General features: G+C 47.1%; 4 protein-coding genes and 1 long non-coding RNA gene across 7 annotated transcripts; 3 read left to right on the forward strand and 2 right to left on the reverse strand.

The window, feature by feature from the left end:
- Positions 1 to 38257: 38257 nt before the first annotated feature.
- On the forward strand, positions 38258 to 52106 carry CALM2 (calmodulin 2). The gene is made up of 6 exons (XM_059943394.1): positions 38258 to 38356; positions 44246 to 44276; positions 49813 to 49956; positions 50051 to 50157; positions 50575 to 50710; positions 51454 to 52106. Exons 1-6 carry the CDS (start codon positions 38354 to 38356, stop codon positions 51480 to 51482), a joined length of 450 nt encoding a protein of 149 aa, XP_059799377.1. The 5' UTR covers positions 38258 to 38353; the 3' UTR covers positions 51483 to 52106.
- Positions 52107 to 56166: 4060 nt separating this feature from the next.
- On the forward strand, positions 56167 to 116984 carry STPG4 (sperm-tail PG-rich repeat containing 4). Of its 3 annotated transcripts, none has more exons than XM_059943407.1 (7): positions 56167 to 56250; positions 58084 to 58140; positions 59276 to 59533; positions 72405 to 72469; positions 73281 to 73335; positions 92319 to 92423; positions 116266 to 116984. In XM_059943407.1, the coding sequence occupies exons 1-7, from the start codon at positions 56215 to 56217 to the stop codon at positions 116332 to 116334; spliced, it is 645 nt and encodes a 214-aa protein (XP_059799390.1). In that variant the 5' UTR covers positions 56167 to 56214; the 3' UTR covers positions 116335 to 116984. The 3 variants fall into 3 exon arrangements, with proteins under 3 accessions (XP_059799390.1, XP_059799389.1, XP_059799391.1); XM_059943406.1 differs by lacking the exon at positions 116266 to 116984 and adding an exon at positions 95060 to 95198; XM_059943408.1 differs by lacking the exon at positions 116266 to 116984 and adding an exon at positions 93641 to 93709.
- Positions 108922 to 239809, reverse strand: TTC7A (tetratricopeptide repeat domain 7A). The gene is made up of 20 exons (XM_059943405.1): positions 239497 to 239809; positions 217343 to 217506; positions 211961 to 212129; positions 197347 to 197477; positions 194700 to 194815; positions 180249 to 180327; positions 179281 to 179438; positions 178589 to 178652; positions 168531 to 168668; positions 166558 to 166641; positions 162617 to 162721; positions 153860 to 153977; positions 152312 to 152369; positions 151052 to 151124; positions 148206 to 148366; positions 135697 to 135813; positions 132225 to 132322; positions 130367 to 130501; positions 124326 to 124528; positions 108922 to 111176 (listed from the first exon to the last, which is right to left on the reverse strand). Exons 1-20 carry the CDS (start codon positions 239678 to 239680, stop codon positions 110955 to 110957), a joined length of 2577 nt encoding a protein of 858 aa, XP_059799388.1. The 5' UTR covers positions 239681 to 239809; the 3' UTR covers positions 108922 to 110954.
- A 34868-nt stretch (positions 239810 to 274677) lies between these two features.
- On the reverse strand, positions 274678 to 277330 carry LOC132377049 (uncharacterized). Its single transcript, XR_009506503.1, has 2 exons — positions 276868 to 277330; positions 274678 to 274749 (listed from the first exon to the last, which is right to left on the reverse strand). It is a non-coding gene; the product is annotated as an uncharacterized LOC132377049 (long non-coding RNA).
- Positions 277331 to 277413: 83 nt separating this feature from the next.
- Positions 277414 to 286996, forward strand: MCFD2 (multiple coagulation factor deficiency 2, ER cargo receptor complex subunit; the record flags this gene model as incomplete). The annotated part of the gene is made up of 4 exons (XM_059942604.1): positions 277414 to 277512; positions 282975 to 283135; positions 283949 to 284108; positions 285484 to 286996. Coding segments are annotated over 4 exons (549 nt in total), but the record flags the coding sequence as incomplete, so codon positions are not given.
- Positions 286997 to 288358: the final 1362 nt, after the last annotated feature.

A 288358-nucleotide genomic window follows, 5' to 3' on the forward strand; every position in this document is an offset into this window, starting at 1 on the left:
TCAGTGTTCTCCCATACGGAAAGAAAACCTTATCAAGCACTATGGAGCCCATGTATCCTTATATGATTTAGAGGCAGAAGAACCACAGTGGTGATTTCTGCCTAATCAGCCATCATGTCTGATTAACAAAACCTGGAAGAAGCCTTGGGTTGACTTCTTTACATTGTTTAGACTTCTCTGACAATCTGGGAGACTGGGAGAGTGGCTCAAGTTTGTTGAGAGCCATCACTCTGTATCCATCAGGGTGGACCCAGGGGATGTTGATCTCAGCAGGGGCTGTGCAGCTTACCTCCCAGACTGTTCATGTTAGACCCTCAAAGCAGTCTGCAAGAAGGACTTCTGGAAGGGTTTTGTTCTGAATTCAGTTAAAAGAGGACACTGCACAGAACATCCAAATCAACGGTAAGGCTTTATCATGTGGCAAAAACATTTTCCACGAGGAATAAAGAATCCCTGTAGTAGCATATGTTCAGGGGAACATTTGAGGGAGGCCATATCCTAGTACAAATATCCCTCCATATCCAAGAGGCTGGAAGGGCAGACACCATGAATGAACATGCCTTGCGTGGGCCCTGGGCTCTGAGTTGTTTCTTCAGCCACTAGCCGCCCTTAGGCTCTTGCCTTTGTGAGCCAGTAGCTCTAGTCTGGGAGGTGGTCAGACGTGAAACAGAGTTTTATGTTAGTGTTGTCCTACCTGGTTCATTCAGGGATGATCCCATTAACACCAAGTCCTAACTCAAGTCCCCACCACCCCTGGCAGGAAGTGGAGATGCACACAGCCTGCTTCGCTTGTGGGCCTTGTCAAATGGACAGAGTACGTGGATGTGACTGGGGAAACAGAAGGAAGGAAGGAGGCATGGATTAACATCATCATATGCTCATTTGCCACTTGGCCCTGGGTCTCATCTCAGAGAAATTAGAACAATGCTCGTCTCTTTCCCGGCTTGCTTGGGAACAGAAGTAAATCAAAGAGGCTTATGCTGGCGCTTGACTCTGACATGCCAGGATGTTAGGGACTTTCATCTTTTCTCAGGCTGTCACTTCCCCAACAATAAGTGCTGTGAGTACCAGAGGGGAGAAATAACCTCCCCTGTTCTGGGAAGTGGTGAGGGTGAGAAAACTGATAGAAAAGTTTTTCATGGTAAGTAAAGTCTTATAAAAAATGAAGCATTTTACAAATGATATGACCACTAAAGGGTTAATATCCAAAATATATAAACAGCTCATACAACTCACCATCAAAAAAAAACAGTCTGATTAAAAAATGGGTAGAAGACCTGAATAGACATTTCCCCAAAGAAGACATACCGATGGCTAACAGGCACATGAAAAGATGCTCAACATCAGTAATCACCAGAAAAATGCAAATCAAAACCACAATGAGATATCACTTCACACCTATCAGAATGACTATCATCAAAAAGACCACAAATAACAAATGCTGGGGAAGATACGGATTAAAGGGAACTCTTGTACACAGCTGGTGGGAATGTAAATTGGTACAGCCACAGTGGAAGACAGTATGGTGGTTCCTCAAAAAACTAAAAATAGAACTACTGTATGATCCAGAAATTCCAATCCTAGGTATAGGTCCAAAGAAAATGCAAACATTAATTCAAAAAATATATGCATCCCAATGCTCATAGCAGCATTATTTACAAGTGCCAGGATATGGAAGCAAACTAAGTGTCCATCAACAGATGAATGGATAAGGAAGATGTGGTGTATATACACAATACTACTCAGCCATTAAAAAGAATGAAAATTTGCCATTTGCGACAACATGGATAGACTTGGAGGGTATTATGCTTAGTCAGACAGAGAAAGACAAATACTATATAATATCACTTACATGTGGAATCTAAAAAATAAAACTAGTGACAACAAAAAAGAAACATACTCACAGATATAGAGAACAAACTAGTGGTTACCAGTGGGGAGAGGGAAAAAGAGAGGGGAAAGATAGGGGTAGGGGATTAAGAGGTACAAACTACTATGTATAAAATAAATAAGCTACAAGAATATATTGCACAGCACAGGGAATATATCCAATATTTTATAATAACTATAAATGAATTATAATCTTTAAAAATTGTGAATACTGTGTTGTACACCTGAAACTTATATAATATTGTAAATCAACTATACTGCAATAAAAATAAACAAATAAAATAAAAATTTGAAACAAACATTAAACATTTAAAAAAATATATTTTTTTATTTTTGGTTGCCTTGGGTCTTTGTTGCTGCGCCGGCTTTTTCTAGTTGTGGCAAGCGGGGACTACTCTTTGTTGCGGTGTGTGGGCTTCTCATTGCAGTGGCTTTTCTTGTTGAGGAGCACGGGCTCTAGGGTGCACGGGCTTCAGTAGTTGTGGCACATGGGCTCAGTGATTGTGGCTTGCGGGCTCTAGAGTGGAGGCTCAGTAGTTGTGGCGCATGGGCTTAGTTGCTCCGCAGCATGTGGGATCTTCCTGGACCAGGGATCGAACCTGTGCCCCCTGCATTGGCAGGCGGATTCTTAACCACCGCCACCAGGGAACTTGAAAAAAAGCATTTTACGACACTTGCCAGTGTGCCCAAATTTCCGACCAGACTCACCACTAGGCAGATTCATCTGAGGCTTTTGTGATTTGAAATCCAAATGATGTTATAAGAAGAGCACATCTTTGGAGTCAGATAAATCTGGATTTAAATCCTAGCCCCACATCTATCATCTGAGTATGTTTGGAAAGTCATTTACCTTTGTTTCTTCATCTGTTAAATGGAGTAATACACAACTCATTGAGTTGTTATGAGGATTTTTTTTTAATAATAGCCACTTTTAATTGATTTTTTAAAAATTAATTAATTTATTTATTTATTTATTTTATTTATTTTTGGCTGCATTGGGTCTTCGTTGCTGTGTGCAGGCTTTCTCCAGTTGCGGCGAGCGGGGACTACTCTTCGTTGCAGTGTGCGGGCTTCTCATTGCGGTGGCTTCTCTTGTTGTGGAGCACAGGCTCTAGGTGCGCGGGCTTCAGTAGTTGTGGCACGCAGACTCAGTAGTTGTGGCTCGCGGGCTCTAGAGCGCAGGCTCAGTAGTTGTGGTGCACGGGCTTAGCCACTCCACGGCATGTGGGATCCTCCCGGACCAGAGCTCGAACCCATGTCCCCCGCATTGGCAATGACTCTCAACGGCTGCACCACCAGGGAAGCCCCTAATTGATTATTTATTATGTGCACCAGGTACTGTGCTAAACACTTTACATATATTAAATCATGTAATCAGAGCCCATTACTTAAATGGTATAATATTTACAAGGTGCCTGGTATGTATAAACTCTACAGTATTTGCTGCTATTGTATTATTTCAGAGGTACAAGGAAGGCCTCTTGCTCCTCTCGCTTTCCTCCTCCCCAGACTGTTGATGCTTAATCTGAGAAATGTGGCTGAAAACATAATCATCTCTGGAAAAGAGAAAACACTGGCATTGAAATTAATCCCAAAGTGTAAATGAATGATACATCGCAGAACCTTTCCTGAGAGTAGGTTTTGATGGGGGAAGGATGAAGAGGAGGGCATGGGTAAATACGATGCACACTGAAGGTAAAGTGTTGCGGGTCCTGCCTAAATCACCCACCCGCAACAGAGTTAAGGATTTTCAAAGCGAGTTTTCATGGGCCAATAGGGAACTTCCTGTACTTTTTTAAAAAAAGCCTGGTTGAGTGGAAATGAAAGGGAATGTCATAAAGAGCTCCGGAGAATTCTGTTTTTGCATCTTTGTTTTTGAGAAGCACCTAGGATGAGGGAGAAGGCAGTCCCTGAGTCTAGGGGAACCTCTGGGGGGCTTGCTTGGGCCAGAGCAAAACCTGTCTCAGAGAGGTCTCTGGCCATTTCAGTCCAGACTCACATCCATCCACCTTGGGGACTCCAGTGTATAAATATATTAAAACTGTATGTTGGGCTTCCCTGGTGGCGCAGTGGTTGAGAGTCTGCCTGCCAATGCAGGGGACACGGGTTCGAGCCCTGGTCTGGGAAGATCCCACATGCCGCGGAGCAACTAGGCCCGTGAGCCACAATTGCTGAGCCTGTGCGTCTGGAGCCTGTGCTCCGCAACAAGAGAGGCCGCAATAGTGAGAGGCCCGCGCACCGCGATGAAGAGTGGCCCCCGCTTGCCAGCAACCAGAGAAAGCCCTCGCACAGAAACGAAGACCCAACACAGCTATAAAATAAAAATAAATAAATTAAAATTAAAATTAAAAAAAAAAAAAAAAAAACTGTATGTTATCATATTGTATACGGTCATATTTAATAGAATTGATAATACTTCTTTTCGTTCATAATTACTGCTTTGACTCTACATGCAAAAACCTGTTTTGTGGTAAGTAATAGAAATCAAAATAGTGTTGGCCATGTAAGAAAATGGTACATTTAAGCCTTGTGGGTTTGATTTGAGACGAATGTTGACACCACGCTTGGAGACCATGTTAAACTATGTGGGCAAGGCTGGCAAGTACTGGCCAAGGACGGCTACTAACCTGGGGTCAGAGTGGACCACAAGTTGGATAAGCTAAGGATGTACACTGTCACTTTTTAAAGCTAAGGGACCCTGAAAACTGTCAGAATTATCCAATAGTAGAGACCTGAAGGTCTTCCAGTGGGTTTGCAGCTGGGGCAGCTGTCTCTCAGGTGCTTGCCACGGGATAGGATGAAAATATCCTAGTTGTCTGTTTTTATAACTTATAATGTGCTTCCAGGAAGCAGACATCTTCAAGGGCAATTAGAAAACTTGTAGATTTCTCCAGTGCAAGGCAGTATTGAAGCAAAGTGAAACATTTCCAAGAAAGAGTTCTGGGGAATTTATGTAATGTAATCTCCAAAGATCATATTTATATATTTTACATGTATATATAAACTTCTCCCTACCAGCTCTGCTCTCCTAAGAACCCAGGTCCCAGAAAGTCCATACCTTTGGGCTTTTTCGGTTTAGAAAGACATATTTATATGTTTATGCACTTTTATTTAGGTTTGTTTTCTTCTCTTTGATTTTAAAATTATTTTTTGTATATATTTCAGTAGCCTTTGAGTTTCACCTCTAGAAACAAATATAAAAAGTGATTATTTACATATCTATTAAACGGCCAAAATCCAAAACACTGCTAACACCAAATGCTGGTGAGGATATGAGGCAACGGGAACTCTCATTCATTGCTGGTGGGAATGCAAAATGGTACAGCCACTTCGGAAGACAGTTTGGCAATTTCTTACAAAACTAAACATACTGTTACGATATGATCCAGCAATTGCACTCCTTGGTATTTACTCAAAGGAGTTGAAAGCTTATGTTTACACAAAAACCTGTACATGATGTTCACATCAACTTTATTCATAATTGCCAAAACTTGGAAGCAATCAAGATGTCCTTCAGTGGGTGAACGGATAAACTAGTACATCATACAATGTACGATGCTAAAAAGAAATGGGCTACCAGGCCATGAAGAGATATAGAGGAACCTTAAATGCATATTACTAAGTGAAAGAAGCCCATCTGAAAAGGCCACATACTGTATGATTACAACTATATGGCATTCTGGAAAAGGCAAAACTATGGAGACAGTAAAAAGATCAATAGTTGCCAGGGATTAGGGAGGGAGGGATGAACAGGTGGAACACAGTGAATTTTTAGGGCAATGAAACTAACTCTGTGTGATACATGGTAGATACATGTCATTGTACATTTGTCCAAACACGTAGAATGTACAACACCAAGAATGAACTCTAAAGCTATGGACTTTGGGTGATAATGATGTATCAGTGTACATCCATCAACTGTGACAAATGCACCACTGTGGTGGAGGGTGCTGATGATGGGGGAGGCTATGCATGTGTTGGGGTAGGGAGTATATGAGATATATCCTCCTAGTCTAGACATAGCCTCTCAATTTTGCTGTGAAACTAAAACTGCTCTAAAAAATAGTCTTTTTTTTTTTTTTTTTTAAAGTGATTCTGGCTCTTATAGCTGCAGTCAAAAAGTAACACAAGGCAGACTCCTCCAGTGTTAAAATCATCCACCCAAAGTTTCACTGTTCGCCAGAAGATCTGCAGGTTGGGGGTAGCCGTGAAGAGAAAGAAGGATGAAGCACCGGGCTGCCCAGTTCATATTTGATCATTCATTCATTCATTCATCAAATCCTAACGGAGCACCTATTTTGTGTCATACACTCTGCCAGGTGCTGAGGATACAGCAATGAATAAAACTGACAAAAATCCCTGCCCTCATTGGAGCTTTCTTTCTTTCTCTTTCTTTCTTCCTTCCTCCCTTCCTTCCTTCCTTCCTTCCTTCCTCTCTTTCTTTCTTTTTCTTCCCTTCCCCCCTTCCTTCTTCCTTTCTTTCTTTCTTTTATTTATTTTTTTGGCTGCGTTGGGTCTTCGTTGGTGCGCGCGGGCTTTCTCTAGTTGCAGCGAGCGGGGGCTACTCTTCATTGTGGTGCGCGTGCTTCTCATTGCGGTGGCTTCTCTTGTTGTGGTGCTTGGGCTCTAGGCACACGGGCTTCAGTAGTTGTGGCATGTGGGCTTAGTTGCTCTGCGGCATGTGGGATCTTCCCGGAGCAGGGATTGAACCCATGTCCCCTGCATTGGCAGGTGGATTCTTAACCACTGTGCCACCAGGAAAGTCCCGGTGCTTACTTTCTAGTGGGGAAGATGGCACGGGCAGAGGCCCTGAAGTGGGAGCGTGCCGTGGGTGTTGGAGCAACAGTGAAGATGTCTGTGTGGCTGGGGCAGAGGTGTCAGACAGGGGGAGGAGCAGGGGAGGTGGGAGAGGGATGGGGCCAGACCATGTGTGCTGTGAAGGTCGTAGTTAGGGCTTTGGATTTACTCTGAGTGGTGGTATGGGAGCCACTGGGAGGACATGAGCAGTGGAGTGACATGGTCCAACCTACACTATCACAGCATCCCCCTGGCTGCTGTGTGGAGAATAGACTTCAGGGGCACAAGTGGAAGCGGCGCCTCCAGCGAGGAGGCTGCTGCAATAGTCTGGGCCAAAGACCTTGATGGCTGGACCAGAGTGGTGGCATCGGGTTGGTGAAAAGCATTGTTCCAGTTATGGACGTGCTTTAAAAATGTTTTTTAAATATTTATTTATTCATTTGGCTGTGCCAGGTCTTAGTTGCGGCACGCGGGATCTTTGTTGCCACGTGCGGGATCTTCGTTGCGGCATGCAGGATGTAGTTCCCCGACCAGGGATTGAACCCAGGCCCCCTGCATTGGGAGCACGGAGTCTTTTTTTTTTTTTTTTTTTATAATTTTTGCAAGAAACTCGTATCCTCTTTACTTTCTTTTTTTTTTTTAATTAATTAATTTATTTTTGGCTGTGTTGGGTCCTCGTTTCTGTGCGAGGGCTTTCTCTAGTTGCGGCAAGCGGGAGCCACTCTTCATCGCAGTGCGCGCGCCTCTCACTATCGTGGCCTCTCGTTGCGGAGCACAGGCTCCAGACGCGCAGGCTCAGTAGTTGTGGCTCACGGGCCTAGTTGCTCCGCGGCATGTGGGATCTTCCCAGACCAGGGCTCGAACCCGTGTCCCCTGCATTGGCAGGCAGACTCTCAACCACTGCGCCACCAGGGAAGCCCCCGGGAGCACGGAGTCTTAACCACTGGACCACCAGGGAAGGCCCCAGATGTGCTTTGAAGGTAGTGCTGGTAGGGTTTGCTGAAAGATGGATTGTGTGGCATTACCTGGTCCTAACTTGGTCTAAACTGTGTTTTCATTTAATGACAAATATTGGATCTGCGGGGTCTTCAGCAAACATCAAATCCCACTTACGTGAAGTTACAAATGAGGATTTTTCTGGAAGAATATGCAGACCAGAAGGAAAAGCTTTAGAAATGGGTTCTGAAAGGATGAGTCTGGGATCTTAGTCCCGGGAGTTATCCTTCGGGTAAGGCCCCATTCATGGGACGAATAGCTCTAGCAGTCTCAATTCAGGATTCAAATTTCAGCGGGAGAGCTAGTAAGGCTACCCTGGGCCACATGGTTGTCACTGGATGGAGCCACCAGATGTATGGATGGGTGGGGAGTGGGTAGGGAAAGATACTTCACACGAGTCAAATTAGGGGCTGAGATCAAAAGAAAGAAGGGGAAAATAGGTACTGGGCAAAAAAACCACCGTTACTTACACTCAATTCCAGCATAGAGTTTAAGAGGTGAGTGAAATAGAGGCTCTGGTTTTGACTGACCAGGAAGTGGGCAGGGAAGGAAATCAGCTGGCTCCCTGTGAGTTGATTTGAGGAAAGAGTGCTGGCCTGGTCTGGGCTCTGCTGCTCACTGGCTGTGCTACTTCAGGCCACGGCTTAACCTCTCTGGCTCCAGGCTCCTATGGACTAGAGCGAATGCTGTAAACCTTGTCTTCATCAAAGACCACCTTGATGATTTTTCTCATCCCCCCTCCCAAACCGCCCCCGCTACACATTCATGGGCTTATCTTATAGAAATGTACAACATGCATTAGGCTTCTTGAAATTTCCAGACTAGCTGAGGAGGGGGAGTGTGGACATTGTATTAAAGGGGGCTTGAAGCAGGGAGTGAATGAAACAGGCAAAGTAAATTTCAGGATTTACTGAAATTTTACAACAGCATTTCATAGGCAGGATTAAGAGTATTTTAATAGTCTCTCCTACTGTTCATTTTCCACCTCTATTGAGACTAAAGAAACTGTGTCCTCAGAAAGGTTTCATCCACCCAGTGCTTTCTAGGCTTCAAGATTCCATTTGCTACATTGTCACCTTGAATTCCCCACTGGGGGTGCCACGCCAGCTGTAAATGTTCACGCAGCAAATTGCACTGGATTTCTCCCCCATCCGCACGGAGCCCTCGGTTTGGAACACACCTCCTCCTCCCCAGCACTTATGCCCACTTACATTTCATATCATCCTATTTAGCACTTGATTACATATTGCCTCGAATTGTTCCCCAGCCCACTCCCATCAGAGCCTCCCACCTTACAGCCCGCCCACTCCTACCTCCCAGGATGCTGGGATTTCAACTTCCTCAAAACCTACAGTCTCTTTCCCTTGCCATGTTCTGTCCTTGCATCAGAACCCTACCCTCCTCTTCTTCATTTCCGTCCCTATTTAGCCTAAGCTTCAGGAGACACGTCGTCACCCTCCTTGGCCTAAACCCTCCCTGCCCTCTGCAGGTCCTGCTGCCGCTGCTTCTGTCTGGCCGTACTCCAGCCTGCTCAGGTCGGCTCTTCCTTCTCTCTGACATCTGGGCTCCTGAGCTCTGCTGGAGAAATCACAGCCCACGCAGATTGGCGCTACTACAGAGCCGTCATCTGCCGGCCTCAGTGGCGCTGAGCAGCCTGGAAACCCTTTCAGAGTCCCTGTCAGCAAACTCGTCCTTCCCCACAGTGATTCTTCTAAGCATTTCTCACTCCTTGAGTTTTGCTGAGAAAATAGAAGCCATCAGGTAGGAATTCCCTCACCCTGATGTATCCCCCCTCCTGCCCTCTTTCATCCTTCCTGCCTCTCCTCCTCTGAGAGGCTGTGGGACTCCCTTACTTGGCCAAAGTTAACCCCTCCTGAGAGCTCCACAGCTGTGGCCCCTCCTTGGCGTCATCGGTTCTCTCTCTTCTCTACCTTCTTTTTCTCTGGCCCATCTTGTCTTTCTCCTGAGCACATAAACACGTTCCCTCTCCATCACACTGAGACCTCCTTCCCAGCCAAACTTCAAGGTATACCTGGTGAGACCATAGCCTGCCATGACCGAAAGTGTGCAAAGGACACGTTGTCAGGTCCATGGTCACTTTCAGCCTGTCGACTTGACTTTGCTGAAGTCATGACACCACTGATCCCTTTCTCTTCTGGCTTCTCTCCCTTCTCTCCACTGTCACCCTCTGTGAACACTTGGTTCTCCTGCTTCCCACCCCCTCACATTCCAACCTTCTTACACTCTGCTTCTCCCCCTGCTGCTCTCTTGCTCCTGGCTCACCCCCTCTTCTGCTGGCCACCTTCTGTCTCGTCGTGGGCCTTAGTGCATTTCTTTCCTCTGTCCGGAATGCCCTTCTCCCTCCTTGCCACCTCACCAGGACAGGTCCTATTCATCTCTTAGGGATCAGCTCAGGTGTTGCCTCATCCCTAAGTCAGTCTTTCATGATCATGCCTCATCTGAATTCCCAAAACACCGTGAGCATGTCTTAGTCTTAGCACTTATCACATTATATTGAAATTATCTATCTATCTGTGTCTGCTCCACTAATCTGTCAGCCCCTTGATGCTGGGGACTGAGCCTCTTAGCTCCCATATGCCTGGCACAGCTTGATACACATAATACATGCTCAATTCATTCATGTTTGCTGAATGAGTGAATGAGTTAATGTATTAGTTATTATTCTCAACTAGGCTACTCCAGGGTAGTAGATGTGATCAGTCTTCTCAGAGCATTTTTAGGTGATTTTATATATCTAATATACTTTTTTTTTAAAGATTTGTTTATTTATTTATTTTTGGCTGTGTCAGGTCTTAGTTGTGGCACTCGGGATCTTCATTGAGGCATGCGGGATCTTTCGTTGTGGCACGTGGGCTTCTCTCTAGTTGGGGCGGGTGGGTTTTCTCTTCTCTAGTTGTGGCACGCAGGCTCCACGGTGTGTGGGCTGTCTGTAGTTTGCAGCACGTGGGCTCTCTAGTTGAGACGCATGAGCTCAGTAATTGTGGCACTCAGGCTTAGTTGCCCCGTGGCATGTGGGATCTTAGTTCCCTGACCAGGGATCGAACCCGAGTCCCCTGCATTGTAAGGCGGATTCTTTATCACTGGACCACCAGGGAAGTCCCTATATATCTAATGTACTTTAATTGCAGTAAAATACATATAACATGAAAGTTTAAAGTGTACAACTCAGTGACATTTAGTACCTTCACAATGTTGTGCAACCATTCCCACTTTCTAGTTTCAGAACATTTTTATCACCCCAAAAAGGAGACCCTATACCAGTTAGGCAGTCATTCTTCATTCCTATCTCCCCCAGCTCCTGGCAATCAAGGATCTGCTTTGTCTCTGTGGATTTGCCTGGTCTGGATATTTCATATAAATGGAATCATGATATGTGGTCTTTTATATCTGTTTTTTTTTCACTTAGCATAATGTCTTTCAGGTTCATCCCTGGTGTAACATGTATTACTTCATTTCTTTTTTTATGGGCAAATAGTATCCCATTGTATGGCCAAATAGCTATACCACATTGTTTAGCCACTCATCAGCTGATGGACATTTGGGTTGTTTCTACCTTTTGGCTGCTGTGAATTGTGCTGCTACAAAGATCTGTGAATGAGTTTTTGTTTCAACACCTGTTTTCAGTTCTTTGGGATGTATACCCAGGAGTTGAATTGTTGAGTCATTTGGTAATTCTATGTTTAATCTATTCAGGAACCACCAAACTGTTTTCCATAGCAACTGCACCATTTTACATGTATATTCATATACCATTTACATTACATGAGGGTTCCAATTTCTCCACATTCTTGCTAACATTTTATATTTTCCTTTTTTTTTTTTTTTTTTTTTAGCGTAGCCATGCTAGTGGGCATGTATGGTAGATATCTTTCAAAGTACATGCTCAGCTTAAATGATTCCTATCTATAAATGCTTTATTGTCATCTGTAGAGAGTGGCTCCCAACAGCTGTTTATTCCTAATGGGACCCTGACTCCTGGTCATGGTTGATTGGATCAGGGATTCCTGAGCCAATTTGGGCCAAAAGAGTTCCTTCCATGGGGGCTTTGTTTGAGAGAGAGGGATGAGAGGAGAGAGCCTGGGTTCATATGGCTGAAATATGAACTTTAGGAGCTGTGGCAGTCTGTCTTTGATCGCACATGTAGACAGAACAACAGGGGGAACTCCCCAGAAAAATAAAAAAGGACACAAATACTCAGAGAGAAACAGAAATGAAAGCTGGGGAGAGCACATATCCCCTGAGTTTCTGACAGCCTACAAGTTCCCAGTTCTGGATTTTCCTTGGGCCTGACACATTCTTGCCCTTAGGGCCAATAAATCACCTTTCCATCCTGTTGTGGTTAAGCCAACTCCGGTGAATTTCTATTTCTTGCAAGTAATAGAATCCAGGGCAGCAACAACTCATTGGCACTCTCACAACCTACTTGACTGAAGAGGGGCCTTCAAACTGTAGGCCAAAAGAAAATATCTGTAAGGTTACTTCCATCTTTTTTGTCATTCCTTGTGCTCTCACTGACATTACCTTTGCCCACCAACCCAATGTAAATTTGGAGGCAATCCAGTGTATTAACCTCACCTAATATTCATGAAGCATCCTCAAGGGCAGGGTGTCCAGCACTTTGCTACCACCTTGATGTGTCTTTTAGCATCTGTTCTAGATTTTTTTCCCCTAATAGCAGAACTCTTTCGTTCAGCTCTCCAAATGTCATGTTTTCTTGATTTGGTGGTCACTGTAACTTTTCCCACTCTTATAGAGCTTTTCAAGGGCAGCAAGGTAACACAGCATGGAGGAAAGGACACTCAGCAGGAAGTTTTGCAAAACCAGATTCCAGTCCTATCCTGCACTCGCTTTGCTCTGTAATGCTGAGTAAATCATGAAATGCTCTTGATCTGTTTTTTCCCATCTGTGGAAGTGGGAGAGAAAAATAATACTTTCTCTGCCTACTTCACAGAGATGCAAGCTAAAATTAGGTCATGGATGTGAACATGCTATGAGGCAAAGATATATAAACTGCTGTATCTAAAATGGCAATGAACTCCCTTGATTTCTAACCCACTCTCAGACACCAAGTTTGAGGTCCTTGTTTAATAATTACTTGGATTTAACTCTAGTTGATTTTTCTTTTCTTTTTAATAAATTTATTTTATTTTATTTTGTTTATTTATTTTTGGCTGCGTTGGGTCTTCGTTGCTGCCCATGGGCTTTTCTCTAATTGTGGAGAGTGGGGTCTACTCTTCGTTGCGATGCACGGGCTTCTCATCGCGGTGGCTTCTCTTGTTGTGGAGCACGGGCTCTAGGTGCACGGGCTTCAGTAGTTGTGTGGCACACGGGCTTAGTTGCTCCGTGACATGTGGGATCTTCCTGGATCAGGGCTCGAACCCGTGTCTCCTGCTTTGGCAGGTGGATTCTTAACCACTGCGCCACCAGGGAAGCCCCTTTTCTTTTCTTTTAAGATACATAATGACTATATTAAAAACCTAGAGAGCCCCTGAGAGGTAGGGGCACTCTGCAGACTCCCCTTTGGCCTGGGGTGTCTCTGAAGGCGTGCTGGGATGGGACTGATGCCTTTGAAAATTCACCATAGTTCCAACTGTGTAGGGAGACATGACAACTAAATGTAATGTGAAATCCTGGATGAAAATGCAGGAAAAGGGGTCGGGCTGGGCTCTTCTGGGCATGGTGAGCAGCGGGCCCCCCATGGGTGCATGACAGGGATGGCAAGCCTGGGGCTCTCTGCCTTGTAGTTTTTTGGTCATAGGTTAGACAGGTGGTGTCAGTAAGTGGAGACTGAGGAAAGTCATTTTCATGATTGGAAAGCGTTATGCCTTTTCTTCTGCTAGGCCTTTAGTGTTGGGTTTTCATTAATTCTTCATCAGGAGTTAGGCTGCCTTGGAGGATTGTTATTGCTATTGTTACCCTCAGCGTACCACAGACCTCAGATCATGGAGAGATGTCTTATGTTTAGGGTAGAGGCTGGTTTTCCAGAGGGTTTTAATTCGTGTGTTTTTGAATTTCAATTTTTGCTCTTGGTCTCATGCTGTGCTTCAGTTTAAGAGTCTTTCTTCCAACTCTGCTAGCAGCATCCCACTGCTGGCTTGTTACTGACGCTCCGTGGCCTAGCGGTGGGGAGCAGGGGGTAGTGTTTCCTGAGGACCTGGTTAATCTTCAGTCCTGGGAAGGCCCTGCATTGCTGGTATCGTGGTGTGGCCTGTCCAGTGCTCCAGACTTGCCTGTCGTAGTTCCTCCTATACATGCTTCTGCCTCTTCCCTGGGAATAGAAGCGTGTGTGTGTTTGTGTGTGTGTGTTTCACCTCCCCTTCCTCGGGACCTTAAGGGTGATAGTCTCTATTACCCTACCCTCTCAGATTAAGACTTTGTTCCCATCTAGGAGATGGGGAGAAAGGCCCAGGAGTGCTCTGTGTCCCAACCACAGCAGCTGCATTGCCTTTCCCCACACCAGCTCCATGAGGGAAGCTTCCTCAGAATCCACTGCCATCCTCCCTGTGAGCAATGGTGGAATACTAGGTAAAAAAGCCTTCAAGATGACATGAACCTCCCACCTTACATACTGTCCCGAGGGGTTGAACACTTCCCAGATTTCCACATTTAACATCCACCGATTCATCACCTACTCTCAGTATATCCAGCGTTGACAAGAAGGGAAATGTTGTGGTCCTCACGACTGGCCGAGTGCAGGAGGTGAGGCTAGCACTCTGAAACACTGTGCTGTCAGGACTTCCCTGGTGGTGCAGTGGGTAAGACTCCGCGCTCCCAGTGCAGGGGGCCGGGGTTCGATCCCTGGTCAGGGAACTAGATTCCACATGCATGCCGCAACTAAGAGTTCACATGCCACAACTAAGGAGCTGGGGAGCTGCAACTAAGGAGCCACCTGACGCAACTAAGGAGCCCATGAGCCGCAACTAAGTAGCCTGTCTGCCACAACTAAGACCCAGCGCAACCAACTAAAAAAAAAAAAAAAAAAAAAACCCAAACAAACAAAAAAACCCCAAAAACAACAAAAAAGAAACTGCACCGTCCACTTCCCAACTTGGCTTAAGATTGTTAGCCACTTCTTCTGTGTGTTAGGCATAGATTTTTTTTTTTTTTTTAACTTTGGGTTTATTTATTTATTTATTTATTTATTTATTTATGGCTGTGTTGGGTCTTCGTTTCTGTGCGAGGGCTTTCTCTAGTTGCGGCAAGTGGGGTCCACTCTTCATCACGGTGCGCGGGCCTCTCATTATCACGGCCTCTCTTGTTGCGGAGCACAGTCTCCAGACGCGCAGGCTCAGTAGTTGTGGCTCACGGGCCCAGTTGCTCCGCGGCATGTGGGATCTTTCCAGACCAGGGCTCGAACCCGTGTCCCCTGCATTGGCAGGCAGATTCTCAACCATTGTGCCACCAGGGAAGCCCAGGCATAGATTTTTTTACTTTATCTTGAAGAAGAGTGATACACTGAGGGATGCTAGTATATGTAAAAAGGAGCAAAGATAAGATGAATCCACACTAAAAAAGACATGTTTATCTTAATTTGTTTGACCAGGTTAACAGTTTCTGCCTCTAGGTATAATTTTTTGCTGAAATTCAATGCCTCATGGATCATGTGTTATGGGGAAGACAGTGAAATTAAGGATGTAATCTCCATGCCTTTCTTTGACTTGATTTGCTGCCATGCCCTCTACACATAGTAGAAAACATGTTTTTTAGAAGTGCCAAGATTGTATGGTTTTTACAGCTTGAACCTCAGAAAGAGATAGAGTTTATCAATTCGAAAATCTTACCCTGCTTCTTCTGCAGGGATCATTATACTTAGGTTGATTCTGTGACATCTTATCATCACTTGTGGTTTGGGGATGGAGAGAATGTCTGTAATACATGGAATGTTCCTTACCCAAGATCACATCCATCAGTCTAGCTCCAGAGTTTGTGCTCTTAACCACGTGATGCCACTGACAAGATTAAAATGGAGCAAACAGGTTCATTTCCCCTTTCTAAGAGTTGGCTGATGTTGAACTGGGAGAGATTACATCTAGACAAGATAGTGACTGTGTTGGATCCAGACAGCTCCCTTTCTTGGTCCACAGTGTTGTCGTAACCAGGGAAATTCCCGCTCATCTTTAGAGGTGAAACACTCCAGGCATTTTCCTGCTGCAGTGACACCAGCTTCAATGTGGGTCTCCTCTCCTTTGCCAGCTGCGTAGGAGTCACTCAGCCAGTTCTGAGGCTTTTTTAGTCAGAGGAAGTTGTTCCACGTGTAGCTGTACATTCGGTGTGTTTGTGGGAGGAGGTGAGTTCAGGATTCTCTTACACTGCCGTCTTGGACCCCTTTTTTTCTTTTTTGAATGTGGCTCTGTCTCTTCATCCATTTCTCTTGGACACTGACACACACTTTTAAAATTACAGATAAAGGAAATGGGAGACATGCATCCTGTTCGGTTTTAAGGCAGGCTAACTTCTTGCTATTTCTTAACGACTGTATTTAATTTTCCTTTAACCTAACACGCCATTTCCTAACAAATCTCCACAGTGTACGTATATGGTCCATTAGACAGTGGTTCCCAGACTTGTCTGCACCTTAGACTCAAAGGGAGCTTCAAAAAATACTAATGCCTGTGTCCCACCCCTAGAGATTATGATGTCACTGAACCGCAGTGTGTTCTGGGCTTCGGAAATTTATAAAGATCTCTAAATGATTCCAGTGTGTAGCCAGGTTTGGGAATCACTGTCTTTAAGGTTCTTCTTTTTTAAAAAAATCTAATCATCTTGGGGTTAATTCCCAACTAGGCTCTCATCAGAAGCATTTCCCTTGTAGATTAGTGTAGGAAACAACAGGAGATTAATCCTAAATCCATACCTTCTCCCTACTGTGATTGCCTTGGTCTTCATCAGGTTAATTGAAACCCCTTCTGATAAGTGCAGGGAAAGCATTAATGGAGGCTAAACTTATCTGCAAACACATTTCCTGTTCTGCTATGTCTTCCCTGCAATAAGTTAGTTATGATTTGCATGATACTTTTTTTTTTTTTTTCCAATTCAAATGGCCTCTCACTATACCTGAGTGGCTGGCTGGGTCTGTCTACCTACTGTCTTCACTTCTGAGTGGACACAATTTCCCTCTCCACTTATGTTATCTCCATCTTCTGGATCTAGCCATACAGCTCGGCAAGCTTGTTCCAAGAGTTGCTTGAGCTACACCTCGGACTGAGACATTTCACAATTTGGAGCCAGACTTGGTGAAGCAATTCTACACTTCTGTGTTTGTCTATTCCTCCCTGACTGGGGGCAGACTGAATGTACTGTTGATTCTGTAATATAAGCAAATCCCATTAGGGATCCTCTGGTGGTTATAGCCAATACTATATTGGCTTTCATTAGGAGCTAGGGCAGATAAAAACCTGAACACAAATTCTTTGGGACTTTTTGGGCCACCTCCTGACCCAAGGGAATATGTGAACATCATCTCAAATGTGAATCTGTATTCTAAAGTAAAAGCTAAGACTGCTGTTTCGTCAGGGCATCAACCCCATTTAGCATGAGTCACTGTGTTTCATCGGCCTTGGCCCTCCAGGTTTATAACACCATCTGATTTCCAGGGAGTGGGGATGACAGAAGAATAGATGCTTTCAGTCAAACAAGCATTACTGAGTTCTGGACTATTTTAGGCCATATGGTGCCACAGCCCATGAAAGTCCTTATTCTCTCCCTTCTTCTCTGGTTCACTACGTCTCTAATTGGCTAGAACCAGAGCATCAACCCCAAACAAGGGTGAGAGTTGAAACTCACCCATGTCATCAATGGAGGGCCCAAATCATTCTTTCTCTTTTAAGAACTTCTTAATTTTTTTAGTTGCTTAAATTCTTTTATAGTCTTTTTTAGTCTCTTTGAAGAAAGCTATTTTTACATTAAACCATAATCTTAGGTATTTTAAAGAAACTTACCATTACTTTCAATGATTGAAATATAAAGCCATTTTCTCCCACTTTATCTTTGCTTCAGGGACCCAAGAGAAGTCCAGAAATGTATGTGATGCCCAAGGCCACAGTTGCTTCTCTAGATTAGGGCAAACAAGGGACATTGTACTTATGTATTATTAATACAGTATCACTATTAATAATAACCGAATCTATTGAGCATTTACTATGTGCCAGCCACTTTCCTAGGCTCTTTCCACAATTTATTTCAATTACTTCTTGTCCTACCCTATGAAGTAGGTATTATTTATTATCTCCATTTTACGTATGAGGATGTAGAAACTTAGGGAATTTAAAGCTTACACAGCTAGTAAGTGGTGGGATCAGAACTTGAACTTATCCTGACCGCTGCAGAGTCCATGTTCTTAATCTCTAGAGTCTTCTGACATGATCTCCTTCCATGGAAATGTTGTCCTTAAATCCCAGTAACACAGCTTGCTCTGATTGTAAAAACTAAGGCCAACATAGCACAGGGAGATCAGCTCGGTGCTTTGTGGCCACCTAGAGGGGTGGGATAGGGAGGGTAGGAGGGAGACGCAGGAGGGAGGAGATATGGGGATGAATGTATACGTATAGCTGATTCACTTTGTTATACAGCAGGAACTAACACACCATTGTAAAGAAATTATACTTCAATAAAGATGTTAAAAAAAAATAAAAATAAATACTAAGGCCAGCATGATTGTTGGGGTTCTAAATGTGAGGGATCAGTATTTTAATGCACATATTAGTCACTGGAAGAATCATTATTGATGGGTTCATTGACAAACAGCATTTTATTCACTCAGATTCTGGACAGGGTTCTGGATGTTAGGAGATGATGGAAGGGGGGCTGACTTGGCCTCCTTGGGGGTTCTTCAGCCACACCTGTGCCGTCACTGCTCATTCACATTCTGCTCTAAAACGCTCCCTTATTTCACAGACCTCACATAAAAGCGATGGAGCTGGCTGACAAGTCTGAGGACTGCTGACGCTTTTGAACGAAGAAACAGCAATTTCAGAAAATGAACCCTGTGGTTTAGAAAGAAATCATCTGAACTTAAAGAAAGAAAAGAAGAGAAAAAAATTGTTCTCATCACAAAGAAAACAATTTCCTTAGGCCTAGAGAATTATAGTCTATTTTTGAAGGCTTCAACCCTCTGAGATATCTAGAGTTTGAGTGTCAAAAGGAACCTTTAAAGATAGCTTTTTCATCTGAGTCCTGAATTTTACAGAAAGGAAACTGAGGCTCTGAGAGAGTTTGGGACCATATAACTAGTTAGTGGAAGCTGACTCCCAGTTTTCCTGCCTTTATCTTACTCCTTTTTACTTTTGCTCTTAAAATGACAGGGTATTCATAGGCCACCGGGAAGAAAAAAAACAAGACAGCTTCTGCTTCTGCAAGAAAGGTCAGTGAGAGCTCCGAAACTTCTAGAAAGAGGAGAGTCAAATTATTTAATCTAATTTCAGGAATAGTCTTGATCTTATTAGCTGAAGGACTGAATATGGAGGCAAAGGCCTTACAAAGCAAGATTTATTACTGCTTTGCGTAAAAGCACAGGGAAAATGAATATTAGCTTAATGGGGATTTGGGTCTATAATTTGATTCTTTGCCTCAGCTTAGAGAAACAACCCACAGACAAAAGGTCAATGGATCCTAGTAGTGATCTCCTGAGCCAGTGAGGCAAGGGATCACCTGCCATTTCTCCAGGGACCCCTAGGATCAGAAATCACCTCTGTGGTATGGAAACCTAGAAAGGAAGAAATCCAGTGGACTCTTACTGGCCTGGAAAGTGTGTTAAAAGTGCCAGTGCTTCTTCACCTGACCCTTGAAGCAATTGATAAGATTTCCTTAGTGAGAAAATCTCTAGCAAGGTTGTGGCCAGTGGTACTAATATTAGTTCCCAGGGGAAGAATTTGGAGGCGAAATGGAGAAAAGAAAGAGGGCTGGGCTGTGTCAATTCAATAAGCGCTTACTGGATGCTAACTATGTAGCAGACACCAAGAGATAAGTAAAACCTCTCTGTCCCTGGAAACACTTGCAGATGAGTAGGAACTAGCAACTACAGAGGAAATTTCTCCCAGGATTCAGACCAATATGCAAAACTGTCCGGCATCCCAGCAGCTCATTTCCATTCTGAGACCTTGTTCTGTTACAATTATTGGGCAGCACAGTTCACTCTGTGGGCTACAAAACTCCCCAGCTACTTAGCAGCTCACAGATGTTAACCCAGCAGCTGGGTGCTGGATGAGGCACACACAGCCAGCCAAAATCTCAGGATGCTTGAAAGGAAAAAGAGAAATTCAGAGTCAACTGATGCATCCAGATGTCATTGGTGCAAACAGGCAGCAGGACCTGTCCCAGCCCAGCTCAGAAATTCAGTTCTTGCTGGCAGCCTCACTCTATCAAGACTTCAGTTATTGGGACTTCCCTGGTGGTGCAGTGGTTAAGAATCCGCCTGCCAATGCAGAGGACAGGAGTTCGAGCCCTGGTCCGGGAAGATCCCACATGCCGCAGAGCAACTAAGCCCATGCACCACAACTACTGAGCCTGCGCTCTAGAGCCCGCGAGCCACAACTACTGAGCCTCTGCGCCACAACTACTGAAGCCCGTGCACCCTAGAACCCGTGCTCTGCAACAAGAGATGCCATCGTGATGAGAAGCCTGCATGCTGCAACGAGAAGCCTGCACACTGCAACGAAGAGTAGCCCCTGCTCGCCACAGCTAGAGAAAGCCCACGCAACAAAGACCCAACGCAGCCAAATAAATAAATAAATAATAAAGAAACAAATTTTAAAAAAAAAGTCTTCAGTTATTGAGAAAAGGGACTATTTGCTTGTGTTAAAAAAAATGCATTATCCATCAGGGGATCCAATCCAGGCCAGTGCCAGTTGGATCAATCAACCATTTAAAAATCTTCTTAGGGTAAAGATTCAGCTACAGTCATGAATTAAAGATGTGAGGGAGAGAAAAATAGTGCACAGCTTACAGTGGTTAACACTGGGTTTAAAACCAGTGACACTGCATTAATCTTGTTGAGGCCTAATAGGAATTGAGTAAAATTTGTTTTAACCATTTCTGTTCTGATTGATAAGCATTAAAAATTATTGAATTTTGTGGAAGGTAAGAAGGGGAATGACTTCAGTGGGGAAAGGGGAGGCAAGTCATGGCTAAATCAACTTCTTTTTTTTTTAATTAAAAAACCCCCAGAATTTTCCACCAAAGCTGTGTATCTGTTTGCTAAATATTAAATGAGTGCCTTATTGGCCAATTTTACTCATCCCCCTACAGATATATTTCCAAGTCACGAATCCTCCTATACATACACGACAGGAGAGGTAGTAACTGGGGGTATCCATAGCTGTTAGGGTAACTTTTTGTATCCCTAAGTGAATTACCCGTTATTCCTCTGTATTTTTACAGGTAAAGTTATGGCAGAGGTTTCAGGAAACCACAGGCTGGCTTCATAGGTGTGCCTCCAGTGCAGTTACACAGGGCTGCACACTCAAAAGGGACCCACACTTGGCAGTTAATGCTCACCATTCACCGTCTTGAAATTGTTAGTAATTTTATCTTTGATTTTGTTTCTGTAAGTGAATGGGACAATGGAGCATGTGCCCAGGGATTGGTAGCCTTTACCCTCCTGCAGTCCTGTCTTCCTAGCCTTCCTGCCTCCCTGGGATGGATTTTTGACCATCTGCTCCCTATCCCCTGGCAACCTGAGCCTCACCTGGCCTCCCCTTCCCCATCCCTGCCTTGTGATCACTGCCACCCTCCACCTGGAGTGATGACCAGGTTGCATCGGTGGGGGGAGGCCTGCGTGCCACTATTGCCTTCTGTTCCTGGCAGGGGTCTGGGTACAGGTGTGGGGAGGGTCCAGGTGGGGTGTGTGCTCATGGCATCTCATGGCAGGGCGAGGTGGCAGCAATCTCTGCCCTGGGCTGGCAATGCCACAGTGGGCAGCCTCTGATCTATGTACTGAGTGCAGCCAGCATGGAGGCTGCAATCTCTCAGGGAGTCATCTGTCGACTGTGGGTTGGGGCAGTGGGCCTATGGGAAGGGGGAGATTGATTTCCTCACCCCTGGCCAGGGCCCTGTATTTTCATTTTTCAATGGACCTGGCTGGCAAGTGGTCAACTTCAAAGACTGTGGAGATGGGAAGAAGCCAACTTCTTGATAAATAGAGTTTTTATATGGCATCTAGCTTGGTATAACACCTGTTAGTAAAAACATTAGTAGAAGAAAATACGTTCCTGCTCTCAAGGGATTTTTAATCTAGTTGGAAATAGATGAAATTGACATAGATGAAATAGCAAGAAGGTTTCATCAAGGATGTGGAATTAGAGAGTGGTCCTGAAAGTAGGATTTAGGTATGGAGGAGAGGAAGGAAGATACCTGGTCAATGTGTTCCAAAATGTAGGGAAGCCACCGGGAAGATCTCACATGCCACGGAGCAGCTAAGCCGTGCGCCACAACTACTGAGCCTGTGCTCTAGAGCCCACAAACCACAACTACTGAAGCCCACGCGCCTAGAGCCCGTGCTCCACAAGAAGAGAAGGCACTGCAATGAGAAGCCCGTGCACCACAACGAAGAGTGGCCCACGCTCGCCACAACTAGAGAAAGCCCGCGTGCAGCAACGAAGATCCAACGCAGCCAAAAATAAATAAATAAATAAATTTATAAAAAACAAAACAAAACAAAATGTAGGGAAGCCAGCACAACCTCAGAACTTATGCTGACTCAATGACTGTTGCATATTTTGGTTCAAGGGCACTCACTCACAGCATTCCAAGGGCAGGACTATCTTGGTAAGAGGGGAAGATATGGGAACAGTCATGGCTGATGCGGATCACTGAGTGAGAGGCCTGACAGAACGGAAGGTGTGGGGTTAAGGTGGGAGGTTGTCTGCACCAACCCTGAATCGTGTCAGGCAAAGGAGGGAAAATGGGTTCAGAGCCTCCCAGCTGTGTGCACTGAGGTGCTTACAGCAGGCTGCTACTATTCAGCACAGCAGGCCACTCCAAGTTCTTCCTAGAGCATCTAGGAAAGAACAAAGGGAACTGACCTTGTGCTTAAGATGCAGCGAACTCGAACTTCACAGGGAGTTCAATGATGAGAGGAAAAAGCAAATATTCTCTGGTGAAGGTTGACTTAATTAGCCATTTTAATAATTCATGAGTCTTTAAAATGTTTGCCAGAAGATTCAGAGCTCAGATTCTGCTTCTGGTGTTTAGCTCTGGGTTTTCTCCATCACAAGTTGTGCTGCCTCATGGATCAATGACAGGGGCCTGGGAATGTGAGGTCTGGTTGGCCAGACCGTGCACAGTTCTTAACCCTTTGGGGCTTAAAACCTCTTTGAGAAACTGATGAAAGTTCTGCACCCTTGCCCTAGAAGAATGTTTCAAATTCAGGGCTTTACAGGTTCCCCTGAGGTCCGCCCTTGAACTCCAGCTTAAGATCCCTGATTTAGATGATCTCTAAGCACTCAAACATTCTCTTTTAACTTACCCACAAGCACTCTGTCAGGCTGTTAGCTGGAAATGCCGTGACTCTTTGGGCTTGCAGGCAAGCAGCCTCATGTGGCTGTTTTGCAAAGTGAGAGGTGCATACTGCAATATCTGTTCATCAGGCTGAAGTAACAACGCTAAAGCAGACAAGAGAACTGGACGAATCCAAAGCCATGAGTCATCTCCCTCCTGCCACCTGCTAGCAGGCAGTCTGCTGAAGCTGAGGGGGTCAGACAGCCTGGGGCCCTCCAATCCCAGCTCAGTCACTTTCTGGCTGTGACTTGGGGGAGGCACTTAGCCTCTCTTAGCCTCAGTTTCCTCATGTGTAAAATGGGGCCAGTCAGATTTACCCTGTTTCCTCATGTTCTGAGGGTGCACTAAACCAACCTCTGTAAATCATCATGCATAGGGCCTGAGCCACTAGCGCTCAGGAAAGGGAGTTCGTTCCCCTGATTTTACCCATAAGGAAGAAGGATGCTGTGAATTTGGGGACACCGTCTTGATTTGATGGTGGGGGAGGGCACAGACTGTGGAGGGGCAGGAAACTCTCTCTCTCTCTCTCTCTCTCTCTCTCTCTCTGAACCCCTCCATATGTGGCGCCTCTCCCTTCCCTCATCTCCCATAGAACTCCACGAAGGAACCTAGGAGGGGTGCAGCTCAGGAGGCTGGAGGGGGATCTCGAGTAGCAGCCATGGTCTGAAGCGGCTCCTTGTTTCAACCCTTCTGCCACTGTTCAAGCTTGTGGAGGCTGTGGGAAACGATGAAGGGAGATACTGGGCTTTTTCTGGCTGCAGGCCTGACTGCAGCAGAGGAGAGAGAGAGAGGGAGAAGAGGGGGAGAGATGGATGGCTTCCTTCTCCTCTGTTTCTGAGCAGACAGTCCGCGTGTGATTCAGAAACCCACAGTGAAGCTGGGGCTGGTCCTGCAGGACATGCAGAGCTGGGCATGATGCAACTCCTGCTCTCAAACACCTTGCAACTTTGCCATGGAAATAAGATAAGCCCCAGGAAGGAAAGTGACAAAGGGCTACATTGCTGGATGCAGAACGTCCTGTCCAATACAGAGTCCGGGAAGGGTGGGGACAGTGAGGGCAGGATGATGGAAAACAGGTTTCTGTGGTGCCAGGCAACTGACAGGCACTGACTCAGTCTCACAGTCACCCCGCAGCATAGATGCTCGTAGCCTTCGCTGTGCAATGAGGAAACGGAAGCTCAGAGTCAGTGACTCAAGCAAAGGCAACCACAGTTATGTGGTGCCAGAGCATTCAAACCAGGTCTTCCTGCCTCTGAGATCCTTTCTTCCGTTCCCCTTCCCCAGCCGGACTAGCTAAGTGAAACTGGAGACCTCCGAAGCCCTAACCCGAGGCCTGCGAGGCCCTTCCTCAGCTGCCTGCAGTGCTACGCACGCGCGGAGTCCGGCTCGGTAAATATTTGCCTTGTGATTGGGAAGGGGAGAATGCTCCTTTCTTGGCTCTAGGCAGCTCTGCAGTTCACGTGCACTGATTACCTTTCTTCCCACATCCCCCCACCCCCCGCAAGGAATCAGCATCCCTCCCTTCCCTCAACTGCAAACCAGGCGGAGTGGACTGAGGTGCCTGGCTTCTAGAGAGCCTGTCTCAGACCTGCCTTATGCAGCCCCAGGTCTCCTTTGTCTCATTTCAGATAGCAACCTCTATCCGAAAATCCTAGTTAAGAGAAATACCTTAATAAGGCCGACTTAGGAGGAATAAATGTTTTGAGGCCTTCGCAGCCCCAGTGCCATGGAAGACTGCTTGTGTTTGAGCTCCTAGGAAGGAAGGCATTTTGGATTTTCTGGGGGAAGCCGGCATTCCAGAGACTGACAGTGGATCAGGGAGAAGTAGGTCTACAGCCAGCAGCAGGAGGGAAGCTTCAGCCCGGCTTGGGCCTCTGCCGAGCAGGAACCCTGTCATCCTAGGGAATTTTCTGAGAAGTCTCCTGACCTGATTTGTAGCTGGTGATACGAATGCATTACCCAAAGCTGGGCACCAAGCAGAGAGCAAAATGAGACCCTCTCCATTCATTTCCAGCCATTGATTCAATGATGTTGATGAACTGTGATTTTTAAATGGAAAGGCTTTTGTCATCACGATTTTTCAATAAAATTCTAGCACAGCTCTTTATTTCCTGAGTAAGGCCCTAGGGATCTTTTTCACATGTTGGGTATGACATATTCCCCCGGGTCAGCTTTTATTTCATTGCCCTTTTAAGGGTATCAGAGCATGTGGCTAGAATTTACATCTAAATAATAGATTTCTGGATGGTAAAAGCTTGTATTATTACTTACATTTAGTAAAATCCCTTTGGATGGTAAAAACCAGCATAATATTAATTTTTCTTGCTGTCACTTGACAATATGAATTGGTTTTGTGTAAGGACAAGGAGCTCACTGGATTGAATTTAGGAAATTGGCAAAACAAATTTGACTTCAGCGGGTTTGAATGATTACAATGTAATAAACATATAAACGCTAGGAAGCTAATTTATCATTGCTTTCAGTTTTATTTATTTGAGACTCCATCATCGTTGGTATAAACAGGCTTTATGAAAGATTATGGATTCAATTTCCAAATGACCTGTAAATGGCTTTCTATAGAGAGATTACTTGATTTGTTGTTTTCCTGAATAAAACATGTTTTTGCCCAGTGGCGTTATACAGCCCATATATTAACATTAGAAGATTATTCTGTTGAGCTTGGCATCTCTGATGTGCAACGTTTGATTTGCTCTGATCTATTTGTCTTCACTCTCTTTAATACACTGGGACGGAATGCATAACCTCTTAAGACCTGCACTTCAATGAATCATAAGAGAATGCCTGTCTGTGTGGCAGTTAATCATCTGAATGATAATTCTGGTTCCCTTTAAAAATGTTAAAGTGTCTGCTCTTCGAAATAGACTGCAGTGAAAGGCATGAGAGCTGCTCTGGGTCACTGATGGGGAATCATAATTGACCTCAGCTTTGGTCGCATGGTAACAGACGCCCTGGGTATTAGATCATTGCATACCACAGAATTACCAACACACTGCCCTCAAAGTCAGGGGAAATGTTTGCATGTGCAATTCAGAAAGTTACATAGAGTGGACCCTTGTAGAGAGAGGCAGCCTGTCAGGAGAGCTGGAGCCTCTGGGAAGATGGCCCTCCAGAAGGGAGCCATATTGTAAACACCTGTTCAATTTCAATCTTTTCACAAAGGGATTGTAACTTTCACAGCCCTACTAGACTAATGAAAACACTGAAAGGGGAATTAGTATCTACATGAAGTACAGTATCTCAGAATGCTGAGACTGGGGAGGACCTTGGGAGGCCATTCATTTTCATTCTCTGGAGGCCAGTTGGCATATTTTAATGTATTAAAGCTATTGTCTATAGGGCTAAAAAAGCTAATTGCCCAAAGAGGGAAGATTCTACCTCTCTCCAGGAAACTCCCTTTGTTACTGTTGTTGCTATTTTACTACATCATAAAACTCCAGATTGAAGGATACAAAGTTCCAGTGGAGAGGAAGGCATCACCCAACATCAGTTTTGGAAGAAATGATTCCACTGTTAGTGACAGTAGCATGTTCATTCCATAATTCAACAACTTTAACGCACTCTCTGGTGAAGAGACTTGGGTGTCTCAGATCAAACTAAATCGGGCCACAGGCCAAACTGATTTTTAAATGTATTGGCTTTAAGATTTTAAGTTGACTCAATAATTCCAAAGTCTAGCAAAGGAATACACATAGTTAAACTATTCATTCATAAGTGTGTGGCGACCTAGGAGTGAGTCAGTACAGATTAGTGCCATGAAAGCAAATCAAATTCCCATCTTCACTTCAAACCCCAAACTTCCTCTCCTCTTCTTAAACCCCCCAATCACTAAGTTTGTCATTTTCCACTTCTCCCTGGAAGATAATTCTCTTTCCCCAAGATGCTTTAGATAATCCTAAAGCCTCTTCTGGTCACATCAGCGATAAGGCACTACACGCACCCCAGTCTGGCTTTACTCTGATTGGTCTGCGTGTTCCCGTTGTCTTCCTTGTCTTTTTATCTTACAGGTGCCCATGATTATACCTAGCATATAGCAGATACTCAACTTTTCTCGTTGCTGATAGTTTGTTGACACAATTTTAGAGGATCTGCAAATTCTATATGAACGCAGGACTTAGGTTTGACTCTTAGCAGTAAACCTGCTTTTTCAGCCCCAGCCTCTATTTTCTGTCTGACAAGAGATTATTCCCTTTATCCATCTGGAGCCCACTGTATTCTAGAAACCATAGACTGAAACCCTGCCTTCAGAAAGTTTTTAGGATATTGACATAAAAAAGAACTATTTGGAATTCCTATAAAATGTGCGTTGCCTTGAATTGTATTCTAGTTGTTTATGTTTATAGATTTTGTATCTCCAGTTAGAACAGGGTCTTCCATTTCTTATTTCACATAGTGCCCAGAACAGTGCTGAGCACTAGTAGGTACTTAGTAAGAACCCGGATAATGAATGGATGAATGACTGAACACTGTATTCACAGACAGAAAAGTGCTGTGAATAGATCTGGAGGCCAGATAGAGATGCGTTAGAAATCTAATTCTGAGATCTACCAGCTTGTGTGACTGGGAAAATTATGTAAATCCTTTAAGCTTCAGCTATTCCATCTATAAACTTGGATGGTTGTAGAACTGACCCTGAAAGTTTGCCATGAGGATTAAAAGTGATACACTGTAAAATGCTTAGCACAGAACCTAGAATATAGTGTTTGAAAAATATTAGCTACTATTATAATCAGAAGGGACAAAAACACAGACAGAAAGGTGAGGAGGGTGGGAGATAGGAGTTACAATGGCTGGATTAGAAGGTTAGCAGAATTTTAAAGAGGATGGAGATGGGAGCCAGCCGTGTATAGTATATAAGGGACTAGATTGGGAATCAGGGAAACTGGGTTTTAGACCTGGCTCTTCCTTCAACTAGAAGCAGGACCTTGGGCAAATCACCTCATTTTTAGGGCCTTAATTTCCTCATTAGAAAGTTACATTAAATGACCTCTGAAATCACTTCTCACTCAAACAATGTATAATTTGAGAAAAAAGATTTCTAGGATGTCTCTCTCCCTCTCCTTTGCCCCCACCCCCCGCCCTTACTAAAAGGAACCTTAGAATCAAAAGATTACATGACTGTTTGCAATCTGAGGCCCAGAGAGGTTATGAACTTACCCCAAGATTACAGAGCTGGTTTGTGGTGACTTCGATACAAATCCCTACCTCCAGAGTCCCTGTGCAGTGATGGGCCCTCTATATGATGTCAAATGATTCAGAGGCAGAAGAGGGAATAGCAAGGAGGCACTTGCTGGGGCAAGGAAAGCATAATGCAGGGATTGCTGGAAGATAATGCCACAGAAAGGCACAGCTGAAGGAGACCTTTGATCCACAGCTAAGAGTTTTAATAAGATGAAGATAACTAGGAATCACTGGTACATACTAGTATTCTAGTTTTATTTACTATTGATACTAAAACTATAGGAAGTCCAGATAGAATATTTTCAAATACAGAAACTTAAACATGAACACAAGAGAAAAATTAACAAAGGAGTTTTCTATACAAATAGCCAAAATGATAGTCTTATGGGTTCATATGAATATTGGAGTGACCTTTGGGGACCTAGGGCAGTAGCTGCCTTCCTTTTTCTCTCCTGATCTTGAGGTCACCCTACCCCAAGCATTGAACTCTGAGATTAAAGCAGAGCTTCTGCCCTCCCCCAGTCCTCGCTGTCTTCTTGGAAGCAAACAGGTGTGAGGATGAGAGCAGGGGCTTCTGGAAGACGTGGCCTCTCTGTCAAGGGAAGTTGCTGCTGCATCCTGTTGGTTGAGGGTCTGTGCTTTTCTCTTGCCCAGGCCCTGCTTGTTTAAGCTTTCACCTGCAGCTTCCTGATGGCATTTGGAGATTATCCATTTTCCAGTTTGACTCAATGCTCACTTTTTACACCCACCGATAAGACACCTCGGGAGAGGACTGAAGGAGACTCTAAAAGCTGAACAGAGACAGCACTGAGAGCAAGGGTCCAGGATAAGGGCTTAAATGAGAAGGAAAACTTCTGAGGACCTAGGGAGAGCCATTGAAGTGTTTATTGATTGGCTGAGTGCAACAAATACAGAATGATGACTTTTTAAAAGTTTGGAATGAAAAACAAAAAAGGATGCATTTAGAATCTCTGAGGATCCTTGAATAAAATAGCTGATTCCCGTTCTGAGCAGAGAAAGTACAAGGTAAACCTGGAACATTTTGTGCCAGAAAGCAAGAAACTACTCAAAAACTGATGGAGATGTGTCAAAAGGACACAGGAGCTGGCATGAACAGTGCATGCTGGCCAAATTTGGGACACCTTGAGCACAAAAAAGTAAAATGCATGTAATTGATAACATTTACACTCAATTTTAAAAAAATACACCAGTTAATAGGAATATTCAGAAAAGGAAAGAAGGGGAGAGGAAAGTACTTCCTTACAAAAAGAATGCCAGCTAATACATATCAAAGGGGTCAAAGAATTAGAAAAATCATTTTACAACCTGCAATGTATTTATATTATTAAGCAAGGACCATCAATGGATGATAAAATCACTAGGTGAAGAGCTGTTGGGAAATAGGATATTTACATGGTGGCAGAGTATTGTCCCACAGATTACTTATTGATTAAAAATGGAAAATGTCCCCTTACAACGATGAGGTCTGGTAGATGACATCTTTTTTTTTTTTAATTTTTTAATTTAATTTTATTTATTTTTTTATACAGCAGGTTCTTATTAGTCATCAATTCTATACACATCAGAGTATACATGTCAATCTCAATCGCCCAATTCATCACACCACCATCCCCAACACCCCGCTGCTTCACCCCTTGGTGTCCATACGTTTGTTCTCTACATCTGTGTCTCAATTTCTGCCCTGCAAACTGGTTCATCTGAACCATTTTTCTAGGTTCCACATATATGTGTTAACATACGATATTTGTTTTTCTCTTTCTGACTTACTTCACTCTGTATGACAGTCTCTAGATCCATCCACGTCTCAACAAATGACCCAATTTCGTTCCTCTTTATGGCTGAGTAATATTCCATTGTATATATGTACCACATCTTCTTTAGATGACATATTAACTAAGTGATCAAATTTATAATCACTAAGAGTGGAACAATGGCTCTTATGTGCTCTTGAGATGATGCAGTATGAAATATACAATATTACCTGTGAAGTATTTTTGCCAGAAGTCTTCATCCTGAAACTGTGAAGCCTTTAGAGGAACAAGTTAAATGACACTAGAAGGAAACAATCAGACTAATCTAGAGTGTGGACATTGTGAAAGAAAACTGTAAGGGATTCTTCAAAATATCAGTGTCATGAACAAACAAACAAAGGTGGGGAAACTGATCTAGATTAAAAGAATTAAAAGAGTCTAAAGAGACATGAGCTTGCAAAGTGCAATCCTTGTCAGATCTAGTCAGGAAAAATAAAACAGCTATAAAAAACATTTTAGGGACAATTAGGGAAATTCAAGCATAGACGATCAAAGATAAAATTAAGGTATTTTAAAAAAATGTGGTAATGGTGTTGTGGTTTTGTAGGAGAATATCCTTAGGAGAAATATGCTGAAATTTAGGGCTGAAGTATAATGTCCATAACTTACTTTCAAATGGTTCATCCAAAAAAATTGCACGTTTGTGTGTGTGTGTGTGTATGCACGCGCTTACGTGTGTATGCATGCGTGCGTAGAGAGACAGAGACTGAGAAGGAGAAAGCAAATATGGCAAATGTTAGCCATTGTTGAATCTAAGTGGATAGTATATGAATGGTTTATTGTATTATTCTTTCAACTTTTCTGTCCAAAGTTTAAAAAATAAATTGAGAACCAAATTTCTGAGGCAATATTTGGCAGTTAGAAAAAAAGCTTACATCTGGAAAAACAGAAGCTCTTTTATTTCTGATCAATCCTGTTGTTGTAATAGGGATACATCTATATCTTCCCCAGCCTCCACATGAATGGCAGGGGCTGTGACTTACTTCACTTTGGACCCAGTGAACATGAGAATGTGGCAGTAAGATAAAGGAGATGTTTTCCCTGAGTGACTCCCTTTTTCTCAGGCAGAAGGGAGTCACTTAGGGAAAACATCTCACCAAGTTTAGTTTAGAATATTGAAAAATCTTTTTTCAAAGCAGACAAAGGTTTACTCCAAGTTCCGTGAGCAGAACCTAGAAATATTGGCTAGTCAGATGGGGAATGGAAAACAATGAGAAAGGAAGAGAGGACCCCCAACAATGCCAACTTCCCAGTCTTGAGAATGGGAATCCTGATTTTTACCTGGTAAACCAGACAAAGGATAATAAAAAACCAAGCTAGCATAAAGAAAATGAAATTAAAATTTGAGGTACCATTGTAGAGAATTCAAACATCCATGGAGGCTCCCACACTGCCAACACGATGTGAACCACAACATCAATTACTTCTTTTCTGTGAAACCATTCGAAGTTGAAAGCACAATTTTTTTTAGCTTAATTATGTGGTGATTAATTGCTTTAATTCTTAATTTCATCAAGCTAATATAGTCTAAACCATAAATTCTCTAAATAAGATGAGAAAAAAATACAATCCAAAAATTGTATAAACAACTATTGTATAATGAATCCAAAAAATTCCAAGGAAGATGAAAATTACATTTGACTAAGAACATATTTAGCATTTTCAATTTGATTTAACTTACATAAGAAGATCAGAATTATCCTCTGGCTACTTTCTTTTATAAAAGAGATTTCAGTATTCATAAGACAACTCATACTTTGTAAAAATCTTCTGAGTGTTATTAAAGCCACGTGAAAAAAGCATATACAAAACAATAATATCTTTGTCTGTCATCCACCTATTCATTCAACAAATTTACTAAGCATCAACTATGTCCCAGTACCACGCAAGGTGGTGAGGGTACTAAGATAGTTAAAGTCCCTGAAGGAACTCAGTCCAGTTGGGGCAACTAACCTGTAAGGAAATAGTACCATAAAGTGTTATAAGGATATTTTTGAGAGAGAGTGATTCTTTCTCTTTGGACCAAGAAGAGAGGGCTGGTGGGGTTAGGAAGACATTACAGGGGATATGATGCTTGGGCCAAGTATAAGTGAATGTGCAACAAGCAGTGGGAAAGGGAAGAAGGACGTTCCAGGCAGAGGGAACAGCAGGAGCAAAGACACAGGTATCTGCAAGTAGTGTGACTTAGGTGACAGGGTGGAGGGAGGCACTTTTCAATGAGGCCAGAATAAAGGAAAGCAGATCTGGGTGAAAGGATGATGGGTTCAGTGTTTGATGTGATGTTTTAGGGCCTGAGGGCCTCCAGGAGGAGCTGCCAGTAGACATTTTCAGGACTGCAAGAGAGGACCGTGTCCAGCCTCACTTTACAGGGCCCTGCTCTGGCCCTCTTCCAGATGCACACCTCCATACAGGGCCAAGGGGACCTCCCTACCCAGAGCCCATACTCCCTCCTACTCAAGACTCCTCTAGGTCCCCAGGATCACAGAATTCCTTGCTCAGGTAGCACAGAGCCTGCTTCCAGGGCCTGTTCTGGCTTCTTTCTCAGGTCTACTCGCCAGGGAGCAGACTGTGTCTATAGGGGGCACGCCCCTAGTCCCTGAGGGATGGTCGAAAAGCAGCTATTTTGGGGGCTGTTGATGGACTTGGTCACAAGGACCAGAGCGAGTGCACATATGGATGCCAGCCCCCTTGTACTGTATGTTGGGGCTGACAGTGAGAGGAGAAACGGTGGGCTGTGGGTTAGAAGATGGCTTCCTCACACTTCATGATCTGGTGTGGAAATCTGAAGTTCTACAATTAACCACAGCCTTTGGGTTATTATGAAAGTTTATTTGTCAGGGTAGGAGGATAGAACATATTTTATTTGTTAGCTTGATTTATAACTTTAACACATTTAACATATGCTGTATAAGCCTCCGTTTGTACTCTTGGCTGAGTCCACAAATGTTAGGGTGGGCCTGAGCAGCTGAAAATACTGACCAGGATTTGAGAAGAGATTTTACCTCGGGCCATCCACATTCGGGGGTGATCAGCACAGAGCCACTGCTGTGGGAGTGGGGAGGGGGCCAGAGCGGGTGTCAAAATTCACAAGAGAAGAGAGCCACGGCCTAAACCTGGAGGCATGCCATCTTTTAAGCAATAGGTGAACGAGCCAGCCAAGGAGGCTGCAGAGAAACTACCACAGAGGTAGGAGAAATACTAGGGTAATATTCCAGAAGCCAAGCAAGAAGAGTGTTTCAAGAGGAATGGAATGGTCAATAATGTGGACAGTGTACATAAAGTGATCAGCACAGGGCCTGGCCCATGGGGAGCATCAAATCACCAGTGGCTGTGAATGTCATGATGATGACAGAGGTGATGATGGTAGTGACGATGTCTCTGTTCGTTTGTGCTTCTTCTCTCTGCTTCAAACACCTTTTCCTCTTTCTCCCCCTTAACCCAAATTCCTATGGATCACATTCTCTAGGAAGTCTTCCTCTCGTCCATGAGGTTGTCCTCCTATGTGCTCCCAGAGTCATTCTTATCATAGCTCATTCTTCTCATTGCACATTTACAGCACATAATAGGCTGCTGGTATTTATTGAATGAGTGGTCGTGGTTTCTAGGGTGACCAACCATCCTGGTTTGCCTGGGACTGTGTGGTTTTAGCACTGTAAGTCCTGTGTCCCAGGACACCCCTTAATCCTAGGCAAACCTATATGGTCAGTCACCCTAAATTGACATCTCAATTTTTTTGAATGAATAAATGAATGAATGGCAGAGTGTCAATATCAAAGTTAATGACCCTCAACTTTTCCCACACGTATATGAGCATAAGCCCATTCAGTAAGTCTGGAGGATTCAGTGCTTTCCCTATACTCTTCACTCCTCATCATACTGAGGATGCTGTGGGCGAGACATTCTCATGATCTGGTTGGATTCCTGTCCCAGCTCTGTTTTTCCCCATAGTCCTGGAAGGGGATAGCTTAACTTTCTCAACCAGGGCTCCTTATCTGAACCACAGAACAAGAAGATCATTTGAGTACTGTTTTCTGAATTCTCTCCAGGTTGGCACGTAACAAGTTCCATTCTACATGCATAGGAGAGAAGTTGATGCATACTGTTGGTGCCTTAGGGCATTTAGGGCTTAATTCTTTCACCTGTCGAGAATCACATAGGGCCTACAATCAAGAATGCAACTGTGACTGTCCTCTGCCCTTGTTCATAGCACAGCTGGCTGGAGGAGAGAAACTATGGGAAGGAAGTGTCAAAGGATGGGGCTTGTGTTATCTCTATTCTGCAAATTGAGGAACTGAGGCCTGGAGAGGAAGTGCATTCTCATTTTCCCAGGACAGACAAAGGTAGAAAGCTGTAATATCTCACCAGACAGGAGAGGAAAATAAACAACCAACCATCTCTTAGGCCTTGATGTAATGGTGGTCACCAACTTTGCTTCTCAGCTGGAAGTTGCTAAAGTCAGGCTGTACTGTATGTCATCTTGTGGAAGACAAATTCTCTACAAATAAATTGATTTGGAACAGGCTCAAATACACAAAAACCACAATGGCTTTAAATGTACGTTTTGACTTTTTTTCTCATTTTCTTTCTCTTATTGGAGAGGTCAGCAAGGAAGTTTCTGCAAGAGAGGCCTTACTGAAATTCAACCTAAGAAACCAGAAAGAACTTTTCTGTGTTCTCTTTAACAGACATATTTCATTACCAAATATTTGTTTAAAAGCTCCTTGATTCAATACATACGTCTCTAAGCATGCACCTGTATATTATACTCAAGCTTGTTATACGTTATGCATCAATCCTTTTAAAAATTCATTTTCTAGAAGAAGTGATTATTCGTTTTGTCATTCAATTTCCCATCATTAAAAATTTTATATGTAAAAGCACTGCATACTGATGGGGTAAAAAATTGTTGATAGCCCTTCCATCTGAGGAAGAATCAGGGACAAATTTCTGAGGAAAATCTTGGAAAGATTTGGGCGCTACCACAATGGAGAGTAATGGAATGGTGGCCTTAGGGCTCTGTTTTCAGCTCAATTCTGAAGCACAGGTACCCACTGTTAAGTAACATTCTCAATGGTACAGTGTATTTCATTTGTGGGGTAACTTAATTAAGCCCACCCTCTCACCCTGTGGAATCATTATATCACATTAGCAAGGACAATAGAAGCATGGGGGTCCTGAGTTTTTACTGAACAGTCATTCATCTGAAAGGAAGGTCACAGGATGGCCCGTACTAACTGAAAGAGCACTTACTTTGTGTCTGATTTGTATGACTGAAAGAAAGAGAATCCATCTCCGGCCTAGTAAAGGAAATATTTTAGATGGCTGGAGAAAATGCCTAAATTGTTTAAAGCAGGTTAAATTCCACTGAGTCTTTCCAAGTGGGTGCAGATAAGCTGTTAGAGAATATCTTGGTCTTGCTGGGCAGGAAGGTGTTCTGGAAGGATCCTTCTCAGTAGGCAGATTTTACCTTGGCTTGCTGAAAATGCTGTTCACTAGGTTTCAAGGGTCCACATGGCTGTGCTTTTTACTGGAAAATTCTAAAGCCTTGATGTGGCCTAAGAGGATTCTTTCTGGACAGTGGTTCTACCAACCTTCTTGAGGAACTGCAGTTTGAGCATGACCCTTAGTTCCTTTCTAACATCCCAGCACCCTCTCCTGAGATCGGCTGGCCCTGGTAACCACTGACACTCCTCCATTGTGCCATGCAATTGCATGCCTCTGGACCTTTTGCTCTGTTCTTTCTTTCATCTAAACTTGCTTCTCTCTTCCTCCCTGGCTTTCCACTTTTTCCTAGCTCATTATCACATCAGACTCAATTTAGGAGCCATGTTCTTTGGGAACCCTCTTTGGAACCTCTGTGGTGAGCAAAGGTCCTCTCCTCTGTGCCTTCTAAGCCCCCTCTAAGGTAACAATTACATTATATTCAAATGAGTTTACACAGTAGGTAAACTATTGCTATTCATTTGTTAAATATTCCAGGTTATGCACACCCTTGCTTATTTTGGGTGGGACCAAGGAGTTAATTTTTTTTTTTTAATGGGGGGAAATATATGAAACAAGAATGACAGAATGCTGTTAACTGGTAAAGCTGAGTGATGGCTACTTGGTTAAGTGATGGTTATATTTTTCTCTCCACTTGTATATAGCTTATGTCTAAAGTTTTCCAAATAAAAAAGTTCAAAAATTAAAAAAAAATTTCATGTGTGATAAAATGCACATAAAATTTACCATCTTAACCATTTTAAAGTGCAGGGTTCAGTGGTACTGAATACCTAATGTTGTGCAACCATCACCAGCATTCATCCCCACAACTCTTTTCATCTCGTCAAACTGAAACTCTTATCTATACCCGCTAAACAATAACTCCCCATTCCCCCTTTCCCTGACAACCAACATTCTACTCTCTGTTTCTGTGATTTTGACTATTCTAAATACCTCATATAAATGGAATCATACCGTATTCGTTTTTTTGTGTGACTTATTTCACTTAGCATAATGTCCTCAAGATTCATCCATGTTGTGGCATATTACAGAATTTTTAAGGCTGAGTAATATTCCATTGTATGTAACAACAAACGTATACCACATTTTGCTTATCCATTCATCCACTGATGGACACTTGGGTTGCTTCCACATTTTAGCTATCGTGAAGAGTGCCATGAACATGGGTGTACCAATATCTCTTCAAGATCCTGCTTTCAGTTCTTTCGGGTATATACCAAGAAGCAGACTTGCTGGATCATATGGTAATTCTATTTTTAATTTTTTAAGGAACTACCATACTATTTCCCACAGTGGCTGTACCATTTTACATTCTCACCAACAGTGCACAAGGGTGCCAGTTCCAAAGAGCTAACTTTTATGTGGCTTTAGAAATGTTCATTTAAATCTGAGAGGTTAGCGACCCAAAGGGGCAAATTCATTATGAAATTCATTGTGACCATATGTATTATGGTTTTATTATAGTAACCACTTGTTGGGTGCCTACCCTGTGCCAGGTACTTTAACATTTTACCCGAACGCCAGTCTCTATATGATTCTAATTCTTACAATAGTCTTTCAATATAGGTATTATAACCTCCATTTCACAAATGAGGCTAAAGATTAAATAGCTCATCCAAGGTCGTACATCTAAGAAAGTGGCCCAAGCGATACTCATACCCAGGTCTCACTCCAAGCCAGAACCCTATTATTCCACAACATCAAGGGGCTATTGGGAGTGACTAATCCCACAGAATCCGGGATACTGCGCTTTTTCAGTGATTTTTTTTTCCCCCGGTAAATTACCCCAGACAAACGCGGCGAAGGGGAAGTATAAACGGAAGACCCTTTCAGATTAGTCAGCTGAGCAGGTGCGTTCGCCCTTACTCAGATATTCGGATTTTGTGAGGGAGTAAAATGGTAAGCGTGTGGCCGCCACGAGGCCAATAACCGAAGCTGAGAAAAAGAGCGCGGGGTAGGGGTTTCACTGGGTCTTTCAGCTTCATTCTTAATCGGCGTTTTCGTAGACCCCTATACCAGGGGCGGGAAAATGTGCGTACGACTGTGGAGAGAAAGGATGGGTGGAGGAGGAAGACTCTCCAGCCAAGCGCAAAGCAAGCGACTCCGCCGCCTGGCGCAGTTGCCAAGACAGTGCGGCCAGGGCAACAACGGCACCAACGGCAGAAACCACACCGCGTCCCGGCGGCGGTGGCAGCGAGCCCCAGTGACGCATTGCAGGTACGAACCAGCCAATCAGAGGCCGGTTCAACGATCGTCGCGTTACGCGTCGCTACCACGATGCTCTTCCGCGCCGCAAAGTAGAGCCTCTCAGGCGCGACTCCACCGGCCCTTCAACGGCTCGCTGGGAAGCGAAACCCACTTACGCCATCCGTTCGCCCCCCTCCCTTTAGCTCTTGTATCGTCGACCACACAACTGTGGATAAAGGGGTCTCGAGAGGAGTTGGAGTTGAGGGGGTTGGCCGGGACTCGTTTGTGATGTTCCGTTATCTGGCATGCGGCGGAGGGATCTGGCGGAGGGAGGTGTTTATGAGGCGCTGGGGGCGGAGGAGGAGAATTAGTCCGAGTGGAGCGAGCGAGCTGAGTGGTTGTGTAGTCGAGTCCCGGAGACCGGTAGCGCTTGCAGCATGGTGAGTGCGTCGCTAAGCTGCCGGCGCTCGGCCTGTGGGGGGAAGAGGCTGAAGCGAATTGACGAAAGAAAGGGAACTTGCCACCCTCACACTCTCCAGGAGTGGTTTTCGCCAGGGGGATGGCGCACATGAGGCTGGGGGCGCCCGCGGCCGTTGTGTCGCAGGTGCTTCCCCACCCCCCCCAGTCTCCTCAGGGAGGTGTCCCCTAGTGTACTGGGGGCCGGGCGCACCGCCCCCGGCGCTGCGGACCTCCTCAGGGGCTGGATGAGGATGGAGCCCGGGCGGGGGGCAGGTCGGCCCCCGGGGGAGGCGAGAGTGGAAGGGCGGGGGGGAGCAGGAGCGCAGACGCTTTGGGTCGGGCATCTCGAAAGGTCAGCCCGGGGCCGGATTCAAAAGCCCAACGGACGGTTGGTGCGGACGCCAGGAAGCGCTTTTGTCCGCGCGCGGCCGCCTTGCGCCGAGGGGGCGGGCGGGAGCGCGCGAGGCCGTCAGCCCGCAGCCCCGCGGGTCGGGCCGGGAGGGGGCGAGGGGCGGGCGCGCTGTGTGGGCCGAGCCCGCGCGGCGCTGGGAGCGGCCGGGGGCGGGGCGGGGCGGGCGCGGGGCTGGGGCCGCCGCCCGCCCGGCTAGGCTCGCGCCTCAGCTGCTGCGCTGGCACCTGCAGGACTGCGGAGGTCTGGGCGGCCCGCGGCACTGCGAGGCCGGCCGTTCCGGCATAGGTTGGGGAGGGCAGCCTCGGCCGGTTCCCATCCCCCTCTGGCGGCGCGAAGGAAGCTCGGTGATTCCTGATCTTTTTGCTCCCTCTGCGCCTTGAGACCTAATTCCACCTCCCAGGCTGGACATTTAAAATAAAAAAAAATTTTTGAAGTGGTTTTGTCGTTGAAGGAAATGGCTGTATATCTGAAGTCAGTCGCAGCCTCCCACTATTCATCTCGTTAGAGAAAGCCAGAGGCTCCAGCTGGGGGGTCTGAAAGGCATTTCCTGTTCACCTACCGAAAGCCAGCTCCGGGGTGACTGTCGTTCTGTTGTGAAAGTCGGTCTTACTCTCCTGTAACAAATGGAAGGATGCCTTTGAGAAGGGCCACAGTCCTCCTCTTGAGTGCTCACGTGCACGCCGTAATGTTAAAGAACCACTACCACACACAGTGTTGCCCCGCTCCAACCCCCTTGAAAATAACTGGTATTTCCGTAGAGAAAGTGCCAGATATCTTAACGTGCAGTTTAGTTCATTTGTACAGTAATGGCTGTCAAAGACCGTCGTGAAAGAAGGAGGACAGGGAATTTTTAAAAGCATGTTCCTGTCACTAGAGACCGGAACTCCAGTTCTTTCCTGTTTAATAATAAAAAAAAAAACTAATGAGGGCGGTAATTTGCAATACTTATTTTGTCGTTTCTTCTGCCAAGTGATTACGGGAGATGGGTGTGTCCGGGAGGCAAGGTGACATCTTAAACAGGAGTTGGGAATCCTTGCCAACTGAAACCTCCAGCATGTATGGGCGTGGGGAGAGGAGTTCGCATTTGTTTGATGTACTCTTCCATCTTGATGTTCTAAATTCTAAATTTGAATGTGCTGGTTGAGTTTACTTTTAGGTGAAACAGGGTGTACACTATAGGCATGTAATTAAGATTCAAAATTGTGGGGTAAATTTTTTTTTTTTTTTAATTTCTCATATGAAAGGTAAGGTTTCTTCCTGATCAGTCTGATAATTGAATCAAGAGCTCAAATGGAGTTTCTTGGTGAGGCATAGAGTTTGTATCTACCCTTCGGGGTCCTTTGCCAAGGGTAGGCTTTTGTAGTTACTGTTCACATCATTGATGTTTGGGGGGGTTTCAGTTAGTTAAATTGACAGTCATTGTTAACTAATTTGGGAATTGTCCTCAGGTAATTTTATAATTATAAGACCTGATGATTTAAAATTAGGACTCTGTAAAGTCAGAGAATGAACATGTATTTGATGTGGAAGTGGAATAAGTTTGCTCACATGGCTCTTGGGTTTACATATAGTCGATGCATGCTCATTGAAGGGAGATTGATTGCATTAAGAAGACTTGAGGCTGGGGTGATAAGTAAAAGATGTGAAGAGGTAGAAAATTTGGTCACTTCAGTCTAAATAAATATCCCATCGAACAGCAAAAAGATCTGTTTCTACTAGACTGAAAAAATTCACCAAGGCTCTATTAAAATATAGAAAGTTCTAGATTCAGCTAGAATGGTCAAATTAGGCCTTTAGTAAAGGTAATTTTTAAGAAGTAATATCTTCTAGTGTTTTCTCTTTTGGACCAAGATGCCGTATAAGTGCTGTTCTATCAGAATGAAAGGTATCTTAAACTCTACTGAAATAATTTAGAGATTGCTTTTGATATAGATAAAACAAATACCCTGATTTCTGAAATGGTAGAAAAATTTTTACTTATGAAGCCTTTGTTGTATCTAAGTAGCACTTGGAGTAAACAGGAATCAATGAAGGGTGGAAGTTTGTTTCATTTCAAGCCTATGGACTGATACACTTACTCAGATGAATTTTGGATTATTTTTATACCACCTTTCACTAGATATGCTCCAAGGGTGTCCATACCTACTTTTGAATGCCATTTTGGAAATGTTTAATAGGTATGTAATTTCCTTAAGGTCACACATGTAGTCTAGATTAGTAGTGTTTTTATCAGTGTTGACAAATCACCTGCATTTCTCCAAAATGCAGATTCTAGTCCAGTAGGTCTGAGGTGGAACCTGAGAGTGTACTGGTGCCTGGGAGCTTTCTCTAGAGTTGACAAGAGCAATAGGAAGAATTACATCAGTATTTGTAGAAACAAAGGAGTAAGAACTAGTCATCTCTCTAGTGAGTTATTTACTGAGACAAACACACATTTTGATGAGCTTGAGTTTTCCCAAAAGTATAATTCTTTTAGTTCTTCTACCAAGAAAATGACTCTCTCCATAGACAGAAATAAGAACCAAATTTATTTGTATTTCATTGGAAAAGGCTTACAAATTACAGTGCTAGGGAGCTTTGTGTTTTTGCTTTTAGTAGGCTTTAATCTGAATGTTGCTGATAAAGGTTATTTTAAAACCTTGAACTCTGGGTTAGTAGTAAATACAAAAAAATTGTCTTTAAGTTTCCTGAAACATTGCAAGCAATATCTAGCACTTTCAGGCTATGTGACTTAGTGTCCTGTTTATTCCTTGAAGCTCATTTGTGATCTTTACTGAGATCGCAGACAGGATGGTGTGGGGCCATTAAAATTTTGACTTTTCGAGCAAAATTGGTTAATTTTAAAGTTTTCTTCCTGAGGCCTTCTCAGCTTTCGTACAAATGAGTCTTCTCAAAATCTCTTCCTGCACAACTTGTCGAGAGAAAAATCCCTGTTGTTTCTGCACATAGCAGTCATTCCTTCAGCTTTCGCACATGCTGCAGTGTCTTCCACACATTTGGCTTAACTAGTCCTAAACTGATGTGTCCTGCCACATCTGTCCCTGGGCTTGCAACTTGTGGTTTCAGTTTGTGGAAGTAGATTTTCTCATCTTAAAGTTAACATGGAATGTGGTGAGTTCGCTGTAAAGGGCTTGATAATGCCCCACCTGTCTCCCTTCTGTGTGGAAGTTGAACTAGTCAGGTTGGTGTTTAACATTACATTGTAGGTTCTTTGGTTAATTAATTTATATAAAATAGTTATCACTGAACTCTTTGGGCTAGCCCTTTACATAGCTTCTCACTTACTGTGCACAATAACACTGCAAGGTAGGTATTAATATTCTGTGTCACAGGTGAAGTTGACAATGAGAGGTTGAGTAACATGTCCAAGGTCACAGCTATTGAGTGGCAGAGCTGGGATACTAGCCCAGCGATGACTCAAAGCACCATGCTTTTTTCTTCCACCATGCCATGTTGCCCTTCTTTCAAAAATGATAGACGTCTAGCAGAATGGAATGAGACTACAAGTAAATCATCTATAGTCTCTAACAAAGTAAAAATTAACTCAGTGGATTTACTGGGTTTTAAATCTTATCCCTAGAGAAAACAATCGACTGATTTTATACCAAATACTTGGAGGATTGGGATTTGTAAGGATAAAAGTAGATAATTTTTATTTTATAAACTTCTGCATTTGAGCTTAATTATTGGCTCTTCAATTTTAAGTTACTAGACTATTGGCTTTTTTTCTTTTCTTTTTTCTAAAGCAACGAGTTGAGTTTGCATCAACGTCAAATCAAAACTGTTTATCAGGGAAAGAAACTCCTCTTCTGGTTTCTTCTCAAATGTTCTCATGTTGTCTCCTAGAGAAAAAAATGTGATGCTATCCTGTATTAAGGTTTTATCCTTTCCAGGGGTGTGTTCATTTAAAATGAAGGGAACCAGGCAGGGTTTATTCTTCTTCTCATACCAATAAGTGAATGGATTAATCATAGTACACTTGACTTCTGTAGGTAGGAATATTAGATAGGAGGCTATTTCTTGTCAGTGCCTCTGGATATATGTACCAATAAGCAATGAACTGTCCAAGGATGAAGGCCACGTGAAGAACAAGGAGGCTTGTTATTTTGCAAATGTCTTTATAATATTATGGTGTGCTCTGAATTTAAAATTGAAGGTATTGGATATGTCTGACACCTTAGTGTTTAATTCTGACTCTACTAGTTAGTAGTTTTGTACTTGCGCTCGCTGGAATTTAACCTGAGCCTCTCTCCCCATCTGTGAGATAGGGTATTAATGATATTATTAATACCATTAAGGGTTGTTGTGAAGATTGAATAAAAACAACATATAGCAGGTGCCTGAATGTGTGTTTTTTTAAGTAAAAACAAGTAACTTTACTCCATTTGCTAAAAACATCACAAATCTTATGCTCACTTTGGAATTTCAAACATAAAGAGAAAATAAGTAGCTGGACTTAACATTTTGTAAGTAATGTACTTCAAATATTCAGAATCCTGGATTCTCTACAGTTGCATGGCAGGTGAGGAGGAGTAAAAACTGGTACCTTTCATGTTGCTCCAACCAGGACAGCTTGGATTTTTGTCTTTTTGATAGTTTTGCTTAGTAATTTTTTTGTTGTTGTTGTTGAAGTTTTGAAAATCACATATATGTCCAAGTGAAGTATTTAGCCACTTACAGGGGAATTTTAAATGTAGTCCTTGTTCATTATTTTTGATTCAATGGAGATTTCTCGTATTAATGGTTTGTATTTACCTGAGAGGTGAGCTTAAGTTTAGATATCTTAATTTTGAAAAAGGAAACATTTCTATTGGATCTATCCTTGCTTTAGAAGAATACCAATTCCAATTAAACTTTCTAGTATGCTAGATTTGCTTTTTAAAAATTTGTGTAAAATTAGACTTTCAAACGTATTCTGAAATATTTTCGTATCTTAAACTTGGGGGCGAGTTAGCTTAGCTTTGAAGATAAGATGTGTGCATTTTCTGCCCGCCTGTGTTTGGTACTAAGGAATGTTGAACTAAGTAAAGTTTATGGAACAGGGTGAACCTTGAATGTTTTTTTTGTTTTTAATTTTTATTTATTTATTTATGGCTGGGTTGGGTCTTCGTTGCTGCATGCGGGCATTCTCTAGTTGTGGCGAGCACAGGCTACTCTTCGTTGCGGTGCGCGTGCTTCTCATTGGGGCAGCTTGTTGTGGAGCACGGGCTATAGGCACGCGGGCTTTAGTAGTTGCAGCACGTGGGCTCAATAGTTGTGGCACACGGGCTTAGTTGCTCCGCAGCATGTGGGATCTTCCTGGACCAGGGGTCGAACCCTTGTCCCCTGCATTGGCAGGTGGATTCTTAACCACTGCACCGCCAGGGAAGTCCCACCTTGAATGGTTTTAAACTTGTTTCTGTAAGTGTTAAACTACATACTCTCAAGCCACTTAACTATTTCTTTGATCTCTTTGTAGGCTGACCAGCTGACTGAAGAGCAGATTGCAGGTGAGAAATAACTTTGCTAGATTATACCCATTGGATTTTATTATAAATTGATTCGCTGTTCTTAAAATAAGGTACTTGTATGACAGAATTAACTTTGATCTGTGTAGTAGATGGTAACAAATGAGTGTAATACAGTAATTGAACCTACTCTGGCAAGTGAGAAAGTAAACTTGACTATGAAAGATGTGTGGGGCTAAATGTAATTAAAGACATGTTTTTAGGTTATGTGGATATACTTTTGAGCCTGGTAGGGGTGGTCTTTGTTTTTCTTAAAGATTATCTTGCTGTAAAACATGAATTCTGGGCAGGTTTTAACACTTCAGTGTCATATCAGTCTCCATAGGAAAAGAGGCCAAATAGTAGTTAATAGGTAACTAGAAATGTAAAATCAGAAAATGAATGTTGAATTTACCCTGGTTTAAAGTAGCTAATATTTTAACCTTAGAATTGCATATATGGTCATTTAGGGAATAACCATTTCTCTAGTGAAAAACTTAGATCCAAAAGTTAGCATTCTACTTTACAGATGTAGTAATTTGAATTTTATCTTAAAAAGCAGTGATAGCTGTTGAAATCAGTTGTAAGTTTTGTATCCTTTGATTTGCTATGGAAGTATGTGAAATTGCTACATAAAACTTGATGAGATGTTGTCAATACGCCGAACCATTAGTACTTTTGATTTTATTCTACTACTTTGAGATGGCTAGTTAACATCAAAATGTTGGGGAAACTTAATAAATGGTGTTTTGCTTTTTGGTGGCAGTGTTGAAATGCTTTTCAAACTCTATTCCTTGACTTTGATTTATAGACTTATTAACAAAAGCATCAAGCAGTTTTGATTGCCATAGTTTTCCTGGTAGGCAAGGAATTTCAAGAGCTCAAAATCGCTAAAGCTTTTTTATTTTTATTTTTAAATGCTAGAGTAAACTAAGAAACCCAGTTGGAACTGAGCTACGTAGCCCATATAAAGTAAGCTCCACCCCTCATACCCAAATTTGGTGGAGCCAGAAATCATTAGTCTCCTCAAATACTCATCACAAAATAGTATTTGCTAGGACTGTGTAAAGTAGAAACCTATTAGCATTAAGGACCAATTTAAGCAGGTGTTATTTTTATTTCTTACTGTGCATTTGACTTAAACTGGGAATTTGCTTTTTAGGGTTGGTAAATTTGCATGTATAGGGTGTGTTGAAGTAGTCAAGCACAGCTTTGGAAATAATTTCTTTCTTCATTTATAAGTGTCTTGATGAAATGTAAATTATTCTGGAGTAGTTTTCTATATAATGTCTTGAGGAAATGACTTGGGGTATTATTTCCACTCTTAAGTTCTTACCTTCTCTAATACACCTGTCTTTGCCTTTCATTTCTCCGTAGTCCCAGTCAGGTAGTTCTGCATGGCGCAGCGTGTTCACTTCAGGATAGAAAATGTATTACTCAAGGTGCCAGTCACATAGTTGATGCTCATTACTCCTCTCCCAAACACACATGCAACTCTTTTAAAAAGTAGTTTGTGTCTGTTAAATATAAGAGGCTCAGTCCTCTGGCTGATTGCATTTTTGTAAAGAATACTTGTAGTTCATGGAACATTGTCTTTAAGATAAATTCTGTCTTTTCATTGGTTCCTATCATACAATTAAATTTCTAGTGAGAGTGGTAGGAAAATCTATTTTAGGTTCTTTCCATACTCTGCCTTTTCCTAGGCTTTTAATAAAGCTGTTCTTGGACCCTAGGTTTTAGTGAACCTTTTAGGTAGAGGAGCCAAAGCTTTTATGCTATTAAAATAAAAATCCTGTGAAATCACGGACTTTTTTATATTTCCTCTGTATCCCCAGTACCTCCCACACAGTAAGGACTGAATAAATATTTCTTTTTTTTTTTTTTTTTGCCATTTACAGTTTTATTAAATTCCCTTAAACTTTGAATAAATATTTCTTGAATAGATAAATTTTCAAAGAGGTGTGCCACACATGTATGTTCTAGAACAGTACCTACCCTATTCCTAAGAATTATTCTGTCTCCTCCCAAAGTCCCTCTCAATGTCTACCTTTGAGGTGAAGGCAAAAAATTTTTTTAATCTGGTAAATTGTAATTGCTGGTAACCAGTAATATCTTAGAGTCTTAGTTCTACTTGTGCTAACAAGCTTCATACATATAATGCAAGGTTGAGTATACTAAGGTACTTTTTATCTTCATCTGATAATCATTACTACTTCAGGTTTGAAATTCCTCTAACAAATAACTTAGTCTAGAAAAAAGTATGCTTATTGTTTAGGTGAAGTTTCTAGAGTTGTTTACGTTACCCTGGTCTTAAAGAGCAATCCAGAACAGTCTAGTGTGACATCACTAACAAGTTAGTTTTGTTGATGACTCTGCCATGATGTCATTAGTTGTTGGTATTTAATATTTAAAGAAAAAATGTAAAATAATTTTTTTTCTTTAAAGAAATTTATGCCTAAACCATTAAACTTTTAAAGTTCAGTGTAGGGATAAAACTTATTTGATAAAAAGGTACTAATCTTACTCAACAATAAAGGTCTGGTACATGGCCTTTAAAGGATTAATAAGTTCAGAATTTTATAAATAAATAGAAATTGATAAACAGGCATTTGATTTTTCTTGTGATTGTTTCATGATGACCTGTTTTAATAGAATTATAAATTTATGTAAAAATATTTAGAAAGGTATCCTGGGGTTGCTAATGAACAAATAAAACAAGTAATATTATGATTTCTGAAAGTTTCAACTTGGGTATAACTAGAATGAATTTTGGGAGGTTCCATCAATTATGTTGAAGATAGCTGTTCTGTGACATTCAGGACCTGTTGTTTTCTTATCGTATATTGAGGTTTTGACTCCTAGGTTTATATTCAACTCATTCCTGGGAAATACTGTTTAGAATGATATGCTTCTATATATTAAGATTAAACTGTTCTGAAGCACAGGTGGTGAGCTATAGAAGCAGGTGGAATAAAATTGTACTTTTCAGTTTATTCTTATTTTAAGTTTTTGCAGGTGTTTCTGCCTCTTTAGTGTGAAAATACAAATAGAGATTTGGAATAAACCTTGACCTTCAAAGTATTTTTATTCCTTTTTGTATGCATGAAGTAAACACTAGTTACAGCATAGAAATGGTTTTATTTTCTGCTTTTCACTTATTCCAGCAAATATTTTAAGAGTTATTAGATGTTTAAACTTCTTGAAATTTAGAACACACATACATAAACTTATAGCATGCATCTTTCAGAATTTGTCGTTTAAGTTAAATCGTTTAGTAAAATGATTATGGCTAGTTATACTGGGAATTTTTGTACATAATGGTGGTGTCACACGATAACTGTATTATAGCAGAGAATGTAATGTAAATAAATACAAATCTCTAAGTACTTTAATTTTCTTGGAGCCTAAGTTATTAGGTGATAGATGCTACTGTGTTCCAAACCTAATAGTTTATATATTTCTAGACAGTATTTTGTACATCCTGTTTTTTTAAAAAACCTGAGTGTAAAATGGAAATGTTTTCATCAAATTCTGCTGTTTGTAGGACTCTGATTTATTTTTGTCATTGGGTTGGTCTAGGTTAGTACTGCATATTTTCATAAGATCAGTCAGTAGTTTGGTACTAAGCTTCTGATATCAGGTGAGTTCCTCTGAAGACAAGTAATATTTAAATGGAGTGGAATGTTTAGCACTCAGTAGTAGTAAGTGGCACTTACTACTTACTGAGTGTAGCAAACTATAACTAGTCAGTGATACCTGGTCTAAAGCTAAGCAATTAAAAGAATCAAAGCAGAAGAAAATAATGTGATAATCCAAAAAGGTAATAGGACTCGGGTAGTTGTGTGGATAATTTTAAATAAAGAATCCATTTGGAGGCTATTGTGATAGTCCAGATAAAAGATGATAGGGTCATTAGCCAAAATGTTGGATGTAGAGATGAGCAAAGAATCAGGCAGTATTTAAATAGCAGAATTCAGCAGGCCTTGACAGGTTTCAGGGAAAAAGAATTAAGGTGTTTTTTTGTTTGCATTCTTAGGGTTGCTGAGGAGTATAGAATTGATTTTCATTGTCTTCCTTGAAGTCAGCCAGGGAAGATGTCCTGTAGGAGTGAGAAATAAAAATATTATGTTGAGAGAGATGAGTGGACTAAAGATGTGAAGTTTTCGTTATTGGTGGGCATAGATGAAATGGCCAAGGAGAGAAAAAAGGATAAGAAAATTGGTCACATCTATATGTAAGAGACAAATAGGAGCAAGACCCTTGTAAGACCCAAATAGAGCAAGGCAGTAGGAGGTAGAAGGTAAATTACTGTTGTGAAAGCCAAGAGAAGTTTGAGAGTTTTCCAGTGTAGTTGTGGATGCTGCAGGAAAATGAGACCATCTTTTTCTTGACATTTATTAAGTAGTTATTTGCCAGGCATAGTTCTAAGTGCTTTACCTATACTAATTCTTAAATTTAGGAAGTAGGTACAGTTATCCCCACTTAACACACATGAGAAAGCTGAGGCAGAAAATCTGCCCAAGGTTATTTACATTACTAGTAAGTAGCAGAGCTGGAATTTTTTAGCCCAGGCAGTTGAGTTCCAAAGTCCGCTTTTAGTTTCTGTGCTGTATGCTTCTGTGTTTGCTTGCTGACTGGGCCTAATATCTTTGCTAGCTTTGTTAACTAGCTCATTTATATGCCCTTGCACTACCAAATTAAATCTCTGATTTAGTTTCTCTGTATTCAGGTATTCTGGACTGTTGCTCCAGTAGCTTTCCATGTAATCTAGTGGTGAATTGAAAGCAACATAATTTCACAAGAAGATCTAAAAGATTTTAGGCGATAATATATCTCTATTATAAGCTTTGGGATTTTATATTCTGAAGAAAGGTCTAAATTTTGTTTTCAGTGATACAGCACTTAGTTAAAACTGGCCATTCATATCTTGATCATCCCATTGTTAACATCATTATAGATTATTTGGTGATAGTCCCTTCTGTCTTCCAGAAAAGGAAGCTAGCCTATTGCAGGTTGTTCTGAAGTTTAAAGTTTTTTGTTTTTAATTTAGTAGGTGATTAAATAGACTTAATTTTAACTTTGGGTATTACTGTAAGTAGTACAGTTGCTATATAGAAGTATGTATTTGGTAACAGTAGTTTTCCTTTTCTATTCTGAGTGTAGGTTAGATCTGTAATTTTGAATTGTGTTCCACAGAGCAGCTTCAACAGAAAATAGAGAAGGCAGTCATCTGGGGCTTTGAGTGTTTTCCTCTTTCAACAATAATTTGACTTTTATCTGGACTAGATTTTGGAGTTCCCTGTAAGATTTTAGATGAAAAAACGCTCAGGTAGATCAATATATGAGCATATGATTAGCTAAAAATGTTTGAAATACCACAAGGTTTCCCCCCCCTAATCCTTCAGGAATCAAGATCCCATTTCAGGTCCTGTCTCTATATATATGTTTGCTTTGACGGTTGATTAATAACATTTCATTTAGGAGGTTACTTTTTTATTGTTAACCTGTACATTTGGATTGTGGTCTCTCTTTCAAACAGAATTCAAAGAAGCTTTTTCACTATTTGACAAGGATGGTGATGGAACTATAACAACAAAGGAGTTGGGAACTGTAATGAGGTCTCTTGGGCAGAATCCCACAGAAGCAGAGTTACAGGACATGATTAATGAGGTGGATGCTGATGGTAAGTCTTTTTAGTTTTAGGGTTTGGGAAGGGGGAGTTGAAGAAGTGGCATTTAAGTTCTGTTGTAATGTTTCAACTAAACAAACCATTTCAGGTAATGGCACAATTGACTTCCCGGAATTTCTGACAATGATGGCAAGAAAAATGAAAGACACAGACAGTGAAGAAGAAATTAGAGAAGCATTCCGTGTGTTTGATAAGGTAAGTATCCAAAGACTGGATTTGTTCAATTTTAATTTGAGGATAAAAAGATACCAGGACCTCTTATCTGTGAAGACTTGTTTTTCTGATGATTTACCAACATACTTTAATATCAAGCAAAAGCTTTTTAAGAATTCAATGTAGATGGAGGTTTCCTAATAACATATATATTGCATTAGTTTTGTGGCGAAAGAGGCATCACTTGACTTTGGAACCAAGAAATTGTGATTTCAATATAGGATATCCTGCTTGACTCTCAGTGACATTTAATATATAGGTCAGCTATTTGTAAACTCTCTTTAGTTTGTATAGATTACTAAAGTATATTTTGCTCCCTAATGTGAAGTTTAATAAACTTCTATTCTAACTCGTTACGTCTATAATTTTGCTTAGACATTTTACTAAATTTTTTTGTAGGATGGTAATGGCTATATTAGTGCAGCAGAGCTCCGCCATGTGATGACAAACCTTGGAGAGAAGTTAACAGATGAAGAGGTTGATGAAATGATCAGGGAAGCAGATATTGATGGTGATGGTCAAGTAAACTATGAAGGTAAGTCTTTCACTGTCACTGCCTTATTCTGTGCTTTGACTTAAAGGTAGAGGTTCTTGTTAGGTATCTGATAGGTCAAAATTAGTGACTCCCCCCCCCCCCCCCCCAGAAATGGAGATGCTAAAACAGTTACTGATATTTACCAACCTTTTGCTATTCAGAGTGTTGTGTACAGATTAGGCAACATCATTGTCACCTGAGAACTTTTTAGAACTATTTATTATCAGATCCTACCCCTTTACTTAGAATCTACATTTTAATAAGATTCCTGGGTGATTTCATAATGCACATTAAAGTTTGAGAAGCACTGCACTCCAAACTATGATAAAACGATTTTTGTTAACAATTGTGGAACAGTGTGAAAAGCTTCTTCAAACTTATTTCAAGATCCTCAAAATTAAGGTGACTTTCTTTCATTGGATTCTCCTTCCCTCTAATTAGCTTTAAGTCTAAAATTGTACATGCTTCAGTTCAGAAGTATGATATATGATATTGAACTAAGCAAGAATGCTTTTTATTTGTAATAGCTTATCTAAAGCATTAATTTGGTTTATACATTCATAATCATAAATAATTTTGGTTTATGAAGGTCCAGCCTTGGCAGTAAACTAGCTTTCCTCTGTACTTTATGATAATTTTGAGGAAAGAAAGGGGAATGGAGACTGCTCAGTGATTGAGTAAATGTGATTGGTTTTGTCAGACTTTTGCCATTGACTTAACATTTTTGTGTACTTCTTTTTCAGAGTTTGTACAAATGATGACAGCAAAGTGAAGACATTGTACAGAATGTGTTAAATTTCTTGTACAAAATTGTTTATTTGCCTTTTCTTTGTTTGTAACTTATCTGTAAAAGGTTTCCCCCTATTGTCAAAAAAAATATGCATGTATAGTAATTAGGACTTCATTCCTCCATGTTTTCTTCCCTTATCTTACTGTCATTGTCCTGAAACCTTATTTTAGAAAAATTGATCAAATAACATGTTGCATGTGGCTTACTCTGGATATATCTAATAAGCCCTTCTGCACATCTAAACTTAGATGGAGTTGGTCAAATGAGGGAACATCTGGGTTATGCCTTTTTTTTTAAGTAGTTTTCTTTAGGAACTGTCAGCATGTTGTTGTTGAAGTGTGGAGTTGTAACTCTGCGTGGACTATGGACAGTCAACAATATGTACTTAAAAGTTGCACTATTGCAAAACGGGTGTTTTATCCAGGTACTCGCACACTATTTTTTTGTACTGCTGGTCCTGTACCAGAAACATTTTCTTTTATTGTTACTTGCTTTTTAAACTTTGTTTTAGCCACTTAAAGAAAATCTGCTTATGGCACAATTTGCCTCAAATCCATTCCAAGTTGTATATTTGTTTTCCAATAAAAAAAATTACAATTTACCCAACTGTTGCTCTGAATCTGAGTCATTTAATTAACTTGAAGTTAAATAATTTTGAGAATCAAGTGGGGAGGTGGTTTCTACTCGGTATAATTTAAGTTTAGATAAGTAATTTTTTTGACTACTTTAGACTGTTTGGTTTTTAAATTATAATACTTCCTTCAAAAGGTTTAAGTGAAAGATCAAGAAACATTTTGTAAGTGTACCTAGCATGGGGACTGGCATAAGGTAGGTGTTCAGTGTTGCTGCCTACCTTTTTAATATATTTTTCAACTTTGGCATTTGTTTATCCATATAGACTTCAGCCATGCAGTGATTTTTTAAAATGTGTTTAAAAACACAAAAAATCCAAATGGGGGGTGGGTCATTATGTTTTGCCTCTATTTTTTAATGTTTTACTCAGTGCTTTTTAATTCTCCTACCAGAAAACAGAGAATTTTCAGTTGTGCCTGCCTATCTGCAACATACTTTACAAATAAGGTATCTTTAGTAGTGGATTGACAGTAACTAAACCTTGTTTTAGTATTTGCTTGCTTCTAAACTATTGCTTTCTCTATAAACTACTCAAAAGGTGGTTATCAGGGTTTCTGTTTTTCTAACTACCTTTTAAATACTTAAGGAAAGATTGCATAGCAAAGCAGAGCCAAGATTAAAACATTTAAGTATAATAGTTACTTGATTATTACAGCCACAAGGTTTTTAATTTCCCAGGGGCGCAATTTGTTTACTGTGCATCTTTGACTATTTTAATATCACTATTATTAGTTCTACAGGAAAACGGAGAACTTGATGGTCAGTGAAGGAAAAGAATTAAGTATGTTTTAGGTAGGATGAAGGAAGTTAACAGGAATTGATCATCCTAACAGGGTATTATTACATGTTAGGCAGGCAGTACTAATTAGGAAGAGCTTCATTAGATGTAAGAGTTTAGTCAAAGGTGGGAGAAGATTCATGTGTCTAGCTGTTGAGGCACAATAATCTTGAATATTAAACATGGGCTTCGGAGTTTTATTGCAACAGTATTCAGATCATTGCTCTGTATAACTTTGAAGAGGTCAGTATTACCTGAGCCTCGGTTATCTTACCTGTAGAATGGTTGTAATTTACCCAGCTGGTTTCTAACTTTGTTTTTATAATAATGTTAGGTAAAGCACTTAGCATAGTTCCTGGTATTTGCATTAAGTGTTCAATCTATGCTGTTAAATCAGTTATTATCCTTGTAAAATGAGGGAATTGGGCAAAGTTAATAATGGTGCTTTTCCAGTTCCAATAGTTTGAAGTAAAGTTGATAACAAGGTGGAAGGGAAAAACACGTTTTTGGGGTACTTTCGTGTGTCATGTTACTGATTTTATATTCTTGTAATCTTCATGAAAATCACACAGTAAGCATTACATAATCTTACTCAAATCAGGACTATAATTTTAAAACCTTATCTTCACATCGTACCCGTATTACCTGTTTTATATTACCAGCATCATGGTAATTGATGATTCTTTTTCCAAATACTGTCTGTAGCATGTTTGCTTTCAGATGATTCTAACCTAAACTATCACTGTTGCAGTTAAAAGTGATCCTGGAATATGTAGAATATGAAGTATTTTACCTAGAATTTTTATTAAAAATCTGATGTGTAGCAGAGGCACTGTTGATCTCTAAGAAGCGTAGTCTCGTATTTGCAAAGAGAAATGGTTCCTCCCTTTAAAACTGCTGTAATGATAACCTGAAAATAAATCTTAAACTTTTCTCAGTGATATTATGCAAGACAGTGTTTTCTTAAGGGGACACTTTGTTTATTCTACATATTTAGTCTGTTTTATTGGTAAAGTCCTTGAAATCATTTACCCATGCTGTTTCTATTTTTGCGATACCCAAAACTATTTTCTCATCTAGGTGTTTCCTTATATTTCACACCTTGCATGGGTTTCTGGACTTCTCTGTACCTTTCATCATATTCAGTCTCTAGGGTACCAGTCCCTAGTCTGCTGAGCCAGTTTTACAGGCTGAGCCAAAATAAGAAAATGAAATGAGGCACAGTGACGGACTGGCTGTATCAGTTTTGTGAAAGTTTTGTTTTTTACTTGTCTCTTGGTCTTACTATTTCAGTTTTTGATTTCAAACCTGGTGCCTGGCTCCTCCCCTCCCCGTTTTTCCTGCTATTTTTAAGGCTGTGTTAAATGAATTCAGAATCCCAGTATTTCAAGAGAAATGTAATGGCGTCCTCCTGTGTCTTGCTACTCAAAAAGTCACCCACAGAGTCACCTGTGAGAGCTTGTTAGAGATGCGGAAGGTTAGGCCCTGCCCTAGAATCTCAATCTGAATCTTTATTTTAACGTTATTTCCTGGTATCTGCACATTAGTTTTTGAAAACCACTTCTGTAGTCCATCCTCTGGTTTTATTTATAAAAGGAAAACTTAACAAGTATTCAATTCTTCCTGTGTTCAAAGGGCTGAGAATTAAGACAAAAACCTGTGTTCTGGATATGTTTAAAATTAGGGGAGACATGATTTGTCACAATGAGTCCTGCAATAAAGAGAGGAACAGGGTCCTTTGGGGTATGAGGGATTAGGCCTAGGAGGACTTAGAGGAGCTGACCCTTGAGGTTTGCCAGGCCATTGAAGAAGAGAATAGCATTTCAAGCAGAAGGGCTAGCATATGAGACAGTAGAAGAGACAATAGAAGTGTGAAGATGGCATGTTTGGGATTTGCAAGTATACATCAGATCATGAGGTTCTAATGAGGTGAGACTGGATTGTAAATTTGTAAATTTTGCTTTTGTCCTAAAGGCAGTGATTATATGTTTTGAATGCATTGTGCCAGATGTGGTTCCAGACATTTCACTCAAGCTAATCACCCCGTGTAGGTACCAATATATTATCACCTCCATATAGACAAAGAGGCACAATAAATCAGCAAATGCAGCCAGGGAGAGGAATAATCAATGCAATGATGACAAATAGAGGTCAAGTTTGCTAAGAGCCTGAAAAATCCCCATTGGATTTGGCAACTAGATAACTGGCTGGCTTAGTTACTAAATGCAAGTTTAACTGAAAGTTGCCTGCACATGTCAGATTAAGATGGTTTTAGGAAAGTATGGGGGTGGGGGTGAGGAAAGAATTGAATCCACATTACTCTTGAAAGTTTGTGAACGGAAGTAGAAACTCCGTGGTGTAGTGGACAATGGGGCACTGGAGTCAGACCCCTGGATTTGAACTCTGGCTCTGCCACTTCTGTGTGATGCAGAGTAAGCTGTGCTAAACTGTCCAAGGAAGCTTGTTTCCTTGTTCATAAATGGAATTAATACCTACTTCACAGGGTCGTTTTGAGGATTAAATATATGTGAAATATCTGGAACACAGCAGATACTCCATAAAATGGAACTGTTACGCTTAAGGGGACGTTTGTTTTTAAAGATGGTAATGTTTATAGGTTGAGAAGCTACAGCCAAGAGGTTGAAAATGAAGAGGGTCTATACGGATGGTAAAGGGTAATCCGTGGTTTTACAGCCTGTTGTGTTTAGTACTCACTCCACTTCTCAAAAGTGACACCCCCAGAACTTCCATCTGGAGGAGTTTAGAAACAATCTTAGGAAGTGGGTGCTATCCAAAGGGGGAAAGTGGTGGAGGGGTGGAGGTGGTGGTGGGATGAATTGGGAGATTGGGATTGACAATGTATACACTAATATGTATAAAATAGATAATAACCTGCTGTATAAAAAAATAAAATTCAAAAAATGAATAAAGTGGGTGCTGAGGTTGATTTTTGCCTTAAATCTTAAGTATGCGTATCAAGCATGAGGTGATTTGGGAAAGGGCTGATGGAGATCCTGGGGCGCTTTAGCCTTTGCAGGTCTCCCTTGGCGCAGATACTTGCCGAGGGCTCTCTTAGCGACTCCCGCGCTCTCTAGGTTTCCTTACCACGCATGTGCCTGACAGTCTCGACCCATTTCCTCTGCGTGAGGCTTGCTGCGGGCCCTCCAAGCGTGTGCCCGCCTCCCTTCCCCCACATCGGGAGACGAACCTGGCGGGTGCCCTGCGCACGCTCAGGAGCCGGCGGACTGAGGCGCCTCCTGGCAACCGGACGCCAGCCTCGGCCTAGGGAGCGAGGCGGCAGCAATGGACCAGACAATCATGGCCATCGCCTCCGCCGCAGTAAGGGAAGAAGCGAGGCGGGGCGGCCTCGGTACCGCCTTCCTTCCCTGCCCTCCCACCTCCACAACAACGTCCCCCTCGCCGAGCTCCGCCCCAAGTCCCACCTCTCTCTAATCCCGGGCTCTGGCGCCCCTCCGCTTCTCCCTACCTTCACGTCTGCACCTGCCGTCCTTTCTTCCCGATCGGTATTTGAATGCCACTTCGTTTGCTCTCCTCTTCCCTCGCTCTCCCCTATCCTTCCCATTCGCCCTTTGTTTTCTGTGTTGTTTTTTCCCTCTCTTACCTACTGCTAATTGCACTGGACAACTGTTTTAATAGGGTAATTAGATTTCTTTCACTTTCCCCTCTGTCTGCCGAGAGAATGCGTTTTTCCTTCCTTAGTCTATTGGACACGTTTTTGCCCTGCTTCCTACTTTAGTATTTATAAAATAATTGAAAGTATCTTTGTTTAGTTTTTAAATAAATTTGGGCAAGGGATGTCTAGCCCGTCTTGTGTAAAGTGATTCACCCCTGAAGTGAATTGGAAGTGGGAGATAGGTGAAGTTGAGATCACCTGTCTTGGGCAAAACAGAACAGCAGCCGCCAATTACCTTCCTTTAGATGTATCATGTTTACTTCTCCCTTCTTCCCACCTCATTTCCGTGGTCCTAGGTAGAGGTGGAGGCCTGTCTCGACCTGCCTGAAGTTTGATTTCTGTGACTATAAATGTGCAACAGAGAAGATTCAACATAAATCTAATAAAGGGAATGTATAGGAAGAAAGTCAGACTTAGCAGTGCGTATGAAACAATGCTTTTTTAGAGAAATGCCTATATTTCATAGTAAAACTGAAGCCCAAGGGTACTTGTAAGTGGATATAAGTTGCTAGACAGGAATAATTAATTATCTCCGTTGACTGATTAGATTGTTTATTATTTTTAATGCCTTGTTGCTTGAGATAACCTATATTTCATAGTAATAACAAAAGTATTCTAAATGAAAGTAGAACTCAATATTTTAATGATCTTACCTACTGGAAATAGCACAAAAGGAAAAAACTAAACAACCGTGTTCTGTTGACAGTGAAGCTGAAACAAATATGGGATAATAAGTGGGTGTAAAGTACTTACTATGGAAGACAAGAGCGGGCTTGGAAACTGAAGACTATCAAAATAATCTGCTTGGTAACTTGACAGATGAGATGTTAAAAATAAAAGCTGCCACTTACTGAGCCCTGGTTGTGGGTACAGGTTTTACAATGCCTTATTTTCATGCCAGGCCTGGTGCCTTTTTTTGTATTCCTAAGAGGAAGCTGAGGTTCATGAGGGTTAACTTGCCTAGTGCTCCTAGCCAATGGCTGAGCTGGAGTTCAAGCCCAAGTCATAGCATATGTAAATCCAGGAAATGGCAGTGTTCAACATTTGCCATATCGCCAGGAATTTGTATCCCAATATCCCATTAATTTGTTGACTATACATTTTTACCTTGAGCTCCCTGAGCCATAAATCTTAATAACAATTATACTAACACAATTTTGGGTTTATACAACTCTTTTCCTAAGAGCACCAAATTTTGTCACCTCTAATTATTCTCATGACATCTCTGTGAGATGGGGATGTTTATTACTCTAATTTACCCAAAGGGAATTTAGATGTTTAAAAAGCACTTAAGGTCATAAAATAGTAATTTAAGGAAATATTACAGGCAAAATTTATCATTATGTAGCTTTTATTTTAATTCAGGCTGACCAGTTTGGTACTGGTATCCATTTCTTCAAGTACATGTTTTATAAGTGATATTTAACTTCCAGGGATCACTTCTAAAATGAATATGCACATTTTATGTTTATTAATAGAAACCAAGCCGGAAGGCATCTTTTGAAAGAGAAGGATGGTGGAGAATAGCATTAACAGTATGTATATTTTCATCCTTTCCTATTCAAAGTATTCTCATTCTTATTGGTATTATAATCAGTCTAACCTGATTAAGTCACTAATACTTAATTTTAAGAAAACAATGGTTGTTCAAATCTACATGGGCCTATTTCATATTTATAATTTTAGTATCAGCATATGACTGAGAAACTAACTTTAAATTTTGAATGCTGTAAAAGCTTGTAAGTAAAACAACTCTAGGAATCCAGGTGTTTTACAGGATCTCTTAATAAAGTCAACCTAGTTTATGACCTTGGTGAGATTACACAAGGAAGAAAAAGCATGCATTCTGGAAATGTGTTTGATTTTGGTTTTTATCTTACTTAGATAAAAAGTAAGAGTCTATGATAACTTTTGTTAACATGGTCAATGTATGAAAGCAAGACCATAATATACGAAAGAAAGATGACTGGAAGATCCGCCTCTCAAGATACATTGTTTCTATATGGCAGAAATATTTTCTGTTCACACCTTTCTATAACAGAGGGGCCTCAGGAGCCAAAACCTCCTTGGAATTGAACTAATTTTAATGGTAGAACTTAGCTCAGTGGGAAGATGGCCACAAAAGCAGCAGCAACTAAACTGTCAGGTCTGGCCATTCAGCCATACTGTGGTTGTGATTTGAAAGTACCAAACTTCTTATGGGACTAATTAGGCCATGTATTCTGCCAGTTCATCCTCAGTCTCGTGTTATTATCCTTTAGCTTCCCACTTGAGGACTAGAAAGAAACACGTGGTATCTACTAAGCAGAAGTAGGATAACTTCTGTTTAGTCGCAAAGCTTATCCTGAGGGGGTCTCATGAGAGGCCTGACATTTACAGTCAAATTGAATCTCAAGTTTAAGTATCTCTGAAGCTACTTTTTAAAAAGTTAAAACTTCAACTATGGCCATAACCCATTTGCTATTATTTAGCAATTGTCTCAGAAAGGAAATCATCATGATTGTCTTGAAATATTGTTCTGGGGGGAGTGTTTACTCTATTTGATAGAATCTTATTAAACTGTAAAACAAAGAGAAATGCTACTTAGGAGTGACCTTTGCAAGAATGATGCTTCAAGAGATGTTAACCAGTTTACACACTGTCTTTAAAAATGATGTCAATTCTCCACAGAACACTCCTAATCCTGGCACTTACCACTTGAAAACTTTTATTGAAGAATCTCTATTAAATCCAGTGATAGCAACATACAGTTTTAAAAATGAAGGAAGGAAAAAACCACCTCTTCTGCAAAGAAACGATCTGGTACTAAGTGACCTTCCCCAGTACATGCCTCCTGACTTCTTGGACTTGTTAAAGAAGCAAGTGGCCACCTACTCGTTTAAGGACAAACCACGGTCAAACCCCAGCACGCTGGTTTACAGAGATCAGGTAAAGCACTAATAGCAGCTGCCTTTGTATGGGAAAGCTACCAAGAGGCCCCGAGGAAAATATTCTCTATACTTAGAGTGTATCTTCCCCAGGAGAAACTGAAAACCTGTAGAATGCCTTATTTCGTCCAGAAATCAAACAAAGGGCTTTCTCATTTGCAAATATATCCAGCAGGGTGTATCCCTGTGAGACCTCCTCAACCTAAAGTGAGTACATGGGGAAATTTTTTTTCCCTCGCTGGGAACTGTTGGCAGGATTCCCCTGACTTGGGGTCTTATCTGTGATGGGGCCATGCTTCTGGTCTCTCCAAGCAGTTGATATGGTGTGCCCTCTTCTTTTAAAGAGAAAACTTTGCCTTTCAGTCAGTAGTCCTCTTACTAGAGCGTGAGTATAACTATACACCATAGGGAAGCTTTTGCAAGAATTTCTTGTAGAAATGAGCACCCTGGTACCAGGAGGGTCAGGGTGAACTCTCAGCTCCACCAGTTCATGCATCACATTGAGAATTCAGAGAACTGCTTGCTTATAGCCCTGGGCTAGGCTCTTCTGAGGGAAGATGTTCCTGACTTGGAAATATTTAAATAACAACACAAGAGCCCATAGATCAAGTGCTGAGATAAATAGTGTAAGAGGAAATGCCAGGGGGTGGGATTGAAAGTCTGGAAAGCTCCCTGGATTGAGTAGGACTCAAACTGGACCTTGGATAACATATGACATTCGTGTGGTTCTTAACAGTTTGCTGTGAGTTTCCACATATATTCTCCTAGTAGTTCGTCACAGGCATTCTGAGATAGGCAAAACGGATGTTAATCCCCATTTTGCAGATGAGAAAACTGAGGTGAATAGAGACAAAGTAACTGGTTCTGAGGCACATAGCTAATAAAGAGGGGAGGCAGTACTTTTAACGGAGGGCTTCTGAGCCCCAGTTTGATGCTTTTTCCAGTCTACCTTGCGCCTCTGGCCTTGAATGAGGGGCAGTGTTTCAGGGGGTGGAATCTGAGGGAGGCGTTTCACGGGAGGGGCAGAGCACTGTCTGGGGCCTGCCCAAGGGCCAGAGTTGGGACTTGGACTTTGTTATTTGGGACTTTGGGCCTTAATATCTCCCATTTATAAAGGAGCTAATAATAGTATCAATCTTCACCACCTTATCATAATAATATGGTGATAACCTGAGAAGATGCATTGCCACAGGAGGTTGAATTAAATGGAAGGGGTGTGGTTAGTAGGGTGGACAAGAAGTCTTCAGCAGGACGAGCACATGTCGTATCCAACTGTGAACCCTTCCTGCAGCTTTGCAAATTATAGCTTTGAAACAGGACAGGATGATAAATGTTCATGGGATAAATCTTATCCCGTTTGGTTCAGTGGATGAATACAAACACTAAATTAGACTTTTATGACTTGGTATCAGGTAACCAGGCAACGTGTGAAATCGTTCTGGCCACCTCCAATACAAAATCATTCTTCGTTAGCCTCCCTCACCATTTACTTCTCTTCTGCTTCCTCTCTTGTGGCTTTTAGAGGTTTCTAAGGGTAGGCCCAGGCCCACTGCTGAAAGGAGAAAACATAGATGGTTGGTATTAGGCAAAATTTAAAGCTTTAAAAGACCAAAAGAGTGTGGCTTACCCAGAGGGATGGATAAAAACCTTCTGAAAACACACTTTTCCTGTTTCTTTCCTTTCTTTCTCCTCTCTCTCCCTACCTCCCACAAAGGCTTGAGCTCCAGAAACTGGAAGAATTAAATGTTTTCCTAATTTTCTGTTTCAAAGGCATATAATAATATATTCACGAGAGGAGAGCTATTCAGATGTAACCCTGTTTAGTCACCAATAAAATTCATAATTATGGTAAAGCAACTATACTCCAATAAAAATTAATTAAAAAAAAAAGAAATCCCTGCCTACTCTAAGGCTGTACACATATTCTCCTATGCTTTCTTCTAGAAACTTTATAGTTCTGTCTTTTGAATCTAGGCATATGATCCTGCTTGCATTAAAGTGTGTGTATGAAGTGAAGTAGGAGAAAAAAATTCATAATTCTGTTTTTTTAATAGCAGAACTCAGTAAAATAATAATTGGAATTCGAGGTAGATACAGTATACATTATTGTTATTTATTAAGATAGAACAGCATTCTCAAGTGTCATAATTTTTAATAGAATATTCACATTATACTTTGTTAGTGCTGTTCTTCATTTGTAAGAAAGTTTTTACTATTTTTAACACCTTTGTTCTGAAGCATGTAACTCAAGAGGAGAATCTATATCAAAGAATCATATGTGCATAGATATATTTATATTCACATTTGAACGTGTATGTGTGTGTACTCATCTATATCTGGCTCTTTCCAAAGAGTATTTGATATAGACCTACAAATTTTACAGTACTTTTTTTCTTATTAGAGAAATAATGTTTTTATTTTAGAATATATGTACAGAAGTGGGACCTTTTCTCTCCATTATATAGTTTTATGACCTGCTTTTTCCCACTGTTGCAGTCATCCCAGTAACCCCTGTGTTACTGCACCTTATTTCTGGATGATTTTAGCTCCCTTTGCACCCTGTCACTCTTTCCACTACTCCTGTCATAATTTCAGTACACGCATAGATGATGATTTTCCAACAATCTGGCTTCTCAGTTTCTTGAACTCTCCTGCACTTCTGCCCTCACTCCTTAAATTTTTTTCAACACCATTCATTTCAACCCTCCTTAATTTCAGTTGCATGCATCCCACTCTGATCACTCTCCCGTGGTCTTCTGCCTTACCCACTCTAGTATCCCAATCTCAACAATTCTTCTTTTCCCACCCAGTCTACAATCCATTGATCCCACTGTTGCCTGAAAAATGAGTTTGCCTCCTTGTGGGTGTCGAACCAAAAGATACAACTAAGCCAAAGAGCGGGAGGAGGAAGGATTTATTACTTGCAGCCAGTTAGGCGAAAACAGGTATCTTTCCCAAAGCAGTGTCTCCCCAACAGCAAAACTGGGCAAGTCTAAAGCTAAAGGTACATGCATATTCATGAGGGTGCTTGAGCAGAGGAGGATTCAGCGTAGGATCAGGGCAAAGGTCGACAGAGTCCAAGCTTTAGTTGATTGAAGTCAGGAGGATCAGCATCATCCTTCTATCCCCCACCTGGGTGGAGGCCTTAGTTCCTGCAGAACTCAAAGACGTGTATCAAATTGTTACGTAGATCCCTTGAGGAGGAACTGGGACTCTGTTTTATCGCTGACCTATTGTTCCTTGACTGCTTTTCCTCTGTTCCTGCATTTCCTCACTTCCCTTAAGATCATTAATTACCGAGGCCAGGCTTAGATCACAAAATGGCTTAGGCCAAAAATGGCTTCTCTTATGTCAGGAAAGCCATGCCTGGTTCTCTTTCTCTGGGGACTCCCTACCCTATCTGCTTATACTACCACCTTTCATTGCCGCTCAACTTTCAGTGCTTTCCTTCCTTTCAAAGCTTAAGTTAATCATTAGAGTTACTCCCTGCACACGCCCTCAATTCCCTGGCCCCTGATGGCTCATCTTACTTGTTTGGCAAAGCCACAACCCTGGTCAAATCTCTCTTCGAACTTTGAACCTGCATCTGTGTAGCCAAATGACTAGTCTCATTTTAAATTCTTCACCTCCTGTGGGCCCAGAATGGACTTCCCTAGTCTGTTTACTCTCCCATTCTCCTGGGTAGCTCTCTCTCACATCTCCCCTCTTTCCAAACCCCTGACACCTCCTCCTCAATCCTCATTCCTGTTTTCCTCTTCTCAGCCTTTTGGCCGGTTCAGCCCCTCTTCCCTGCCCTCTTCCTGTTGGAGCACCAGGCACACAACACCTCTTCCCCATCTACACTCACTCCCCGCTGATCTGATTCAGTCTCAAGGCTTTGAACACCAGTTATTTGTTTGTGATTTCTGAATGTATATCTCCTGCCCAGCCTTCTCTGTTGAACTCCAGACTTGTATATCCAACTGCCTTTTTGACTTCTCCATTTTATGTCAAATTTAGGGTTTCTCACCCTTGGCACTATTGACTCTTGGGTCAGGATAATTCTTTGTGGTAGGGGGCGGTTCTGTGATTTGTAGGATGTTTAGCAGCATTTCAGGATAATTAGATGCCAATTAGCAATCCCCCCTCCAAGTTGTAACAACTGAAACTGTCTCCAGACATTGCCCAAATGTCCCCTGAGGAAGTGGGGAAACAAAAACCAAAAAAACACTCCTGATTGAGAACCTCTGGGTTCAGGCTTTGTGATAGTCGGTGTGATCTCTGAGTGGCTGTTTTCAGGGCCAACAGGTTGATGGTGGATAGGCTTCATTTGTGACCTCACCTCTTGTGTCTCCCCTCACTCTCATCCTGCCCCACTGACCTCATCCTGGCTGCTTCTTGAATTTGCTACTCCCACTCTGACCTCAGGGTCTTTGCACTGGATTTTCCTTCATATGCTCTTATCCCAGATATCTGCATGGCTTACCCCCTCTCCTTCAAGTCTTTGTTCAAGTGTCACCTTCTCAATGAGCCTCATTTAAATTGGCCACCTGACACTCCTGACCTTCCTACCCTGCTCTTTCATTGTTTCCATAGCACCTAGAGCCCTCAGTATACTATATAATTTATTTGCACTTTGCATTTATTATTTGTTGTCCGCCTCCTTCCGTGAGAGTGAAGCTTCATGAGGACATGAATACTTATCCGCTTTGTTCACTGTTACATCTTTGCCTCTAGAACAGTGTCTGATGGTTAATATTTGTTGAATGCATGAATGAATTAATGATTGCTTACATTTCTGAAATCTGACTCGGCCTTACTCATTTTGGTTCCTTGGATGTGTGATTATCTTTGACTGTGTGTTGCTCGTTCCCACTGAAAGGTTGTTTTCATGAATTCCCTAAGATGAAAGCCTTTTTCCTTCAGAGAAGGTTTGCTTTTGGTTCTGCTAATACTTAGGGGAGCTACCAGTTTGGTGCCACTTGAAATACACTGCTTATGTAATCTTGGATCACTCTAGTGATGGGCATTTGGACTGAATCCATGAAAGGAACCAGCCCACGGTTACAGTCTCTCAAGGATGTGTTTCTTCCCCCTCACCCAATTCTCCTTAGCACCAGGACAACTCTTTTTGCAGTCCCTAGCATTGGGGTGAGGTGGTAGGTTTGCTTTCAGGAAGTCCCCTTTTAGGGCCTCCAATTCCTGTTGGTAGGACTTCCATTAAATCAGCAACATTGATGGTCCAGGCTTTGGCCTCTGGATTCTTCTAGGGCTCTGAAGTTCACTCAAACCCAGCTCTGTTCCTCTGCTGAGTTTAGTCTGGACCAGCATACATCCTCTGAGCAAAACTGGGCCATTTGCCTGTCTGGTTTCTTGCTATCTCTTGGTTTGGGGGGGGTTTATATTCCTTATTGTCATCAATTTCATATCTTTTTAAAAGCTCTTGTCTACTTTTAATATTTCAACTCTCATTTCTAGTAGTTGTCTGCAGTAGGAAGTTTCATCATCCAAATAACCTAGGCTGCCATTAGCAGAAAGCAGAACTCTTTTTTTCCCTTGGAAGTATATTGTGAATCTTTTCCACACCATCATGTATTCTCTACATCATTTTAAATAGCTGCATAGTATTCTACTGTAAGGACATAACCTAATACTAATACTGCATATTCAGTCATTTCCTGCTTTTAGTCAGAGAGTGGAGTTGTTGAGGAAAGGGCATGTAGATATCTAAGTCTTTTGAGGTGCATTGCCAAAATGCCCCACAGAAAAATTGTGCCCCAGTGCCACTCCACCTTGCAGAGTATCAGTCCAGGACCATTTAAAATGCACTGTTTATGTTTTCAACTGGAAACCTGGATCCAGTGATTTAAATGGGAAAGTTTAAAGCCTAAGCTTGAAATCAACATGGTAGGGGAGTTTCAGAGCAACCCAAAGTCAAATAAGTCTATGCCAGAGTTTCCCTACAATGAAGGGGGCGAGGAGAAGATGGTGACTCTGCCCCAGTCTGTAGGCAATGAGTCAGTACTGGCCAAGGTCAGCCAATGCAGAAGAGTAGAGTGCTATCAGGGAGTGAAGCTGCAAGGGAGTTTCAAGAAACACTGACCACTAACTGCATGGCTTCAACACTCTTGCATCAAAGGGTAAAAATGAGTCATGCTCTCTTATAATGCAATTGAAATGGACATTCTGGTTTAAAAATGAGCAAAGACACCAAAAAAAAACTATTAGAACTAATAAATGAATTTGGTGAAGTTGCAGGGTACAAGATTAATATACAGAAATCTGTTGCTTTTCTATACTCTAATAATGAACTGTCAGAAAGAGAAAGCAAGAAGACAATCTCAGTTAAAATCACAGCAAAAAGCATAAAATACCCAGGAATAAACTTAACCAAGGAGGTGAAAGGCCTATACTCTGAAAACTATAAAATACTGATGAAGGAAATTGAAAGTGATACAAAGAGATGGAAAGATATTTCACGTTCATGGCTTGGAAGAGTTAGTATGGTTAAAATGTCCATACTTCCCAAAGAAATCTACAGATTTAATGTAACCCCTATGAAAATACCCATGACATTTTTCATATAACTAGAACAAATAATCCTACAATTTATATGGAAGCACAGAAGACCCTGAATAGCCAAAGCAATCTTGAGATAAAAGAACAAAGCCGGAATTATGACTCTCCCTGACTTCAGACTATACTACAAAGCTATAGTGATCAAAACAGCATGGTACTGGCACAAAAACAGACACACAGATTAATGGAACAGAATAGAGAGCCCAGAAGCAAACCCACACACTTACAGTCAGTTAAGCTACAACAAAGGAGGGAAGAATATACAATGGGGAAAAGACTGTCTTGTCAGTAAGTGCTGCTGGGAAAACTGGGCAGCTACATGTGAAAGAATGAAATTAGAACATTTTCCCACATCATATACAAAAATAAACTCAATGGATTAAAGACCTAAATGTAAGACGAGAAACCATAAAGCTTCTAGAACAAAACATAGGCAGAACACTCTCTGACATAAATTGCTGCAATATTTTTTTGGATGTGTCTCTTCAGGCAAAGGAAACTAAAGCAAAAATAAACAAATGGGACCTAATTAAATTTAAAAGCTTTTGCACAGCAAAGGAAACCATCAACAAAATGAAAAGACAACCTACTAAATGGGAGAAAATATTTACAAATGATATGACCAATAAGGAAGGTGTTAATATACAAAATAAACAATTCACACAACTCAATTAAAAAAAAAAAAACCCAAAACCAAGACAATTAAAAATGGTAGAAGACCTGAATAGACATTTTTCCAAAGAAGACATACAGATGGCCAGCAGGCACATGAAAAGGTGCTCAACATTGCTAATGATCAGAGAAATGCAAATAAAAATGAACAGATGATACGAGCTAGCAATTCACAAAGAGATATACCAGTTGCTAAAAAACATAAAGTGATGCTTGGCTTCCACTAATTATTAAATAATTACAAAAGAACAAAAGCAGGTAGACACAATTTTTTGCCTGTCGAATGATAAACAATTTAAGTTGGATGATACCCATTATATTGGCAAAGGGAGTACAGAAAGAGATATTCTGTATGCATACAAATTTTTGCAAGTATTTTGGAGGATGGTTTGTCAATTCTTGTTCATATTTTAAATGCACATAGGGACCATTCCACTGTCAGGAGTTTACCCTAAAAATGGTCTTTTTAAAAAATATATTTATTTTATTTATTTAATTTCTTTATTTTTTTGGGTGTGTCAGGTCTTAGTTGCAGCATGCGGGATCCTTCGCTGCTGCGTGCGAGCTTCTCTAGTTGTGGTGTGCGGTCTTCTCTCTAGTTGTGGTGTGGGTTTTTTTTTTTCTCTCTCTAGTTGTGGCGCACGGGCTCCAGGCATACCTGGGCTCTATAGTTTGCGGCACACAGGCTCTCTCGTTGAGGCACACGAGCTCACTAGTTCCTACAAATAGTCTTATTAAAGTACACTGAGGTATTTATATAAAATACTGCAGCATTGTTCATAAATTTATCTAACTAGAGGGCTAGTTATATAATGGTACATCCATACAATGCTGTGCTACCATTAAAAATAATAAGGTATATCTATCTGTGTTGATATGGAAGCATCTCCAAGATATATTATTAAATGAAAAAACTCAAGGAACAGACCAATATTTATAGCATAATCCCATTTGTAAAAATAAAAACAATTCTATATACGATGTTAAATGCATATTGTTTTCTTGGGTGATACTTAAGCAATCATTAACAGTGGTTTCCATTTAGGAAGCAGAGGTTAGGCAGGGGGCAAAGAGACTTACCTTTAATTTTTTTTTCTTTTTGTAGATTTGACTTGTTTTCAGTGTGCAAGTAATAGTCTTTTCAATTATGTTCATTTGTAGAAATCAAAAATTTTTCCAACTAATATTTTTGCTCTTATTTCTTTTCATTTTCCATTTTAAAACTTATTCACTTCCTAGGCTGGAGACATTTCAATGAAAAGCACAATTAAACAAAATTTAAAATTTCTTCAAACTTCTGTCTAGGTTAGCTTTAGCATTGTCTTAGAAGATGAAACTTATGTGAAAAGAAACAAATGTGGTGATTCTGCCCCCTCCACCTCCCTATATCTGTTTTAGGTTAAAAGGAGGTAGGCAGGATGGAAAGGCACCCCTATTAACTCAGAGAATGAATCCAAGGATCCATTTCAATGTGTTCAAAAGACATCCTTGAACAGCTGATTGGGAGATGATGGTTGAGAAAATCTAACCATTTCATTGGTATTTGTTAGCTGTGTTCATAGCTGTGATCAAGTATCTCTGAAGACATGTTTATTTGCAAAGTGCTCCATGGTAAAATAACGGCTGAAGGAATGAATTTTCAACAGGATGGTTTTTCATTGAGCAAGGTATCCACAGAGAGAAACTTTGTGCCTAGGAGGGGGCTGGCAGGTAATACTTCAGGGACCCGAAGACTTAAGTTTTAGAATAATGAAGAGCAAAGCATACATAAGATGGAACAATTCATCATGCAATTAAATGAAAATAAAATGGTGCTCAAAGTTGGCTCATTTAGCAGATATTATTTGAGGATGAACTCTCATAGAGCAACTGCAAGGCAGAGCAATGATTGTCACAAGTAAATTTGTGAAGAGAATGGTAAATGAAAGTGAATCTGAAAGACGGATACAGAAGACATCTCAGGGACTGGGACTCACATAGTTTCTGGAGCTGATGAAAATTACAGGGTGCTGGTAAGAACAACATCATTGGTACCATTAGGCAGGCATATTTTGGAGAAAGTCCAATGTTATCTATTTCTCAGACCATAAAGATGTCTGGGTGGTGAGTCACTGATACTTCCATGTGAAGCAAGAGACCATTTCTCAGAGAAGAAGACACACTGGATGAAATTTCCACCAGTAGTACCTAAAAATATTGTACCTGACAGTCTTTTGGCTACATTCATCTTATGTGTATCCTGTTAGGATTTCTAACGGACTGAAAAATCCACCGTAGAAGAGACTGTCTCTCTGCCCGTTGTGAAACATTGCAAACTACCTGGGTGGCTCCACTATCCTTGGGTCTGTGGATATTAGCCCTGAGGTAAGGGAAATAAGGGAGTATCAGGAACTGGTAAGCACAGAGAGTGGGATGTGTGAAGGAAGGGAGGGAGGGAAGGAAAGAGAATGAGAAGCCAGGGGAAGACTGACTGGACCTCCAGAACTTCCTATGTTCAAGGAGCTGGCAGGGAGGAGTTATATTACCGAATCCTGGGGAGAATCCTTCCCAAAATGGAAAGATTCTATGGTGTTCCTCCTTCTTAGAATCCCTCTCTTGCCTCCCTCAAGGAAGTCTTACCTTCCTTAAAACCCCACTCAAATCTCACTGTCTTTACCATCTTTAGATCCCCCAGTTGGATTTATTTATTTATTTCCCCCCAGCTTTATTGAGGTGTAATTGACAAATAAAATCGAATATATTTAAGGTGTACAACATGATGATTTGTTTTATATATATACACACACACACACACACACACACACATATTGTGAAATGATTACCACAATCAAGTTAATTAGCACATCCATCACCTCACACGGTTACCATTGTGTGTGTGTGTGTGTGTGTGTGTGTGTGATAAGAGCACATAAGAATGGGGACTTCCCTGGCAGTCCAGTGGTTAAGACTCCAAACTTCTACTGTGCAGGTTCGATCCCTGGTTGCAGAACTAAGATCCCACATGCCATGAGACACAGCCAAATAATTAAAAGAAAAACAAAAAAACAAAACCACAAAGCACATAAGATCTTCTCTCTTAGCAGTTTTCAAGTATACAATACAATATTATTAACTATAGTCACCATGCTCTACATTTTATCTCCAGAACTTATTCATCTTATAATAAAGTTTGTACCTTTTGACCAACATCTCCCCATTTCCCCCACCTGCCAATCTGGGAACCACCATTTTACTCTCTGTTTCTATGAGTACAGCCCTTTTAGATTGCACATATAAGTGTTACAAAACGGTATTTGTCTTTCTCTGGCTTATTCAACTTGGCATAATATTCTCCAGGTTCATCCATGTTGTTGCAAATGGTAGGCTCGCCTTCTTTTTTATGGCTGAACAACATTCCAATATAGTATATGCATTAAGGGAATATATATCACATTTTCATTATCCATTCACCCATGGATGGGCACCTAGGTTATTTCCATAGCTCGGTTATTGTGAATAATGCTGCAGTGAACATGGGACTGCAGGTACCTCTTCCAAATATTGATTTTGTTTCCTTCAGATATATACCCAGAAGTGGGATTGCTAGATCATATGGTAGTTCTGTTTTTATTTTTTGAGGAGCCTCCATACTGTTTTCCATAATGGCTATACAACTTTATATTCCCACCAAAGTGCACAAGGGTTCCCTTTTCTCCACGTCCTCACCAACACTAGTTATTTCTTGTCTTTTTGATAATAGCCATTCTAACTGGTGTGAGGTGATATCTCATTGTGGTTTTGATTTTCATTTCCCTGATGATTAGTGATGTTGAGCACCTTTCCATGTACTTGTTGGTCATTTGTCTGTCTTCTATGGCAAAGTGTCTATTCAGGTCTTTTGCCCGTTTTTAAATTTGTTTACTTGTCTTTTTGCTATTGAGTTGTATGAGTTCCTTATATATTTTAGATATGAACACCTTATCAGATATATGGTTTGCAAATATTTTCTCCCATTCCTTAGGTTGCCTTTGCATTTTATTGATTGTTTCCTTGGCTATACTTTGATGTAGTCCCACTTGTTTATTTTTGCTTTTGTTGCCTGTACTTTTGGTGTCATATCTAAAAAAATCATTGCCGAGACCAATGTCAAGGAGATTTTTCTGTATGTTTTCTTTTAGGTGTTTTATCATTTCATATGTTATGTAAGTATTCAATCATTTTGAGTTAGTATTTGTGCATAAGATAGGGTTTAGTTTTGTTCTTTTGCATGTGGATATCCAGTCTCCCCAATACCATTTATTGAAGGGACTATCCTTTCCCTATTGTGTATTCTTGGTGCCCTTGTCAAAGATTAGTTGACTGTTTCTGTGTGGATTTATTTCTGGGCTCTCTATTTTCTTCCATTAGTCTATGTGTCTGTTTTTATTCTGGTATCATACTGTTTTGATTACTGTAGCTCTGTAATATAGTTTGAAATCAGGAAGTGTGATCTCTCCAGCTTTGTTCTTCTTTCTCACGATTGCTTTGACTATCTGGTGGGGCCGTTTGTGGTTCCATACTGAATTTAGGATCGTTTCTTCTATATCTTTGAAAAAATGCTACTGGGATTTTGATAGAAATTGCACTGAACCTGTAGATTGCTTTGGATAATATGGATATTTTAACAATATTAATTCTTCTAATCCATAAACATGGGATATCTTTCCATTTATTTGTGTCTTCTTCAGTTTCTTTCATCAGTGTCTTATAGTTTTCAGTGTACAGATCTTCCATCTCCTTAGTTAAATTTATTCCTAAGTATTTTATGTTTTGGTGCTATTGTAAATGAGATTGTTTTCTTAATTTCTTTTTCAGATACTTCATTGTTAGTGTATAGAAACTCAACTGATTTTTTTTTCAACTGATTTTTGTATGTTGTTTTTGTATCCTGCAACTTTACTGAATTTGCTTATTAGTTCAAACAGTTTTTTGGTGGAGTCTTTAGAGTTTTTTATATATAAGATTATGTCATCTGCAAACAGGGACAGTTTTACTTCTTCCTTTCCAATTTGGTTGCCTTTTATTTCTTTTTCTTGCCTAATTACTCTGGCTAGGACTTCCAGTACTATGTTGAATAGGAATGGAGACATAGGCACCCTTGTCCTGTTCCTGACCTTAGAGGAAATGCTTTTAGCTTTTCACCATTGAGTATGTGATGTTAGCTCTTGGTCACCCAGTTGGGTTAATCTCTCCCTATCCCCGACATCTCCAATCTTTCTTTTAGTGTTGATTATAGTGTTTTATATAAGCATTGTTTATGTATTATGAGAACACTCCTGTATTCCCCACCATACCTAGCACAGTTCTTTACCAACAGAGCAGGCTCACTAACTGGTGGTCAATTGGATTTGTTGAATCTAGTACATTTAAAATATGATTAATTGTACAGCATTTTTCTCCATACCACTGTAGGCATACTGTCATAATATTCACCATGAAAAGTGAATATCTGTTGAGTGTTTTGAAGCTCTACCTTTGAAAGTGTACCTTTTCCACTCTTAAAATAGAAAATAAATTATTTAATGTTGTATGGTAATAAAGTAAAGGATTATGAATGATAGATAATAAAGTGAGTTTGAGACCTGTATTAATCTATTATTGGTGTCCTTGTCCATTCTGTGTAGTCAGTTCAGCTTTCGCCAGGACAATACGAGCTACTTCCTGCACCAGTTCCCAAGCATGCTTCCAGGTAATTATATACTTATTAAATTGCTTTTACTAATTTCACTCATGCCTTTCTATTTACATACTTAACCACCAACACTAATGACTTTTTTTTTTTTGGCTGCATTGGGTCTTTGTTGCTGTGCACGGGCTTCTCATTGTGGTGGCTTCTCTTGTGGAGCCCGGGCTCTAGGCGCATGGGCTTCAGTAGTGGCAGCACGTGGGCTCAGTAGTTGTGGTGTGTGGGCTCTAGGGCACGCGGGCTTCAATAGTTGTGGCGCTCAGGCTTAGTTGCTCCGCGGCATGTGTGATATTCGAGGACCAGGGATCTAACCTGTGTCCCCTGCACTGGCAGATGGATTCTTAACCACTGCACCACCAGGGAAGTCCCAACACTAATGACTTTTAAACCTCATTTATGCCCATCATATTAGATTAACATTTTTAAAAAATATTTATTATTTATTTATTTGGTTGCGCTGGGTCTTAGTTGCGGCTCACCAGCTCCTCAGTTGCAGCACATGGGCTCCTTAGTTGAGGCAGGTGGGCTCCTTAGTTGTGACTGGTGGGCTCCTTAGTTGTAACACGTGGGCTCCTTGTTGTGGCATGGGAACTCTTAGTTGTGGCATGCATGTGGGATCTAGTTCCCTGACCAGGGATTGAACCCGGGCCCCCTGCACTGGGAGGACAGAGTCCTATCCACTTCGCCACCAGGGAAGTCCCCAGATTAGCATTTTTAAATATTTAATGAGAGACAGGGAATATGTTAAAGATCCTCACATTAAAAAAAAAAATAGATTTAGAAGATCATATCTTTTTTTGTTTTTTTAATATAGGAGCTTTGTATTTCGTTCTACAGTTCAAAGGTTTCCAACAGGCTGCTTCACTCCTGTAAGTATGTTGGTAGACAATTAACTCATGATGAATTTGATGTTTAAAATATGCCATGATTCCTTTTTGATATATCAAGATTAACATTTCACTCATCGTAGTAGAAAAGCAATGAGTGATTAATGTAGTTGATTTAAGATATACTTAAGAGCTTCCCTGGTGGTGCAGTGGTTAAGAATCCGCCTGCCAATGCAGGGGGACACGGGTTCAAGCCCTGGTCCGGGAAGATCCCACATGCCGTGGAACAACTAAGCCCATGTGCCACAACTACTGAGCCTGCGCTGTAGAGCCCGTGAGCCACAACTACCGAAGCCCATGCACCTAGAGCCCTTGCTCCGCAACAAGAGAAGCCACTGAAATGAGAAGCCTGTGTGCAGCAACGAAGACCCAACACAGCCAAAAATAAATAAATTTTAAAAAAAGATATACTTAAAATATATCTAAAGATACACTGGGGATTTCAATAAGTAACCCATTTGTGTCAAGTTATAGAAGAAAAGTAAAGGCTCCTTTACTTTCTTTAGGTCTTGACTCATATGACTTTCTTATTGAGGTCATCTCTAGTCACCTGTTCAGAATTTCCTGTCCCTCTTTCTTGGTTTATTTTTCTCCATAGCACTCATCACTGTCTGATACATTACATTTAAAAATTTACGTATCCTGTTTTTATCTGTCTCCCCCACCAGAATGTAAGCTTCATGAAGGTGGGGATTTTTGTCTGTTTTTGTCCTGTATACCTAGTGCCTAGGAAAATGGCTTGCACATAGTGTTTGTTGAATTAATTAATTATTTAAATCATCAAAGATATTCAATATATCACTGTATGAGCAGCAAGAAAGAAAAGTAGTCCTAGTTTCTTTCCTTAAAAAAGGTGAAAATGCTTTCCTGTTTCTAAAAATTTTCAAATACATGTACATGTATTTGATAAAAATGAACTCTTTTAGATAAGTAACTAATCAGTAGGATGCCAAAATATAAAAAAAGAAAGAATGAGAAAATATGAAGTTATTTTGGGGTGTTTTGATGGACTATGATTATTTATTTGTAACTAGAAACTTGAGGGGGAAAAGATACAGCGAGCATATGAAAGAGGAGTTGAGACAACTGAACAGAGCTCAAAAACAGACTCTAGAATATGTAAAATTTTTATATTTGATAGAGATGGTATGACAAATCAGTAGGGAAAGGAAGAGCTATTTTGTGCTAGACAATTGATTAATTAACTTGTAAATATTGGACTCTTCATACCACATATTATAATAAATTCCATATTGATTAAAGAATTAAATACTTTTGAGACTATAAAACCAGGAGAAAATATATTAGCATATATCTAATTTTAGGATAAGGCTGATTTTCTGAGATAACAGCAGTGGATGAATTGCAAAGGAAAAGAAGTCTTAGATTTGATTACATAGCATTTTGAATTTTTTGTACAACAGGGAATAAACTGTAAACAAAGTTAATAGGCAAATGTGAATTAGGAAAAGTATTTTCAACATACATGGCAGATAAACGGTTAATGGCCTTATCTAAAATTCTCTTAATGATTTATAGGAAAAACACCAATAGAAAAGTAAAACGGATGAAGGCAGTGAATAGACAATTCATAAAATAAGAAATTCAGATATCCAATAAATGTGAAAAAATTTTTATTCACTAACACTTAAGTGTGAGAAACTAAAAAGCTAATTGAAAGCCTTCTGTATGTGGGTGGTGTGGTGGGCTAAATAATAGACCACGAAGATTTGCCCACGTCCTAATGCCCAGGACCTATAAATGTTACCAGATGGCAAAAACTTTGCAGATGTGAGTATGTTAGGGATCTTGAAGTGGAAAAATTATCCTGGATTATCCAGTGGGCCCTAAATGCAATCACAAATGTCCTTATAAAACAGAGGCAGAGGGAAATTTAAGAAAGGAGGAGAAAGCAATGTGACCAGGGAGGTGGAGATTTGAGTGATGCGGCCAAAAGCCAAGGAAGGCGGCACCACCAGAAGCTGGAAGAGGCAGGGAATGGATTCCAACAGTCTCCAGAGGGACCACAGGCCTCCCGACACCTTGATTTCAGCTCAGTGAAATTGATCTGGGACTTCTGGCCTCTAGGACTATGAGAGAGTAAAACTCTGGTTTTTTTTTTTGTTTGTTTTTTTTATGACTGTGTTGGGTCTTCGTTTCTGTGCGAGGGCTTTCTCTAGTTGCGGCAAGTGGGGGCCACTCTTCACCGCAGCGCGCGGGCCTCTCACTATCGCGGCCTCTCTTGTTGCGGAGCACAGGCTCCAGACGCGCAGGCTCAGTAATTGTGGCTCACGGGCCTAGTTGCTCCACGGCATGTGGGATCTTCCCAGACCAGGGCTCGAACCTGTGTCCCTGCATTGGCAGGCAGATTCTCAACCACTGCGCCACCAGGGAAGCCCAATTCTGTTGTTTTAAGCCACCAAATTTCTGGTAATTTGTTATAGCAGCCACAGGAAACTAATACAGGTGGGGATTATTTCCAGGTGGATTTCACAGTAGACTGATAAGATGAGGACTGGCTTTTCCCCTCTGTAGCTCATAAATGTTTGTATCTGTTAGGCTTTCTCTTTTGAACTTGTCAGTTGCTTCAGAATGACTCCTCAGCCTCCTGCCTAGGCTATAAGCTAGTTGCCAGTGTTCTGGTTACTGAGTGGGGGAACGGGCTGGGCTGGGGTGGTGGTGTCTCACCATTCGTTATGCAGAAGTTCTCTCTCTCTTTTTTAATTGAAGTATAGTTGATTTACAATATTTTGTTAGTTTCAGGTGTACAGCAAAGTGATTCTGTTTTATATGTATATTTTTTTCAGATTATTTTCAGTTACAGGCTATTACAAGATATTGAATATAGTCCCTGTGCTATACAGTAAATCCTTGTTGCTTATCTGTTTTATGTGTAGTAGTTTATATCTATTAATCCCATACTCCTACTTTATCCTCCCCTCCACCTTTGGTAACCATAAGTTTGTTTTCTATGTCTATTCCTGTTTTGTATATAGATTCCCTTACATTATTTTTTAGATTCTACATGTGAGCGATATCGTATGGTATTTGTCTTTCTCCTTCTGACTTCACTTAGTATGATAATCTCTAGGTCCATCCATTTTGCTGCAGATGGGAATATTTCATTCTTTTTTATGGCTGAGTAATATTCCATTGTATATATACATACCACATCTACTTTGTCCATTCATCTGTTGATGGGCATTTGAGTTGTCTCCATGTTTGGTTGTTGTAACTAGTGCTGCTATGAAAATTGGGGTGCATATATCTTTCAAATTAGAGTTTTCATGTTTTCCAGGTATGTGCTCAGGGATGAGGTTGCTGGATGGTATGGTAACTCTATTTTTAGTTTTTTAAGGAACCTCCATACTGTTCTCCATAGTGGCTGCACCAACTTACATTCCTACCAACGGTGTAGGAGGATTCCCTTTTCTCCACATCCTCTCCAGCATTTATTATTTGTAGACTTTTTGATCATGGTTATTCCGACCAGTGTGAGGTGATACCTCATTGTAGTTTTGATTTGCAGCGATGCTGAACATCTTTTCATGTGCTTGTTGGCCATCTGTATGTCTAGAAGTTCTCTTAATTCCTGTTTTCAGTAAAAGCCCCTGTCCTAACAGTGCCTGGGGCTCCTGGGTCCAGATCTCTGGCTCAGTCTCCCTGGAAACGAAAACCTCTGTCTCCTACAGGGATGAGGGAAGGGTAGCTACCTGACTGCTGGGAGTAGGTAGGTAGGGACCTGGGGAAAAGACACTCAGTCAATCTTCCTGCTTGCAGCCTTACCCTCACCTCCACCTCACAGGTGTCTAAAGCCTGAAATTCCTGAGCTTTTCTTGGATTCTGGGGAGCAAATCAGCCCGCTTCTCATCAGCAGGCCCCCTCCACACACTGGGCTTTAGCTTTCTCCACCCTGGCACCTCAGGGACCATTCCTCCACGCCGTTTCACATCTTCCCCAAACACATGATCTCTGTTGGCTGTTGTCTCTTCTCTTGGTTCTGTGTGTGTGTGTACAGTTGTGTGTGTACAGGTGTATATGTCTGGGGGGAGATAGTTGTGCCTTTTTTGTTTGATCGGGGAGGAATGGAGATAAATGCATGTGTTCTGCTGGCTTTGGCAGCAAGCAGTCAAGACATCAGTTTTTTTTTTCCCCCACTGGCTGATACTGTATTTCCTTTGAAATGCATGCTTTAAATGAATGCCATGAGTTAATAATGATTTATTTACTATTAGTAAACAGACTCAGTTAAAATTAATTTGGTTTTAGTTCAGGTTAGGCATCCTGAAGGATAAGCAGCCTGGTATGTGAAATAGCACAAAGCAGTTGATTCTGACAGCTTTTGCCTTTGTTCTCATTGCTTTATGGAGGAGGAGTTTTTCGGATATCCTTATTCTGCCGTTTTCATTGATGTCACCTCATTCATCCCATTTTATAAATAAAAGTGATTCACAATTTGGAACATCCTGTCCTTCAACAAAGTGAAAAGAATACTTTCATGGAAAATGTTCCAAGACAAAGAAATAGCTCAGGGCTGTGATTCATTTCAGTCCTAAACACACACTCCCAGAGCAGACTTGCGGGTTTGTTAGATCCATAAACTTGTAAACTGCAGAGAGCAAATGGCTTTGATCCCAACGGTGGGAGATAGTGGCACGCAGTGTGAGTGTGGTGAAGAAATGATGCTTGCTAGGAGAACATCATCCCAGACCTTCCGGAGATAAATGCATTAATCCTTAGGCCTTTATCTGGAAACCGATTTGATCACTTTTATCATTCAGTTTCCTTGTTCTAGATATTAACATCATAGTCATAGAACTGTCAAGGACTCTTAGAACTAGAAGAAACTTAACTACTCTGTTGGGGTCAGTTTTGATGATGGTGATGGCCATCATTCATTGGTTTTCTGGTGCCAGGCACAGTGCTCGGTGACTGACATACCCCATATCATTTCATCCTCACTGCAATGTGGGGAGGGTGCTATTTATCATCTCTCTTTGATAGGTTAGGAAATGGAAGTCAGTGGCCCAAGGTAGAGCCAGGACTTAGACCCAGTCTATGGTGACTCAGAACCTGAGCTGCCCCGTGAGTGAGCTTGACCAAGTGACTTGCTTAATGTCTTTAGATGTGTAGAGCTGATCTGTGGTCAAATCCAAGTGGCAGACATTGTACCGTCTCTGGAGTCACAACTCCCCACTGATGACTGAGGCTTATTCATGGGGCCGGGTTGGCCTGCTTGACCCTGTGTGCAGTGGGATGAGTTCTCTCTCCTGCGAGGCCCACCTGCCAGCCTGCCTACTGGGCCTTGATCATCGAAGATCCTTACGATGGAGGGCCGCAGCTTAGGCTCCTGCTGAGAGCCTTGCTACACTGGCTTTTCTTTTCTTTTTTTAACTTTTTATTTTAATAAATGTATTTATCTAATTTTTTGGCTGCGTTGGGTCTCCGTTACTGTGAGTGGGCTTTCTCTAGTTGCGGGGAGCGAGGGCTACTCTTCGTTGCGGTGCGCGGGCTTCTCAATGCGGTGGCTTCTCTTGTTGCGGAGCACAGGCTCTAGGCACGCGGGCTTCAGTAGTTGTAGCTCGTGGGCTCTAGAGCGCAGGTTCAGTAGTTGTGGCGCATGGGCTTAGTTGCTTCGCAGCACGTGGGATCTTCCTGGACCAGGGCTCAAACCCGTGTTCCCTGCATTGGCAGGCGGATTCTTAACCACTGTGCCACCAGGGAAGTCCTAAAAAATTTTTTATTGAAGTATAGTTTATTTACCATGTTGTATTACTTTCAGGTGTACAGCAAAGTGATTCAGTTATACCTACACACATATATATACATATATATATTCTTTTTCAGATTCTTTTCCATTTTAGGTTATTACAAGATATTGAGTATAGTTTTCTGTGCTATACAGTAGGTTCTTGTTGGTTATCTATTTTATATATCTATTTTATAGTGTATATATGTTAATCCTAAATTCCTAAAGGACATTTTCAAACCTGCAAAAATTCATAAGAATTACCTCCAAGATACCCTTTTTAAAGATGCCATTGGTGATAAAATACAGCAAAACAAAGGAGTAATCCAGAAAGAGGAAGGGATGGGATCCAGGAGAAAGTGGATCCAACTCGGGAAAGTAGTTAAAAGATGTCCCAGGTGGACGACTGTATAGCAGGCTGAGAGAGAAACCAATCCACATTTGAGAAAGAAACTAAAGAACTCCAGAAGGAATGTTTCTAAGGAAAAAGGGACTCAAGAACAGCTGATGTGATGGGAAAATTTAAGAAAGTATGTATAGCAAAGTGTGCAAGTGAAAAAACAAGGCACTAATTAACTCCAGGTAAAACAAAAGATGGTGCAAGACAAGAAATCATATTATATAACTTGACTCTGCAAGGAATAATATTTATTTAGTAAACATTGGTTAGTGATTTAAAATGCTACTTTGAGTGGATAGGGAGAGAGGAATAGTGGATAGAGCAAGAGAGCCATATCTTCATTTATTCCAGGACGTCACCAAGAGATAATTTCTAAAATATAAATTAAGGAATAACAGTATGAACATATTATTTAGTGATAAGGAAATAACTTCCAGAAGAACAACTAAGAGTTAAAAATAGCTGTCTTAGGCTCTCTAGAGCCTGCTCAGACACGTGTGCCTAAGACGTATGTGGAAAAGATGTTTCTAAGAGTGCTAGCTGCCTAAAAGAATCAGAATAGTATCATTTCAGTGAAAGAACTGTGTTCACCATCCTGTGCTGCATGTTATACACTCTTAAAAACAAAACCCATTAGGGAATGAAATTGGAGAGGGATGAGACCAAAGACTTCTGTTTTTCATTATAAGGCTTTTGGTTCCAGGTGATTTTTAAAATGATTTTTATCTATAAATTTAATAAAATATCTTAAAATTTAAGTAAAAATATATTTAAAAATTTAAGTTAGAATAAAAATGAATGAATAAAATTTGGAAAATATAGAAAATTATATTTTTAAAATTTCCTGTTACTCGTAAGCAACCAATAATGTTAAGTAATTTTCTCCCTTTTTTTCCTGTGAAGTTTTAAAAACATACTTGTGATTATGGTACACTACAATTTTATATCCTTTTTTTCAATTAGCGTATGTTCCACTTTCATGTTATTAGAAATCCTGTTAAACTTTCTTTTTACTGGGTAAATAATCAAGTTATCACATCTCAGTTTATTCACCCATTCTCCTGTTGATGATTAACCTCGTTTTCAATTATTCCTGACACAGGAGTCTTCATTATCTAAGTATAACTTAACCCACAAAAAAGACCTATTAAGGTGAACCTACTTTAAATGGAATCAAAATTTCAGAGTAATCAATAAAGTTACTGAATTTTACTGAAAAAGAGTTAAACTAAATGAACCTATCTATGAAACAGAAACAGACTCACAGACATAGAGAACAGGCTGTTGGTTGTCAAGGGGGGGGGCAGCGTGGGCAGGATGGATTGAGAGTTTGGGGTTAGCAGATGCAAAGTATTATATATATAAAATGGATAAACAACAAGGTCCTACTGTAGAGCACAGGGAACTATATTCAATATCCTGTGATAAAACATAATGGAAAAGAATTTTAAAAAGAATGTATGTATGTATATATAACTGAATCACTTTGCTGTACAGCAGAAATTAACACATTGTAAATAAATCATACTTCAATTAAAAAAGGAGTTAAACTAAAAATTATGAAAATATAACTGCAACTATGTACTAAATCATATTAAAAAGGGAAATTATGTTGATTTTAGTTTATTTTTTCTGACAATATTTTATGATAGTATAGTGACATCCTTCATTTCATATTTGACATTCTAATGAAATCATAAAGAACAAATTTTAGAAAAAAATATTTGAAGGTTCATCAGTTTTCCCAAGGGTGTCTTCTTTGATATTGTAAATCATTCTTTACTGAAGTGCCAATAATGTCACAATCCTTGTCCAGCTTCTCTTCTTTCTTTTTAACTGATCTAACTTTGCTGGATCCTCATTGGTCAATCAAAGACTGTTCCTGTGATTTAGGCACTTCATTACTTACATCAGCTTCACGAAATCTTGCATTATTTGGTAAAATTTGCATTTTCATTTGAAGTGGACTTGCATTTTATTTGCAGTGTGTCGTTGAATATCATTTAATGAGGGAGAGAAACTGACTCACAAAGAACCTCACCTGTCTGCAGTGGTGGATGCTAGTGTTAAGCAGGGAGGGATATTTGAATAGGATATAATTTTATTAGTGGTCAGCTCTTTGGAGAATTCTTTTGTGCTTTGACAAATTCTGTCTACATTCACAGCTTTGTTATGCAAGGACAATGGTGCTGAATACATAGATCGAAAGACTAATGCTATGATAAGACAACGCATAAAGTCTTTTCTAAACTTAGGAATCATTTTTTATAGATCATCACAAATAAGATTTACTAGAGTAGAGATTATATACAGGTTCTTGATCTGTTTAAAGAAGTATTACATTAATTTATATCTCCACCGACAATCAAGAGAGTACCAGGGGACTTCCCAGGTGGCGCAGTGGTTAAGAATCCGCCTGCCAGTGCAGGGGACATGGATTCAGACCCTGGTCTGGGAAGATTCCACATGCTGCGGAGCAGCTAAGCCCGTGTGCCACAACTACTGAGTCTGTACTCTAGAGTCCGCGAGCCACAACTACTGAACCCGCATGCCACAACTACTGAAGCCCACGTGCCTAGAGCCCATGCTCCTCAACAAGAGAAGACACCACACTGCAACAAAGAGTAGCCCCTGCTCTCCACAACTAGGGAAAAGCCCGCGCGCGCAGAAATGAAGACCCAATGCAGCCAAAAATAAATAAATAGATAGATAGATAGATAGATAGATAGACAGATAAACAGATTAAAAAAAGGAGACTACCGGGACTTCCCTGGCGGTCCAGTGGTTGAGACGCTGTGTTCCCAATGCAGGGGAACTAAGATCCCGTGTGCCACAGAGCTCGGCCAAAAAAAAAAAAGAGTGCCTATTTCACAAAATTTTTATAAATCTTGTTTATCGTTGTTAATTTGATGGTAAAAGAATGATATCTCATTATTTTAATCCGTAGGATCGGAGGCTACACATTCTAGTTATTTGTTAGCCAGTTCCTTGTGGCCCTTCTTGCATACTTTCTGGCCACATTCTTTACCCAATTATCTATTGGGTGGAGCTTTAACATTCATTTTTGTTGATTTGTAAAAACTCTATAGTGAAGAGATATTAACACTTCTATATGTGGAAGTTTTTCAGGGATTTTTGCCTTTTACTTTGTGTTTTTTAATATACAGAAGTTTAAAATGTAAAATTTTTTTTTTTTTAAGTTTTTTTGATGTGGACCATTTTTAAAGTCTTCATTGAATTTGTTACAACATTTCTTCTGTTTTACGTTTTGGTTTTTTGGCTGCGAGGCATGTGGGATCTTAGCTCCCTGACCAGGGATGGAACCCACACCTCCTGCATTGGAAGGCGAAGTCTTAACCACTGGACCGCCAGGGAAGTCCCTAAAATGTAAAATGTTTACGTCATCAAATTAGAGAGTTTGTAATCACCTTCTGGAATGTAAGATCCATGAAAGAAGGGGCTGTCTTATTCATCAATGCCCCCAGCACCTAGGACAGTGCCAAAAATGTGTTGAATGAATGAATGAAACCTATGTATCCTTTCCTTTTCCAAATTTCCAATTTTCCATTCCTTTTCTTTGTATCCTTTCCACCACTTAAAAAATTCCCTCCAGAGACATGACGTCACTTTAATTTTCTTTGGTTTTTTTTTGGCATTTTGGTTTTTTCTAACCAACTTGTCACTCTTATTCTTCTGAAATGCATTTTGTGTAAGGTCACAGTGTCACTTGAGCCCTGTTGATTTAGGACAGGTTGCCTCACTGTTGGTATACATGAAACCAGAAATCTGACCTGTAGATCAGGTGCAATAGAGTACGACAACCTATAGACATTCACCAAGTCACTTTAAACCCTTTAGGGAACGAGGCAGGTTATAAAAGATGGATACGTACAGGTGTGTATCTCTTCCTTCTTTCTTTCCATCATCTGTGAAAACTAGCTCATTGAAGTGTGTTAATCATTTATGCCTAGAATCTCCAGGAGCAGCCTATCAAAAAATGAGTGGATGACCATGTGAAGGCATGGCAGATTACTACACCATTTTTTAGTTGTAAAAAGTACAGTAACTTTGAATTTGAAAATCCTCCAGGGTCTTATATGCCTGAAGGCCCCTCCATGTGGATGAGCCATTATCACTTGTTAAAAAAATGCAGCCTTCTTGTTTATGTCAAGGATTCCATTGATGAATTACACTTTGTCCCAAGGTGTAGGTGGCTCTCAGGAGAAGCAGTTGGGAAGGGATTTGTCTGGTTGGAAGATGGTTTCTAATCTTCAGATTACCAGTGTAAGGTTGTATACTTATTGGCTATTTCAGTTATTGTTGAAATAATAATAATAATTGATTATGGATCAGCATAATTGTTTTGTCCATAGGAAAGACAGTGAGGAGTGTTTATGTGAGCAGTTTGGGATAGACACCAGAAGATATGTTCAACCAAAAGTAAAAAGGGCCCTTTTGTACCCACAGAAAAAAATTGTATTGGAAAATTCTACCAGCCACCATTCCCTTTTAGCACTTTGATAATAATGACCAAGCCCCTCAAATCCCCAGACCCAAAGGCACAGTTCCCTCATAGCAGGATTTTTTTTAAAGAGTAGAAAACAAACTGCAACAAACCCCAGTCATTCTTATCCAAGCAAAGTGGACAAAGTAAAACTTGTCATTTGTGGTTTCTCCTCCCCTCATTCCTCCCTTTAATTTTAGCTTTTATAAATGACTCAATCTCTTGACCTACAAAAAAACTGCATGAATTTTGTTCCCTCCTGAATGCATTTCAAAATTCGGGCATTAAGGATAGCAGATATTCTGCACAACTTCTTTGAACATATAGGGGACACTGATGACTTTATTTAATACTCCCATTAAGGTAAGGAGAAGTAAGGAAGATTTTTATTTTTCTAAATCTTTTTTCCCCAATATCTACTTGGCATGTGGACCATAACATCAGTGCTTTTTGTGTCCCTTGCTGGTGGGAGTATGTATTGAGCTATTAAAACTGTTTCTGTTAGCCCACTAGTTCCATTGTGTGAAAACCCTCATAAAGTAATAATTTATATACAGTAATATTAATCTATACAAAGAATATCATCAAGGGATTATTTATAATAGCAAGATAACAATAGCAACAATCTTGTATTCAGGAGAAAGATGTAATTTAAAAAGAATATTACATACCTACACAAAGGAATATTTTACAGCTATTAAAACAATTATTGTTAAAATTTATAAAATAGTACCAAAAATATTTATGGTCTAATGCATAGTGAAAAAATGCAGGATACAAATTGGTATGTCTATCATGATTAAAATAATGTAAAAAAATTATGTGTATGAAAAAACAGGAAATGCACCAAAATGCTTTTAGTTTCTGTGCTGAGGTGTTGTAATTAAGGGTGGTTGTTTGCTTCCTTTCTCCCTTTTGCATTACTTTTATAATTTTTCAAAATATAATTTTTAAAAGTCAGAAAAATGATAGTTTGAAGAAAAGAGCCATGGAAATGGTCAACATAAAAATATTTTGTTACTTTAATAAAAATAGTGCCATTAAAAAAAAAAAGTAGTGCCATTACTGCTACTTAATTAGGACTCAGTCATTCATATGATTTGGGGCTTCCAACAGTGATTCGCTGAGCAGTTTCTTTTCAGTGATTACTTCTCGCAGTTGTACATAAAGTGAAAAAATGAGACACATGCATCTTTCCTGACAGTAGGAATAAAATCTTACAATGTCAAATGAAAAAGTGGGTTTCTTTTATTTGACATCAGAAGTGTTTCAAGATGTTTCTGTATTTCTTAAAACCAGACAAGCCTATAAAAAATAAGGAAAGGATCAGATAAACAGGGAAGAGTCTGTACAGACACAAATGAGCGTTATGTGACTTATCTGTTTTAGTCACATTTGATAGAAGTTTGAAAAGGTGATAGCAGATCCATGGCATACTCCCTGCATTAAAACTAGCGTTATGAAAGAATGCTGAATCATTTCAGTTATTTCTGCATTTAAGGAATTACTTCAGTTAAAAACTAAGCTGCTAGTTTAAAATTCCGTGAGGAGCACGGAATTAGTAAACATGGTCACATTGAAAAAAAACCAAATGGACATCTGACTGAATGGAATCTGAAAGTTTAGATGAGTAAAACAGGTCCCAGGGTCAGTCTCCTCAAAGATGAGTTCACTTGTAGGTGACGTTTTTGGAAAGATATAACCTTTCAAATATAACTACTAGGGTTTTTAAGAAGTACAGAGCTTCAGAGGTATCATCAATTCTTAATTTCAAATGTGAATAACTTTTGGCCCCTGCCAGGTTTGTTGCTACCCCACCCACCAGCAGGCATGTCTCCTTTCTCTGAACCTGTAGACCGATAGTTACAGAATTCTAGAATTTCCCAAGTTGGATACACCCTGCCACATGCCTCCTCCTGAATTCCCACAGAGGCAGCCCTAGCTCCTCTCTTTGCCCACCACCACACAGGGTTCCACCTCCTTGCTGGGGCATCTGTTTTATTTTGGGCAGCGTGGTCCAGCTATCACACCCATCCACCACACCAAATTTGGGGGAGATCATTTTTACCACCACGTCTAGTCATTTCAGTTTATGTTGCATATTTCTTATGTTTTACATGTGTATATATAGACATTTGGGGCCATACATTTTATCTCTGACCTTTTCTCTTTTCAAGTATGATGCGTTGAAAGTTGTTTGCGCCTAGGATCAGTAGGGACGGACTGTGTGCTCTTTCTAGGTTCCCTTTAGCTTTATGATTTTAAAGGAAAATAGCTTAGAACTAAGTACTGATACCTCCCAGCGCTGAGAAGCAAGGTCAGTCACTGGTTCTGGCTTCTGCAGCTGAGGTGCTAAGTCATTTGTTTCTAACCCCACTGAGCCTCACTTATTTGTCTGTTCAATGGAGGTAATAGCACTTCCTCCACGGGGCTGTTGTGAGCATCAAATGAGAGGGTATGTGAATGAAGGCTGGGAGCTAGAGATGGTGGCAGGGATGGGGTAGCCCTCTGGCCGTGCAGAAGGTCCTTGGGAGCTTGCGGTGGGCAGTGGTGGAGACTGCCTGCTGAGTCTGCTTCAGACCAGGCTGGAGAGATGCCCTGGATGATCAGCACACCTGCCTGCAAACGAGAAGCCTTCAGGAAACTGAGGACTCGTAGATTGGACATACATAGGTGACATTTGACAGTTTACATCTGCAATTAAATCGTAAAACCATTCTTAGTGTTAATACACATGTGAAAAAACAACAAAGTGGTAACTGTCACAAGCCAGGTGAATTTCAGGTCCCTAACCCTATTTTTTGACAGGAGCCTATGCACTTTTTATTTCATTCCTGTGATGCCGTGAATTTGTCCCAACAGGGTTAGAATAAACAATATCCTCCTTTCAGGCTTGCCCTGAGGCCCTGCCCCTTTTGATGTTCCCTAATCCTTCCCATTACTTCTTCTTACACAGACCCTTCCTCCAGACTTTTTGCCCTGCAAACTCCTCCTCCTCCCTGTTCTTTTGGTCTTAGCTCAAATGCACTTCTTTAAAGAGCTTCTCAGGCCCCTCAGGCCAGATCAGTTTACCCTCTTACATGCTCTCATGGCACCATATATGTCCTCTGTGTGATACTCCACACATTCATCATATTTTTGTAAGGTAGACATTCCCTAGTGGAATGTAAACCCCATGAGAGTAGGAAACATGCCTACCTTGTCAATTAAGACTGAGTTCTGCTGCCACTAACAGAGCCCACAGGTAACAATATTAGAAACAAGATAGGAACTTATTTCTCTCTTATATAAAGTACCTGCAGTAGGCAGTTTAGGGCTGGTGTGGTAATTCTGCAGCATCAGATTTCTGTGTGCTGCTCTGCTAAGCATTGCTTCTACACCCATGGTCCCAGAGAGCTGAGAACATGGGACCAGGCAGGAGGGCAGGGAAGATGGATGAGCTGCCCCCTCCTTTAGGATGCTCCTTAGAATTTGCATACACCTCTTCTACCTCCATCCTATTGGCCAGAAATCAGCTATGTGGCCACACCTAGCTGCAAGGGAGGCTGGGAAATTCAGTCTTTATTCTGGGTGGACATGTGCCCAGTTTAAAATTGTCCTAATACTAAGGAATTAGGAGAACAGAGATTGGGAGACAATCATATACCACTGTATTCCCAACTCCCAGCACAGTGTCTGGCACATTGTATATTGTTTGAATGAAGAAATGAACTGAACACTTACGTATTCATTTGCTAGGGCTGCCATAATAAAGGACTGAGGTGGCTTAAACAACAGAAATTTATTGTCTCTGTTCTAGAGGCTAGAAGTCCAAGATCAAGGTGCCAGCAGTTTTGGTTCCTTTCGAGTGAGGGAAAGTCAGTTCCATGCCTCTCTCATAGCTTCCTGTGGTCTCCTGGCCATCTTTGGCATTCCTTGGTTTGTAGATCTCTGCCTTCATCTTCACGTGATGTTTTCCCCGTCTGTGTGTCTCTGTGCCCAAAATTCCCCCCTTTTAAAGGATACCATTCATATTGGATTAGGGCCTATCCTAATGACCTCATCTTAACTTAACTACATCCGGAGTGACCTTATTACCAAGTAAGGTCACATTGTGAGGTACTGGGAATTCCAAATCCACAGGTCTTAAGAATTTGGGGGGAACACCATTCAACATTCAACGTAATTCAACACACCAAAAACTCATAGGATTTATGGATTTGGGAGAACATAATTCAACACACAAATCGTGGGATAATTTCATCTACTCTGACGCAGTCTTTCAGAGGCACCTGGCGCCTCTCAATTCCTGAGCGGTGTTGTGTAGATAAGCCAGTCCCATCCTCTCAGCCCTGGAGGAGGGGTGTGATCAGTGGCAGGTGAGGGGGTGGCAAGGCTTTTACCCAAGGCCTACAACGGTACTGAGCAGTATTGCACATTAGGGGTTGGAACCAAATAGGTCAAGAAGGCCAAGGTGGAGGCTATGGTATGTCTTCATGGTATGACACGGTCCCAGGAGCACTCCAGAAAAATGAGTGAGACCCATGCATTCCGAGTCCTTTGCAGTGAGTGGAAAGCCCCTGCTCTTTGTAACATCCCACTGAGATCAAACTTACCTAGCACAGGCCAGGTGCACCAAGGGCCTGGTTTGCAATCTTGAAGCCATGCAGCTAGCTCTGCCCTCACTCAGCACCATCCTAGCTCCTCACATCTTCATTTATTCTTTTTTGGTGTTTCTGTTTGCCTGTGTCCCTCACTGGACCATAAACTCCTCTAGGTCGATGATAGTATTTTATTCATCATAAAATACTATCATACATAAAATACTGTGTAATCCCTTAAGGTTAAGATTGTCCTCGAGTAGAAACTCAATTAGATAAGACTTTTTCAAAGGCAAGAGAAAGATATGATCATCTTACCCAGGAGGGTTGAGATGTAATCATGCCCCGAATCGAGGAATGGGAACTATAAAAGGTTCCTGTCGTTTCTTTTGGCAGCAGGTTCTGGGATTCTAGGAAGGTGATAATTCTGTTCTCCCTTGGCACCAGATGTCAATGGTCTTTGAAAAGTTTAGTTTGGGAAACCCAGAGTTGCCAAAGCATGGCCCTGATGATAGGAAGGTTTAAGAAATGGTCCATCCAATTTGTGCAAGAGGTGCTTAGTACTGCTGATGAACCTGGGTGCCACCCTTCACCCACACATCGTATATAATGTGGTCCAGAGTTCTGGATCATGCTCAGAGATCGCCAGCGAACCAGAGAGCAGAATCCTCAACTTCAGGGAGGAGTAGGACACAGTTAAATGTCCTTCTTTTTTTTTTTTTAATTGATATATAGTTGATGTACAATATTATATAAGTTACAGATGTACAATATAGTGATTTACAATTTTTAAAGGGTAGTTATTATAAAATATTGGTCATATTCCCTGTGTGGCACAATATATCCTTGTAGCTTATTTTATACATAATAGTTTGTACCTCTTAATCTCCTATCCCTATATTACCCCTCCCTGTCCTCCTTGTTTTAAACCCGCCTCTCGTTGAACCGGGTCCATTTCTCAACACACATTCAGAGGCATCCTGGACCAAGTCCCCTTCCCTCCTTTCAGCTCTGCCCACTTGCTATCCTTGGTTAGGACAGAATCGGGGACTCTGCTGGAGCTGCTTCCCACCCATTGCAGGGCCCTGGCCTGACCATTACTTCTCACTTAGAGCAGGATTCCTGTGGCTTCTGGAATATGAACTTGGGCCCATATCCACTTCCTTAATGTTCCCCACTTAAAAGATCCCATGTAACACATGGGGGGCAAATAGCATTTAGTAATTTCTTTCTTCCCTAAGTCTCAGGCCCTTTGATTCAGATGACCAGGCACACGTAGGGAGGCTGCTGGATGGCATAGGCCCACATCAGGGCTTCGCCAGGCCTGGCACCTGGCCTCCCAAGCAGCTCATGACTTGGAAGCTTAGAAGTGAAAGCCACATGAGGCTTGGGGGGAAAGGGTGCAGGTCACAGCGTTTCTTAGCCATCCCGCAGACAGCTAGGCTGTCGTAAGTATAGAGTCAGTGGTGGCACCCTCAGCAGTGTCTTTTGCCCCAGCTACCACTTTGGCTTGAGAGCTTGCATTTCTTATGGCCAAACCAAAGGGACTTTGTGCAAACCGTTCCTGTCCAGATTTCCCCGACTTTCTATGCCTGTGTTCTTATGGTAGCTTGGACTTCTCCAGTGGGAGTGCAGAGCTTGGTCACGTCGTACGGAGAGCCTTGCCCTGACAGCGATCTTTGTCCCATGGATGCATCAGGTTGAAAACATTGCTATTTTCATCTCTCTGCCATGAATTGCAAAATGATGAGGCGCATCCCTTGATTATCAGATTTGTGCTTGGCTGATAATAACAGACTTCATTCGTGGTGGATAATTGAGAATGGCAGCTCTAATTATGCTGCTGTGCCACCCAAAGGAGAACAGGGTTTTGAAAGCCTTGCTCTTAAATCCTGAGGAGGGGCTGCAGTTGGTGCTTGTTCAGCCAAAGCCATTGAGCTACCTTGTGGCTCAGCTTCATGTGTTACAGGATCTTACAGGAACATTTCTGTTCTCACCTTACTGTTCATTTTATTTTTTTCCCTACCCCCTTTTTCACTTACCCAATTTCCATATTCATTTATCTATATATTAGGTATAATTTTTTTCATATTTCAAGAGTACTTAAGTCCATCATAGAAAAATTAGAAACTGACAGTAAGCAAAAAAAAAAAAAAAGTTTCTTTTTACTCAACATGCCACCACCTGGAGAAAACTACTGTCAGTGAACATTCCATTCCCAGTTTTTTTAATGCACATTTTTTAAAGCTTGCATTGTTCACTTAACAATATTTGGGAATAGTGTTTATGTCCCTAAAAATTCATCAACCTGGATGGCTGGATGGAAGAATCACAATTTATTTAACCAGGCATACGTCACTGGTCATTCCATTTATTTCCAATTTTCAACTTTTAGAAACAATGTTATAGTGAATGTCTCTGGGGCCAAATATTTGCATACATTCTCAATTGTTTTCTTAGGAAGAATTCCTAAAAATGGAATTGCTGGGTCAAAATGATAAATATATATTGTCTTTAACTTTATACTGTAGAAAGTTTAAAGATATATACCACATAGACAGAACCCCCATGTACCCATTCGAAAATGACCAGCTCCTGGCCAGTCCATACCCCACCCACTTCCCCTAGTTCCTGTGTTGTTTAGAAACAGATCCAAGACATCATGCCAGAAAGACTCTTTTCTGTCAAATAGCACAGGTATTTGAAAATGGGAGAGGAAAAGAAGTGAATTGCTAGAAAAGAAAAAAAGGTTAACATTTTGTCTGTGTTATCTACTGTGCTGTCTGGGCTGTGTTCATTTTCCTGCCATACCTGGGCTCAGGACTCATCATTTGTCTTCTGGGTTCCTGCAACAATCTTGTAACCAGACTCCTTTCTTCTTTCTCTCCCTTTGGATAGGTATATCTGTTTTTAAGCTGTTTCATAGCTTGCCAAATTGTGCTTCAGAAAGGCTAATCAAATTAATAATACTTCCACCAGAGTCATATAGGAGTGTCCACACTGTGGATAAAGTTTTCCTCCCTCCTTCCCTCCCTCCCTCCCTCCCTTTCTTCCTCCTTCCCTCCCTCTCTTTCTTTCCTGGCCCCCACAAAAGTATCTCTTTGTTTTAATTACACCTTATTTGGTTATTAATGACCTTAAAGCCCGCCCCAGCACCCAATTTCCTCACTGCATTTCCTCTTTGTGAATTGCCTTTTGCTAACTTTTCTTTTGAGGTGTTTGTCTTTTTAAAATTGTGTTCATGCATTTCTGTTAACATCATAGCATTGTATCAATACTTAGGTCAGTGAATTGCTCTGAATACTTTTTTTTTTTTTTGGACGAAGAGAACATATACTGCATTTATATGAAAGAATAAGTATGTTTTATAAAGCTAACAGCTCAGAGCAGCAAGTCACCGTCAACAGAGGGACAAGAATGGAGCGGGGCCTGCAGGGGTGGCCAGGGGGCCTGGGAGAGGGGAGGGAATCCAGGCAGGGACAGGGGAGACTTTCACAGGTCACCTAACTCCAGTCTTCACAGTCATCCATGAGGCAGGTAAAGCAGATATTATTCCCATTCACAGTGGCTTGTGCCAGGACACACCTTAATAAGATCTTCCGAGCCCCAATCCAGGGATTTTTCTACCCTATCACACTGATTCATATGCTTATTCATAAAAGGCAAATATAGCATCAAAATATATCTGATATCACTATTTATGAAACACTTAAAAAAATTTTTTTTCTACAGCGTGAAGGCCCAGGACCAGGTCATTATAACTTGAAAATACCTTCAGTAAGTTCTGTTACTTCCTGTTTTCAATCCAGAGTACCTCGATTCTTGCCTGCCTGTTCAGTAAGTATCCTAAAAGACAGATGCGGTTGTAGGTTTTGTGGCTGGTGGGTGGGTGGGGAGTGGGCATTGGGGGTCGGATGGGGGTAGCAGAGTTATATACAATTCTAGTATATATACACTAAAATTGCTTATCAAGGCAGCAAAGGGCATAGAGCTCACTCGGCAAGCCCTCGGCCAGCTTTAGGCTCAGAGTGACTCCAGACCTGAAGCCCGTGGCTGAATTATGGGTCCAGATGAGAACAGCCAGCACAGTAATTAGCCATCGGTGTTATGTCCTGGATGCTCTGGGGGGAAACTCCTTTAATGAACTGAAGCCAGCAGTGGGCACAGGCTGCCCCCGCCCATCCAGAAACGCCATTCTTCGTGTATGTGTCTTCTGGGAGCAAAAAGTCACAGCAGAAACATTATGATTGAACCAAAGGGGACCATTAAGGCCTGAGCCATCATCCTGCCCCCAAGACTCGGGACAGACAGGGAAGAGGCTCAAGTTCATGGAGATACACAAAGAAGGTGGATTCTGGGAGTGTGCGAGAGCCTCTGGAGGCCTAGAGAAGACCAAGAAAGATGGCAAAAGCATAACATGGAGCTTATGAAAGTGGCTAGGGCTGTTGTTTGTTTAACGCTAAAAGTGTGAATTCCCTTGGCCTTGTTGTTCCCAGCCAGCACCTCAGTCTGAAAGTCCCCCAAACTCAGTGGTTTGTAGCCTTATTGGAGATGGTTAGGAAGACAGAAACACGAATTCTGCTCATAAGCAAACGGCACCACCCCGGGGTGGGGGGAGAACAAGGAGGGTGGGAGGAGCTGGGGCGGTGGGCAGGAGACAGCTGCCTGCAGGTCGCCTCCCCCAGCACCCCCTGGGTTGTCTCAGGCCATCTCGCTGCAGAGCTGCCAGCTGCGGTGCTACAGTATGGCAGCAGTGTGGTCTTTCTCTGGAGGAATACTGGGGAGGCCCCACCAATAATATTAAAAACAGACTGACGGCAGGAGGCTAGTGGATCCCTTCAGCGGATCCTCACACCCTAGTGGCATTATCATTATCCAAACACAGATTTTTGTCAGAGGTCACAGGGCTGAGCTTCCTCAGGAAGTTGGAGTCATGCTAACCAAACTCCAAGGAGACTGACAGAGAAGCCGGAAGGTGTGGTATTCATTTACAAGTGTCCAGCAAGGGGGCTGGTGTCTGGGGCCGCTGCTCTGTGGAGCGTCTCCCCTTGTAGGAAACTCGGAAGGAAGCCGACGACAATCAGAAATTTGCTTGGTGACAGTGGAATCGGGGCTGGGGGACGGAGCCGGATGTTCTCAAGGTCTGAGAACCTCAAGCAGTAGCCTCCTGAGGAGTGGCCTTGCGAGGCCTGGGCCCATGAACCTCCTGTTTGGGGACTGGCCTTCCAGGACTCCACACGCATGCTGCTTCCTCATTAAGAGCACTAATAAAGGCTTCAGCTTCCTTTGACGTCTGGCCAGGAGTTGATTAGATTTCCAGGCTGCTCCTCTGCTTTTGGCAAGGGAAACATCCTGTCGTTTAAAGCAGCTTCTGCAGGCAGCTGATCTCATCCACTCTGGGCTGACGCTCTAGTAATCCTGTTTCCACTCTCACTGTTTCCTGAAGAGATAGCAAACTGCAAGGAAGGATGGCAATGACAAGTAGGTGATGATAGGGGATAATAATAGCGGTGGTAGCCAGCGTGTGGAGCAGTACTTGCTGCCAGCCTGGTGGTGCTGTCTGTCCCTGGGGGCCCCCAGTGAACCTCAGAACCTCATTTGCTGGGTGAGGCGTGGGAAGCACGTGGCCCAGGGTCATATTGAGCCATCGGTGGTGGGACTAGGACTCAAACCCAGCCCCGTCTGACATTAAAACCCTTCCCTTAACGATACCCAGAGACACCAGTGTGTCTCTAAGATAAAATATTGGGGCCTTCAGGAATATGTGGGTGCACCTCAGCCTGGGCTGCACTGACCTCAGAAATCAAAGTCTTCGTCTATGACAATGACATTCATTTATATCTTATCACTACAGAAGAGAAGCTTTGTTTAAACAATTGGCTAAATAATTTTTCAAGAATTTCATCAAAATGAAAACATGGCTTTTCAAAATTAGAGCTCGTCAGTCCCTTGAGAAAACATCCCTCTGAGCCCAAGGTCCACAGCCCCTGGTAGTGAAGCACCTTACTCTATTATACTGGGGAAAACGATGGAAACACACGAGTCTGGGCTTTTGAGGTCAACCACCCAGGTTCAGAATCCATCCTCTCCAACCCATTACCACTAGACTGAGGTCATTGAGGGCGGAGGGGTGGGGGGAGACGCTGGCATCCCCAGGGACTGGGGGTGCCCTGGAGAAAGCGTGCCCTGAGGTGCGGGTGGGATGTGAGCCCGCCTCCCCTGGGCTGTCACTTGCTTGGCCTCTCTTCTCTCAGCACCTCTGCAGCCTTGGGGAGAGCTGTGGACAAGATCAGGTCTCAGCCCCAAGGACAGGCTCCAATTCCAGGCTGCATAGGCCCCAGCCCAGGCCACTGTGGCCCTCGTCTCCCTCCGTGGGGATTTGCCAGCCACGTCTGAGCCCACAGCCAGGCTCAGGAGACTTCAGGTTCTGGTGTCACTATCTCATCACTCCCTGTTTGCTGTTGTGTTTTCAGAAAACGCCAGGCCCAGGAGCATACACATCTTCAGCCCAATTCCCCAAGCAGCCCCGGACCATAGCCAAAATGGGCCGAGAACATAGCCTTTTCTTCAACAACACAATTGGCTTTTAAAATAAACCCATCTTGGCCCTAAGCGACTTCGAGTTTTAGTAAGTTCTTATGTTTAGAAAACTCTATTTTGTCTCTTCTTTAGGAGGGTTTGACCACAGACCATAATCGATGGCCTGGGGGGACCACCCAGCCCGCTTATCTGGAATAGTCCCAGCAAAATGTCCAGTTCACATGCAGAAGTTTCCTGGTTTGAACAATCAGTTATATGTTCCCTCTGTGTATTGTCAGAGGGTGTATCCCCAGAGGCTGTGCCCCTGAGCTGCTCTCACAGCACCTGGACAGGCCCTGATATGTCAGGTGGGCTCTGTGCGACCTTGGGCTCTCTAGCTGGGTCTCCAGTGCACTGGGGTTATCATGCCTCACAGACTCATGGAGACTTTCTTGGGGGGTCGGCATTCAGCCAAGGCCAACCCGAGCTTGACGGGATCCCAACAGATGGTTCTTTCTCTTTCTCAACTCCCTGAAGAGAACAATATTGATTCAACCCGACGAGCATTTGTGGTTTCAAGTCAACAGAAATATTTTGAGGATCTGCTCCATGCCAGGTGCTGTGCTGGGGTTAGGGAGTGGAGGTTGAAACAAAGATGAACAAGGCATGTGACCGAGTTTAGGGAGGGTTGGAGGGGAGACAAGGCCAGAAAGGTAGTTTGGAAGAGTTCCCGGCTTGAGGAAGGCTTTGAAAACCATGCCAAGAGCCTCTTTCCGGTCACCTTGTGTGTGCAGCTCAGGGGTGGCCGTCATGTGGATGGCAGTTCCACCAGCAAGACATGCCCTAGTCTCGGGAAACTGCGAGATCACCACGCCCGGTGTGTGGAGGAGCAAATTCTGACAACAAAGGCCACAACAGGCACTCAGAGCAGGGACAGGGCAGCACGGCCCAAGCGGGGAAGGACGGGCGGGTGCAGGAGGCAGCTTGGCTGGTACCCAAGGGACCAGGAGGCCGAGATAGGCAGAGAGGAGAGGGAGGAAGATGGAGGGCAAGTAACCCCGTTTGGGTGAAAAACAGGAAGAAACATTTGCTGGAGGGGAACAGAGGGAGCCTGGCCCAACTAGAGTGGAGGGTGCAGATGGGGGCGGGAGGGGGCTTGGGCAACCCCCAGACCACAGGCCAAGCAGTCAGTCCTGCTCTGGGAGCTCCAGCCAGACGGACCCTATGCTGGACAGCCAGGGTCTCGTGAAGCATGGGCAGACTAGAGTCATTAATCAATAATAAGAAGGAATCTTTTTCTTTTTAACTAAAAGAAAGAAGAAGAAGAAAACCTAATATAAATCCCTATATTTTATTATATTAAAAAAAAACCCAGCTCTCTTCTCTAGTCACATAAACACCATTATAAAGTGGGCGTTGGGCGCAAGGAAGGGGAGGTCATCATCTCCCTGGGTTTATCCGCGTCTCACATTTGTGGAAGAAACTCCCTGCACTGTGTTCCTTCAGAGCAGAAAACGGCCCCTTGGAAGATGAGGCAGATGCCTCAGGGGTGGCAGCTCCTGTCCCACTCTGATCAGCAGATGGCAGCAGGGCAGATAGTTCCCAATTTTATTCTCCAAGTGGGTCAAAGGCCCCTGCAGGATGAGAAGGTAACGCTGGCAGTTCTGACAGAGCGTGTTTCTCTAGGAAGCAGTGTGTCAGGTTGTGCCTGGCGCTCAGGGCAGCAGTTCTAGAGAGAGGGAGGCGAGAGTCGGTCACGTCTGTTTTGGGGCTCGTGGGTGGAAGGATAGGGGAACCCCTCACACTGGCAAGGGCAGGGGGGAGCTTGTGTTGCAGGTATGTGGGGTATCTCCCCGACAGCAGTGTGAACCAGGGGCGGGCAGGAACCGCCTCTCTCTCCCTCTGTCTCCCCTCTGCTTCTCCCTCAGGCCAGCCTCTTCCCAGGCTTAGGGTCTAATGCAGCCTTCTCCTCGCATCACTTCCTGAGCCCACGCCCTAAAGAACGTAAGCAGCCCCTCCTGGTTCCAGTATCAGGTTCCCAGGAGAGAGAATCCAGTTGGCCAGCTTGGGTCGGGGGTCCACCCTTGGGGCCTCCAGCTGTGGCCAGGAGGGCCTAGACCCTTGGTGCAGACGTAGCTGCAGGGGCCAGCTGTGCTGGGGTGGAGGGCAGCTCCCCTGTGTTCTAGAAGAGAACGAAGACCCTTTCAGAATAAGAAGGAGAGGGCGTCTCCTGCCTGGCCTGCAAGAAGGGGGCTTGGGAGGCCTGCAGAGACATCACCTGGAGGTGGAACCACTGGAGAACACTCCGCAGGGCCACCCTTGAGTTTCCAGTCCAGGCACTAACTTTGCCCTTGGCTCCTGTGACTTCTCTCTTCTCTCTGGAGCTGGGGGTACCCCAGCCCTGTCCTCCTGTCCAGCCTTGCCACCTGCCCATAATGCAGCCTCCCCCTGCTCTGTGTCTCCTCCGTGGTGATGTGACAGAGGCGTTTCCCTAGGTGCTAGCAGAGGGGTTGGCAGGCACCAGGCGGCCAGGAGAGCAGTGATTTGCTTCTCTTCTTTGACATATTCCAGCATTTTTTATAGAATCTCATACAGGTAGGGAGAGGCTTTCCCAAACAGACCAGAGGGATTCTGGATGGCTTTTTCCTGCCACAAGCCTAAAAACTGGGACAATGCTGGAAGAGCAGGGCCTCCTTCTGTCCTTTCCAACATGGAGAGACTGGACAGACTGGGGTTGACTTTGAGCTTGAGTTTTGAGATTGGGATATAAACACCTAGCAGCTACGGCTGTTGTATGCATCCAGTGACAGGTCCAAACTGACTTAGAAAAGCCAAGAGCTGGCAGATGGAAGGGAATGTGGTGTTTATCCTACGTCCCGAGGGGCCTTCCTTGCAGGGTCCCTCCTCCATCCCCCGTGGACCACTGTGACACTGACTTCTCGAGGTCCCGGCCCTGGCTTCCCTGAGTATCCTGCTGTTCCTCTCCCCTCCCCCACCTACACTCCAGCTGCCCTCTGAATTTGGCTTCAACCAAAGCGAATGGTTTTCTTGGCTGCAAATATCTTCTGCTGTTGCCATGTGAAATTCCCTCCGCGTTAAGTCAGAGCATGTCACAAGTCGCAGCACTCGTGGGGACAGCTTGTCCTCCCCCCCGCATCTCTTTCCCTCCTTCCTCACCCCCACTGGCACCCCCACCCCCATTGCTTTCTGGACCCACAGGGGACACCTTGCAGACCTGGAGACCTAGGGCCATAGGTTGCTCAGGTGACCAGCCCGGCCTCCAGCATCACCTCTCACCTGCTCGGTACCACCCGCCTCGAAGCAGCACACAGCTGCCTGAACTCCCGTCCCTGCGGCTAGGATTACTTTGAAAGTCCTATTATCTTGAAAACACATTCTACAAGTTGAGAATCAGTTGTTCTAAGCTGCATTTTAGAATCCCCGGGGGAGACTTCACAAAGCTCAGTGCCTGGCAGCTCCCAAACAGATCACATCAAACTCTCTTGGGTAGGACTCAGGCCCAGTATTTTTCTAATGTGCCTCCCCATCCCCGCCCCCCCCCCCCAGGTGATTGCAATGATCAGCCAAGGTTGAGAACCGCTGCTGAGATGGTGTGAAGGCACCAATCACCAATAACTCTGGGCGGGGCCACAGGTAGTTCCCCCCACCCCTGAAGGTTTAAGAAGACTTGGCCGTTGCCCTAGGAAGTCATGCTCCAGTTAAGAAGAGGTTGGTCCGCGTTAGCATCTGGCTGAGTCCTAAGGAAAGAGATGGCGCCGGGCCGGATGGTCTGAGTGAAGTAAGTTCCTGGAACGTTACCGGTGGAGGTCATCCTGCGTAGAGAGGTCAGCAGGGCCCTGAACTCAGGCACCTCTCGCCGGCCTGACTCTTGGCTGGGCTTCTCACAGATCTTTGGTTTTGGCCAAGGGCGGGGTTGCAGGCATACAGAGCCTGCCAGGCCCAAAGGGAGGGGTTTGGGTACCAGATTCAAGGCTGCAGGGACCGGGTAGGCCTGTGGGGGCCAGTGCCAGAGACCCAGACCCTGGCCCAGCTCGCCCTACCGTCTCCCCAGAGAAGGGGCAACTGTGGATGGCAGGAGGGGCCAAGGCTGACGGAGGCCTGCATGTTGGGGGTGGCGAGTAGGCGAGAGGGTGGGGGATAGAAGGAGGAGGAGCCAGAGGAAGGGGAGGCCCAGGGGGTGGACGCGTGGAGGATGTCTCAGCAGGTGCTTCGCGTTGCCTTGTTGACAACACCCTTAGCTCTATCGGAGCCCAGAAAAGTGTGTCACCCTTTTGAAGAGAGATGGGGGCTCAGAGAGGCCCATCCATCAGCGGAGGGAGGTGGCAATGTGGCTGCTTTGGGTCTGAGTGTGGCTTAGTCCCTGAGAAGTGTAGGCAGGAAGGGAGCTCAGGCCTAGTGACACTGCATCTCTGGTCACCAGAGTGGGCTCGGGGGGCGGGGGGGGAGGAGCCAGGGAACTGAGCAACCTGGGAGGGGGCAGGGTTGGATGGCAAGGCAGTGCACTGGAGGCGTGCAGGTCACAAGCAGAGCTCTGGGCTTGATGAGGGCCGGCCTTTGTCCCCTCACCCCCTTTCTGAAGTCCCAGAGCTCAGAGGTCCTGCATGGTAACTGAGGGCCATCATGGAGAAAGGAAGTTGCTGGAGCTTCTCTTATTCATCAGGACCAGAGGGGACGCTTGGAAACACGCCAGGCAGGGTCACAGCTGTTGAGGCTTCTAATCCCCAACCCGTCCTGGGCTGGGCATGGGAGCTGGACTGCAGAGAACCTGTGTGCCGGGAGTAGCTCGCTGTGGAAACAGACCATCTGTGTTAGTTTCCCATGGCTGCTGTAACAAATTTCCATAGACTCTGGTGCTTAAAACAACACAAATTTATTCTCTTACAGTTCAGGAGGTCAGGGGTCCCCAAATCAGTCTCACTGGGCTAAAGTCAAGGTGTTGGCAGGCTGGTTCCAGAAGGAGTCTCTTTCTGGAAGCTCTGAGAGGAGAATATTTTCTTCTCTTTTTTAGCTTCTGGAGACCACCTGCATTCTGTTGCTCATGGCCGCTTCCTCAAATCACTCCAAACTCCTGCTCCCACAGTCACATCCACTCCTTACTCTGACCCCCCTGTTTTCCTCTCCTCTTGTAAGGATCCTTGTGATTATATTGGGCCCACCTGGATACTCTCCCCATCTCAAGACCCTTAACTTAATCACGTTTGCAAAGTCCCTTTACCATGTGAAAGAACATACTCACAGGTTCTGGGGATTAGACATGGACACCTTCGGGAGGGCGTTATTCAGTATTCCACACCATCTATCTAACTTATAGCTGGGATAGGATGTGAGGCATCCTTTTGCCTGAAATGCTACTCTCCCCTGGCCCTTCATGTGCTATCTTCACCTTCCCCAGTCTTCCCCAAGCTGGTTGGTGCTTCTCCTAAGGGCTCCAGTAGTCCCCAGATCCTTGCCTGAGGCCAGTGTTGGATTGTGGGCTCTGAGATCATAGAGTTGGGATCTACTGGGGCATCGGTGAATTTCCCAGTGCCTAGTACAGTGTTAGCACACAGTAGATGCTCACTGAATACTATATTTTACTGAGGTATAGTTGATACAACATTATGTAAGTTTCAGGTGTAAAACATAATGATTTACAATTTTAAAGATTATACTCCATTTATAGTTATTATAAAATATCGGCTATATTCCCTGTGTTGTACTATATATGCTTGTAGCTTATTTATTTTATACATGGTAGTTTGTACCTCTTAATCCTCTATGCCTATCTTGCCCCTTTCCTCTCCTCACTGGTAACCACTAGTTCATTCTCTATATCTGTAAATCTGTTTATTTTTTTGTTATATGTACTAGTTTGTATTAGTTTTTGGATTCCACATATAAGTGATATCATACAGTATTTGTCTTTCTCTGTCTGACATATTTCACTGAGCATAATACCCTCCAGGTCCATCCATGTTGTTGCAAATGGCAAAATTTCACTTTTTTATGGCCGAGTAGTATTCTATTGTGTATATATGTGCCACATCTTCTTTATCCTTTCATCTGTTGATGGACACTTAGGTTGCTTCCCTATCTTGGCACTTGTAAATAATGCTGCTATGAACATTGGGGTGCATGTATCTTTTTGAATTAGTGTTTTTGGTTTTTGTTTTGTTTTTTTTTTCTTTTTGGATATATATGCAGAAGGAGAATTGCTGAGTCATGTGGTAGTTCTATTTTTAGCTTTTTGAGAAGCCTCCATACTGTTTTCCACAGTGGCTGCACCAGTTTACATTCCCACCAACAGTGTAGGAGCATTCCCATTTCTCTACATCCTTGCCAACATTTGTTATTTTTGTTCTTTTTGATGGTAGCCATTCTGACAGATGTGATATTTCATTGTGGTTTTAATTTGCATTTCTCTGATGATTAACAATGTTGAGCATCTTTTCATGTGCCTGTTGGCCATTTGTGTGTCTTCTTTGGAGAAATGTCTATTAAGGTTTTCTCCCCATTTCTTAATCAAGTTGTTTGTTTTTTTGATGTTGAGTTGTATGTGCTGTTTATATAGTTTGGATATTAACCCCTTATTGGTCATATCATTTGCAAATATTTTCTCCCATTCAGTAGGTTGTCTTTTTGTTTTGTCATAGGTTTCCTTTGCTGTGCAAAAGCTTTTACGTTTAATCAGGTCCCATTTGTTTATTTTTGCTTTTATTTCTTTCGGCTTAGGAGACAGATCCAAAAAAATATTGGTATGATTTATGTCAAAGAGTGTTCTGCTTATGTTTTCTTCTGGGAGTTTTATGGTTTCTGGTGTTACCTTTAGGTCTTTAATCCATTTGGAGTTTATTTTTGTATATGATGTGGGAAAAGTGTTCTAATTTCATTCTTTTACATGTAGCTGTCTAGTTTTCCCTGCACCACTTACTGAAGAGATGGTCTTTTCCCCATTGTATATTCTTGCCTCCTTTGTCATAGATTAATTGACCATAAGTTCGTGGATTTATTTTTTTTATTTTTATTTTTTTAAATTAACTGATTTATTTATTTTTGGCTGTGTTGGGTCTTTGTTTCTGTGTGAGGGCTTTCTCTAGTTGCGGCAAGCGGGGGCCACTCTTCATTGCGGTGCACGGGCCTCTCACTGTCGTGGCCTCTCTTATTGCAGAGCACAGGCTCCAGACGCAGAGGCTCAGTAGTTGTGGCTCACGGGCCTAGTTGCTCCGCGGCATGTGGGATCTTCCCAGACCAGGGCTCGAACCCGTGTCCCCTGCATTAGCAGGCAGATTCTCAACCGCTGCGCCACCAGGGAAGCCCAAGTTCGTGGATTTATTAATGGGCTGTCTGTTTTGTTCCATTGATCTATGTGTCTGTTTCTGTGCCAGTACCATACTGTTTTGATTACTGTAGCTTTGTAGTATAGTCTGAAAGTCAGGGAGTGATACCTCCAGTTTTGTTCTTCTTTCTCAAGATTGTTTTGGCTATTTGGAGTCTTTTGTGTTTCATAAAGTCTTTTATATTATGGAAGTTCCTTTGATTATTTTGAACCACAAAGAATTGTCTAGGGAAGGGCTGTTAGCCTGAATATCATCAGTCATTTCTGGTGTTTGATGCCGACAAAAGTCACCTGATGAAATAAGTTTTTAAAAAGAGGAGGTAAAGAAACTTAGTACTGATTTTTTTAAAAATTTTTAATTTAATTTAATTTAATTTTTTGGCTGCACTGGGTCTTCGTTGCTGCGTGAGGGCTTTCTCTAGTTGTGGCGAGCGGGGGCTACTCTTCGTTGAGGTGCACGGGCTTCTCATTGTGGTGGCTTCTCTTGTTGCAGAGCGTGGGCTCTAGGGCACGAAGCCTTCAGTAGTTGGCGGCGCACGGGCTTAGTTGCTCCGCGGCATGTGGGATCTTCCCGGACCAGGGATTGAACCTGTGTCCCCTGCATTGGCAGGCGGATTCTTAACCACTGTGCCACCAGGAAAGTCCCTTAGCACTGATTTTAGAAATCATTCCTGGAGGTTTGACCTTAAGATTGTAGGTGTTAGATGTTATAAACAAGCTCTCTAAGATCACTTAAAAAGCAGTAACGTTGGGAGTTCCCTGGTGGTCCAGTGGTTAGGACTCAGCACTTTCACTGCCGTGGGTCCAGGTTCATTCCCTGGTCGGGGAACTAAGATCCCGCAAGCTGTGAGGAGCAGCCAAAAGTTAAAAAAAATAAAAAATAAAAAAAGTAAAAAAGCAGTTGCATTAAAAGTTACATTCTGGGGAATGGGGTTGGGTAGGGGGAGAATGCTCCTAATGTTTTACATATGGTACTTATGGCTCCAGTTAAAATCTCCAGTAGCCACATTATTCCAAAAATTTAAATGTGCCCTATCTTATATGGAAATGAAAATGAAGCTTCTGGAAAGTTGTGTTTAATGACCCACATATCTATAGTGCAGATGAAGATCCTAATGGCAAAGATGCATGAGTATTTCTAAAATAATTTCTAGAATGGGATTAAACATACATGTAACTCTATTAAGAAAATATAATGGATTGAGACCAACTGTAGGTCCTTGAACAGCCATAACAGACTCAGGAGGGCTAAGGTTTCTCTTTGGAGCCCTGTCCCAGGCACCCCCAGGGTGAAGCGCTGGGATGGTGTGTGTGTGCTGGGCAAGGGAAGGCTAAGGTCAGCCGGTGGGTGGGGCCAAGGTGGCCTCACTCCACATTTGTACCCCAAGCCTCCCACTGGCAGGAGAGCCCCCCTAAAGGCCAGCCGGTGTCCCGCTCCTGAGGGCACGTGTAGGTGTGGCTGAGCCCAGGTGTGTGGGATGTGGGGGCCACACCCGGGAAGCAGAACCCCCAGGGCCTGTGTGCCGGCCTGGGTGTTCTGACAAAGCATAAGGGTCCCATGAGGTGAGTGGTGAGAGGTGCAGGGGGGGAGGGAGGGAGGGAGAGAAACTTCTGGAAGGTGTGGGAACTGGGTCTTGAAGAAGAAGGGGCACAAGGTGAATTCTGGGAAGAGGCCCAGTAGGAGTGGAGTGGATGTGGGAGAGCGTGGGTCATTGTGGGCACAGGAGACACCCTCACAGGTAGGGCGAGGGCCCAGGATGGGGTGTTCCCAGCTCAGAGGAGATGCTGTCTGAATGGACGAGAGTGCCTGGCCCCAGGCTAGCAACTGCCGGGGCCCTCTGTGCGCTCACGCCAGCCTGCACTGGGCCAGGCCGTCACAACCCCTGCACCCTTGGCGGGGTGCTCTCAGGGGTGCGGGTATGAGCGATGTAGGGGGCCCCACTCACAGCCAGTGAGCCGGGGGCCTTGTTGGGGGTCGGGGAGTGAGCTGTGGGCTCCTGGGCACGAGACAGGTGAGAGGGAGCTTGCAGCGGCCTCCTTCTGGGCCCAAGCTGAGGCCATGGAGCTCGCAGTCAGTTACAGAGACTGCCCCAGCTGCTGAAACCTGGGGACGGGGAGCTGGGGAAGCCACCTATGCTCTGACCTCCGCACAGAGAAGGCACCCATCTCAGGTGTCAGAGCTGACACCTGAGGCCTGTTAGTCTTTGTGACAGTGTCCCTATGCCTGCTCTGATCCCCGTTTCAGCGTACACGTGCCTCCTCTGGTTGGCGGGTGTCCCAGGAAGAATGCCGTAGACAGAGGTTCTCGCACGCAGACCGCCCGAGTGTTGATCACTCACTGCCCTGGTGGCTGGGGGCCTCGGGCAGGTCACCTCACCTTCCTGCACTGCCTTCCCTCCCCTGTGAGATGGGCTTTCGCCATGCCCACCGGTGCCCCTTTGCTTCGGGTCGGAGCCCCTCCCCCCATAGGCGGGTGCCCTGGCATGCACCCCTCTGCCCCCAAAGGCTGGTCTCCAGGTGCACACTGAGAGGAGACCTGGGGAAGGAGAGTGTGCCTCTCTGGGGATGGGCAGGGCCACCAGGAACAAACACACTCGAGGTCCCTAAGTCATCAGGGGGTCATTGCAAGGACCGAGGAAAGGATTCAGATGGGAGTCTTGACTTCAGGTTGCAGGAGCTGGAAAGGTCGTCTGGGATAGAATGGAGCTCTCTTGAGTCCATCATCTTTTGCCCCCTTGAAAATGGGCATCCGTTTCTTTTGGTTGGAGAGCTCCATCTTTATGGAGATTCACCTGCTCTGCATTTTTCTCTTCTTGCCCAGCCGTTCTTCCTTCTTGCCTCTGGCCCTTGGCTTCTGGCGCTTTTCAGCCTCTGCTCCCACCACCAACTGCTTCTTTCTCTGTCCCAACTCACACCGCAGAGGCCAGACCCTCTGCAGCCTTCAGCACTGTCAATGTCATGCAAGGCAAAGAGAGGTGGAGGGACCGTTCCACATTAAAGGAGACTAAAGAGATGTGACAACTAAGTGGAATATGTGACCCCCGGCCAGGGGAAGACAGTGCTACAAGGAACAGTGGTGACAAACTGGCATATGGACGGGAGAGGAGAGAAAAATACTGTGTCGGGGTTAAATTCCCTCATTTGTGAACTGTGCTGTGGTTATGTAAGACAAGGACCTTTGTTCTTAGCGAAAACACACTGAATTATTAAGGGGTAAAGCGGCATGATTTATGCAACCTATTCTCAAATGGTTCGGAAAAAAAATATGTTTTTAAAAGAGGCCCACAATGACTGACTTCTTGCCAAATTCCAAAGAGACAGTTAAGGGGGGAAGAGAATGAGTGAGAGTGTGAGAGAGCAGGGACGGTCACCACCAGTCTGGGGGTCTCTGTGTGGGGTGCCCAGGCCACCTCATAGGCTGTGGGCCAGTGCACAGAGGAGGAACTTTGGTTCTAGAAACCACCCATGGCCCAGTCAGCTGGTGGGCAGGACAGTGGGGTCACATGGCCCAGCGCACAGCTCCCATGGTGACCTTTTCTTGTTTCTGGGTTGCCTGGCATCTCGAGAACCCGCTTGCTCTTTGGGGGACTTTGCAGCTTGTTGAGTGGTCTCTGTTTAAGGAACCTCCTCTCCGGCTGCACAAGGGGCAAGGGTGGCAGGCAGCCCTGAGCATCGGCCGTTCTCCCCTGCTGGAGGATTCCTGGTGATGCACGTTTCCATGGATCCCAGAGGGGTCATTCGGCTGCCTCAGTGATGGGCACTGCCTGCCTCTTCCATCGTCTGGTGAGCTGGTGCTGGCTCTGTGGGCGAGGACCTTACTCTCAGCTTTGCCATATTCCTAGCTGTGAGTGGAGGTGCCATGATCTCCATGTCACCTTTCATGGGGACAAAACCCACTTCCCTAGGTTGTTGACTACCAAAGGAGCAATGTCGGAGAGAGAGTCCACAGATAAGCAAAGTGCCTTATGCCTAGTATAGTGCAGGGAGAATGTTAGGATTGTCACTGTCATCAAGAGTCAGGACAGGAGCCCCCATGAGGTACCATAAAGTGACAATGATAGGGAAGGGGTGGGGTGGGTGTTCAAGGGGGTGTGAGTTCTGTTGTCTTCCCCCTCCAGGGGGACCTGCATCGTACCGAGTGCCCAGGCGGGCAGGGCTTGAGGGAATGATGGGCTGATGCAGGGTCTCAGAAGGGGCCCGTTACTGCTCACCCGGAACTCCAGCTGCTCAAGCAGCCATATTTTGTGTCCTGAGGCCCATCCCCTGGTCACAGCTGGTTGTTCTTAGGGACCCACGGAAAAATGAGTGGGACCAGTGGGATCCTCTCATCCAAGAATCTAAGCTCAGATGCACAGAGGGGGGTTGCTGCAGCACTGGAGGTGGAAGGCCAGCCAGGGTATGTAGATTGAATGTAGTCCCATGGGAGCATCTCTGAGTGAGCGAGGTCAGCCAGCAGGGAGAGGAACAGGGAGGAGGCGGGGCAGAGAAAATCATCACACAGGTATCCAGTGGTTATTATGGGCCAGGCACTGTTCTAGGCTCTTTCCATGTTTTTTCTCACTTAACCATCATGACAGTCCACAAAGCAGGCACTATTCCAGGATTATTCTTACTTTACAGATGAGGAGACAGGCACAGAGAGGGTAGGTGACTTGCTCAAGCGCACAGGGCCAGCCAGTGGTAGAGCGGCCTTCGAGCTCAGTCTGGGTGCTGACTCCGTCACCAAAGACGGATGCATGGCTGCCTCGGCCCCGTATCTGTGCACTGCAGTCCCTGCCCTAGGGCTCCAGGGAACCCCCCCACCCCTTGTCTCTTTCCTGGGGCTACCTTCAGTGGGTCTCTGCTTTTTGCAACTGAGAGAGCTTGATGAAAATTCGAAGGAGTTTCTGGCATGGAATACTTTCCCAGTAGGACCTCCCTAGCTTCCAGAATCCAACTCTGCACCACGTGGGTTGGTCCCACAGGTCACTTATGTGTGAGGCTTGTTGACTGTGGCTTGTCATCAAGAGCTGGCAGCACGGGCTGGGGGATATTTGTTTAGCTGGATGCTTCCCGAAAACCAGGCCAAGAAATATTTGCACAGTGACATCTGAGCGCTCGGGTCGGGGGGTGTGAATGCAACCGTGAGTACTTTGGTAGGAGTCTGGGGGTGGTGGCTGAAATTCCATTCATACCTGTGCCTGCAGATAAACACTATTAATACTGCAGGGCTGTGGGCTGGAGGTCCATGGGGGTGACAGTGCAACCGAGTCTTAGCCCCAAACTCCAGCCCTTGTTTTGGTACAATGGGTTGGACACGGGGCTGGCTCCCTCCCTCTACAGGGAGGGCTCGATTGTGAATGAGGGGTCTGCAGATGGGGAACTGGAGGTCAGGAAGTGCCTGGGTCTCCACCACTGCCTGACTTTCCAACATCTGACCAACCTGAGGTCAGCTCAGCAAAGCCCTCCTCAGGGACAGGAAGGCCGCCCCTCCCTGCCCCTCTCTCCCTCCAGATTCCCTCCAGTCTCATCCTTGTAGGATGAGCTTTTCTAGGCCTTTCTCCCAGGCTGGCAGACAAGTGGCACCATCTATAGCCTAAAGCAGCCTTTAATTCTCACCCCAGGGGGCCGTGAGCTGGCGGGTGAGGGTGTGTGACAAGTAATCTGATACTAATTGTTAAACCACTAAAGACTAAACGTGTTTTCCAAAAAGTATCACAGGGAAATCAAAGCTGGGCACCCAGGAGCTCCAAGAAGGGCTCTTCCTCGCTAGAACAGCAAAACCGTAACCCCGGTAATAGGGCTGAGGATCAGGGTGGAGGTGGCCAGGGTGCTGAGCGGGCAGCTCTAAGCCAGCCCCCGAGTTCGAGGGGAAGCCTTAAGGGCAGCTGTCTTCAGACTGTGTGGGTGCAGCCTTGGGGGTCCATCCGATAATCCCCTGGGGTGCACGAAGAAAACAGGGCTTCTGTGTAAACTGATGTCATCCTTTGATACACATTTTATAACGTATATAGTGTATTTGTATGTGGTATAACTTCTATAAGGAGAATATCGGTATGGACTTTTCAGAGCAGGTGGCGGATCTGGATGTGGCCTGTATTCTCACCACACACCCCTCCCCTGGCGCTTTCCCCCAGGTGCTGAAGATGCTCCATTGGCAGTGCCCTTGGGGCAGTCTCTCCTGTTCAGGTGGCAAGTCTGGCCCTGGCTTCTCCCAGCCAGGCTCTGGAGGCAGCAGGGGTCTCTGGCCCTGCCTGGACCCCTCTGCTGCCTCCCACCCCCCTCCAGGCTTTGGCCATGCCTCCGCAAGGCTTTAGCACCCTCCCCAAGCCCTCATCACAATCTCCTCAGTGGGCCCCTCCCTCCCACTGCCCTCCCCACCTATGTGTCCCCCACCCGGCCTTCATGACCTCTCAGGCCTCTGCCTCTTCTCCAGGGCTCCCTCAAGGCCTGTCCCATGGGTACCTGGTAGATAAATGAACACACTGCTTCACACAAACCTGCTTTCCCTTCATGGGACTCTTTATTCAAGACCTTTGTTTTGAATTGTCAAGCAACTTGCCCGGCCCCGCTGAGGCTTCCTATAAGGAATGCTTCAAGTCAAAATGCATTTGTTGCCTTTGCCTTTCCTTACCAAGGACTCACTACCAACATCTTTGGGCATCCCAATGTAAACCAACAGCATTTGCTTTTTCTTTTTTTTTTTTCCTAACAGAATTCCAGAATAAAAATAGATCTCTATCATATATATATTTATACACATACATACACATATAGAGATCCTTCAACCAGGCGGGATGAAGGATCTGGTGTCCTTACAGTGTCCCTTGGCCTGGCATGGGAAGGCTAGAGGCACAGGCTCTCCCTGGTAGCACCTGGAGGTGTGTAGTGCTGAGCCAGGGCTGGGAGGAGGGTGGGTCTCCAACAGCCTCTCGCCTCGCCTCCAAGGAACAGACCAGGCTCTGACAAACCAGGGCAGCCTCACCCGACCTTTCCACACACCTTCAAGTGAGAGATGTACCACACGGGGCTTTAAAACTGAAACCCAAAGTGCAGATAAGAAAGGAGTTCCCTGATAGGCCCGTGGGGGCTGCCTTCCTGGGGATAGTTCCAAGAGCATCACGCAGCAGGGCTAGGGGAGCCAGCAGGGAAGACACCCACCCACCAGCACCCCCAGGACCCCGGTAGAGACGGGTGTCACATACACAGAGGCCTGCACAACCAGGGAGGGGCTAGGCTCCGGCCCTTCCTTGGGTCTCTAATTACAGTCCCTGTTTGGCCCCAGGCAGGGGGAACCAAATGGCCAGGGCGGGGCTTGGGTCACCCAAGAAGGCCTGAGGTGAAAATGGGCTGTGGATGGTGAGCGGTGTTAAGGGCAGTCCTAGAGATTGCCAATCTCCACATTATAACCCCTACAGGGATCTATACTGTACCCATTGCCCAGAAAGGTAAGGCGTGAAGCAATGAGGTGTTGATGCAAGGAAGGGCTGGGTCCAGCAGCCATGTTTGTATCCTAGGGGCTACAGCCCGGGGCCTGAGGAGGTGGCTGAGGCCTGTTTCTAGAGAGGTGGAGGTGGGCAGAAATGGAAGTTTAGTTAGGGCCAGAACTCAGTGCCCCTGGCCAGACACCAGAGGCCCCAAAGGCACTTGGCAACAGAGGGGAAGAGTACAGGCGGGCCCAAGCAAAGAGGGGCAAGGCCAGGCACTGTCCACTAACTTGAACCTGGGAGAGGTCCATCCTCTTCCCGCTTGCCAGCAGATTCTTCAAGCCATGACTGCCCTGGGCACGACCTGAGAGTGGGGTGTGAGGCCAGGGCCATGGGGCTCCCCCAGGCACAGAGGCCTGGTGAGGGCAGGTGGTGAAGTACAGGTATGAGGCTCCCCCACTAGCGCTGTTGGGGAACAAGTCCAGTCACCATGACTCTAAGTCACTTAGGGTTCAAGCAGACTGCCTCCTGAGGGGCCAAGGAAGGAACCCAGGAGAACCCTCTCGGCCCAGCCAAAGGGCAGCTCATGGGGTTCATCTTTGGCGTGGGGAGCAGAGAGCTGAGGTTCGAGACTAAAGCTTGTGCAAAGCCGGGAAATCCAGGGTCAGAGATTTTGAAGGAGGGTGGCAGGTACAGTACAGGGGCTTTTAGACAGGTGGGGGGAGGTACCCAAGCCTCACAGACCCTTCCTGCACATTTAGATGATGCACAGATACACTGGGGAGCGTCCCCCGTGTTGATGTGGCCTCCCAGGTACTTCCTTGCTCATAAACTCCATGAAGTCTGAGTCCAAGGAACAAGGGATTTGTTTTTGATGCAGATCTAGTCCACCCTGCTCCAGATGAGCAGCTCTCAGTCCCAGCTGGCCCTGGAGGGAAAGCAGGGGTGGGGGGGTGGGGGGAGGCGAGGAGAACTAGGGCTGCAGCCTGCAGACATGTTCCCTAGAGATGGATTTCCCTGAGGCCCTGTACCTCCCCTGACCCACGCTCCCTGCTGCCCGCCTGCCCGCTGGGCAGCTCCCTCCCTCCCAGAAGCTTCGAGGCCATGTCAGAGCTCTCTGGGGATGATGGAGAAGGGCAGCACTGGGCTGCTGGCCTCCAGTTCGAGGGCGGTGAGAAAGCAGTCGACGGCGGCCTCGCTCTGGCCCTGGGCCTGCAGCACCTCGCCCAGGCCCTGCCATGCCTCATGGCAGGTGCTCTGCCTCTCCACGGCGTCCCGTAGCACCTTCTGGGCCAGGCTCTTATGGCCCAGCTGACTCAGCGTCGCACCCTGGGGAGCAAGCACAGGGCGGGGTGAGCGAGGCTGTCCCGGGGCAGGGGCATCCCGGCCATCGGGGTAAGGAGTGGAAGCGGCGCGGCCACGAGCCAGAGAGGGCTCTGCATCTCGGGCTCGGGTACTGTCAAGCGACCGTGCCCTTGACCCATGCAAACCCTCCCTGTGTCCATCCCAGCCTTGCTTCCAGCCCGGCCTCCCGGGTCACCCACCGTGGCAGCTCTGATCCTCCTTGCCCCAGGGGATGGGCTTTAAGGGCAGCAGACCTGGCTTCGAGTCTCCCCATTACAGCTGAGGGATCCCGGGCAAGTCACCCCCCTCTGTCCCTCAGTTTCCTCATCTGTAAATGGGAAAGACCACTGTGCCCACCTCTAGGGTTGTTGTGAAGTTTACACGACAGTATAGGCAAAGCACTTGAACAGTGCCTGACGTGCGTGAGCTCTCAGTCAACGGATCTGTTACCCCCAGGCCCCGTGCTGTACTGTGGCGCTGCCCTTCTCCCCAGGGACCTGTGAGACCAGGGAGTGTGCGCTACAGGCCTGGGGAGGACCTCAAGCCTGTGGGTGAATGCACAGCTCCTGTGCCTGCAACAGTAGCCTGTCTTCCTGGGACCTAAAGCCCACCCCAGCCTGGCCAGGCAGGTGAGGGTCACAGGAGGAGAGTCAGATGGCCAGGGAACCGGGGACAGATGCTGGGTGAAAGGAGGGCCTCTGGGCGGGGAATCAGGGCTGCCTGGGAAGCTTGGCCCTGTTGTTTGGAGAGAGAGAGGAAGTGACAGGAACTGTCACAGAGTTGAGAAGTAAAACTGGCACCTTGTCCCCCTCTACGTCCACCCACACTGGGAGGGGTGTGGGGAGGCGGGGAGGCCAGGGTGGTGAGCAGGGGGCAGGGCCAGGGTCCTCTTTCGACCTCCAGTCCCAGAAAGACTGCTTTGCACCATCCCACCAATCTGTGTCCCAGCCCTCAAAGGTGCCATAGGATAGCAGCACAGGGGGCCATCCTCTCATTCAGACATGAGGTAAAGCCCAAACAACAGCGACTTCCTGGACAGGCGGGGGCCGAGATGGGGGTGGGGAGCTGCCTTCTGTGTGCCTGGAGCCCCCTCTCGGGTGCCCGCCCACTGACGGCCATGTACATTTTTAGCTGGAACATTTTCCTCCTCACCGCACTCCCCAGAGTTAGGCCCTCCGTTGCTATGGAGACCCACTGGGGAAGATGCACATGGCTGATTTCATAAAGTCTTCCGAGGGCTTGGAATACGACCAATTAGGCAAGAGTGAAAGATGGTGCTCAGGAAGCCCTAGGAAAAGCCTCCCCCTCTGAAGGCGCTGGCTGGCGGTCTGGTGGCCAGGGGGAGGGAAAGGAAGGGGAGCTCTTCAACCGAGGGCGAAGCTGTCCCCAGGGGACCACAGGGATTGGGGGGGAGGACAGGGGAACCAGGGGCAGGGTAGAGCCTCAGGCAGGGCTCCTGGATCTGGCCAGATGGGTGCAGTGCTGACTCAGGGCTGCCCAGGACCAGTGGGCAGTGTCCAGTCTGGCCAGCAGGGCTCCAGGCCAAGCTGCTCTGTCCACATGGCCTGGGAGCTGGACCCTGAGCAGCTCATGATGGAACAGGGCCCACAAGGAGGAGGGCAGGAAGGCGAGACGACAGGCCGCCAGACACCAAAATTAAGCACCAAAAATGGAAGGTTTGAGCCCTGTGAGTGCTGCCCATGGGGGAGCAACAGAGGACAGATGGGGAAGGCCAGCGGGGCCACCCAGGGCGGGGGCGGGGCCACAGTGGCTTTTACACACCAAGCTTTCTATATTGAGCTTCCATGTGAGATTTTTGTTGGAAAAGAGGGCTTTATAGCTAAAAACAAGTTTGAAAACCCCTGATCTGAAGAAGTGTGTAGGTGTTTGGGAAGGGGCCAGATGTGTCTGCAGGCTGAACAGGGTGTGTATATGCGTGTGTGTGTGTATGTTGGTTTTACTCGTGGTTTAGGAGGTTTGTGGCAGGCTCCTCTGTATGTTCTATGTAGAGGGGAAAAGCCCAGGGCTGCACAGCCGGAAGACCTGGCCGGGTTGGAATCCCAGCTGTGCCACTGACAAGTGCCATGACCATGGGCAAGTGGCCCATTTTCTTTGAGCTGCTGTGTCCTCATCTGTAAACCAGGGGATAGAACAGTCCTACCTCGTAGGCTATTGTGAGGATTCTGCAAGGATGAATTTGAAATTATATAGCAGGGTGCATGGTGGGCTGACAGCAAATGGAAGTGTCCCCAGGATGAACAGAGGGTCCTGGGTAGAGGGGCAGGGAGGGCACAGAAGAGCGATTTCTCTGGAGGGCAAGGCTCCCTGTGAGGGAAGACTGTGGGCTGGCGTGGGGTTGGATCACATCCCCCCAACCCTGGGGTGCTGACCTGAGAGCCTGAAAGGAGACACCGGGGTCAGGGTGGGGTCTGGAGGCCCAGGGCCTGTAACAGGATCTGCTGCCACCTGCCCGAGACACCAGCCCGTTGGGTTCATGTTTGGTAGCAACTCGGAGCTGTTTGCTGCCTGACAACTGGGCGGGGCCCTGCCCCAGGAGGATGTGAGGTCTCACCTGCTCTCCCACAGCCCGGCGCTGAGCCGAGGGCCCGCCATCAGTCACCCCACCCCCAGCTGCCCAGAGAACAGGTCTCCAGGGAGATGGTGGGAACACAGAACTGGTGTCTCAATTCCATCCCGGCTGACTCCTTCCCTCCCTGCGCTGAGACAGGAGACCAGACCTGCTAAGTGACTCTCAGCTTCTGACGCTTGACCTGGGAGATGCCATCGCCGTGCTGCCCACACAGGGATTAGAACGAAGTGCGAGTCGCTGATGGTGGTGGAGCTCAGGGAGGGGCAGGGCTGTGGGGCAAGTCCCCAGAAATTCCCGAGGTCATCCATTCCCTCTTCCTGAGATCCAGGAAGGAGGGAGCAGCTGGCCTCATCTCATCCACCGGTGACCCTGCTCCTCTAGGAAGTCTTTCTTGCCTAAGGACAGCACCTGCTGCCACACCACCGCCTTGAGACTATGCTCCTCACTGTAGCTCTTGAATGCCATCCCTGACCCCACCCCCTTAGGCTGAGAGAGACAGGGTCCCCAGCTCCTGCCTGCTCCGTGATTTCCCACAGGACAGCAGCTCAAAAGAGTTTGGGGGGATGGGGGTGGTCCCGGATGCAAAGCCAGGCACACCAGAGGCCTTTATGCATACTTAGTGACCTGCTTAGGGCCACAAAGGCAGGCAGCCTGAGGGCCGCCTCCCTGGCTAGGGTCTGGTCTCCAGTTTGTATGGAGACTCCGAAGGGACTCTCCCTGTTAGGAACCCAGGTTCTCTGCGGAAGTACAGGTTGGGGTCAGGAGCCGCAGCCCGGGATGGGGATGAAGGGGAGCGGGGGTCCTGCCTGCCTTTTGGAGAATTACCACTGCACACCATCTCAACCGGTTAATTCAGTGCCTGACGCTGTCCCCCAGAGGGGAGGGGCGGCAGGAAGGTCCCGGCTATGTGAGCCCTTTTCTTCTTTGGGGGGAGGGCGGCCCTGGGAAGCAGCCCCGAGTGCTAGGCCAGCTGCAGGCCAGGCTGACGGCTCCCTCCCCACCCCTACCCTCAAGTATTTATAGAAGTTATTTTGGGAATTTTCTTTCTGAGCTCAAGGCACATTCCTGGGATTCTATAACAGCCTTTCCAGCTGGGAAGCCGGGAATCAGCTGGAGGCTGCTGGAGCCTCCCGGTCCCTGGAGCCCCCTGCTTGGGGACCATGGGGCTGCAGGAAGGAGTCCATGGCGGGACAACCTCTGAGGCTGCTCCAAGGCTCCCTCCCTTCACCCACCCCAGGGCGGGGATGGGAGGAGGGGGGGCTGACACACCCTTCAGGGAGGCCCACGTTCCAGCCGAGCTCAGGCTCTCTCCATGCGCTCCCGGATCCTCCCAGGTGTGTCAGCCCCTACCTGTCCAACCGCACTGGGAATGAGGAATCCATCCCGGCTGACAACCTAGCCCACACATCACCACATCCCGCCTGGAGCTGCGGCAGCTCCAGGCCCACAGGCTGGTCCTACCTCCTTGCTGGGGGGAAGGGTATGACTCCTTCTAGATGCACCCGACGCCTGGCTGATGAGCTCCCACCCAGAGCTCCCCTGGGCTCTCACAGGACGAGGCCTCGGCTGAGAGAGCCTCCAGACTCACTGAGAGCCCAGCCTAGCTAGGGGGCTTCTGGGGCAGCAGAGGTGGCTGTGCTCTTCACATGCCAGAACTCACGCCTGTCCCTTCCTCCTCCTGGGGCCTCCGCAGGTGAGATGTTGTGAACACCAGCGGGCCCCTCGGCTGGGGGTGGTGTCTGTCTTCAGAGGGCCACAGCCAGGCTCAAGGACAAGCACCAGCTTGGTCAGAGGGCGGGCACAGCCTGCGGGGGAGGGGGCCTTGCCAGTCCCACTTCTAGGCGGGGGGCTGGGCCTTTTCGGGTTGGTTTCAGGCTCTGGGCTGGCTGGGGGCTCTGCCCACCCTGGAGCATGGCCAGGCCCACAGGGCCAGGTCAGGAAGCTGCAGCGAGGCCTCTGGACTTTGGATTCTAGAAGTGAACACCCTGTGATGGGCAGCGAGAAGGGGACTCCATGGCAGATGCTCCTCTCTAAGCAGGAACCAGAGCCGAAGGGGGTGGTGATGGCCTATTTGTGGGGTGTGCTGGCCTTCTGCACAAGGGGAAAGGCCTGAACCCTGCTACACCCTCCAGACATGTCTGTCTTTCCGACCACTGATTCTGGGGTTAAATTAAGCCAGCAGTGCTTAACCCTGGCTCTGAGCTGAGTCTGTGACACTGCCAGAAAGCTTCCTGTCCACTTCCTCATCAGGGTTGGTGTGGACTTGGAGTCCACACACCGGCCTAAGGTTCGCCTAAAGTCCTGGGTCAGAGGCAGGGGGACCCGCCTCCACGAGTCCAGGGCGTGGGCTCAGGGTGAGTGCTGGGGCTGTGCCAGCACGGGCATGAGGCGGGCTGGGGGCGGCCGCTGGACACAGGAGGCCCAGGCTGAGGGGACACGCCCTGGCACCTCCCATCCCTCCTCCCTTCTCCACTTCCCCATCAGGGAATGCAGACCTCAGGCAGCACTGCGGAGGGACCAGGAAGAGAGCTCACAATAAAACCACTGCATTAGGAGGTCACAGGGCCAAGAAGACATTCCTATTTTCCTGCCACACAGAAGCAATATTCCTGCCCCACCGGAGCTGGGGAGACTCCGCTGACGAGGGGCTGTGTGTGTGTGCAAGAACTCAGCTTCTACACACACACACACGCACGCGCGCGCAAGACTTCCAGGTCCTCCCATTGCCTCAGGCTGCCTGGACCCTCTCAGCCCTCTGCCACGGCTCAGGAAGCCAACAAGGAAGGAGAAGTCTAGGGCAGGTGGGCTGTCCTGGATGCGGAGGCATGGGGCCCTGGAACCAGAGACCTTGCTGTTCTATGTACTGCCCGCCTCATCCAGCGTCAGGGAACCTCCAGAAGGCCGGGTGCCGAGTTTCACTTCTCAGCTGCTCAGGACACCTTTCCTCCTTCAAGTCAGGAGGCAGCGGCTGAACCAGCCTAACAAGACTACGGGCTCGAGCGTAGGGCCTCCCCGAGCCTGGCCTTCCCAGCTCTTCCTCTCCAGCAGCCTCAGGGCCCAGCATGCCCCTTTAGCTGCAGAGTCTCACCCGACATATGCGACGGCAAGAGGGGGTCTCAAATCCCCCTCGTCCCTCAACGCAGACCCTAGCTCACTGGGCCGGCTCCCCTCGCTCTCAGCCAAGGTCAGCCTGGCCTCACACTGTGCACAGTCTTGTCCCATCCGCAGGGCAGCTGGGGCTGATGTCCCAGACCTCTGTGCCTTGGTCAGAGTCGCTTGGTGGACTCAGAGGACGGAGAGGCTTGGCTACGATGAGCGTCTGGGGCTCGACTCTGGGCATCTCCTTCCCTCTGCAAGCCAAGAGCATCTGAACCTGGCCTGGGAGCCACACTTTGAAATGAAAAAGGTAAAAGTAAAAGCTTTCGCACAGCAAAGGAAACCATAAGCACAATGAAAAGACAACCCACAGAATGGGAGAAAATATTTGCAAATGATGCGACCGACAGGGATTAATCTCCAAAATATACAAATAGCTCATGCAGCTCAACAGCAAAAAAACAACCCAATCAAGAAATGGGTAAAAGATCTAAAAAGACATTTCTCCAAAGAAGACATACAGATAGCCAAAAAGCACAAGAAAAGATGCTCAACATCGCTAATTATTAGAGGAATGCAAATCAAAACTACAATTTGAAGTATCACCTCACACCGGTCAGAATGGCCATCATCAAAAAAATCTACAAACAATAAATGCTGGAGAGGGTGTGGAGAAAAGGGAACCCTCCTGCACTGTTGGTGGGAATGTAAATTGGTGCAGCCACTATGGAGAACAGTATGGAGGTTCCTTAAGAAACTAAAAATAGAATTACCATATGATCCAGCAATCCCACTCCTGGGCATATATCTTGAGAAAACCATAATTTGAAAAGATACATGCACGCCAATGTTCACTGCAGCACGATTTACAATAGCCAAGACATGTAAGCAACCTAAATGTCCATCAACAGAGGAATGGATAAAGAACATGTGGTACATATATACAATGGAATATTACTCAGCCATAAAAAAGAATGAAATAATGCCATTTGCAGCAACATGGATGGACCTGGAGATGATCATACTAAGCGAACTAAGTCAGGCAGAGAAAGACAAATATCATATGATACCACTTATATGTGCAATCTGAAAAAATGATACAAATGAATTTATTTACAAAACACAGACTTAAAAAACAAACTTATGGGGCTTCCCTGGTGGCGCAGTGGTTGAGAATCTGCCTGCTAATGCAGGGGACACGGGTTCAAGCCCTGGTCTGGGAAGATCCCACATGCCGCGGAGCGACTAGGCCCGTGTGCCATAACTACTGAGCCTGAGAGTCTGGAGCTTGTGCTCCGCAACGAGAGAGGCCACGACAGTGAGAGGCCCACGCACCGCGATGAAGAGTGGCCCCCGCTCGCCGCAACTAGAGAAAGCCCTCGCACAGAAACGAAGATCCAACACAGCCCAAAATAAATAAATAAATAAATAAACAAATAAATTTTAAAAAACAAAAAAACAAACTTATGGTTACCAATGGGGAAAGGTGGGGGGGAGGGATAAATTAGAGTTTGGATTAACATATACATACTATTATATATAAAACAGATATTCAACAAGGACCTACTGTATAGCACAGGGAAATCTACTCAATACACTGTAATAACCTAAATGGGAAAAGAATCTGAAAAAGAGTGGATATATGTATATGTATAACTGAATCACTTTGCTGTACACCTGAAAGTAACAGAACACTGTAAATCAAACATACTCCAATATAAAAAATAAATTAAAAAATAATCAAAAAAGAAAAAGGTAAAAGTAACCCTGTCTACTGGGCCATTAACTTACAGAATTCTTTAACCTAATCCTAACAAGAGCCCTAGGTGCTTGGCGTCATGAGTCCCATGTTACAGAGGGGGACACTGAGGTTCTGGGAGGTTGAAGAACTTGGCCAAGGTTAAGTGGTGAGTATAGGCAAAGTGGAACTCAAGTCCAGGTCAGTCATACTCGAATGCTGTGCTCCAACCTCCAGACATGATACTGGGGGCTTAAAAACCATCCCAGCTAACCAGCCCCAGAGGCAACCTCGAAGGCAGCTCTGCTGGCACCACGGGCCACCCAACAGCACAAGGAAATTTGGGCCAATGACCTTTGTCCCATGGCAGTGAGGTCAAGCAGCCCAGTCAAAGGTGGGGCTCAAGCTCAGGCCACCTGGTCTTCCACGTGAATGGTGGCAAAAATACCCAGTGTTGACTTATCTTTTCACAGCTCTCGGCTCGTCCCCTAAAACTACCCCTTCAGGTCACAAGGACCTGAATTATTATCCCCATCTGATAGAAGAGAAACTGAACCGGCGAGGGGAAGTAATCTCCAAGTGCCCCCATAACTTGAAGGCTGGCAGGGCTGATTGCGTGTCTCAGACCTCTCCTGTCTGGTCCTACCCTCCGGGATTGGGGATAGGACCAGTCAGGGGAGGGTGGGTGGAGCTCTGTGCTGCCAGAGTTCACCTCTTTGACCTTAGAGAACACAGCCTTCCAGGTTAGATTCCTGGAGCACCTGCAAAAGGCCCAACCCAGAACCTCAGGTTTGGGTGGGGCAGAGCCCTGGTCCTTGCTGACTCAGGCCCCACCTTGGGGAGGGAGAGGGATGGTGGGAGCGAGCTTCTGGGACTTAAGTCTTGAAGTGGCACACCCCAGCCTGGAGAGAGGGAGGCAAGAAGCTCTGGGGCCAACTGGGGGTGGCCGCACACCATGGCCGTGCCCCAAGTCCACTTAAAGACAACAATGCTGGGAGCCAGACGGAACGAATGCAGGGGAATAATTCATCAGCAGCTCTCATCAGAGGGCAAGAGATGACAGAAACACTGTCTTCCTGTCTTTCCAGGGGCATCTGGAGAGAGGATAGGCCGGGTCACGCAGCCAGGATTGCTTCAGAAATCACATCTCTGGGAATTAACACGACAGGAGCCAAAGCTTACGCAGGGCTGTCTCCCCCTACTGCTGGGGTGTCCGAGGTGGAAAGGGTTCTGGGGAGAGGGGGCAGCAGGCGCTAGGGCTCTGTCCCAAGAAGACAGCATGACCAGGGGCAGAGGCCAGTGAAGAGCAGGGAAGCCTGCCCAGAGAGGGGCCAGGAAACCACTACCTCCCAGGATCTGTCCCTAGGAGAGGAGGGCGGGGCGCCAACCACCACAAACACAGATGGCAGGGACGCAGCGACGCCTGCCCACTCCTGGCTGAGGCTTTCAAGCTATCCCTTGCAGTGAGACAGGCTGCACCAAAGCATCCACAGTCCCGGCTCAGCCAAGTGGAGGGCAGGGAGAGTGAGGCAGTCTGTGGCCAGGGCTAGTGACCCTCCTGCCATTAAGGTCAGGTGACCTCCAAGGAGCCCCCTCTTGGGAGTGTTCTCAGGGACTTGATGACTCCATCAGTCACTCCTGGGCTCCTTGCCTTCCCTAAGCATCCCTGCTCCCTTGGAGGGCCCCTCTCGGCCAAGCCCACGGAGCCTTCTCTGAAAAACAGTGTCACCCTAGGGACAACTCCTCTGCTGATCTTGGGAAGGACCGTGCTTCCTTTCTCAGGTTGCCTCAGGGACAGGCAGGTAAAGTTCAGGTTTCCCCTTCCTAACTAGATTCTTCTCTGCCAGTAAATTAAGTTCTGAGCAGCCAGGCTGAGTGAGTGGGGTTTCCGGCTACCTGGAGGGGAGGCTGAGACGGAGCTGGCAGAGACCGTCAGGGCCTGCTCCTGGGATTTCACTGGGAATTTCCATTGGCAGAGAGCACGTCTTTCTCCTTCCGCACCTGGCAGTCTCCCAAAGCCACCTGGCCATCCCTGAGCCTGGTGGAGGCGGCAGCCTGCGGGATCGGGGCTTGAGGGCACAGACTCCTCAGGGACGCTGCTGTGCGCGCGGCGGGAACTCTCTGCCGGCACAGCACTGCCGAAGAGGTGTCTCTTTCCTGCCTGATCTGGGTGGAAAAGCCTGAGCTGAGCCCAGGGTGGAGCTGGAACCATGGAAACGTCCCCATCACATCCAGGGCCGGGAGGGCAGCAGGACAGGAAGAGCGGAGAATATGCTTCTGGGCCAAAGTTCAAGTTCTTGGAAGCCTGAACCCCAGCTCCTGAAAACAACAGCCCTCCCCTCCCAGAGGCTTTCTCCAGCCTGTCTCCAAATCTCCTGTCCCATGTACAAAGCCCGGGAGAGGCCACAAGGCCGGCCTCCTGGTGTTGGACCATCCTGCCCAGGAACTGCAGGGCAGAACCGGGCACGCAACACAGCTCACTGAGTGCATCTCTGCCCTCCTCTCTCCGGAACTCGGAGCGTGGGACTCAGCCACTAAATCAGGGGGCTCACTGAGGAACCCAGAGCTCTTCCAGACCAGGCTATGGGTGGCCATGCTCTCAGGGGAGGGCTGTGTCTCCTTCCCCTTGTACCTAGCAGAGGCCGATGTCCTCAAAGAGCCACAGTGGCATGGCAAGGCCAGGATGTCCTCCCTGGGAACCTGCCTTGGCAATGACTCCAATGGGGGGGGTGTGTGTGCGTACCAGTTCCCCTCCATAGTCCTTTTTCTGGATAATTCTCCAAGCATGCACCAACCTCACGCTGAGACAACTGCTGTGTCTCTCTTATTCGCTACTGACTATTTTTAGATTTGTGAATCTAAGGGATTCACATCAAATCTAAGGGATTTGTGAATCCCTTACATAAGTGCCAAGCTGACTTAGACCGATGGGGAGTGACTTCCATCATGCAGTACCATGGTGAAAAAGATCCCAAGATCCCATCTGTGCTCAGTGGGAAAAAATGCTGTGATGGATAAGTGACGTCTGTCACGGGCGAGGGACTGGAGAGTGTGGCATGTGTTGTGTTCTGTCTTTTCTGATATTGCACTGCAGACTTTCAGAAGCACTCTCACATGCGTCACCTCATTTGATTAGAACAACACTGGTCTAGTAATGATGAAGCTCATTATTCATTTATAAAAGGAGACGTCAGGAGCATGGAAGTTAAGTGTGTCTTTTCCTAAATCACCCAAGTGAATTAGGGCCAGAGCCGGGATTAGATTCCAGATGTCCTGAGTCTGAGGACTGTACAGGGAAGACACTTAGCTCAGGGAACACTGGAGTCCAACAAGCCAAAGTGTTCGCATGTCTTTGGGAAAACAGTGCTTAGTAAATCTTCCCCAGGCTTGAAATTTGCTATTCTTTATGCATATGTGTGGGATGCTGGCAGGAACACAGAGTGTGGAAAGGGGATGGGCTGCCCACGCTGGAGCCAACTGCCCCTCTGGTTGCTTGAAATTTAACAGTGGGCAGTCCTTTCTCCAATTATATCAAATCAGCAAGGCACCCCAGGAAGAGAAAAGGGACCTTTTCAGAAACATCTGTAAGGAGCCACTCCGGACAACTTATTCAGTTACCATGGAAACCCACCCTTGCAAACTGCTTCAGTTTCAGGAAAATAGCTACAAACAATAATAAGCATAAATGAAAAATGGTACATGTTGCTTCAAAATTGTACTTGTGGGCTTCCCTGGTGGCGCAGTGGTTGAGAGTCTGCTGCCAATGCAGGGGACACGGGTTCGAGCCCTGGTCTAGGAAGATCCCACATGCCGCGGAGCAACTGGGCCCGTGAGCCACAACTACTGAGCCTGCGCGCCTGGAGCCTGTGCTCCGCAACAAGAGAGGCCGCGACAGTGAGAGGCCCGCGCATCGCGATGAGGAGTGGCCCCCGCTTGCCGCAACTAGAGAAAGCCCTTGCACAGAAACAAAGACCCAACACAGCCAAAAATAAAAAAAAAAAAAAAAAAAAAAAAAGTCCTGAGACAAGCAGCCAAGGAAGGGCTCCTGTGGCACCTCCATGGTTTTAAAAAAAAAAAAAGAAAAAAAAAATTGTACTTGTTATTGGATTTGGTCGGGTTTTCGAGACCAAGACGGCAGGCTCATATCCACGAGCACAGGGAAAGGCAGCCGTCTGCCTGGCTGCAGGCCTAACGACAGAGCCCACATCCCCCCTCCCAGATCCCTAATCAAGTTTCTGGATGTGACCTCCGGGGAGGCATTTATCAGAGGAGCTAATGTCTCAACTGCAGGAGGAAGGAGGATGTGCCTTGCAAAAAACAAACATTTGTTGAGCTGACAGGAAGGCAACATGGCGCCATGTGGAGGGAACCTGGACCAGGCCAAGATGTTGCTACATGGGCCTGAGCTAGAAATCCTTTAAGAGATCAGGCTGAGATGGGAATCTCTGTTCTAGTCTGTTTTCAAGGACTCTCGGGGTTAGCAAGGACCTTATAAAGATGACCTGGTCCAGCTCCTCCCGCACGTGATATTTATATTCTCTGGGCAACATCCTCACCAGTTGATTCATGAGTCTGTGCTTGGACTATGCCAAGAGTTAAATCGTTTTTCCTGACACTGAGCTGACATCTAACTCCTCGTAGCTTCTACTCACGAACAAATCAGACCCCTTTTGTCAATGATAATCCTTCAGCCACCTGGAGCCATGCTCCTGATGCTTCTGTGTTCTCCATGGGGCAGACATCAGTGATACCCTCACGGCCATTCTCCTCAGAGAGCTCTCAAAGTGAGACATCTGAGGTGGAACCCAGACCCTGAGACTGGGAAAGACTGTGTTGCTGTGGGCTCCTAAATTATACTTCAGAAATCACTGTGCATATGCAGGCCTGTACACTTTCAATCACTACATTTATCCTGATACCTGCTCTCTGAAAGCAGATAAGGAAGGCAAGGAAAAACAGTCTTCCCTAGGGTATGCTATACCACCTGTTAGAGAGATGTTTCCTGGACCAGAGAATCCCCATTGCACAGGTAAGTAAAACTGAGGTTCCAAGAAGGGGCTGACTTGCCCACGATCACCCAGGAAGAGAATAGCAAGACCAGGACAAAAGCACCAGCATCCTGCTCCCAGCCTCTGAACCTTCTCACAGGAGAGTCATTGAGCCCTGGGCACCCAAGTCCTGGGCTCCATGTCCTAGGATTAGGGGCTGCCGGCCCCTCTTAGCACCCCGAGGCCATTCTCAATGTGTGCTTGAGTCAGGCCTGACATGACAGCCCACCCCAAAACATCGCCTGAATCCCACAAGGAGGCATGGAGCTCCTCTCAAATGGGCAAGGCAGCCCCGTGATCAGGGAGGGCCTGGGGACCCCCGAAAAAAAGCATTTTGGTATCTGCCTAGAGTCTCCAGGGCAGGGACCTGATGAGTACCAGTGAAAACCTTCGAGGCTCGATCGCCTTACAGAAACACAGCAAAAGGGAGTCACAAAGAATCAACCAATCCTCCTCATCCCCTTAGGCAGGCTCTGATTGAAGGGGGATGGCCTGTTTCTACAAGAACAGAGAATGGTCTCTGTTCTCCCAACAGAGCAGGAAGGAAGCCACCTCCCCCTGGACAGCAGGTGACAGTGGCAGCAGGGCACTGTAGGCAGTGGAGGCTGCGGGGTGGGGAGGGGGGCCCTGAGGCCTTCGGAGCGGGTGCGGGGCTGACTCACCAGGCTATGCATGATGCGCACGCCGTCGGGGTTCACTGTGAGCGCCTCCTTGTACAGCTGCTTGGCCTCCTCCAAGCTGCCCTTCATCTCGGCCAGCCGGCCCCGCATGTAGAGCACTGAGTGTGACGTGGGGAAGAGGCCCGCTGCCTCCTGGATGCAGAAGCCTGCTTCCTTGAGGTGCCGCTGCTCCATGAACAGCTCGGCTGTGAAACCAGAAGGGCAGGTGAGGCGGTGGGAAAAGTCAGAGGCAGTGGCCCCCTCCCGCATCCGACCGCCGGTCCCCAGAGTTTAGGAACTGGTCTTGGGTGATGGAAACCATCCCACCGAGACACAGCACGGGACTGGCTTGCTCTGGGGTGCGGCGGTAGCACCAGGCCGCGGTTTCTGGGTGCTCACTCTGTGTCAAGTTCATGCTCTGTGCTGCACGCAGACCGACTCCACCAACACTCAAAAACCCTATGTGAACAATGCACTTCTATTACCCACTTCAGGGAGGAGGAAACGGGCACAGAGAGGATAAGGAACTCGCGTTAAGGCCACAGGGAGAGTAAGCGATGGAGCCAGGGTTTGCGCTGGGCTGTCTGACTTCAGAGCCTGGCAGTGGGGACATGAGTGGGGTCCCCTGCAGCTAAGCGTTTGCTCGGGTGACTCTTCTGTCCCGTCACTTCACCTATTCATCACGTATCTGGGAACAGGGGGCGGGAAGCAGATGAGGTCGCTTTCCAGGGAGGGCGGCTGACTAAAGAGCTAATCCACCTGCGTGATCAGGACGAGGACAGCCAAGTGATGCTACCAAGGAGGGGTGGGAGGAAGGAGGCCCAGGGAGCGCCCGCGGAGGGCAGGGCTGGGGCTCACACTGGGGAGCTACAAACCCGCCTGCACTTACTGAGAGCTGACCGTGGGCCAAGCAAGCATCTCCTCTCATTTAATCCTCAGGAGTCTGGGAGGGAGACTCTCCCGTGCCCCAGGCTGACACACCAGGCTGAGAGAGGGAAGGCCTCACCCCAGTCCCTCGGTTGGAAGGGGCAGCTCCTGGCCTCCCTCCAAACTCGGGACTTTCTGTCGCATGGAGAGGAATCAGGGACGCACATGCCTTTCAACCAACAGGTGGGGAAGATCCGTCCCACAAACAGTTTGCCTTCTTCCCCCAGATCAGTAGAAAATAGGGCGGTTTCTCCAACTGCAGGCCCACCCACACAGACGCGCATTTCAAACCCACGCTGCACAGGTACACACCCACCGGAGGCACCCTCAGAAGCGCGGAGCATCGGAGGTGCCTCGCAGCCCACTCAGCCTTCGTCTCGTGGCAGCGCTGGCTCGGCTGCCCCGCACAGATGGGAGGGAGCACAGAAGGGCAAGCAGAGCCGGGCTGGGGGCTTTGCCAAGAGCTGTTCCCAGCACAGGCCGAGAGCTGAGGTTACACGAGTTCACATTAGGTCTGGGGGCTGGGGGCGGAAAACAGACTCCCCAGAGAAAGCTCCCAGAAAAGGTGGAAGACCTGGGCCCAGGCAGCCCGTCTTCTGGTTCCAACAAGAAGCAGGAAAGAGGCCTAAGGCCTTGACTGTAGCACACAGCACAGTGGGCACTCAGCATGAATGTGGCCTAAGGTCCACTGTAATCAAAGTAGCTTGAATGCTGCAGAAGGCATTCTGAGCAGGGTACTCTTTTTCTCCTCTGGAGTTGAGAATTTGGGAGAATCAGAGAATTAATTAAACTCAGAGGAGCCAGGTTCCCATGATAAGGTGCGAGAGAAGCACAGGCTCTTGTCCTCAGAGACGGCCTGAATTGGAGATTCCCACGGTGGAAAACTTGGAAGGCCAGGCCAGGAGGGGTGGGCTTCAAACCCGGGGCCCGGCAGGGAGGGCTGGCTATCTCAGCCTCGCTCTCCTTTGCTCTGCTGTTGTGTTTCCTTCCGGAGCTACCGCCTGGGGCTCTCCGCCGGCTGCCTTCATACGTATGTCCAATGTCCAGCTGCTGAGGACTGACTGTGCCTGGCCCTCCCATGAGAAGGAGAAAGAGGAGAGGGGGGGAAAGCAGAGCAGCTGAGCCACCAAACCACTGGAGTGACCGAGGGCAGTGGAGTGACAAGTGCCATCGCTGAGTGTTCTGGGCGCTCAGATGGGGTCATGCTAGCTGTGCTGGTGTGGTCAGGGAAGTCTTCCTGGGGGAGGCGGCATCTGAGCTGGGGCCTGAGGGCACAGGGACACTTGGACTGGCAGAGAGGAGAAGGGAGGCTGTGCTGACCTGGAGGGCTGGGCCCCACTGTGGCAGGACTTTTCAGGGTCACAGAGGAGAAGGGAGAAGCAGAAGGAAGTGTGTGGTGTGAGTGCTGGGCGTGGGGAGGCCTGTCCTGCATCAGCCCCTGGGGCTGCTTCCTCCATTGTCAGGAGCTGAGCTCAGAGGCCGGCTCTCCACTCCCCTGGACCTTGTCCCAGCAGACACTCCCCAGGCCTGGCCCACCTGCCCACCTGGTCCTGACCCGCCTCATTAAGCTGTTTACAACTTGCTGCCCTGTCTCCTGAGTCCCATCTCTGGAGGCTGGCCCTGGTCCCTCCCTTGGGAACTCCTCACAGTGCCTTCACATCAACAGATTTCAATTACAGGGATCTCCACCTTCTTTCTTCCTCGGGGCCCTGGGCCTTGTCCTGGGCCCACACCAGAGAACATACCCTGAAAAATAGGTAGGACTGCTTTGCTCCGATGGACTTCATTACCAGTTAGGCAGGAACAGACACAGAACAGAGCCAGAGAAGTGAGGTCTCCTGAGGGCTCCTGGCCGCCTTACAGATAGCCCCTGGCAGGCCCAGCCTCCAGGGCGGCGTCCCTGACCTACACACAGACCCATAGGTCTGGGGGCTGCAATGCACCCCTTTTTCCTAGCCTCAGCGTCCCTGGGCAGTTGTTTTACCCAACATGGTGCTCCCCAGACAGCCGGCCTCGGCTGCAGCAGGAGCCGCGTGGCACGGTGCCCACCCACTGCCCGATCCTCTACCTCCCAGTCCTGGCTGCCAGGGCCCCGAGGTGCCCACACCCATCCCGGCCTCCCCTGGCCAGGGCTGGATGAGCAACCAGTGTTACTGGATTTTCCTTGAATTCTCATAGTCAAGGTCACCACTCCAGCAAACAGGGGCCTTGCTGCCCCCTCCGTGTCAGAGGCCCCTCTCTGATCCCCTTGGTCCCTTCTCTCTCCCCCTCCCTTCTGATTTTCACTTCTCTCATCTCCCTCTCTGCCTGCTCCTGACCTCCTCTCCTGTCTGTCTGTCTGTCTCGGCTTTTCTTCTTCCTTCCACCTCTCTCCACCCACCCTCCTCTGTGCTTTCTCTCAGCAGGCTCCAAATGGAAAACATCTGTTCCCTGGAGCTTTGCAACAGTCCCTTTTATTATTTTTTTCTGAGGCATCCTGATCTAACCCTGCACCCAGAGCTGGCTCCAGTCTTCCTGCCCGTCTTGCCAGTGCCGAGCCCTCTTTGCAGGAAGGAAGGCCTTGCTCGGCTGCCGCTGAGCTGAGGAGCAGGGTGAGGGAGGGCCCAGGGCCATGCTTAAGGCCTTGTAGGGGCCTCGCCAGGTGAGACGCGCTTCCTAGAGGCCCTCCGTGAGGCCCCTGAAAGGAGGGGGGACCACCCGAGCTAAAAGGGCAGGGGCCCCCAGGGCAGGAGAGAAGGTTAGACCCTAAAAAGAATACACCTTGAGCCCCAGGGGGGTCCCCAAAACTGTCCCCTAAAGGAAATAAGCAGTCCCCCATGGAGCAAACCCTCAGGACATATGGATGCCCAGGAAAAAGGAGAAGGAAGGGTGGGGGAGGAAGAATGAGAGAGAACAGCAGGGGGCCGGAAGGGAGACCAGCCCGGAGAGTAACACAGAGGATCCAAAGGTCTGAAGGGATTTTTCGGGCTGGTCTGAGACCCTCCATCCCTGGGATGCAGACAGGGGCACCGTTTTCCTCAGGCCACACGGGTGTCAGGGCTGTACGGGCCTGGGCTCCCGACTTCCTGTCCCGGGAGAGCTCTCCTCACGGACTCAGGAGGAGGGGTTGACGGGCAGAGGGGAGGGAAGAAGGACAACCAGGAGCAAAGGAAAAGAGGACACGGGAAGCAGGCACAGAAGGCCGGAGGGAGAAGGGCAGGGGGCTGGGAAAGAATGGAGAGTGGAGGAAGATAAGGGAAGAAAGGAGGAGGAAAGAAGGAAACATAAGAATGAGAGGAGCCTGTCGGACCAAGGCTCAGACGTAGCTTCTGTCTCAACTATATCTTTATAATAAATACGCTCTTTAGACACAGCCCTGACTGCCCTACCGCAGGTCCCCAGTCTGCCCAGCCGACAGCAGGCGTAGCTTCCACCTTCGGGGCCACCTAAAGAGCCAGGGCAGCCCAGACAGGGTGGATCTGTCATCTGGGAGCTGGGACTCGAGCTAACTTCCCCTGACCCAGGGAAAGCCCACGGCCACCTGTGAGCCCCTGGACCTCCAGGGCAGGGGAACTCTCCCTACACCTATTTCCCTCTCTCTGGCACGCTGTTAGCTCCCAGAGACATGAGCTGCAGTGAGAGAGAAAGGTGGGCCATCCTGCCCTTCTGGAAGGCATCTCTTGACACTCAGGATCCTGGAGCATCTATGGGGCCGGGTGCCTCTCCCATTTTCACACAAACCCACTGCCAAAGAGGCAACAGTTTTGAAACTCATCTCTCAGGCGGAAACCCTCCGTGAGGCTTCTCACATCAGACTGGAATGGGAAAGAGGCTTGAAGAGGGAGGGGAGGAGGAGGACAGTTGGGAGATGAAGGATATAACATTTCCCAGCCTAAGACTGGGTTAATGATGGAACTTACTGCCAAAACAGACTGGGATGCAATTTATCTTGAACCAGACTAGGGCCTTGTTTGTTATCCCTCTGGATTTTTCGAAGTTCCTCTTCCTACTTCAGATGTAACAAGCTGACAGTGGAGCACAGCCCCATACCCCTAGCATCTTAAGGGAGCCTGATGTGCTAACTGGGGCAATATTTGCATTATTAACATGCTTTCCGGTCTAGTCTTTCTGTGAATCCTGGTCCAACTTTTCCCCCCATATTTAGAGCCTGTGGAGGGGAGAGCGGGGGCGTCCTGCATACTAATGTGTCCATATGTGAAATCCATGCAGCGGGGAACCTTAGATCCTCAATCAACAAGCACATTCTAACTCTGACTTGCAAAATCCGCAGGTCCCAGGAACGGAATATCTACTTTGCCTCTTCTCCATCTCCCCTCGGGGCTATCGGCACTACCCCCTTGCTGGAGAGGGGGCAGATAGGAGGGTAATCAGTAAAAGGTGAGGAGCTTCACTCCTGGGTCAAGGGAGCATGTTGGCCTGGTGCATTTTTAGGATTCCACTTATCCTACCGCCTTCTTCTTTCTTTTGCTGCTGCCATTTTATCTCATTCAGGTACATCTCCGGCCTTGATTCTCTCTTTTTTCACTCTAATGCACCTCTCACACCACTGTGGGATTAAATTTTCTATCACTTCAGCGAGTCACTCCTCAGCATCCCTTAGCCAAACATCAAGGAACCTCACCACTGGGGGTACCACGCTGCCTCCGCCTCTACCGTCATTATAGTGGACAGGACAGAAGCCCAGAACCATTTACCGAGCACCTACTATGTGCTAACCGCTTGACACACACTAGCTCATTTTAGATCAGGACAGGCAGTAAGTGAGCCGTGCAACTCTGAAGCTGCCAGCCTCCCCAGTACTAACAGACCCTCAAACTCCATGGTGGCAACGGTGCCCACTAGCTGTCAAGAGAGATTGTCACCCGAATGGCAACCCTAGGGTACCCAGCCCTCTGCCTTCAATGAACTTGACCACCAGGCCTCGCTTTCTTGGGGCCAGCACACCTCACCTCTGCTCTAGCTCTCCCGTGAGTTCTCGGGGGTTTGAGTCCTAACTAGCTTTCCTCAGGACACAGCTCCCCGACCTTCGGCTGCCAGGGTGGACCCGGAGGAGCCAGAGGGGGCCCTGGTGGCCCGCAGGCAGGGGGGTGGGTGCCACTGGGGCTGGGGACACTCACCAGCCTGGAGCCAGATCTGTTCCAGCGTGGTCCACAGCTGCATGGGGCCCTGCTTCAGAACCGAGCTGGGCACGGTCAGCTCCGACATGGCCTCCTCCAACCGGGAGGCCGCGATGGACGATGCCCGCCGAGAACCTGCAGAGCAAGGTGGGAGGGGCTGAGCCACAGAGTCCGAGTGCCCCACTGCAGGCCCCAGGACAGAGGCTGCGCAGCCCCTCAGGACCGACAGGGCACGCCAAGTCAGGGCAGGGCAGCCTGGCCCAGCAGCCGCAAAACAGCGCACAGAGCCACTAGGAGGGGCCCACCTCCTACCCTCACCCAGGCCGGAGAGAGGAGCTTTCTGAGGGGCAATCAGGCGGTGAGCCCACTTCTAGGAGTTAATCACTAGGGAAGAACACCATGAATGTCGGCAACTGCGGGCATTCTACCACTGCCTGGGATACCGAAGACAGAAATGGCCTGACTGTCCGCCAACTGGGATTGATTAAAAATAAGTGAGAGTATAATCATACAAGACTATGCAGTCATTAAAATAACGATGCATAAATATGGGTATCGATGCAGAAAGAGGCTGACATTATACAGTTTGGTAAAAAGAAGCAGATTGCAAAAGAGTATGATCACATTTTCACAAACAAGAAAATATGGACATGTTTCTGAAAGTCTGAAAGGCCATTTATTAAGGTCTGAGTGATGAACTGACGGATGACTTTTCCTTTCTTCCTTTTACATTTTTACTTTCTGTTTTCACAAGTGCCTATTATTTCTTTATAGAAAGGTCCCATTGGTGGTGGGGCTGTGAAGGATCCTTGGGTAGCAGCTCAGGCCAGACCCTGTGCCCTCTGGAGAACTTCTCCATGTGGCAGTTCAGAGTGACATGGGTCCCTGTTTAGGATATATAAGGCGTTGACATTTACAATTCACATGCAGGTGAAATGCGAGCACTTTTTTCCCTCTCTCTCAGAGGCAGTAAAGGCTCCAATAAACTCAGGAGACCTCAGGGCAAACCACAGATGATTTCAGTTTATAAGGCGGGTGTATATAGAGTCCTAATAACCTTGTCCAGGGTTCTTCCCTCTCTAATTGCAAGGGAGCTATACTCTCCGTCACCATTGCCTCCTCGGAGTCTGCAGCTCCACGTCCAGCCCAGCAATCCTCAGACCTGCCTCTCAAGTCAGGTGCTGGGCGTGGCTTCGGAAATCAGCTCCATCACTTGACAATGAAGGCGCAACTTGGTTCACGGCCACAGAAGTGGAAAAGATGAGCAATGCCACCAAATACAACTCCCTCATGCTTCCATTCCCGTGACTAATTCTGCTTGTGTTTTTGAGGAAGGTGTTTGCTTTAATCAGGTCCTGGGTTAAAACATGTCAGTTTGCAGATCCTGAACTTGTTTGAGTTTCACAAGTCGTGGATGTCAGGATGAGTTTTTCCAGGAAACAACAGTCAGCTTTGGGTTTGCAGTTGTAAACAGAAGCTCAGCCCTTCCTTTCTACTTGATGGATCTACTGTGGACATTATCACAGCAGACCTTGGCCTTGAGCTTTAGCCTAAGGGGAAACGGTTTCCGTGCTCCACAGCCACCTCTCCACCCCAGTCTCCCCGACTCTCTTCACTCCCCACACAGGGGGTGGGGTCCTTCCCTCGCCTACGCCGGCTGCCCACTTCCTGCCCCAGGGTCAGCAGCCATCCGGCCAAGATGGGCCCTAAAGAGGCCCGAGGTCGGCTCCTTAGCACAGGCCCCTCAGCACAGCGGCCGGTAGGAGGTGGGGTGGGTTTGACCAGGCGGGCAGATGCTCAGGCTGGGAGAGGGAGCTGTGGGCTCACGTGGACGGCTGCCCACAGGGCACATTCTTACCAGAGTCTGCATCGTGGGCATCGGGCAGAGTCAAGTGCGTGCCACTCTGCTTCTTCAGTGTGAGGCCCTCGCCGAGGCTGCCATCCTTTTCCAGGCCTCTGGAAGGTAAGGGAGGGCCAGGCCCCGGTGAGGCGGAGGGGGCTGGCATGGAGAATGAGGGGAGCCTTATGCCAGGCAGGCTCTGGGGCTGAGAGTTCAGGCCCGAGAACAGAGCCAAAGACCACTAGGAAGGATGGAGACAACCAGAGCAGCAGGCCAGACTGGAGCTCAGGCTTGGGATTCTAGAATCTGGCTCACCCCAGATGCTAAACTGACATATTAGGCCTGATCACACACACACACAGGGTGCCCGCTGTGTGCCTGTGGGGCCGTCAGCCTCCTCACTAGTCCCTAACGCTGCCACATTTTGTTTCCAAAGCTACATGCTTACTCATGCTGCTGCCACCAAGCAGGTTCTCGCCATTCTTCTCGGTCCACCCAAACCCCGCATTGTTTAGAACCCAGCCCGAGGGCCCACATCCACCTAGAGGCCTCCTGTGGCTCCCCTGCCCTCACGCTGCCTTCCCTCCCTGCTCTCCATCAGCGTGGATCCCAGCACCACGTACGCCGAGGATGAGAACCTCTCCCATCCATCTATTCCCTCTTCTACTTTTCGTTGCCCTCTCAACGTCTAGCAGAGAGCCAGGCACAGAGCGGGCACTGTGGACTGGCTTCCAACGGAAGCCTGGTTTTGCAGCCCCCCACCTTCCAGGGAAGGAAGGCCCAGATGCCACTCCCTGCCTCAGGTTCCCCCTCCCCGGGGCTGCCAGGGTGGCCCCGAAAGAGCCAGAGGGGGCCCGAGGGTGGGAGATAAACAAGCCCCCCCTCAGTTCCCCAGGTCCCTGCAGCTCCCACAGGGCTAGGGAGGCTCCTCTTTTCTCAAGAGTAGGATGCGGGGGGACCACCAGCTCAGAAAGGCAGCACAACTGGCTGTGCCCATCCTGGGGCACACACAGCCCCCAGGCAGCCCCTGCCCACTGCTGGGGGGGGTGTCTGTGGCCTTGAACCTGCTGGCTGGGGAAGCTTAGAGGACTGCGGCAGAAAGAGCAGGAGAGGAGAAGGCAGGCCCAGCTGGGGGCCAGAGGCCTCCTCCCTTCAGAGGGGCACCAAGACGATGGTCCCACAAATAATGCCAGGGCTGGGGTATCCTTGCCATCCCAACTCCGGTTCACGTTGAACTTGGTTCTTTGGGTGCACAGCCATCTTTGTAGGCATTAGAGGAAACCATCCACAAAAACACAGTTGGTTGGGCTGGTTCCCACCTCTCACACCCCCTTCTCATTCCCGGGAGGCACCTGAGTGCAGTGCAAAAAAGCCAAGGACACTGGGGGAGAGCCACGGGGCTGCCCTCCTTAGCTATGTGACCCTCGGCAAAGCTACTTAACCTTTCTAGATCTTAGTCCTCTCTTCTTGAGATGATCACAGTTATTTTGTGGAGTTAATGAGCATGAGAATGTCCACCTCACAAGGTCATCGTGAGGACTAAATGAGAACGTGGGCAGGTGCCCAGCCTGTGCTGGCCTGGAGCGGATGCACAGACACAGCTTCTCGTCCTGAAGCGGGCTCTCCTAGGGCTCCAGGAAGAGCTCATCTTGGGGACCTCTTGCCTCCTGGTCCTAGGCCCCTACGCTGAAGAACCTGACAGCCAGATGGAAGGAGACAGTCCAAGTTGAGCGTTTAACAAAGACCCAGATGGAGAGAGGGCTGCGCTGGGGCACTGGAGGCTCCTGGAGGGGCCGTGTGGGCTGGCCCCAGGCAGAGCAGAGGAAGGAGGCCAGGGACCAGAGCGGGAGGTGGAGCCGGCAGGGTGGGGCAGGGCAGGCCAGACCTTCAGGCTGTGGATTCTGGCCTTGATCCTTGATTGCCCCAACCCAGATTTTACAAGCCCTAGTTTCTGCTCTGTGGCTCCAGGTTCAGAAGGAATGCTCCCTCTTCTTGGGCAAGCCAGGAGGGGATTGGATCCAACCCTTTGGTCCCCACAAGTTGCCTACAGGTAGCTGGCCAGGCTGAGCTCTGCTCCGCCCTGGGTTGGTGGGGCCGGGGGGTGTTTGCCGGGGGGTTCCCCAGAGATGAGGCTGCGGGTGGTGACTTGAAAAGACCCCAAGGCAAACCCGACCGCCCCACCCTGGAGAGCACCTGACAGCTCCACAGCTCTGCTGCTCCCGCAGGGGTGGCACAGGCTAAGCCCTACACGCTGGAGACGAGGCTGCAGCTCAGAGGGACCCCATCATGATCGCCTGGATGAGCAGGCAACCGGCCACCCGGCTAAGAGGCGCTCTCTGCCAGCGGAACCTGTCACAGCCAGTGAGTGGCAGAGCGAGGGGCATCCAAATGCGGGCCCCCCTCACACCAGAGTCTGGCCCTCACCCTCACAGCACCCAGCTGCCAGGTGGTTCCCCATTTCCCTTCTGAAAAGTCCCTCACCCCAGAGCCGCCTGCTGGCAGCTTCCACCCACCGGTCCTGCTGGGCCCTGGAATCTCCCAAGCCCAAAGGCCTGCAAAGAGAGGGCCGACCCTACCCTGCCCAAGGATTTTACTCCATCAGATTATCCTGGGGCCTCCTCTGTAAATTGCACCTGTAGAGATATTCCTCTGGGGATTGTAAGAGGCTGCTGGGCTGCCAGAGTCCCTGTGAAAATACATATACCTACCAGAGTGGGGTCCCTTGAGGAGATGACACAGCCAGACAAGGGGAGGAGGTGGTACCAGGGGACCGGGAAGGGGCAGTGCACCGCCCCACTCGGAAATGAGGCCCCTTTCTGCTTTGGGCTGTATAGGCTGAGCCCAGGTGTCTCAGTAGGTCTTAGCAAAGACTTTCTGCAGATTCAGCCTGGACAAGAGTGCCCTGCTCTGGCCCAGGAGAATCCCAGAGCTTGGGCTGGGAACTGGAGAAGGAGATGGGATGTGTGGGGACAGTGGGTGAGTGGGGAGGAGTGGGGGCCCTTTTAGAACTCGGCTTCCTCCTCCCCTCCTCTCCCAGCTTCCAAATGGAACCAGGAAAGAAGTGACAGGCTCCACAGGCTGGGGCTCAGGAGATCCAGGTTCAAGCTCCACCACTACCATTTACAGGAGAGTGGCTCTGGCATGTTATATAAGGTCTCTGAGTCCCAGTTTACCCCCTGGGGTGAGGTAAAATCTGACAGTGGATAAGATAAAAGCAGCTGATGGGGGAGATGCTTAATAATGATTTCTCTTCCTTCTTACCCCTCTGAACTTTAGTTTCCTAAACAGCCTCTTTCTGTACTTTAGAGAGGATTGTCAAAAGGTTAAAATTAGAGCAGGAATGTAAAAGGTCCCAGAAGCAGTAAGTCCCATTCCCTCATTCAAACATCCTCAGCACCTCCACCCACCAGGCATCATGGCCACTCAGCTGTGTGCTGTTGCCTTGGCAACCACCGCCTCCCAACTCCATCTGGAGGGACCCGCCACTCACTCCAGCTGGGAGAAGCTGTACAGGGTCTGCCACAGCCGCAGCATCTGTCTACAGGTCACAAGGGCTTCCTCTGGGCCTTTCAGTATCTGCTCCAGCTTCACCTTGGTGAACATCAGGCTGTGGGGAGAGAGCACGGCAGTTAGAATGCCTGAGGGGGACCCCTTCCCCTGGCTTTCCTCCCAGGGTGGAACCCCAAGGGATTATGCCCACCTCCCCAGCCCTCAGAAGGCAGAGTGCCCACAAGCACAGTGGCCTCAGCTGTACCCCTGGACCACGTGTTCTCTCTGTGCCTCAGCTTCTCCATCCTCTCTGCCAAAGCGCAGAGCACTCTTCTGCATTCACCAGTGTCCCTGTCGCTCACGCTTGTCCCCTGATGGTGTACTATCCCGCCCACCCTCTGAAGCACTGTCCAGGGTGGTTACGGTCTTGCTTTCTTTGCCCCTCCTCTCCCTCCACACCCTCGGCTCTGCAGCATCCTCACTGAACACGTGCCTATCTTTTTACTTATATGGCCCGCCAGGCCCACGATGGGGCCTTATATAAGAGACAGACCCAGAAGCAAACTTTGACTCAAGGAATGAGGCTAAGCAAAGAACTGGTGAAAAGGTCACAGAAGGTCAGGGTTCTGCTTTCCGCCTCACCAGCAGGCAACAGGTGCTCAGTTAATATCTCCTAATTGAATGCAAATTGTATCCTGACCCTGTATACCTGATGAGGGTCAAGTTTTACTCTGTCAAAGGATTCTTCCCTGGATAGCCAAAAATTGCCAGCCCTCCTTATACATTCAATAGGATGAAAGTGACATGAAGTCTTATTCCGTCACCGTTTAGGAACAACCTCAGAATCTCTCTCAACCCCCAACCCTGAAGTCCTCTGGGGTAAGAACAGTGGGGATGTGGCCCTGAGAGGGGCTGGGAAGAGAGGGACAGTGCTGGCCCTCCGGGAGGCAGGACACAGGGCTGGCTGGCTGCCTCCCTCTGCCCAGGACACAGACAGAGCGGCAGAACACTGGCTCAGCATGACCAGGACGGGGTCTGGATGCCCTGTGGTGCCAAGTGATAGATCTTTAACTGCTGGGGAGTCTGGGGTCCTGGGGAGGGTCAAGGCAGTGGCTGTTTACCCACACATATGGAAGTACTGCCATCTTTTTACCACGGGTACTGCCAGCCACACTGACGCGCACCAGCTGCCTGGCAGCCTGCGGAGAACCTGGCCGAGCCACTGAGGCCCAAACGAGGCTACGACTCCTGGTTCTCACTGGGTGGTGAGCAGTGACGCCCTTCCGTTCACGGCACTGCTTTTGGGCAAACCCGAGTATCAGGCCCTGAATTTGATTGCTGCCTGGTGGTGCTGCCGGCCCTCCTGAGGGTGGCACACAGGCCCCCGTGGATCACGGAAGCTGAGTCCTGCGTGGAGATAGGGTGCACCTCCATGACCAAGACTGCAGCAGAGGGCAGGCCCCACACTGGGAGGCCAGGCCTCCATCTGGGGGCTTCTCCCTCTGACCTTCCCCCTCAGTCAGGGCCCTGGCCTCCCCTGCTTGCACTGAGTCCTGGGCCTCCAGCCTCACAAAAGACTTCGATGGCTTCACTCCATTCCTTTCTTCTCACACCTTGTTTTTCTCGGATTGTGACTTGGTAGAGAATAAAAAGGATGGAATTTGCCTCTTTTCAGTGGAGAGGGTTTGGGTTCTGGGCAAGGATTATTTTTCTTCCTCACTTTCCTTCAAAAATCCATGTCCCTCCTCCGCCCCTGCTCACAGGGTCGTCCCCACTACCACCACATGGCCTCTCCTCTCCTTTTTCATCCCTTCCCCCATGCTCAACTGTAAATCCCACCTCCCCCAGAAAGCCTTCCCAGACTCTCAGGATGCCCTGCGCCCTCCTTAGAACATTTACTAACGAATCGCCCGGCAGGCCTACGAGGTCCAGAGGGCAGAAAGCGTGGTCCCCACACTGCAGACTGCACGGGCCTGGTCAGGAACGTGGTCTCAGTACCCCGGTGGGAGCTGCTGGGGACCCTGGTCCTGCCATCCCCACTCCCCTTTCCCGGACTCTCAAAAGGTCCAACACTCCACAGGTATTAGGAGCCTCTGCTTCAGGAACATGAAATAGAAGACACAATTTCTGCCTTCAAGGTGACAATCAGTGCTAAAAATGACAAATTGCCCAGAGAATCCAGGGCTGTATTTTTGGATCAGACTCAGTGCAAGGAAAGAACAGATGAGGGGTCTTGCCGGGGCTGGTGTTTGATGAAGAGGAGGGTGGGGTGGGATATGGTTGGGAGCTGGGGGAGGGAAGAGAAGCATGGGGGAGGGGGAGGGCCTGCGGCTGGAACAGGTGTTGGTGCGAGTGAAAGCTCCTCTCCCTGGACGGTCGGGACACCCAGGCTTAGTCCACTCCAAGGCTGCACCTCCTCGGGGCAGGGCCACTGGGAGCCGTCCCTGGGCAGACCAACCCTGCAGCATTCCCCTGCTCCCAAATCTCCCCAGACAGGCCTCCTCTGCAGCTCGCCCCTCTCCGCCCCAGCCCTTCCCCCTACTGCAGGGGTCCGTGGGAGACCTGACCACATCGTATGCCCGGAACAGAAGTGGCTGAAAGCTGAGCTGGCATTACAGTGACTTCTACCAACGCAGACTCTGACATTCCATTAGCGTGAGTGACCCAGAGCGGAATTTCTCAACCCAACCACATCCTTTCCGGGCTGGGGCAAGCACTCCAACAGTCACCCTCCGGTTGGATCCCTCACTCCCAGATCCTGGGAGGCTCCAGATTAGCTCCTGAGATTTCCTTGGTTTCGCAGTTCAGCGCTGCCAGAACCGTCTTCCTCAACAAGGGGCCCTGCCCTGACTGTCCGTGCCACCTTCCATCCCTGCCACCTCTCCCCATGACCTTGGGTACCTGTGGGCTGCTCACAGGGCATAAGCGGCTCACTGCAGTGCAGGACAGCCTTTGTTCCACACTGTCGTCCCTGCTGGGGCTCACCCTTCCTCTCTGACATCCGGCCAACTCCTAACCAGATGTCACCCTCTGACCTTCTGTGCGTCCCCATGGGGGCTGCACCCCGCCCCACCCGCCATGGCCTTTACTACATCGTGGGGACGTAGTCATCCACACACAGCGGCCACGCCTCTAACTCACCACTGAACTCTTTCCGCCTGGCAACGGGGATCAGCAAACAACCCCGCTCCTTGCCACTCTTCTGAGACAACCAAACCACTGGTCCTGCTGGAGCACAGGGCTCCCTCTCCATCCCATCTGCCAGGATGGGTGGCCCAGTTCTTCACACAATGGTACGAGGAGGCTGGCAGTGCCCTAGGGTGCCACTGTGGCTGGTGGGGTCCACACCAACAGGCCAAAGCCTCATCAGAGCACCGTGCTTCGTGGATGGGGCCGTGCGGAGGCCGCTGCAGTGAGGGCTGGGGAACAGAGGGGGCGAGTCCGGGCTCCCCCCTCCCTTCAAACAGCCCAGCCCCTGGCATACCTGTTTTATATGCTGAATGAGTCTAAAATGTCATCGGAAGAAAGGATTCTGAGACTTAAAAAAAACCCCACAATTTTAATCCAACGGTTCCAGTCCTCCTCCAAGAAGCGTGGCCACCTCTGCCCTTCTCTGAACGCTCAGGACAATCTTCAGTTAGCACTTAATTACTCTCTCTCATATATGTATGTATGTGTGTGTGTGTATACACACTTTTTTCTTTTTTGCCACATAGGCTTATGCTTTTAACAATGAAGATAAAACTCATATCAAGCACTGAAATATTCAAACACTCTAGAAACAATCTGCAGCCAGTCCTGCCTATAGATGGTAAAACTACCATTTATCTTGTCCTGTGTCCTGCCGCGAGTCTCCACCTGGATGACGACTGCCTGCAGGACAGGACCCTGCCTCCCTCCATGTCAGTGCCCTCCTCGCCTCCCCAGTGCCTGGCACAGAGCTGAGCACATGGTGTCCGCTTAGCTTAACACTATGAAAATGCGTGTTGTTACAACCCTCCAGCCACGCTCTGCGCCTCGCAATCCATGGTGAATCAGAGCTGGCTTGTGGCAGCCCCACGTCCCGCTGCTGGCTCCTGGCTAGGAGGCAGGCGAGCAATAATCTGCTCACTGATGCCTCAGAACTGCAGAGAGGGCTGGACTCACGCAGCCCACAAGCAAAGTGCTGGCTGATTCCACTTTAAGCTGTCCAGAAGCAAAGTTTCCCAGGGCCTGGGGAGGAACAGGGAGTTCTGGACGTGACATGAAAGCATCTGGCTCCATGTGACTGGGGGTCTTCATCCCAGAGGACGGTCACCCAGGCAGGGCCAAAAGCACAACTGAGGAGAGTCTCTGAGACAGGAAGGCTGGGGTATTGGAATCTTGCGGCCCTCCAACGACCTGACAAAAGCCATTCCGGAAGAGGAATGGCCACATTGCTGTCCTGACCCTGCACTGTAACGTCACTCGGTAGACAGACACTGGCCCAGGAGTGAGAAACCCGAGCCAAAGTCCCAGCTTTGCTGCTACCCAGCTGGGCATGTCACAGGTTCCAAACCTGTGAAATAGGAGTGGAGTCTCTTTGCCCTGTCTGCCCCAGGGACTCCTGCAGGATGAACTGTGATGACCCAGAAGCAGCAGCTGAGAAACCCACAGCTCTACTAAGTCCTTAAGCACAGGCCTGCCCAAGGCTCAGGGAAGGAATTCCTTTAAAAATGCAGGCTTAGCAGACCCCCAAAAGCAGTGTCCAGGCCAGGTGTCTCTGAAGGCTCTCAGAAAACCCCAGAGCTTCATGGCCTGTTCAGCAAGGCAGGTGGCACCTTTGGCTCCAGGTGGCTCCTGGGACCAAAGATGGGCATGAGAAAGGAAGAGGATCAGAGGGGAGGGACAGAGCCACAGCCAAGCCGGTCAGGGTGAATGAACCTCGGCCGTGACCTTGTCTTGCAAGCACCTTCCTGTTTTTTAAGATGTAGAATAAACACTGAGGTCTTTTAAGGCCAAACGCGCGCCGCCATTGCATCTGAAGGCAGATGTGAAAGTGAGAGTTCTCTCTGGGGAAGGCGAAGGAGCAAGCGTCAGTGTAAACGCCATGCCCTCTGTCCCCGCTGCAGGGGTGAGGCTGCTGGGCTGCGGGGAGGAGAGTCCCGGGTCCTGGCACTCTGCGCACTCCAAAGGCTGAGGCATGTGCACCCTGTTCCTAGCAAGGAGGCCCAGGGTAGCCGCGGGCCCACCCTCTAAGAGCGCACGCCCTCCCTCACGGCCACTGGAGCCTTGGCAGCCCACGCCGGCCACCTTCCGAGTCACCTATATGGGTCAGCACCTGGGGCCAAAGACAGGTGCCCATCGGACCTGAACAGAGCCAGCCCCTGCTGAACCGTGAACGATCTCAGCCCTGCAGTCCGTCAGTCTGTCTGTCTGCATCTGGGCCAGCCCTCCTCCAGTGGGGGAAGAGAGACACCAGCGAGGTCAGCGTCTCTGGGTGTCGCCACAGGTCACTGGCTTTGCCAATCTTCGTGATCGCTCTGGCCAAGGGCTGATGATGGAGGTTCCCAGGGGAAAGCTCGGGTGGGCCTAGCGCCCGCCTCCTCTCTCTCCTCCCAGGCCCTGCCTGGCTTGAACTCCTGGGCCAGGATCAGCCTGCTAATTATTTGTCAAAAGGATTAAGACTTGGAGCTATTCCCATTTGAGGCTAAGACAAATCATTTCTTTCCACTGCTGTGAAGAGGAACCATCTCAGGGTGCGCCTCCTCAGAACTGGGTGAGCATGAGCCTTTCCAAAACCTTTTTTTTTTGAAAAAGAATTATTTTGTAAACGGGGGATATTTTTGTGACAGCAGTTCTGGCTAAGCAAGCACTGTCCTGGGGTCAGAGGTCATCTCGTCCATCCCCCTCCCCCAGGGCCTCCAACCACCTTCCCCGGTGTTCCCTCCCTGCTGCTCACCCCGGCACCCCACTCTCGGTGGCAGGGGGATGCTGGCGGAGCAGAGCTGGCTGCAGGGAAGGACATGGGCTGTGTGGGAGGCACGCACAACGGGCCCACGTTTTTACTTTCATGTTCCTTGAAAGAAGTTCCCTATAAAATTTACTCAGCGTGTGCAATAAACACTGGAACACGGTACCTGCTGTGTACCTGAGGGAACCACCTCTGGCCCCTGACTCACTCCCCAGCAAACAGGAGGATGTCGTGAGGAAACACGGCCTTTGGCATCAGGCAATGCAGGTACGCCTCCAGGTCCTGCTGCTTCCTAGCAAGTGCCTTCACCTCTCTGAGCTCTACCGGATGTTGGTAAAGCAGGGACAGTAACGGCACCACCAAGGAGGGCTGTTTGGGAGGACTAAGGGCAACAGAAACTGTCAAGGCAGCCGGCCCCGGTGCACAGCCACCCCTCAAGAAAGGTCAGCCCTCATCCTGAGACCGCTCCATCATTACCGGTCTTTCCTACCAGACCCTACGCTCGGGGCAGAACCACGTCTTTCTCATCTCTGTCTCCCCAGTGCCTCACCTAATGTCATTCAACACATCTTTGTTGGACAACAGAAGAAGAAAGTTGAGTCACAAGGACTCACCAAGGCCTGGAAAGCTGTAGGGTCCCCATGACCAGGAACCAAGGAAACAAAGCTGCAGAGCTTCCTGCAGAAACTCTCTCCTCTGGTCCCACTGCCCCATGTGTGCGTTCCGGGGCCCTGGCTTCTGGCTCCTGGCCCTCTGTAGTGGGGGAGAGGGTGGCGGCAGGTATGGTGAATGCACAAAAGGGGGTATTATCTCTTTAAAGGACAGTAATTAGTAATTCCAGCTGATGGCTGTGCTGCATTGTTTTAATGAAGAGTTCTATTTTTATAGAAAACACATAATTGAGTGGAAAAAGCAGGCTGTTCTCTGAGTCAGGCGGCCACGCCTCTGGAAAGTCTAACTCCTCAGCCAGGAGGCCAGAGCCTGCATGCAGCGTGGGCTTCTACAGGAAGTGGGTCTTGTCCCGGAAAACGGGGCCCAAGTCTGATGACCCAAGTTCAAATCCCAGCTTCCCTTCTTGTAGCCATGTACCCTCTGGCCAGTCATTTCAACTTCTCAGAGCTTCAGTTTCTTATCTGTAAAATGGGAATGACAGTATCACTACACCCTGGGGGCTGTTATGAGGAAACAATGCACTTAAAAGGCCTAGCACTTCATAAATGGTTCAGTCCACTATGACCTGTCATTACTACTTACCTAGCCCCTATTATGTACAGTTGCTTACTTAAGCCCTCTGTGCCTCTGTTTCCTCATCTGGAAAGTGGGAGTAACAATAGTTCCTACACCTCCCACAGTTGCTGAGGGGATTAAATGAGTTAATGCACGAAAAGTGCTTAGAGCAGTGCCTGGCACAGAGCAAGCACTGGGTGTGTTGTTATTTTGTTATTAGTGAAGCACTTGGGGTTCAAGCGTACCAGGGTTGTTCAGTCAATCAGCTGCCTTGGGTTCTAGTTCCTGCTTTGCCACTCATCAGCTTTCTGACCTTGAGAGACCATCTAACTCTCCCGTTAGTTTCTTTACCTTTAGAGTAGGAGGGCTGTAAAGCCCAAAAAGTAAACAAATCAAACCAAAGCAACGACAAAACAGGGTGAAGGGGTATGAGAGCGCTCTGAGGGCTGTAAGAGCCAACATCCCCATGTGTTCCCTTCCCTCCTTCCAGAACAACGAACAAAACAACTCCTACGGTCTACCCATCGGGGGGGTCTAGTGGTGTGCTGGGTGTCCAGCTGTGGGTTCCCTACAGGGAGGAAGGGGAGGCAGAGGACAGGCCATAATCTCTGCCCCAAAGGTGCTTCCACACTCTCGGGGAGGCTCAAGAAACACATCCAAGGCAATTAGGAAACGAAACAGAAGAAGAGAATCAGATACTCAGTTGAGTGGTTCAGCTCTGAGTACAGGAGCTTCAAGGCCTAAAGTGGAGCCCAAGGGGAGTCTCTGAGGATGGGCAGGATTTGCAAGCAAGGCGAGGTAAGGAGGGTACTTCTTGGGGCTGGACTGGCAGGGACAGGCCTGAAGGCCTGGAGGTGGGGCTCAGAGGCCCCATCCGCAGCCCAGGGTGGGCGGCAGGGAGAAGGGGAGGAGCAGCCCGTATGTGAGTAGGAACCAGCCACTCCCTCGCCTGCAAGGGCTGTAATCACCTGGCTCTCACCCTGGCCAGGTCACAGGTCTCAGGCTCCTCTAAATGCCACGCCTCTGGGAGAGACTCCACCAGGGCAATTAACTGACTAAGCTCACACACTTGCTCTTTGAGGATATTATTTTAAAGCTCTAACAGGAGGGACCTCCCTAAAAGGGAGAGGGCCACAGTTAGGCCCATCTTTATAATCTTCCCATAGACTAATCCCTAACTTGCAAGGGACACTTACGGCAGCTTTTCTTAGCCCTAAAAAACCAGTAATTTTTCCTTGGTTCTGGAGGATTACACTGACTCATGTCCCCCAGTCTTTTAAGGTTCACACTGATCCTCTACCTCTGAATGAATTCATTCAATGTGATCCGACGTTTAAAATCGACAGCCCATAAGCTTCCACATCCAGGAGTTAGCACCTCGTTGCTTCAAAAGCTCTGGCCCACCCACAGAACAGCTGCCTGCGCCCATGGCACCCCCGGCCTTATCCGTGCTGACCAATGGCTGGCCCAGCTTCCCTCAGCTGCAGGTCACCTCCAGTTACCCCCAGGTGACTCTCCAAACACAAATTCTTGACCTTGAAAGATATGAACACAAACCACACAGAGCCATTCCATAACCATTTTGGGGTGGAAGAACTTCCAGAAAGCAGGTCCTTAGATGGAACAAAAGTTGGCTCCCAGCCAGGTATAAGACACCAAGAAGCAAACACCTTGGTCTTGGTCTATAATCTCTGCCCAGTGAGCAGACCTGGGGACCTGAAGACCACCCACTGCAGAGGGGAGGCCAGCCCTACTTCATGGGCACGAATTCGCCTCCTGAGCCCTCTCCTGGGGGCAGAAAGGCTGGGCCACTCTTGCTTGAAAGCCAAGGGCCCCAGGCCACAGTGCCTGCCACCAGAAAATGTTGATAGGCGTGAGGATCAGGGAGCGAAGAGCTAAAACGGCTTTAAAACAAAGAATTCCTTTTGGAAAAACCTGCAAATATCTGTCTTCCTTCCTTTCCTTCCTCTTCCCCAAACAAAATAACCTAGACCATCTACCCTGCTAGTTGGAGTGTGAACAGAAGGCTACAGGGAGACTGAAGACCCTCTGACCGCAGTGTCACGTGGAGCGAGGTCTCAGGAGGGCTGCAAAGAACCACCAGCGAAGGGAAACGCTGAATGTCAGGCTAGCTTCACCGATGAGGAACTGACCTTTGGGGAAGAGTGTGCCGGTGCCAGTGATTATGCCTGGTTTAACACTTCCCTCCACCACATGGCCTGCAAGTTTACCCCATGGCTCCTGTCCTCATCAGGGGATGTGGCAGCCAAAAATGTTTCATGAACCTGGCAAAGTGATAAACTATGTTTGTGCTAATACCTTTGATTCCAACCCCCTCACTGGAGTGCTGGTATTTTAAGCGTCCCTTTGATCTACTGCAAGTCCCTAATAAGAACCATCCAATAAACACGCTGGGTTTAAGTCAGAGACATTAACAGAAGCCCCAGAACTCTGATCCCTTCTGATCGGTGGAATGCACCACTAGAAATTTATCACACGCAACCTGAGAAAAAGGTGAGGCAGGCCAGGGAGAGATCAGAGGGGTACCCTCGAGGCCAACTTGGCCTTAGCCGGATTCAGTCACAGTCTGGCCCCAGCTAATGCCTAGTTTATCAGCTCAAACATTTTCCAAAACAGCCCAGGTTTCCTGGGGGAGATGCTGTGACCGGTTCCATTTGCTTACAAGTGGTGAGCTCTGGCTTGTCAAGAGGGCCATATAGCTCCTGCTCTGGGGAGAGCTCCCTAGGGCTCCGACACCCCTTCCCCCAGGACCTTCCAAGGCCCCCAGGACCTGGGCTGGGCTGGCCAGAAACCCAAGAGGGGTGGGAGGAGGCGGCCCTGCCACCGAGGGGAGGGGAAGGGAAGGGAAGGGCAAACCAGTTTGCTCCTCTTCTGTCAGCCTGATAGCCTGGGCTTTCAAAACCGGTCTGGCAGGCTGCCAGGTCTGGGGTGGGAGCAGTGACTGACAGGCTGGTTATTGGAAAGCTCCCATCATTAGCCCAGGAATGTTGTTTGGTTACTATGGCGACCTCCCCTACAAGCGGCCTGACTAAAGCACAAGGAATCTGCTACCTAAAACCAGCACCCCACGGAGCCCATGGCTTCAGGGACCAAGCTTAGCAGTGGCCTGTTCCCCATGACCCTCCCGGCTGAGCCTCCCAATCCCAGGACTGGAGAAGGGACCAGCAAAGGCATCTCCAAGCTTGCTGTGGGGATCTCTTGCATTCCGAGGCCTGGCCTGGCTTGGAACCCAGGTGCAAATAGGGAGCCTGCTGCCCCCTTGAGGCCCCCGGCAAAGTGGCCAGCAATGGCCAGGCCAGCACATGTGTCCAGGGCTCCGCTGGAAGCCCTCAGGATTTCAGGAAGCTGCTCGGGTGTCTGGTTCCCACCATGCCAGGTTCCCACTGTCCCCACAGGCCCATCAGTCTCTGCCTCACCACGTTTCTGCCTTTTTAAACTCAAGCTCCATTAACTAAAGGTCACCCCACAGCTTGGAAATCAAGATCCTCTTTGCTTTGCTTTCTAATCCCTGAATTCAGGAAGATTTTCAAAAGTCAACTCCACGAAAGCTGGGTTTTTCTCCTGGAGTCTTGAGTCTGCCCCCCAGGAATGGCAACCTCCTGTGCAGCTAAGGAGCTTGAACACCTTTTCACAGCTTCCCCTGCCCTCATGTGCAGGACGCCCTCCCCCACCTCCTGGCCCACTGCGGGCACTTGCCTCCCTCGGGTCCCAGGTCCCAGCCTTACACTGTGGACCATCTTCCAGACCCACCCCCACTGCTGTCCTTGAAGCCAGTTGTAAATTGACTGTGAGATCTTTTCTTGTCTGAGTCTCACAATAGTCCTTGGAGGCAGGACAGATGTCAGTCTTTCAGCAGCTGAGAAGATGCAGGGGCAAGCTGCTGGAGGCACCACAGGTGACAGCCAGGGACCTGCTGTGGCTCCCATAAGGGCACAAGCGCAAGAGGAAAGGGGTCTATTCCACCCACCAGCATCCCCCTGGGCCAGGCCTCCCAGACCCCTGACACCAGCCTGCCAGCCTCTCCTACACTAAGGCAGTCTCTGCAGAAAGGAGGAGCCTCTACAAGGTCTCAGCCACCTGGGACCAGCGAGGCACTGGGTGGCAGACAGACCCAGACCAGGGGCCTTTAAGTGCCTGCAATACAGACTTTGTTGAGGACGCTGAGGTCAGGGCGAAGGGGGCTGAGTTTTTTGTTTGGCTGCAGTGATATTTACTGGATCAGGGGTTTAATTAACTGGAGCCACACACAGCTTGTTCCCAATGCAGGGCGCAGCTGCAGAAGCAGGATGCACTTTCAGTTGAAGAGCAATGACATTCTTCAGTGATCCCTGACCAGTAATGGACTCAGCGACATTTCCTGCTAATCCAGGGGTCTCATCCATGGGGAAAAGTATGGACTTATTTGCAAAGAGCCATGGTCACACCCTAGGGTCACTCCACAGGGCTGGGTGGCAGGTGGATTTTCCACCCCCCACTCAACTCGTGCAGTCAGATGGGAGACGCTGGCACGGGAGGATCCTGCACTGGGCTGGGGGCACCGAGGGGCCAGCATGTGGGCCCCCTTCCCTGGCTTCCACAGGACAGCTCTGCTCCCATCTGTTCACGATTTCCACCTGCATGCAAGATTTCACTCAGAAAAAGGACAGTGTCTGATGCCTGGCCCAGCCTCTTGTTTCTTCTGTGACATGCACTCTGACCCAGGGGCCGGGTGAGGCGACCCCTCCCCACTCAGGATTCTAACCCTCTCATCGTGACAGTTTCTGTTTCCACCGAAGCGTAACTGACAATAAACGCACACACACAGAGGCACACTGATACACACATATGTGCACACACATGGCTGGCAGCAGACCGTGCGTCAGACCCTACCAGATAGGCATGAGGATGGAGCTTGGAAAAAAAGCCAGGTAACTGGTACTGGAAGAGGAGGACCTTTGTCCTTCGTGTATTTGTATAAAAGTAAAAAATAAACTTCTACACAGTAGGTCTTGCTGTATTATATTTGGGATTAGGTAACCTTGTCCGCACAGGCTGTTTTATCTACGTGTAGTATTCCCTAAGCGACCTGTATTTTAAAGTGAACTGATTTCAGTTTTAGTAATCTCTCAAATGCAGGGTGGAGACCAAGAGCCAGGGCTGTCTCCCAAATGCAAACAACAGGCTACGTGGAGCTGCCCTCGCACCCCACACCAGGTGTGTGCCTTCTGCTCACACCTGGCCAGAACAGAATGCCAGAGCCAGGCTCCGCCCCCACAGGTCCCCGCCCCGCCCTGACGCTCAGCGTGTGCACGACCAGCCCGCCAGCCCAGCAGTGTCCATGGGGAACTCACTTGAAGTTCTCGGGATACTCCGTGATGGCCATGTTGATGACGTCCAGGGCATGCTGATAGTGTTTCTGGGCGGAGAAAAGGAGCGCCAGCAGGTGGAGGGCATTGGCGTCATCCTTGCACACTTTCAGGGCCTCCTGCAGCTGCTCCATGGCGCTGGAGATCTGCCGGAGAAAACTGCCAGCTGAGCGACCTTCCCCAAGGCCCACACCTCTCCCCGGACTCTGGGGCCAGGTGCCAGCCAACAAGGGTGCAGCAGACTCAAGTGAGACCCCAGGCACTGTGGGGCAGGCAGGGGCTCTGATGAGAAAACATCCCCCAAAGTCAGGCCCTGGAAGCTAGTGCTGTCCCCACGCAAGAGGGAAAAGAGGGGCAGGTTCACAGCATACCACGAAGGATCGGCCGGGAAGCACCAACTAAACCGGAGGAGTGGGGCTGTGAGGAGAGGCCACCTGGACCACTAGCTACGGAACTCTTCTCCGAACCTGTTCACGCAGTGATGGGGGCTGACAGACAAATGCTGCCTCCTACTCAGAGGCTCACAGTGGCAAGAGCTTAGGCTCTGGGGTCAGATGGGGGCATGGATCCCAGCTCTGCCACTTCCTAGCTGGCGCCCAGGGCAGGGGACTTGGCCTGTCTGAGCTGCAGTCCTTACGCTGCAAAATGAGGGTAACGGTCATACCTATAACAGTGGCTGAGAGGGTGAGACGACGTAGGAAAAATGTCCTGCTGAGTATCGAACACGTTTGAAAACGTGAGTTTCCCTCTTCAAGCCCCCAAAGCCCAGGCAGCTACTGAACAGGTAAGATCCTTTCTTCCAGTCCTGAGGGACGTGTTCTCTCAGGCGCTCAGGCCTGGCAGTTGTGTCAGCTCCTGTGACTCTATCCACACCAGGACCCCGTCCTACCATGAATCTCAGGAGCCCTTTTCAGAAAGTCTTGTTCTTCACCAAACCTCAGACCCCGGTCTCCAATGCTCCTTGAGGGGCCTACAGGACACAGGTCAGCTGGGGCCTCTGGTCCCTGGCGTGCCTGCCACATGCCTGGTCTCCACCTGGCCCCTGCAGAGGCTGTGGGCACTACTGCCAGGCCCAGAGTCCTCCCACGGGGACCTCCCCTTGTGGAAAGGTCATGGAAAGTAAAGGAGGAAGCTAAGGTCAGCGTGGCTCCTGGCCTGGCTTGCCCGTGCCTCCCCAAGGCTGCTCCTGCCCCGTTATTCTGGGCTGGGTGTCCAAATCCTCGGCCCTCACAACTTGAGCAGCCATGCATGCTCTGGGCAGGATGGGCCAGAGGAGCTCAGAGACCCAGGCAGGCAGGACTAGCTTAGAGTTCGTTCAGGGACCTTCAACCCCCTGAGGTTACCAAGATCTGGGTCCCCAAGGAAAATGGGTGCCAGGCTCCACTGGCCTGGCCCAGCCATCTCTCTGGGAGGACAGACGCCATTCATCAGAGGCGGCTGAATACTTAAAGATATTAAAACATGCATCACCAAAGGTTTATCAGGAACTTGATTGGCAAGGAAAGCACCGGTTCTTTTACAGAGGGCTAAAAATAAACTGGTCTCGGGTATCTTTGCGTCCATGCTCCTGGGAGCACTAGAGCAGACCGATGTTTCTGGAGAGAGCAGCAGAGAGGTACGAAGTGCCTCCTCCAGGACCTGGAAGTCAGGAGCCAGGGGCACAGGGGGAGAGGGGCTGGAAACACAGCTCCCTGAAGATGAGACCAAGGGCTAGAAGTTGACATCGACCAGTAAAACCAACCACCAGGCCGGTGGACAAGGCTCCAAGTGCCCAGTCTCCAAATGGGACAGGGGAACAGGATACTTAGAGCCCCATGGGGTTGCTTCACTGGGTCAGAGTGGGCTCCGGAGCAGCCACTGTGCTGGCCTGGCCAGTTCCCAGTTCCTGAGCTCAGGAGAGCTTCAGCGCCTCAGGTGTCAAATGGGGCCACCGGTGCCCTCCTCATCAGATGCAGGGCTCGCCCAGGCCAGTGGGGGTACGGCAGCACCCTCGTCAGCCAGGCTGCCTGTCACCTGACCGCGAGCAGATGGGGGCTCTGCGGACTCCTCTCCAACAGTCTGGAGCCCAGCCCGGGTCCCTGCTGGCTTGTCTGCAGTTCCCGAGTGGCCCAGCGTCCACGCTCACCCGATCAAAGCCACCGAGAGGTCCTGCTTCACACAGAGCACCAGCCTGAGGGGCACACGTGAAAGCAGAGACTCTGAGGGGCCTGGGCGACGGGAGCTCTTGCTCGTTTCTGAAAGGCAACTGGCTGGGTGGGTTGCCCGGCCTCACTCCCTGGACAGACCAGTGTCCTCTCAGCACCAACAGCTCAGCTTGGAGAAGGAAGGTGGGTCGGCCCGGAGAGCCATGTAGGTCGAAGGTGGTTGGCGGACAGCAGGCCCCCGTCAGCCCCCGGAGGCCGAGCCTGCCGGTGGCGTCCACAGGGTTGGAAGAAAGCTTTGGGTCACACAGAAACAGCTCCACACGCCAATCACTCTACTCCTCCAGACCCCTGGGGAAAGCTCAACAGAAGGTGAGGACACAAGCAAATGTTTATTGTGGTCACCTGTCAACTTCTCAGGAGACGGACATATTGTAGAAGGAGTGAGGGCAGAGAATAACCCCTTCCTGTGGGCCCACCATGGGCCAGGGGCTTTACCACATTAGCTGACTTAATCCTTACTAGGCCCCTCTGAGGTGGAGTATGAAGGTGCTGACATAGCAGACAAGGAAATAGAGGCTCAGAGAGGTCAAGTCACTTGCAAAGGGTCACACAGCTGATAAAGGCAGTGGGGCCAGGAGAAGATCAGCAGCCCCCAGAGACCTGGGTGTTAGAATTGTGAGGACTCACCTGGCGGACGAGGGCCAGCTGCAGGGAGACATAGAGGATGACCTGGGGGTCACCGGGCGCCAGCTGCTGGGCTCTGTATGGGGCAAGGGAGCAGCAAGTCAGCCATCAAGGTCGACAACCAGTGTGTGACGTGGGTCTCCAGCATGCCTGCCCTGTGCTGGGTGCTGCAGGGCCAAATGTTGGAGATTCTGCCTGGGCCCGCTTTGGAGGGTGCCCCGCGGGAGACGATGGCTGGGGCAGAAAGCCCACGGGCAGCCCAAGGCAGGGGCAGTGGGTGCCGAGAGGGCTGGCTCTGGCTGAGGTGGGGGCCGTCTGGGAGGACAGGACTGGTGGGTGGGGGAAGCCCCTCTCCTCCGGGCAGCTGTTGACCCGGCTGTGGCCTGGTACAGAGCCTGGAGTCTGCCCTCTCCGCCGCGGGACAGAAGGGAACAGTTCCCGGAGGACGTGGGGCTAGGATGGCCTCTCTGCGCAAGAAGCGCTGGGAATGAAGAGCCAGCGGGGGAGGGAAGGAGATGTCCCCTGATCCTGGGAGTTCAGAGGGGGTTTGCCAGGATGGGCCTCTCCTTCCTCCCTGGGCTTGAGAACAGCCTGCCCCAGAGGGGAGCACCCAGGAAGCTGGCATAAGGAGTCCAGGGCAGGCCCCTACCCAGCAGCCGCCATCCGTGCTCTGAGGGAGCAAGACACGCGGGGCTCATGGGGAAGTGCCCTGTGATGGGCCAGAGGAAGGAAGGGGAGGGATGCTCAGGTGGGTCCCCAGGCTGTGGTGGAGAGAGGGCTCAGCCAGGATGGGCCTGGGGAGGGAGGAAGGGCTGCTGCTGGGGGAGGGGCTTCTCTGCCTCCCCCTCCCTCCCCTTCCTCCCTCCCTCCTGGACTCTGGGCTCCCAGGAAATCTGTGAGGACTTGGGGTAGGCGTCCTCACAGCCCTCAGGTTGCAGAGGGGCTGGCAGGAGGCAAACACTCTGAGTCCCTGCTATACTTGTAGGTCACTGTGCAAGGTGCTTTCCTGCTATAGCTCACGTCCCCTGAGCTCAGCAGGACGGGAACTGAGCCTGGGGGGAGCTCTACTCGTGTGGAAGGGCTCAACCCGCCCACCCAACCCCAAAGGCCTGTCCCTGCTTCCTGTGTGAGCTCTCAGAGCCTCGGTTTGCTGGTCAACAACATGGGGACAGAAACCTTTGCTCTGTCTACACCAGAGGGTCTCCTGAGAGAACATGAGAACGAGCCACCTCGAGCCAACGCAGCCATTCGGGCCTCCCTCACCTCTCCAGCGTCTCCAGTGCTTTCCGGTGCAATTCATCTTGCTTGGATTTCAGAGTCGCTGCAGGAGACAGGATGGAGACGAAGCCATGAGGGGCTGCTGGAGGGGGGCCGACCCAGCTCTGTCCCACCCAGGGCACAGAGCTCTGCAGGGAGAGCCCCCACCGGGACCCCGTCTGGCAAATGCTCGCACTCAAGCAGCTCCGGAATGCTGCCACCCTCTGCTCTGGTTACTGGGGGAAGGGGTGCAGGTGTCGCCCTGGTCCTAGCCTCCTGGCATGATTCTTGACACAATAGATCCTTGTACTCTTTTGCCTTCCTTGCCACCTGGGCCACACTGACCCTTCCAAAGGCCCAAGCCTCTAGGGAAAAGTTACCACCTCTGTCCTGGCCACATGCCTCCCTGGGCTTCCTCACTGATGAGGCTTCTTCTTTTCTAACCATTTCAACCAATTTCAAGTGGACGATTCCGTGGCATTAAGTACATTCGCCATGTCGTGCCACCATCACCACCATCCGTCTCCAGATCTTTCTTATCATCCCTAACAGACTGTCTGTACCCACTGAACACTAACTCCCCTCCCACGAGGCCACCAGAAACCTCTATTATACTTTCCCCATGAGGCTTCTCGATTTAACCCAAACCGGGCACCTTTCTGGTAAATTAAATCATCTTTAAATGCGGTAGCACAGGCATTCGAAGCCTTAGCAGCACACTGAACCCCTGGGAAGCTTTAAAATGACTGTTGTCAGGCTCCAACCAGACCAGGTCAAGATGCTGCTGGCATGGATGGATGTCAGGGGTCCCCAGCTTATAAAGCAGCCCTGCTTCTAGAGGATTAAAGGCACGTGGAGGGTCTCTGGACTCTGACTGAGGGACTGATGACTCCCTCACTTGACCAGTGTGTAGGGACACCCGGGTTCCTTATCAGAGCCTCACCGATACCTTGAAGAGACAGTGACTACCGTCACTCAAGAACAAGGAGCCGGCACGGCACGGCACCAGGATCTCACCCCTCTTCCTCCCCTCGTGGTGCAAGTGCCAGCTGTTCTTACCTCTCGTTGTGTGGGGCCTCTGAAGCCTGCTCCCAGGGGCTGGCATTCAGGCGGTGTGGGTTGGGGCTGATTAGTATTCCGGGTTTGGTCTGGGTGGGGGCCTATCACTCCCTTTCCCTCAGGCTGCAAGGATACAGAAGTAGGTGGCTGCCGATCCCTGGGGGAACATACGGCTGAGCCGGCGGGGTTCGGGACAGAACGCCAGACTCCAGGCAGCAAACCCACGCACCAAGCACAAGTATTCAGTAAACGCCTGCTGTGTACCCAGCTCTATGCCATGCACTGGGGGGATTTAAAAGACCCCAGAAGATGACAGTGGTGCTGACGGTTAAGGTGAACCAGAAAGAAGACACTGTGCGGTCAAGGGCTGGTGGTGCATCACAGACGGCAAGCGCCACAGGAGTTCCAGGGGCAGAGGTCAGCGTGGGCTTTGCCGGGGGGCCATTAGGAGGCCTGAGTCACCCCGAGCAGAGGCTCCTAGGCCCCAGCACTCACCGTCGGTGGCCTGCAGGCTGTAGGTGAGACCCAGTGCCAGGTAGCCCTTGGAGAGGAACTCCCCGGCTTCCTCTCCGAGCTGGATCACCATCATGGCGAAGCACTGCGCCTCCTTCAGCTGCAAAGAGGAGAGGCGCAGGTCACCGAGGAGGACCGCCATTCATAGTCGCCAGCCCAGGACCCTCAGAACTGCAATTCCTCGTGCCCGACCACAAAGGCCAGGCGCCTTCCTGAGGCCACACAGTCACTGAATGGAAGGAGAGCTGTTTCTTCCACAAGCAACAACCTGGACCTTTTCCCCCACCCAGAGGCCTTGTGCTCAAGATCACGGGACGCCACCTCTCACAGGGAAAGCTTCCCTTGCTCCAAGGATCCAGCTCCCCGACAGCTGCTCTGCTGAGAGCCTGGACCCAGGAGTAGGCCAGTCTGTGCCAGCTCCTTTCCTCACTCTGCCCGTGTCTGTCCCTGCCCGGCTCGGCAGAGAGAGGGAAGCCGGGAGTGGGGGAAGGCAGGGCTCGGGGACTGGGCCTCTGGGACACCGCAAACCCTGCAGAGCGGGCAGGCCACCACGCTGGCTCTGGCTGTGGCCTTGCTCCCTGACACCGGGAGCTCTAACTTTTCAGGGGAAAAAGGCCTGGGGTTGTTTTTGTCCTGAGAGCAGGAGGGACTGTTCCAGTTGGAAAGGGACCAACTGGCGCAGGTCACGTGTGCACATATCACACACAACATGTGACACGGAGAGAGGGGCACGCAGGCAGCCCTCTGGGGCACCCACGGCAGGCAGGCCTGTTGGGAGGCAGGGAACAGCTGGGGCCCTCAGCTGTGCCCACTCAGGGCCCACAGGCCTCCCAGAGGTCCCCTCCCTCCTACCCACCCAGGAATGTCATCTGCCCGTGTGCCTGCTGTGGCAGTGTCACCAAGAACAACTGGTACCGCCCCCAACCAAGGGGCTGAATGATTCATACCCACAGCCCCACTGCCGCCCAGGTGTCAGGGCCCCCTTGTGTGGAACATCTCCCCTCCCCCATCCGGAGGGGCCCACAAAGTGAAGCTGGGTTCTGGCACCCCAGCCAGTGAGCCCGCACTCTGCTCCCGTCCCTGCTCAGGCCACCCCACCCAGCAGGAGAGGGACAGCTCTGTGCATCTTGTGGCCTCACCACTGGCCACAGCTGGGGGCACTGGTGGACTCTCCCTCCTTGGAGTATGAGGGGACCCTGAGATAGAGGCCATTAGCCGTGGGGAGGCGAGTTGGGCTGAGTTCACCATTTGGGCACAGCCATGGTGAGCTATGTGCAGGAAAAAGGCTGATGGAGCAGAGAACCCACTGAACAGAGGGGATAAAAAACCTCAAACTACAAGAGAGGCAGAGCAGGTGAGGTGACAGCCCAGAGAGAGATGGTGGGAGGGGGGCTGAATCCCAGCAGCCTGGCCACCATCCCTGACAAATGCCGACAATGGCAGCTCTCTAGCCCCACTGTGGTAGAGCTCAAGCTGCCGGCCTGGGTAGTGGGCCACCTCCAGGTTGGTGGGCTGGTCACCGAAAGGACATGGGCGTCTGGGGAGCTGGGCCTGTAACACCATCAGGCCTGAGGTCTTGGGCTTCGGGGGAGGCAGCAGCTCAGTAAACCCCACAGCTGCCTGCTGCCCAGTGTCGGCTGGCCGGGTGGACCCAAGTCTGTAGATGCGGAGATCTGTTCCCCGGAGCACGTGGCCCAGCAGGACTCAGGAGAGCTGCGGGGCCCTGAAGTCAGAGCCAGGCTGAGCGAAAAGCACAGGACAAGCCCCGCGACACAGGCTCGGCCCGACAGACATGGGGCCTTGAGCAAGTCGCTTCATTTCTGTGTCCCAAAGGGCCTCATCTACAAAATGGGGAGCTGGACCCCCTCCCCCAGTGTAACTACTCCTCCCTACAAACCTCCACTGAGGCTTCTGCAGCACCCGGCTCTATGCTGGGCCTGGCTGGGGAGGCCCAAGGACACGGGGGCAGGATGCCCGGATGAGCGTGCACGGAATCCCTAAGGAGGGGGAGACCCCACAGGACAAGGTGGCTCTTAATTAAGGCTCCACTGTATGGTGCTGGCCTGGGGCCATGGGAGCTCCAAGAGCAGGCAACCTCCTGGCGGGGGTTGTCCAAGGAGGCCTCGTGGCAGAGGGCGGGCAGGAGGCACCAAGGGAAGGGTAAGTGAGCACAGCATCTTGCCTCCCTGTTAATATCCCTACTGCTGGTGCGGCTGGTCTCCCACACTGTCTTTAGGCATCATTATGCCCCATTCAAACAGGAGCGAGCTTTTTGATAAACCACCAAGTACGAATTATAAATAGAATTCAGAAACCTCTTGCACTCCATGTGTATACACTCTTCTCACGGCCATGTCCTTCTCCTCAGCAAATGCCAGCTTCTATCTCCTGCAACCCATGTAGAGAGGGTGCCAGGAACAAAGCTCGGCAATTATTGGCAAACAGGGAAAAGTTACTCTCCGATTTATATATATCATATTCTGGATTAATAAAGCTCACCATCCTTTAGCTTTACAAAGTGACAACGTACATCCTTAGCTTGTCCAACTTGTGGTCCACTCTGACCCCAGGTTAGTAGCTGTCCTTGGCCAGTACTTGCCAGGCTTGCCCACATAGTTTAAAATGGTCTTTAAGTGTGGTGTCAGCATCTGTCTCAAATCAAACCCACAAGGCTTCAATGTACCATTTTCTTACATGGCCGACACCGTTTTGATTTCTCTTACCTACCACAAAAGAGTTTTTTGCATGTGGAGTCATGTGATTATGAACGAAAAGAAGTATTATCAATTCTATTAAATATGATAATATACAATATGATAACATACAGTATTAATATATTTATACATGGGTGCTCTAACTAGCTAGCAAAATGGAAAAATGTCGCATTAAAAATCAACAAAAAACCCCAATATGTTTGGGGGTCAAATATAAAATATATATTAAAAAATATGTACATAACGCACAATTCCCGTTCATCTAAGACAGGAGTGGGAATCCTAAAGCCCTTGAAAATATGGCTTTGCCACCTTTGTTCTGAAGTATGATAATCCCACCTAAATCCAGAGTCAGCACCATGCCCATGGGTAAATTTTCCATGCAGAGAGCAGGACGGCCTAGCAGCTTAGAACACAAGCTCTGGGGCCAGGCTTCCTGGGCTCAAATCCTGGCGTGGCTATTTACTGTGTGACCTTGGGCAAGTCACTTCACTTTGCTGTGCCTCAGTTCCCTCTTCTGTAAAATGAGGATAACGGGCGTGTGTCTCACAGGGTTGCGGGGAGGACTGAATGAGATAAAGACACAATGAATGCTCAGAACAGTGCTTGAATAAACATAAACTACTATTATTACTATTGGTTGTGATTTTAGATCTATAGTTAATCTTCCAGAATTTTTTTAAGTCTCAGCCTAGTACACGTGGCGAGTGCCATCTGAATAGAGTCCCTGTCCCCTAAGGCTACATGAGCTCACTGACAAATTAGGAAGTGGCATCAAAGACCCTCCTGGAATCCAGAGAGGGGGCACCACTGTCTGCCTTTTGTCTCTGTCCTGACCCTTCGTCTCAGATAAGGAGCAACTCTACACAAGGACAGCGGGGTCTCCCTGTGCAGTCAGCTGTGCCAGGTCGGTCAACCTCTCTGTCCCGTGGTCTGGGACACACATACGTGTAACCACCCACCTACCCTGTCACAATACTCACCTCTACTGGGGGTAATACACTCGGATATTTTCTATGCTATTCTCTGATTATCTATTTCTTTTTTGAAAAAGTTCTATTTCACAATCCACTAATGAGTCTCAACCTACAATGTGAAAAGTAAATTGCTGATTGATCCACCCAGCGCCTGCCCATCTACAACCACCCAGCCGTCTAGTACCTCACCTGCCCTTTCCAATCTCCACATACTTCCTCCTGTGGCCTCCAAAGTTAACAGCTAATGGCTCTGGAGTTGTGCCGCTGCTTCTGCAAGATTTGCTCGGGTTACAGCACTGGGACCTCCTTGCTCATCAAGATACTTCTAGGGTGAGGGGTTTCCAAAGCTTTCAACCATTCTCCTCCTACACTGCTTTTTAATACCTCCTTTCCTGTGGAGGCCATGTAACTTTGTCACAAAACCCAGGTGGAGATCCTCTCCCTCTTCCTCCCTTGCAATTCTAGAGCGGTTGGGTGCCCACCTGGCGTGTCATAGCACGGCAGCCACTTGATGGAATGGGTGTCTTATACCTGAGGTTCTGAGGCACAGGGTGCTTAGGGAACCTATCCAAGGTCACCTGGCTGGTAAGTGAGAGAACTGAATTTCCAACCCAGGTCTTCTGAGTCTACATTTGGATCTTTCTGAGCTGCCTGATTCATGGCTGCCTTCTGTGGGTCTTCATTTTTCTCCTCTCTGTCCCTTTGGGAAAAGGATGCATCGAAGGATGTAACGTTTTGACCCTTTGCTTTTGCTTTCTGTAAGTACGGAAAGCGTTCCCATGCCTTTCCAAGTTCCTGCACCTCTCCAGTTCTCCTCGTTTGGTCCCCACACAGATAGGCTCCTGGCTCGTACGCTCTGCTCCTGCTCAGGCTGCCTGGTTCGTCTCGCAGTGGGCCAAAGAGCTCGTACCCCTGGGATCTTCACCTCTTCTTCCCTCCCTGGGAACCAGAGAAAGGTCATTTCTGAGCCCCCAGAGCTCTGCTTAAACAACACCTCCAGTTTCTCCTTAGTTGCTTCCCATAGGATCCAGGACCTGTTGTCATCTGCTCTACTGAAAATGCACTTTTTTCTTCTTGGAAGGAACAGGTACTCTTCCTAATTTCCACATGCTCGTGGCAGGAGAGCTGGCATTCTTTCTGGCCTCCTGAACACTTAATCCATCTTCCTGGCCCTCCCCATCCCTGAATCTCAAAAATGAAGGCAAAAACACAGAGGCGCATCCTTTCTGAGAGTCTGCTATTTTGAAGGGGCTGTCACAGGGATGGCTGCCATTTACCAGGTACCTCCCACATGCTAAATAAGCAGGGACACTGCTCAGCTCTGGCCGTCAGAGCCACCCTGTAACGGTGGATGTGACTGTTTCCAGGTTACTGATGAGGCACAGAGAGGGTAAATTACTCACCCAAAGTCACACAGCTAGGAACCTGAACCCTATCCTCTCAGCCTCCAAAGCCCGCACTCTTTCCACGATCCCATCCCACCCCCTTAGGGGAAGAGGCCGAGGGACAGCACCACAGACCTTTCCAAAGATGAGCATGGCCTGCTTTTCCATTCCACAACCTCCTCTCCTTCTGTGTGTGACACACATGCACACCCCCATCTCCTATCCTCCTAGAAAGGTTTTAACTTTTTTAATTAAATGAATTTGAACTAACTGTGTTTGGAGGGATATGAAAAAGTATTTACAGCTCCCTTTTCTCCTGCCCCAAATAACTGGCTGGGGACCCCAGCAAGACGCTGGCCATGCTGAGGCAGGAGGCTGCCCCACTGCTGTCACTGGGTCAGAGCCTGGGACGCCCTCCCCCACCGAGGCGAGCCTCAGGCTAAGCAGCGGGGCCAGTGCTCTCAACCCCAGGGCAGCCAGCATGGGCCCATGCAGGCACCTCTGCCCAGGCCCCTCCTCACCCACCCGCACCCAGGGGCAACCCTGATCTCAGACCCAGACCCAGTCTGGCGCATCCTACACTGGCTCTGGGCATAAGCACAGGACACGGGGACAGCAGGTGCTCCACCTCTGGGCACACGGCCACCTGGTCCGCTTTCACCCAGCACAACTCGTTTTTTCAGTGCCCCAGTTTCAGCCTCCCTTCCTGCAACCCGGGCCAAACTGTTTATCCCCAGATCTCGGGCCCCTGCTCATGGGGCTTGGCTGGGCAATGGCTGGGCCTGCTGGGGGCTGAGGTGAGCCACGACAGCTGCGAAGGCAGGAGGCGGAGGTGGCATCAGTAGCCTTTCAGGATCTGTGCCCCGTATTAAGCACCAGCACCCCTCTGCCCGCCTGTCAGACCCATTCTTCCTGCTCGCGGCCTGGAGGGCAGAAAGTGCTGGGCTGCCCCTCTCCTGGCCTCCTAGGAGAACACGCTGCCCCGGGCCACCTACAGCCTGCTCTCAGCCCAGCGCCAACCCAGGGAGCCAGGGAGAACCGTGAGCCAGATGTACACTTCCCACACCTGTCCCTCGTGGACTGCTGAAGCAGGTGTCATTCTGTATTTCTGAACACCTACTATGTGCAGGGTTCTTTGTGGGAGAGAAGGGCTGAGGGTGTGAGAAACAGTAAGTGAAGAAGCTCCCCGTTTAGATAGAAAGGCAAGTACCAAACAAGGCAGAATTCCCCGACAAGTGACTGCGCTCATTGGCAAGTAGGACCCATCCAGTAAGCACTAGGCATTAACTCTGGGTCAGGGTTTCAAGAAAGAAGAGAGTGAGTTCCTGCCTTCAAGAAACACACATGCAACAAAAAATGCAATGCCTTGTGCTAAGTGTCCAAGGCAGGTAGGGAGGTACAGAAGGTTTTGTTCCAGGGCAGGGAAGGCTGCTTGGGGCCCACCCCCAGCCCTCCAGCAGGACCACGCTCTAGCCTGTACCCGATTTAAACCCTGGCTCAAACCAGCCCCCAAACCCAAATAAACTTCTCCGCTGAGGTTAAACGACTCACCCTCCTCCCCAATTCTGATGTCGAGTCTGCATGTTTAAGTTTCCTTTTGGGCTTTTCTATTTATGTTGTCATTGATTACTTTGCTCCTAACTCATCTGTTTTCAATTTGGACTGATTGGATCCTAATTTTATTACCATGTAATCTGAATGCACATAATCACTGTAATTACGCTGCTGAGGGAAACAGCTCCTCTGCTGCGGGAAGACCTACATTTAGGGTTTCCCAGCAAGGGCGGCCATTGGCTGTGTGGACCCACAGCCAACTCAGAGCTGGCAGCCCTTGGGAGCACAGATGCCCTCCCCGCCCCACCCTTGGCGAGGCGGGTATTTGGGCTTCATCCCAGGGATGCACTTGAGGCCCCTCTCAGGAGCCCTGGGAACACACAGGGGTGTGAGCCACGGGTCAGCGAGCCCACCCTCTGCATCCTCCGGCTCACGCCACCACCCACTGCCGCAATGCACTCAGACTGGGTCCCCACTCTGCCGGCACCCACATCTCAACGGCACCCTACCCTCTAGGGTGTAAGATGCTAACAGTCTCCCTAAAAACACTTGGGGGATGAGTTTCCCCACTAATCATGCGGCTGAGGAAAGCAAGCTGTGATGGAAGGGCCCGCCACTGGCCCACCTCGGACCCCAGTCCATGGCCTCCTCCTCCTGGAAGCCTCCCTGACCTGTCCAGCCTCTCCATACTTTATGTCATTTACGCCACATATGAGCAACAGTGAAACTCTTACCCACCTCATCACGATGACTCTTCCAAATGCCTAGAGCCTATTATAGATCAGTCTTACAGAAAAACATCATAAAGCCTGGGGCCAAAAGCCATGCTTTTCCCTCCCCCAGTATCCACAGTCGTTTGGGGCCAAGGCAGGGCCATGTGTGCATATCATACATGGGAACCTGAGGACCAGGGAACAGAGGGAAAGGTGCTGCTTCCTCCCCCCTCCACCAATCGTGTGAGGGAGTCAGTCCCTGCAGCAGAGGGGGGATGAGGCCCGCTGGGCGGTGAGGCAGGGACCCCTCGGAGAGGGTCCTCAGGATACCTGGCAGAGTCTCCCTTCCCAGGACTGGAGGAGTTGGAGAGGCTGCTAATTCTGAAGTGCCTGCTGTAGGCACCTGGAGCCTGGCCACCCCTTTGCCTTGGAACAAGCTGGGTACCCGACAGCGAGGGGAGGCTGGGGTGTCACGACATCAGGAAGGGGAGGACCATGTATGGGAGAAGCTCCCCCTTTGGGAGACGCTGGGCCAATGAAGGAACTGGGCTTATTTAGCCTGAAGAGAGGAGGTGTGGGTGGGGCTGACAGCCAACACATGGGAGAGATGCTGCACTGGTCTATGTCACTCAAGAGGGTGGAAATAGGACCTCCCCTGACATCAGGAGGCTGATGTGGACCTGAGGAAGCCAGGAATGTAGGCAAGGGAGCTCCCAGTGAGAGGAGACACCCGTGCAGAGGCCCCGACGCTAGACCCCCCAGGCTGGAAGCAGCAGCCCAGGGAGCCTGGCGGAGGGGAGCACCAAGGCGAGGCCTGGGGCTCTGGGTTCCTGGCCCAGGGCTCTTTGCTCACTCCCCCTGCTGACCTCCTCAAGCTAAAGTGCTGCTGGGCAGAGAGCACACGTTGAGCTCATCTTTAGTTCAGCTGCCTCAGCAGAGTGGTACGCAGGCAGCTGAGCACAAGGCAGGGACCAGGGGGCTGGAGCCCAGAGGAAGGAGGGGGCTGACAGAGGGCCACCTTCCCATTGGCCCAGAGCTGGTTCTGACTCCAAATGGTGCGCTGGCCCAGGTAACTCCACGGTCCTGCCAACTGCCCCTGCTGCTGGGCAGGTGGGGGGCACCCCAACTTTTGACTCCACATTTGGCTCCCTGGAGACATTCAAGGCTGAACCACAAACCTGACACCATCCTGAGTTGGGGATGGAGGCTGGAGTTTTCTCAGAAGCCATTCTCCATCCCCCTCTCCCCTCCAGGTCTGTCCGCCTCGAAGCTCCCCATGCTCCCCCACCCCTTATACACACAGCAAGATGCGCACACGATCACCTGGAGCCCACCTGCCACCATCCTCTCACAGGAAGCCGCCAGGACGTGGGCCCTGACCCCGTAGCTCACTCACCCAGTGCAGGGACCCTATGCAGAGCTTGGCGGCCATCAGGGGCACCGTGGGGTCCGAGGGCCGCAGCTTCACGCACTCACGCAGCAGCGACACGGCATAGGATGACTGTGGGAGAAAGGGTGGGCAACACAGTCACTCGCAGCCCTGGGCTGCGGCAGACAGGGTGCCTCATGCCCACAGTGGGGGCAGCTCCCAAACAGCCAGCCCTGGCTCTGCGTCCCGTTCCTCCCAAGCCAGGAAGAGGCCCAGCGGGAGGAGCCCAGGCGGTGGTGGCAGGCAAGTTCCTCCCGGGTCTCAGTTTCCTCATCTGGAAAATGAAGGCTGTGACCCTTGTCCAGAAGTGATGTGATAAGAGCTAAGGTGACAACAGAGGGAAGCTCTTCAAAAGGAATTCAAATGTGAACCACAGAAATTTTAGAGGTAGAAGGAATTCTCTCAGACCCCTGAGTTCAACACCCTCAGTTTATAGGTGGCAAGATGAGGATAAACCCACATGGGGAATGGAGGCAGGACCAGTGGTGGGGAGTGGGGGGAGCATAAAGGCTGGCAGAGAAGAAGCAGGAGAGAAGCCATGGAGATGGGGCCACACTAGACGTGCTGAGGATGGCCAAGTGCGGAAGGTCTGCAAAACCCAGCCCACAGGCCAAATCTGGCCCTCTGCCTGCTTTTGTAAATAAAGTTTTATTGGAACTTGGCCACGTCCATTCATGTGGATATTGCCTATGGCTGCTTTCGTGACGCAAAGGCAGAGTGGAGTAGTTCCCACAGAGATTGTTTGGCCCACAAAGTCAAAAATGTTTACTCTCTGATGCTTTACAGAAAGTTTGCTGACCCCTGTTCTAACTGCTTTATAAATATGAAGTCATTTGCTCTTCACAGCTCTCCTATGAGGTAGGTTGCTATGTCCCTATTTACAGATGAGGAAACTGAAATGCAGAGAAGTTAAATAGTGTGTTTGAAGCCACACTGCCCCTAAGTGGCTGAGCTGGGGTTTGAGCATTCTGGCTCTAAGCTTGTAACCACTACCCTATGCTGCCTCTGTGGTGGCTACCTTGGCCAAAGAGGAGGCCTCTCTCTCCCTGCTCTACACACACACACACACACACACACACACACACACACGGCGAGTGTGTGTTAGTACAATTCCCATAAGCTGGGCCCTTCAGTGGGCCAAGCTCCCCACTGTTAGTTAGCTCTCATCCTCCCCGGCCACTCCAGGCCCCGCTGGGGAAATGGGGGATCTAGAGGACTCTCCTGTCCACAGCACAGTGCGGAGACTGGCTGATGCAGACCTGGGGCCCCACTGGCCTGTGTCCACTCTGGACCCCTGCCTTTCTCTAGCTCCCTTTCCTTTCCCCCCTGAGAAAGGAGAGCTTTTCTCAGCCCCAAGTATCGGGCTGGGGCATGCGGGGTCACTGCACGGAGGGGGAAGAGGCCATGGCTCTTGCCTGTCAGGTGCCCACAGGAAGGGTGGGGAGAGAGGACAAAGTCCCCACCACACTGCTGTCTCATGAAAGAAGAGGGTATGAGACCAAGAGGGTGTTAGCATATGACCAGCTGGGAGGCTGGGAGGCTGGTAGGCTGCGGGGGATGGAGGGACTCGGCCTGGGCCGGGGCGAGGGAGGCCAGTGAGGGTCTCTGCAAGAGCTGCCAGGCCGTCCCCCTCTCCGGAGACCCTCTCCTCTGAAGGTCACTCCCAGCTCCCTCAGCGCGGCCCCCTCTGCCCACACACTCCAGCAGGCCTGCCCCCTCCCTGGCTGCTGACCTCTGCATCCCTGAAGCACGGGCTTCTCTAACCCTGACCCTCCACGTCCCACCCCTACCCAGACCACAAAACACTGCTATTTAAGGAGCCATCTGAGGACTCCGCAGTCGGAGCTGCCGGCTCTTTTTTTCTTTTTTTGTCATTCTGGTTACCTAGCAACGCAGCCACTGTGATTGCCGAGGAGACCAAGAGGAGTGACCTAAATCATGCCACGGAACTCCTCCTCTCTTCCTGCTGGTGGAGGTGCCAGATATATTGATATCCGCTCCGCCTCACCTTCTGCACACAATCGCAGGTACAGAACCTTGATTCCCACCTTAGGCTCTTGGCACAGGCGAGGTCTGGCCACGCTTCCGAGGGCTGCCTGAGCCAACCTGGCAGACTGATCTGGTGCGCGGGGTTCCTGAGGGGCGGGGGGCGGAGAGTGCTCTTCCAGAACAATCTCCTGCTGCACTGAATGCAGGGGTGGGTGTAACCCAGCCTGTGGGGCCTCACGCATGAGGAACTCACTGATCACCCCAACTTCCTGCCTGTAAGGCCATTCTTGTATGCACCTTGCTGGTCTGGGAAGGAGCCGGGCCAGGACACCAGCTCCCCGGATCTTGGGGTATGCCAGGCTGCAGGCTGCGTCTGGACCTCTCTGAGCCTGGCTCTTCTCAGTAAGGAGGTTGAAGACCCTGTAATGTGACACCTTTTCCTGAGACTGGGCGGGGGGGCTTCCAGGAGCACCCCCAGAAATTAAAGCTAACTTCTGAGCGCAGTGCACTCTTCTGAGGAGGGGTCACCACTTTCCTCAGCATCTCAAAGGGGTCCATGACCCACAAAAGGGTGAGAACCTGGCCCTGGGCCTCTTGGACCATACTCACTATTACAAGACTAGAGGCTCTTTCTCTGTTCCCTGGAGGTGGGAAGAAGCTGTCGCAAGCCACTGCGAGCCGTCTGCCCAGGCTCCACATGAGCTCCAGCACCTCGCCACCCCGACGGCCTCGCCCTATCTGTGTTCTGAACTCTGAGCCTCGACAAGACCCTGCAGAGTGCAGAGCCAGGGTACGTCATGTCGTATGACTTCAGGATGCTCGGGGAGGTGGCCAATGTGATGGGGGAAGGGGAAGAGGTTTGGGAAGACAAATGCCTGGCAAAGTAAGGGGGGTGCAGAGAAGGCTCCCACTTGATTCTCCGCTTCACCTCTCCGGGCCCTTCCCACCTGTCAGGCTGCAGCACCTGCCCTTCTTGCCCTTTCCTGCCAGGACCTGGCCACCCTCCATTCACGGAGGAGCTGCTGGCAAGGCCGGGAGGGCCCTCCTCAGAGATGGCTGCGGGGCTAAAAATGGCAGGTGGCGCAGACGGGGCGGGGCGGGGGGGCAGGGAGGAATCCCCTCAGCCCCACAAATGGGCTCCGGGTGTTGCAGCTCTTGGAACCATCTGCGAGCTCATGCTTCCTTACTTCCTGCCTTCGTAGCATCCTCGGCCCCAACACCCTCAGCGCCCAGCTCTGGAAAGGTTTTCCTTTCATGTCACTGCTGAGAATAGCGGCTTATGTAAGTGTGATTCTCATGGGAGGGAAAACCAGTGGGTGCTGGGGCAGGGCTTGGCGGGTGGAGAGCAAACGCAGCTCTGGAAACTGGAATAAGGTCAGCCCCGTGCTGAGCAGGGCTCCTCCTGACCACCCCCTGCCACGTCCTCCTCTCCTCGTAGCACTCCCTCCACACTCCCTCAGGGGAGGGGGGGGCCCCTACTCCCTCCTAGGTGAGTTCCAGATGTCCCTTCCTGATGCCACGCTCCCTCCTGGGCAGGAAGAGAGCTGCGGCCCAAATGGAACAACGTTCCCCTCGCCTGGAACCCATGTCCATGCCTGCCTCAGGCAGTCACATCAACCAACTCACAGGCGGAAATGCTACGATGCCCCAGGCGTGCACATATACTCAGAGAAAAGCATCCACATACACACCTGCCTACCTGGCACAGTCGTAACTCACAGGTAGGCACCAGATTCACACAGGGGTCTGTGTGTGACCCTTCATGCCCCTCATTCCCTGGAGATTAAAATCAGCTGCTGGACAATATTTCTGAATCACTGCCCTGCCCTCCACTCACCTCTGGGAGGGACTAGAGGAGAGCAGACCACCTTCCCCCGCCAAGGGTGAGTGTACAACCCCCAGCGCACCCTGGGTCTTACCTTCCCACAAGCCACCATGGAGAGGGCCACTTGGTACCAAAGGTGAAATTCTCCAAATGCAAACTTCATGGCTCGCTCCAGGCACTGGGGAGAGGGAGATGGTCAGTACTTCCCCTCCAGGGGTCCTCCCCACACCGGCCCACCCCATACCCTTCCAGGGGAATCTCTGCCCAAGTCGCTTCCCGCAGGAGGTCGCCAGAGCTCATACTTGGTTCCTGTCAGAAAACTCCAGGGGTAACCTGTCTCTGCCACTCGCATGCTGTGTGACCTTGTGCGAGTCTCTCACCCTCTCTGGCCCTCGGTTCCCACCTCCATATCATGTGAACACCTCACAAGGGCGATGGTGAAAAGCAAATGAGATTTGTTAAAGGGCTTTCAAAATGTAAACATCCAATAAAAATAATAACAGCTGACAATTCTTCTCACTATTGTGCCTGGCACCATACTCAGCTTTCTACATGTATTAACTCATTTACTCTTCCCAACAACCCAGTGAAGCGGGTTCTCTAACTACCCCCACTTCACGGATGAAGAAGCTGAAGCTTAGTAAATGACTTGCCACAGTCATAGGGCCAGTCAGTGGCAGACGTACTGACTCCAAAGCCCATGCATAAAACGCTGCCCAAGTGTACAGGCTTCCTTCTGCTCTTCTCTACGACCACCGAGAAAAACCGTCTGCTCCCTGGCCACTCTGATCCTGGGCCACTCCAAGTCAGGCGCTGCCTGTGAGATCTGACAGTCACCATCAGAAGTGGTTCCAGGTGACAGAGGCAGAAGCCAGCATTCGAGGCCAGGATTCACTGTGTGGCCATGGTCAGGCGGGTGGGGGACAGAGGTGAGGGGTACAGGACCACACAGCAGGTACTTTCAGAGCTTGGTGGCCTGGGTCCCCCCGTGCTGGCTCAACTGCACCCCCTGCACCATCCTGGGCAGAAACCCACCTCTCTGGGCCTCGCCTTCCTCACTGGTGAACTTGAGAGACCACTTATCCCCCCACGTTAAAGAAGGTATCTTCTGGAAGCACCTTGCACGGTGCCTCGGCGTGAGCAAGGGCTCAGCAGGAGTGACCGCCCCTCCTCTCGGGAGCCCTCCCAAACATATGCAAAGAGAATCTGCCACCAAGAGGGCCACCTGTACAAGGAGCCGAGGGCCCCCGAGCCACCCCTCATCCCAGCCTGGATCTGAAAGCTCAAAAATGTGCACAGGGGCTTCCCTGGTGGCGCAGTGGTTGAGAATCTGCCTGCCAATGCAGGGGACACGGGTTCGAGCCCTGGTCTGGGAAGATCCCACATGCCGCGGAGCAACTGGGCCCGTGAGCCACAACTACTGAGCCTGCGCGTCTGGAGCCTGTGCTCCGCAACAAGAGAGGCCGCGATAGCGAGAGGCCCGCGCACCGCGATGAAGAGTGGCCCCCGCTTGCCGCAACTAGAGAAAGTCCTCGCACAGAAACGAAGACCCAACACAGCCAAAAATTAAAAAAAAAAAAAGAAATGTGCACAAGCCATTCGCACTGTGGGGAGGGGGCAGGAGAGAGCGGCAGCTCTGTGCTCCTGGTCCCCACATCCTGGAGAGGGACCACCCTCTGGGCCCAGCCCATGGAGCGCTGCCCCGGCAGTGTTTGCCCAATACAGTGGGCATGCTCTGTCTAGCCAGGGTGGGAGGGGGATCCAGGCTCCCGACCACACCCAGCTCAGAACCCTGTCAGGACAGGTAGTCACAAAACACCAGCATCACCTCTGGGGGAACCTGAGGGGTGGATAAGTTTCCTCTTGTGCTTCTCTATACAACACCATGCGTTCTTTCACAAGAAAAAACACATGAAAATATCTATAAAACAAACAAACAAAAACCACCCTGCCAGTGAAGGGCAGGCCTCTCGGCACTGGAAATAAGACAGTCCCCAGCTGGGTCTCCCAGGAACAGAGCTGTACCCCTTGGTGGAGGCAGGGGAGGGGCAGCGGAGGAGGCGGTACCTCGGAGAGCATGACGTACTGGCCCCTCCTGCCCAGCGTGATGCTCAGGAGGTCATAGATGGCCGCAGCGCTCCGCAGGCTCACTGCCCGGTCCTCCTGCTGCTCCGGTGCCCGGCTCAGCACCACATCCCGAGTAGCCTGTGGGGAGACACGGTTTAGGAAAGAGCAAGGACAGAAAACGAGCAGGTGCCTGTCCCCACAGGGCCCCTGCCTCTGAGGCCCAGTGACCGTCGCCCTTTCAGCGCTGACCCAGGCCACACTCCTAGAACCAGCCAGAGCCTTTCCCCACCCCCAAGACAGAGAGCAAACCCTCCACCCACAGGCCAGGCTGGGGTGAGACAGCAGTCCTGAGGGCCCATGCTCCTGATCTTCAGTGTTTCATTCTGCAAACAGTCAAATCTACAGAAAAGCCAAAAGAATAGTACCACAGCAGTAAACCCAATTGTTAACATTGACCACACTGGCTTTGTCTCTCTAATAATGATAATAGTAGTAGTAATAGTAGTCAGTTAAGGCAACTTGGCCCTTCACCCCTAAAGAAAAGAGGACATTCTTTCTATAACCACAACAGAAATGCCAAATTCAGGAAGTGGAACACCGTTATTTCTATTCTCTAATACCAGCTCATATCCAGATTTCGCCGCCTGTCCCATGGATGGCCTTTCTGGTACAGTCATCGTGCCAGGATCCAATCCAGGATTGGTGCCATGTCTCTCGTGCCTCCTTTCATGGGAAGAGTCCTGCAGCCCTTGCCTGGCTCCAGGATACTGGCATTATTGAGGATACAGGCCAGCTGTTCTGGGGGACAGCTCCTTGTGTGTTTATAACCGTCCACTCACAGAAAGAGCTTCAGATAGTATCTGGAACTGACTAGATCAGGTGGGCAGCTCTGCAGCTTGACTCACAGGACAGGAGTTTGGGCTGTGGCCCCTCCGTGCCCTCTTCTCTTCCTCTGCAGGCCCCCCAAGTCCCTCTGATAAGGAACCCCATACTTCCTTCCCATCACCCCTGCGTCCAGCCCAGACCTATCCCTGACTCCTTCTGACTACGGAACTCTCCTCTCTGTCCCTCCTCAAAACCCGGGGTCTCTGTGCTTGGCATCTGGCACTCAGGAGTCCAGTAGCTCAGAGCTGCCTGGGTGGGGCGGGGTTTGCTGCTCAGGGAGGGGAGGGGCGAGGGAAAATGTGCTTTAGGAGTGGGCGATTCTGTACGATCTGAAGGGGGGAACTCTGTATCACCCCATCAGGGTGAAATCTCCCCATCAGGAACTGGGGACCCTCTTGTTCTGTGGCCTGTGGTCCCACCCTCCCTTGTACACTCACACCCTGGGGACAGCACTCAGGCTCGGGAGTAGATAAATAGGAGTCATGGGGACCCCCCGCAGGGCGGGGACCAGGCTGGGGATGCTCTGGGCCCCCCATGTCTCCTACACACACACACACACACACACACACACACACACACACACACACACTGAGGGCTGTGCCTGAGCTGAAGCAAAGCTGGGTTCTGGCCAGATGCCCCCACTGGCTGCTCCCAGCATCCTCCCCTCTCCTGCCTCTTCTCCCCTCTGCCAAAGGGGTCTCTTCCCAGCGTCCCCCTCCGTCTATAGAAGAGGCTGAACCTCCTTCCATGAGTTGGGACTCGCCCTCCTCTACTTCCGCACAAAGGACTGCAGATCCAAGAACTTGGCCTTTTTGACAGAATAAAAGGGACCTGCTGACTCTTAAAACCCAGATCCCCACTGGTCAGGTTCAAACAATGCGTCCAGAGGTGGTCCTCACAACCTTCTTCCGGGCAGGACTACTATCCCCTCCTCCAGGTCAGGGGCTGAGGCTCCCAAGGGTGATGACTGCAGAGGCAGAAGCTCAACAGCCTTTGGACTGTAGGCTCTGGACGTGTCCTACTGTGCAGGCCTGAAGCGCATTCCCATAGAGGCTTCTAGAAGCCAAAATGCCTATAAGACCCAAGGACGTGACTCACCCAGGGGGGCATTTCAGTAAGGGAGGCCGGTGGCCAGGGGTCCTGATGACTGCCCCTCCAGGCACAATAGGCAAGGGCTGCCCACCGCCCCGATGGGCATGGATCTGCCCCAGGAGAGGGTGCCGGGGATGCCAGGATAGCCCCAGAAAGGCTGAGCACCAGTGCCAGCCTGGTAAACAAGAGCTGACGGTCAGGTGCCAAAGGGTTAAGGGAGAGGAATGGAGACGGAAAGTGCCAGAGAAATCCCCCTCCTTCCTGGCGATATCCACCCACACAGGCACCAACAGGAAGAGAGAAGAGATTCTAAGGAGAGCCATGGCAGGAACTGTTTCACTGAGGAACACAAAACTCGCTCTGCACCTGGCTGTGGACCTCCCCACTCCTCCACCTCCAGCAGCGCCCCAGCTCTCGCCGCCCTGGGTGGGCCCCGCAGAGGCAGCCCCCACCAGGCAGCAATGGGGGTGGGATCGGGGGCAGGAGGTCAGGGAATGAGAGGATGGGAGACACAGTTCCTGCACTCAGGGAGGGGCTATGGAAACGGGACACAGCAGCAGTACACAACAAACACAGTGAGTGGATCTGACCTAGAACTCTGGTGGGAGAGAGAGGTCCTGATGGAAGGCTGCCTGCAGGGGTGGCCTTCCTGCAGGACACATCCAGGATCGGGGAGGCACCCATGCAGACTAGTCTCATGCAGGGGATGGTGAGCAGTGAGCTCTGGTCGGCCTATCCTCCAGGTGCAGCCCCTGCCAGACCCCAACTCCCAACTCCCCTCCTTTCTGTGGCTGCCATGAGACCCTGCCCACCTGGCCAGCTTCTCTCCGCTAGCTCCCAAGTCCTTCCCTGCAGCTCCCTCTCCTCACCAAGGCCCATCTTTGTTCCGTCTGTCAATGTGGATGCCTTCTGGCTCCTCAAACTCAATTCAAGGATCCCTTCCTTCTGCCACTGTCCCCGACTTACCTCAGCAGGCGAGGCTGGCCCCCCACCTCGTCCCCTCCCAACCCTGGGAACACACCCGGGCCCCCGCACAGCCCACTGGCTCATGGGTTCTCGGGGCAGGGATGCGTCTCGCTCATCTCGAGCCTCCCAGCCCCAGCACAGGCCCGCACACAGCACTCTCAAGTGACATTAGAAAGAGAAGGATTTCTGGGCCTGGTGTGGAAACTTCCTCCTGTTGCCCTAGACCTTGACCTTTAAGAGCACAGTGTCTCTGAATGTGTGTGCCTGGTGGGAGGGAGGCATGGATTTCCAGCTCTGAGCAAGCATTAGGTCAGAAGGACAGGAACAGAAGAGGGGCTCACAGCAGCATCTCCTCTGCCTGGGCACCGCCCCCCAACACACAGACAGCGGGGCAGGCATCTTCTCGGGGGTCCTCAGGACTTGGCACTTGTGCCAAGAGGGAAGCGTGGCTCCCCAAAGGAAAGCCAAAAGCAGAAGTTTGCCGAGTGGTTGCTATGGCTTTGGGGCGGGGCTGCAGTGAACCGCTCCAGTGCTTGCAGGGCAGCTGGGCAGCGTGTGCACGTAACCATGCAACAGGGTGGGCTGCGGAGAACTGGGGCAGAAAAAAAGGAAGCCTCGGGGGGCTGGCAACAGGGTAGGAATTCACGTGCAGCTCAGGGGCCAGAGCAGGCCTCAGTGCACAGGGCCTCAGACCCTCTGGGGGCTTCAAGTCCCCGCCCAGGGCACCCCAGGTGCCCCATTCCCTCCTCTGCTGCACTCACCTCCCTCAGGCCACACAATGCTCCCAGCTCCATCAGCAGCCTGCCTTGAACTAGTCCCAGTCACACTCTTCCCCTTCCACCATTTAAATGTCCTCACATGGAAATCCTCCAGATCAGATGCAGTGAGAGACATGAATTATGCAGAAACTAAATGGTCTTCTCACCACCATACTCCTTACTGGTTTTGGGATAATGGCAGGTTATTCTCCTGTTTTCCCCTGCAGAACCCCCAGGCCCCCCACCTCTGGGGGTGCCCTACTCTTATTTAATCCATGAATTTAATCCCAGGCAGGGCTCAGCAGCTGTCCCTGAGACAAGCTCCTAGCCTTGGACCCTCTGCTGTCCTCCCAGGGGCAGTCTCCCCAGACTAAGGGACGTTCACTCCAGGCCTCCAGCAGGTCAGAAGAGGAAAAGCCAAAGAAACGTGGTCCTCTCCACTCCCCCATCATCCAGTGTGACCCACTTGTGGTCTTTGGACACGTATCCATGAAGCAAATATGGGGCCTTAAGAAAACGCCCACAAGGGCAACGCCATTCCCCGAGGTGGGGCAGCCCACGTGACACCTCAGGCAAGATGGTTCTTGCTCAAATAGCCATCCCTCATGTGTGTGCCATGCATTTTAGGAACTTAATTATCACTGCCATGATATCACAGTAACCCCACGGAGGGGCAGGATGAAACTGCTGCTGTCCCCTTTGCAGGCAGGGAAACTGAGCCCCAGAGGGTGTACTAACGTGTGTGGGGTCTCCAGGAATTAAGGCTGAACCTCCGATAGCCAGTCCAGGATGGCTTCTGCTGCCCTGAGCACCTGCTGCCTCGTGGGCTCCTCTGCCAGCCCTGGTCCCCACCCTCTGCTGGCTGCAGGGCCACAGACAGCACTGACCTTCACTTTGCCCAGCCCTGTTTCTCCTCTGATCCTGGACACAAGCAGGGTAGGAGAAGGAAAGGGAACTAACTTGTAGAGCACTTTGTAAGTGGTATCTCATAATGCTGACAACAACCATCTCCCGTTCTATTGTCCTATTTTACAGATGAGAAAACTGAGGCCCAGAGAGACCAGGGAGGCTCCTCAAGGCATACAGATAGGGGGTTTAGGACCCAGATTAGAACCTAGACATTCTGACTTCACTCCTGGCTCTTCCCCTGCCTCCAGGTGCTTCCAAGGAAGTGTCCACTAGCCCCGCCCATGCCATCAGAGGCCCTCAGATGTCTCTGCTTAGGGAAGCACCAAAGCGAAACACAGGCTGGACTGTCTCAGTCAGGCCTCAGGTGCTGCTTCTCTGCAGAGAACAAGCTCCTTGGACCACGTCACCCCTGTTCTCAGGGACAACCTCTCTGCTGGCCAAGGACCCAGCCTCAGGGCCCGCTGCTCACCTCCCTCAACAATCACCCCAGAAAGGAGTCTCCTGGTGGCATCAGTGCCTGGCCCCTGCCCCGTCCTCCCTGGAGGACGCTGTCACGTTCTGCTCGTGCTGTCACCCCCACCGGCAGACACCATCACCACCGGCTCTCGAGCCGCCAGTCCACAGAGCCAAGAAATAACATGCTCTGTGCCGTGTCCCATCTACACAGAGACCCCGGCCAGGCCCCCGCCAGCCCACGCTCCTGCGCATCGGGCTCCTACAGCAGAAATCTTCCTGCCAACGAGGGCGCGAGGCTCTCCCACCTCCACTGCTCCAAGGGTTCTGAGCTGGCAGCATTAACAGACCCTTTCCGCTTGCAGCCTGCAGCACAGCAGGGCCTCGTGTCAGAGCAAACCAGGCGCCAGAAGCTGGAACAATCTGTGCTCATCTGCTGAGTCCCAAATGGAATCAAGCCCAAGAAGCGTTTTTTTTTTTTTTTTTTTTTTTTTAACTAAACAGTGTCCTCAAACCAATTTTTCTACCAACCAGACCTGAATCTAAATGTTTTCTAAAATTAATGACTCAGAACCAGGTAGTCATCAGGATAAAACGAATACATGTTCAACACCCACAATGTACCAGCCACCATCGTGCTCATTTTCTTACTTCATCCACCCAATTCCTGCAAGAGAGACCTTATTAGCCCCATTTTACAGAAAACTGAGGATCAGGGAGGTAAGAGACTTGCCCAGGCTACACAGGTTGTGAATGGCCAATTCAAGATTCAAATCGCTGGATGCCTGATGTTGGGCACGGATGGCAGTTATTTTGTTAACCTGCAGGATCCCAGGCCCCACGGGCTTACCCATCCCCCCACCCTCTCTCAGCCCAAGCCTCTGTGTCCTTTCAGCTCCCGAAAGCCTGACACCAGCAGCAGCTTCTCCCCCAGCTGAACGAAACAGGGGCTCGCGGATTCAGTTTGCTCTAACACATATTTTTATGCCTTAGATCAAGATTTGAGAAATGGCAGAGTCCTGTACCTCCTGGTTCCCCAACTGAGAAAATCAGGCTGATTTTGACACATGGTTCTTTCAAAAACTAGTCAGAAAGAGAAAAACAAATACCATATGCTAACACATATATATAGAATCTAAAAAAAAAAAAAAAGCTTCTGAAGAACCTAGGGGCAGGACAGGACTAAAGACGCAGACGTAGAGAATGGACTTGAGGACACGGGGAGGGGGAAGGGTAAGCTGGGACGAAGTCAGAGAGGGGCATGGACATATATACACTACCAAATGTAAAACAGATAGCTAGTGGGAAGCAGCTGCATAGCACAGGGAGATCAGCTCGGTGCTTTGTGACCACCTAGAGGGGTGGGATAGGGAGGGTGGGAGGGAGACGCAAGAGGGAGGGCATATGGGGATGTATGTATACGTATAGCTGATTCACTTTGTTATACAGCAGAAACTAACACACCATTGTAGAGCAATTATATTCCAATAAAGATGTTTAAAAAAAAAAAACTAGAATATGCATTTGAGGTTCAGCAGACTGAGATAATTCCTTCTGGTTTGGGGACGAGGATTTCCTCTGTGTCTCCAGACACATGTTCCACTGGGTAGGAGGACGCCTGGGACAAGCGCTGTGATTTAACTATTCCTCATTCTACCCCCAGTGCTGAGCACAGCCCAGCACACTGTCGCTGCTCAAACAAGACTGGATGGTGGAGAGATGAGCAGGTGGGTGGGTGGATGGATAGGTGGATGGGCATTTTTAAGTGTCCTTTTGGTCCTGAAAACTCAAAACTGAGTCCAAAACACAAATCTCCTTTAGCCAGTTATAACTCATGTCCCTTGCGTTTCTCTGAAAGCATTTGTAAGGTTTCTATTTACCTCTTGAAAGACAAGGGCTGCCCTATTCATTCTGATCACACTCAGCCCGAAACAAAAACCATACTTCAGGTACCAACCCCACACCCAGACCCCATGCAGCCTACTCCTCTGAGTTCCAAACCGCAAAATAGGGGTGGACGTGCTCAGGAAACCTGCAAACACCCTTTCCTGGAGCAACTAGCTCTGGCGGCCCTGGAAGTGGAGAGCTGTGATGATTATGCCTCCTGGGCTGGTTGTGCTGCAATAGCTGTTACTGCCGCATAAAGAATTCTGCAGGGATTAGGAGAACCCAAGGAGCAGCCAAGGCAGCTGCTGCTTCTATAAGTTTCTCCCTATCATCTGTAGCCAAACCCAGCCAGCATTAAAGGGAGATGAGGAAAACCCTGCTGGTACATGGAGGCCAGGCTGAGCCTCAGGGGTCAGGTGAAGGGTCAGAGCAGGAGCCTGGCGCCCACATCTGATGGAGAATGTGACCTGCAGGAAAGGAGGGGGTAAAATAAGGGCAAGTGAGAAGTCAGAGGCGGTCTGGTCACTCTGAAAAACCGCGCAGAGCCACAGTGGCCAGATCCAGATCCCAGGTGGAAAACCCTCAATAGATGAGACACCAAAGCTATGTCCATCGCCGACATCCTCCCCCAAATATCTGAAGCTTCTAGATGTGTGACAGGCTGGGTGTGAGCAGGAGGAAACCAGCCAGCCAGCCCTGGAAGAGTGCCTCCTCCCAGCTACAGCACACTCGGCATCTGAGCACTTCTGCTGCTGTGCAGGCCACAGGGAATTCCCACGACACCTGCCTGGCCAGCCGGCCTGGATCCCCCGAGTCGCCGGTGGAGGCCAGCCGGCCACATATCCTCTTGAAAGAGCTGCTTAGAGGGAAACCACCTTGGCTCCAAGTATGGGTCACCTTTTAGTAAAAGGCCATTCTCTACTTTGAGATATACGGGCAGCTTGAGGGTTTGGGGGGAATAACTTTAATGGAAAGGCATCTCAGCTCTGGTTCTGGGCACCCGGATCAAGCAATGGCCACAAAAAATACTTAGGGAGACAGAGCCCAGCCTCTATCCCTGCCAGGGAGAAAAATGCTGACCATTCTCACACAGACAGCCAAGGCCTTCCTTGTTTACAAAGCCCTCGCCAAGCTCTGTCGCACTTGATCCTCAAAGTTACCCCCTTGACCCTTTGACAGATGAGAAAATCAAGACTTAGAGCAGTCGGTGAATCACAGACGTGATTTGAATCATGGCTGCAAGGATTATTAGTATGAGACCTTGACCAAGACATGTACCTGTCTTGGACCTTACTTTTCTCATCTGTAAGATGGGAACATATTAGTATTAGACTGAATCATATGAAACTGTTATTTTTCAAACCGCTCAACACAATGCCTACCTAGATGAGATAATCAGCTTGGAATCTGGCAGAGAAAGGACCTAAGGAACGTTCCCATTTTCACCTTTTTACTTCCCACCTGCAGACAACACTGTAACCCTCAGCATAGGAAAGTGACAATAATGACCTGTGTTTCCCGAGACAGGTGAGTTCTGTGCAGTCACGCCTGATGGTGTAGGTGCTGAGATGGCTGAGGTGTGTGAAGGGGGCAGGGAGAGGATACCGGTCTATGGCTGAGGTTCCATAATTAAAAACTGGGGTTCAGTCTGTGAGAAGTACACTGTTCTCCCATGAAAATCAGATCTGGCACTTGGTACCTCTACCTCCACATTGGGCTAACCAGCTAGATGTCCCCACCCAGCAGCAACCACCTAACCTCCACACAAGCACGCACCGTGCAAACCTTTCAGGACCATGTCCCGGCCAGTTTGTCCTCGGGATCCAAATATCCATGCCCCTTCCCCGGCACTCTTGGATCCGAATGGACCCCGCCTGGCTGGGGAAGGATACACTCTCTCACCCCCAAGTCCAGTGTCCCTCTTCCTGTCTACTTGCTGGGGGACCTGCTCAGCCAGAGGCAACCCACTGACCAGAGGTCTCTAAACAAACCCTGGCATCACACAGTCCCAGGTTTCCAAAGGGACATTTGTTTCTGGCTATTTGGGGACCCAGTTCCTTAAACTCCACTTTCACACACTGCTCTCAGGTGCATCATTTTAAAAAACCTAGCTCTCAACCCGGGGGTCCCCAGCTCATAAGCTCTGAGTGGCCCCTCAGTCAGAGGACACCTGGCTTTGCTGCTCTTGCCCACCCTTCCTTCAGCCCCCTTGGACCACCCCATCCTTCATCTCACCACCTCCCAGACCACCCAACACACCTCTCCCCAACGCTGAGCCTCCACGGCACGCGTGTGTGTGTGTGTGTGTGTGTGTGTGTGTGTGTGTGTGTGTGTTTTTGCCCGGGGCAGGAGAAGCGGGTCTTGTGAAAAAAGTCTAGAGAGCATTTCACGTGTGCTCTATCTGGCACACCTTACCCCCTCCGCCTTATTTCTCCACAGCACTTAGACATCACAACCCTGGGTAGTTGAGTAGTTAATTCATTTATTGCCCACCTCCCTCACTAGAATGTAAGCTCCATGAGGGCAGGGAGTTTTCTCCATTTTGTTTGCTGCTGCTTCTCTGGCGTCTAGAACAGGGCCTGGCACAAAGTGGATGACACTCTGTATTAAGAGTGGCATGAATGAGTGGATCCCTTGTACAGGCACCTCACCTCTGTGAGTTACTATCACCTAGAGGTGGGAGCTGAGGCTCACAGAGCTTAGGTGATCTGCCCAGGGCCCTCAGCTACTGAGTGGCAGGGCCGGAACCTGAATCCAGGCCTCCTGCCGTGAAAGTACACGTTCCTTCCACTCCCTTCCATCATCACCGACCCAGCACAGAAGTGTTCATGCAACCTTCTGTTGACTTGCTTTTGTAATTCCAGAAGCAGGAGGTGGGAATTTGTTAGCTCGCCCAGTCCCTACTCATTTAGGGGTAGGACCCAGGCCCCCGAATGCAGCCTTGTACTCCACACCTAAATCTCATGAGGGACCCGTACCCTCTGAGGGGGGAACAGATCCAAGAAGCCTGCTTCAGGGACATCCCCGGGGGCTGAGCTCGGCCAGGACCTGGTGGCCTGCGCCCAAGCCCCACGGCTTTATTCCACGGGCCAGAGGCCTTGAGCTCACCATGGATTCGCTGATGAGTAGCAGCAGCAGGGCCTCCTCAATGTTATCCTTCGGGCAGTAGAGGCTGCAAGACACAAATGGCAGCCTGGCTCCAGCACGGCCCCCTGAAGCCGCACGGCTGGCCTGCCACGCCGGCCCTTCTGCCCCGGAGTCAGCACCAGCCCTGGTAAGGTGACCTTCTCCTGCATAATTCACAGGCACAGGATCCCACCTGCAGCTCTTTATCATGCCCCAGAGTCATGGATCTGAAAGCCTACGGTGGGCGAGGGCTGGAAATACTGCGATGCTCTTGAGGGGGTTGCCCCTTCCAGCCCCCAGCACTGCATGAAGCGGCTGGGGCCAGCAGCCGACAAGAGCGAGAAAGCAGCTCACAGACCCCACCTTCGATTACTGGCACAAACACGACAGACGGTGCATTGAGACCATTAGGAAGGCAGGTACCCCCCTCCCCCCGCCCGCCAAATAATTTGTTTGGCCTTTGGGTGCCTTAGAGGACGCCCCCTCAACCCCCCACCCCGAGAGCTGCCTTCTCTAGTCTATTTGGCTCCTGCTGCTTCTGAAGAGCCTGCCTGGCAGGGAGCTGGGTGGCGGCTGCAGGAGAGCATGGGGCAGAGAGAGGGACCGCCAGTGGGGACCGAACCCTGGGGACGGTGGCCTGAGCCTGGCGTGGTCCCCAGAGCAGATAGGCTTACTTGTCTCCTTCGTAGAGTTGAGGTTTCCGCAGGGCCTGCGTGATGAAGGAATTCTCCTCCTTGCTCATGAACTCGGGCAGCGGGTGGGACAGGGGGCTCCAGTAGCATTCCTCGCTCAGGGAGTGCAGCAGGACCCCCGCCAGGTGCTTGGCTGCCATCTGGCAGAGAGGGAGGAACTCAGATGCAGGCACGTGCTGGCTCTGCCCGGCCGCGGCCTGCCGTGCCCTCCACTCACCATCCAGCCAAATCTGCCTGCTTGCAAATTGCTGCCCCTCCAGGAGGTCCACCACTGTGCCCCAAGGAGCCCCCTTGCTTCTCTGTGTCTCCAGCACTGAGCTGCCCCACCCCTTCTGTTGGCCTGTGATGGCTCCGACTTCATCTTTTGTCCTCTCTCTTTTCCTAAACAAGAGGTACATTTCCTCCTCCTCCTGGCCCCATGGAGCCCAGCACGGCTCTGAGTATTCACAGCCCTTGCAGAGCATAAAGTCCTCAGTGCAAGCAGCTCTCCCCACCAGATACCTTTCTGATATTTGACCGAAAAGTCTAGAGTGAGAAGCAGCTGTGGCTCTGATTAGGGGTAGAAGCCTAAGAAGGTAGGCCTGAATTGGGGCAGGAAAGCAAGCCAAGGTTATTTATTAAGATCATAAACAAGTCCTTAAGAATTAGCACACCACCTTGCTAGGAAGGGATGACAGGAGGTTTCAGCATTGATCTAACATGAAGGGCTATGTGCAGTGCTGCGATGAGAAGGATGCTGAGGGTGTGTCCCAGGCTTGGAGGAAAAGAATGCTGAGATTGACTAGCAATGTCTGCCATGAGCACGATAGGGAGAGGAGAAGCACACACTCGACATATTGTTATCCCTGATTCAGAGGCTGCCTGCTAGGATTTCTGCTGCCTCGCACTGAAATCAACCCCTGAATAAACCAGCCACAGCCAGCACCCAGCCCTGGGGCCTCCTCCATTACCACTTTGAAGTTCTGAGTTGCTTTGGTCTCCACAGTGCGTAGGACCTCCCGGAGTTCTCTCATGCCTTTCACGATGTTCCTAGTGGGAAGACAGTAGAAGCAGGGTCATTACCAGCCTAGTTCCCACAAAGACATCCTCATCAAACCTGCAGACACTAGGAGGAGCCTGCCCATTTGAGTGTTATTTGAAAACATCCAATAATTGGTATGAAAGGTCAGAATTGTTAACACCAGGATCCTAGAGGCTCAGGACATCAATGATCAAAGAATAGAAAGGATCCCTCTCCACCGTAGCCCTCTAGAAACCCAGGCCTCCAGTTTACCACCAGAAAGAGACCAAGATCGAGTATTTCAAACAAGATGTTATCTTGGCCCAAGTGCTTTGGGCTGGTGCCAGACTTTCTGACTTCAGTCAACCTCAAATTCTCCATCTTCATCTGTCACATCCGGTCTACACTGGAATCCATCCTCACCTCTCAATCCCTAGCACCAGGGCCGTAGCCTGGCCTGCATCACCTGGGGCCTAGATGACAGTGACAGCTGGCCTCACCCCCTCCAGTCAGCCCTCTGTGCCTTAAAGTCATTTGCAAGCTTTTTAAAGTGTGATCCATAGTAAGAAATACACCTGACATTGCAACCCTGTATATATGCACACACTGCTTACATAAAACTGAAGTTAAGTTTCCTGATATATTACCTATCTCTACTATGTGCAATGCAATCCACTCTGATATTTTCTATTTTACGTCTCCCACTACTTCCCCATTTTAAAAATGCTGGCGGCAGCCCACCAAACAGATCTTGCAACCCACTGATGGGTGTGGCCTGAGTTTGAAAAACCACTCCCACTGCCCCTTGAGGGCTCTACTGACATGCAAAAGTCATCTTGTTCCTTCCCATGTTGGCCTTTTGACGGTGCCCCCAGGCTGACAGAATTCAGTCTAGGCCCTCAGTACGGTGTCCCAGGGCTGTCTGCCCCTTGCCTCTCTCCCATCTCATCTCCCACCACTCAAGTCCTTTCTGAACAACCGTCCACAGTTCGCTATGTCAAGTCTTGGAACAGGCTTCCCCTACTGCCTTAAAGAGCCCTTTCCCTACTCATCCTTAAAAAAACCTGTGTTTTTACACATCACTTTCCAACATCACTTCCTCCTTGCAGCCTTCCCTGGGCCCCTCCCCACACCCACCTCTCCTGACTGCATAGCTTTTGCCCCGTGTTAACTCCTCTTTTGAAGCAAGCATGGCATTGCAGTCATTTTCCATTTACAGGCTGACCCCTTTCCCACTGTGCACCCCCTGAGGGCAGTCTTGTTCCTGAAGCTCAGCCCGGGCATGTGTGCTCAGCAAATGTCTGAGGACTGCCGTCCTCACTTGTTCCGGGGGGTTCCCTAGATCAATAGCTCACAAGGGAAAGCAGAGGCTCCCAGGCCAGCAAATTTAGAAATGAAAGATCACAGAGGGTGAAACGCCAAAGGTGGCAGCTGGGAAAGTCAGGTGAGCCCCTCCTGCAGTTTTCATGCATGAAATAGATTCCTGGGGGCTCTGAAGCTTGGAGGCATAAAAGGACAGGAGATGAATTCCTTGCCTTCTGGGAACCTCTGGTTTCATACAAGCAAGCCCCAAATGTGCAAACAACCAACACTATGAACTCAGATTCCTGTTTGTAAGGCTGAGAATGGAGACAAAGACCTGGGGGATAGAGTCAGAGTCACAACGATCTTCCCTAGTCTGCCTAGAGCTTCTGAAGAACCAGGAGGGGCAAGCAGCACAGGGCTCCACAGGGTCCTTAGAGATGGTTCATGCCTGGGCAGTGCTACTGAGGGCAGAGCTCACCCCTGTGGGCTATGCACGGCCCTCTCCTCTATAAAATCAGGTCTTCAGTTGCAATCAGCATCTCCCAGACTTCTGTCATCTGCATACCACATCTACAATTTTTGCTATTAGCTGTACACCATCAGTGTTATTATTTTGTGTAATACTTTTCTTTATATCTTCTTTCTTTTTACTTCAGTAGATATCTTACCTTAATCAAGCATACCTGAAATCATGGACTTGGTATACTAGTTGTTTTGTTTCAGGTTCCTCCCCCAATACACACTCAATTTAGGAATGAGAACTGCAATTTTAACAAGATCTTGTGCCTCCAAAGTTGTATATTTTTATTATTTTCAAATCTATAAGGGACTCTGGCATCTAAATAAGCTCCCAGGAATTCTTTAGCAAAGCAAATAATCACCTTTAGGCATCTTTTGGGTAAATCCCAGTTTTTACTGAATGCAGGTAAAGAGAAAAACCAACATAGGTTCCAGTGGCCAGGGCTAGACAGGGAGAGATCTGGGCTCCTGGCTGGTGCCGACCTGTTCTGAAATGTCGGGAATGCCCGTCCACCTCAGCTCAGCCCTCTGGGAAATGGGAAACTAAATGGGGTTTCTCCCACCAGCTTGAGTAATCCTGTCCCGGGTCTAAACTGCCAGTGCCAAGTAGAGCTGGGGCTTTTCTGAGCCCTGTGACAGGCCAGCTTGAAAGATCTTTTTGTTCTGGTCTCTCACACTGACCTTTCTGAGCAAAGCTGCCACTTTTAATAATATCCAAACAGGGCCTCAAACAAACCCTGGCCCAGAATCAGGCTGCATGTGGAGAAGCCAGGAGGTCATGGATTCCAACTCAAGTAAACTCTGGCTGGCCAGGAGCAGAGAAAGAGGATATGTGCATGCAGGGATGGGTCAAGGGAAACAGCTCATCTTAGGGGGGCCTCCAGGGGAGCCACGCAAGGAGGCGGCAAGCTCCCCCAGGCCCCTGGTCAGCAGTAGGCAGTGGGGCAGATTTTTCTAAAGCACTTCATCTTATCCAGTCGTTGCAACTTCTAATGAGGTTGGTGAGGGGAGCTTCACATTCCTGGGTACCAGCACAATGCTTGGAATATAGAAGGCACTCAAGAAATCATTGTGGGAACTTCCCTGGTGGCACAGTGGTTAAGAATCCACCTGCCAATGCAGGGGACACGGGTTCAAGCCCTGGTCCGGGAAGATCCCACATGCCGCAGAGCAACTAAGCCCATGCGCCACAACTACTGAGCCTGTGCTCTAGAGCCCGCGAGCCACAACTACTGAGCCCACGTGCCACAACCACTGAAGCCTGCGCACCTAGAGCCCGTGCTCCACAACAAGAGAAGCCACCGCAATGAGAAGCCTGCACACCGCAACAAAGAGTAGCCCCCCGCTCAGCACAACTAGAGAAACCTCACGCACAGCAACGAAGACCCAACACAGCCAAAAATAAATAAATAAATAAATTTATTAAAAAAAAAGAAAAGAAATCATTGTGGAATAAATAAATCCTCATTTTCCAATCACAAAATTAAAACCTGGAAGATGCCTGCCTTTTCAGGCCATCACTCATCCAAGGGGAGAGGTGGGTTCACTGAAGGTATCAAGGGGTTCAGATTTCACTCCCTTTTAACTAACAAAACCCTTGACAAAGACAATGGCACAGTCCTCCCCCAGCGCTGCAGTTACTTTCCTTTCCTGGCTATTTGAACTCCAGGACTCCCTCAACTAAGTCTTTACAAAGTGCCTACTGTATACTAAGTGCCTGGATACTGTACACCAAGTGTCCTGTTCTCAACAGGGATCCAACTAATGCAGAGAGAAAGAATTAAGAGACCGAATGAGTGAATGAATAGCTTATTCACAGCCCTGCACATAAGGAGCTCACGGTCTGTAAAATTAGACACGTTCATGGTTTATTCAAGAGCTTAGCAAAATATTTTGCATACAGTAGGTGCTCAACAAACTTTGGGGGGGTGGGGATTTTGTTGGATTTGAAACAGAGAATGAGAAAATGCAAGGAATTTTTCACTGAATGGAACCTAAACAGGCTCTGGTACGTACGACACTGGCCAGAAGTCCCCGTTTCAGGGCTGGCATTGCTAATTGTGTATGAGAGGTTTCCGGTCAAAGACCCAGAAATGCTCAGCCAGTTGGCAGATCCCAACAGCTAGAGGGTTGAATCAGGAGACAAGGTCAGGTGAAGTTCAAATGGTTATGAAGCTATTCCTTCTTGCCACAGACTCACATTATCAGTTTCAAATGTGAAACTGATAGCTCCCTCTTCACTCCCAGCCCCAGAAAAAGGCTGTGACACTTCCTTTGCAGGACACTGAAGACATCCAGGAGAGGGGAGCTTTCTAGTGAGGTGGGGTATGGGCGGTGGGTGCTGACAATAAATAAAGGCTGTGCATTAAGAGACGCTGGAAGGATGTGCTCTCTCCGATGGGCCTCAGAGGTCTTCCTGTGCCCAGAGGTCTCTTCTGTGACCACCAGGAGGCTCTCCTGGGCTTCACTGTTGGGTGATTCTGGCCCCTGAATGCCCCTGAGAGCCTTCTGTCTTGTGCCCTCCCCCAGCGCTGCAGATACTGGGTGGTTGCTAAGAATACAAAATTACTACTGACTGAACACACCCCTTACGGGGTCATACCCAACAGCAGGTTTTCTAAGGTGCCTACACATACACATACACATACACATACACACACACACACACACACACACACACACACACACACACACACACACACACACACACACACACACACACACACCAGAAAGGGAGAGTGTCTTCATAAGGCCGCACAACCTGCCAAGCCCTGGGCAACTCCCTCAGAAAACACTCTTCTCTACTGTTTGGTTTTGGTACAATGAGCATATATTGCTTTAGTGATTAAAAACAATTTTTTTAAGAGCATGCACAAAACATGCAGCCCACCTGGTTCAACACACATGGCCCAAGCTCACTCTCAGCCCTGAACCAAGAATGGGCTCTGTAGGTCAAGGGAGAAGAGAAAAAACCACCCCAAAGAGAAATGGCCTCTTGCTTGCTGTGGGGGAAGGAGCCAAGTTGGCTCACGTCCTTTTTTTTTTTAAATTTATTTTTGGCTGTGTTGGGTCTTCGTTGCTGTGCGCGGGCTTTCTCTAGTTGGGGCGCGCGGGCTTCTCATTGCGGTGGCTTCTCTTGTTGCTGAGCACGGGCTCTAGGCGTGCGGGCTTCAGTAGTTGCAGCACGTGGGCTCAGTAGTTGTGGCTTGCGGGCTCTAGAGCGCAGGCTCAGTAGTCGTGGCCCACGGGCTTAGTTGCTCCGCGGCATGTGGGATCTTCCCGGACCAGGGCTCGAACCCGCGTCCCCTGCATTGGCAGGTGGATTCTTAACCACTGTGCCACCAGGGAAGCCCCAGCTCACATTCTTTTCTCGGGAGATACTCAGAGACCCGGTCCTAGTGAGGTCAGGGTCATCAACAGATTCCCTGGCATTGCACCACCCCCAGGTGTTCCCTGCTGCCTCACCCCTGGGCTGCTTCGTGCAAAGGAGAACCAAGCCTCCCCCACAGCCAAGACCCTGGGCCCAGCAGCCATCAACCCCCCAGCCCAACAGAAAGCTGCCTCCTGGCAGGGGCATCCACAGAACTGCCCGGGGCGAGGCTCCAACCAGAGTCCACGGCTGCCCTCTGGTGGCAGTGAGGGGAAGCGGACCCCAGGTAGGGGCCTCCCAACTCCTGATTTTCAGGCCAGCACTTTCAATCCCAGGTCAATTAGGCAGAGCAAGGGGCAGGAGTCAGCTGGGGGAATTAACTGCTGGATCAATAGGGCAAGGCCCTTGGGAAAAATGAATGTCCCTCAGACACTGAATGAGTAAGTGGGCAGCATAAGGGAGGCCCAGGCCTCACCGAAGCTCAGAATTAAAGGAGAAGCACTGTCTGGAGGCCGAGAAAACGTCACCCACATTACACAGTGGAGAACACCACACCCTGTAAATTATGTCAAACCCTCAACTGGAGGGACAAGTTGGACCCTGGGAAGAGCACTGCTTGTGGCCACCTGGCCCCTGGGGCTGAGCACCCCATTCTCAGCAAGGGCTCCGCTGGGCCCTCTGGAACCTGGGTCCACCCCATGCCCACACGGGAATGAGCTCAGGCTCTCAGGTTAGAGCCCAGAATCTGTGAAGCAGATCCCACCACCTCTTCCTGTTCGCCAGGCCCTAAGGAACCTCTTCTAACACCCAGCAGCGCCTGAGCCCCGGGGGCTCCGTTCCACCTGGCCCCTCAGGATGGAATGTCTCTCTAGAGCCCACCCTGCCCCAGGCAGCACTCGCACCTCTCTGCCTTCCTTTCCTTTCGTACAGAGCGCTGTCCATCGTCAACATCTGGATCCCACACCGTCATTTCCCCACTGGGACGTGAGCTCCGTGAAGAGGGTCCTCATCACTCCATGGGCTCTCGGAGGACAGCTGGGAAATGAGCTGCTGGGCTTTTCCACCTTGGCGCCGTCCCCCCTACTGGGCTGTGACCTCTCTGAACACAGGGAAGGGTTTCTCCCCAACCCTTCCCAAACACCGCAAGAGCCCAGGCAAGTGCGGGTGAGTTTAACCTGCAGGAAGTGGCTCTGGAGCCCTTTAAAAGACTCTCCGGAGCTGCCCTGGAGAAGGTGACCCAATATCAGGCGTCTGCGTCCCAATCTCCCCCTGACCTCCTGCCTCTCACGCCTTGGGCTAAGACAGTGGTTCTCAAGTGGGGGCGATTTTGCCCCCTACCCCCAGCCCAGGCCACTTTTCAGTGTCTGGAGACATTTTTGGTTGTCACACTTGCGGGGTGGGGGGTTCTACTGGCATCTACTGGTGGAGGCCAGGGTTGCTGCTAAAACCTACAGCGTACAGGACAGGCTCCCACAACAAAGGAGATCTGGCTCAAAACGTCAGCAGTGCTGAGGCTGAGAAACCCTGGGCTAAGGTGACTTTTTTTTTTTAACTTCCTAATAATGACAAATGTATAAGAAAAATACTGGAACCGGTGACTCACCCAGGAAGATGTAACTTTGACCTGAAGACCATGATACATAATTACAGGAGCTCACTGATGCAGACCTACTGTGGGTGGGTGGTATCCTGGGCCCGGGACTATGTAATGAGCATGGCCTCAGGCTGTGGGGTTGGGCAGACACAGTTCAGCACCAGCCTCCTGGCAATACCACCTGTTAGCCTTGTGACCTTGGGCAAGTTACTTAACCTCTCCTTCAGGAAAATGGGGATATTACTAGTTCCAACTTCACAGGATTACACGTAAAGGCATTAGCATTCTGCCTGACATGCAGTAAGTATTCAACATTAGCTACTATCAAGAGGAAAGGTGTAAAGAAATTACTTAAAGCCTGCCCAGGCACCCAGGGCTACTTTATATATGTCACATTCCAGGGCCACCGCTGGGCTGGATGTGTTCACAGGAAACTGAGAGAGGGGCTGAGTTGTTCCCACGTGTCCTGGGAACTACTCCTCACACTCAGGCTTTCAAATATTTGGACTGTTTGCTTGGAAAGAAATGATGATCCAGTTTCCATTCCTCTTTATTTGGGAATAAAGGGCGGGGGTGGGGAGGGAGTCAGCATCAGCTTTAAGGACTGAAATTTGTGCTTCAGGAAGAAGAGGACAAAGACAGGGGAACAAAGTGAGAGCAACAGAAAACTAACTAAAATTACTTGGGCTTTCCTGGAGGGATGACGGTTGGTTAATGCCTCTGCCCACAACCGGCACGCACGCGCGCACACGCACACGCACACACATACACACCCTGAGTGTGCAGAACAAAGACAGGGCAGGAAGCAGGCCCACCCTCTGAGAATGTGACTCAGGGTCCCAGAGAAGGAAGGAGAGCCGTAACTCAGCACATCAAGGATCAGCCCCATCACTGGGGCCCTGTCCTTCCACACACCCCACAGGTGCCCAGGCTGCCCTTTGACACCCCCAAAACTGGAAATGGCATGGGTTTCCAGGCCGCTCAGATCTAAAGCTGGAATCCCAGTGGGTGAGGTTGGGCAAGTGACTCAACCTTCTCTGAGCCCCAGCCCCTCACTAGTGGGCTGGGGTCACATGACCTCCTTCACAGAGTGTTGTACACAGAGCATGTGGTCCAGCCTAGCACACAGCATGTGCTTGATAACTGCTGGCTCTCTCCCTCTTTCCCTCCTGGCTGTCCTGGACGTTCACCTTGACCTCATCATATCTGCAGAGAAGCTGGTGTGGGGAAGGGAGCGGCTGTCCTGGACGCTCACCTTGACCTCATTCATATCTGCAAAGAAGCTGGTGTGGGGAAGGGAGCAGGCAGCCCTGAGGGGTGGAGGTGGGGGGACCTCAGCAGAGAGGGAGTTAACAGGGCTCTGAATTCCGTACTCCAGTGTCTTTTCGTTCCCTCCCTCCTCTTGGACCCTCACACCCTGGGATGCAGGACAAAGAGACACCCCCCATTAGAGGTGGGGGTGGGGAGTAGAGGAGGAACTTGCTCAGGATCACTGAGTGGCCTCTACTCCCCAGCCCTGCCCTGACGCCCACCAACTCTTCAAACCAGAAGCTGGGACCACGCATACCAAGTAGAGGCAGACTCGGGGGAACAAACGCTAGGCTGTGAGCACCTCGGGGGCGGCAGCAGGGTCTTAACTGCTGGGTTTCTGCTGTGGGCAGTGTAGACTGGTGGTTAATGGCGTCAGACAGTACCGGCACACACAACCCTGGCTCTGTCCAGGACAAGTCACTTATGTTCTCTGTGCCTCAGTTTTCCCATCTGTAAAATGGGGGTGCTAACAACAGCACCTACCTCAGAGGGCTCCTGGAAAGACTAAAGACACATGCCAGCAAAGCACTTAAGTGCCTGGCACAAATTCAGCTCTTAATAGGTGGCACATATTAGTATAACAAATATTTGTTAAATGAATGAATGAAGGACACAGAACACTAAAATTAGAACTGTCCCCTCCCCACAAAATCTACTCCATGGGACTCCCATATGGAAGAAGAGCACCTCTTCTGCAAGAGGCCTTGGGAGGGAGAACCTCTTAAACAGAGAGCAGGCGTCAGCAAACTCTTTTCTTTAAAGGATCAGGGAGTAAATATTTCAGGATTAGCCATCTGATCTCAATCCCAACTTCTCCGCTCTGAGGGTGAGACAGTATGTAAATGAATGGGTGTGGCTATGTGCCAAAAAAACTTTATTTGCAAAAACAGGGCGACGACAGTCTCCAGCTAAAGAGAAGCAGCTGGGTGGCAGCTGCCTGGGAAGTAAAAACAGGAAACAGCCTGCTAGGCCACCATGTCACTGAAACTGAAATTCAGTAACTGAATAGGAACAAACAAGCCATGGTGGAGCTAGAGCAGAGGCAGCGTGCGCGTCCCGGTGACTCCCCCCCGTCCCACCTCCCTGGCCACAGAGTGGTTGGTCGGAGGCACCCAGGGCTCCCAGGCCAGTCCCACCCTTGGGAGGTAAACCACCTTGGCTCTCTGGGCCTCCCGATCCTCATGTCCCAAACGGGACACCACTGCCTCTCTGGCCTGGCACTAGAGAAATTTTTTTTTTTTTAAAGTGTAAACTTTAAGCTTGAGGCAGCAGCCCATCCAGCTGTGGACTGCCTCAAAAAAATAATAATACAAATAAATGATAATACTGCCTTAGATTTTCTAAGCAGCTGTGACAAATCAGGTGCTCTGGTGGCTGTTCACGTATGAGGAGAGAGCAGGGAGAGAGCCTGTTTCCTGGCCGGGACCTTCTCCCTGCTCTTACCATCTGGAGGACAGGATTCGTGCGGCACCCCGCCTCCTCTAGCACAAGGGCAGGGTGGTGAGCGAGGAGGACGCAGGCCTCCTCCAGGCCGGGTTCCAGCTGAGGCAGGACTGCCTCCCCCAGGCCCACGCCCCCCCCAGCCATCTCAGCCACCTCTGCTTCCTGGGAGTGGCCTCACCACGGCCTGCTCGGCATCCTGGGCAAAGACTCCACTTCCTTCTCTTCCAGGCATTGAGGGCTGAAGCTCGGGGGGCTTCCAACACCCCAAACGGGATGTAGCTCTGATGGGACAGGGATGCCTGCTGGATGGAAAAGCTGCCTGGGCCAGAAACTGCGTTTCAGTCCAGCTGTTCCCCTTGGAGTCCCAGAGCGCTGGTTCCTAAAGAGCGGTCCCCAGAGACCCACCCCAAACAAGGGCTCCATGTCAAACGAAACTGAAAACTTTACATGTCTTTGCCTCCTCCTGAAAATTGACTATCTGCAACCATGCTCCTTGGAATTCCTAAAGGGTCTGAGAAGTCTTTAACCCGATGTTTCCCAAGTGTATTTGGCCTTGGACCCTCCCAAGTTCCCCATCCTGGAATCCTCAGCCTCATCCTACATCATCTTCCCCACCCAGACTCCTCCTGTCTCTGGGAATCTCCCCTCCCTCGGGGCCCAGCTCAAGGATGACTGTCCCATCCACACAGCCCACCAAGCCCTAAGCCCACCTGCAGGAGTGGGCTTGGCACCTTTCCCTGATGCCACAGGGAGCGACTTCATGCAGAAGAGAGATTAGCAGGAACACAAAAGAGGCTCCCAACCAAGCCCTGAGTGGAAAAAGCAGGCTACAAAGCAGCAGTACTATAAGATACTATTTTGTTGTTGTTTAAAAAAGAAAAGAAAAAAATATACCTGAATATCTGTACATAGAAAAATGTGAAAAGACATACATCAAAATGTTAATAGTGGGGGGCTTCCCTGGTGGCGCAGTGGTTAAGAATCCGCCTGCCAACGCAGGAGACACGGGTTCGACCCCTGGTCTGGGAGGATCCCACATGCCGCGGAGCAACTAAGCCCGTGCGCCACAACTACCGAGCCTGCGCTCTAGAGCCCGCGAGCCACAACTACTGAGCCCACGTGCCACAACTACTGAAGCCCACACGCCTAGAGCCTGTGCTCAGAAACAAGAGAAGCCACTGCTATGAGAAGCCCGCGCACCACAACGAAGAGTAGCCCCTGCTCAGCACAACTGGAGAATGCCTGCATGCAGCAACAAAGACCCAACGCCAAAATAAAAAATAAATAAATTTATTTTAAAAAAATGTTAATAGTGATTACCTAGAATACGGGGCCAGCAAGTTTTTTTCTGTAAAGAGCCAGACAGTAAACATTTTAGGCTTGGAGTCATATAACTCTGCAGTTGTTGCTCTAAAGCAGCCATAGATATAGAAGATACCTAAACCAACAGCAAGCTGTGTTCCAAAAAACTTCACAAAAGCAGGTGACTGGCCAGAAGGTCATAATCTGCCAGTCCCTGATCTAAAGATTGAATATGTGATTTTTAAATTTGCCTGTTTTATATTTTTATGTATTTTCCAAGTTTTCCACCATAAACATTATAATTATATTACTTACATAAACTAGGAGGGAGGGAGGGATCAATGAATTATGCATTTTGGGGAGGGAGGGATAAATTAGGAGTTTGGGACTAAAATATACACACTACTATATATAAAATAGATAACCAACAAGGACCTACTGTATAGCACAGGAAACTATACTCAATATTCTGTATTAACCTATAAGGGGAAAAGAACCTGAAAAAGAATACACATATATATATATCTGAATCACTTTGCTGTACCCCTGAAACTAAAACATTGTAAATCAACTATACTTCAATTAAAATTTTTTAAAAATAAATTATGCATTTTTAAAGGTGCAAACAATTAAAACATAAAAATCTAATGAACCTCACTCCTAAGAAAAGTGCAAATTTAAAATGACGCTGAACCAATAAGGACCTACTGTATAGCACAGGGACCTATATACCCAATCACTTGTAATAACCTATAACGGAAAAGGATCTGAAAAAGGATATATATATATGTATGTATACATATATACATATATGTATATATATAACCGAATCACTTTCCTGTACACCTGAAACTGCCAACATTATAAATCAAATATACTTCAACAGAAATTATTTTAAAAAACAAAAGAAGTAATTACCTTCCAAGTACCAACACTGGAAAAGTGAATAGATAAATATCATCTCCCCTGCCAACAATAATGATGCTGAGATAGCATATTTCACCAATCAAGCTTAATAAAACATCAAAAAGCTTGCACTAATCCTCCTACACTGTTGGAAGGAATGTAAACTGGTACAGCCACTATGGAGAACAGTATGAAAGCTCTTTAAAAAACTAGAAATAGAGTTACCATATGATCCAGTGATTCCACTCCTGGGCATGTGTCTGGAGAAAACTATAATTCAGACAGATACACGCACCCCAATGGTCATTGAAGCGTTATTTACAATAGCCAAGATGTGGAAACAACCTAAATGTCCATCGACAGATGAATGGATAAAGAAGATGTGGCATATATACACAATGGAATACTATTCAGCCATAAAAAAGAATGAAATAATGCCATTTGCAGCAACATGGATGGACCTAGAGATTATCATATTAAGTGAAGTAAGTCAAAGACAAATATCATATGATATCATTTATATGTGGAATCTAAAAAAATGATACAAAGGAATTATTTATAAAACAGAAATAGACTCACAGACACAGAAAACAAACCTATGGTTACCAAAGGGGGAAGGTGGGGCAGGGATAAACTAGGAGTTTGGGATTAGCAGATACACGCTACTATATATAAAATAGCTAAACAACAAGGACCTACTGTATAACACAGGGAACTACACTCAATATCTCGTAATAACCTATAATAGAAAAGAATCTAAAAAAGGACATATATATATACACACACACATACACATACATGTATGACTGAATCACTTTGCTGTATACCTGAAACTAACACAACACTGTAGATCAGCTATATTTCAATAAAAACTTAAAAAAAAAAGCTTGCACTATGTTGTGAGGGCTTACAAAGCAGCCTCTCTCCCACATCTTGATGGCACAGAAACTGAAACAACCTCTCTGAGGCCCAAGTTGGCAACCTCTACCCAAATGACCAGCGTTCGTACCTTCTGACCCAGAACTTTCCTGTCTCGGAATCCACCCTACAGACGGATTCCCACTGAAACAATGCATAGGTATGGTTCTGTTCTGGACTCTGGCATACGCTGAAAAGAGCCCAAGTCTGGAAGTGACCTATCTGTTCCTCGGCTGGGAACTGAGTAAACAAATTGTAGGAGATCTGTACTATACGATACTACAAACACTATGCAGCAGTGCAAAGAAAAGGCAGCTCTGATGTGGAACCATCTCCAAGAGATATATTTTGAATGAAAAAAGGCAAAGGGGAGAATATGCATTTAAAAAAGGAAGAAAATAATATGTGCGTATAATCGCTTGTGTATGCTGCTAACTATCATGGAATGATACAGGAGCCTAGGAACACTGCCTACAGAGGAACCAGGAGGCAGGGGATGCAGATGGAAGGGAAACTTTTTATTGTCTAGTCTTCTGTACCTTTTTAATTTGGTATCCTGTGCTAGAATCATCTATTCCAAAAAATGTTAAATGAAAAGGATGAATAAAGGGAAATTTAACAAAATAAATCATACCAAAAACAAAATAGGGGCTTCAAAGGACTCTAGCCAGTCAGAGCAAAGAAAGCTCTGTGATCCTGACCCTCCATTTCCTCACCTGTGGGGAGGAGGGAACACCTGTGTGGCTGGCCCACCTCCACCTGGGAGGCTCGAGAGGGGCGAGACGTGTGCCCAGCCTCCACGGTGACTGGCTGCACTCGGCACACGTGAGTCCCTCCGCTCGCCCGGATGGCCTCACGGCCCCAGCCCACAGTGTCTGCAAAGGGTAGTAATGATGAAGGGAGCCGATGAGGCACGGGAAACCCAGGCCCCCACCTGCTAGTCTCCAGCCTGGTGGAGGCATTCAGCCCCGCAGAACCGCCGGAGAGCTACGGTTGCCAGCAACACACCCTCCTGGTCCTGTTGCTTCTCTCTCCATCTCCACCACCACCCAATGCACCCACGAAACACCACCAGCCCCTCCCGCCCAGATGGAAGCATCCACCAGACTCTTCACAGAGGGAGGGTGCCTTGCTTAACCCCAACAAGCAAAAGACTAAGAAAGGGGTTCTGGGCACCATGTTCTTGGGTCCCAGGACCCTCCAGTCAATGCACAGGAGAACGAGCTTCCTGCCACCTCACCAGCAGGGCAGTCGCACCCCCAAAATGATGCCAGGCCTTTACTTCCACCACACTTCCCCTCGGATCTCACAGCCCCTTGAAAGTTGGAATAATCAGGAATCGCCTTTTCCATTAAATTTTGGGGAGAATGAGGCTCAGAGAAGCAAAATGACTTTAGCTGACACTTCAGGCGACAGTGACCACCTCCAGACCGCCCAGCTCACTGTCCTTCACTCTTCCCACACCATCATCGGGCTCCCAGAACTCCCCCTTCTAAAGATGACCACCCCCAACATGTGCAGGCTTTATTGCTTCAGCAGCTTCCTGAAGCTCGGCCCTTCCCCCGAGGGCCTGGGCAAGCTCAGTCTGACAAGACGGGAACAAGCCAGCCCCCATCGTCCTCTCCAGGGAGTCCGCACACACACAGCCCAGAGAAGAGGGAGGCCTGACCAATGTCAGCAGCTCCCAGGCCTGAAAGAAATGTCCGGGTCCCGCTCAGCTGCCAGCGACCTACCCCTTCTTCAGGTTTGTCACGTAAGCGCTCTGGAGTGCAGCTTCCAGGAAGTAGGTGAGCTCGTAGTCGACCGGGTGAGATACTTTCAGGTGCCGGGATGTGGTGTTACTTGTGATCTGGGAAGGGGAACACAGAGAGAGCCGCTGTCTGCAAGTTCCGAGGCCGAGAGGCCAGGGCCAGGGTCAGCCCAGGCAGAGGTGACGGCCCCATCGCCACCCAAGCCCCCAGCCACCACAGGGGCACGTAGGGCAATACTCAGACCAAACTCAACCTAACGTGCTTTAATTCAAAATAGGTCTGAAGCACTCTCCCCGTGCAAATGCTGGATGCCCATAACAGGCCCACAAGGCTGGTTTTATCCGCACCTTATAGATGAGGAAATTGAGGCTCAGAAAGTGCCCGAGGACACAAAGCTGGCCTGGGCCTGGACCGCAAACTCAAGTCTGGCCAGCTACACATTCCAGGCTCTTTCTACTACTTATTGGTGCATTCTTTCAACACTCGAGTGCCTACCAGACACCAGACACTGCACTGTCCCTGTCACATAACCATGTAACCTCAGAACAGCCCAACAGCTGACCCCCGGTTCGTGGGAAAGCTGAGGAACAATTGTTATTAACTGAGCTGTCGCTTAAGCCTCAGCTCAGAGAGGGTCACCCAGCCCCACCGAGATGGGCCTGCCTTCACTGTGCCACCTCCCTCTCTGATATGAGGGGAAAAAAAAAATCAACGAGCCATCCACCTTATGTTTCAGAAACTGAAATACGTTTTAGAGAGATTCTTAGTTCCTCAGAGGTTGGCGCTGGGTCTTAGGAGGGACGTCCAGCTTTGCAGCGCACCGGGTGCACAGGGTTCTATGGCCTGCCCTCCCTCGACCCGAGATAACCAGCTATCGGGGCCCATTTGTCCACCCCGTGTCCCTGGGGCGCTGGTTCCAGCCCTGGACACCATTCCAGCTCGTCACCTTAATCCCCTTTTAAGAGTCCAAAACCCAGGCTTCTGACTGAATGGGTGACTTTCACTTTTTCATGAAAGCTTCCTCCAAACTATATGTAATTCAAACATGAAGAGCTCCTGAAACATTGCATGTGACCTTGGCAGAGGTCAACTCAAGTCTCCACGTGGACCTCTGCCAGGGAGTACACTCGAGTCCTGTTTCTGCTCAGCTGCCCAATCACTTCTTTCCCGCTGAAGTCCGGCCAAGCAGAGGGACTTTAGGACGGTGACTCTCGACAGGGGGGCAATTTTGCCCCTGAGACATTTGGCAATATCTGGAGACACTTTTGGTTGTCACAGTTGGAGGGGGGTTGGCTGCTGGCAGCCCACAGGTAGAGGCCGGGAGTGCTGCTGGACATTCTACACAGGGCAGCCCCACAATGAAGAATTATCTGGCCCCAAACGTCAGAAGTCCTGAGGCTGAGAATCCTGCTCCATGGGAGCTGACCTGGCCTGAGGAGGACGCCTCCAAAATAGCCCGTCACAAAAACAGGTGCTGGGTTGATATTTCGGCATTTGCCAAAGTAGGTGAGGTTCAAATATCTCCTAGGTGCTGAGTCTCTCAGCTCGTGCCCACCTCCTCTGTCTGGATGCCAATCCTAAATCTCCTCTGCCATAGAGCCTGCCATCTAGCATCTACTAAACATCTACTAAACAGAAGGCTTAAGCACCACCCCAAAGTCACAAGTCATACAGGGTCCAAACCCTGCCAATGCCACTTATGGACTGTCTGAGCTCCGGGAAGCTATTTAACTCTCCACACCTGAGTTTCCTCACCTACAAAATGGGAATAACAATCCTAACCTGTTGCAGTTGGTTACTATTTGAAGGTTAAATTAGAGAACAACTGTAAAGTACTCAAAGTAGTGCCTGACATGAAAACAGGGATGCAGTAACTGTAAGTATCTTTGTTGAATATGGCTGCTTGTACCCCCCCCCCATTAAACCAGGAGTCCCCAGAAGGGAAGAACTGGGGTAACATCACAGTATGCTGCTAACACCTGGAACTGCTGTCCTGTTGACAGTTGGTTCAGGCCCCCCGAAGCAGAAGCTGGGAGATAAGTAGGCCTGAGAATTTCCAGAACCCTGTGGCCAGCTCTGCCAGCCTCTGCAAGGCTTTAAGAATGGGCCTCCTCCTCCCTAAAGGGTCCAGTAGGGAGCTTCCGGAGCACCTGAGAGCTGGAAAGAGTGTCTACAAGGACCGGCCTGACTGTACCCTTCCAAGGGAAGAGTGGTGGGCAAATGACTTAATCTCTCTAAACCTCATGTGTTAAACAGGGATGAATGTAATACCCACTTCAGAGAGCTGCTGTGAGGGGTAAACAAGTTAATGAACACAACAGGGCTGTCACATTTTTGGTCGTACAAGCTGAGCTCACCAAGGAGGTTCCCAGCCGCTCGCAGGTGGCGTGGACTCTTCTGTTTATTAAAACTCTTTTCTGGCAGTAGAGAGTCTCATGCTTATAGAATCAGGATACTACAGTGAGTTTTCCAATGGATAAAGCAGAGCATCTTCAGGGCAGGTGGAGGGTCCTCTTTTCTAATTTGCACAAGCGGGACCTACGGGTTTAGTGGGGTGAGGGGGGTTGCAATAGATACAGGTGCTCAATAGAGGGCAGTGATGACCATGGGGCTATTATTTCCAGCTCACCTTCTCCAATTCCTGCAGGAACACCTGAGCGATCCAGGAGGCCCTCTCGAAACAGGTGATCACTTCCTCCTCCCTCTCGGTCAGGCGGTGGCGGGAAGCGATGGAGTTGGGTAGGCGTTCCAGGGAGAGGCCTGCGGGAGGAGGGGAGCACCTCGGACCTGCCCTTCTCGGCAGTGGGGAGGGGGGCCCAATTCCAGGCCCCTCCCAGGGGCCCAGGGTGGGCTCATCCGAGGAGACTCTGGAGCAGCCAGTGGGAGGCGGAGGTCCTGGGAGGGGAAGGAGGGGGCTAAAGCAAGGATGGTATTAGCAGCGGCTGGGATCAAGCAGTGGACAGCAGGCACCCATGCCCACGTGGGGAACCACACTGGTGGCACCCCCATGCCCAACTCCTGCCTGGCCTTTCAGGCAGTGCCTGCTGCAAGCAATCCTGACCCCTCCTCCCAGTTGCTAGAAGAGACCCCTCCCCAGGCACTCACCATGTTTACATCATGGAGTAGTTATTTACATCTAGCTCTTCTCTCCCCCAGTAGTTCAATGGGGGCAAAATGAGCCTGTTTGGACTGCCACAGTCCCTAGCATGTGGTAGATGACTTGATTACACAGCATTTATATGCACCCCTCCCGTGGAACCAAACAGCTTCTACCTCACCTAAGTCAGGCGCTTGGGTCCTATGTGCCTGCAGTGGAATTTGCTGTTTTTGCGTCCCTGGCATCCATCTCCCATTCTTTCCACAGCAGCACCTCTCCTTCCCTTTGAGCACCCATCGTGCAGCCTCGCTCAGCCCCTGTGGTTCACAGGGCCAAGACCCCGCCCCACCTCAAAGGCAGGCACGTGATCCAGGCTGACCCATCATCAGGGCCACAGTGATTGGCTAAGGGTGTGCACGTGGCCTGGTCTGGGCCGAGAAGACCCAATCCCAGAATTCTTACCCCTTCCACTGGGCTTGTTAAGCTGTTAAGAGGCCAGCCTGGAAATGTTAGGGAAAGGCTGCCTTAAAATGAAGCTGCATAACGTGAATGTCATTAACATGATTGTACACTTGAAAATGGTTAAAGTGGTATATTTTATGCTTTGTGTTTTTTACCAAAATTGAAAAAATTTTAAATATAAAAGCATAGCTCTAAAGCAAAAAAAGAAAAAAACCCGAAACTATAAGAAACCAAGAAGGGAAAGCTGTAAAGGGAAACAACTATATTTATGTCTGGGTTTTTTGTCTTTTGCTTTTTTTTTTTGAGACAGGAAAAAGATTGAATAAACTCTTAGTCATGAAAAAAAAACAAACGAAGTCTACACAGAACAGAGATGAGACTTGATGGAAAAGGGCAGATTCCTAAAGACACTGTTTTAACACCTTGCCTGAAGCACTACCCCCTGAAACTTTCCAGTATATGCACCAATAAACCCTTTCCCCCATTTTCTCAGGAAGGGGTGGGGTCAAAGTCCCCTTAAATTGTGTTGCTGTCACGTGCAACTCACAGTCCTGACTAGAGAGCACTGTCCTAGACTGCGGTTCTCGGTGGGCAGAACCCAGATCTTTCTCATCTTTGTGCCCACACAGTACTTTATATGTCGTAGGTACTCAAGATGAAGTGACTGAAGGAAGGTCCAAGAAAAGAATCCTCAACTCTCTCCTGCCCTTTGGCCCCAATATCCAACCGATGACCAAGCCCTTAACATTTCAAGCCTCCCCTCCCCTTCCCTTCTCTCATCTCCTTATTTTAGGCTTTATCTCTTGAGTGGATGACCACCTTGGCCTCCTAGCTAGCCTCCCTGCCTCCAGTCTCACTCTCATCCACCCTGCTCAAGGATCCCAGGGTGATCCTTCTAAAACTCCACTGCTTAAAACCCTCCACTGGGGTCCCCACTGCTACAGGGTGAGGTCCAAACTCCTGACATTACATACCATGCCCTCCAAGATCCATCCCTGTCACCTCCCTAGCCTTGTCTCTCATCATGTTATAGATCAAATGTTTGTGTCCCCTTGAAAGTCATAAAGTCTTATGTTGAAAACCTAATGCCCAAGGTGATGGTATTAGGAGGCGGGGCCTTGGGGAGGTGATTATGTCCTGAGGGTGGAGCCCTCATGATAGGGATTAGTGTCCTTATAAAAGAGACCCCAGAGAGCCCCTTCCATCATGTGAGCACACAGCAAGAAGTTGGCAGCCTGCAACCTGAAAGAGGGCTCTCACCAGAACCTGACCATGCTGGTGCCTTGATCTCAGACTTCCAGCCTCCAGGACTGTGAGAAATAAGTGTCTGTTGGGTATAAGCCACCCAATCTGTGGTGCTCTGTTCTAGCAGCCTGAGCTGACTACGACACCATACTTACTGCATCCACACCCGGCCTCCTGCTCCCGAATGCTGACTGTGCTCAGGTCGCTCCTCTTGCCTGGAATGTGCCCTCCACCCCACCCCCCAGAGGCCACCCAAAATTACAGCTCACCTTCTGCCACTGAGTGCCCCCTCCTCTATGGAGCCCCCCTGATACACCCTGGTATAACCAACCATTCTCTCCTCGGGCCCTGATCTACACTTTACGTATTCCTGCCCCACCATTTTGTTATACTTATTTGTTCACGTGTTTGCTCAGCCAGACTATAGGCTCCTTAAAGGCATCAACCTTAACACGTTCACCTTTCTATAACCTGGCACACAGGAGGCACTCAGCAAGCACTGGCTGGCTGAAGAAACGACAAGCCTGATGGTGTCTGACAAAGTACAAAGTACTCTACAAACACAAGGTAAAGAAATACTGCTGTTCTTGGCTAGATTCCCGACTCATATGGTTTCAGTGACCTTGCCCTCTGCCAGACTGGGGTGTGAATGGGTCCAAAGGTCGGGATGCCTCGGCCTGGGGAAAGGTGGGCACAGACCGTGAAGGCCCTTGCTCAACACAAAGACTCAGTTACCCGGGTCACCAAGTGTCAACATGCCTCCTGCCAAATGACTCATGACCAGGAAGGGACTAAGGGGGAGGAGGAACAGGGGCGCACTGGAGAAGACGTGGCAAGAAGGCAGGAGAAGGCTGGTCCCCCCTGCTCACTGCCGGCGCTGGCCCAGCCACTCCTCTCCAGACCCATGGGCCCCGTGTACCCTACAGGACAGTGGGACACAGAAACTGTTCAGGGCCTGGTCTGGAAGCCAAGTGGAAATGGCAGGAGGGCACAGCCAACTCCAGAAGACACAGAGAGGGTCTGTTTTAACACATCCTTGGGCTCCTCCCCACCCCCCCAGAGACGTGCTGCTGGCTGGGTTCCCTCCTGCCCCACCTGTGGGCCCAGGACTGGGATGGACCAGGTTCAGGCTGCCAGTCCCAAGCCTCCGGTGGGCTGACCACGGCAAAGCGGTGAATTCAGCAGTGTCTGTCTGTGGGGCCGCCACATTCCCCGCGCTCCGTTTGTTCCTTCTGCGCCCAGCAGGGGCCTCTCCACCAGGCTTCTCTGAGAATTCTAAATCCCATCCTCCTTGAAAGCTCACAGCAAACCACCTCTTCTCCGAAGGCTTCTTAAGTCTCCTCCCGACTTCAGAGCCAGCAGGACGTTTTAGCTGCGCCTCCTCTGCGTATGCCTTTCCCCTACATTGTGACCATCCTCTCTGCCCATTTCTGGTTGATCTTTGCACCCAGCGAGAGCAAGGCCTGGTGCTTAGTGAGTGGATGGACACACAGGGGAACACACACATTCACTCATGCCGAGTGTAGAGGCCGGTGGGGTTTCTCCCTCTCCATCTAAAGAACGGTTCTTGCGGAATTCATAAACAAACCGTGGCATATTTATACAATGGAATACTACTCAGAAATAAAGAAAAGGACACACTCTTGATACATACAACACGGGTGAATCTCTCAGAACTTATATTGTGCAGAAGAAGTTAGATATCAAAAAGTACAGGCCATATGATTTCCGTTATATGACATTCAAAACAAGGGCAAAATTATAACCTATATTAACAGAAACCAACCAGTCATTGCCTGGGGTGGGTTTGGGGAGGGGATCAGTTGGCAAAGGACCTGAGGGCATTTTCTGGGGTGATGGAAATGTTCTTTGTCTTTATTGCGGTGTTGGTTACACGGGTATCTATACTTGATAAACTCATCAAATTACACACTTAAGATCTATGTACTGTGTAAAAATATATCTAAAAATAATAAATATATTCCTTTTTGAAAGGAAGCAATTATGATTCCAGAGAACTAATGAAGATCAAAGTAAAGGGGCTCCAGTCACTGAGGTAGTGGTCTGTGAAAAAACTTCTAACATACAGCGGACCAAAAAGCTTCCTGGAGCCGGCGACGGCTCTTCCTAGTGAGGGTCACGGTCCAGTCACCCAGCTCTGCCCATAGAAAGAGGCTTCTCTGTCCGCCTGCCAATGCAGGGGACACGGGTTCAAGCCCTGGTCCGGGAAGATCCCACATGCCGTGGAGCAACTAGGCCCGTGCGCCACAACTACTGAGCCTGTGCTCTAGAGTCCATGAGCCACAACTACTGAAGCCCACATGCCACAACTACTGAAGCCTGTGCGCCTAGAGCCTGTGCTCTGCAACAAGAGAAGCCACTGCAATGAGAAGCCCGTGCACCACAACGAAGAGTAGCAGCCAAAAATAAATAAATTTATAAAAAAAAAAAAAAGAGGCTTCTTCGCCTTATATTTGCTCTTTGAGTCATATGACGAGCCATTTTCCTGTCACAAACATCTGATGGGAAACCTACCGGGGATTCCAACCCTCGGGTTCCTTCATCTTCTGCCCTGTGTGTTTCTGCACAAGTGGCCAGACCACAACACTAGGTCCAAGATGGAGACGGGCTGCTTCTGAGCCCGCCCCCAAAGGATCCCAGTGGATCCCAGCCCTGTTGAGCGGGCAGGAAGCCAGAGGCTGCCAGGAAGCACGGGCACTGCCTCCTGATTCCCACTGGCAGCGGGGCCTTTATGTGAAAACACCCAGTCCTGCGAGCCAGGGGAGGTCCCCTTTCAAGAGGAGCGCTTGCTTTTTCATTGACTTTGAACTTCCGGTTTGGAGGCAAACTGACCCTGGCACAGCTCAACACCCAGGCTGGTCCGGGCCTCATCGGTCTCAGTGACTCATCACATCCCAAACAGCAGCCCTTCCAAGAAGCCCCGCCCTTGGAGCCCTGGGCCCTGGATGCGGAGATGGAGAGCACAATGCCTTCCCTGTAATGGAACTTTCCAGATGGGTGGACCCCCTCCCTCCTGCCTACCCAGCTGGTCCAAAAGCACAGGGCAACCGAGAGGCGTAGGCCCTGTGGGGGTGGAGGATGTGGGGGAGGAAGAAATGCAAGTCATTGCTTCAGCCTTCAGGGAGGAAGCCTCAAGGCCAGGTTGGGAAGAACCCTTATAAATCACACTCAAAAGTGGGCAACTGTGGGAATATAGAATGGTACAGCTGCTGTGGAAAACAGTCTGGCCATTCCTCAGAAGATTAAAAACAGAATTACCATATGATCCAACAACTCTACTTCTGGGTATATATGCAAAAGAATTGAAAAGAGGGTCTAGAAGAGATATCTGTACTACACCCATGATCATAGCAGCATTATTCACAGCAGCAAAAAGGTAGAAGCAACCCAAGTGTCCATTGATGGATGAATAGATAAAGAAAATGTAGGATAGGACTTCCCTCGTGGCACGGTGGTTAAGAATCCACCTGCCAATGCAAGGGACATGGGTTCAATTCCCTGGTCTGGGAAGATCCCACATGCTGCGGAGCAACTAAGCCTGTGCACCACAACTACTGAGCCTGCACTCTAGAGCCCGCGAGCTGCAACTACTGAGCCCACATGCCTAGAGCCTGTGCTCCACAACAAGAGAAGCCACCACAATGAGAAGCCTGCTCACCACAACGAAGAGTAGCCCCAGCTCGCCGCAACTAGAGAAAGCCCGCGCGCAGCAACGAAGACCCAATGCAACCAAAAAAAAAAAAGAAGAAACCATTATTTAAAAAAAAAAATTGTAGTATATACACACAATGGAATATTATTCAGCCTTAAAAAAGAAGGAAATCCTGCCATATGCAACAACATGGATGAACCTTAAGGACATTATGCTAAGTGAAATAAACCAGTCACAAAAGACAAAGTCTGTATGATTCCACTTCTGTGAGGTACCTAGAGTAGTCAAACTCATAGAGACAGAAAATAGAATGGTGACTGCCAGGGGCTGGGGGAGGAGAATGGAAAACTGTTTACTGGGTGCAGAGTTTCAATTTTGCAAGATAAAGTGTTCTGGAGATTGGTTGCACAACAACATGAATGTACTTAACACTACTGAACTGTACACTTAAAAATTTTTAGGATAATAACTTTTGTTATGTGTATTTCACTGCAGCTAAAAAAATTCTTAATGGTTAAGATGTTAAATTTTATGTTACATTTTACCAATTGAAAAAAAAAAAGCAGACAATTTGACTCCTTGTATCAAAGTTTCTGAAAAGTGTACACATTTCAATCCAGTAACTCTACTTCTAGAAATTTATCCTTAAAAAAATAATGTACGCAAAAAATGCAAAATTTGAGCTTCAAGGATATCCAGTGCAGTATTGTTTATAATGGCAAAAAAAAAAAAAAAAAAAAAATGAGATTTAACCTACAGGTTCAATAACAGGAGACAAGTTTGCTAAACTACAATAGATTCTTACAATGAAATGCTATAAAGCTACTTTATGTAGTGATGTAGATGTATACTAGAAACTATTTCATAAAATATTAACTTTATTAACTTTAAAAAAAAAGTTAAAATTTAACTTTAAAATATTAACTTTAAAACCAACCATTCTCTCCTCGGGCCCTGATCTACACTTACTAACTTTAAAAAACAAGCGTATAAAATATATGAAAATATATTCATATAAGTATGAACTTATTTTCATTTAAAACATAAAAACTTATAGGAAAAAAGACTGGAAGGATATACCTAAAAATGTTTAGAGAGATCTTAGTCTCAGTTTCCCCAAAGACAAAATAAGATCACTAACAATGCCCACCTCATAGGGTAGGTGTGAAAATTAAATTAGATGGATCTTCTGAAGAACAGAAAGTACGCTCTCAGAAAACGTTTCAAGTGATGCTCAAAATGACCTCTTATGTAGGGGTTTAGCCTTTCCCTAGAATGACAAACGAGAAATCTAATTCAGGGAGAAGATATTCCTTCCAACACCCCTCAGCTCAAAGTGCCAACTAGATCCAGGTCTTCTGGCTTCAACACCGTCCGTTCTCTCGGCCCAGACTCCATGCGTCTTTCCTTACCCTCGGTAACCCACCAGGGGTTCCCACATCTCAGGCTTCTGGCCAGCGCACGGGGGCCTGCCTTTCACATGTGTATCCAATGGCTGAATTATAGCTGTCTAACCTGGCAGGGATGGGCCCTAGTGTCGGTGCTGGTTTCTCAAATACACCCCTCAAAACCCTGTCCATACTCCACACCTCCACCGACTACTCTCTGGGGTGATCTTCGACGATGGAGGAAAGGCCTGCCAGGAGAAGATGCAGGGAAAGCACTCCAACTCCCCATGGTCTCCCTCCATGAGTCCACTTACCCTCCTGCCCTGTTTCGTATCTCGCAGCCCAGGCAGAACCTCAATGAAGGCTTGGTAAGCACACAATTAACACACCCAGCCTCCTTCCAAGACACCCTCATCTGCTCATTCCTCTCCATCCGGAGGCCAGCCTCTCACTCCGTGGACCACAGTCTGGGGCCAGGGCAGCAGCACCAAAAGTGCTGACCTGCTTCCCCACAAGGCAGACGGCCCACGCCCCTTTGAGAAGGAAGCCAAAATAAACAGTTAATTCCTGCCATACCAGGACTTAAAAAAAAACCCAAACCAATATCCCACCATGTCCTGCCCTAGGAGCAGCCCGGTGTTCTTTTAGTTTTGAAAGTTTTACTAAAGCCATAAAATCCCAGGTGAGAGCAGAGGAGCTGGGGGTTTCAGAGGCTGAAAGAACAGAAAAAAAGAAAAAAAAAAAATCTTGAGGGGTGAGGAGAAGAGAATTTGCAGATCATAATTCTCACAGCTGCCTAATGTTTTTTACATTTTTACTTTTCACAGAACCTTCACAATTTAGCATCTCACTGCCGTATTTTGGGTGAACCGGGGGTATTTTCCTTCATAGCTAGGCAGGTCTTCTATCGGTCAGCCAGCAGGCAAGCCTGCCCAGAGTGGCCTCGCTGGTGCTGGGCTGTGAACAAGGGGCAAAGGGGTTTGCTAGGCTGAAACACAGGGCAGCGCTGGTTTTCAAGGGGCCCACAGACACAACAAGCCCCAAATTAGGCAGCAACGACTAGGTCTTTAGGGCTCAGGGCAGGACTCATGGCTGGAGAAATGGGGGGGTCATTCTCCACATCATCACCACATTGAGCGAGCGCCAGAGAAAGGGAAGCAACACAGGCCGGAGGAGAGAAAGAAGCCGTTTGCCACAGAACGGCCCTCTGAGAGGTGAACAATGACACGGGCGCTTTTGGGGGCTGAACTGGGTGAGGCTTGACATGTTGAAAGAACAGTCCCTGAAGCATCCTGCACATCCATCATAGCTGGGGCTACCCCTTAGGACTCAAACCAACAGAAAAGAGGACAGTTTGTCACCTGGATCTACAACGGCTTTGCCTAGTCTAGGGCCCAGAGCGCTCCGCTCCAGATGGACCCAGACAGCGTGTTGACCAACAGGTGAGCTGACTTTACGGGAAACAGGCTGGGCCACACTTCATGGTATGGCTACCTAAGGCCAAAGTTCTGGAACACCAGCAAAAGGGGGACCCTGAGCCTTCCTGCTGGGCTCTCAATGCCCCCTCATTTCCCAGTCCTCCCATGCACAACCTCTCTTAGCTCCAAAAAGGTATGACAACACCCCACTCCAAACAAGCCACCTCCATTTCCCAGGGGCCTCTCTCTGGATTTTTCCTTTACCTGGAAGGCACCTCTTCCACTCATCTGCAGCTGATTCCTCCTAAGGTTCAGCCTCACCTCCCAGCTCACATGGGAAGGCCCCACAGCTAGCTGGGTCTCACTCACTTCCCTCTCTGGAACAGAGTGTGTCAGTCAAACAAGTACTCCCTGGGCATTAGGGACGAGCCCCAAAGCCAGAATCAGAGAGAGCCAAGTTCAAATCCTCACCTGGTCACTACTGGTGTAACCCGAGCAGAGTCAATTCTGCCTGAGCTCTGGGGTTCTGCCCTCCATACCTTTCACCTACTTTGGTAACAGCACCCTGATTTTCCTTTGAGGAACCATTCTTCCAACTCAGTCCACAAGATTTAAGTGGGGAAATCCCACTACGGGCACCAAACCAGCCACCTAAATGCTGGTCACTGAAATTGGTTCCAGGGTGGGCATGAGACCAAACCAGGTCAATGAGAACCTTCCCCAAGGCATTCTCTCCTCCTGAGGTTGTGAGTTTAGGCTGCAGGACCACGTAAACCTGGAGCTGTTGAGAAGGACCACAACACGTGGAGTCCCTGGATCCAGCTATGTTTGATGCTATCTGCCCCCAACGACCTACTAGTTACATAGGCCCATACATCTTCAGTCCCTCCCCCTTTTGGTTGTTGCTTTTCCAGCTAGTTGGGGTTGCGTTTTTGTCATTACAACCGTAGGTCTGATTATACAGAAACCAATCCCTAGAAGCATGATGTCAGAGGAACAATTCCTGAAGTGCAGGACTGGCTGAGCTGAGGTCAGGTATGGGAGTGAGGATTTTGCCATTTCTCAGCTAAGAAACTGGAATTCCAGATACAAGGCGGCAGCAATGCCAGTTGAAATGCAGCCTATTTTGTCTTGAGGCGAGACCTTGGGCCATGAAGGCTGGAGCTTTAGGATATCTGGTAGAACATTTCAGGGTAATTAGCCTGTGTTGGGGCCCACAGTAAGGCCTACAGAAAGGGGCAAGCTGCACTCCCGGCAGCCGTTCGGAATGACACAGCTTTGCAAACAGGCCCTTTTTGCCTGTGGACAAAAACAGAGACGGCTGAGAATCAAATCAGACAATCGGAGTTGGGAGTTCTCTGCTCCTGCTGAAGGTAGTGCTGGAAGGGGCAGGAAAACCGGACCCCATCGGGAGCTAAGGCTGCGGCCTGGGAAAGGCCTGATTCCTCCAGGACCCCCCAAAGAACCCTGCTGTGGGTCTAACCTTGCTAGAGTCCCCCATGTCCCCAAGGCCCACTTAGGGCCCCCTCTGGGCTACCCTCAGGGGCAGAATGACAGTGCCCAAAGGCATCATCCATCCTGGCCAGCCCCCAGGCTCTGCAGTAAGTGCCCGGAACCTACCTCTCCTTTCTCAGGGCTCCTGGACGTCCCATACCCTCCTCTGTCTGTGCGAATGCATCTTGGAGGTAACCCCTCTGGAGGGGTCCTCTGTCATAGGCAGGACTCAGGCTTGGGAGACAACCACTGGCCACCAGACCAAGCTCTGCTATTCACAGGCTGCACGATCGTGGGCAAGTCTCAGTTTCCCCATCTATACAGTGGGCATATAACAACTCCCTCCCATTCTACAGAGATCAACTGAAAGTTAACCCACCAGCCAACAAATATCAATATTTATTAAACAAGAGTTCCAGGGCAGTGTTTCTCAAGCTGTAAGGTGCATACACGTCACCTGGGAATGCTGTTAAAATGTAAATTCTGATTCAATACATCTGGTGAGGGGCCTGAGAGTCTACATTTCTAGACTCCTGGGTGGTGCACATGTGATAATCCTGCACCCTTACCATGTCCCCGCCCCCGACAATCATACGCTCAGGTTCCAGAGGGGAAGGGTCCACGCCTCAAGTTTCTGGGTATACCATCGAAGTCAGGTATACCAGAGGAGCTTGGAACACTGGGGGAGGAGGGACCAAATGGGGGATTGTGCTAGGCAGGGGAAGGGCCCTCAGCCCTGCCAGGGCCGGCAGGTGACTTGGGAGCAGCTGGCCACAGGGCAGGCCAGACCCATTAACCTGGCAGCCAGGAGGGGCTAGAAGCAGGACCTGCGGAGAGGGAGTTCTTCCTCCAAAGCCAGAGGCCCCAACAGGGCCCAGCCCACCTCCCGGGGGCCAACATGAGGCCCTAAAATCCAGGCCTCCGCTCCTGGCAGGACCAGGTCAGTCTGAGCCCAGCTGTGATGTTGGGGGACAGTTCGCTCAGACAGGGAAGTGAAGCTATTTTATTTTTCTATCTTAGTGAAAAATCTGTGGTGTTCATATTGTTTCTAAACAAACTTGACAAGGACAATAACCTTTTTCCCCTTGGAGACGTTGGAGGGTCACATATCACCCACCTCCCACCAAGCAATATATACATATGTGCACATCATGTTTCTGCACTTCAAGCAAGAGAAACCCACGACTGCTTCAACTGCCCCCTTCTCTCAAGCTCCTGGGACAGTGTCTGAAGCCTTCCCCGGGAATCAGAAAGCATCTTCTGGTCTAATCCATGTCCCCCCGACTTCAGAGCAAGGCCACGTCCTTGTGAGTGACCCGCCAGAGGACATCCTGCCAAGTGTCTCTGCTCTGAAGGGGAAAGCAGGTGCACTGAGTATGTCTTTTGTGGGTGAAGAGACCCAGAGCCTGCTCTTGAGACCCCCATACACACACCCCCACTGAGCCTCCAGGCCTGCCTGCTCAGGCCCCTCCCACCATGACACACTGCCCCGCCCTCCTCCCGCCAACCAGGTGTGCCTGAGAGCTCAACTCCCTGCCCCACTGGAAGGTACCAAGTGGAACCATGGAGCAGAATACAATGCAAGATGATAAATGAGCTGAGATGTAATGGCCTAGCCAGGCCGAGTGCTGGGGAGAGGGCATATCAGGCTCCCGCAGGAGGCCGCCTGGCATCTGACAGAGCCTGAAAAGAGGCAGCCTGGTGGCAGGGCATTCTGGTTCACACACAAACTAACTGACACTTCACTTTCACCAGCCTCAGTTTTCTCATCTGTAACCTGAGAATTGACCTAGATAATTTCTATGTTTCCTTTCAGTCTAGAATTCTGAGCAGCACCATCAAGGGGTGTTTACAAGCTCTGGCTGCCTGGGTTCAAATCCTGGCTCTGCCAATTCCAGTGAAATCCACAAGAGTCCCTTCACCTCTCTACTCGTAACTCCTGGGCTATAACATGGGAATGAAGAGAACATCTACTCAGGGAGGGGGGGTTACTGTGTGGATTGAATGAGGGCATACCTGGCATGGAATGTTTAATAAATATATATTATTATTCTGTGAACTCTGTGGCATGCTGCTGCCACCATTCTTCTTATGGCCTGAATGTCTGTGTCCCCTCAAATTCATATGTTGTAGCTTTAACCCGAAATGTGATGGTATTTGGAGGTGGTGCCTTTGGAAGGTAATTAGGGTTAGATGAGGTCATGAGGGTGGGGACTTCATGATGGGATTAGTGGCTTTATAAGAAGGCAAAGAGAGAAGGATCTCTCCATGAGCACCCATGGAGGAAAGGTCACGTGAGGACATAGCAAGAAGGCGGCCATCTGCAACCCAAGGAGAGAGCCCTCACCAGACACCAACACTGCTGGTACATGGATCTTGGATTTCCCAGCCTCTAGAACTGTGAGAAATAAATTCCTATTGTTTAAGCCACCCAGTCTATGATATTTTGTTATGGCAACCTAGCAGACTAAGACAAGCCCCATGCTCATAAATGAAGTCAGGACCAATGACCAGCCATCCCCATCCCCTACTCTCTGCATTGGGAGCCGCACCAGGTACCGCCAAACCCAGGAAAATCAACACCATGCACACCCTGGAGGCCACGTGCACAGTCTCCAGCACACACAGGGTCAGATGAACCTCAGCATGCTGAGCAGCAGGGCGCAGGCATTGCGACAGGACAGGGAGGACGGGCAGAGAGGAGGCAAGCAAGTGGGAAGCCTAGCGCAGTCAGTGGGGGGCAGGGAAGCAGCCCACGCCAGGGACACCCAGCTCCTTACCTCCCCTGCAGCACCTGTGACCACCGGGCCTGTGTTCCCCCAAGAAGCTGGAGGCGTGCTGGAAAGAGTAGAGAGCAGGAGACAGGAAGCAGTAGGTACCGAGCCAGGTCTACAGGAAAAAGTGCCGGAAAGGAGCCCTAAGAAAGGGTGTTAGGTTCAGGAGTCCATGGCATAAGTGGTTTCCAAGAGGCCAGAAAGACCCAAATGCCAAATGAAGATCACCCCCAAGACCAGCCTGTACCGGGGGCACAGAGCAGGGTATGACAGAGCAAAGGGAGAAGACCCCACACACTGGACTGTCCCAGATGGGCACCTGCCTCCCACAGGCTGGCACCAGGTCTGTTTGGGGGAAGATCTCAGCAGATTTCCTGGGATTGTGTGAACAGTCTCTCAATGGGGAAAGGGACCCAGGGACCCACAGGTGGACAAACAGCTCTCAAGAAGCCCCATCGGCCATGGTTAAAGGAGGCTGTGCCCTGCACAGATGTCATAGTCAATCTCCCAGGACCCAAAGGACACAGAGGCGTGGGAGTGGGGACTCATAGTCCAAGGCCAATGTCAGAGAGTGGAGGTTCCAATCCTGGATCCACCATAAATCTCTGGGTAACTCCAGGTAAGGTACATCCCCTCTCTGGGCCTCAGTTTCCCTGTATATAAGATGGGAGAATGTCCCCATCTATAAGAGAAGAAGGTGACAAATACTTTACCAATACCAGACACCAAATCCCCACAGGGTCACATGTGTTTCTAGACTTTTCTCTGGGGGTTGGTTTGTGCTGGAATAAAGAGATGATCAAACATCCAAGATTCCTGGCAACAGTGTGGACAGAGGGGCTCCTGGGACCTCACTGCCACCAAGAGCCACCACTCAGGCTCTGTGATCCCAGGATTCAAGGACCCAGGGAAGAAGGAGCCTGAAGCACAAAGTCTGGGGGAGGGCTTTTACTGCCATGTAACACCTTCAGGGTCAGTTCAAGGGCACTCTTTCCCCAGGTGGGCATCCACAGCGCCCATGATGAACTTCCTACATCACTGACCCTGTGTGCCTGGCTCCCCACCACAGCATCACTCGCCCTGGGGACTGGCTCTGACCTGCCCATCACAGGATCCCAGCATTGCCTCCCTGGGCCGCTCCCTGCAGGTGCCCAGCAAATACCTGAGGAGAGCCAGGCTGCTCTGTGCCATCGAGCACCTGATCTGTAGCCAACGCCAGTCACTAGTGCCACTCTAACGACGGGTGGCACGCTTTTAAAGCCCTTCTCACCCTGGTTACACAACTGATTCCTCTTGTTCATGGTAACCCTGTGAGGGCAGGTATTACGACCCTGTCTTTCAGGTAAATCCACTGAGGCCAAGAAAGGTGAAGAGCTATATGCCCAAGGGCACACAGTCAGGTGACTATCTGTCGACAGAGCCAGGGCAGGAACCTGAGTCTTCCGACCTGACATCCGGCCCGGCGCCTGCCGTCAGCCGGCATGTGCTGATGTGGCTGGTTACCCTGGCATCCACCTGGCTGGTCAGTGCCTGGGCACTCCCGGGGATGAAGTGTCTTAAACGCTGCCCTGCAGGCCCACCCTCAACACAGCACTGCTGCCCTGCAGCTGCCACCCGCTCCCGGCACACGGGGGCCAGAGTGTAACGAGCTGCGCACAATGCTGGGGAGACCCGGCCGGTGCTCACACCTACCTTTGATGACAAAGGCCTCCGCCAGCAGCCGCATCTGATACAGGGGCTTATTCTCCATGGACATGTCATCAATCCCGGCCCGCGCGTACATGCTGATGGCATCTCGGTACGAGCCCTCCACGTAATGCAGCTTGCCCAGGATCAGCATGGCCTCACACATGTACTGTGGCTGAAAGGCCAAGGACCACGTCAGCAGGGTCCTGCCCCAGAGACCCCGGCCCCACCCCCACCGGGGACCTGAGAATGAACGCTCTCCTCACCGAGCCATGAGGGTTTGCCTACGATCCTGCTCAGAACTCCCCTCCTCTTCCAGGAAGCGTTCCCGACCCTCAAACACATGTGGGTAGCTCCCCTCTCTGCACACCTGCAGTCCGTGGCCTATGCTGTGGCTCTTAGTGACATTCTTATACGAGTCCCTAATTGTTTCATGTGCGTGTACCTTATGCCCCCAACTAGACTGCGGGCAGCTTGCAGACTGGCCCTGACTCCTCTCTCCTGAAGCTCCCAGAAGCTTCGGCCCAAGGCTGGCACTCAGTTCAGGCACTTGTTCTTAACACAAGTGGGCAGTCAGGGGCCCAGCCAAGTTTTGCGGGGCCTAAAGCTTATATAACTGGGGGGCTCCTCTATATATGCATATATGTACAAATATATAACTAGGTAAAAGGCCTTGGAAAGAGTCCTGCAGGTGAGGCAGCTGAAGCCCACACTCAAAGCAGCAGAACCCCTGCGGGGAGACGGCCACAGCAGCAGCGTGGACAGAAGACAGGGGGAGAGTGAAGGCCCATGAGGCCACTGCCCTCATCTTATCAGAATCAAGTGCCTGCATTCAAACCGGTTTTCTTTCCCCTACTTGATCAAGTGCTGCTTACGCCCAAATCTCCACCCCATACAAGGACTCTTAGGGCCTCCCTCAGAGCCCAAGGACATGTGGTCAGCCCTGCCTGAGAGTCCTGGCCCTGGACACGGGCCCAGAGCTCCCACCTTCTGAGGCCACTCCACCTCCATGTCTGTGCTCAGACGACCCACCACCCTCTTGGCCAGGCTCTGGGCACCACCCCTGCCACACAGCATCAATTCTGTCCACGGAGCTCCCAGGAGGTGCAGTGCTGGTCAGCACCCCGGCCTCTGTCACCAACAGGAAGGTGTTGCCCCTGATTCCCTGCAGGGAGAGCAGAGTCTGGGGAACCTGTGACCCCAGGGGAGGCGTCCACCACTCCTCGTCATCTACTGCCCTCTCAGAAGCCAACGAAGAGAAATGGAACACGGCAAAGCCAAATTCTCCTTCCTCACTGGTCTTCGGTTTTTGGAAATACACGTTCTTCCTTTGCTCACACAAGCCTCCATCTAGAACAGTCTTCCCTTCCCCTCGGTCTATCCAGATCCTCCTCCATCCTTCGAAGCCTTGCACAGGCCCACCTCCTCCTAGAAGCCTCCCTGACTACCAGAGAGCTCCCTTCTGCTGACCTCCTACAACGTCTCTACCAAGTGGACCCACTGGGCCCCTGCATGCCTGACCTGTTGACTAGTGATTAACTCTCAAAGACTGAATTTTTCAAGGGGATTTGCTAGTCTCCCCAAATAGGTTGCCTACACCCTGGGCCAGGGCCACAGATCACACACCCCCAGAGGCATGTGGCCCACAGTCCCTCAAGCTGAGCAACAGCTCTGCCATCCCTGCTCCCCTGGTCTCAAGCCACAGGCACATTTCCTCTCTGCTCTGGCCTGGTTTTCCCCATTGCTGAGGGTGAGAAAATAACAGCCACCCCTCAACTCCCAGCACAGCAATGCCAAGAGCATTAATAGGGCAAAGTCCAGAAAACAGCTTTGAACTTTTCTTTAGAAAGGAGCTAGATAAACACAGGCCATGAGTAATTATTATTATTATCCTGTCCTACTATAAAGGGGGAAAAGGGCAGCTAAGCTCAGGACACGTTTCAGGGCAAGATGACAGGGTGTAGCTCAGAGTGGTTCCTGGTGGATCAAAGACAGTTGACAACAGAGCTTCCACCAAGCTGGCAGAAAATTAAGGACAATGTGGTGAATGTTTCTAAAGCTAAAGTTATACTATTTAAAACGTTACCCTTAATTCTTAAGCACATCTGTCTTGTGTTTCAGTGTTGTTTTTTCTTTTATGGAGTGATGGTTATAGAAGATGGTATGGTTTTGTTGTTGTGTTTTGGGGCTTTTTTAATGTCCTTACTTGGCACAATGAAAAGTTGGCTACACTCAGCAGGACCCATGCCTCTGAATTTGAACCTGGCCTGTCAATCCAACAGTCAGGGAACCACAGAGCCCGGGCCCCGTGGAAGGATGCTATGCAGGAAGTCACTGGGTCTGGGGAATAGTCCCTCTGCTGGGTGGGTCAGGCGTGTCATCTAGTCTTTTTGTGCCTCATTGTCTCTGTCAATAAATAGGGAAGAATGACCTCATGTGGATACCCAGGTAAGAGGAAGAAGAGATGAGGAAATACTTCACAGATGCAAAATGAAACCTGCAAAAGCAGGAGTGGCAACATCACCACCACGGTTAGCTCAGGTTTCTCAGTCATTATTTCATTTCTACTCCAGCACTACGGAGACAGCACCAGGAAATGGCAAACAGCATGAGAACTTGGGAGCAGAGGCAAATAGGCCTGCGTTCAAGACCTGCACTGTGGTCCTTGGCTAAGTGACTAACCTCTCTTGGTCTCAGTTTCTTCATCTGGAAAATGGGGATAATAGTAAATACCATTGCAGAAGGTTACAGAGAGGCACCAGTGAGAGGGTGCAAAGCCTGGCACTCACTGGATAACAGAAGTTAGGACAAACGGCTCATTTTCACCAGCCTCCAAAGCACTGAGCTGTATAGGATCTCAGAGGTGACTAAGAGTAGAAAGTTCCAAACTACCCTGAGGAGGCGCCCCAGGACCCACGTCTCCTCCTCATCCCATCAGAGCTACTCGGGATGCAGGGGAATCCACCTGAGATTTCATCTGCTGCCAGGAAAGAGAATCCCCCCAGCCTGGCCTTTGGGGTAAGATAGAGAATCCCACAAACTATTTTTAATATTTTATTTTGCCTGATCAACAGCAAGTTTTTGGCCTTGGCTCGGAAAACAGTGAATTTCTCGATTTCATTGGTGCCTATATATGTCTTTGATAAATAAAGCATGGTAAGTTTTTTTTAATTAACTGCTAGCCATTTTTAAATTTTTAATTTAATTTTTTTGGTCACACCGTGCAGCTTGCGGGATCGCAGTTCCCTGACCAGGGACTGAACCCGGGCCACAGCAGTGAAAGCCCAGAATCCTAACTGCTAGGCCACCAGGAAACTCCCAAGCATGGTAAAATTTGTACTTAATAAATGTGATATGGTAGACAAAATAGTTTTCACAATAATACACGTGGAAACCATTCAGCCAATACAAAGAATGAGGTACTGGCATGCAGAAGGCTTCAAGTGAAAGTTTTCAGTGCAAAAGAGCAACTTGACAAATATGAATCCTATGACTAATAAGAAAAGAAAGCTCCACGCATGTGTATGTGTGTTTGTTAATGCACAAAGAAAGCATATGGGATTCACACCAAATGGTGACCAGCGCTCAACTCTGGGGACGGAAGTGGGCATGGGGGTAGGGGTGGAAACAAGGATGTATTTATTATTCAAACACTTTATTTATTTAGCGAATTTTTTTTACAATAAGCCCGAGTCATTTTTATTTTAAAAAGAATTTTAAAATATATAATAGAGTCTACTGGAAAGAAAAAAATTAAAAGGGTCTTGGTGGGAAAAGCTTGAGACCCATCAATCAAGTCTAACCATTTTGATTGGCAGATGAGGAACTGGAGGGCCCAGGATATCAGGGGACAGGCTCAGGGTCAAGCAGTTATTTTAATCCAAGACAAAACCTCCCAGAGCTACAATAATCCCTGTCAAGGAGTCTAAACGCAGTTACCTTAAACTTCCAGTATAGTCTCCCCACACTGCTTACAGAAAACGCCCCCCACTTCTTGGCCTGCTGTTCCAGTCCCGCTCTCTCACCCTAATGTCCCTTTACACCAATTACACACCAGTCCCTTACACTCTTGCTAACTGACATACTTTAAGGAAATTCTTCTAAGAGGAGCTCTTTGATAATACACTGCTTCCGTAGCTTGGAATGCCTTGTCTTATCTGTGTATGTCCATATCCTGACCTCCTTCAAGGTCCAGCCCCCAGATGGGTCCAATTCCAGCACTACCATAATCCTGAGTTGACTCCCCACCTCACCCCAGGGAGTGTCCCCCTCAGACTTGCCTCCCCATGTATGCTACTCCTGTAGCATGTGTCACAGTACACGTTGAATAATTTTTTAATAGGACTATTTTCCCAGTAGCCTTGCAACCTCCCTGAGGGCAGGGTCCATGCTGGACTCATCTTTATTGCCCTCGAAGTACATAACACAATGCCTTGCACATAGTAGGTTGCAATAAAATATTTAAGTCAGGAAATATATTACTTTGGAACATCTCTTGAAAAATCATTTCCCCTTTGGGTCTCTAATGACACACCCATACTTCTGTTATAGTTCAGGATACATGGTAATCGAGAACAGTTTCAAACTTGAAAGTGCCTGAGAATCACCAAGAGAGCTTGTTAAAATGCAGGTTCTGAATCAGGTTTTGCATTCTTAACCAGCTCCCAGATGATGCCCATACTGCGGGTGGGTGGACCATGCTTTGAGCAGTAAAGGTCTAAAGAGAGCTGTGACTATATTTCCCTCTATACTGCCCCTCAGTGCCTTGCATATAGTAGTTGCTCAATAAATGCACGTGGACTCGAACTGGCTTGCCATGTTATGGAGTGCTTCCGTTGCTAGCCAACTCAGAATGTTTGCCTGTTTCCAACTAGATCATACATTCACTGAGGTTTTATTTCCCTGAGATCCTCAAAGAAGCCAAAGGACCAGGCACAAACTAGATCAACCAAACGCTGTGTAATAGAAATATATAACTTCGGCCACAAGTGCAAGCCACAAGTGTAATTTAGATTTTTCTAGTAAACATTTCTAGTCACGTTAAAAAAGGTAAAAATAGGTAAAATTAATTTTAATAATACATTTTATTTAATATATTCTAAATATTATCATTTGAATATGTAATCAATATAAAGAATTGATGCTTTTTTATATTCCGTGTTTTGTAATAAGTCTTCGAAATCCAGTGTGTGTTTCATACTCACAGCACAGCACAGTTTGGACAAGCCATGTGGCTAGTGGCTACTGTACTGAACAGGGCAGGCCAACCCTTAAGGGACACTTGCTGCTCAGGTGACCAAATGACCCCAGGAGGTCCTCACAGCAGAGACAAGGCAGGAGAGAGGAGAGACAGCTCCGGGCTGGGTGGGTGGGGGGTCTACAACTTACCGGCAGCCTCCCGTGATTAAGGATACTGCTCAGATAGTTTCTGGCTTCGTTCATCTTCGGCTCACTCTTCTCCAGCAGAGGGATAGAGTCTTTTATCTTGGCGTGGTTCTCTTTCAAACACTGCTCCAGGAGGGCCTCGGCCAGGAGCAATTTCCCAAAGCCATCTGGAAAACAGGGCAGGGATCAGAGTGGCTACGTGAGGACAGTAGTCCCCTGAACATGGCAAATGTGAAGACTGGTACACGCCCCTGTACCCACCCAACCACCCCCAACTCAGCATTTGAATGGCTTGGATCTGAGAAAATAAAGACATAGTTTCTATGCACTTAAACAGCCTTTAAAGAAAAAACACACATTCTACCACGGTCACAGCACAAACTGCCCCCTTGGGTTTATTATCTGGAGTTCAGTGTTTGAGGAGGTGAAGTTCCCAGGACTTGGAACAAGCCCAGAATTTCAGAATTTAAAATGCGGGACAGAGATTGGTTCAAGATAGCGGAGTGGAAGGATGTGCTCTCACTCCTTCTTGCAAGAGCACCAGAATCACAGCTAACTGCTGAATAATCATTGACAGGAGGATGCTGGAACCCACCAAAAAAGATGCCCCACATCAAAGAACAGCAGAGAAGCCACAATGAGATGGTAGGAGGGGTACAATCACAATAAAATCAAATCCCACGGCTGCTGGGTGGGTGACCCACAAACTGGAAAACACTTATACCACAGAAGTCCACCCATTGGAGTGAAGGTTCTGAGCCCCACGTCAGGCTTCCCAACCTGGGGGTCTGGCAACGGGAGGAGGAATTCCCAGAAAATCAGACTTTGAAGGCTGGCAGGATTTGATTGCGGGACTTCGACAGGACTGGGGGAAGGGGACACTCCACTTTTGGAGGGCACACACAAAGTAGTGTGCGCATCGGGGCCCAGGGGAAGGAGCAGTGACCCTATTGGCGACTGAACAAGACCTACCTGCTAGTGTTGGAGGGTCTCCTGCAGACGCAGGGAGTGGCTGTGGCTCACCATGGGGACAAGGACACTGGCAGCAGAAGTTCTGGGAAGTAATCCTTGGCGTGAGCCCTCCCAGAGTCCACCATTAGCCCCACAAAAAAGCAGGTAGGCTGCAGTGCTGGGTCACCTCATGCCAAAAAACCAAGAGAGGGCTTCCCTGCTGGCGCAGTGGTTGAGAATCTCCCCGCCAATGCAGGGGACACGGGTTCGAGCCCTGGTCTGGGAAGATCCCATGTGCCACGAAGCAGCTGGGCCCGTGAGCCACAATTACTGAGCCTGCACATCTGGAGCCTGTGCTCCAAAACAAGAGAGGCCGCGATAATGAGAGGCCCGCACACCGAGATGAAGAGTGGCCCCCGCTTGCCACAACTAGAGAAAGCCCTCGCACAGAAACGAAGACCCAACACAGCCATAAATAAATAAATAAACAAATACTTTAAATAAATAAATAAATAATAAAACTTGCCATTAAAAAAAAAAAAAACCAACAGAGAGGGAACTCAGCCCACCCATCACCAGACGAGCGGATTAAAGTTTTACTGAGCTCTGCCCACCAGAGCAACACCCAGCTCTACCCACCACCAGTCCCTCCCATCAGGAAGCTTGCACAAGGCTCTTAGATAGCCTCATCCACCAGAGGGCAGACAACAGAAGCAAGAAGAACTACAATCCTGCAGCCTGTGGAACGAAAACCACATTCACAGAAAGACAAACAAAATGAAAAGGCAGAGGACTATGTACCAGATGAAGGGACAAGATAAAACCCCAGAAAAACAACTGAATGAAGTTGAAATAGGCAACCTTCCAGAAAGAGAGTTCAAAATAATGACAGAGAAGATTATCCAGGACCTTGGAAAAAGAATGGAGGCAAAGATTGAGAAGATGCAAGAAATATTTAACAAAGACCTAGAAGAGGAGGAGGGGCAAGATGGCGCAAGAGTAAGACGCGGAGATCACCTTCTTTCCCACAGATACAGTAGAAATACATCTACACGTAGAACTGCTCCTACAGAACACCCACTGAACGCTGGCAGAAGACGTCAGACCTCCCAAAAGGCAAGAAACTCCCCACGTACTTGGGTAGGGCAAAAGAAAAAAGAAATAACAGAGACAAAAGAATAGGGACGGGACCTGCACCAGTGGGAGGGAGCTGTGAAGGAGGAAAGGTTTCCACACACTAGGAAGCCCCTTCGCGGGCAGAGACTGCGGGTGGCAGAGGGGGGAAGCTTCGGAGCCACGGAGGAGAGCGCAGCCACAGGGGTGCGGAGGGCAAAGTGGAGAGATTCCCGCACGGAGGATCGGTGCTGAGTAGCACTCACCAGCCCGAGAGGCTTGTCTGCTCAGCCGCCGGGGCAGGCGGGGGCTGGGAGCTGAGGCTTGGGATTCGGTGCTAGCCGGGAAGGAGTCCGGGAAAAAGTCTGCAGCTGCCGAAGAGGCAAGAGACTTTTTCTTGCCTCTCTGTTTCGCGGCGCGAAAAGAGAGGGGATTCAGAGCGCTGCCTAAACGAACTCCAGAGACGGGTGCGAGCCGCGGCTATCAGCACGGATCCCACAGCAACAGGGGCGCAGAGGGAAAAACGGAGAGATTCCCGCACAGAGGCTCGGCGCCGAGCAGCGCTCACCAGCCCGAGAGGCTTGTCTGCTCATCTGCCGGGGCGGGCGGGGACTGGGAGCTGAGGCTCGGGCTTCGGTGCTAGCCAGGAGGGAGTCCGGGAAAAAGTCTGCAGCTGCCGAAGAGGCAAGAGACTATTTCTTGCCTCTTTGTTTCGCGGCGCGCAAGGAGAGGGGATGCAGAGCGCCGCCTAAATGAACTCCAGAGACGGGCGCGAACCGCGGCTATCAGCGCGGACCCCAGAGACGGGCACGAGCCGCGGTTATCAGCGCGGACCCCAGAGACAGGCAGGAGACGCTAAGGCTGCTGCTGCCGCCACCAAGAAGCCTGTGTGCGAGCACAGGTCACTCTCCACACCGCCCCTCCCGGGAGCCTGTGCAGCTCGCCACTGCCAGGGTCCCGTGATCCAGGGACAACTTCCCCGGGAGAACGCACGGCGTGCCTCGGGCTGCTGCAACGTCACGCCGGCCACGCCGGCCTCTGCCGCCGCAGGCTCGCCCCGCCTCCTCTGTACCCCTCCCTCCCCCCGGCCTGAGTGAGCCAGAGCCCCTGAAGCAGCTGCTCCTTTAACCCCGTTCTGTCTGGGCGGGGAACAGACGCCCTCAGGCGACCTACATGCAGAGGCGGGTCCAAATCCAAAGCTGAACGCCAGGAGCTGTACGAACTAAGAAGAGAAAGGGAAATCTCTCCCAGCAGCCTCAGAAGCAGCGGATTAAAGCTCCACAAACAACTTGATGTGCCTGCATCTGCTGAATACCTGAATAGACAACGAATCATCCCAAATTCAAGAGGTGGACTTTGGGAGCAGGATATATTAATTTTTCCCCTTTTCCTTTTTTTGTGAGTGTATATGTGTATGCTTCTGGGTGAGATTTTGTCTGTATAGCTTTGCTTTCACCATTAGTCCTAGGGTTAGGTCCGTCCGTGTTTTTTTTTTTTTTTTTTTTTCTTAAAAAAATTTTTTTTCCTAATAAATGTTTTCTTAATAATTTTTTCCTTATTTTCTATTTTTAGAAATTAAAAAAAAATTTTAATGAGTTTTTTCATATTTTTTATTTTAAAAAATTAAAAAAATTTTTTTCTTAATAAATTTTTTCTTAATATTTTTTCTTCTTTTTTACTATAAAAAATTAATAAATCTATTTTTAAAAATTAAAAAAAAATTTTTTTTTCTGAATACATTTATTCTGAAAAATTTTTTTCCTTATTTTTTATTATAATAGCTTTATTTTATTTTATTTTATCCTCTTTCTTTCTTTCTTTCTATTTTTTTCTCCCTTTTATTCTGAGCCGTGTGGATGAAAGGCTCTTGGTGCTCCAGCCAGACATCAGGGCTGTGCCTCTGAGGTGGGAGAGCCAACTTCAGGACACTGGTCCACAAGAGACCTCCCAGCTCCACGTAATTCCAAACGGCGATAAATCTCTCAGAGATCTCCACCTCAACATCAAGACCCAGCTTCACTCAACGACCAGCAAGCTACAAAGCTGGACACCCTTTGCCAAACAACTAGCAAGACAGGAACACAGCCCCATCCATTAGCAGAGAGGCTGCCTAAAAACATAATAAGGCCACAGACACCCCAAAACACACCACCAGACGTGCACGTGCCCACCAGAAAGACAAGATCCAACCTCATCCAACAGAACACAGGCACTAGTCCCCTCTACCAGGAAGCCTACACAACCCACTGAACCAACCTTACCCACTGGGGACAGATACCAAAAACAACGGGAACTACGAACCTGCAGCCTGTGAAAAGGAGACCCCAAACACAGTAAGATAAGCAAAATGAGAAGACAAAAAACCACAGAGCAGGTGAAGGAGCAGGGTCAAAACACACCAGACCTAACAAATGAAGAGGAAATAGGCAGTCTACCTGAAAAAGAATTCAGAATAATGATAGTAAAGATGATCCAAAATCTTGGAAATAGAATAGACAAAATGCAAGAAACATTTAACAAGGATGTAGAAGAACTAAAGAGGAACCAAGCAATGATGAAAAACACAATAAATGAAATTAAAAATATTCTAGACGGGATCAATAGCAGAATAACTGAGGCAGAAGAACGGATAAGTGACCTGGAAGACAGAATGGTGGAATTCACTGCTGCGGAACAGAATAAAGAAAAAAGAATGAAAAGAATTGAGGACAGTCTCAGAGACCTCTGGGACAACATTAAATGCACCAACATTCGAATTATAGGGGCCCCAGAAGAAGAAGAGAAAAAGAAAGGGACTGAGAAAATATTTGAAGAGATTATAGTTGAAAACTTCCCTAATATGGGAAAGGAAATAGTTAATCAAGTCCTGGAAGCACAGAGAGTCCCATACAGGATAAATCCAAGGAGAAACACGCCGAGTCACATATTAATCAAACTATCAAAAATTAAATATAAAGAAAACATATTAAAAGCAGCAAGGGAAAAACAACAAATAACACACAAGGGAATCCCCATAAGGTTAACAGCTGACCTTTCAGCAGAAACTCTGCAAGCCAGAAGGGAGTGGCAGGATATACTTAAAGTCATGAAGGAGAAAAACCTACAACCAAGGTTACTCTACCCAGCAAGGATCTCATTCAGATTTGATGGAGAAATTAAAACCTTTACAGACAAGCAAAAGCTGAGAGAGTTCAGCACCACCAAACCAGCTTTACAACAAATGCTAAAGGAACTTCTCTAGGCAAGAAACACAAGAGAAGGAAAACACCTACAATAACAAACCCAAAATATTTAAGAAAATGGGAATAGGAACATACATATCGATAATTACCTTAAATGTAAATGAATTAAATGCTCCCACCAAAAGACACAGACTGGCTGAATGGATACAAAAACAAGACCCATGTATATGCTGTCTACAAGAGACCCACTTCAGACCTAGAGACACTTACAGACTGAAAGTGAGGGGATGGAAAAAGATATTCCATGCAAATGGAAATCAAAAGAAAGCTGGAGTAGCAATTCTCATATCAGACAAAATGGACTTTAAAATAAAGACTATTACAAGAGACAAAGAAGGACACTATATAATGATCAAGGGATCGATCCAAGAGGAAGATATAACAATTGTAAATATTTATGCACCCAACATAGGAGCACCTCAATACATAAGGCAAATACTAACAGCCATAAAAGGGGAAATCGACAGTAACACAATCATAGTAGGGGACTTTAACACCCCACTTTCACCAATGGACAGATCATCCAAAATGAAAATAAATAAAGAAACACAAGCTTTAAATGATACATTAAACAAGATGCACTTAATTGATATTTATAGGACATTCCACCCAAAAACAACAGAATACACATTTTTCTCAAGTGCTCATGGAACATTCTCCAGGATAGATCATATCTTGGGTCACAAATCAAGCCTTGGTAAATTTCAGAAAATTGAAATCGTATCAAGTATCTTTTCCGACCACAACGCTATGAGACTAGATATCAATTACAGGAAAAGATCTGTAAAAAATACAAACACATGGAGGCTACACAATACACTACTTAATAACGAAGTGATCACTGAAGAAATCAAAGGGGAAATCAAAAAATGCCTAGAAACAAATGACAATGGAGACACGACGACCCAAAACCTATGGGATGCAGCAAAAGCAGTGCTAAGAGGGAAGTTTATAGCAATACAAGCCTACCTCAAGAAACAGGAAACATCTCGAATAAACAACCTAACCTTGCACCTAAAGCAATCAGAGAAAGAAGAGCAAAAAAACCCCAAAGCTAGCAGAAGGAAAGAAATCATAAAGATCACATCAGAAATAAATGAAAAAGAAATGAAGGAAACAATAGCAAAAATCAATGAAACTAAAAGCTGGTTCTTTTGAGAAGATAAACAAAATTGATAAACCATTAGCCAGACTCATCAAGAGAAAAAGGGAGAAGACTCAAATCAATAGAATTAGAAATGAAAAAGGGGAAGTAACCACTGACACTGCAGAAATACAAACGATCATGAGAGATTACTACAAGCAACTCTATGCCAATAAAATGGACAACCTGGAAGAAATGGACAGATTCTTAGAAATGCACAACCTACCGAGACTGAACCAGGAAGAAACAGAAAATATGAACAGACCAATCACAAGCACTGAAATTGAAACTGTGATTAAAAATCTTCCAACAAACAAAAGACCAGGACCAGATGGCTTCACAGGCGAATTCTATCAAACATTTAGAGACGAGCTAACACCTATCCTTCTCAAACTCTTCCAAAATATTGCAGAGGGAGGAACACTCCCCAACTCATTCTACGAGGCCACCATCACCCTGATTCCAAAACCAGACAAAGATGTAACAAAGAAAGAAAACTACAGGCCAATATCACTGATGAACATAGATGCAAAAATCCTCAACAAAATGCTAGCAAACAGAATCCAACAGCACATTACAAGGATCATACACCATGATCAAGTGGGGTTTATCCCAGGAATGCAAGGATTCTTCAATATATGCAAATCAATCAACGTGATACATCATATTAACAAATTGAAGGAGAAAAACCATATGATCATCTCAATAGATGCAGAGAAAGCTTTCGACAAAATTCAACACCCATTTATGATAAAAGTCCTGCAGAAAGTAGGCATAGAGGGAACTTTCCTCAACATAATAAAGGCCATATATGACAAACCCACAGCCAACATGGTCCTCAGTGGTGAAAAACTTAAACCATTTCCACTAAGATCAGGAACAAGACAAGGTTGCCCACTCTCACCACTATTATTCAACATAGTTTTGGAAGTGTTAGCCACAGCAATCAGAGAAGAAAAAGAAATAAAAGGAATCCAAATCGGAAAAGAAGAAGTAAAGCTGTCACTGTTTGCAGATGACATGATACTATACATAGAGAATCCTAAAACTGCTACCAGAAAACTACTAGAGCTAATCAATGAATTTGGTAAAGTAGCAGGATACAAAATTAATGCACAGAAATCTCTTGCATTCCTATATACTAATGATGAAAAATCTGAAAGTGAAATTAAGAAAATACTCTCATTTACCACTGCAACAAAAAGAATAAAATATCTAGGAATAAACCTACCTAAGGAGACAAAAGACCTGTATGCAGAAAATTATAGGACAGTGATGAAAGAAATCAAAGATGATACAAATAGATGGAGAGATATACCATGTTCTTGGATTGGAAGAATCAACATTGTGAAAATGACTATACTACCCAAAGCAATCTACAGATTCAGTGCAATCCCTATCAAACTACCACTGGCATTTTTCACAGAACTAGAACAAAAAATTTCACAATTTGTATGGAGACACAAAAGACCCCGAATAGCCAAAGCAATCTTGAGAACGAAAAATGGAGCTGGAGGAATCAGGCTCCCTGACTTCAGACTATATTACAAAGCTACAGTAATCAAGACAGTTTGGTACTGGCACAAAAACAGAAACATACATCAATGGAACAGGAGAGAAAGCCCAGAGATAAACCCACGCACATATGGTCACCTTATCTTCGATAAAGGAGGCAAGCATATACAGTGGAGAAAAGACAGCCTCTTCAATAAGTGGTGCTGGGAAAATTGGACAGGTACATGTAAAAGTATTAAATTAGAACACTCCCTGACACCATACACAAAAATAAACTCAAAATGGATTAAAGACCTAAGTGTAAAGCCAGACACTATCAAACTCTTAGAGGAAAACATAGGCAGAACACTCTATGACATACATCACAGCAAGATCCTTTTTGACCCACCTCCTAGAGAAATGGAAATAAAAACACAAATAAACAAATGGGACCTAATGAAACTTAAAAGCTTTTGCACAGCAAAGGAAACCATAAACAAGACCAAAAGACAACCCTCAGAATGGGAGAAAATATTTGCAAATGAAGCAACTGACAAAGGATTAATCTCCAAGATTTACAAGCAGCTCATGCAGCTCAATAACAAAAAAACAAACAACCCAATCCAAAAATGGGCAGAAGACCTAAATAGACATTTCTCCAAAGAAGATATACAGATGGCCAACAGACACATGAAAGAATGCTCAACATCATTAATCATTAGAGAAATGCAAATCAAAACTACAATGAGGTATCATCTCACACCGGTCAGAATGGCCATCATCAAAAAATCTAGAAACAATAAATGCTGGAGACGGTGTGGAGAAAAGGGAACACTCTTGCACTGTTGGTGGGAATGTAAATTGATACAGCCACTATGGAGAACAGTACGGAGGTTCCTTAAAAAACTAAAAATAGAACTACCATACGACCCAGCGATCCCACTACTGGGCATATACCCTGAGAAAACCATAATTCAAAGAGAGTCATGTACCAAAATGTTCACTGCAGCTCTATTTACAATAGCCAGGACATGGAAGCAACCTAAGTGTCCATCATCGGATGAATGGATAAAGAAGATGTGGCACATATATACAATGGAATATTACTCAGCCATAAAAAGAAATGAAATGGAGGTATTTGTAATTAGGTGGATGGAGTTAGAGTCTGTCATACAGAGTGAAGTAAGTCAGAAAGAGAAAAACAAATACAGTATGCTAACACATATATATGGAATCTAAGGTAAAAAAAAAAAAAAAGGTCATGAAGAACCTAGTGGCAAGATGGGAATAAAGACACAGACCTACTAAAGAATGGACTTGAGGATAGGGGGAGGGGGAGGGGTGAGATGTGACAGGGTGAGAGAGTGTCATGGACATATATACACTACCAAATGTAAAATAGATAGCTAGTGGAAGCAGCCGCATAGCACAGGGAGATCAGCTCGGTGCTTTGTGACCGCCTGGGGGGGTGGGATGGGGAGGGTGGGAGGGAGGGAGATGCGGGAGGGAGGAGATATGGGAACGTGTGTGTATGTGTAGCTGATTCACCTTGTTATAAAGCAGAAACTAACACACCATTGTGAAGCAATTATACTTCAATAAAGATGTTTAAAAAAAAAAAAAAAGACCTAGAAGAATTAAAGAACAAACACCTAAAAGAATTAAAAAATGAACAGAGATGAACAATACAATAACTGAAACGAAAAATACACTGGAAGGAATCAATAGCAGAGTAACTGAGGCAGAAGAACGGATAAGTGACCTGGAAGATGGAATGGCGGAATTCACTGCCATGGAACAGAAAAAAGAAAAAAGAATGAAAAGAAACGAAGACCTCTGGGACAACACTAAACACAACAACATTCTCATTACAGGGGTCCCAGAAGAAGAAGAGAGACAGAAAGGACCTGAGAAAATATTTTAAGAGATTATAGTAGAAAACTTCCCTAACATGGGAAAGGAAATAGCTAGCCAAGTCCAGGAAGTGCAGAGAGTCCCAGCAAGATAAACCCAAGGAGAAACATGCCGAGACACATAGTAATCAAATTGACAAAAATTAAAGACAAAGAAAAATTATTAAAAGCAACAAGGGAAAAGCGACAAATAACATACAAGGGAACTCCCATAAGGTTAACAGTTGATTTTTCAGCAGAAACTCTACAAGCCTGAAGGGAGTGGCACGATATATCTAAAGTGATGAAAGGGAAGAACCTACAACCAAGATTACTCTACCTGGCAAGGATCTCAATCAGATTTGATGGAGAAATCAAAAGCTTTACAGACAAGCAAAAGCTAAGAAAATTCAGCATCACCAAAAAAACTCTACAGCAAATGCTAAAGGAACTTCTCTAAGTGGGAAATGCAAGAGAAGAAAAGGACCTACAAAAACAAACCCAAAACAATTAAGAAAACGCTAATAGTAACATACATATCAATAATTACCTTAAATGTGAATGGATTAAATGTTCCAACCAAAAGACACAGGGTCGCTGAATGGATACAAAAACAAGACCCATATATATGCTGTCTACAAGACACCCACTTCAGACCTAGGAACACATACAGACTGAAAGTGAGGGGATGGAAAAAGATATTCCGTGCAAATGGAAATCAAAAGAAAGTTGGAGTAGCAATACTCATATCAGATAAAATAGACTTTAAAATAAAGAACGTTACAAAAGACAAGGAAGGACACTACATAATGATCAAGGGATCAATCCAAGAAGAAAATATAACAATTATAAATATATGTGCACCCAACCCAGGAGCACCACAATACATAAGGCAAATGCTAACAGCTATAAAAGAGGAAATCAACAGTAACACAATAATAGTGGGGGACTTTAACATCTCCCTTACACCAATGGACAGATCATCCAGACAGAAAATTAATAAGGAAACACCAGCTTTAAATAACACAACCGACCAGATAGATTTAATTGATATTTATAGGACAGTCCATCCGAAAACAGCAGATTACACTTTCTTCTCAAGTGCACACAGAACATTCTCCAGGATAGATCACATCTTGGGTCACAAATCAAGCCTCAGTAAATTTAAGAAAATTGAAATCACATCAAGCATCTTTTCCGACCACCACGTTATGAGATTAGAAATCAATTAAGGGGAAAAGAACGTAAAAAACACAAACACAGGGAGGCTAAACAATATGTTACTAAATAACCAAGAGATCACTGAAGAAATCAGAGGAAACCAAAAAATACCTAGAGACAAATGACTATGGAAACACAACGATCCAAAACCTATGGGATGCAGCAAAAGCAGTTTTAAGTGGGAAGTTTATAGCAATACAATCCTACCTCAAGAAACAAGAAAAATCTCAAATAAACAATCTAACCTTACACCTAAAGAAACTAGAGAAAGAAGAACAAACAAAACCCAAAGTTAGCAGAAGGAAAGAAATCATAAAGATCAGAGCAGGGCTTCCCTGGTGGCGCAGTGGTTGAGAATCTGCCTGCCAATGCAGGGGACACAGGTTCGAGCCCTGGTCTGGGAAGATCCCACATGCCGTGGAGCAACTAGGCCCATGAGCCACAATTACTGAGCCTGCGCGTCTGGAGCCTGTGCTCCGCAACAAGAGAGGCCACGAAGGTGAGAGGTCCGCACACCGCGATGAAGAGTGGTCCCCACTTGCCGCAACTAGAGAAAGCCCTCGCACAGAAACGAAGACCCAACACAGCCATAAAATAAAAATAAATAAATTAATTAATTAAAAAATAAAAAAAGATCAGAGCAGAAAGAAATGAAATAGAAACAAAGAAAACAATAGCAAAGATCAATAAAACTAAAAGCTGGTTCTTGGAGAAGATAAACAAAATTGATAAACTTTTAGCCAGACGCATCAAGAAAAAGAGGGAGAGGACTCAAATCAATAAAATTAGAAATGAAAAAGGAGAAGTTACAACAGACAGTGCAGAAATACAAAGCATCCTAAGAGACTACTACAAGCAACTCTATGCCAATAAAATGGACAACCTGGAAGAAATGGACAAATTCTTAGAAAGGTATAACCTTCCAAGACTGAAGCAGGAAGAAATAGAAAATACGAACAGACCAATCACAAGTCATGAAATTGAAACTGTGATTAAAAATCTTTCAACAAACTAAAGTCCAGGACCAGATGGCTTCACAGGTGAATTCTCTCAAACATTTAGAGAAGAGCTAACACCCATCCTCCTCAAACTCTTCCAAAAAACTGCAGAGGAAGGAACACTCCCAAACACATTCTATGAGGCCACCATCACCCTGATACCAAAACCAGACAAAGATACTACAAAAAAAGAAAATTACAGACCAATATCACTGATGAATATAGATGCAAAAATCCTCAACAAAATACTAGCAAACAGAATCCAACAACACATTAAAAGGATCACACACCATGATCAAGTGAGATTTATCCCAAGGATGCAAGGATTCTTCAACATACGCAAATCAATCAATGTGATACACCATATTAACAAACTGAAGAATAAAAACCATATGATCATCTCAATAGATGCAGAAAAAGCTTTTGACAAAATTCAACACCCATTTATGACAAAAACTCTCCAGTAAGTGGGCATAGAGGGAGCCTACCTCAACATAATAAATGCCATATACAACAAACTCACAGCAAAAATCATTCGCAATGGTGAAAAACTGAAAGCATTTCCTCTAAGATCAGGAACAAGACGGGATGTCCACTCTCGCCACTATTATTCAACATAGTTTTGGAAGTCCTAGCCACAGCAATGAGACGAAAAAGAAATAAAAGGAATACAAATTGGAAAAGAAGAAGTAAAACTGTCATTGTTTGGAGATGACATGATACTATACATAGAGAATCCTAAAGATGCCACCTGAAAACTACTAGAGCTAATCAATGAATTTGGTAAAGTTGCAGGATACAAAATTAATGCACAGAAATCTCTTGCATTCCTATACCCTAAAAACAAAAGATCAGAAAGAGAAATTAAGGAAACAATCCCATTCACCACTGCAACAAAAAGAATAAAATACCTAGGAATAAACCTACCTAGTGAGGTAAAAGACCTGTACTCAGAAAACTATAAGACACTGATGAAAGAAATCAAAGATGACACCAACAGATGGAGAGATATATCATGTTCTTGGATTGGAAGAATCAATATTGTGAAAATGACTATACTACTCAAAGCAATCTACAGATTCAATGCAATCCCTATCAAATTACCAGTGGCATTTTTTACAGAACTAGAACAAAAAATCTTAAAATTTGTATGGAGACACAAAAGACCCCAAATAGCCAAAGCAATCTTGAGGGAAAAAAACGGAGCTGGAGGAATCAGACTCCCTGACTTCAGACTATACTACAAAGCTACAGTAATCAAGACAATATGGTACTGGCACAAAAACAGAAACATAGATCAATGGAACAGGATAGAAAGCCCAGAGACAGACCCACACAATTATGGTCAACTAATCTATGACAAAGGAGGCAAGGATATACAATGGAGAAAAGACAGCCTCTTCAATAAGTGGTGCTGGGAAAACTGGACAGCTACATGTAAAAGAATGAAATTAGAACACTCCCTAACACCATACACAAAAATAAATGCAAAAAGGATTAAAGACTTAAATGTAAGACTGGACACTATAAAACTCTTAGAGGAAGATATAGGAAGAACACTCTGACATAAATTACAGCAAGATATTTTTTGACCCACCTCCTACAGTAATGGAAATAAAAACAAAAATAAACAAATGGGACCTAATGAAACTTAAAAGGTTTTGCACAGCAAAGGAAACTATAAACAAGACGAAAAGACAACCCTCAGAATGGGAGAAGATATTTGCAAACAAATCAACAAAGGGTTAATCTCCAAAATATATAAACAGCTCATGCAGCTCGATATTAAAAAAACAAACAACCCAATCCAAAAATGGGCAGAAGACCTAAACAGACATCTCTCCAAAGAAGACATACAGATGGCCAAGAGACAGATGAAAAGCTGCTCAACATCACTAATTATTAGAGAAATGCAAATCAAAACTACAATGAGGTATCACCTCACACCAGTTAGAATGGGCATCATCAGAAAATCTACAAACAACAAATGCTGGAGAGGGTGTGGAGAAAAGGGAACCCTCTTGCACTGTTGCTGGGAATGTAAATTGATACAGCCACTATGGAGAACAGTATGGAGGTTCCTTAAAAAACTAAAAATAGAATTACCATATGACCCAGCAATCCCACTAGTGGGCATATACCCAGAGAAAACCATAATTCAAAAAGACACATGCACCCCAGTGTTCATGGCAGCACTGTTTACAATAGCCAGGTCACGGAAGCAACCTAAGTGTCCATCGACAGACAAGTGGATAAAGAAGATGTGGTACGTATATACAATGGAATATTACTCAGCCATAAAAAGGAACGAAACTGGGTCATTTGTAGAGATGTGGATGGACCTAGAGACTGTCATACAGAGTGAAGTAAGTCAGAAAGAGAAAAACAGATATCGTATATTAACGCATATATGTGGAATCTAGAAAAATGGTACAGATGAACCAGTTTGCAGGGCAGAAATAGAGACACAGATGTAGAGAAACAAACGTATGGACACCAAGGGAGGAAAGCGGTGGGTTGGGGGGGGGGGGGTTGTGGTGGGATGAATTGGGAGATTGGGATTGACATGTATACACTAATATGTATAAAATGGATAACTAATAAGAACCTGCTGTATAAAAAATAAATAAAATTCAAAATAAAATAAAATAAAATTTAAAAAAAGGAAAAAAAAAAATGAGGGACAATGTCACACCCATGCTCCAAGGTGATAAGTTCTTACACAAGGAAGGAATTCCCTCCAAACAACTGAAGAGGAAAAATATACAAGGTGGCTTAATAATACATTGTCAGGTGCTCCTATCTTCCATGTAGCAGAATTGGTTTTCTCTGTTATTAAGGTAGTTTAGCATGACCCAGGGATAACCTAGCAACCAAGGAGAGTTAAGGTCGGAAGCAGATTTGCTGGTGTAGCACGGCAATCCTTGGCACTTTCTGGAGTTCCTGCACACGTTAGCTCGTCCACAGACCTCACCCCTTGGCTAGTGATTTCACACTGCTTGGTTTAATTTGCTGCCTCCCCCACAGCACTGAAAACTGCAGCCCTGGAGCCACCGTATCCCTGCTACCTACAGCAGGGGCGACCTGAGTGGGGTGGGATCCAGGTGCTCAGGGTGCAGGGTTTGAGGTCGAGGGTGGTTTCAGGACCGCCTTGGGTGGCTGGGCTTGGTGACTGGCTCCTGGCCTGTCCCCCTCGAACAGAGCAAGGACCACTTAATACAGGCACCCAATAAATAGCTGTTGAGTAATGGGATCCTTTCCACTCCCCCATGGGGAAGCCCCGAGGCTCAGGGAGTTCTGTGCCCATCCAAAATGCCTCCAGGGGGGCTTCCCTGGTGGCACAGTGGTTAAGAATCTGCCTACCAATGCAGGGGACATGGGTTCGAGCCCTGGTCTGGGACGATCCCACATGCCGCGGAGCAACTAAGCCTGTGCACCACAACTACTGAGCCTGTGCTCTAGAACCCATGAGCCACAACTACCAAGCCCGTGCACCACAGCTACTGAAGCCCGCGTGCCTAGAGCCCATGCTCCGCAACAAGAGAAGCCACCGCGATGGGAAGCCCGCGCACCACAACGAAGAGTAGCCCCCGCTCGCCACAACTACAGAAAGCCAGTGCAGCAACAAAGACCCAATGCAGCCAAAAATAAAATAAAATACATAAATTTATTAAAAAAACAAAATGCTTCCAGGAACATGTGCTTGATCCCACGTCCTCTAGTGCTCTTCCTGCTGCCATGATGGCATTCTCAGACCTACTCAGAATGCCACTCACTCCTTACTCTCAGGACCACTGCAGTTTGCTCACAACTCAAAGCCACAGGTGTAAAATTGCATGTCCCTGAATAATTGTCTCTCTTCATAAGGGAGATTCCCCACAGAGAGCATCCCGGAAGCCCAGATCCCAGAGAACAGTCACAGGAGATGTTCCCTCTGAGGATGCCACAGCCTAGTAGCCCATCCTTTGCTATCTACCTCATGATTTCTAAAAGTAACATAAGGAGGAAATGGCCAAAAATGATGGTTCAAACTATCATCCATCACTAGAGGGACAGAAGTTGGTAGAACCTCTACAAAGGGCAACTTGGTGACATAGATCAAAATTATTTCTTGCACATCCGCATTGACTCAGCAATCCCATGCCTACAGATGTTCTCAAACATGTGTAAAACGACCAACATATAAGGTCATTCCTGCAGCGTTGTTTATAATAGCAGAAAACCAGAGAAAACTTTATGTCCATCAACAGAGGCTGATTAAATAAAGCATGATATATCCATTAAAAGGGACACCATGCCACCATATAAAGGAATGAGGAGGCTCTGTATGGGCTGTCATGACATGAACCTCAAGATAAACTGATTAGAAAGCAGAGCACACACAGTGGACCACTGTGCGTTTATGCATGAAAATATAAAAGGATAACACAAACATCTGCTAACTTTTCTGCCTTACAGGGATGGGGGCAGAGATGGAGGGAGGCTTTTCACTAGTTACTTTTGGGTACCTTTGGAAGGTTGACCCATGTGAATATATTACCTAGTCAAAAATAAAATTTAAATCGACCCAAGAATAGAAGGAATCTTCTACGTTTCCAAAAGCTCAGCCAGGAGGGGGAGTGGGCTGCTTAGAAGTGGGTGCCTGAGCAGCATTCCTGAGCTGCGGGCCCCTTGGCAATTGGCTGTCCCCTTCTTATCTGTTTTGCATCTGTAAAACCTGAGGTAGAGTTATGAATCTGCTCCTTCCCAGGGAACCTCATCCCTCCCCAGGCTCCGCCTCCCGGGCTGGTCCCGCCCCTCTGCCGTCAGGTGCAGCGGTGCGCACAGCTCCCGCCCCGCGGTCTGCGGGTGCCAGTCTGCAGCCCAGCCTTCCGGCCACCGGGTCCCGCCTCCGCCACCCAGCTGCCCGGCCCAGAGCTCCCTAGGGTTCCTTGGCTCCTTTCCTTTCATGCCAAGAGAAACCAGCTTCCTTCTAGGCAAACCTCAATCTTGAAATACTCCCCAGGGCCCACACCTCTCCTCAAAATGTCCTCTGAACACATGCTGCTCAAAGTGTGGTCCGTGGGCTGGGGTGGGTCTGTGCGTGTTTGTGACCCAGTCCCGCGGGGTGAGTGCAGAAATTTAGAGTATATGTTCAGAAACGTTGATAACCATGTGACAGAATAATTGTTGAATCAAATACTAAAAAATTAGTGGTGGGGGGAGCGGGTATCAGTTTATGTATTTTAAGAAAGTATCAGAACACAACAGATTGGGAATCTAAAAAAAAAAAACCAGAACATAAAACTGAGCCTTCACCACAGACCGTTTGAGAAGCACTGCTCTCAACTTCAAAAGTGCCTTTTACTGAAAAAGGGGGGCTGGTATTTGCTGATGGCCCACTGAGTACCAGGTACTTTATTATATAGTATCATTTAATCTGCACAGCCCTGAAAGGTAGAAATTATACCCATTTTATAGATGACAATAAAGATGCAATGTTGTTATGGTCACAACCCACATAACATAACACAGCCAAAGAACAGTCTCTCTTCCCCACATCCCACGCAGAGCAGAGCTCCTGACAGTTTGGAAATGAAGAACAGTCTAAGAGCTGTAAACAGTAGGTTAAAAACTAATCGTAATTCCAAGGGCAGGAATAAGAGTAGTTCTCACTGTCACACACTTGTGAGTTTCAGACTGTTTTGTAGATTAACACTCCGGATCCTTCTCCAGAGCCTTTTTGCCCTCCCCTCTTCACACCCCACTCAGTCTCTCTGTTTTTCCGTTTAGCAGACACTCAAGTAGATATCGGGAATTTACTTTCTTTTCTTCCTTGTCCAACTCTCCTCCCTGCTCCACATTTTCCATCCCACTCTTCTCAACTGGTCAGTCTATGGAACTGAAGGGTAGTTTGGAATGAAAAGTTCTAGGTTTTCAGTTGTTAAATAAGAATCCAGGTGGATTGAGGCTTTCCTATCCTTCTCCAAAGGTAAAACAGATTGCTCTTCATCATCTTATTGTCCGAAACCTACTCCCTATCCTGGTTTGGGTTAAAGTGTTCCAGCTTCTCCCTTGCTGGGGCATTAGGAAGGCCTTCCTCACGGACAGTGCAACAGACTCTGGGAGTCTGGCTCCTGATTCTGGCAGCCCAGCCCAGCTCTCTGCTCTTAGCAGAGGCCCAAAGGAAGTCCCCACTTAGTGGCCCGCCCAGTCTCCCCACCTTGTTTAGGAGGCCTCTGGCGGCTAGCTTCCTCTCCACTCCCACCCCTCTCCAGGCCTCTCGCCACGTGCCAGTTCACAGGGACCCACTTCAAGGATACCGGCCTCCTCCCCGGAACCCATATTTGCAGGGCGGTGCTCCCCATTCTTCCACCTGCCAATTCAGTCAGGAAAGGTGGTTCCAGCTGGCAGGCCAGGTGCTCAGACCAGACCCTTCCCTACTGGGTCAAATGGGGACACGGTGGTCTCTGCAGCTGCTCACTTCGCAGGACTGCAAAGGGCTGGGACCTTCCAACCGCGGCAAGAGGAGGAAGAGGGCAAAACTAGTGAGAGGCCACCTGCCTCAAACGTACTCCCACTAACTTCAACTGAAAAAAAGGCTCAGAACAATCTCCAGCTTTTTAAAAAAATCACTAATTAAAAAAAAAAAAGATAGGGGATGACTACAGACTAGGAAAGACTCCAGATGGATGGAGAGAGTAGCAGATGTGATTAAAGCAAGTATAGTAAAAGAATATTCGAATCTAGGTGGTGGGAATACAGGTGTTTACTGCAAAATTCTTTCAACTTTTTGTATGTTTGAAATTTTCATAATAAAATGTTGGGGATAAAAGAAAGATTCAACCCATTAACCAAATGCAATGTGTGGCCTTATCTGGATCCTGATTCTAGCAAACAAACTGTAAAATTAAATAATTAGATGAGGGGGAGCTGTAATAAAAATATGGTAGTTTTATTTTTCAAAAGAGTTCTTGTTTAATAAATACATACTGAAATATTGCAACGTGGGGGAGAAATGGCCCAGGGTGTAGCTCAAACAAAACTATTCATGAGTTTGTGATCACTGACACTGGTTGTTGGGTATATGGGATTCATTTTTCTCTCTACTTTTTTGACGTTTTGGAAATTTTTCTTAATAAAGTTTTTTTTTGTTTTTTTTTTTTAACCACTTGGATGGGGCTCTTTGTTTTTACATGAACAAAACCCATCACAGCTAGCCACCCTCTGGGGTTCCCCTGCTCCATCCTGACCAAATCTAAACCGGATGTGAGTTTGAAAGAAAATGTACAAACTGTAGTAACCACCTTCCCCCTGGGCACGTGGTAGGGAGCAGCCTCCCCAGACAGGAAAAGGGGGTAGGGGCCCCTTCTGCGGGAGCATCTCCTGATCCTTCACTCCCACCAGACCAGAAAGAGGTCTCCCCCTCCAGCTGGGTCTTCCCCTCCTGCTCCCTGGAGTGAAACCCATGTTCTGGGGGCTATTCTTCGTTTCTTTGGGAAATCCCACAGATACAGCAGGGCCTCAGTCTGTAAAATAGGGTTCAGCTGGGGTTCATCCTCCTCCCTCAGCACCTTCCTCACCTCTCCCAAATTATGTAATTATGTTGAAGCTTCTGGTCATTGAGTCTAACAGACCAGGTGGGACTTTTAAGAATCTCCCTCCTGGGCTGCAGGGGGCTCAGTGTCCACACCCCCTCAAAACACAGGCCCTTAATCCCTCCAGTGATCACGGAACCCAGTGGAGAGAGAACCAAAATAGCAGACAATCCAAAACATGCCCTAAGCCTGGGCTTCGGGAGTCATTTGTTTTCCTTCCTTGTGTGTGTCTGTGTGTGCACGTGCATGCAGGCATGTGTGCGTTTTGGGATAAATGTATCTGGAAACAGCAATGGGAGAAAATCACTCATAGGACCAAACCCCAAAATTGGCAGGAGAGACCCCACTGACCTTAGCCTCCCTCTTTGTGCTGGTCAGTTCCCACAGTGAAGCCAACCCAGGCTCCACACTCCTCCCTCTGTCACTAGTAGACTTGGTGTCAGGGACTCCGGTTTGGGTACAGTCTCTGCCACATACTCATTATGTGACCTTTCTGGGCCTTGATGTCTAAAATGGGGACAATAATTCTTGCCCTCCCCACAAGGCTGTTTACAAAAAAAGTTTTTTTCAAATAGAAGAAGCACTTTATAACTATACCATACCATTTATAAACTATGCCATACCAGTGCTTCCCAATAATCCTTCATAGAATACGGTCAAAGTAAGTTTGAGAAATGTGTTTATACTCTAACCTTGGCTTGAACATCATACGCAGGTGAGCATATTAAAGGCTCTGAGAAGTCCTGCAGTTAAAAAAGATCAGTTTAACAACATTGAATCTGTTGGGTCTAATGACTTAGCTTTTTTGGCTCCCAAAACCCTTTTATCCTAGAATACCAAGGAATTAATTACTCAATCTCCTTGAGACCTCTAAAGAACAGCTTAGGAAGTAAAGCCCTGGATAGACTCTAGGCGGCCCCGGTTCCTGTCTTGGGCCCAGCATGCTTCTCTGTGGTGCTACCAACCTCACCCAGATTCCCACACCTTGACCAGGCCCCAGTGCCCTCTGCATGGGTCATCCTCCATTCCACCCTCACCAGCCCCACCCCACCACATCACCCCACACAGGGGGACAGAGGGGAACCTGAAATTTATCTGTCCTTCCCTGGAAGGCGGGGTCTCATCAGTTTCTCCCAAACATGAATCTTTAGCTCTGGCCACTACCCCTTACTGCCACGCTCAGACCTACCTCAAAGCCTCAAACCGACTGTCCATTCCTGCCACCTAGCCCCCTCAGTGTCCATCTATCCTTCCTCCTCATTGGGCAAACATACTCTGCCCTTCCCAACACCAGTTAGAGGCCAGTACCAGTTCTGCTGCTTCCTGAAACCTCCTCTTCCTCTAAGCACCATAATCTAACACAATTGCCCTCTGATCGCCCCTCTGTCTTCCCATCCATTTTGTCAACTCTTCAAGCTGGGATTTTGTGTTATACTTCTTGGGGAGGTAATGGTGCAAGTGGTTAAAAGGATGTACTCAGAAACCTGGGTTCAAATCCTGGTTCCACCACTTATTGGCTGGATGATCAAGTTACTTAAGTTCTCTGTGCCTCAGTTTCTTTATCTGTAAGTGGCAAACAAGAGTACCTGCTTCATGGGGTTGTTGGGAGAAACTGAGTTGATTACAGTGCTTAGTACACTGGCACACAGTGAGTGAGCGAGTTAGCTATTACCGTTACTATTATCGTGATCATTCTGTCTCCTCACAGAGCCTTCCACAGGCTGGGCAGTCTTTAAAACTCTTTATATCTGTATTTATTTACTCCCTGCCTCCTTCCACAAAGGCTCTAAAGTTGGCTGCGCACAAACAGAGGGCTCAGGGAGGGCTCTCCAGGCTGAGCTGAAGGCACCAGGAACAGGTTTGAGATTGGAGACTGGGGCGGGGTGTTCCCCCACTGCCACATCAGGGTGCCTTCCCGCCCCAGCACAAGAGCCCAGCCCAGCCAAACCAGCCCTACTGCTAAAGCCACAGACTGCCAGGGCTAGATGCGTCCCGAGCCAGAACTCAGAAGAAGAAACTGAGGCTTACCAGGCCTCTTTCCCACGTCTCCACCACTCCACCCTGGCGCTCGTCAAGCCGCCAACCATACTGGCTGTGCACAGAGCTTCGCCGTCAATTTGACTTGGGGGAAAGAGGGGGAGGGCAAGGAGAGACAGGCACAGCCTTCACCTGACGGAGTTTAGGAACCGGAATGGGGGTTGGAGGGGTGGCGCAAGAGTCCGCCCTAAGCCCCAATCTGATGCGTGCCGAAACCACCATTTCACAGCAGTCTGAGCAGCCCACATGATCCGAAAGGGCAGAGAGCAAAAGCCGTTTCTCTCTTTTCCCCAAAGCACCCTGCATGTGAGTTTTCTCCTTGGGCAGAGGAACCTTCCTTACTACCCTGGTTGCTCCTAAGACCAGCACTGTAGGAAGGGTAATACCGAAAGCAGCCACCGCCGGCCCCACGCAGTCGGGGCCCGCTTCCTGGAGGAGGCGCCCTTCGCGCGCTCCGCGCTTGTGAACCGGCCCCTTCCCTCACTCACCGGAGTCCACAGAGGTGAGCACGGCGTTCGGGCTGGCTCGCCGGCCGCCCCCGCCGCCGGGCACGACTAGCGTCTGCATATGCCGGACCAGCTCTAGCATGCGGTCCCAGTGGCCCTCGGCGCGGCAGCGCTCCAGCTCGCTCTCCATCTTCAGGTGGGAGCCGTGCGCGCCCTTCGCAGCCATCTTCGAGCGGGCGCTGTCATGGGAGGTGCGGCCGAGAAGTGGAGACTCGGTCGGGGGCGGCGTCCCGGCTGGGGCACACACGCGGGCGGGGTCGACCCGGGCGCGAGCGGCGGCCGGGGCCCGGGTGGCAGCGGGGGCCCGGGCGGCGGCCGGCGGGCAGCAGCCGCAGCACCCAGCGCACCGCCCGGCGTCTCCGGGCTGGGGCTCCGGCTGAGCGGCCCGGACGCGTCCAGGAGCAGCCTCCGCCTCTGCTGCAACAGCTCCTAGCGCCGCCGCCGCCGCCGCCGCCGCAGCTGCTGCCACAGCCCCCGCCCCAGGCCTGGGCGCCGCCAGCTGCGGACCCGCCCCCGGCCGCGGCTCCACCCCCGCGGGGGCGTGGCGTGGCCTCGGGGGCGCGGGCCGCCAACGCGGCTGCAGCAGCCAGGCGCGTGCTGGGTGCTCGCGGCCGTACAGGCGCCAGCCCAGCGCCGCCGCCGCCACCGCCGACTCGGCGCTCACTTTAATGCTGCGCGGAGCCCCGGCGCTCGGGGGCGCCTCGCTCCCCACCCCCTCCCCATCCCATCGTGGCTCTTGGCCTGGGAGACCCCCGCCCCGACGACCCGGCTTTATGTGGTGGCCCCGTCACCACCGCTGTCCGGCACGTCACAAATCCCGGGAGAGGCCGGCCGGCCGGTCACTCCCAACTCCTAGAGCGAGCCTCCCCGGAGAGCCGCCGGCTGCCGCCCGGGTCCCGCCCTGCTGGGCCGCGCGAGCCTTGCGCGCCACCCGCGGGGCTCTCGGGAGAACCCGCCGGTTCGGAGTCCAGCGACTCTCGGGACGCCTCCACTGCGAGAGACTTGAACGTTGTTTTTTCAGAGCGGAGTTCCTCTTTCCAACCTGTCTCCCCCCACCCCAACTGGCAGGCCTGTCCTCTGCGGAATCCTGTTGGTCTGGATTTCTTAAACTTTTTAAGCTGTTTCTCCAACTTGGTATTTACATATTTCTTAATTCTGGTGTCTGAAGACTGTGATCAAAGCTGTACCGAGCTCTAGGACTTAGCCCGGTGCTGTGGGGACTAAGAAGTTCAAAGGATTACAGCGCGGCCTCGGGGGCAGAGGCGGACGACACCCTCTGCCTGACACTGGTTATGGTGGCCCCGCCTGGGGCGACCCCAACGTACAGTCCCGTGTGGGGATGGAGGCCATCACTCAAGAAATCACAGCGAGGGCTTCCCTGGTGGCGCAGTGGTTGAGAATCTGCCTGCCAATGCAGGGGACACGGGTTCGAGCCCTGGTCTGGGAAGATCCCACATGCCGCGGAGCAACTAGTCCTGTGAGCCACAATTACTGAGCCTGCGCGTCTGGAGCCTGTGCTCCGCAACGGGAGAGGCCGCGATGGTGAGAGGCCCGCGCACCGCGATGAAGAGTGGTCCCCACTTGCCACAACTAGAGAAAGCCCTCGCACAGAAACGAAGACTCAACACAGTCATAAATAAATAAATAAATAAATAAAAGACCGTGAATTTCTAAAAAAAAAAAAAAAGAAATCACAGCGAGACCAAAGCGACAAAACTATTTAAGTGACATAGTGCATGGCACAGACCGAAGATTCCAGAATACGGAAGAGTTAGAGCAAGCTTTTAAGTATCAGGAGACTCACTGCTTCGTGCTTCTAGACAACTGTAACCGTGGGAAGTTTTTGTCAAGTGGAGCTCAGGCTCCTGGGCCCTTTGCCTCTGCAGCCACAAGGGGTTATCTGTTGAAGGCAGCCTTCCTACCCCGCCCCCGCCCCCCCTTGTCGCCCCCAACTCCCCCCCCGCCCCTCCCCCCCCCCCCGTAGATATCCTCTTCTCTAGGTTTCAAATGCTGCTCCATTCCTTGTTTGGGGGGCAGACTTCCTCACCTTGGCTGCTGCTCTGGGGTCTGTCCTGAGCTCCTAGAGACCAGGAGATAGATGAAGGAAAATGGGGACAGCTTTGGCAGTTTACTCAATTTACGCAAACTCCTCGTCACCTACTTCTGTCAACTGCTCTAGCCGGCTTTTTGTTACCCTTTGCCTGCCCTTGCTGGTCACCAGAACCAGATTTCACTTGGAGAGAGGTGTGCGTGTCCTTTGGGTGAGGGTGGCCTGAGGACACCCTGCGATTTGCCCCAATCTGGCATTCCCCAGAGTCAGCCCTAGGGCAGGCAAAGAAAAGCAGAGCTGATAAGAGGAATCCTGACAAAATAAGGAAAACTCCTCTCCTCCCTCTTTTCTCTCCAATCCTTAGCCAACCCCTCCCCCAGTTTGCTGGACTCCAGGGAACTAACTGAAGGGGTATTGCTGCCTGTTTCTTCCGCGGGTGCATCAATATTTGTGTGGGCATGCGGCATGGGAAGGAGGAACACAGCATCATGGTGAAAGCTTATGACAAACTGCCCCTCAGCACCACAGAACACATGCTGGACCCCTTCACGGCTCTTTTCCAGCAGAGACAGGACCCCAGCCCATTAGTGACCAACATCTTTCAGGGGAGTAAGGGGCTGTAGGAACAAGAACAAAGAACAACCATGATCCAATCAGTAATATTTGCCAAAATCAATGACAAATAGAAAGTGTGGTGGTTGTTTTTATTTTTTAATAATCTGGGATTTCTCAGATGAGAGTTTAGGACACATTCTGATAAAGACCACTGTCATTTGCCAGCTCAAAAATGCTACCGAATTAACTTGCTGATAAGTGAAGCTGAGTTCATTGCTTACCAGAGTGAGGGAGAGCACTGCCTTGACAATCTCTGTAGCATCTCAGAGAAAGGAAGGAAGTTCGCAGGAGGTAAATCGACTTAATGAGAAGTGTGTATTTTCAGGGAGCAACAAAGATGGTACAGCACGAGGGACCATCTGGTTTAAAGGAGACTCTAAAGCCAAGCCAATAGGAGACTATTTGTTTAGCTGCTGCCCCTCAACAAAGTGGGAAGCTCTTGCCATTGGATCGCAAGAGAGGCTAAGCTATTAGTCTTTATTCTCATGAAGTTAAGGGCTTAGTGAGATCTCTGATTTACTTATAGGTTGAAAGGCTTATGATGTTTAGTTAGGCCCAAAGTAGGAGGGTATTGAACACCTCATTTGAACTCACAAAAAACAAGTTCATGTTTGTTCTCAGAGAAAAGGTTTGGTTACCAGAGACTTGGGCAAGTCAAATAATGGTATGGGAGTTTCAGAAAACTTGGGAACACACAGCCTGCAGTGGCCAGTAAGACTCAGGAATCCTCATAATTGTCTCTTAGTTGGCCGGGTACCTTTTGCACAGCTGGTTGTCTGGATTAAGAGATTTGCCTCCATGGAATAAATCTTGTCTTAGGTCGTGCACTTTCCTTTGACAAATTGTTAACCTCTCTCTGGAAACCATATGCCCTCCCTGAGCTAAAAGAGGAAGCAGAGAGATGAATCAGCCTTAGAGCTTGCCTCATCTTTGGAACAAGAAAGATTATCCACATATTGGCTAAGAATAGGGTCACAGGGCAATTTAAAGCTCTGGAGGTCCTGGTTGAGGACTTGTGAAAAGTAGGAGGGCATCTCAGAAGCTGAGGCATACCAGTCCAAGTATGTTGTTGATTTTCCTTGGAGAAGACAGGTATTAACTTTTGATTTAAAGAGACACCAAAGAAAGCACAACAGAGTTCTACAATTGTACAACACGTGGTCAGTCTCCTTAGGCCTTGAGGATAAAACAGTATTTGAGTTTGGTTCTAAAGGGAAGTGGAGAGTGACTTATTTATGGCCCCAGGGACCTAAGTGAATCTGTATTCCTGCCACTGGGCTTTTGACTGGGACGATAGGAGTATTACAAGGACTAGGATGAGGTATGAAGACTCCTTTCTCTTTATGGCTTTTGATTTTAGTTTTATTCCTTCCTTAGTGCCTTGTTTTAAAGCCTATTGTGCAAGCTTGGGTAGAGGTTTAGGTGCGTCAGTCTGAACCTTGATGGGTTTAGTTCTAGTAGAATGTCAGTGGAATTGTTTGCCCACAAGAGAGCTTCAATCTATGTTTGATTTACACACAAAAGTACTGGCAAATCAATATCCAAATTAGCCAGGACCTCATTATAAACAGGGAGGTCCTCAGGGACTGGAGGGAAGTGGCTGTCAGGAGAGCATTTAATGTGGCAATTCCATTCACACAGTAAATCCCTTGCTATTAAGTTAATGAGTGTAGTGTCACAAAGGAGAAAAGAACATTCCTTGGTTAAAAGTACAGGGCTGATGGTTAAGTGCCAGGGCCTAGGGACAGTGTGGTTTTAGATAATTAGGATTATTAGATAGATGCCTGACCAAGTAGTTTGTTGACTCCAAGGAAAGGGTTGTACAGAGGGTCCCTGACTTATGATGGTTTGATTTCTTCCAACTTTAAGATGGTAGGAAAGTGATACCAGTTTGGTGGAAACCACCCTTCGAATTTTGAATTTTGGTCTTTTTCCCCAGGCTAGCAAAGTGCGGTAAGATCCTCTCTCATGATGCTGGGCAGGGCAGGGCAGCGAGTGGCAGCTTCCAGTCAGCCACGTGATCACAAGGGGAAACAACCAATACACTTATAACCATTCTGTACCCACACAACCATTCTGTTTTTCACTTTCAGTACAGTAGTCAAAACATTACAAGAGATATTCAATACTTTATTATAAAATAGGCTTTGTGTTGGATGATTTTGCCCAATCGCAGGCTAATTAATGTAAGTTCTGAGCACATTTAAGGGTGGCAAGACTAAGCTATGATGATAGGTTAGGTTTACTAAATGCATTTTTGACTTAGGATATTTTCAACTTACGATGGGTTTATCGGGATGTAACCCCATTATAAGTTGAGGAAGATCTGTATAATAGTGCTCAGGTTTAAGATTGATATTACTGTGACCATATCAATCAAAATTTTAAGACTGTCTTTTAATTTTTAGAGAAATGTTTCCTTGTGGGTTTGCGGGGAGAATGGGAAATTGAACACCTTCATTGATAACTTCTTTCTTTCTTCTCCCTTTAGTTTCTTAGTTCTAGAGCTCTTTTAAAATAGAGCTCTTTCAAGGTTTTGGAGGTCTGGCCATGGGCCTATTTCCCACCCTACTTTTTGCTTGCATATTAAATCCCCTATTTCTGCTTTCAGGCCATTCACAAAAAGATAAGAGGGAGAGCCGGGGTCACCTCTGCTTCAAGATTTACTACTGAATGCTGTCGCAACATATTAAAGAACCTATCCCTAAAGTCTCCATCAGGCTTCTCTTTTTTTGGCTTGAAGAACTGAATCAGAACACTAATTTCACAGGAAAGGCAGAGGATAGCCTCCAAAAGTCCTTGACCGACATCTGCAGTGTTTCTAAGTCCCTTCAGCTTCCTATACAATTCAAGGTCTTTTAAGTCATCATTGGAGGTCTTCCCATTCTGACTTTTTCATCGAACTTTTTGCAACATATGCACTAATTGGTGTATACCTGGCCACTCTGGATTACATGTCCCTCAAACTATTCTAAATTCCTCTGCAATGTTCTATCTTATCTAGGCCTTGGAGAGTCTTAGGCAATGGCTTTCAGCTGAGAATGGAACCAGAGCTTAAAATTCACCATAAGAGTTTTTCTCTATGCTGAAGGAGGTTTCCCTTAAAGAGGTTAAGTGAGGTTTGGGGTACCTGGCCGGCTAGGAGGGAAGGAGAGGGGGTCAGAGGGAGAGATGGGGCAGCAGTAGATGGAAGAATGTAGGATAGAGGAAGAGGAATAGTGTGTTTGAGTTGTGATTTGTGGGAGATCTAAAAGACAGATAGTTTTAAATTGTTCATATTTTTCTTTTGCTTTGGCCAAGGAATCTGTTAAGGAGGCAATTTTGGAATCCAATTTCTTTTGGATGCTTCCTCATGCTAATAAAAAATGAAGACCATTGGATGTTTGCAATTATGTTCCCTTTTCCTTCAAAGGCACTTCTCAAGTGAATAACTTTGTTCATATCAAAAGTTCTTATAGTGGCCACTGTAATTCTGAATTATCCTTAGTGAAATTATGCTACTTAGAAAGATAAGTACACAAATTTGGGCAATAGCATCAATACAGGTAAGATGCAGAAGTTGGGTCCAAGGAAGGCATGGACAGAGGTTTATACTAAGACTGGGAATGTCAGTGGAGAGTTGCTTGTGTATCCTCTGGCTCGGGGACCCCCAACCTCACAGCTAGACCTTACCCAATGGCAACTCTGTTGAACTTACAGTTCTCAGCAGATGAAGAGTGTGGAGAGATCTCTGCTGATCCAAACTGTCACAGACAAAACTAGTCTGAGGAAAGTTCTCATAAGGTGTTGATCAGTGGCCTGAGACAAAATTTTTCCCTGGGCTGGCTTAGGGACGGACTTATTGGGACCCACACCTGTCCTCTTCTCCATAAACTTTATTCTAATATATGCACAACAATAAATGACCAGGACGGACATAGACAAATAGTTGCCTGGTTAGTGATAAGGCGGATATGCACCAAGGAGAAAAGATTTTCAAATATGGTCAGGTAATCAAAGGATTCCTGAAAAGGGTTCCTTATTGCTAGGAGACAAAATAGATTCAGTATTTGGGGAGCTCAATAAAAAGGAGACTTAAAATAAGAAATTGGAACTTGGGCCCAGGACAAGCCTTACATCCCTCACTAGTGAAGCCTGAAAGACCCCTGAGGGGATCGAGGGCCTCAGAAGGGGACACTGTTTCTGAATCAGGGGTCTTGAGCTGCAGTGGTGAAGGAGGTCTCCATTGGATCTCGGTGGGCCTCAATAACTGAATGGTGGCTCCCTGAAAATACCCTCAAAACAACTTTGTGATAATGTAAAGCTGAGTTCTCATCGCAGGAAGGGAGAACACTAACTACGCTGCAGAGCCAGAGTAGCATCTAAAATGGGGAGGCAAAGTCGGGATATTTAGGAAGTGTTGGGGTCTATTTGAAGGCAGCTCTTCCAGTGAGGGGGCTTGATTAGGGACTGGACAAGAATCATGATACAATAGTTGAGGATTATTAGGGCAAGGGGAGGGTTTTGAGGCAAGGATTTCAGAGTCTTAGAGAGTGGTTGGATGCAAAATATTGAAAAGTTGCAAAGTTCATTTAAATGTTTTTCTTCTTGAAATTTCTGCAAAAAATGATAGTTACAACTTTTATTATCCCGGGCAAGAGTTTCCTGCAATAGAGAAGTCATGTCAGTGTCAACAGTAAGCTGTCAGGATGTTTGGTTCTTCCTATGCACTGACTCAAAGATGTATTATATATGATTATTCCAACATCCCCTTGCCCCCATCAAATCACTCCTATTTATACTGGTTATCACAGTGGCCATGAGTCGTTAGGCCATCCAGAGGGAGAGAGAGCCTGATGAAGAGATGTTCTCCCACCTCTTCAGATGTTCTCGCCAGCCTCTTCTTTCACACTATTGTATTTGCCATTTGGGGTTCCCAACAGGAACCCTAAATACTAACTTTGAATATGAATTAAACCTTTAGTTCACAGTCAACAGTCCCTTCATCCACCCAGGTCATCAGGGTATGTGATGTAGAGCCGAATGACAACTGCCTTCCCAGTCTTCTGTAGTCATAGCCCAAATCCTTATATACAGAAACCAACTTTTACTTATTACCATGATTATTGGCTCATAGCATTTCTGGCCCATGATGTAACTCATGTCTTAATCATCAGTGCTGTGGACTGGCTAGCCCAACCAGCCCTCCTAGAATGTTGACATGAATTCTGCCAGGGGCTGGCTTGTATGGTCAGTTTTTCCCTTTGACAGCTGCCAGAAAAGCTGGGGGTGATCACTAGATAAGGAAAAAGGCCGAACAAAGGCAAGTTTCAAAACCATGAATTCTTTGTTCTTGTGCATAATTAGTAATTATTTGTTATGTTTTTTATTTTATTTGTTCCTTCCAGTTTTATTGAGATATAAGTGACGTACAGCTCTGTATAAGTTAAAGTGTACAGCATAATGATTTGACTTACATACAGCAAAGTTTAATGAAATCCATCATCTCACAGAGATACAAAATAAAAGAAAAAGAAAACAAAATACTTCTTTCCTCATGAGAACTCTTAGGATTTACTCTCTTAACTTTCATATATAGCATACAGCAGTGTTAATTATATTTATCATATTATACATTACATCCCTAGTACTTATTAATCTTATAACTGGAAACTTGTACTTTTTGACTACCTTTATCCAATTCCCTTCCCCCCAGTTATGTTAATTTTAGAATCCTAGAACATTAAAAGTTTTCCTAGGCCTGGGAGATGAGAGCTCTGGAGTGTCTCCTATCTCCACCCACCCACTTCATGATTGAGATACTAGCACCTCCCTCCATGCACGAAACTCCCTCCCATCAGCCTGTCTGTTCTGTTCCCTGGGCTCCCAGGTGACACCTGCTTCTCTTTGGTGGCTTTTGTGGCATCTTGCAGGACTGCTGCAGTGGTACCCTCCCAAGAATGGGGGCCCATCCTTCCTCCTAGCCTTGGTCAGTACTGGTTCCCTGCCCAGTTACTGCTATTCTGGGGAGAGAAGCCAGCCTCACCCACCAGCAACCAGAGCCTTTTCAGCTCACCTTAGCTGGTCTGATTTTAAGCCCCACCACTCCTAAGGCCAACCTGAGTGTCTGCCCTTCAGTGATTATAGCACTTTTAGGCCTTAAACAACAGCTTTGCTCTATCTGCTTTTCAAATCTTTCTTTTCTATCTGTTTAAAAACGTTTTTTATTGTGAAAAATAACACAATTAAAGGAAAGTACCTAAAACATAATTATTATAAAGCACCTTTTTTAAAAATTGAAGTATAGTTGATTTACAATATTATTGTTAGTTTCAGGTATACTACATAGTGATTCAATATTTTTATAATTATGCTCTATTTAAAGTTATAATAAAATATTGACTATATTCCCTGTGCTAGACTAAAGCAAACTCTTGTTTACCACCAACTAGAGTCAAGAAATAGAGTTTTACCAGCTTGCTAGAAGTCCCCCTTTATATCCCTTCCCAAACACAACCCCAGACCTCGTAAAGGTAACTGCTAGCTTTTATGGTAATTACTCCATTGCTTTCTGATATCCCTTATTAGATTTAGGAAGTTCCTTCTATTCCTAGTTAAAAGAATTTTTTAAAAAATTATGATTGAAGTTGATTTTTACAAATACTTTTTTTTACATTTTTTGAGATAGTCATAATTTTTCTCCTTTAAATTTATTAATATGGTGAAATACTTTGATTTGCAAATGTTAAACCATCCTTGCATTTCTAGAATAAGATCAGTCTAGTTGTATTAGCTTCCTATTGCTTCTTTAACAAATTAACAAACACATAGTGGCTTAAAACTAGCACATTTGTTATCTTACAATTCTTGAGATCAGAAGGCCAGAGTGGGTCTTAGGGGCTAAATCAAGGTGTTGGCTTAGAGCTGCACTTCTGGAGGTTCAAGGGGAGAACATGTTTCCCTATCTTTAGCAGCTTCTAGAGGCCAGCTGCATTCCATGGCTGGTGACCCCTTCCTCCATCTTCAAAGCTCATCACTCCAATCTGTGCTTCCATGGTCACATCTTCTCTCAGACTCTGATCCTCCTGCCTTCCTCTTATAAGGACTCCTGTGATTACATTGGGCCCACAGGGATACTACAAGATAATCTGCCCAGCTCATGGCCCTTAATTTAATCACATCTACAAAGTCCCTTTTGCCATGTAAGATGATATTCACAGGTTTTGAGGATAAGGATGTGAACATCTTTGGGGCCATTCTGTCTCTGACATTGGTTGTATTTTCCTTTTTTTTTTTTTTTTAAATGGCTAAGGGTTCCAAGCGGGGAGAGACCACATCAGGTTGAGTAAGGGAGTATTATTATTATTATTATTATTATTATTATTATTATTATTATTTACTTATTTATTTATTTGGCTGTGTTGGGTCTTCGTTTCTGTGAGAGGGCTTTCTCTAGTTGTGGCAAGTGGGGGCCACTCTTCATCGCGGTGCGCTGGCCTCTCACTATAGCGGCCTCTCTTGTTGCGGAACACAGGCTCCAGACGCGCAGGCTCAGCAATTGTGGCTCACGGGCCCAGTTGCTCCGCGGCATGTGGGATCTTCCCAGACCAGGGCTCGAACCCGTGTCCCCTGCATTGGCAGGCAGATTCTCAACCACTGTGCCACCAGGGAAGCCCCTCCTTTTTATATATAGTTTGATTTGATTTTCTAATACTATATTTTGGTTAAGATTTTTGTATCCATGTTCCTGAGTGAGATTTGGCTAATTTTTCTCTTATGGAACAATCTTCATTGGCTTTGGTATCAAAGTTATACTAGCCTTATAAATGAATTGGAAGGTATGCCATTTTCTTGTATTCCCCGAAGAGTCTGTATATGGTAAGCATTATTTTTCCCTTAGCTATTTATGGGGAGGTTTATAAATACTGATTCAATTTATTTAAAAATTATAGGACTTCAAATTTCTATTTCTTCTTTGATCAGTATTTAATAAGTTGTGTTTTTCTACGAAATATATTCATTTCATCTAGTTTTTCACATTTTAGACATAAAGTTATTCATAAAAATCCTCATCTTTTTCATGTTTATAGAATTTATAGTGATATCTGCTTTTCATTCCTGGCATTGATTATTTGTGTTTCTTTTTTTATTTTTCTTGATAATTTGCAAGGATTTGTAAATTTTATTGGTCTTTTCAAAGAACCAACTTTTGATTTTGTTGATCCTCTCTATGGCATGTTATTTACCATTTCACTGATTTTTGCTGTTATCCTTATTATTTCATTTATTTTACTGTATTTGGGTTTCTTTTGTACTTTTGTAAGAGTCGGGATTGGCTAAGTTAGGCTGCAGTAACAAACAATCCCCCCCAACTCTCAGGGCTTTCAAAACATCATTTATTTCTCACTCATGCTGCCTGTTCCATCCAGGTTAGCTGGGTTCTTTTCCACATTGTCTTCACTTTGTGGCTCAAGCTGGCAGAACAGCCACTGTCTAGAGCATTGACAATCATTATGGCAGAGGAAAGAGACAGGATGGTGAACCATATGTAAAAATTCTGCCTAGATGTGACATGTAACACTTCTGTACACATTCCATTGACCAGAGCAGGAAATACAGCTAAACCTGATGCCAGTGCCCAGAGAGAGGGAGTGAATCTTTGTGAATAATAATATAGTATCCCATGTCTTATTTTCTAACTTTTTGAAGTAGAATCTTAGCCCATTAATTTTTAACCTTTCTTATTTTCTAATATATGCATTTAAGGCTATAAATTTCCCCTTATCAGCTGTATCCCACAAATTTTTATACATAGAAATTTTGTTACCATTCAGTTCAAAATATTTTCTAATTTCCTTTGTGATACCTTACTTGAGCTATGTGTTATTAAGAAGTATTTCTTAATTTTCAAGTAAGTGTGGAGTTAAAAAAATTTTTTTTCTAGTGTAATTGCATTGTATCAGAGAATATGATTTGTATACTCTCAAATCTCAGACTTTTTTTAGACCTCACTTTCAACAACGTGATCTTGGGAAGAGGACTTTGAACCTCAGATGAGACCCTAGCCCTGGCCAACATTTTGATTTCAGCCTTGTGATAGTTTGAGCAGAGAACCTAGTTGATCCTGGACTTCTCCCTGAACTGTGAGATAATAAGTGGGTGTTGTTTTAAGCTGCTAAGTTTGTAGTAATTTGTTATGCAGAAATAGAAAATTAATAGAGTGTTTCTGCTAGTCAATAAATCACTCAGTTTTTGTCTAAAAATGTCTTCTCAGACTTCCCTGGTGGTCCAGTGGTTAAGACTCTGCACTTCTACAGGTTCAATCCCTGGTCAGGGAACTAAGATCCTGCATGCCGCACGGTGTGGCCAAAAAAAAAAAAAGTCTTCTCCTCTTTATTCTTTTTTTTTTTTTTAACTTGTTCATGTTTATTCTTGAAGGATAGTTTAGCTGGATATAGAATTTTGGACTAGCAATTTTCTTTTATCACTTAGACAATATTACACTGTTCTCTGGCTTGCATTGTTGCTGTTGAGAAGTCAGCTGTCTGTTGCTCCTTTGAAAATAATATTTTTTCTCTTCTGCTTATCTTTAATATTTTTTTGTTTTGTTTTTTGCAGATTTATTTTAATGTTCCAAGAATAGATTTAATTAAATTATCTTGGAATTTGTTGCTCTTCTTGATTCTGAGCTTGAAGTCTTTTATCAGTTCTGGAAAATTCTTAGTTATTATCTTCAAATACTGTCTCTGCTCATTCTCAGCTCCAAGTAGACTCCAAGTAGGTATAAGTAAGACCTTCTCACTGTATTCTGTGTCTCTTACCCTTGCTTTTGTATTTTCTCTCTTGTTGTCTCTCTTTACTTCATTCTAGATAGTTTCCTCTACCATGTTTTCTGATTCATTGACTCTTTCTTCTCATGTGTCTAAACTGTTGTTGAATCCATCCCTTGAGTTTTTAACATCTCTTATTGTATTTTTTTGTTCTCAAATTTTTATTTGATTCTCTTTCCAGTCTGCTATTTTATCACTCTTCTATTCTATCACAGAGGGACATCTTCCTTGACTCCCCCCATAATCACCTTAGGCTTGTTTACATGGCTCCCCCCACCGCCACTGTGTGCTGCCATGGCAACCTGGGCTCTAACAGGCATTTACCATGTTCTCTTGCATTCTCTCTCCAGCTAGACTATAAGTATCTTGAGGATAGAGAATATCATTTACTCTGTGTCTCCAGCATTTATCACAGTACCTGGTAATAGCAGTCACTCAATAAATGTTGTGGAACTCAACTGAACTTTTACTAAAGAAACCTCCTTGACCATCAAACACTGCCCCACTTTGAGGAGATGGAAAAACTTCAGTTAAGTCTCCACTACTCACAACTGCTCTTTGTGTGAGGAGATTCTTCTATGGAGGGAATGCCAAGAGCTGCTATTTCTGCATCCAGGCTGATGAGAGGAAAGAGTGGAAAGCAAAATAAACACAGAAATAAGAGGCTAGGGGCATCTTAGGTGAGTAAATTTCTGGGAATGAAGAGAAATTATTGGACAAGATCAAACTTTTCCAGGCTGTGGAATCACCCAGACCTCCAAAGAATGAGGGACTCTTGCTGACATCTAAGTGGTACTGTTTCAGTGTATCTAGGAACTCAAGGCAGAGTGGTTTCTAAGAAAGGAATCTTGTACAACCAGTATGTTGAACACACAGGACTTGTGGGTTGTATTCGTCAAAGCCACTTTATTCTTGTCCTCCACTGACTTTTTAAAAATTTGAGGTATAGTTGAGGTACAATATTATATGTTTCAGGTGTACAACATAGTGATTCACAATTTTTAAAGGTTATATTCCATTTATAGTTATTATAAAATATTGGCTATATTCCCTGTGTTGTACTATATATCCTTGTAGCTTATTTATTTTATACATAATAGTTTGTATCTCTTAATCCTCTAACCCTGTCTTGTCCCTCCCTCCTTCCCTCTCCCAACTGGTAACCACTAGTTTGCTCTCTATATCTGTGAGTCTGCTTCTTCTTTGTTATATTCACTAGTTTGTTTTATTTTTTAGATTTCACATATAAGTGATATCATTCAGTATTTGTCTTTCTCTGTCTGACTTATTTCACTTAACATAATAATACCCTCCAAGTCCATCCCTTCCATGGCTTTTTTTTTTTTAAAGTTTGTGCCTACATTTTAAAAAATTAATTAATTTATTTATTTTGGCTTCGTTGGGTCTTTGTTGCTGTGCGCGGGCTTTTCTCTAATTGCAGCAAGCGGGGGCTACTCTTCGTTGTGGTCCACGGGCTTCTCATTGCGGTGGCTTCTCTTGTTGCGGAGCATGGGCTCTAGGTGTGTGGGCTTCAATAGTTGCAGCACGTGGGCTCAGTAGTTGTGGCTCGTGGGCTTAGGTGCCCTGCGGCATGTGGGATCTTCCCGGACCAGGGATTGAACGCGTGTCCCCTGCATTGGCAGGCAGATTCTTAACCACTGCGCCACCAGGGAAGTCCCCTTCCATGGCTTTCTAATCACTTCCAGTGGGGGTTAGGATGGTCTTTTCCTGGCCATGTGTAAAAATCCTGTCAAGCTCATAAATTTTTCTGTGCATTCTTAGGTAAAAGTCCAGGGGTCACTTTAAGTCACAAATGCGGACTTAATTAATCAATGTTTAAATCCTCATTCAAAGATAATATTTCTCTCCCACTCCCACAAAGCTAGGGTCAATGGCAGGTGGGTGGTCTGCAGCCTTGGAGGAGGCTGTGTTCAGTTTCTTCTCTTTCGTACTCTCTTCCTCCTCATCTTGCTGCTGCTTCTAACCTTTAAGGTTGAAGTTGGAAAAGGAGCAGAGGGAAGGAGGATAGGAAAGTTCCTGGTAGAATGGATTTATAAGTTCTACACCTGAGGACCCATAGATTCCTGGCAGATGTTTAAAGCTGACTCCTGGGGGCTTTCATGGGAGACTCCTGGGAGATTCCCCTTCTGGGTTCCTCAGAACCAGCTCCCTCTCCTCCTGCTCCTCTGCTTCCCACAGCCTCTGCTGCAGCAGTTGCCTCCCGGCCTCTAACGGCTGAGTCTCTTTTGAGAGACTGGCCACCCTCTTGGTCAGGCTTCACCTCAGGTGGACCTTGCCTCTGCCCCCTCCTCATCTGGTCCCCAGAATTCTTGTCTCCTTTGACCTGTACTCTGAAGGTAGAGCAGTTCATGCCCAGATCCTCTTCTGTCTGCCAAGGCTGCTTAGCTTTCCAGAGCCAGCCAGTGGCGGCAGAGGCCACATCAAGCTCCTGCAGTGGTCAGTCTCCTTGAGGCCTCTCTCGCTAGACTGGAGTGGAGGGAGCAGGTGACTCCTTAGATTTTCCCAAAGAAATCCTCCCCTCAAAATCTGCCCCCCTGCAACCTTCTCTTCTTCTGACTCTCCTATATCATCTTTCTGGGTGAGGGATTCCCTAGATGAGAGGACCAAGAGACAGGTAACCAGATTTTGAAAATTTCCTTTGAAGATCTGCATCTTTGTGGTCAACTCACACCTTTGATGATCAGTAACTATCATATCTTGGCATTTCAATCAAAATTTCCCACTTAACATCCTTCGTTGTACTTATTTGTTTTTTATTGGAACAAAAATATCATTTTTTTTCTGATTATAAAATTAATGTATGCTTCTTATAAAATTGAACTAATACGTAAATGTAAAAGAATGTAGTGACCCAGGGCAATCCCACCTCCCAGAGATAACTCAAAGGTAGGATTTTGCTATGTAGCTTTACACTTTTTTCTTTAACACACTTGCACTCTTTGTTAATAACTAAAATGGGATTGTAACATACATGAACTCCAAGGAGACTTTTCCCTTCCACTATAAGGATATGTAAGCCCTCCCATCACCTATATACCTAAAAGTATCTTGGAGTGGAATAGGAGAAGAGAGAAAAGCTAAGAGACTGAGCAATTCCCTGGATAGACTGAGGATCTAAATGGACAGCTTACATTATTTAATTAAACTGTGATTTAGTGGAGTGGACTAAATTTAGTTTTCTCTCACTTTCCATCAAGATAGTTGCTTTAGAGGAAATAAGATCAGTTGTAGAAAACCAAAGGGCTGCATTTGTGTTTCACACTAGGGAGTATCATGTAAATTTTCAAATCCCTACTACAAATGAAATCGCTGGGTTGGACAGTATGCACCTTTTTAAGGCTTTTGGTAAGCATTTCCATTGTGAGAATACACCCTCTCTTACATTTTCCCTATACCCTCCTAACACTGGATATTTACATTTTTGCCAGTCTAATAAGCCAAAATTAAGAATTAAGCCTTTCTTTGATTTGTAACAATGTTGAGCAAATTTTGCATTAGGTTATGACACATGCTAGTTATTAAGGCAATACGCTCTCTTTGCCCAAGTTTCCATTTTGATTTCCCAATAAAATCTTAGTTAAGTTTTGCCCCAGGCTCAGTTTTTAAAGAATCCAGGCTAAAACAAGTGGGCTCCAGATCGGACTGTGAGATGCCTGTTCCTTCCCCAGGCCCCAGGGTATAGGTGGGCCCTGACAGGAGTAAAGGCTGAAGGAGACACTTCCCCAAGGGACTTTGAGAGGCCACCATCAGGGCTGCTTCAGGCCTGATCAGTCACTCTCCTCCCTTCTAGGAGAATCTGCCCCACTCATTCATAGCCCCAAACTATGCCTAAGCAGGTCATTCCATGCCAGGGAACCTTGTGAGTTTAGATACGAGTGACCACAAGACAGAAGAGGGGGCTCCTGCTCCAAGGGAAGCCAGGCCACTCATGGACCAATTAGCTGTTGTGGATGGCTTGACACAAAAAATGGCCTCAACCAGATTCTTCTTCCCAGGGATTTCAGCTAAGAAACCCAGAAAGAATTTGCTTGTAAACTGTGGAACTAAAGTTGTAAAGATAAGGAGGTAATGAATTGAGCCCTGGGCAAGCCCAAACCCGGCTGAGTCAGCAGGGAGAGGAAGATAGGCAGAGTAGAGGAGCTGTTCCCCCTGACACAGGGACCTCTCCCTCCTGCAGCTGGGGCTCCACCCTTGGAGCTGCAGCCACCCTGCCTGACTCTGAGAGCCAGGGGCTGCCCAGCCGTCTGCTGTCCAGTCCACAGGAAGACTGCAGTGCCTTCAGCTCTGCTCCAGGCTCACACTTTCTTTTGTCCCCAGTATTTATTTATTTATTTAGTTGTGCTGGTGTTAAGTTGCTGCAGCTCGCAGGCTCCTTAGTTACAGCTTGCTGTCTCCTTAGTTACGGCTTGCTGGCTCCTTAGTTGCAGCAGGCGGGCTCCTTAATTGCGGCACCTGGGCTCCTTAGTTGTGGCATGCAAACTTTTAGTTGCAGCATGCACGTGGCATCTAGTTTACTGACCAGGGATCGAATCCAGGCTCCCTGCATTGGGAGCGTGGAGTCTTATTCACTGCGCCACCAGGGAAGTCCCCGTCCCCAGTATTTACATAGATGTGGTCTCCGTCCATCATAGGTTGCAGGTGTAGATAATACATACCTCTGATAGACTCTGGATCAGCCTCGCCAAGCCACTCAGAACACCAGAGGAAAGGTTTTGATCACAAAGGATAAAAAGTATGTGAGCATTTCTTTATTTTTTTATATTTTTATATTTTTGGCTGCATTGGGTCTTCGTTGCTGTGCGTGGGCTTTCTCTAGTTGCGGAGAGCAGGGGCTATACTCTTCGTTGCAATGCACAGGCTTCTCATTGCGGTGGCTTCTCTTGTTGCGGAGCATGGGATCTAGAGCGCAGGCTCAGTAGTTGTGGCACACGGGCTCAGTAGTTGTGGCTCACAGGCTCTAGAGCGCAGGCTCAGTAGTTGTGGCACACGGGCTTAGCTGCTCCGCGGCACGTGGGATCTTCCCAGACCAGGGCACGAACCCATGTCCCCTGCATTGGCAGGCGGATTCTTAACCACTGCACCACCAGGGAAGCCCGTGAGCATTTCTTGAAGCATTTTGAGCAGATATGGAGCAAGTTTATAAGGAGCTTCCAAGAAAAATAAGACAAAGTACACAATAGCATTTTACAATGAACTCTCTCCTTAAACTTGGATGGGAGAAAGTTGTTTATTAAAATCCTGTTGGCAATTCTGGTAATAAACCCAAAGGATGGCATCTAAAATGGACCTGCTTTAACCTCCTCTTCCCCCACTCTACCTCCAAACAGTAAAGGATGAGCCATCAATCAGTATAGAGAGGTTCATGTAAACACTCTGCATGGTTCTTTGGATGTAAGGCAGCCCCTAAAATCTAACATTCTTCCAGAAGGATCAGAAGGATTCAAACCTTTACCCTTTTCTGAAAAAGAATGCTCTGTCAAAAAAAGTCCCTTTAATTTTAACACATTCCTTTCATCCATGTCAAGGGTGGTGTGAGTGTACTGTTGACCCTGAGAACACTTATCCTAATTACTTACAAAGAATAGTGAACCAACTGATGACTAAGCAGAGGGTTTGAGCTAATGCTTGGAGTAAACACTGTGGCTGGGAAAACTCCAGAACAAGTAACTACTTCCGTTCATGCAGCGGCTGCGATGCTGGAAAGTAACATATCAATTGAAGTTTTGTAAAATTAAATATTATTAGAAAAGCAGAAATGATCATCATAGAAAATGCCCTCTATATGAAGAGACTTTTATAATGTGAATAGTCAGGCTGTAATCTATAGTTTATTGGGTTTGTTTAGCCAATGGCTTGTAAGGACCCTAGTTTACTGAATCAATACCCAGGGGATCCAGCTCAACACTCACCTGCTCTGTAAAGCCTTCCCCTCCCACCTGGGTTTTAGAATTCACTTTCATTCATCTCTGAACTCAATTTTAATATTGTCTGTGTCCTACAGTTCAGCTCTTTTGGCTTTCAATATTCAATTCCTACAATGTCTTTTTTTTTTTTTAACGAGGTACAATACTCAATTTAATACATTTTAAAATGCTTCTCTTGCCTCGTCCTTCTTTTCTCTATTTCTATCATTGCATCCTTCATTATATTTATAGTAATCAGAATTTCAGGTATAGGTCAACAGGTGTCATTAGGATAAATAAAATTTTAAAAGTTTACCATTCTTTTAAAATTGATTATCAAAAGGTACAAACTTCCAGTTATAAGATAAATAAGTACTGGGGATGTAATGTACAACGTGATGTACAACTGCTGTATGTTATATGTGACAAGTTGTTAAGAGTTCTCATCACAAGAAGAAACATTTTTTATTTCTTTAATTTTGTATCTATATGAGGTGATATATGTTCTCTAAAGTTATAGTGATAATCATTTCATGGTATATGTAAGCCAAATCATTATGCTGTACACCTTAAACTTATACAGTGCTCTATGTCAATTATATCTCAATAAAACTGGAAGGAAAAAAATACTAAGTAGATAGGAAAAAAATTTGATTAACTGCTTCATTCACTAGTCTATCCCTTCATTTATTGTTATTAAAACTGTGTGAGATATTGGGTGGAGAAAAGAAAATAATTATTAATGTTACTTAGAGAAGATTAAACCATAATGGTGGGAATCTCGGGGGAAGACAGGAGAAAAGTCAGCATAGGAACTGGTTTGTGAATTGCCTTTTTCCACCAAGTAAGTCAGTTGATATAGTCAAGTTAATTTATTCTGAGCAGGCACGTGTCAACATTTTACTGAAAAACAAGTGCAGTGTACTGAACTGACCTGTACTTTAAAAAAGTACTGGAAGCTGATTGGAAGCAGCCCAGATCCCTAAAGGCCAGTTCACAGAAGGATCAGTTAGTTCAATGTCCAAGCTACTCCCAATTTGCCAAATGTGTGATTTACCAAAAAACTTAAGACTACTCTTGAAAATATCCAATGAATATTAAGGTATTTTTTATGAGTATCACAGGGAATATGTGTTACTCAGGATAGTCGTCAAGATATTACTGTCACATATTCTAATTTAAAACATTTGTATTCAATATGTTCTAGAATATATTTTTCTTCATGTATATGAATATATTCCATAAATGTATTCACTTCTGTTTCTTTCAAAACACCTTAAAATGCTGGTAAAATAAATTAAGCTTTCTGTTAATTGGAAAGCTAAGCTCACAAGAAAGTAGGGAACATTCTCAGTGGTCACAAAATTAAGAGGGAGTTAAATTGTGGGGTAGGGGAGAGCAAGAGTGTCAGATAAGCTGAGGCGGAGGCCTCCCTGGGGTTTACTGGTCTCAGGATCCAAGGACTTTGAATTTTAATGGACATATAGCAACAGAAGAGACCTTGGGTTAACAAGAATGAAGAGATAGATTTGATGCTTTCACATAAAGTTAGAACTCTGCAAGGGCTGTACCTTTGGTGAAAGTGTGTACCAGAAACAAAACTGCAGAAATGCACAAGGAAACAGAATCTCCTGGTGGAGCCTCTTGATTTGGTTTAAAAAAATTCCCCTGAGAATTTAAAATTATAGTCTGCCCTTACTCAGGTCTAGAGCTCAATCTTATACTACCTATAGAAACCAGGGGCCCACAAGTTGAAAAATTAACTTAAAAATGGATACCAAGCAGATAGAAGCAAATATAAAATCTCTTTGAAAGGAATATACTCTCCACTCGGACCACACAGGATTCCCATAGACAAAACCCCACTAAAGATGAGCTCATCATCTAAAATTACAAAATGCAGGAGGAAATAATCACCATGAGTGAGAACTGAGAAATTCTGCGGAGGGAAGTGGTACGGACCTCACCTAACATGGTAGCCTCGGCCTGGCATGAATATTCCACAGTTAAAATCTTCCAGTTGTCAGAAGAATCTGTCAGTGGCTGAAATTATTTCCTTTGTTTACCCTAAGCAACCCGTTCAGGAGCACACTTCACAGACTAGACTCTGCTAGATGACAGCTAATCAATTAGCCTCCCCCAACCCAAATATCAAATGGAAAGAATCCAAAAACTTACTGTGCTTAGAGTGTCTGTAGTTTTTTCTTTTCTCTTATAAAGCCCTTTTTGTTGACAACAGCCTAATGACTATTCTGCTTAAAATAAGCAAGTATATCATTTGCATGCAGATAACTAAATGTCTCTGAGTTGTGCTTTCACAGAGTCAAAAGAATAAACACAACAGCAGGACGAGACCACAATAACTTCAGATAATATTGAATAGAATTACCAGACTATTACGAAACCAGGTTTGTTTGCCCCACTCCGCAACAAGCCAAACACTGAGACGTGGAAGTCTGCAGCAGAGAAAGGGTTTATCCACGAGACAGCCAAGCGAGGAGATGGGAGAACAAGTCTCAGATCCGCCTCCCTAAAGGTGAGGGGCTTGGGATATTTACAGGATAAAGAAGCAGGGTGGTCTGAGGCATGGGGAAAGGGGGTTGAAGATAAGAAAAAGGTGAAGTAATCAGTGTTCTGCACAGGTGTATCTGAGTTACATGCTTCTTCAAGAGACACGTGTTCAGAAAATGGTGGCATTAGCATGATCTGATGATGGAGTTTTTGCCCCTCAGACAACAATAGGTTATCCATCCGACACTTGCACAGGCCCAGTTGAATGGTCAGTGTGCTTGACCAATTTGAACTGGGCAAGACTAGCTCCATGTTCCTGAAAAACAACTTAAGAAACCATTACTGGGGAAATAACTACCGCAGAGCAGAATAAAGACAAAAGAATGAAAAGAACTGAGCAGTCTCAGAGACCTCTGGGACAACATTAAACGCACCAACATTCGAATTATAGGGGTCCCAGAAGAAGAAGAGAAAAAGAAAGGGACTGAGAAAATATTTGAAGAGATTATAGTTGAAAACTTCCCTAATATGGGAAAGGAAATAGTTAATCAAGTCCTGGAAGCACAGAGAGTCCAATACAGGATACAACACACATTAATCAAACTATCAAAAATTAAATATAAAGAAAACATATTAAAAGCAGCAAGGGATGGGCTTCCCTGGTGGCGCAGTGGTTGAGAATCTGCCTGCCAATGCAGGGGACACGGGTTCGAGCCCTGGTCTGGGAGGATCCCGCATGCCACGGAGCAACTGGGCCCGTGAGCCACAATTACTGAGCCTGCGCGTCTGGAGCCTGTGCTCCGCAACAAGAGAGGCCATGATGGTGAGAGGCCCGCACACCGCGATGAAGAGTGGTCCCCACTTGCCGCAACTGGGGAAAGCCCTCGCACAGAAACGAAGACTCAACACAGCCATAAATAAATAAATAAATAAATAAATAAAAGAACGTGAATTTCTAAAAAAAAAAAAAAAAGCAGCAAGGGAAAAACAACAAATAACACACAAGGGAATCCCCATAAGGTTAACAGCTGATCTTTCAGCAGAAACTCTGCAAGCCAGAAGGGAGTGGCAGGATATACTTAAAGTGATGAAGGAGAAAAACCTACAACCAAGATTACTCTACCCAGCAAGGATCTCATTCAGATTTGATGGAGAAATTAAAACCTTTACAGACAAGCAAAAGCTGAGAGAGTTCAGCACCACCAAACCAGCTTTACAACAAATGCTAAAGGAACTTCTCTAGGCAAGAAACACAAGAGAAGGAAAACACCTACAATAACAAACCCAAAACATATAAGAAAATGGGAATAGGAACATACATATCGATAATTACCTTAAATGTAAATGGATTAAATGCTCCCACCAGGGCTTCCCTGGTGGCGCAGTGGTTAAGAATCCACCTGCCAATGCAGGGGACACAGGTTCGATCCCTGGTCTGGGAAAATCCCACATGCCGCAGAGCAACTAAGCCTGTGCACCACAACTACTGAGCCTGCGCTCTAGAGCCCACAAGCTACAGCTACTGAGCCTGTGTGCCACAACTACTGAAGCCTGAGCGCCTAGAGCCCGTGCTCTGCAAAGAGAAGCCACCGCAATTAGAAGCCAGTGCACTGCAATGGAGAGAAGCCCACGCACAGCAACGAAGACCCAACACAGCCAAAAATAAATAAATAAAATAAATAAATTTATATATATAAAAAAAGAGGTGGTTACTCTTATATAAAAAAAAAAATGCTCCCACCAAAAGACACAGACTGGCTGAATGGATACAAAAACAAGACCCGTATATATGCTGTCTACAAGAGACCCACTTCAGACCTAGGGACACATACAGACTGAAAGTGAGGGGATGGAAAAAGATATTCCATGCAAATGGAAATCAAAAGAAAGCTGGAGTAGCAATTCTCATATCAGATAAAATGGACGTTAAAATAAAGACTATTACAAGAGACAAAGAAGGACACTACATAATGATCAAGGGATTGATCCAAGAAGAAGGTATAACAATTGTAAATATTTATGCACCCAACATAGGAGCACCTCAATACATAAGGCAAATACTAACAGCCATAAAAGGGGAAATCGACAGTAACACAATCATAGTAGGGGACTTTAACACCCCACTTTCACCAATGGACAGATCATCCAAAATGAAAATAAATAAGGAAACACAAGCTTTAAATGATACATTAAACAAGATGGACTTAATTGATATTTATAGGACATTCCACCCAAAAACAACAGAAAACACATTTTTCTCAAGTGCTCATGGACCATTCTCCAGGATAGATCATATCTTGGGTCACAAATCAAGCCTTGGTAAATTTAAGAAAACTGAAATTGTATCAAGTATCTTTTCTGACCACAATGCTATGAGACTAGATATCAATTACAGGAAAAAAACTGTAAAAAATACAAACACATGGAGGCTACACAATACACTACTTAATAACGAAGTGATCACTGAAGAAATCAAAGGGAAAATCAAAAAATACCTAGAAACAAATGACAATGGAGACACGACGACGCAAAACCTATGGGATGCAGCAAAAGCAGTTCTAAGAGGGAAGTTTACAGCAATACAAGCCTATATCAAGAAACAGGAAACATCTCGAATAAACAACCTAACCTTGCACCTAAGGCAGTTAGAGAAAGAAGAACAAAAAAACCCCAAAGCTAGCAGAAGGAAAGAAATCATAAAGATGAGATCAGAAATAAATTGAAAAGAAATGAAGGAGACAATAGCAAAGATCAATAAAACTAAAAGCTGGTTCTTTGAGAAGATAAACAAAACTGATAAACCATTAGCCAGACTCATCAAGAGAAAAAGGGAGAAGACTCAAATCAATAGAATTAGAAATGAAAAAGCAGAAGTAACCACTGACACTGCAGAAATACAAACGATCATGAGAGATTACTACAAGCAACTCTATGCCAATAAAATGGACAACCTGGAAGAAATGGACAAATTCTTAGAAATGCACAACCTGCCGAGACTGAACCAGGAAGAAATAGAAAATATGAACAGACCAATCACAAGCACTGAAATTGAAACTGTGATTAAAAATCTTCCAACAAACAAAAGACCAGGACCAGATGGCTTCACAGGCAAATTCTATCAAACATTTAGAGAAGAGCTAACACCTATCCTTCTCAAACTCTTCCAAAATATTGCAGAGGGAGGAACACTCCCCAACTCATTCTACGAGGCCACCATCACCCTGATACCAAAACCAGACAAAGATGTCACAAAGAAAGAAAACTACAGGCCAATATCACTGATGAACATAGATGCAAAAATCCTCAACAAAATACTAGCAAACAGAATCCAACAGCACATTAAAAGGATCATACACCATGATGAAGTGGGGTTTATTCCAGGAATGCAAGGATTCTTCAATATACACAAATCAATCAACGTGATATATCATATTAACAAATTGAAGGAGAAAAACCATATGATCATCTCAATAGATGCAGAGAAAGCTTTCGACAAAATTCAACACCCATTTATGATAAAAGCCCTGCAGAAAGTAGGCATAGAGGGAACTTTCCTCAACATAATAAAGGCCATATATGACTAACCCACAGCCAACATTGTGCTCAATGGTGAAAAACTGAAACCATTTCCACTAAGATCAGGAACAAGACAAGGTTGCCCATTCTCACCACTATTATTCAACATAGTTTTGGAAGTGTTAGCCACAGCAATCAGAGAAGAAAAAGAAATAAAATGAATCCAAATCGGAAAAGAAGAAGTAAAGCTGTCACTGTTTGCAGATGACATGATACTCTACATAGAGAATCCTAAAACTGCTACCAGAAAACTCCTAGAGCTAATCAATGAATTTAGTAAAGTAGCAGGATACAAAATTAATGCACAGAAATCTCTTCCATTCCTATACACTAATGATGAAAAATCTGAAAGTGAAATTAAGAAAATACTCTCATTTACCACTGCAACAAAAAGAATAAAATATCTAGGAATAAACCTACCTAAGGAGACAAAAGACCTGTATGCAGAAAATTATAAGACACTGATGAAAGAAATTAAAGATGATACAAATAGATGGAGAGATATACCATGTTCTTGGATTGGAAGAATCAACATTGTGAAAATGACTGTACTACCCAAAGCAATCTACAGATTCAATGCAATCCCTATCAAACTACCACTGGCATTTTTCAGAGAACTAGAACAAAAAATTTCACAATTTGTATGGAGACACAAAAGACCCCGAATAGCCAAAGCAATCTTGAGAACGAAAAATGGAGCTGGAGGAATCAGGCTCCCTGACTTCAGACTATATTACAAAGCTACAGTAATCAAGACAGTTTGGTACTGGCACAAAAACAGAAATATAGATCAATGGAACAGGATAGAAAGCCCAGAGATAAACCCACGCACATATGGTCACCTTATCTTTGATAAAGGAGGCAAGCATATACAGTGGAGAAAAGACAGCCTCTTCAATAAGTGGTGCTGGGAAAACTGGACAGGTACATGTAAAAGTATGAAATTAGAACACTCCCTAACACCATACACAAAAATAAACTCAAAATGGATTAAAGACCTAAATGTAAGGCCAGACACTATCAAACTCTTAGAGGAAAACATAGGCAGAACACTCTATGACATACATCACAGCAAGATCCTTTTTGACCCAGCTCCTAGAGAAATGGAAATAAAAACACAAATAAACAAATGGGACCTAATGAAACTTAAAAGCTTTTGCACAGCAAAGGAAACCATAAACAAGATGAAAAGACAACCCTCAGAATGGGAGAAAATATTTGCAAATGAAGCAACTGACAAAGGATTAATCTCCAAGATTTATAAGCAGCTCATGCAGCTCAATAACAAAAAAAACAAACAACCCAATCCAAAAATGGGCAGAAGACCTAAATAGACATTTCCCCAAAGAAGATATACAGATGGCCAACAGACACATGAAAGAATGCTCAACATCATTAATCATTAGAGAAATGCAAATCAAAACTACAATGAGATATCATCTCACACCGGTCAGAATGGCCATCATCAAAAAATCTAGAAACAATAAATGCTGGAGACGGTGTGGAGAAAAGGGAACACTCTTGCACTGTTGGTGGGAATGTAAATTGATACAGCCACTATGGAGAACAGTATGGAGGTTCCTTAAAAAACTAAAAATAGAACTACCATACGACCCAGCAATCCCACTACTGGGCGTATAACCTGAGAAAACCATACTTCAAAAAGAGTCATGTACCAAAATGTTCACTGCAGCTCTATTTACAATAGCCAGGACGTGGAAGCAACCTAAGTGTCCATCATCGGATGAATGGATAAAGAAGATGTGGCACATATATACAATGGAACATTACTCAGCCATAAAAAGAAACGAAATGGAGGTATTTGTAGTGAGGTGGATGGAGTTAGAGTCTGTCATACAGAGTGAAGTAAGTCAGAAAGAGAAAAACAAATACAGTATGCTAACACATATATATGGAATCTAAGGGGGAAAAAAAAAAAGGTCATGAAGAACCTAGTGGTAAGACGGGAATAAAGACACAGACCTACTAGAGAATGGATTTGAGGATGGGGGAGGGGGAGGGGTAAGATGGGACAGGGTGAGAGAGTGGCATGGACATATATACACTACCAAATGTAAAATAGATAGCTAGTGGGAAGCAGCCGCATAGCACAGGGAGATCAGCTCGGTGCTTTGTGACCAACTAGAGGGGTGGGATAGGGAGGGTGGGAGGGAGGGAGACGCAAGAGGGAAGAGATATGGGAACATATGTATATGTATAACTGATTCACTTAGTTATAAAGCAGAAACTAACACACCATTGTAAAGCAATTATACTCCAATAAAGATGTTAAAAAAAGAAAAAGAAACCATTACTGGGACTTCCCTGGTGGCGCAGTGGTTAAGAATCTGCTTGCCAATGCAGGAGACACAGGTTCGATCCCTGGTCTGGGAAGATGCCACATGCCGCGGAGCAACTAAGCCCATGCGTCACAACTACTGAGCCTGTGCTCTAGAGCCCATAAGCCACAACTACTGAGCCCACATGCTGCAACTACTGAAGCCCACGCGCCTAGAGCCCATGCTCTGCAACAAGAGAAGCCACTGCAATCAGAAGCCTGTGCACTGCAACCAAAAGTAACCCCCACTCGCCGCAACTAGAGAAACCCCGCATGCAGCAATGAAGACCCAATGCAACCAAAAATGAAACAAAATTTTAAAAAATTTAAAAATTAAAAATTTTTAATAATAAAAAAAATAAAATAAGAAACCATTACTATAGCGACCCATATGTCAGAGGTTTTATCTGGAGGGGGTGGTTAAAGGAATCTTATGATATATTGCCCAAGCTACAGTGAAGCTTGGAGCATATGCAATTTGCAAGAACAATTAAAGCAAGCTTGATTAGTGAAGGCAGGTTACAAGTTATTATTTATTAAGCAAGTTATAGTTCAAGGATTCTAATTGATGACTGCCCTCAGTTTCAAGACTATTAAAAAGTGTGCTTAAAATAATTAGACTTATCCCTAAGTATTTTATGTTTTGGGATGCTGTTGAAATGGTATTTTAAAAATTTCGTTTTCTACATGTTCATTGTTAACATACAGAAATAACATTGATTATTGTATACTGAACTGCAGCCAGTGGCCTTGCTAAATTTACTTAATAGTTCTAGTAGTTCTTTTGTAGATTCTTTAGAAGGATTTTCTATCTGCATGATCATGTTATTTGTGAGGAAAGACCATTTTCCTTTTTCCTTTCCAATCTGTGTGGCTTTTACATCTTTTTTTGCAGTGGCTTAAAGCTCTAGTATAATGGTCGATAGAAGTGTTGAAGGTGGACATCCTTGCTTTGTTCCTGATGTTAGGGGTAAAGTATTCGGTCTTCTGCTACAAGAACATTAACTGTGGGTTTTTGTTTTTTAATATTTATTTATGTATTTGGCTGCGCTGGGTCTTAGTTGCAGCACTCAGGATCTTTGTTGCCACATGTGAGATCTTCCTCGCAGCATGCGGGATCTTTTCAGTTGTGGCATGCGGAATCTAGTTTCTTGACCAGGGATCGAACCTGGGCCCCCTGCGTTGGGAACATGGAGTCTTAACCACTGGACCACCAGGGAAGTCCCAACTGTGGGTTTTTAATAGATGCCCTTTATCAGGTTGAGAGACTACTTTTCTGTTTCTAGTTTGCAGAACATTTTTATTATGAACAGGTACTGACTTTTGTCAAACACCTTTTTTCCCCATCTTTTCAGATGATCGTAAGATCGCTTTTCTTACGATAATGTATTTATTTCTTTATTTAGATACTGAAGGAAAAGAGCTCTGAACCTGAAGTTTTATATACGATACAGCCAAATTTTCATTTCAATGAGAGAAAGTAATAAGAACGTTCTCAGGCACACAAGGCCTCAGAAGTTTAACACACAAAAATCCACAATGAAAATACCTTTAAAAGAAGTGTTTATGTAAGAGAAACAAATCCAGGAGAACCTTCAAGAAATATGAGATGTCAGGGTGATCAAATATTTTGATAAATTTATTGTTGTTTAAAAAAATTAAAAAGCTAAGACTAAAGAAGAGAATGTTTATCCAAAATAACTAATGTCAAAAATTCCAGGGCTTCCCTGGTGGCGCAGTCGTTGAGAATCTGCCTGCCAATGCAGGGGACACGGGTTCGAGGCTTGGTCTGGGAAGATCCCACATGCCGCGGAGCAACTAGGCCCGTGAGCCACAATTACTGAGCCTGCGCGTCTGGAGCTTGTGCTCCGCAACAAGAGAGGCCACGACAGTGAGAGGCCCGCGCACCGCGATGAAGAGTGGCCCCCACTTGCCACAACTAGAGAAAGCCCACGCACAGAAACGAAGACCCAACACAGCCAAAAATAAATAAATAAATAAATAATTAAAAAAAAAAATTCCAAACAAGAACAACATGATGGGGGAGGAGAGGGAGACAAAAGGGATGTTAAAAAATGCTAATGCATTTGACTTGTTAGGAGAAAGGTATATATACTTAGAAGTTTAAGAAACCAACAGTTGTGGGAATTTTCATCAGGAGTTATGTGTTCTTTGATAATAGTCAGGGATGGAAGAAGTGGGGTCATTAAATACAGATGGGTATCATTCCCACCACCCCAGTTTATAGTATATCTGAAAAAGAACATCCCAAGAGAAGCCAGAATTCCAAACTTTTAGCACCATGTTTTGCCCTTATCAGAAATATGAATAAGAGACGGAGAAATACAAAACCCTACCCCATATGACCCAGCAATCCCACTACTGGGCATATACCCAGAGAAAACCGTAATTCAAAAAGACACATGCACCCGAATGTTCATTGCAGCACTATTTACAATAGCCAGGTCATGGAAGCAACCTAAATGCCCATCAACAGACGAATGGATAAAGAAGATGTGGTACATATATACAATGGAATATTACTCAGCCATAAAAAGGAACGAAATTGAGTCATTTGTTGAGACGTGGATGGATCTAGAGACTGTCATACAGAGTGAAGTAAGTCAGAAAGAGAAAAACAAATATCGTATATTAATGCATGTATGCGGAACCTAGAAAAATGGTACAGATGAGCCAGTTTGCAGGGCAGAAGTTGAGACACAGATGTAGAGAATGGACATATGGACACCAAGGGGGGAAAACTGCGGTGGGGTGGGGATGGTGGGGTGCTGAATTGGGCGATTGGGATTGACATGTATACACTGATGTGTATAAAACTGATGCCTAATAAGAACCTGCAGTATAAAAAAACAAACAAAACAACTAAAAAAAAAAAAAAAAAAAAAAAAAAAAAAAAAAAACCCTACCCCACTGCCTTGATTAAGCAGATTTTACTGACATCAGTATTTTGAATTGCCCCCTTTGTGGTTATCCTGAGGTTCTTATACCCTGGGACAATGCATCTTAGTAAGATTCAGGGTGGCATTTCATTGTTTAAAGGGGGGAGGGAACATGACTGTGAAAGGGACAAACGGCGTGATGTTCTAAGGCAGCTCCTTATCAGGCAGGTCAGTTTTAGTGGAGAGCATAGAAAAACGGACAAGCTGGAAAGTAATCTCTAAAACTACCTGTGCCTGAGCACCCTTGGAATATCTGCACGTACCCTCTAGTACTCATGCTCTGTATGAACAGTGATGGGTCATTATGAATGAATGGAGAATCTTTTAAAAATTAATTTAAAAAATCACCCACCCAGAATTTAAAAATCTTGCCTCAAACGAGTCAGAGCCTCTAAAAATGTCCTAAAAGATCTCTTTTGTCTTAGAGCTGCTGAACATAAGCAGCTAAAATCCAGATGCAGTGTCTGATACTGTGGTAATCTATATTATAACGTAAGATGAATTTACAAACTGTCAACTTAAAAAATGCACAACGTAAAAAAGTTGTGAGTTAGGTTTTATTCAGGGAACTTACTGAGGACTATACCCTGAGAAATGGCCTCTAAGTAGTTCTGAGGGGACTACCCTGAAGAGGGAGGGAAGAGCCGGTATATATATATATATATATATATATATATATATATATATATATATTAATTTTTCAGCCGGGAAATACCTATAGTCAAGCATACATTTTCGTAAAAGATTACTGCTAATGACAAAGAACGGATATCTATGTCTGGGAAGATACAGGAATCTGGGGTCACTGAAATTCTTCCTCATATGTGCGTCTTAATTATCTAGGGTCCCGTGTATCCAAAGCACAGAATGTCTCATCCTGTTTTTCCCGTCGGGAATTCTGCTCAGGGCGCACCACTGGTGGACAATTATAGTGGGTTACGACTTAACCCTTTGTATAAGGGGATGATGAGTGACACCCTTTGTTCTTTTTGTTTACAAAACGAATCCTGTCTGAGAAAGTTATGGCATTGATGAAGAACATATGGGACCTTGGGAATGAGAATGGGGGAATCTAGGTGGATTTCAATCTGAGTACCTGGCATTCCTAAAACTCACTGGGTCTCCCTTCCCAGGAGAGGCAGCTTCTTCCTTCCATCCTCTGATCCCTTGCTGGTACTCTCTATTAGCTGAGCCAGCAGGAAGCCAGCTGACAGGGAAGGCTAGGAAATGCAACCCACTGGGGTCAGCCCACTTGTGATGCAGAACACAAGAGGGGAAGAGTGAGGAATGGCTCTGGAGGCAAATACGCCCAGGACAGGACACCCCTGTGCTTTCTGCATGTGCCACTAATGTCCAAAGTCCTGCCATGGCCTCTCTCTGTCAGGTGGATCTACTTTGCATTTTCCTCATCCCAGGTCTCATCTGGTGTGCTTTGCTCTCACACCCAGCCCTCTTGGAGGGCTTTGGAAGTCTTGCCTCCTTTGGCTGAACCATGCTGGGGTTTGAGGGCTTGAGGATGCTCTCAGGCCCATCTTCCTAGACATCACTCTCAGAATTGCTTCTCCATTGTTCAGGTTCCATACTGGGCCCCACGGGGCTTGCCATCTCCTGGAAAACACCCAAGGGAAAGTGGGGACTCTACCCTGGTCTCCTCTCAAACCTAACCCAAGTCACGAGCCCTTGAACCAGCTTGGGATCATTTTTAAAGGGATTCTGCCCAAAAGAGTATCTGTTGGACTGCTAGGGAAAACCAGATATTGAGAGAGGACCAGGAGCCTTCCAAAAGAGAGGTGCTGCCCATGTCAGGGGGAGTGCAGTGAGAGGTCCAGCAGGGGAGCCACACAAAGGCACTCAGCATTATACATCAGCCAGATGGAGTGGGGAAAGAAGAGCCGACTTACCTACCGTACCAGTTAAGTAACAACATCCTTATCCCCCTTACCACTCTCCAGTCCATCCCCCCACTCAACCCTCGTGTGGTCATAAACAGCAGCTAGCGAGATGGGGAAGATTTGGTGATTGAGAGAGAGGAACTTGGTTTTTTATTAGACAATTTTCTATTCTACTTTTTTCTAGCCACATCCATGTGTAACTTAGATGCAAAAAATTTTTTAATTAAAATTCATGAAATGTACATTAACCATTATATATAATCAAATAATTATGCAGACCATACCACTCTAAATGAACAATCTCCAATTTCAACTGAGCCTTCAACTCAGGCCGGGAAGTCTTCTATCTCCTCTAGGCAGCTTGCTTTCCCAGTTACACAATGATGATTTCAAACTTTGACCCACTCAATCTACCTGCCCTTCCCCCAATCACGGCACTCTCAGAAAATAGCCATGCCTCCCAAATTTCAGGCTAACACCCATCTGGGCTTTGTATCCATTCTCTCCTGCCTCCTCAATAACCTTGTTCTTTCAGTTTTGTCCATTCTGCTCTTTTCAGTCTCATTTTTGCTGGCTCCTTCCCAAAAGGATTTAAACATGCACAAGGCCCTCCACCTTAAAGACAACACTTCTGGATGCTGTGTCCCCCTCTAGCTACTCTCCTTTCCCTCACAGCCAAGCATGAAAGGCTTGCCCATACTTGCCGTACCCAGTCTTACCCACCAGCCACTCACGACCCACTGTACGTTGGCTGCTGCCCAGCACTCCACATAAACTGCTCTCTGAGCCCCCAGTGACCTCACACTGATAAATCCAGTTCACATCTGAGTCCACATCTTGCTTGACCTCTGTATCACTTGAGAATGCTTTGGATTGCAAGTAACTGTCTTAGAGTGGCTTAAACAAATAGGAGTTCTCTGCACATAACAGGATATCTGGAAGTAAGCAGCTGCTGGTGCTGGTTCAGTGGCCCACAGCGTTAGGGCAGCCTTTCTAAATTCTCTCCCACTTCCGTCCATGATTGAGGATGACTGCTGAGACGGTACGTCCCCATTCAGGGCTGGAGGAAGGGGAAAGATCTGCACCCGTCACTTGTCTCTTTTATCAGAAAAGCAAGATTTCCCAAGTTCCCCTTCTGTCTCATTGCCCAGAACTATGTTACCTGGCCATCTAGCTGCAGAAAAGATGGGGAAGTGAGTGTTTAACGTTTTTTAGCCTTCATTGTGGAGACAGACAAGAGAGAAGGGTGTTGAAAATGGAAACTGGGCTACCACCGACTCAAACTCATCAGCGTTGGCCCGGTGTAGCTCTTTGGTTACCTGAAACCCATGCGCACCCCTCTTTCTCACATACACATCTGACATGCGGGGCGCTCACTCCATAAAGGAGGTAATCCTAAAGTCCCAGGCAGCTCCTACATACAGCTGAGAGTCCAGGTACTCTGTGTACTGTGCAGGCCCCTTTCAGGTCCAGATGTGGCTTCTCATGGTTGGATGATTTAAGCTAAGACAAGTTCGTTTTCCGCTAAAATGAGAAAGATGGGACGTACCAAGTGTTGGAGAGAATGGGGACCAATAGAACTCTTGCTGGAGTGTAAACTGACACAGTCACTTGGAAAAACTTTTGGCACTATCTAATATAGCTGAACATCTGCGTTCCCAGGAGCCAGCAGTTCTACTCCTAGGTTAATACCTGACAGAGACCTGAACAGATGTGCAAGAAAAGACATGTTCTACAATGTTGAAGTAGCATAATTTATAACAACCTAAAACTGGAAACCACCCAGATATCCACTGACAGTAGAAGGGAAAAGAGAATAGCATACAGAGATGAGAATGAATGCTCTAAATCTACACACTATGAATGAATCTCAAAATAATGTTGAGTAAAAGAAGCCATAGATAAAAGAGTATGTACTGTGTGATTCCATTTATAGAAAATACAGAAACAGGTAAAACTGCTCTGTGGTATTAGAAGTCAGGATAGCAATTACCTTTTAGGAAGAGGGTGGTGCTTGGAAGGGAGCACAAGCGGGTCTCCTAGGGTGTTGGTAATGTTCTGTTTCTTGATCTGGGAGCTGGTTATATGGGGGTGTTCAATTTCTGAAAATTTATTGAGCTGTATGCTTTTCTGTATGGGTACTTTTGTGTATACTATTCTGAAATAATAGAAAAAACCCCATATATTTACATATATGCCCCTGGTTCCTGGCACAGAGCTTCTAAAACCCTTGTAATTTCATAAGTGATAAGAACACTAGGAGCATCTTTTGTTCTAATATTTGGCCTTTGACCCTGGTTCCTGACAGTTTTTAAATCCTTTGGAATTTCCTTGGTGATAGGAGTGTCCTTTGTTCTAATGTGGCGACCCTTGGTGGGCCCCTGGATGGCTTCAGGATGGGTCTGATCACCAGAAAGACCAAATCATGATTAGACACTTTGAGCTTTTAGCTCCACCCACTATCCTCCAAGGAGGGGAGAGGGACTGGAGATTGAGTTAATGATCAATTATGCCTATGTGAGGAAGCCTCCATAAAAATCCCAATAGTACAGGGTTCGGAGAGCTTCTGGGTTGGTGGAACACATCCAGGTGTCTGCAGGATGGGGCACCCCAGCTCCAAAGGGACAGAAGCTCCTGTGCTTGGGACCCTTCCAGACCTCACCCTATGTATTTCTTCATCTGACTGTTCATCTGTACCCGTTATGATATCCTGTATTATATAATAAACTGGTAAATGTAAGTAAGTGTTTCCCTGAGTTCTGTGAGCTGTTCTAGCAAGTGATCAAATCCCCAGAGGGAGTCATGGGAGCCTTCAATTTGTAAAGTTGGACAAAAGTCATGGGTAACCTGGGGACCTACTAATTGTGCTTGGCATCTGAAGTGAGCGGCAGTCTTATGGGTCTGAGCCCTTTACCTGTGGGGACTGTACTAACTTCAGTTAGTGTCAGAATTGAATTGCATTGTAGGACACTCAGCTGGTGTTGCAAGGAATTGCTTGGTGTGGGGAAAAACCACACATCTGCTGTCAGAAGTATTGTGTGTGTGAGTAAAGGGACACAGAAGTGTGTTTTTTCTAAACAACCGTGTATCAATAAAATGTAAAAAACAAAACCAAACAAAAAATAAGGGAAACACATTCAATGCACAATGTGAAAAAATAAATAAATGCTTCCTTTCAGAAAAAAAGAATGGAAAATACGTAGTATCCCCCAGTCAGTGGCAGTGTATTAAGTTCTTGTTGGGAAATCTGGCAGCCCTTCCCTTGTTTAAACAGGAACAGACCAATGTTGACCAGGCTTGAAATTTTAGGGACACATGATTCCCTCAATCATTTGTTAGGCTTCTGGTCAATTCCATACATGAGTAATCACAATCAAAAACCTTATCTAGGGAGTCTTTAAATGGTTTTCTAATGAAAGATTATATTTCCCCCCCAAATAATTAATATATTTACTTGATTTTTTAAAAATTAAAGCCAAACAAAAAGATATAAAATGAGGTCTTTTTCTCACCTCTGTTCTCTTTTATTAGTTTCTTGTGTATACCTCAAATGTTTCTTTCTGCAAAACAAGCAAAACCAACTATTAGAATATTTAAGTCTTCTAGGGGCTGGTATCTGTGTGCTTAATTGCAGTGGAGACAATTCAAAACAAAGCAGGTAGAGAAGCCACCTATAGTCCACCTTTGCTACCTTGGGCCTCCATCTTCTCTCCTGATAAAGCTGCCTCTTCCCTGTCTCCATTTGTGCTGGCTTCAGCTTGGGTATTTAAAGAAAATTGTTTATTTCAACCCAGCAAGTCTCCAAATTGTGGGACTCAGCTAATTTAGGTTGTAAACTGCAGGTAAGATGTTCCTTTCCCACCAAGGCCTTATTTTCTTTCATCTCTGCTTTCCAATCAGTTATCTCTAATCTGGATTTGCCACGCTCTTGAAGGACTTTGCTGAAAGCTACTTAATAAAGGAAAAAAAAAAAAAGCCAACAGTCACGAATGTTCTGTATTGTTCCTGAGATTTCTCCTGCAATACAACTTTGGTTGGCATGTGGGTTTTTCCCAAGGTCCAGCAAGTGACAGCAGTTCAACAGTTTAACTGCTGCTTAACATGTTGGTCACCAACTTTCTTTGGAATAGAGTCTTTACCACTGGCTACCTTAACCTTCTGTTAGCCAATTTCACGTTTTAGTATCTGTTTTTTTGTGTCCTACTTCTGGTACCAAGTTATTTGCCTGTTAGGAATGGGTTCAGCTACAAGTTATAGAACGCTCACCTATAAATGGCTTAAACAATTGACTCACGGACTAAAATGGGGCAAGAATGAAGGTAGGTAGCAGATGATAGTTTCCTGGATGTCAATTATACCTCAATAAAGTTGAGGGGGCAAAAAGGATAGCTCCTCGAATTTGGCTTGAACAACCAAATGGATGGCAGTGATATTCACTAAAATGGGAAAAACAGAGAGGTACACGTTTGGGGGTGAAAATTAATATTTTGGTGGGCCAAGTTAAGTTTGCGATGCCAGTTAGACACTTGTGTGGAGACGTCAAGTAAGCAGTTGTTTAGAGGAGTCAGGACTTACAGGCAGAGGTCATTGTTAGAGATCTACCTTTTGGAGTCATCTGCTTACAAATGGCAGCTAAAACTATATGACTAGATGAAATCACAGAAGGAGAGTGGGTAGGGAGACAAAGAAAGAGACTAAGGATAGAACACTAAGCACTTTGATATTTACAGGTTGAGCAGAAGATGAGAAGTCAGTGATAAGAACCCAAGAAAGAATAGTCAATGAGGTAGGAGGAGGACCAAGAGTACATGGCATCAGAAAACAAGAGAAGAAGGTGTTTCAAAGTGGGGATGGCTGACTGTGAGGAACAGTACTGAGAGGGCAAGTAAAAACAGAGAAGGAGAAGCACCACTGAATTTGCATGGAGATTGTAGTTTCAGCAGTGTAGTGGGGAAGAAACCAGAGCAAGATTATATGATTGTGGGGATGGGCTATTAGAGGGGGAGTAACTGGTGATTCGAGAGAGAGAGAGAGGACATAGGCTAAGATCCATAGAAAAATGTAAGCGTTGGTTAAACAGAATGAGAATGCTTTATCCATCAGACACTGAGCTTGTTGAAGGAAGAGACCATATCTTGTTTGTATTTGTTTCTCTGGTAACTCCTAGCGCAGTGCCTAGTACCTAGGAGGTACTCAAAAAATGTTACTGAATTAATGAATAAATGAGCAAATGGAAGAATGGATGGATGGCAGAGGGAGAGCTGAAAAATGAACTAGATCTAACTAACTCAAACTTCAGGGTAAGGAAAGGGGAAGGAGCCTGGAATTAATAGGGTTTCTTCTATCCTACAAAGCCCCTGCTCTGTTGCCACAATGGTCAGGGAAGGGAGGAAATAAAGATTTCTGAACTTCAATGGAAAAACAGTGCCTTCTCTGGGCTATTAAGCTATTAAGTGGTTCTTGATTCTAGACCATGTTTTCACCATCCATGTTTCTTTCTTCATTCTGCCAACACATAAAAAGACAGGAAGCCCGGGTGCCTTGTTCTCCCAGTTCCCAGACACCCAACATGGTCCTCTCAACCAAGTCCCTGCATCTTCTTCAGTCCCTGGCTGAGCCCCCAGCAGTTCCATATTTCCTGGGGTTATTTGGAATTTTTCCTTAGAGATGCATCTTACCTATCTAAGGATCGGTATATCCGAAGTACAGAAAGTTTCCTGTTTTCCTCCATCCTGAATTCCCCTCGGGGCACACTGTTGGTGGTCAATTGCAGTGGCTAATGGCTTGATCCTTGTAGAACTGGAATGGCACGCAACATTTTTTTTCTTTACGCTATTATCTTTCTTCCCAACTTGCAGTCAGAAGAGCCCAGGAACCTGTAAATGTGGAGGTGGAGGTGGAGTTGGAGCTGAAAGCCAGTTTTGACACCCACTGCATCCGCTTTCGCCACCTTAGGTCCTCGCCCTACTACGTCCCTGGGGGCTTCCGGGGTTGCCTAGCAACCTTCGGGGACTCTGGGGGTTCAGGTGGCCTAACCGAGTGTCGCCCTCGGGAAGGTAGGCAGAAGAAATGCCTCCGCCCAGCCCTTACTGGGCCCGAGCCCGTTACACGCGGAGTCACCCCAGCGGCCCACACTACCAGGCGCCGGGCAGGGGCGGGGCCCGCGGCGCCAATGGGCGGGCGGAAGGGGCGCGCGTGCGCACAGCGGAACGGGGGGGTGGGGCGGGGCCGAGAAAAAGCGTTCTGAGGACGGGTGCTGGCGAGGCTCACGCTGTAGGGCTTCGTGTCCGGTGAAAGCTGTTTGGCTGCTGCTGGCTGCGAGGGTGAGTGAACCAGGGAGCAGCCGCAATCCGGCTGCGGCCTGTGAGGCCTGTGACCCGACCTTGGAGGAGGAAGTCCGTGGGGCGGCATTCAGGGGTCCGCAGCGGGGCGGGATCCCGGCGTCCCTTCGGTGGGCTCGGGGCTTCTGGCTCAGGTTGGGAGGCAGGAGCGGCCTGGGTGAGGGTATCGGACCCCGAGTCGGCCCGGGAAGCTAGCCGACTAGGAGCAGAGCCTCTTCCCCGGGGCAGATGCCCGTAGAGGCTTTAAAGCCTGATGGGCTCGACCAGGGCCGATCTCTGCCCTCTTGGAGGACCTGCGCGCGGGCCTGAGTCGTAGCTCTCCATCTGCTCCTGTATCCCATCTCCCTCTGTGGGAGACAATAAACAGGTCCTGTCGGGCGGGCGAGCTTGGCCAGGCCGTGCCAGGGTAGTGGGGAGGTGGGGGAAGCTTGTATTCCCGTCTAGTATTCCCTGTCTGGGCATGGCACCCGCCATCCACCCAGTTGCCCAAGCAGAAACCTGGGCGTCATTCTCACCTCCTGCACTCTTTACCCACCCACATCGAATCCATCACAAATCTCTCTGGGATACACCCACTTCTCCACGCCCAGTTCCTCTGCTCTAGCTAGTTCAGGCCACCTTCATCTATCCCCTGGACTACTCAGTAGCCTCCTGACTGGTCCCCTGTATCCCTTCTCCATCCTCTGTAGTTTGTTATGTAGTGGAAAGCCAGAGTGATGGTCTTAAAACAGAAATCTGATCACGTCACCAGACCTCTCTCCCCATTCCCTTATTGCCCTTCCGTGGATTCCCATTCCTCTTATAAGCTCTTGAACAGGGCTTACAAGGCCCTTCGTGACCTGTCCTCTTCTTACTTTAACTCATCCATCTCCACTATACTGTGTCTTCAACCATATTGAACGCTTTTTATTCCCAGATTGGATCAAGTTCCTTCTAGGCTTAGGTGTTTGTTACATTATGTTCCCTCTACCTGAGGTGCTATCCTTTAGCACCTTAAAAAAAAAAATCATCCTTCATGCATTAACCCAGGTGTGGTTGGGGCTTCTGTGGTACCCCAGGGCTGTCGCATTAACTGGTCTTTCTTTTCCACCAGGCTGTAATCCGTGTGACAGGAGCCTGTCTGGTTCACAGCCCTATCCTTAGAACCTTGTGCAGCACCAAGCTGTTAGTAAAGAGTGTTAGTTAAATGTATAAATGAAGCATGGCAGCTCCCTGGGCTCCCCAAATGAACAAAGAGATCAAGTTATTAAATGCCTGCTTTTTCAGAACCAGTTCTCAATCCCCAACCCATGTAGAGGTTTCTTTGCCTAGGAACCTGGTTCTTTTCTTGCTTTCCAGGACCATGGTAGTTTTAGATGGGGAAATACCAGTCAGGTTTTTCTTTGGCATCGCCTCTGGCTACAGGATGTGTGGCTGCTTTGAGGTTGATTCTCAGCTGAGGGCCCCAGCATGAGAGAAAAGTGGCTAACAGCTGCTGTGGTTTTTATGGGAGGAAGGCTCGCTGCAAACTCTTAGGTCTTGGTAAGACACAATGATCGTGGGCCAGGCCAAACCACTGGCGGGATGGCTCCAAAGGGAAGTTATTTTTTTTTAGCGTAGTCAGATCCTCTGTGATAGGGAACAACACACCTAAGTTCCAGGATCCACTGCCCTGATTCAGAGTGAAGGTGTGCTATGCCAGGTCAGCTCAGCACTTTGAAATAAATTCACTAGGGTAAAGGAGAGACAGAGAAAATAGGTTCCCTATCCTCAGAGAGGGAGAGAAAAGAGAAAAACAAACGGAGCACAATATGTGACCATATGTTAAGGCCAAGTGAGTGTGAGCGACTGCAGACTGAGGTCAGAGGAGGGAACAGTTGGTCTTGGCTGGGAGAACACAGAGGTGACATTTGAATTGGGCCTGGAAGGAACAGGGAGGACAGACATGTGGAAACAGTGGGAACAAATGCTCTGGGACTGGAAGAGGCTGCTGGAGCTGTGAGGGAAGCCCTGTTACAGTCAGGGCACTGCGGAGCTCCCTACCATCAGTGGTCTAGCGCTTCCTCCCAGGAATGACGCTTCTCCTTGTGAAGGGTGTCTCAATGGTTGTGCTCCACTCTCTCAGAAATCTCTCCTCTGGATTTTTCTCCAGCCTAGCCTTGAATTTCTCAGAGGCCAGTGAGCCCAGGAACTCCTGGGGCTTATCTGCCAAGGTCTTTGCTCATGGCCTTGAGCTAAGTAGTGGGAGTGTGGATGATGCAACTTGTTCTTTCGGTGGAAGGGACTTGCTAATATTTCCTTTTCAATGTGAGTAGTTTAATTTGTTAAGTGGCAGTCAGATTCCCTGTGCTCCTTGTAGCACTTGTAGGGGGGAGTTTCTCTTCTGTGTTTGTAGATTTGACTCTTGTTGTGGTCTAATGGTTAGAAACCTGCCACGGCAGACCAAAATGGGGTAAGTCCAAAATGTATGGTTCTTGACCTTTATCCTGTCTCCTATGAAGAGGGGGTAATTTGGACTCAAGCACTTGGTTGCTTTTTGGTGTTATTTGAATAGAACCTCTCCCCCGCCTACCCCATCCCTATCTGATATACTAAGTATCCAACCACATAGTTATAGGAAATGGTGCCATGGGTCCGATGACCACTCAGCTCTTCTATCTGATAGATATCTCCAAAAAAAGTTTCATCCTCAGTTACATTGACATCAAAACTTGGCAGCGTTATCTGTGAAGCTGGTAATCCCCCCAGCTCCTGAGGACCATGGCACACAGGCTGAGAATCACCAGCCTCTGTGCAGGCACTGTGCCCAATGCTGGGGATGTGGATGCAGTCCCCGGCCTCACAGAGCCCAGTTCCACAGGGGGTACTGAGAGGTAATCAGGCATGTTCAAGGTCGTGTGCACAGCTGTTGTCAGCGATGGACAGGACCCTTCTGAAGGGAATCACTTAGGAGCATATGGGAGGAACGCCTAAGCCAGACTTGGAATTGAAGAAGGCTTGCTGGAGAAAGAGACATCTAATGCATATGAATCTGAAAGGCTTGGGAGGAACTGGCTTCCCTCTCTGGTCCCTCTTGTCCCAGAACTCTGTGGTGCGTGGTCAGAACAAGTTGTTCTGCTCTAGTTGGGGCAGTCTGCTGAGAGTAACTTGAGACCTTGTTTTCTGGAACCAGGTACAGTGGCAGTGGCCTCATCAGGGTCTGGACACTTTTATTTGGTAAGATTGGGATGTAGTTTCTGGCTGTTCCTGAATTATTTTGTAGAGATGAGATTTAACTGGAATCCCCCTTCTTATTCCATCCATATAGTCTGGAACAAAATTATGGGATGAATTGCATTAAATACATATTTGTAAAGACAAAACATGTTTATAGTAGAAATTTTGAAAGCAATAGAAAAGTAAAGAGAAGAAAAATCAAAGTCACTCCTAGGGGCTTCCCCTGTGGTGCAGTGGTTAAGACCCTGAGCTTCCACTGCAGGGGGCGTGGGTTAGATCCCTGGTCGGGGAACTAAGATCCCACATGGCATGGGCAAAAAAAAAAAAAAAAAACACTCCTAATCTCATAATTCAGAAAATAATCTTTGTTAATAGTTTTTAGTCATTGTTCTGTGTATGAGAAATATACGTACATTGTTTTGGTTTTTACAAAAATGAATTCTTCTTTTTTTTTTTTTTTTTGACTGTACCACGCGGCTTGTGGGATCATAGTTCCCCATCCAGGGGTTGAATCGGGGCCACAGCCGTGAAAGCACTGAGTCCTAACCACTGGACTGCCAGGGAATTCCCCCAAAATGAATTATTCTTTACAGACTTTTGTAGCCTGCTCTTTTTCTCTTGGTATATATTGAGCATCTTTTTTCTGTTTCTGTTATGAATTATGATGATTGCATTATGATGTCCCTATTCAGTTATGAGACTAGATGCTTCTTTTTACACTGTAGAAGTTATACATCCCAGTGACCATTGTCTCCTTAGAGAGGATACTGCTGATATCCAGCAAAGTGGGTTTGGGAAATTTTCTTAAACATTGTGGGGATGGCATTCTCCCAGGGTCCTACCCTACAGAGCCTTTCAGGGAGGGTGAGAGGGGCTGTAACACCTCAGTGGAGATGGCGGCAGCTTCGGAGCTGAGCTGTGTGTGGCATGTGCGAGGGTCTGACTAGTACCTTATGCTTTCTCTTCGCTGCTCTAGGTTTTTTGGCTGCAGCTGGCTCCTTAGAAATCACTGGCCTTTATTATCCAGGGAAGTGAATGTGTGAGTCAGGTGTTTCCTTTGTGTTGTATGGAGGTCTCCTGGCTGTCCTTCACCTTCCTTTTTGAGGTCAGTCTGTAAGCCCCTGGAAGGACCAGGACTTTCTGTTTAACAGCAGTTAGTAAAGGCCTGAGCCTTGGTGGGGATATGGGTGGGAACAAAGCACTCCTGCCCTCGGGGAGCTTGCTGTGTAGCCAATTGTGTCTTCTTGTTGACCACGATTCCAAGTCTAGCCAAACCCCAGAAGTACTTGATGGAACCTAATTCCTATGGAACTCTCCTCTCCAGTGCTCTTTCACCTGGTTCAGTTACTTGCCTCTGTCACAGCCCTGGGAGGTGGACAAGGCAAGGGTTAACGTCCTCTTTTCCGTGTCCACCACTGCGGGCCTTGATATGACCCGCCCCGTTGCTTCCCTCAACCCCCGTCTCTGGACTCACTCCACCTAATACCTTCCCTACTGTGCTGCCAGCTGAGCCAATGTGAAACCAAGCTCTGATCTCGTCTCCCATTCATGAACCCTCAGTGGTTCCCATTTATCCCCAGGAAACTTCAGCCCCCTTGGCCTAGCAGGCAAAGCCACATCCAGCACAGCCTGGTCAACCTCTGCAGCCTGTTGTCCCCCATTCCGTCTACTTCATACCCTCTAAGCTCCAGCCTAACTAAACCACACGGAATTTCTCTTCCACTTGTCTGCACCTGCCCCTCTGCTCCCACCTTCCCTTCGTCCTTCAGTCCCTGCACATCCACTGCGTGCCCATCCATCCGGGCCCTGCTGAAGTATCCCCATGTCTGTTAACCTTCTCTGGCTTCAGAGAAGAAGGAAACTTCTTCCTCTGAACTCTCAGAGGGTTTAATCTTTCTTTAGTACACCTCACTTTGTGCCTTGATTCGTGCTCTCAGTAAGAAGTATTTCTCTCGCCAGACTGTAAGCTGCTTGTAGGCAGGAGTACTCTCCAAATCCCTATAAGCTCTCATCAAGTTGCTTGGCATTCCAAAGGGGCTTCAGGAAATGTCATGGACCTGCCTTCCCGTTTGAGTGATGAGGACCTGGAGAACGCAAGGTCATCCTGCAGTCTGCTGGCCTGGGCCCAGTCCTCCTCTTTCCCAGCCTTGCTTCTTCACCCAGGTTCCCAGGAGTGCGCTGTGTCAAGTCTTGAAAGAACCTCAGTTCTGGTGTTCTTACCTTCATCTTCTGTGTTCCCCACCTCCCAGGTACCGGTGACCATGAGATCTCTGCAGCTGCTCAGAACCCCCTTCCTGTGCACCCTGCTCTGGGCCTTTTGTGCCCTGGGTGCCAGGGCCGAGGAGCCCGGGGCCAGCTTCTCCCATCCTGGCAGCGTGGGCCTGGATAAGAGCACAGTGCATGACCAAGAGTACGTATTCAGCCGGGGCTGTGGTCCAGGGGCCTCCCCATCTGCAGCTGCAGCCAGCTGCAAAGGCACGCGCAGTCCAGCTTTCCTTCTACTATTTGTACGACCCCTTAACATTTTCTAAGGATGATATTTATTCCTTATAGCCACCTGTAAGTCAGGTATTCTTTTTTCACCATCATATCACAGATGGAGGATCTTGAGGCCCAAAAGGGATAAATGACTTGCCTGAATTCATTGTCTGTCTCTTTCACCACATACAGACACACACACACACACACACACACACACACACACACACATTCATTGTCTGTCTCTTTCACCACCTACAGACACACACACACACACACACACACACACACACACGTACTTGCAGAGTCCAAAATAGAGCTAAGGTTTCTTGCTTCTGACAAGACCTTTTTCTTTTGTATTGGCATGTTCAAACATTGACTCATTTGTTGCCACTTTTGCCCTGGGCCAGTTAGCCTCACACATTATACTCTGTTATCCTTAAATTGGTTTAAGAAAAAAAAATTAATGGCTCCCCAAAGTGCTATAACAATATTCTAATAATAAAAAGGAAAAACACCCATAATCTTGCCAGCATAATAGATGAACTATTTGATTTTTTGTTTTCCCCTGCTCCTTTCAGGGCCTTGCCTGTATCTATCTTCCTTGAGTGTGGTCTGCCACTGTTGATGTTTGTTTTTCTGGGATGGATGAACTTTAAGATCTTGAACATTTCAGAGTCCTTAAGATTTTGGTAGGATCCCAGCATCACCACCAAGTGGTCTGAGTGTCACTGTTGGTCTTTAGGCATATCATGGAGCATCTAGAAGGTGTCGTCAACAAACCAGAGGCAGAGATGTCCCCACAAGAACTGCAGCTCCATTATTTCAAAATGCATGATTATGACGGCAATAATTTGCTTGACGGCCTAGAACTCTCCACAGCCATCACTCATGTCCATAAGGAGGTAGGTCAGGCAATGGCTCAGTAGACAGCATCTCGGAAAGGCCTCCCTCTGGTAACTCAGTCCCCGAACTTGATGACCTCCCCCGTCCTTGTGCAACACTATTGCTGCTTCTCCTTTTTCTGCTCACCCTCTGTTCTGCCTCTTTTCCTGTTCAGCGGTCCTTCTCACACAGGGTGACGGGCTGAGGCAGAAGCCCCAGAGCTTTCCTTGTATCTTTAGCAAGTGCCGCTGGCATTTCTGCTGCATGCCAGCATCTGAGAACCAGCTAAAAGACAGACCACATTCCAAATGCAGAACAGGGGAGAAGTTATCTCATTTGGGAAGAATGGCGAGTCAGGGGACCAAGGGCTCGAGGGATTTGGTGATAATTGAGGGTTTGGGTGATACAGTACGGTGCTCGTAGTTTACAAAGCACTTTCCGGCAGGTTAGAGATCTCGTTTGATCACTGCAGTAGCCTGGGAGCAGGAAGGGGCAGGCCTTGTTATTGCCCCCAGTTTGAGAGGTGAGGAAGCTGAAGTTCAGATCTTATGTCTCCAGATCTAATGTGTGTCCCACTGTGCCACACTGTAATCTCTAGAGAGCAGGAGAGGCAAAGTTGGGGAGGGCGTGTGCTCGCACGGCTGCCGGCTGAGCCGGGCGGGGTTTGCGTTGAAGGCTGCAGGGAGCGCTAGGGCTCGCAACAGGAGGCTGGCGTGACGAGCGCAGGGTCTGCTATGGGAGGCGTACGGGCGGACGCCGGGCAGAGGGACTGGGGTCCAGCAGCCCTGGCAGGGGAGGATGCTGGTGGCGGCAGGAGAGGGAAGGGGGACGTGGGAGAGGAGGCAGGGGAAGAATCAGCCGAGGACGTGAACAGCAGTAACTCAGCACTCGGCACTGGGAGCAGAAACGCCTTCACCTCAAAGATGGCGACGGGGTCTACTGGTCGGCAGGGCCTTCTTCCTCTTGTTCTGACCCCGAGATGCTGTCTAGCGTGGACTGTTTCCACTTTAGCAGAGCTGACCCTCAGGAGGGCCTGGGCTGTGAGCTTTTCTCTAGCATGGGGCTGCGGGTCCTGGAATCTCTGAAGCTCAGAATTCTGTGTGGACCCAGCTTTCTACAATGAACACGTATGACTTTTGTAATGAGAAAAGAATGAAAAGTAATTTTTAAAACAAATAAGCAAGGGCTTGCTTTGATTGTATCGTCCTTTAACTGCCAAAAATCATTTCTAAATTGGATTATTATGAATTGACTCTGGATCTGTTATGTGGTTTGTGGATTCCTGGAAGTAGAAGTACTACATCTGAAGGAGTTTACTGACATTTTATTTTGGACATTAACCAAGCTCTTCCAGTAAAAGATGCCGCTCATCCTTGTCTAATTTGTACCTTGTAGGAAGGGAATGAACAGACGCCAATGAACGAAGATGAACTGATCAACTTAATAGATGGTGTTTTGAGAGACGATGACAAGAACAATGACGGATACATTGACTATGCCGAGTTCGCAAAATCACTGCAGTAGACACGATGTGGCCACCTCCCAGTTAGATGCAAATGTGAATCATTATAATGTGATCAAACACTTTCGGTAATGCAAAATAACTCATTTCCAAAATACTGCTACGGTATTTTGGTACAAACCTGTAGCAAATTGTTACACTGGGGTGAGAAAGAGAAATCAAGAGAAATCAAAAAGCAGAGAAATGGGACATACTGTAGTCCCCAAGTACTATTAAATCTCTTATTGGACAAGGGCTTGATTAAAGAATCCTTTTAAGAATATTGGATAATTGGAGCTGAGCACTCAGGAACTAGACTGGAGAATGCTGCCAGGCTCTTGGTTTTAATTCATGCTACCTGAAGAGTAAGACAAGCTCTTGCTAACTGGACACACTTTTCAGCAACTGAAGGAATGGAATGAATGCCAAATGTTTCCCCTGGTGGGTCCTGTCTCTTCAGGAAACGTGGTCAGTATTCTGTAAAGTTCCCCTGGCCTAAACGATTACTTGTTCTGGCCAAGGGAGTATTTATTAGGCTATTTCAAAGCCACAGCATCTGTTTCGAAGAATGTCAAATAGTTCAGCTAGCCACAGAGTCTTAAGATTCTGTGTCTCCTGGCACTTTGGAAACAACACACCACTGACCTAAGTGATTCACCTTTTTCAGTTTTTCAATATTTTATAAAACTACTGCCACATCCTTACGCTTTCTTTTATGTCTTCTTCAACCTAGGAGAGACCTCGAGTCTAAAAGTATTCTCTACTTCTCATCATTGGCAAATGTTACAGCTTTCTAAATATGTGTATTTAACTCTTGTTTCTAGGGTTTTGTTTTGCAGTTTAGAAGCTCTTAGGAATATAAGGACTTTATCCCTTCTGCTTGATACAGCAGGGGTGAACTACTAGCTGGTCTAGCGTAAGTGAGAAGTGTAAAGATTCTTCAGCAAACACAGTGATTAACTCAATGCAAGTTAGATTTAGAAGGAATGTTGTTTAAATTACCTCTTCTAGCCTGAATACATGAATTCTTTCGGATCAGGAAAGATTAGAAAAAGAAGCCTAAAAACTCTTAACATTATGAATTTCAATAGTAATTGAAAACAAGCAGCGGCAGCAGATTATAATTTGGTTTATGGGATGTGACGCATGTGCTGTGATAGGAAACCTGAAATGATGGTTGAATGGGAAAAAAACTGCATAAAATTTGCTGTAAGATATATAGAGACTTATTTTCTGTACCAAAGTATTCTTATAAGAAAAATAAGTATTTGTAAAAATGGTTTCGTGTCAAGTATTTGTGCAATCAGAGCTGAATTGTAAACTATTCTTGTAATATCTAGTTATTTTGAAAGATTTATATAATGAATTCTGGATATATGACCAATAAAACTGATGAAACAAAAGAAAGAGCAGTTGATTTTGTCCACATAGGCTGCTTCTCCTACCACATGAAGGGTCGGTTGGTTTAATGCAGAAGTTTACATGTGCCTTCTCCATCCCAGGTGCTGGGGCCCTCCCCGGCGCTACCCTGTTCCTTTCTGCAGGGGTAGATTCCCAGGATTCACAGTCACTTTCCCCTTTTAGGCATTTTTTCCTCTGAATGAAATCACTTTTTTGGACCTTCCTTCTCTGGCCGAGTTCAGATTATGACCGCATTCTCTAGCTTAGGAAAATACAAGCTTTTCTCCTTGAGTCTGGTGACTGACTGGTTTTTCTTTGCCAGAAAATTTAATTAGATAGTGTTATTGAAAGCCTCCCTGGCCCAAGCAAAAAGCACAGTCTTCCCTGGCTTTTTGGAAATGACACTTTGTTCTGCCAGTTGAAAAGTGAGCAAGGGAAGAAGTTACCATTGCCTGCCCCACCCCCTGCCTGAAACCCCTTCTTCATCCAGAGCTGCCCTTCTGGATGGATCTAGTGAGCAGGCTCGCGGTTGAAAGGACCTCACACTGTTGGCAGCTAGGGAGTGAGGCAGCTGGGGAGCAAGAAGCCAATTCTTACAAGGTCACCCAGACCAGACACCTCTTTCCTCCTCCACAGCTGGCTGCTATTTGAAATTATTGCATGCTGGCCTCTGCGGTCCTGTTAGCCTACTTTTCCTTTTAGGAAATTTCCCTGTGGGAGAGGGGCCTGCACCATCAGGGGCAGAGCATGGTCTACCCTTCCGTCTCATACCTCCTTTATCTCCTCTCCCTTTTGTGAGGCGTTGGCCTTCTCATAGCTCACCTCAAGGATTTCTCAGAATTTATAAGAAACATCTCTGCACCTTAGTTTCTTTCTCTCTAAAATGAAGATAAGTATACTTGAGAGAGGCCGCCTCATAACAGCACAAGCCTTGGACTCAGGCAGAGCTATGCTCTGAAGTTCTCTCCACTGCAGTTTCTCATCTAAAACTATAATGAAGCTTAACCCACAGAGTGGTTAAGAGTATTAACAAAGTGAGAGAAAATACGTAAAACATCAAGCAAGTGGCTGGCACAGAGTAGGAGCTAAACACGGTCAGTCCCTTGTTCCTCAGCCTGGCTGAAGAGTCAGGGCCCCTTCTCACTGAAGAGTGGGGCTGGAGGGGCTGGACAGAAGTGTAAGACCCCTAGGGGCTGGCATCAAAGGGTCTTCTCTGCTTGTCTTTTTTTAAATCTGAATTTTTAATTTTTTTTTAATTTTTTGGCCGCACTGCGCAGCTTGTGGGATCTCAGTTCCCTGACTGCGATTGAACCCGGGCCACGGCAGTGAAAGCGCCAAATCCTAACTACTAGGCCACCAGGGAACTCC

This window comes from Balaenoptera ricei, chromosome 13, assembly GCF_028023285.1.
Source record: "Balaenoptera ricei isolate mBalRic1 chromosome 13, mBalRic1.hap2, whole genome shotgun sequence".
Classification (NCBI taxonomy): domain Eukaryota; kingdom Metazoa; phylum Chordata; class Mammalia; order Artiodactyla; family Balaenopteridae; genus Balaenoptera; species Balaenoptera ricei.

Coding starts and splice junctions, on each gene's coding strand:
- CALM2 (XM_059943394.1), top strand. Junction 44,277..49,812: donor GACTGAAGAGCAGATTGCAG/GTGAGAAATAAC, acceptor TCTTTCAAACAG/AATTCAAAGAAGCTTTTTCA. Junction 49,957..50,050: donor TAATGAGGTGGATGCTGATG/GTAAGTCTTTTT, acceptor AAACCATTTCAG/GTAATGGCACAATTGACTTC.
- STPG4 (XM_059943406.1), top strand. CDS start 56,215: ATGGACCAGACAATCATGGCCATCGCCTCCGCCGCA. Junction 56,251..58,083: donor TGGCCATCGCCTCCGCCGCA/GTAAGGGAAGAA, acceptor GTTTATTAATAG/AAACCAAGCCGGAAGGCATC. Junction 72,470..73,280: donor GTTCCCAAGCATGCTTCCAG/GTAATTATATAC, acceptor TTTTTAATATAG/GAGCTTTGTATTTCGTTCTA.
- TTC7A (XM_059943405.1), bottom strand. CDS start 239,680: ATGGCTGCGAAGGGCGCGCACGGCTCCCACCTGAAGATGGAGAGCGAG. Junction 168,669..178,588: donor TACTCATCAGCGAATCCATG/GTGAGCTCAAGG, acceptor GTCTCCCCACAG/GCTACTCGGGATGTGGTGCT. Junction 124,529..130,366: donor ACAGATCTGGCTCCAGGCTG/GTGAGTGTCCCC, acceptor CTGGTTTCACAG/CCGAGCTGTTCATGGAGCAG.